The following is a 240317-nucleotide window of genomic DNA, read 5'->3' on the forward strand; positions in this document are numbered from 1 at the left end:
TGTGTGTTCGCGCATGCACGCGCATGCGCGCGCGCGCGCGCACACACACACACACACACACACAATAGTTCAACCCAATGAAATGTTATAACGAATAAAAAATATTCATCAGTGAATATTTAGTGAGAGGCAAATATGCTTTCAGTTGATGGAGAAGCATGCTATAAAAGTGTCCAGTGGGGTGTCCTCTCCCTTTGAGACTGGACTTGAATTTGAGATTATCTTGCTTCAGCTTCCTGAGTGCTGAGATTACAAGTGTGGTCACCAAGCTCCTCCTCCTTCTTTCTCTGTTTCACAGTGTTTAAAGTCATATAAAGAGGTGCAAGCATCTATGGATCTACTCCAAGACTTTCCTGAGGAGGGCTGGGAACACAGTTTACTGACAGATCACAGTCCAAGAGCATCCTTCATGACACAGTAAGGCCAACCTGAAATACATGAAACACTCTGTCTCAAAAATAAATATTTTAAATCCATTTTCCCTGCTCCCAAATCCCTCCCTCCCCTGCTCCAAGACAGAGCCTTGTCTGTGTAGCCTTGGTTGTCCTGGAACTCACTCTGTAGACTAGACTGGCCTGGAATTCACAGAGACCCGCTAGTCCCTGGCTTCCAAGTGCTTGGAATAAAGGCATATACCCACCCTACTCCCATCTACCCTTTTTTATTTTCAAATCTATTTTCTGTTGCAACTCTGTTCAATAGAAATGTATATGAGACACAGATTTTTAAGTGTTATAGGAGCTATATTAAATAGTTAAAAAGAAAACAGGGCAGGTGTGGTAACAGACACAGACAGATCTCTGTGAGTTCTAGACTAGCCAGGGTTACATAATAAGATCCTATCTCAACATCAAAAACAAACAAACTAAACTAAAAAAAAACGGAAAAATCTTAATAAATTTCATTTAACCTGATATGTTCATTGCAATATCCAACTAATACAGAAAATATAAATACGATATTTTACATTTTAAAAACACTAAGTCTGCCTAATACCTAATTAGCCAACACAGTATATATTATTTTACATTGTTGGACTTCTTGCTTGTGTGTTCAAGTGTATAGTACATATTTATTTTTCAGAACATTTAAATTTGGGTCATCAACATTTTAGTCACCTAGTTAGAATATGTGGCTCTCGACGCCCAAATTGGAGAACACAGCTCTCCGTAAAGCAATAGCAGCTAGCGTTTATCGAGTTCACTACGTGCTGGGCACTGCCCCAAGTCCACTATGTATGCACTGTAACTCATTCCGCCTCACAATAACTCCAGGAGGATGGACTTGGCGTCATCTTAAGCATATATTACTCTCGCAAGGAAATGGTCACGAAAGTGTGGGAGTCTCACAAACCGTTTTCCTGTTCTGATGGGGTAGAAGTCTGGCTGCAAGGGCTTGAGTACAGAGGAAGTGGGAGAATTGGCCAGAGGCAAACGTTATTCAGAAAGCTGGATGGTCAGTAGGCTTGATGACATACACTAATAATCCCAGCTCTCAGGAGACAGAGGCAGAGAATCACTTTGAGTTTAGGGCAGTCTGATTTACATAGTGAGTTCCAGGTTTACAGAATGAGATCTTGTCTCAAAGTGGGGAAAAAAAGTGGATGATTAAGAAAAAAATCAAGAGCTGACAGAGGGAAACACTATCCAAGAAAAATCTTCTGAGGGGTGGAGAGACCTGTAGGGGACGCAGGCTGCAGAGGAAGCAGGGAGAGGGGAACTGCAAGGGATACGGATGAGGGCACTGTGCTGAATGGAGTTTCCCACTAGCAGAGGCTCTGATGCAGAGATTGCCTGGCTTGGCCAGACATTGCACCACAGCCTCGCAGCTAGAGGGAAGACTTGGAGATGCTTAGTTTATCACGACAAAGGGCAGCAATAGTAACTTTAATCCAGGGCTTCTATGGAGTGGGGTGTTGCCCGATTTAATCTCTGCAGACTTCCCATAGAAAGCAGGCCTCTTAACGGGTATGCAACTGAGGTTTTGTTTTGTTTGTTTTTCCAAGACAGGGTTTCTCTGTGTAACCTTGGCTGTTCTGGAACTTTGTAAACCAGACTGGCCTCAAACTCAGTTCTCTCTTCTCTGTTTCCTGAGTATCTCCTGCCTCTGTCTTCTGAGTGCTGGGACTAAAGGTAAGCGCTGCCACCTCCAGCTCCAAGGCAAGATTCTTGATCAAGTCTCAAGGTTCAGTACGAAGAGTCTGGATTTGGGTGCATGCCATCTCAGAGACCAAGGAAAGAGAAAGAGACAGAACTAGCGCAGGTGGTTCAGGTTTGACCAGCGGAGCAGGAGCCAATTTTCTCTGAAGAAATCATGGCGATAGGTTGGACAGATGTAGATTAGAAGAAAACAGCCTGGCAGGTGTGTGTGTGTGTGTGTGTGTGTGTGTGTGTGTGTGTGTGTGTGTGTGTGAGAGAGAGAGAGAGAGAGAGAGAGAGAGAGAGAGAGAGAGAGAGAGGTGCTTCAGTCTCCTGCAGAGCTCATCAGTTTGGATGGGAAGGAAGAGTGCAGGTTTGACTAAAGTGGGCAGAAGTCCGAGGGTAGAAGGAGGGGTATCTTTGTAATGGAAGGTGTGGTAGGAGAGGCTTGCAATCTGTGGAGGGGCAGAGTAGGGTGGACGGCATGACAAGAGAAGGTTGGAACTTTGATGCAAAATCCATAAAGGGATGGAAGCCTTAGCGACTTCTCCAGTTGCTGCAGGGGAGTAGCTAGAAATAAGAGGTCCTAAGGGGGACAGAAACAGGGAATCAGGCAGGGGATTAATGTCTGCAGACTGACGGGAGGGAATTGGGGAATTACAGGAGAGGAAGAGTGAGGAAGGGCGAGAAATTGCCCAGAGCACGGCAGCATCTCATCGTCTCATCCTAGGGATATGAGTCTGGGTCGACCCGTAGCCCCAGAGAACAGATTAGGGGTGGAACCTGGCACTGGCCAGGACCATTGAGCTATTCCTCCTCCACCCAGTAACCAGATTCAAGTCAAGCTCCTCTATGCTCTACTTCATCATCTGTAGGAGATTGGGGTGTTAAAAAAATGACAATGGGTGTCAAAGAATTTCAAAAGCACTACAAGGAAAGCTGTGGTCTAGAAAGTCTGTGATTTAGGAGTCGTCGTGAACCAAAGCAGGTACTTTAGATACAAGACTGGGATGGTGAAGGCAGTCCCAGCTTCCCGACCTGATTTGCCTCCTTTAACTAGCTTTTAGCTACTACCCAGGCTAGAAGTGAAGGCAGAAAACGGGAGCCTAAAGATGGGCCGATCGGATTCAGCCCCAGAAAACAGCAATGGTATGGGTTCCGTCTTCACAGAGAGCCCAGCACTTAGTTATCTCCCCAGAGCATAGGCCTAGACAATTTTATTCACTGGAACCTGCGTCTCTGCCCAGGCCTTGCTCCAACAAGACCACCTTCCAGATCCTCACCTCTGCCAGTTTAGTGATCAAGATCCCACCAGCCAGGCACGTCCCTTTGACCCAGGACGTGGCAAAAGGGGGAGGAATTAGGCGTTCCGTGGACAGTGAAGCGGGAGGTGAAGGGGGACAGTCCCAGACAGGAACGAGAGAAGGGCAGAAAAAGCCTCACAGAAGCGGCAGAGATCCAGAGAAACCAGTGAGAGACTAGGCGCTCAGTGCGCACCGGGTAAACGAGTGGGTACCCAGGGAAGTCCGAAGATCCGACCCTGGGTCGTCCAGGATGGGAAGGGGCTGCAAGGTGCGGTCCTCTTTCAGCCTCCTCTCGCCTCCTCCTCCCCATCTCGCCCAAGGGGGCCGGAATGGCACCAGGAGCGGGGGCTTTTCGGAGCAGTCGACTGGAAAATAGACTTTAACCCGCTTTGTAGCTGCGAGGGCGCCCGGAGCGCTCAACTGGACCAAGGCTCCTGGCATTCCGGCGGGCTGCTGCCAAGACCTGGCCTGGAGTCCCCGCAGAGTTGTAGAGCATGGAGATCGCACTGCCCTTCGGGTCTCAGGAGGCCAGCTCGGACGTGAGCATTCGGGCCATGATCTGGCCAGTAGAACTCACCCGGTCAGAGACAAGTAAGCAGAATTCTCTTCGATCTCCTCCCCGCCATACGCGAGCTGGGTCCCGACCCCCTAAATCAGAGCCCTCTTAGGCCACAGTGCCCTAGAGGGCTGGGGTGGAAAGTTTACAGAATACAGTTTCTAAGAGTCTACTGCCCTCTCGCCCTCTAGGCTTAGTTAGCCTAAACAGATTGGCGCACTGCCCTGCGGTCGCAGGTGGAAGGGAAATAAATGTCTGAGGGGCCAGGATGCCTCTGCTATCGAAGGACCGCTGGCCTGTCCTCACGAGTGGCAGGAGAGCAGCAAGACCAGCCCCAATCTAGGAAACAGTGACCCAAATACCCCCTTTTGGCCTGGTCATAGAACACTGGAACCCGAGATCGCTCTGCGCTTGAGGACCGCAGTCCGGTGGGAGAGAGCCGCTGCGCGGGGCCTGGCAAAACCGCTGCATTCGAGCGCCGCGGCTGCTGGAGAGCTGCGGAGCGATAGGTTCTGTGGCTTCTTTCCGGACAGTGCGAACCTGGCCCCGGTGAAAAGAATGCACGTTCTATTTGAAGCGCTGTACTCAGAAACATCCAGAAAACGCGAAATTTCAGGAACATACCGCAGCTTTATAATAGGGCTCCAGAGGCCGATGGTGGGTGAGCCGGAGGGCTCCCTTAGGTTAGGCGAACGTGTAGCAGGTTCTCTGGAGAATCTAGGCGGGACCCCAAACACCCATCCAAGTTCCCTAAGAAATGAAACGACGTCGCAGGACGAAGGGAAGGGGTTCAACTGCAGTACACTCTAGAAGAGTTGGGTTTTTTTCCCTCGAACCCGGGCTCTGCCAATGTCCCTTTCAGGCCAGGCTGCGGTGGCAGCTAAAGGGCCGAGGCAGAAAATCAAGATGCAGAGGGGGTGGGGTGGGGCTGGGTGAGGAGACACTAGATCGCGTGCCAATGTTCCAGTCCGGTTTTTGCCTCCGACTGGGGACCGCACCCCCTCCCGCCATGAATCGCCCCGCCCCGCCCCGCCCCCCACCTTGGGGCAGGTGAGCGGCGGCCAATGGGCGAGCGCGGGGCAGGTGCCCGCTAACTCTCTCCTTGCAGAGCGGCAGCCAAGGCCTGGCCGGGCAGTTCTAGGAGGATCGTGGGCCGGGGTCGGTCACAGGGTGACTTGTAAGGGAAAGAGCCGGGAGGACCGCAGAAGCGACTCGCAATAGCATAAGCAGCCCCGAGCCTTGGGCGGTTGCCGAGAGCTGCCCACTGGGCCGCGGGAACCACGCTCCTGGCCGTGCGCAGTGGCTCAACTCGGTGCTAGGACACTCGCACGCCCCTCGCCGCTCCGCGCCTGGCTCGCCCGCAAGGGCCGAGCGCGGGCGGGCGGGCGGGCGGGGGAGGTGAGGAGTGCGGGCGTGAGTGCATGTGCCTGGTTCGGTGCACACCCCGCAGGGCGGCAGCGCCAGGGAACCGAGCGCTTTCCAGAGCCCCGCTTCCTCGCTCCGCTTCGGCGGCCGCTATCATGTTCCAGCCTGCGGCCAAGCGGGGTTTCACCATAGAATCCTTGGTGGCCAAGGATGGTGGTTCCGGCGGGAGCCCTGGCAGTGGGGGCGCGGGCTCCCATCCTCTGGCAGTGGCCGCCTCAGAGGAACCGCTCAGGCCCACGGCTCTCAACTACCCTCACCCCAGTGCGGCCGAGGCGGCCTTCGTAAGTGGTTTCCCGGCCGCTGCCGCCGCGGGTGCCGGTCGCTCGCTCTACGGAGGGCCCGAGCTTGTGTTCCCCGAGGCCATGAACCATCCGGCGCTGACGGTGCACCCGGCGCACCAGCTGGGAGCCTCCTCGCTGCAACCCCCTCACTCTTTCTTCGGTGCCCAGCATCGGGACCCTCTCCACTTCTACCCCTGGGTGCTTCGGAATCGCTTCTTCGGCCACCGCTTCCAGGGTGAGTGATCACGTTGTGTTCATGACCCGGGAACGCGGGAGAGGCTCGGGGCTGTTCAGAAGTTGTTGCGGACAAGGCTCGGGGGATCAGCGTTGGCTGTGCGCAGCCGATTAGCCTGTAATCTATGTTGGTTTCCTACCCGTGAAGTGAGGTTGGGACCTCCACGTTTTCCAAAGTATGTGGCTGGTTAGGATACAAGCTTAGGAGCTTTTTCTGACCCTCCCTTGGCCAACCTTAATTTCCTTTAGGACTAAACTGGTCACATCCCTGAAAGTGCGTGGCCCTTCCCGCGCCAGAGCTTTGAGCTGTGACCGTACTTCGCTCTCACGGTCACCACAACTCTTGGTGCGTCCGCGCAGAGGAAAGTCCACCTGCGCTCCCTGGCTCTGTGGGAAGCAGGGCAGTGTGGTTCACTCCGCTGTCTTGGGGCGTTTCTCAGCAACCTTGGCCACACTCCTCATGGACCTAAAGTGGGGAAGGCTTGCAGTAAGAAAACTGGCTTTCTTCATCGCTGACCTCCTCCGGTTGCTAGAAGCTCAGGACAGTCTTCTTGAGTGGTGGTGGACGGTAGAAGGGGGCTTTTAAGGTCATAGATAGTCTTAGTTCCCCCCCATCTGCAACCCCGCAATTGGTTTGCTAATTAAGACCCCTCCAAGCGCCTTACACACACACACACACACACACACACACACACACACACACACCAGTTGTCTGACTTTCTTAAAGAAATGAGAGTTGTGTTTATTGCAGTTTATTTTCTTCCTTAGATTTGTAGTTTTTTCCTTTCTTTCATTAAGAAAAAAATTGGCCTTGATACCTATAGCAATTGCTTTAGTTCCCAGTTTGGTATATAGACTGGACCTCAGTCTTATGCGTTTCCATAGGTAAATTCAGCGTTCCGTGAAACAGCAGCAAAAAGAAACAAGGTTGGCACATTGCTTCCAGGAACTACTTTGACAGTAAGCCAGGGCTACACTGCTAAAGTGAATCTGATATTTGATGCAATTATTAATATAATAAAATATATTTGTAGCTTTAGCTTTAGTTGCTTGACTGCCTCGGAGAAAGCTATTTGGAGAGGACCTTGGTTTGTCAGCCAATGACCCCAGCCTCACCTGGCCACTACATACTAACCGAGAAAATCCCGTTCATCCAATAGAGCAATTTTTTCTGCAAGTATTTAGGAGGGCAGGGGTTTTTTTCCTTCAAAGATTTCTCCAAGCGGGAGGGGTAAAGCCTACGGTATTAGTATTAGTTGTTTTAACTAACATTTCCCACCACTCCACATTAATGCTTACTACTAAAATGAGGTTTTATCCAGATTTAGCCAACTACCCGAGGTCCCCGGTAGGCTCTATCTTCAGCTTTGCGCCTGCTAACGGAGTTTGAGTCTTCGAGGTTGTGAGCCCAGGACTGAAGGGACCTGGGCTGAAGGGACCATGGCTGAAGGGAACTGGTTTGTGAAAGATCAGGGGCCCTGGAGGAGAGGTTGCTGCCGGTTCCTAGCCTATTCCAGACTAGGAACACTCAAGAGGTTCAGCATATTCAAGGTGCCTCCTAGATGGGACTTTCCCGCCCTTAGTCCGGAGTCTCTGCCGTTCTCTCCATCTTTCGCACCTCTGGACTAATCCGCCTCGCCCTGGGCTGGTGGCGCCTTTTGCGAGATCCAGTTTTCGGGATCGGAGCATCCGCAGCCCGGCAAAGTCAATACATTCTCCGCAAAACCCTCTCGGAAATTTCCGCCTCTCCCTAAGCCATCAGTCCCAGCTGATACGATGTGGAGTTCCACAAACGGTGGGGTTTTTTATCTCCATAACCGCGTCTCGACGCGGAGAAGGATTCCAGTGTAGCCGCGCTTGCGAACTCGGAAATCCGATGGGTGCTGACCGACCTTCTCAACTCCGAGGTGCGGCAGCCGTGAAGCGTGCGTGCCGACAACGCTGCCTCCTCCAGATCCCACCCTGCCTCGGGGCTAAAAATTGAGCCGTCCCAGGCCCTCCGGCGCCGCGTTTTCTAGAGAACCGGGTCTCCGCGATGCTCATTTCAGTCCCGTTTTGATGCAAGAAACCCTACCAGAACGAAAAGGAACCGTGTCCGCGTTCTGTGCGCAGCGCTTTCGGGCAGTGTGAGCCGGTGGCGCCTGGAAGCCGCTTCTCCCTTAAGCGAAGAGGAGAAATCTGGGTGCATGGTCAGGACCACCGAACTGCGGGCCAAACGGGAGGAACCCGCGAAGATTGAGCAAGGTTGGCGTCGTTTTAGTGATACTGCACAGCGATTAGGAACTTTCTGGAGTGGAAAGCTATGTCTGAAGGGGACTAAGGGAAACCTAGCCCTCCCAACCCTCTGCGGTTGTGGGTACTAGCTTCAAAGGGCGCCTTTGTTCACACCGGACGAGGAGGGAAGAGGTTACCTCCGCTTTACCGTCACCCTCTCCAGATCCTAGCTCCAGGCCATTCTGCAGGGATGCTGGGCTCCAAGTCACTAGCTAAAGCGGCCTCTCCATCTAGGGCTGGAGTTCCAGCTCTGGGTGCTTCGGTATCTCACTCCTGCTGCTTCCCGCAGCCTGCTTCTTAGAATATCCATTGCTAGCTCCCAGTCATCGCCTTGCAGAGGCCTGCAGAAACAAGATGTGGAATTTTTCACATCCTAACTCCTAATTCCGGGGAGGAATAGGTTCATGTTCCTTTCCGATGGTTGTATAAAACTGACACCTTCTCTCACAACCTGAAATTGTTGAGTCCAAACAGGCTGTATCCCAGCCTCAAGCTTGTTCCATCCTGTCCAGTTGAGAGCTGGGCAGGCTCTTCTGGAAGTGTTAGTGAGGTATGGACCCTTTCTCATAGGTCAAGGAAAGAAGCGCCAGGTACACAGACACCTCGCCACCTTGTCTTTACAGAAACATGTAGCTATTGATTAATATCGTCGGATTTTTTGTTTTCTGCTAAACATCATCTTTCCCACTGGAAAAATGATTTGGTGTTTTTTAATCAAATAACTTACCATTTATTAATATTTTGGGTAATTTTCTAACTTCTTGATTCTTTCATAGTTGGGTCAGGAAGACTCCGTTGGGGCCCGTGTATAAGAACACATACCGGGGGGGGGGGGGGTGCATGCTAACGTCTACAACAGGACGTGCAGTTTCCCTGAGCCAAGCAAGACTGAGGACTGGAGGCAAAGAAGCCTTTGATCAGAACAGAGTTTGTAAAAAGAGAGTGCTTTCCTCCTCTTCTCAGGTGACTGGCACACTTCCTCAACAGAGCGGTTAAGGAAGACACAGCAGAGCTGCGGCTTGCTTGCTCAGCTCCTCCCTTCCTTGCACACCTCTGCATGCCACTTACTCAGACCTGTGGCCTCCCCTTGCTGCGGCTTCACATCTGCATAGGTTAGGCCAGACCCTCGGGAGGCTGAGATAGCCAGGCCGCTCCCCAAGGCTCCTCTCTGGATCATTTGTTCAGAGGAAGCCACAGTTGAGGCTTTACCTGGATTCTGAACAATGTGGGCTTTTGAAGCAATTTCTTCAATAAAGGCTTCTCATCCATTTCTCTGCCCTTTCCGTGGACTTCCAGACTGGTCTTCACACCAGACTTCCAGTCTTCTTATTCACTCCAAGAATGGGCTTTTAATGTTTTCCCCTCTTTCTCTCTCTGGGAAGCCACCTCCTCCACTCTCCCTCTAGGACCTAATGAAACTCCTTCTTCTTCAGTCGGGCCTGAGATCCTGGGTCTGCTCCTACCCCCATGGCTTAGGGACACATGTCCATCCTTTACTCCCCAGTGACATCCCTCAGCCTGCTGTGTAGTAGTGCAGACCCAACACTTGAAACGAGTAGGAGATAGGAGGTTAGTCCCAGGCAACTGTGTTCCAAACAGGATTCCAGCCACCCTACTGCCTGGCGTAGGTCCCCAAAGCCCAGGGATGTCTACTGACCGAATTTTAACAAGGGCACTCATGATGTGACTGTTTCACTTACATGGCCTTTCCAGAAATGGGGGATCTCATCTGAATCATCCAGATTACTGTCTTCAGAATAAAACAGTAGGTCCAATTGAGTCAATCCAGTAGCCATCTCTGAAGAAATTAATTGGATCAGTCAATCTCAACAGCTAACTCTGTCAAAACATCCCATCTAGGTCTCTGTGTTGTAGGGTCAGGGGAACCGATGCAGGCCACTGTGTGAGGACCAGTGCCTGCAGGCCTCTGAGAATATACAACTGTGTGAGGGCCCAGTGCGGGGGAGGGGGGGCACGCGGCAGCTTGGGTAGAAGCCTGCTCTGGCTTTTCTACCTCCTGACCACCACCCCAGCCTTACTCAGTCCTTTCAGTGTAGGAGCAGAGGGTGGGAGCTTTGCCAAGGGACAGTCACACTCTGAAATCCTGTATAGTAATGGGAGGAAAAGACGGAGGGGAAGCTGGAGTGTATATTTACACACACCCAATGGGGAACGAATATTCTTGAGTGTGTGTGTGTGTGTGTGTGTGTGTGTGTGTGTGTGTGTTGAGAGGACAGCTTCTAGATATTTATTTCTGCTCAGGACTACTCGGGGAGGTAGCAGGAGCCTTTCCAATGAGAAGAGCTCCCCTTCTTCCATCCTTCCCTTATGGGCCTGCCTTCACAGTGTTTAAGTCCTGAGGAGAGAAGGGAATTGCAGAAAAAAAAAAAGTAGATTTGAGAACTCCAGAGTCTGCCGCTTGCTGGACCTGGCTTGCTTTTACCTCCTTCGTGGTGGAGCCTAGGCCTGCTAGCAGGATTTTTCAGCAGCTAGTAGTAGCCTGAGCACTTAGCTGTAGGGTACTTTAGAGTCTTACATGAAGTCTCGTTGATCTACCTATCAGTCCTGTTCTTTCCCCCACCACCTTTCTGACCCCCAGCCCTGTCCTCTCTATAGTTGGTCCAGGAGGGGACGCTTCAGGATTAGATCATTCAAAGCTAATCAATCTTTGGGGCCCGGGTGGAGGTAGAGTTGCAAGGGCACAGGAAAAGACCTAAGGGGCTTCTGCCATCCCTTGGCCTTTCTGCTTCCCCTGGCAACGCTGGATTTGGGCCGGTAGGGCCTTCATCAGGCCTGGACTCGCCTATTGGTTCTAGAGTGGATTCTGCTGGTCGTCCCCTGACGGTAGCTCCGGAGTGAGGTTTCAGGGTAGCGGCAAGGGAAAAGGGAGAAGTAGAGGAGGTGTCAGGATTTCATAAGTGGCAGGGTGTTTGCGGCAGAGGCCAGCGACTCACCGCGCCCCTTCTCTCTGTCTGTACCTGCGTGTGCTGCTATTGCCTCTGGGCTGCAGCAAGCGACGTTCCCCAGGACGGGCTGCTTTTACACGGGCCCTTCGCACGCAAGCCCAAGCGGATCCGCACGGCCTTCTCGCCCTCGCAGCTGCTGAGGCTGGAGCGAGCCTTTGAAAAGAATCACTACGTGGTGGGAGCTGAGCGGAAGCAGCTGGCCGGCAGCCTCAGTCTCTCTGAGACGCAGGTAAGCAATCCCCTGCCACAGCCTCAGAGTGCCTGAGGTAGGCGGTTGGGTGCAGGTCTCCCTAGCCCTCGGGTTTCAAGAGCGACCTACAGCGAGGCATCCCTCACCTCCAAACCCTACCCTTTCTTTCTGTTTGCCCTGATAAGTTGCAGGAGTGTTGTTTTGTAATGAGACAGGGGCTCGCTATGTAGCCCAGGCTGGCCTTGAACTCGCAGCAATCCTCCTGTCTCTGACTCCTGCGTGTTGGCATCACAGACAAAAGCCAACTTGCAGAGCTTTCCCAGGTCTTATAATCAGGGCGAAGGAGCCCACCAGAAGCATGGAATTTGATCCACAGTGCACCCCGACTGCGAAAATTCCTAGCCTGTCTCCACTCTAAATGACACAGCACCCAAAAGTCAGTGTGTGTGTGTGTGTGTGGGGGGGGGGTGATCCCGTCATCTCTGCCCTGCCTGCGCTGATGTTCCTACGCAAAGCTCGGTAGACCTTAGTTGACCTCCAGCACCTGTGGTATGTGGACAAAGAAAGCCAGTGTCAGCTTCACAACAGAAGGAATGAGTGAGTACAGGTCATCTCTAGCTCCAGTGTGAGAGTGACCCTGATCCCAACACAGGCCATCAGCAGCTGGGGCTCTGTGGACTGCGGCATATTCGCTGTTCGTCATAAAGACATATGCCTGTAAAAGTGTTTTAGGAACTGAGGCAGGAGGCTTGAGCACGCAGGGCCTCCTGAGTTGGGAAAGGTGTGAACTGCATTGATGTTGGGGGACTTGAATGGGGTGGCATTATAATTCCCAGATAGGGTTTTAGTAATTTATTATTTAAGGAAAAACATTAGAGAAGTCTAGGGAACGGTAAGGAGGCAAACATGAGGGATTTTTCTTTTTACAAGAGCCTCACCATATATGAACACCGGTGGAAGTGCCATCAAATGCTTGGTCCATTCCTGTGTACAAGGACGGAAGCAGCTGAGTGACTCTCAGTCTGGCTGATATACTGGACTGCTTTCCTGTATAGGCCTTCCGACCCTGCCAGTTCCCAGACGCCCAGCTCAGGCTCTGCTGGTTCTCCACCCTTCCACTGCTCCTTCCTCCCCATCACCCCTCTTTAGGTAGTGGGTCTGCCTGTGCCCTCCCATTAGCTTGGTAGACAGAGCCCCTCACTGTACCCCAGGCTCCTGATCTCACCCCCGGTCCTGGTGTTTTGGCTACTGTATCTGCTACCCTATATAACCATTAAAGCATGGCCTCCTTCTAGGCTACCACAGAACTGCAGAACCTGGAGGTTTTGGGGGGTTGCTGGTTGACAGCTCTAACTGAAAAAAAAAAAATCTTACCAAGGAACAGAGTTAATTTAAAAAACTGTTTTTAAAGAAGCAATGTTGAAAAACTAAGCTAATAAAATAACACCTCTTTTCCCTCCTGGCAAACAGTGCTTTACAATAATTGTTTAAAACAAGGTGTCAACTTAAGAATGGTGTTTATAATTAACTTCATGTAAAAAGTAATATTTATTAAATGTTAATTGCAGAAATGTAAGAAAACAAAACAGTTTATAATTCTACCACCCACAGATTAGCACTTGTTGAAATCACATCATTGTTTTTAAACTTTTCAATTTTTAGCCCAGTGAGAGCATGTTTAATTAATTTTCTTTCAAACTGATCTAGCTTCCTGTCAATTTTAGCTCTTAACAATGCCAGTGCATAGTTCACAGGCTGCTTGCTGCTCTCCTTTTTTGTTATGGGACATTTCAAACATACATTTAGAACAAAGCCAAAGAGAACAATGTGATGGGTCTAGCTTGCCAATCATCTGGACTCTTGATAATCCTGTTCCTTCAGGAATGGTTCTTTTTACGTACAGAATAGCACTCTCTCCTATCACAGAACTCCCTGAGGAGCTGAAAAAACTTCCTTGTAGTCCTGTCTTTCCAGGTAAAAACCTTGAGGCTACGCAGGTACCCAAGTCAGCAGACATGACTGAATCCCTGGCTGCCTGCAGTGTGCAATGGGCAAGTTCCTCAACCTCTCTCAGTGCTGTCTTCTTCGGGAAAAAGTTATTTGAGGATTAGAGGCATCTTTTATGAACTCAAGTAACATCCATTCCCATTCCTTGTCAGGCCCATTCTCTTTACTTAAAGTAATATGTCAAATTAGTAGCATAACAAAGGCCTTTCCTAGGTGTCCCCTGGGCCAACATTCTTCCTGCCACATTCAATATCCATGGTCAGAGCTACTTTTCTATTGTCCTTGAAACTTTCTGTTTGAATGTACACTGTATGATTAGCTAACCATCCATCTCTCAGTATTCAACATGCAAACTTACCTGTCAAGTATCTGTTACTCCAATCAGCTCCCCGCTATGTGTTTCTAAAATGACACCTGCGTTCGTCAGGCCTCTGTGCTCGGCCCCTCACATGTAATTGTCTTTTATCTAGCAACCTGTCTCTGTCTACATTCATTAAACTCTCTCCCCAAATCCGTAAGTGTTTTCTCCAAATTACATGCTTTTCTTCCTAACAATGACCTCCATGTACCCATCTGTTGATCATCTCATCCATTTTGTCCTCTGTATTCCACCATCCATCCCTCAAGGACTATGGGCAACTAACAATATCTTCACACACCTGCCCATGATTACCTATCACCTTCTCAACTCAGCTTGGCTCAGGCTTATCCCCGGGCTTCAGTTGTCACATTGCTGTGGTTGAATCCTCTCCAGCCTTGAATTTGTGAGGCTCATCCATCCACTTTCTATTTCTGACTTTCCTATCTCTCTCTCTCTCTCTCTCTCTCTCTCTCTCTCTCTCTCTCTCTCTCTCTCTCTGTGTGTGTGTGTGTGTGTGTGTGTGTGTGTAAGATCCCTCCTCCATGTTCCCAGAACTCACAGTGTCTCCCTTGCCTTTCCTATTAAGCCTCACATTTTGCTGTTATGACTTATTATCTGTCATGCCCATATGTCATTCTGTAGATCAGCTGCATCCATCTCCCAGGGAGCTCTTAAAATATGGGGATACCCAGGAGATGCTCTTAGGACATCCAAGTTGCATTCCAAGGGAAGAACATTTTTCCAACAGCTCCCTGGGTAATTATGGTGAACAATAGATCCTAGCATCTTGACTGTAGGAAGCAGAGGTCAAGTTTATTTCCTCATAGGATCTAGCACAATGCCCAACATGGAGTAGATATTCAGGGACTGTGTACTGAATAAAAGCCAGACATGGGGCTGGAGAGATGGCTCCGTAGTTAAGAGTATTAGCTGTGCTTTCAGAGGACTGGGGTTCAATTCCCAACACCCACATGGCAGCTCACAACCATCTATAATTCCAATTCCAGTGGATCCAACACCCTCTTCTGGTCTCTGTGGGTACTGCATGCTTGTGGTACACATATACACATGCAGGCAAAATATTCATGAACATAAAATTTTTTTTCAGAAGTTTTCAGCCAGGCAAGCTGGTGTATATACCAACACTCAGAAGGTGGAAACAGGAGGCTCAGAAGCTCAAGATCATCCTGAGATATACTAAAGCCATCCTGGCCTATGAGAGACCCTGTCTCAAATCAACAAATAAAACACTGTACTGACTGAGCAGGCACATGCATTTTGATCCCCCCCCCACACGGCTAGCCTTTATCAATTACTCCAATGCTCTCTGCTTTGGCTGCTCCCTCCCTGTCTTGCCCCTCCAATTGTCCAGTCATACTGTCGTAGTTGATTGTTGGTTTTGATGGCACAAAGGCAGCCTATGTATGGATAAGTCTGAGATGGGGAGCTCTGTGTTGGCAGAGCTCCATCTGGAGGTGTTGAGAGGCGGGTAGCCCGAGCTACCTGGTGCAGAGCTGTATGTATACCTTAGCTGAGAGGTAGAAAGATGGGGCCTGGGGCACAGACAGTGCCCCCTCTTGTGTTGTGCTCATTTGCTCCTCACCCCTGTGTGCAGCCTGGGGTATGGCTAGGAAGGTTCCAAGCTTGCATCCGTATGGAGGCTTGACAAATCTAGACCTGGATCAGACTAGCACCTCCAATACCATGAGGATGTGTGCCCAGCATAGGAGACACCTGCAGACTGACTTCCTCAGACACCAAAACATCAGGCAATACCTAAGGTACACTTCGGATGCCAGTGGACAGTCACCGAACAGGGGAATGAGTGCTGATCCTGGCTAGTTAAGTGTTCCGTTGACCCCCTAGACTGGACCAGCAGTGTCTGTCTTTTACTTTTGCTGAGTTGTGAGGGAGAAGGCAGGAATGTGGTCTTGGACCTTGGAGAATCTTCACATGATGGGGAATACATGAATACCAGACAAGCCTGCAGGTCAAGGGTAGGATAAGCAACTGGAGTGCCCTGAAGTCAAAGCTCAGGCTGAGGGGGTCAGAGGAGACCAGATAGGCAGGAGGTTCTCAGCAGGCTCCTGGCCTCAAAGGTTTTGGGGGATATGTAAGGTTATAGGTGCAAGGAGATGAAGACAAGGATTTAAAGAAGGTAAATTAAAATGGAGATAGAGATGCCAAAACCAGCTGCCATCGTGGGGTTTGAGAGCAAGAGGGAGATCTAGAGAGGCTCCAGTATGTCTTACCTACCTATGGGATTTCCTCGCTTCCTGACATGGGATGTTCTGCCTTTGGAGGGATAGATAGCAGGGAGATATCCAAGTGACTTGAATTTCAGGGAAAAGTCTCACACGAGATCATTTTGGCTCTGGGATGACACACCTTTTCTGCTAAGCCTTGGCTCAAACATCTCCATATTCTTGATAGTCTAGAAGACCTACATGGTGGGTTACAGAGAAGCTAAGTGAGGTGCTGAGACAGGGACACAGACCTGAGAGCAGGTGAGTTTAACAGAGTAAGGGTGAGGATCTAGGCTGTGTGGAGGGAGCAGGATACAAGCTGAGTCAGGAGAAAGGGCTACAGCTAGTGGGCATGTTGGAAGTGGCCTTAGCTTGGCGGAGTGAGGGTTGAGTTGATTCTGGGCGTAGGAAGACTGACATGATCAAATGGCAAGAAATGGATCCCCCAAGAGAGGGCAGGGAAGAGAGCAGGCTGCAGGGTGGCTTGATTGATGTCTCCAAGCTGCTGTCTATTCTGAGGACTTTCTGTGTCTGAGACCGACAGACTCAGAAGACATGCTTAAATTACAGCAGAAGAGAGTACAGTAGAACATAAGGAGACCTTCCCATCTCAGAGCTACGAGATCTTGACAGGGATGTTTTGATTTCTTGAAGACGGGACAGGGTCTTCTCTGGAAAGTGTACAGGCCCTTGGAGCCAAAAGGCTTGAGGCTGGGGGAATGGGGAGAAAGGTTGAACAAGCGAGCCTTCCTTCGTCCAAAACAGACCACTCCAAAGTTCAGTGATGAGCTCTGAAACACCGGCAGGAGCTGCTTTCTACCCATTTCTAAGCTCGCTGTCCATTGTTTATGTATTCACACACACGTCTTCACCGTAATGTAGAGGGACCAGTCCTCTGAGGACGTGGTCTGTCGGTCCATCCACAACAGTTTCTCACACACGACTCAAGGTGAGCATTGCCGCTCTCTACAATGGCTCTCCCTCCTCCAGCTTCCTCCAGCAAATAGTTAATCCACTCTCTCTTACTTCCTTGTGCTTTTCCTGGTCTCAAATCTTCTGTGTACAAATTTCCTATCTAGTCTAGTTTTATTTCTGTGGCTGCTACTAAAATAGCCTGACAAAAAAACAACTTCAGGGAGGAAAGAGTTTATTTGGTTACAATTCCAGATTACAGTCCATCACTTGAGGGAAGTCAAGACAGGGAGTCAAGACAAGTACATAGAAGTGGTAGGCCTGCTGGCTATTTCACACAAGAGCCTTTGATCAAGGAACTCACTTCAAGGCCAAAGAAATGCATCAGGAACCACGGACCATGTTGCTTGCCAGAGGGCAGGCAGGCTGTTTATGCTCAGCTGGCTTTCTTATGCAGTTCAAGATGGCCTGTCCAGGGAATGGCCTGGCCCACAGTGGGCTGGGCCTTCCTCCATTAATCATCAAGAGAATTCCCTACAGACATGGCCACAGGTCAATCTGATTTAGGCAAGGCCTCTATTGAGATTATCTTCTCAGAAAATTCTAGGGTGTGTTAAGTTGGCAGTTGAAGCTAACCAAGGTTGTTTGGTTTCTCCCAAACCAATTAATACAGAATTAAGAATTGATGCTCAGGCCAGTTTGGTCTACATGGGGTGTTCCAGACCAGTCAGAGCTACATAGTGAGACCCTGTCTCGACAAAACCAAACCAAACCAAAACCAAAAACACGCCCCCCACCCCCAACAAACAAAAAAACCCTCTTGCAAAGCTTGTCTGCTAGTGGCTCCGCATTTTCGCACTTAGCATTTCCCCCGCCCTTTTCTGATTCGTTCCAGCCCCTCTTCTGCTGGCTCCTCCCATTTTCCAGATCTGTCCCTGGCACCACTTGCCTACAGTATGGGGTTGGGTCCCTCTACCTCTGTCCAACTGGATGGCCATACATGGACACAACTCTGGGCCTTGGGACTTAACTCCAAAGCCAGAAAGACACTGCTTTGTCTCCCTGAAGTCCAGATATGCCTGAGCCGGTTCTTGAAGGTCAAGTGAGAGTTCCAGGTTACACAACCCATTCCAAAATGGGGAGTCTCAGAAGGGTTTATCTGGCTTCACCAAGAAATTGGGAGATACTCAGTGAAGCGGGAGTTCAGGAGACCATAGGAGCTTTTCCCTCAAACCACAGGGGTCAAGTCGGGTGGGTGGAGCCTCCAGTCAACATTCCACATATGTCTTTGGGGTTAAGAGAAGTTAATACATATTGGTGGGGAGAATATATAGTCAGGTATGACCTCTGAAAACTGGTTCCCATGGAGCTGGTAGTCACATTATGTGATCTGCCTTCCTCCCGGGGCCGCTGCCCTCTAGCAAAGGGGCTGACCCCAGAGTTACCTTGTGGGTTAGGTTATAGGGTGTCACTATCATCTCCTATTACCCTAGCAAGTCATTTCCTTTCTTTATTTTTAAATCTAAGAGGGGGAAAAAGAACCCTTGATATCAGTAATGGGCTAAAGAAAATTCAGAAAAGTTAATGGAACAAACAAAATTCCCTGGTGATTTGGGTCCATTCCCTTCTGTTCTCTCTCGTCCATGCATAGATCTCTGTCTCCCATGGCTGTGGGTACACTGTACCAACAGTGCTCGTCCTGGCTTTTGTACTATTATGAAGTCACAACTGTCCCTGCTATTACAGGCTCTATAAACAGCGTCTGGATACTCAGCCCAGGGCTGTTCTGCAGAAGACAGACAGGCTGCCTAAGAAGAGGCCTGTGCCCTGGTTTCTAGGGAGCGAGCGAGCTGCTTTCTTGTCTCCATTGTTGTTTTTGAAATAATATCATGTAACCAAGGCTGTCCTCAAAGTCACTGTTTAGCTGGGGATGAGCTTAAACTTCTGACCCTTCAGTCGCTACCTTCAAAGTGCTGGGACTGTGGGCAAACACTGTTGCCTCTGGTTTGTGTAGTGTTGGGGCTAGAACACAAGGCTCGGTGCATGCGAGGCATAGTTGGGAAGCCTCTTTCATGTGCTCCACCAGGATGCTGCCCAGGCCTGAAGCTGTGACCGGGGCTTCTGCTCTGCCACTGATACTTTCCTTCCTTGGGGGAGAGTTGCCAGGCAAGGCTAGCATGCTAGGTCTGTCCTACCAGATGCCTCTGTAACCATGAGCCTCCAGAAGGAGTCTTGAGGATGGGACAAAGGAGAAAGGTACAGAAAGTGACCCTCTGTCTCTGGTGTTGTCCATTGCCACCTGAAACCATTCACAACCAGCGCACTTGAACCTGTCAGATATGACATCCTGTACCCAGATCGGAGTCACACACAGGAGGCAGGGAAACTCATCCACCCACCGGCTGTCACAGTCACAGTGCACTCTGGGGTGGAGGGCAGGAGCTGGGTTGGCTGTCAGTGGTGCGCTCAGAACCATCCAGGGGCTAGAGGGGCATGGAATCCAGAAGTCATGAGCTCAAAGAACCCAGTATCCTTCCCTGTCTACCCAGGGAGATACGGGCTACAAGTTTGGCCCCTGCCTTGGCTAGGAAGGAAGGAGTCCCTTGCCCCTAACTTCATCCACCAAGGCCAGGTACCAGATGCTCCCTGGACCAGCTTTCTTTTCTTGACTGGTGGCATTTGGAGCACTGAGCACCGCTGTTCCCACCACCAACCTAGTGTCAGGACAGATGGCTCAGTGGAGGCCTTTTTCTGGGACTGTGAGAAGAACCTGGGAGAACCTCCATGACAGAGAGGAAGGCTGTGTGAGCTTGGCACATCCTAGGCATGAAACCATCCTACAACCAGGATACCAGGCCCACTGCTGGCTGCCACTGCCTGCCTTTGCAGTTGTGTGCAAAGGCTGCCTTCAGCCCTGCCCTGGGTTCTAGATCCCCCTTCAGCAGTCACTGCAGTTGCCAGAACTGAAACGTTCACCACCATGGTACAAAAACAACCGAACGATGTTGTCCGCGCAGCCACGGCGGGCAAATCCGCTTGCTTTCATCCGTGCTGCTATTCCTAGGAAGATTTACAACTCCATTGCCCCACTATCCAAAGGATCCACTGGCACAGGAGACCAGGAGGTGCCTTGGAGCAGCAAGGGCTCCCAAATGGGTCTCTCCTGTGGATGAGGGATGTAAGTCCAGAGAAGGGAAGAGACTGAGCTGAGGAGAGTACCCGACTTTCTCCTACTAGCACCAAGGAGGATCTGGGCCTGGATGGTCCTCAAGGCCAAGTGAAGGGGTGTGCAGTCAAAGCAGTGAACTCACGTTTCTTCCGGGGTGTGGAAGTACCGAGGGTGCATGGGGAGCCACTCATGGGAGGATGTGAGAGCTGAGTCATGGACTCCCAGTAATGCTGGGAGAGGAGGAGGAGGAAGGAGGAATGATCAGAGCTGGGGGAGGAGGAAGGAAGGATGGTAGAGACGGACTAGAAGGGCTTCCTGGAGATGCCTAGAATCGCAGGCGCATTCCTGTCATCCCAGAAGATGGTAGGCCCAGCTGTGCAAGCCCCACCCTTCTTCTTATAGGGACGCCCACTGCCTGGCACGGAAGTGAGGGCTCCCTATGTCCTCACTCACTTCTGTCCTCCAATGTCTCTTCTGACTGTTGTGTGACCCGTGGCATCTAGAGGGGCCACAAGAGCTGGTTCTGTTGGACCAGGAGGTTCAGAGCTGACCCTGTGTGTGTAGGGGAGTTGCCCTCAGACAGAACTTGCTCTGTATTTGTCTGAGGGAGCCAGAGGTTCTTGGGTGAATTTCAGACTGCCCCGAGGAGCTGGTACCTGAGGGACAGGATTCGTCCACACAGCTCTGTCCTGCCCAGTTCTACTCTGAAGTGGGTAGGACAATTTCACAGGACTGCTAGGACGGGGTTCCAGGTTGAACAAGGCTGTGACAGAGAGCATGTGAGTTTTCAGTATCCATGAATGGTTCTGGGATCTTAGATGTAGTCTGGCTGTCACAGACTGTGTTCTTCCACCTCTAGGTTATGAAGCCTTGTCTGTCTCTGTGCAGCATTGTGGGACCAGCACAGGAGATGGAGTGGGCTTTAGGTCCTCTGGGGGTGACTACATTTTCTCTGGAGATTGGCAGAGCTCTCTCATGTCTGCTCACTGTGGCTTCAGGAACCAGGAGGCTCAGCAGCTATACCCGCTTTGTCTTTATTTGGGAGAGACTGGAAAACTGCTTCAGGTCCAGTCCTTCCCCTGCCCTCCTCACTGGCACCTGATAAGCAGTCTTCAGACCTGTCAAGTGGCAGATGCTTGGAAGGGAGAACCCTGGCCTGTGTAGCCTCAGTTCCCCATCTGACTCCCAGCTTAGCTGGAGTGTGGAGGCCATCTTGGCTGCTCTGGGTGTTTCTTACCTGTGCCCCTCCTTCCCGGCCCAGGTGAAGGTGTGGTTCCAGAATCGGAGGACAAAATACAAACGGCAGAAGCTGGAGGAGGAAGGGCCTGAGTCCGAGCAGAAGAAGAAGGGTTCCCACCATATCAACCGGTGGCGTATCGCCACGAAGCAGGCCAACGGGGAGGACATTGATGTCACCTCTAATGACTAGGGGAACAATCATGAGCCCACAAGGGCAGAGCATTGCTTGCTGCTGGCCGGGGCCCCAGGGGGCCCAAGCTGGACTCTGGCCAGTCCCTAGCCAGGCTGCAGGGAGGCCTCGAGTCACGGCCCCACAGGGCTTGGAGCCTGGGGCCATCACTGTCAGAAGGACAAGAAAATGGGCTGGCTGAGGCCTGGGACTGCTCAGCCTTCTGGTGGAGAGCCTGCTGCTTGGGTGGGCCACCATCACTGCAGCCTCCCAGCTGCTCTCCATGTCTCTTTCTGTCTTTGTTTTGAGACATTTCTGTTTTAATTTATTTTCCAGGTACCTGCTATAGTTCTTAGTGATCCTCTCATGCCCCCTTCCCTATGGGAATAATAAAAATCTCTCTCTTAATTGCACAACCATCATCTTCAACTGTAGAGCCTGGGCGGGTGGGTTGCAGTTCCCAGTGCAGAGGGGGCGGTCAGCAAGGGTGCTCAGGGCCCACGAGCCTGAAGGGAAGCCTCGCTGGGTCTTTGCAAACTCATGGAGGGTCAGAAGGGCGGAGAATCCTTACACATACAGACTCGAGTGGCTTCTCCAGCTGAGGAGAATCCAGACGAAGGAGTCCTGGGAGTGGGTTAAGGCGGGTCCAAGTCCAGGCCTTGCACAGATGTACGCATGTCCAGGAGAATCCGAGGCAGCCCTTTTTTTTTTTTAAATTCAAATGCGAGATCTTACTCTGTTGCCCAAACTGGCTTCCTAGTCACATCAATCCCCCTGCCTCAGCCTCCTGGGTACTGGATTGTAAGTATGAGGACACACCTAGTGTCCATGGGCTTAATGGTGAGCTTGCAGAGGTCATCGGCAGAGAAAGGCAGGACAGGTCCAGTGAACTCTTGTCCTTCTGCCCTTCAGTTTGTCTGTTTGTCCTTCCCCCTTGACACACTTCCTCCATCCTGGAGAAGTTCGATTTGTGTTTCCAGGAGTCTCCCCAGCCAACACCCAGGCCTGCCTCTACTTTATCTCCCATGAACTCCCCAACCGTCCACTCTAGCCCTCTGCTGCTATAAACGGCGGTCACCAACCACTGTCCCAGTTCCCTCGCAGCCACACCCATCCACTCCCTCCTGAGCTAATCTGTTTCTCCACCTGCAGGAATGCCCTCCTTTTCTCCCTAACCCCCCATGTTTCCATTTTGGGTCCCTCGGCTCTGCTTCCTCTGGTCCATCCACACCTCACATCTGTTCTACCCAGCTGGATTCCAGACCAGACAGTGGTGTCCAGTCACGCTTGGTCAATGCAGCTCCCGCAGCATCCCTGCCACCTGCCTGACCCCCGTCTGCACTCTGGGAAGAGCACAGACATTAAGGGGCTTCTGTGAATATCTAAGAAGGTCCTCCATGCTGTGGCCAGGAGGGCTCTGTCACCACCCCCCATCAGGCAGGATAGTGTCTCAGTCCTGTGCTGACTTGTGGTTTCTCCTACATTGCTCCTGGTGTCCCTGAGCGAGCAGTCACGACTTTTGCTGGCCTGTGCTGTTCTTCCCATCTGGGAAGTTGGTGAGTACCCTGTGGACACCTGATCCAGGTTGAAGGCCCATGTGTATTGCCTGGGCTCGGTGCAGAAAAGAACACGGGTTCTTTTGCCGAGAACACTCCCACTGTCCTCTGGGTACCTTTTTCAACTCTGCCTGTCTTGTTGATGTCCACTCCAATTTCCAGAAACCAAAAGACGTTGTTCCTCCTGTCCCCTCCTCCATCAAATGAATACACCCCACAAATCTTAAAAGTCTTAACCTGGCTGATTCTGAATTAAACCCTCGGCAACTCTTCCTGCCAACCAAGTGCAGTAGTTGTGTGTCGGGGTGGGGGGGGGGCGTGCATGAACAGGTAGGGTGGGAGTTAGGAGAGGTTCCCATCTCAGCACTAGTGGTGGTGGGACAGAAAGGGTAGGCCCCTCCTCTGAAGATCCTACCATGCTTGGCTGGGGGGTGGGGTGGGGGATGGGTCCTGGAAGATCACAGCAGAATGCCCTGTCAAGAAGATAAAGGACTAGAAGGACCGGAAACCTGCCAATCTTCCTAGGCAGGCCTGCTGGGGCGGGGCGGGGAGCCCCCTCCATCCCCCCATGTTGTGCCTCTCCCGCAGACGGTAAATATTGGTGTTGTGACTTCATTAATAAAGGCTTCTGTGAGCCTGAAAAACATGGAATCAGGATGAACTATTTTCTGAGCTGCGGGCTTGCCAGGTTTGCTAATTTGGGAGTTTTTGGGCCCTCTCCAGGGAACAAACCGAAGTCTCTCCCGAAGAGACGAAAGAGACGCAGATGCAGCCGAACAGGGAGAAGACAGGACTGCATTCCCTGCAGCTCCTGCCCAGAGAGGGAGGCCTGCAAAGGGCCAGAGAGCAGACATTGGCCCCTCCCCTGCATCCATGCCTGGTGAACAGCTGCACCAGGCCTCCCTAGGCAAGCCTGCTTGGCCACTTCTCATCCGTGGTTTGCTGCCCTCCAGAGCCTCACCGAATGACGGCCTGATTCTTCTGAGCGGCCATGAGCCTAGAGTCAGCCATACAAGCCTCAAGGGTAGCAAGCAGGAGTCCTTAACCCTTTGGCCCAACCCATGTCCTTCCTCTCAGGGAGCAGTCACGCTGCTTCCTCTTGTCCACAGAACTTTCCCAGATTGGTCTCTGCATGGTGCCTGCTGTCTTTACCAACTTCTCCTCACAGGTGCTTGCTTCCCACAGGGCAACAAGCCTTCTTTGACTGGAAAGCCAGGCTCTGCCTGAGAGGAGCCAGCTTGCCCACAGGCCTCTCTGGGACCCTGCTCCAGGGCAGTCCCACAGTGGGAGGGGATGGGGGCAGCAGGCTTAGCGGTGCAGGCCCAGCCAGCTTTCCTGTCAGACGGCGCTGCCAAGGCGGAGCCAGACATCGGGAACAGGTTTAACCAATTACCCAAGCGCCCCATCTGCTGTCTGGGGTTCGTGTGAGGGTGAGTGCATGTGAGGGTGTTTGGAGTGTCTGGGAGGGCTGTGGGCGTGCGCGAGAGTGTGACTGTGTGGGTGGGTGTGGGTGTGTGGCTGTGCATGTGTGCTGTGCACGTGCCCAGAGTGTGGCTGCACATCCTGGCCATGCCCCCTCATTTGTCCAAGACTGAAGCTAGCAGCTTCTGGTCTTCCTGCCCACCCCTCAAACCTTGGGGTCTCAGTGGTCAACCTACCTAGCACTTCAGCTTCTTGTCAGCAGCTCTCCTCATGCCTGGGAAGAGCATTTTCAAGTCACATGTTCAGATGCCCTTTGCTGACTCCTCCTGTGACTTGTTCACTCTCTCATCCACGTGTGGGACCCCACGTGACCCTCCCAGCTGTTCCCTCATTCTTTCTCAGACATGCCCTTGTCCTGCTGTCCTTGGTGGTACCAAGCTAGTAAGTCTTCTCAGACCACTCCTGCACCTACATGTTGAGGCGTGAGGACACTGGCTGATGGTGCATGGGTGACACCCTCTGCATGCTGTGCGTGCAACCCCTACTCTGCGTGCTCTGCGTGCAACCCTACTCTGCATGCTCTGCGTGCAACCCCTACTCTGCATGCTCTGCGTGCAACCCCTACTCTGCATGCTCTGCGTGCAACCCTACTCTGCGTGCTCTGCGTGCAACCCTACTCTGCATGCTCTGCGTGCAACCCCTACTCTGCATGCTCTGCGCGCAACCCCTACTCTGCGTGCTCTGCGTGCAACCCTACTCTGCATGCTCTGCGTGCAACCCCTACTCTGCATGCTCTGCCTGCAACCCCTACTCTGCATGCTCTGCGTGCAACCCCTACTCTGCATGCTCTGCGTGCAACCCCTACTCTGCATGCTCTGCGCGCAACCCCTACTCTGCGTGCTCTGCGTGCAACCCTACTCTGCATGCTCTGCGCGCAACCCCTACTCTGCGTGCTCTGCGTGCAACCCCTACTCTGCATGCTCTGCGTGCAACCCCTACTCTGCATGCTCTGCCTGCAACCCCTACTCTGCATGCTCTGCGTGCAACCCCTATTCTCCTTGCTAAATCCACTCTTCCTCCCTAAAGAGAGGCCTTAGACTGTCACTCTTCTCCCAGAGCCTCTTCCTGGCTACTGTCAGCAGAGAATCCTCCTTCCTTCCTTCCCTCCTTCCCTCCTTCCTTCTTTCCTCCCTCCCCCTCCTTCCCTTTTGAGACAGGGTATCATGTATTTCAGGCCGGCTTCATATTTAATAAAAAAAAGAGAATGAACTTGAACTTCCGATCCTCCTGCCTTCATCTCCTGAGTGCTGGGATTACCTGGGTGTCCCGCCATGCTCAGCATAAGTGATGCTGGAGCTTATACCCAGGGCTTTATGAATGCCAGGCAACCAATGCACCTACATCCCTGATTTTGTGACTTCCATCTTCAGAAAGAAAAATGAACCCTGGAAGGCATGCCTTTGCATCACTTAGAGGAAGGAAGTTTAGGCTGGGAAACTGAGGGGAGCTGACAAAAAGGAACAATTAACAAATCTGGAAAGCCATGAAGGATGCTGAAGCAGCCCTTATAAGATGGGGAGCCTGAATAGTATAGCCCTTAGTAACAAGGAGAAGGTTGGGTAGACCTTAGTAACAAGGAGAAGGCTGGGTAGCACTTAGACTTTAGGGCAGGAGCAGTGACCAGCAGAACCTGGAGCTATGACCCAGGACAGAAAGAAATCCGCAAAAGTTGGAGGTCCAGGAAGAATACAGCCCCTCGGTCCTGTTTGGCCAATCCTATCTTCCTGCTCCTGACTCCATTGGTAGAAGTTAGGCTACAAGGTCTCCCATGAGTCCGCCTCTCCTGGTGCACGTGCCTTTGACAGGGCCTTACCCTTGACTCTCCCCTCCATGGATACTTCTGTATCTAATTCCTCCTCTCCACCTGCCTCCTGTAATCTCCTTGGCTCCCTTGAAGGTCTCAAGAGCTCTCTGAAGTGGGATCCCGTCTATCTGTCCCTCAGGACACACTCTCCTCCGTTTCTGGTCTTTCTCTTGCCTTAATTTCTTTTCACCCCTGCCTGAGTCTCCCTTCTATGACCATTGAGTTCAGTGTCAGGCTGACATGACACATAACCATATCTCTCTGCCAGCTTACAACAAAGCTGAAGAATTACTTCCAATCAGGGCCAGGGAGATGGCTTACTTAGGAAGGTGCTTCCCATGCAAGCACATAGACCTGAGTTTGATCCTCATGTAAAAATAAACAAACACCCCCAACCCCCCACCCCCACGCACACTGTCATGATCCCAGTGCTGGGGAGACAGAGACAGGAGGATTCTTTGAAGCTTGTTAGCCAGGCAGCTTTTCCAAATAGGTAACTTCTCAGTTCAGTTAAAGACCCTGGCTCAATAAATAAGTGGACAGCTGGAGAGAGGGAGAAGTGAGATGGTCAGCAGCTGAGGGTGCACAGTCCTTGCTGAGGACCTGCACTTACTTCCTAGCGCCCATGAGGGGTGGCTGACAATTGCCTATAACTCTAGGGAATCTGATGCCTCTGCCTCTAAGGGCACCTAAACACAGCACACACACACACACACACACACACACACACACACACAATCTCCACAGGTTATGAACCAGAGGCTTACTGCCTTCCCAGCCCTCAAAGCTTGTGTTTGCCCTGACCTCACTCTGACCATTCAGCTCTCCGTGGCTGAGCTTTCTTGGCAGCTTCTGGTCTGTCCACAGAGGAGGGCTTCCACGGGGCTTTACCCTAAGACCTTCTCTTCCTGCTAGCCTACTGTACTCCTGGATGCAGTCAGTAAGTAAATCCTGTGCATGTCTTTGCTTTTGAGATTGGGCCTCAAATGGTCTGGTGAGAATGACTGACCTTGCACTCCCGATTCTCCATCCTCTACTTCCCAAGTGCAGGGATGACAGCGGGCAGGTGCCACCTCAACTGTATGCACGCTTATATATCCAGCCCTTGCTGGTCTCCTGACATCTCCACTTGGCTGTCTTCCAGAAACATGTAAGAACTTCTGAGATGCAATGGCTGCCTCTCCTGCAGATTTAGCCTTCTCTCTGTCTTTGCAGGCTTGGAATTAGAGCATCCTTTCTCCTCAGGCTCCCAAACAGGGGAGAGGGTCGTCTGGCTCCCTGCTGCCACACACTCCCCAGTGACTTTACTGCTCTCTACCTTTGTCTCTGACATCCCAGTTCAAGCCCTGGGAGGCCCAGCCTCCCATGACCAGCAGTGTGCCCTACCTGTCTCTCAGCAGCTGTGCTGTGTCCCCGTTCCCCTCCATGCTGCTCTCGGATGAAGCCACTCTCTCAAGGTGTCAGTGGCCTTGCTCGCCTCCGCAGGATCTTGCCTCTGTTCTGGAAATAGACTGGATTTTATACGGCTCATTCTTGGAGTGGCCGGAGCCTTCTGTGTCACCTCTGCCTCTCCCATAACTGCACAGGAAGAGGAAGAGAGTGATGTCGGGTGGCCTGGGATTGATATCAGCCCCTCCGTCCTCACTGGGGTGCATGGACTTTCCCAGGGGAGAATCAGTTGCCTCCCAGTCTGTTCATTGTCTCTTCTTTTCCCATCTGTTATTTTTCCTTCTCTCCACCTCTCCCAGAGCTTTGCAGTGGGGCCCAGGTCTTTGAACTGACTGGAGAGGCATCTTCCGACCTTAGAAAAGGCTGACAGCAGTTGCCGGGAGGTGTAGGTGTGGGGGGACAGTTCTTGGCCATTGCCACTGGGGATACCTGGTACTAGAGAAAAAGGTGGAAAAAGGACTTGGGAGAAGCATGAGAAATTCCCATCTGAGGGCTTACTGGTGCCTAGATGAGACAGCAGGAATGGCAGTAACTGGGGGTGGGGGCAGAAGGTGCCGAAGGAGGCCTCGGTCTGAATATAACTCAGGATCCTCAGGCCTCAGGAAAGGGTCACTCATCACTGTTCTCATACCCTTCCCCCTGCCCCAGTATGCTGACTCTCCTGGTCTTTGACTGAGTGGGAGGAAGACCAGATCCAGGCCAGTCCATGGGGATGGAGAGAAGAGGCTGCATTCTTCAAGTGTTAATGATCTCAGATCTGGGCAGGAGCTGAGTCCCCATCTAGCTAAAAACAACAAACAGTTCCCAGGAGGGATTTGTGTGGGTCCTGAGAGTCAGGGATTTCCGCCCCCAGAGACCAGTAGCCTCCTGACCTCAGAGTATCACTTTGAATAGAGACCCCCATCCTCTCCCTCTTTAGCCCTTTCAGTGAGGCCCAGAGCCCAAGTCTCTTCCTCATACCTCGGATGACTAGGAGGCAGGAGAGAAGGGTCTGGTGCATTTCCCGCTGGTCTCTCTACTCTTCCAACAAGCCAGTGAGTGACCCTGTCCTGGTCATTTGGTAGATAAGTACACCAAGTCTCAGTTCAGAAGAACCTACACCAAAGGCTGGGGAGATGGTTCAGCTGGCAAAGTGATGAAACCAACATTTAAAAAGCCAGGGGGCTAGGTGTGGTGGTATATGCCTTTAATCTCAGGACTTGGGAGGCAGGTGGGTCTCTGAGTTTGAGGCCAGCCTGAGTTCCAGGATAGCCAGGGCTATGTAGAGAGACCCTGTCTCAAAACAATCCAACTAATAATAATAATAACAATGATGATGATGATGATGATGATGATGATGATGATGATGAAGCCAGGTGTGCTGAGCTGTGCTTGTCCCAGCAGTAGAAAGGTAGAGAGAGGCAGATCCTGGGGTTCGCTCACTGGCCAGACTAGGCAACTTGGCGAGCCTCAGTTCAGTAAGAGACCTTAAAATCAAGGCGAATGACTCCTGAGGAATAACTTCTGGTCTCTATACACATGTGCACACAGATGTGCACCCAAATACTCTCACACCTGTACACACACATAAAAGGAAGTGCCTGCAACAGCCACTGGCCGCGCTGGGGCTGAGCCAGCGCCTGCCTACCACACGCTTTCTGCCCACCTCAACTTCTCTCTTCAGGGCTGGAGCATGCTCAGTGACCCCAAAGAAGCAGGCAAGCCTCCTCCTGGAGACTTCTAGGGGGCAGTCAGCTCTATCAGGAGGTGACAGTCCTGATTCTGGGGCATCCTAATTAGGGTCATTATTGTGATGAAACTGGCCAAAAGCAAATTGGGAAGAAAGGATTCACGTCACTTATTCTCCCATTTAAGATCCCTCACTGAAAGAAGCCAGGACAGGAACTCAAACAGTACAGGAGCCTAGAGGCAGGAACTGATGCAGATGTCACGGAGGGGTGCTGCTTACCAGCTTGCTCCTCATGGCTTGCTCAGTCTGCTTTCTTATAGTGCCCGGGACCACCAGCCTAGGGACGGCTGCACCCACAATGGACTGGGCCCTCCTGCAGCAATCACCAATTAAGAAAATACCCCATAACCCAATCTTATGGGGGCACTGTCTCAATTAAGGTCCCCTCCTCTCATCACTATAACTGTGTCAAGCTGTAACATAAGAACTGGTCAACCCATGGGGGACGGGGCAGAGGTCCAGGGCTACAGTCGTATACACGGAAAACACACCTGCACTTGGCACAGATCCCTTACAGGTCACCGGGCCTTAGGCAGGCCAGGGTGGTCCCCTTTCCTTCACCCCCAGTTTCCTGGGTCCACACAGCACAAGAATCTACTGAAATACTAAATGTGTTCCGGTTCCTTAAGGTAAGTCTCCTCAGTAGCCATTTGGCCACTGGGCTTCTTTTGTGATTCCTTCTTTTTTATGTGTGTGTGGGGGGGGGACAGAGGCTGGGGGCTCACATGCTATGGCATGTTTGTGGCCATCAGGCGACAACTTCCAGGAATCTGTTCTCTCCTACCCCCATTGGTTCTGGGGATTAAACTCAGTGGCTCAGGCTTACAGGGCAATCTTTTTTTCCTGAGCCAATCCGAGCTGGTCCTCTCCCGTGGTCTCCACCCACCAGCTTCCTGTCCTCACACCGTCCTCCTCCTAGCCTCTCCCCTTTCTGAGCCTTTCCTGAACTCTGGGCCTGTACTTTCCTTTGGGGGCATTTCCACGAAGTTCCCAGGCTGCCTTTACCTGCTCCCTGTGTTCCTTCATTCCTCCCCTCTCACCATCCTATAATTCAAAAAGCCACGCCCGTGTGTTTTAAATCCACGTTTATTGCCCACAGCTCATTAGTATGGCATAAATCACGTAAATTGAGAAATTTTCTGAGGTTAAAAAGACAGTCTGAAATCCGTAGGTATGCTGAGGCACATATGTTGGGGCCTCACCCATACCTGCCCGAGGTTGGAAGCCTACCATGGTTCTGCCCACCCCCTACACATACTTCTCCTCCATCTCCCCACCCTTCCCCAGGCCAGAGGCTTCAGACAGATGATATCCACAATTAGGAAGTGAGACAGAGTGAAGATGTCCCGGTTTGGCGGCCATCTTGACATCATGGACTTTTGGTTTCCGCACTCTCAAATTGCTTTCCATAGATGGAAGAGCAACCTTGGAGCCTTAGGGAATGTTTAAAGTAGCCAGAGGAGAGGTGGTCAGGAATGTCAGGGCTGGAGAGCCTGTTGGAAATACACCCTGACAGTTGGCAAAAGACAATCCATAGAGAGTTCATCTGTGCGCGTTTCCCCCTTGGCTTGTTTCCTGTAGCCTCGGCAGATCGGGGCATTTGCAGTCACAGAAAGCTTCCCGCATGGAGTTTATGAAGTCAAAACAGGGTTTAGCAGCATGCCTCAAGACCCTCAGTCACCATCACGCTGAATGACAAGGACCTTTTCCCACTGCTCCAAAGGAGCAGCCCCCTCCGCTCACCTGGACTTGTATTCAGGAGTGTGATAGAAATCACCTCCACACACAAGGCGAACTGATGAGGGATGCTGAGGCCGTGCAGTGACAGCCAGTACAAAGGGAGCTGGAGGAGGCCCTGGTCTGTGGGGCCTCTGGAGGAGGCGGGGCTAGGTGAGGGCAGTTTTGGTCCCAAGATAAACTGTGTGAGGACAAGGCTCTAGGACAAGTGCAGGCAGGGAGAGTTGGGAATGAACTTTTCAAAAGAGGCTCCGGACAGATCTGGTCCCCAGTCAAAGTCTGGAGACCATGGTGCCAACGCCCATGGCAGATGTAACTGCAGGTACACCCGCCTTAAGATTCTGGCAGGCAACCTGTGGCCTTGTCCCTTCTGTCCTGTGCCAGCCTTTTACTACAACCATACATGGTCACCTTCGGCTTGACCCCCTCCTGAGTCACCATGGGGTGGCTCCAGGGTCACAATCCAGGGCTCCCATTCTAGTGGTGACCTCACTAGATGAGGGCTGTGTGAAGACCGTGTATCTCCTTTCTGTGGATCTTTTGGACCAGGAGTCACCCTATCCACCCGCACCCAGACCCTGCCTCCCTGCTTCCTCTAAGGCCTCCAATGAGGTGGGATCAGGAGCCATCAGCAAAGAGCCCTCTGCATCTACAGCACAGAGAGGTGGCCTGTGGAGTGGCACCTCATGCTTGCCTTGGGCATCCGTACCACCTCCTCCACAGCCAGGAGGTGTCTGGCACAAGTCAAGGTCTTCCAGGACATGGGATCACATACAGAAGGGCAAAATCCTCCTATGAGGCCAAGTGCTGGCCATTTCCAAAGGGGCCTGGTGCATTTGCAGACCGGAATCCGCCGCAGAGACATACTTGGAATGTGCAGCATCTGAGTGAATCAGGCCGAGAGGAGTCGAAGGCCTAGTGGGAACCCCGATTCGGTCATTTGCTTCCAGGCAGGGGATGGAAGCTCAGAGATGCGGGTGGCTTGTCCACCAGTTGCCATAGAGCCCGCCAGTGCCAGAGCTACCTCTCAGGCAGCTGCCAGAGGTATGGCCTTGTACCCTCGAGCAGGAGGCTCCCCTCTGCAGGAAGGTGTGAGATGGGACGAACAGGGTCGGTGGCTAAAGACTGCTCAGCAGTGGGCTCAGCCTTCCTTTGTCCCAGTTTAAAACTTTAGCTACTCTTGGAAAAGAACCTTCCCCAGAGAGCCCAGACAGGCTCCTCTTCCTGTTCACATAGAACAATGATCCTTCGTGGGGCTCCCTGTCTAGAGCTGGAGAGCTCTCAGGGGTCTGGGCTCATTGATTTCCATTCCACTGTGGTGTGGACAGGAGTTGGCTACATTCAGAGGCCCCTGCTCCAGAGGTCTCTCAGGCTCCCTTAGCAAGTGAGTCAGTTCCTGAGGACCTTAAGAGATCATGGCTACTCCATGCTGTGGGGTGCAAACCACCTCCCCTCCCTTCTCTAACTCAGGGGCCCACCAAGCTTAGCCATTACACATTTCCCCTCCATCAATCCAAACCAGATCCCAGGCCCCTGGGGCTCCCTCCACCTGTCCACCTGTCCACCTGCTGCTTCTGGTCAGCTGCAACCAAGGCTCAGACTTGCTTCTAATAAAAAAATGAAAATGAAAATGAAAAAAAAAACCCAACATATAAAAGGATCCTAATTCTACCCCGGGAGCACTCTACAGTTCCTCAGCTCAGACAGAACTGAGCTGAGCGGAGTCTGTCCACCCCATGTAAGGCCCAGGGACGCACTTGATTCTTGTGTAGGAAATGTGTCAGAATTGCTCTCCTATATGTTAGAATGGGAATGGTTAGTCTCCCTTCTGCTGGAGGGTGACTGCTCCCCAGGCAGCCCCTCCCTGCAGAGACAGATCATGAGACTTCTTCCCCGCCCCGAACATCCGGCCTGGACAGTGTTGTGTTTCCAGGCCGGCTGATCTTCACTCATAGCCCCTTATTGTACACCACAGTCCGGCTGCTTGTAGCCCGGGCTATCTCAGGCTCCAACTGGGAGGTTTCAATCTGAGGAGAGAAAGAGAAAAGTGAAGAAGTTGGGGGGTGCGCAGGAAGAGAAGTGCACTGGATCTAAGGATTGCCCTGGTACCCACAGTTCTGCCCTGTGCATGTCCCCCAGCCCACATGTCCTAGTGAGGGGTATGCATGCTTCCTCTTACATCACATCCTTCCAGCTTAGGGATAGGTTTTTTTCTTGTCTAGATTCTGGATGTCCCACATTGCAAATGCCCTTGTTCCCCATACTGCCAGCACATATGAAACTCCCTCCTCTACCTGCCCCCCAAGCCTCTCCCCTGACAGCACCCATTTCACTGCTCTCCTGGACTGAAGGTCTCAGATACACACACACACACACACACACACACACACACACTCACACACACACACACACACACACACACACACACATGCCCCAATTCAGCACTCAGGGACCATTACTTCCTGGATACAAGGGTGCTTCTAGCCCTGATTGGTAGAAGTCCTGCGTTAGAGGTCTCTGCCCATGTATCTGCCCTTCAACTTGACTACCTCACAGAGATCCTCAAAACCCACTGTCCCTGACTTCAGCCCGACCCTTGCGGTAGCTGGCAACAGCTTCCCCCGGGCCCAGTGCCTGCTCAAGTCTACCTCCCCACCTCCCATCGTACGGAGGCCACGCTCCATCTTCTCAGTCACCTCAGCAGCTCACTCCACGGTGTACACTAGTGGGGAGCGGCTCTCAGCTTCCCATAATCAAACCCATAGCCTGCCAGGGTCCACACTCTGCCCCTCCCTCTTGCCCCCTCAGAAGGCAGAAACACGCCCGGCTCCACCTCCCTCCTGCCTCTGCACAGCCTTCTAGATGTCTGTCTCTCCCAACTTTGCTGTCCACTGACTTCCCCCCACGAGTGTCTAATGCCATAGGAACCTTGCATCTGAGGAAACTCCTTGTGCACCGTGGCAGGCTTGCCTGTGGCCTGGTATTTCTTCTCCCCAGCAACTACACTGCTTTAAATTGTCCATTCTGGTTAAGTCCACCTGTCCACTCCCACTGGCTTCAGCCCACAGCAAATCTGGCTGCTGCTCCCATTCTCCTCTGTAGAAAGCTCTCTCTGCAAGGTCACTGTCACCCTCATTTGACACCTACTGGACACTTCTTGTGTACTTCAGGCTTGGTCTGGCCGGGCTCTGGTAGCCATCATGTCTGAAGGGAGTCCAGTTGTGGTTCTCCCTGGAGCCACAGGCCAACAGCTGACTGCTGACTTCACAAAGATGATGGATGCTTTATGGGCACATAAACTCAACCATTCTGAAAAGGAACTGAGTCTGCTATTTCCCGCTGTCCTAGCCCCAGCTCCATGATATGGGCAATAACACCCTTATCAAATGGCTGTCTGACCAAAGACCCTGGGCCTTCTTCCCTTCCCTTCCCTTCCCTTCCCTTCCCTTCCCTTCCCTTCCCTTCCCTTCCCTTCCCTTCCCTTCCCTTCCCTTCCCTTCTTTTTTTCCCTTCCCTCCCCCTCCCTTCTCTCCCCTCCCCCTTCCTTCCCTTGAGATCTATCCACTTCAGCCTACTGCCTTCTGAATCTCAGGTCTGATTGACCCTATCCTCACTAAAAAAAATGGTCCAGTGGCCTGAAACCATGCCCTTGGTCCCCACCGACATATGTACTTCTTTGGGCTCATTAGACAAACGGGGCTGTTCCCTGCCTCACCCCAAGTCTGCCTTGGTTGCCTGTCTGTTAGAGGCACCCTCCCACCCCCATTCTTATTCCCACCATTTTTCTGCCTTCAGTCAGTTTTATAGGCCTCGCTATACACCATTGCTCATCTAGGCTGGGTAGGACAACCTTTCTGGCTCAAGACCCCTGCACTTCTCATATCTAAGTGACATCACAGTGCTGGGGGGCTGACTGCTCACTCACCCTCTGCCTTTCTATGTCAGATCACAAGAGACCCCCAACGCAGACCTGTGGGTCTTGTTCACTCTGAATTGTTAAGGCCTAGCACAGTTCTAGAGTCTCTCTGGATGAATTAATGGGTGGAAAGAAAATGGGCAGCAAACTCCTGGAGACTAGATCCTTCTAGAAACCACAGCGGCCCAGATGTTGGCTTTCAGCTCCACGTTGATCCAGAAGGGATAGCATGAGGTGAACCAATGAGGGAGGTGCTCTGTTGGGTTGGCACGTGACCCAGGCAAGATCATGGAACTACCAGGCCTTTATGCTGTAGCTCAGTTGAACGTGATCCTAGGAACATGTCATGTAAAGTCATGGAGGCCTTGGGATGTGGCCAGAGAGCAGCACAAACCAGGGAGATTTCGGAGAGTTTAGCCAGGGCACTGTAGGTCAAGGTCCAGGCAAGGAGTTTGGTGAGGATTGGAGCTGGGGGGCATGGATGGGAACCTGGAGAAGGGGCACCTATCCTCTGCACTCCCAGATACCCTAACACTCTAGGCTCAGGACCCAGGACCCGCTCCTGCCCCACCCCTCTCCCCGGAGTCCCCTCCACCCCACCAGCTCCCCTCGTCCCCATGCCGCCACTGACACAATACGCAGAGCCCACGCGGAAAAATCTAAATGCTTTTGAAAATGTTTAACCTAGTTAGACAAATTAGCAAAAATTTGTGCAAAACAATTTAGGTATTTAAAATATTCAATGTTTTTAAAAAACTGGAAAACTGTTCTTAGCTTTCAGCTGCAAAAACCAACAAAATATAACATCCCAGCAATCTTACCATGAGGTGTAACATAACCCTTCGGGAAAGCTGTTAAACAGCTACCGAGGCATCCTGGGAAATAGCACTTCATTTATTCAAATGCACATATGTCAGGCTTTTGCACCATATGTCATTCCAAGCTATTTACAGTAATAATTAAATCTTAATCAACGTTTAACCTCTGTAAAATGTTTGAAGAATCCTAATCACCCTTCAGACTGCACTAATGAAGGAGAAATATATAAACATAAAAGGAAAATGATGCATAGATACCACACTGGAAAGAACAGTAATTGCAAAATTGTATTTCTTTTAAATATAATCAGTAAATGATGTAAAGTAAGCCAAGGAGTATTTTAAGTTAAGACATCTTGGATGTCAGAGGTGTGAGCAGCTAATTTTGTTCTGCTACCCATAACAGATGTAGCATATTTTATTTTAGTGCCATTATTAGCAGCTCCCCATGCAGCTTTCACTGAAGCACTGAGGCCCACATTAAAATCCTAGAGGCTGCTCACCACCGAGGTGGAGGACCGAGGCCCAGGGCCACGGCCTGCAGGGCTCGCTTCCCACAGAACACAGCATCCCCCCCACCCCACCCCCACAAAACTGAGGCCTCTCCATCATTGCACCCAGGCTTCCCTGGGCCCCCAGTGAGCTGAGGACACCAGGTAGAACGGAAACAAGACTCGAGATTAGGGTCTCGGGGACAGAGCGGTGATTCCTGCTCATTTTCATTCAGTGTGGGCACATGTTCACATTAGCCAACTCCACACGCTCATGCTGGGTGAATGGTGATGGACAGGGCCAGCCCACTGCCCTGGAGAAGCTGGAAGTCTAAGGGAGGAGTCAGAAAGAGACAAGCAAAGCACCATGGAAACTGGGGAGGGCCTTGGGGTTACCATGTGTGAGGAAGGGACAAGGAAGGGAGGCTTCTCAGAGGAGGTGGGCCTGGAAGAGAATGGAGGATCTGGATAAGAGAAGGTAGGCAAAACTTGCTCAATTAAGGGGAAGAAACCAGCTGGCCAGCCAGCGTGCCTTGTGGAAAGGAAGAAGAGCAGGGGTGGTCACGGGGACGTAGAGATGTCAGCCTAGGACAGGCAAGACTTCTTAGACTACCTGGAGGTGTCAGTCATCATCTAAGAGAATCAGGGAGCTATGGGAGGACTGTGAGCAGGAATGGGCAACCCAGGTTTCAGAAAGGCCTCTCTGGCCATGGCAGGGTCGGGGGATGGGGAGGGAGAGCAAGGGGGCAAGGGAGCCTCCCAGAGGAGCAGCTATTGGAGCCAGAAAGTCCTTAGGTCCTGTCTTCTGATGCTGTCCACGGAGGCAGGAGGAAGAGTGTGCCAAGGAGCCTTTCTGAAGATGACATCTACAGAGTTGATGACCAATTGCATGTGGGGGTGAGAGGGAGGTGTCGAGAATGACTGGGCTGGGCGTGGATGACTCCTAATTCTAGCTCGGGAGCTGCGGTGGTGGTGGAGGTGGTGGTGGTGGTGATACCATTCTCAGAGGCAAGGAATTTGGGAAGGGGGTGGGCTGGCCATGCAGAGGCTGGGGTGCCTGTGGGTCTTCTGGGTGGACCGGCCTGAGCAGCAGATGGGCCCAGAGTTCTGAGCTCTGGGCAAGAGGGAGCTGGATGTGCGTGCACAGCCAGCGCCTCCAGAGTGGGGGAGCTTGCCCGGGAGAGCAGATGGAGGGGAACAGCCACATTCGAGGGGTGGGGAAGGGAATGAGGTGGCCAGCACGAGCAGATGAACAGTGGCATAGGGTACCCAGACACCTCAAGGCCCTCAGTACCAAGTGAATGATGTCTCACAGTGGTCCCTATGATGGCCTTGCCCCTAGTAGCTAAATTGTGGAACCTCCTCACACCGAGACTTCCCAGTGCCAACTCAGTGCTGACCTTGGGGGCATGTAGTCCTAGTCAGCCAGCCACCTGTGAGGACCCCTCTCGTTCTCTGGCCATGGCCGGGTCTGGGGCCAATGATCTACCATCTCCAGATCTCATGTGTATGGAGACCACTGAGGGCCTCACCACTGGGGGAAGCCAGGATAAGGACCCCAGCGCCCCCTATGTCAACAGGCCACCATTTCCTCCTCTTTTCTATAACCAAGTGTACTTGTAATAGGTCACCTTTCTGAGATGAAGGCAGGAAGGCAAGGTTCTCCAAAAGAATTTCTCCAGGCCCTGCCTGGCAGTGTCATCTAAACTTGTGGTCCATAGTATGATTGGACACTATAGGTTTTCCAGTTACCCTCACCAGCTCCAGGCCCTCCCAACTCCCCAGAGCAAAGGACAAGTGTTGTTCCTTCTCTTGAGGACTCCTCTGCTGCTGGGCAGGACTGAGACGTAGCAAGCAATAATTGGCCTTTATATACCACATTGGAAACGGCACAGTGGCCACAGTAGCTGGCAGATGGGGGTATGGAGGGATGGAGAGATGAAGGCTCAGAGAGGCATAGGTACAGCCAGAGGGACACCAGCATCAGAGCCCCAGGGGGCTGGCCTGAGAAGGCTGGGACTTGGCTATATCCACAAGGCAACTCCCCCAAGCTCCAGGGAGATGGGATAGTGCTGAACAGCCACGGGAAAGAGATCACCCAGCTTCAGGCTGTTGGCTGAGGCAACCAGGAATCTGTGTGTCTAACCTGGTGGGATCCTTCAAGCCCAGGCGGGTAGAGCTGAATGGAGGCTCTCATAGAAAAGTGTCTGGAAAAAGGTACCGAGCCTCTGAGAGCAGGAGCTGCAGGGACCATGAAGGACACTGACAGTTGCTCAGTACATGCTGGCTGGTACCTCTTGGCCCAGAACCTGTGATGCCATGAACATGTCCAGCCTGCCATGAATAAACACTACCACTCGGCTGGGCCTACTTGATCAGCCCCGTCTCCATCCTGCAGACCAAGTTTAAACCATGAAACCCCACTAAGGAGATGCCCCCAAGTGCAGAGCACTGTGTCCAGTATCTCCCCCAAATACCCCAAGGCCTAGCTAGCTCCAAAGCCCTCTTCCCTATAGCTTTCCGTCATGGCCTGGGAAGGGTTAACCTTGAGTTATTTGCAGCCAGACACCCTGTGTTGGGGTGGGGGCCAGGAGTCAGGAATGCACTGGGGGCACCTCTGCCTCCCAGCCTGGGAGCACACACACCTGCAGCCGGCCCAGTGGATAGTTTACATATTTGAACCTGGAGCTAAGGTGCAGAGACATAAACAGGAAACTGGATCCCCCAGCCGTGCCCCATTCTCAAGGGCTTTTCCCTACTACAAAGCGCTCCCTCCTCCTGCCTCTGCTGCTGTGGCAGGCTTTTCTACCTCCTTTTCAAAGAGAAGGGCAGAGGGGTGGGACATTCAGCCTGACCCTGTGACACAGCCTAAAGCCACTTCCGTGCCTGCCCAGGAGTCTGGGCCTCTGAGGCAGGCAGGTGGCAAAGCACTTGACATAGGTTCCCAAAGCCTGGCTGGTCCACCAGGCAGCCAAATCCCACTTTTCTAACCAGGACTGAGCTGACCTCAGGTTCTGCTCATATACACACTGCACATCGGAGAGTCTTTGAAGGGCCAGGGTAAACTGGGATACAGGAGTACTTGAGGCCTGAGCTTGGACTCCTTAGTGCCTCGGTTAGGCCTCTGGTACCCATGCCAGCCCCCAACAATCTTCCTAATGGAGGCCACACTCCAGCTAGGCATGGGGGCACATGCCTATCAGCCCAGTACTTGGGAGGTAGAGACGGGAGGATTGAAATCTAGGCTAGCCTGGTCTACATAGCAAGATTCTGTCTTAAACAAAACAAAACCAGACTCCTTGACTGCAGACTCAGCAAAACTACCTCCCAGCCTGTCCCTTCCAGAACCTTATAAGGCACCTGTCAAATATGGTGGAGAAGCTTGGGTGGGCAAAACTTCTACCGAGGGCTGGAGAGATGGTTCAGCAGTTAAGAGCACTGATTGTTCTACCAGAGGTCCTGAGTTCAATTCCCAGCAACCACATGGTGGCTTACAACCATCTCTAATAAGATCTGGTGCCAACTTCTGGCCTGCAGGGACATATGCAGGCGGAACATTGTATACATAACAAATAAAAAAAACTTCTACCGAGTGAAGAGCATGTGTGGACTACTCAAGGCCTCCTGGGGCTTTCTCTGGGTTCCTCGGATGCTCTGCTCTTGAGGTATGAGTCTAGGCTATATCCTCCTGGAGGGGTCCCCTGATCTCACCACACCCCAGATGGTGGCCTTAAGCACCCTTGTTTTTATCTTCTTCTTCACATCTCTGGTAAAGACTAAGGCAGGGGGGAGACAGATTACAGCTTCTACATTCACACCATGGAGAGCCTCTCAAGACGGCTCAATATTCCAACTCAATCAAAGTGAACTAAAGCCCCCACCCCCAACGTGGGGCTCTTCCCCTGAACTTTGTAGACCCAGCAAGTGCCCCAAGCCCATCCTCATTTCAGAACTTTAACACTGTTCCTGGGTGCCCTCTGGTGGACTGACCTCAGAGTCTCTCTCCCTGTCTCCTCAGCCTTGAGGACTCAGTTTTCCCACATATACGGTAAGGAAATTTTTCTAGGACAAAGAAGTGGGTGGGAGAGTCTTAGGAGGGGGTAGAAACTCACTTGATGCTATGGAGAAATGACAAGGTCATGACCATCCTGCCCAGCCCTAGTCAACAACTCCTCTTTCAGAGCTGGGCCCTCGCTGCAGTCCAGGCAAGCTCCAACACTTTTTTCTCTTAGTGCTTTTCACTCTGTGGACGTTTTGCCCAGCTAAGCCTCCACTCCATCTTGAATCTCTCTAGAAGGTTCTGGGAGGGAGACCTGGGAAGGACAGGTTGGGAGGTGGCTTTCCTGAAGCCTGTCATTGAGATTGTGCGCGTACTGGTGTGCATGCACGTGTGTGGGCCTGTGCGCATGCATGGGTTAGGATGGGGGTGTGGGAACAGCAATATGACAGGTGGCGTTGGCGTTCCTGGGATCCAAGTGGCTTTGCCATCCCCGTTTGTCCCTCCTGGGGGGTCCTGTGGGCAAATTCCAAGAAAGCAGCGGGCGGGGAGGCGGCAGATTTCTGACAGCAAAAATAGCCTGCTTCGGTGTTCAGTGGGGATTGATTAGAGCAGCAAACGAGAGAAAAACCCCAAACAAACATCTCTAAGCAAAGATGGATGTGAGACTGGCGGGCAAGAGGGACAATACTCTAGGGACAGTGGAAGGTACTGCGGGCACAGGAGGGACACAGTGCCCGCTAGACAATGTTGCCTGTCTTGTTTTAGTCCTGGAAGAACAGAAGAAGCAGGAGGCAACAGCCTCAAGGTGAGTCAGAATGTCAGGTGGTGACAGAATTGGCTTCTCAGCCTTACATGGAGGGAGTGAGATGCTCTGTCCTAAGGCTGGAAATGGGGACCACAGCCTACATGTTTGAGACAAGATAGATCCTGAATAGCGAGAAAACTGTCCCAGGGACAGGGCATTCTAGAAGATTCCCAACTCTTCCCTCAAATTTGTTCTCAGAGAAAGGGAGACAGACTGGGGAAGGCAGTGGCTTCTGATGTGTCCCGCTGCCTAGCCAAGCGGGTCCAGCAGTGCTACACTTTCTGCAGGGATGACGAAGGTAGAGAGGGTGGTTCTAGTACCCACAAGAGGAGCACATTCTTACCTGGGGGAGGGGGGTACATCTTTGTTCCTTATCTCTGAAAACTGTAGAGGGACAAGAAGAGGTGAGGAGTAGGGACTGAATGTGGCCCTAAGAATTACTTCAGAGTCCCAAGTTGGGAGACTTGCATATAGTGCTGAGGACCAGCAGAGTACTTCAGCCTTCTTCTTCCCATCATGCCTTGGCCCCAGGGGCCCCCTAGAGCTGAGCTGGGGAGCAAGCGGTTGGTTAGGCTGCTGGGGGATTGGCAGGGCTGACTGACGCCTTTTATTCCAGTTCAGGTGTTCAGCAAAAGCTAGAGACTGGGGAGGAGGCTCCATCTGCTGAGGTGTCATTAAGGCCAAAGGCCAGGGGCCAACAAAAGACAAGCAAACAGGCCCAATGGGAAACAACCTTCTGGCTTGTGAACATGACTCCTTGCCCCCGGGAGGCCTCTGCCGCGCATCCTTCCAGCCGCAGCTTAAACACTAGCCCTCATCCTCTTCTCCAGCCCTGCCTTTGAGTAGCTGGGAGGACAGGGCCCAGTGGACTCCAGGAAAGGCATGCTTCACAGCAGGCTGAGGGCCCTGCCCAGCCTCCTTTTGGCAACATTCAGCTCCCATTCAGAGGGCACACTCACGCTGTGAGGAAGGCAGGCGCCTAAGGATCAGCATGAGACTCGGGGTAGCAAAGCTGCCATCCTTCTGATTCGAGCACCTGCCTCTTAGTTTCTCTTCCAGGTTCCCACAGGGCAGAGACTGGAAGAAACTTAGTTCTAATACTTGCCTTTCGACTGAGGTCTTAACTGGGGCCATGCAGGGTTCAAGCTGAGAAAAGCCAACCAGAGGACAGAAGGGAGGCCCAGAGGTGCAGGACAGCCCAGAACAATTCCCCCAACCACACACACCTAGAGACAGGGCTGAGCCTCAGTTGCCCCCCACCCCACCCCCCACTCGTCCCCAGACAAGCCCCGCCTTCTTCTGTGGACACATTTCAACCTCACCAAATCGGCTAATTATTGACAGTTGGTGAAGAGGAGATTTCACTTTTTCCTCCTGTTAAACTGCTCCTAATTAGCTCCCTGTCACCAAGCCGGCGCCCGCCCGCTGCAGTCCCCCGTTCACAGCGCCTCATTAACCTTTCGCTCCTCTCCTGCCGCCTGCCAACAAGATGAGGACAAAACCAGATTGCGGAACAATAGCTCCCGCTCTTACCGCAGCCCCATCCCGGAGCCCCTGAGCTCCCCTGGGAGCAGAGGGGGAGGGGAGAACCTGGATACGGGGAGTCCCAGAGGACTCGAGGAATTAAGAAAGACAGAGGCGAGGGTGAGGGAGGCTTGGCCAGGGCACTGCTTCTTGCTCCCTGGGAGAGCCGAGGTTCATTAAACCGTTGGGTTGGATCCATTCCCAGGTAGAGAACACCGCTGTCATTGCCCAGGCCAGACTCCGGTGACAGCCAAGCCCGTGAACCCAGAGACTGGACTCTGGGTGATCCTAAGAGAGTCTAAGACACCAGTGTAGACTGCAGATGTGCAGAAAGATGGAGGTGACCACGTTTGCCTTGTTCAGAGGCCTAATATTCACAATGGGCAGGGCCTGAAAGGCCAACCTAAATCAGGACCTTTACAACTAGGGAGCCCTCCATAACCTACCCTACCTCTAGGAGTCCTGGAGTGAGTGAGCCACAGCACAGCCCCTGGCTTGACCTCCATCTTAATTCTCATATGACTTTATTTCAGATTTGGTTTGTTTTTTTTTTTTTGAGACAAGGTTTTATGTAGCCCAAACTGGGTGCAAATTCACTGTGCAGCCAAGGATGGCTTTTTTTTTTTGGACCCAGAATTCCCCTGTGTGATCCTAACTGGCCCACAACTTGCTATGTAGATGAACCTGGCCCTGAATTTGTGGGGATCCCCTCCTTCTGCCTCCCAATAGGAGGGATTACATGTATGAGACACCACACCCAGGAACATTTAGTTACTAACTTTGTTTCAACACCAGAATACCTGCTTCTGGAGATTAGAAGACTGTCCCAGTCACAAGAGAGTAGCCTAGTCTTCGTGGGAGACCGTGGGGCATCTTATTCTAGGGACACCACCCCTCACCCTCCCGGTCAAAGAGAAGATCCTGTTCTCCCTGTCCAGTCGGTGGTGAGTTGAGGCCCAGCAGGAGGCCAGGCCTAGTTCCCACACCCAAGTTCAGAGCTTATTCCAGATCCCTCCTGCTGGCTCCGAGATGCCTCCACCCTGCTTCGGTCTGTGTTAGAAAACAAAGAAGCCCACTGAGGTCCCTGGAGATGTGAGGGTGGATTCCCTAGGAAAGGCAGGAGTTTTGTTCTGCTGATAGATAAACAGTGGGCAGTCTAGGGCACATACTTGGTTCCCCTTCCTTCTTCCCTCCCTCCCTCCCTCTCTCCCTCCCTCCTTCCCTCCCTCCCTCCCTCCTTCCTTCCTTCCTTCCTTCTCTTTTTTCCTTTCCTTCCTTCCTTCCTTCCTTCCTTCCTTCCTTTCTTTCTTTATCTTTTTTTTTGGTTTTGATTTGGTTTTTTTTTTTTGAGACAAGGTTTCTCTGTAGCTTTGGAGCCTGTCCTGCTAGACCAGGCTGGCCTCAAACTCACAGAGATCCACCTGCCTCTGCCACCCAAGTGCTGGCATTAAGGGCATGTACCACCACCGCCTGGCCTTGCTTTCTCTTATAGTAGGGTGTGGGCAGGCTGGAGAGGGTAACAGAATCCTGTCTGGGAAAGCAGCCTCTCTTATGACCAACATAGACCTTGAACAACACGCTTACAAAGTGTTTCCTTTGTAAACAGGAAAACCTCCTTTGCTGTTTCCACCCCTAAGCTCCCTCCCAGCTCCTCCTCCTCTGTGCTCACCCTTGGCTCTCCTGAATACACTCTGTGGGTTCACTCCCTACCTCTGGTTGATCTTGACCTTCCTTTCTCCCACATCTCCTCCTCAGTCCTTTCAATGCACCAAATAAAAGGACAGATATTAGGCACAAGACACCCCAAGACCAAGTTCTCACTACAAAGGAGATTTATTTGTCCCAGAGAGGCAAAGGGCAGAGGTAAGAGACAAAGACAGGAGAGAGAGTCTAAGGGAGAAGGGGAAGGAACCAAAGGAGAGGGGAAGGGACATTTATCCCAGAGGGACAAAGGACTGCCTCTGGACAGAGAGGAGACAGGCCTGGCCCATAGGCAAACAACAAAGGTAAAGGCAAAAGGGGAAACCCTGTGTTAGAATGAGGTGTTTAATTTTGATTGGGCGTCTTAATTAGGGCAGTCAAAGGGGGGGGGGTTGATAGCTGGACGTTGGTAATCAGCCTCAGGAGGAGGAGGTGGCCAAATAAGGGAATGGACCTTGGTGGCTAGCTTTAGGAATGAAATTTTTTAGCAAGGCAGAGGGAATGGGGGAAGGGCAAGGCCTGCCAGAGCAATATCTGCCATGCTCAGGCTGGCTAGAATCCCTTCACCGAAGGTTCCTTGTCTCCAGCCAAATCTCTCCCCAGAGCTGTCATGACCTCTGACTGACTAGGTAATATCTTTTGATACTTAACTATACTCGAAGAACTTAAAACACGAAGCAAGCAGAGAGCTAACATGCAACCTTGAGTCAAGGTAGCTATAATTACTATTGACATATGATGCCATTTCAATAAGCAGAAACACTCATTTGAGAAGAACAAAGCTCTCTCCCAGGCATGGAAGGGGAAATGAAGCTCTTCCTCAAGTTCTGGGGTTGGAGAGTCGACCACTACACCAGTCACAGCAAGCTAGTCATCCAAGGCACCAGCTCCTGAACTTGGTCTCCAAGTCTCCTGGTTAATTAATTAGTACTTCAGCTATGACTTCTGTTGACAACCCTGGTGATTTTTGGCAAGGCTGGGTCAGCTCAAGCAAGTCCAGACTCATATGGTAAATTCCCCTGGCTTCTGGGACGTGAGACTTGATCCCTGCACTGCAGAAACAGGACCTCGTTAGAATTAATTGGGAAGGTGAACGAGAGAGTGAGGGCCTTCCAACCAATGGCTGATGGCTTTGGTACCTTGGGTGGCAGACAGGCCTCAAGATACTCTATAATATCCAGGTTGGCCTGCACCCTGCTGGGGAAGGCGCAGCTGAGCAGAGAGCTCTGAAGAGCGTGTTACTGCCCTCCCTTCTGAAGGCCAAAGACCTCATGCAATTCTTCCCAACCTCTAAGAGGTTCGGGTTGTGGTAAGATGAATTTGGCCAGACTCCCGGCAGCACTACATGCACATCTACTTGGCAGGCAAGGGGGACAGAGGAGTCTGGACCTTGACTAGAGCCTCTTGGAGCAGCTGACTAGACCCCCATTTGTACTGGGGTGTAGCCTGCTGAGCGTCCCCTCATATCACAGCTGAGCTGCTGTGACTGGGGGCTGGTCCAGCAGAGCAGGACGAAGATATGTGGAATGAGCCTTTCTAGCTGGGACGGCTTCTGATTTGGTGATCTGGGGATTCTCTGTTGTGGATCCTCTCCACAGGCAGAACTTCCAGCACAGTGCTGCCCTCAGAGACCTCAGGATGACCTCTGCCCAGTCTCCAGGGCTGATAGGTGCCTATAGCCTTGGGCTCCACTGGGAGTTCCCAAGCTCAGCTTTCTCCGGGTTGGAAGAGTCTGCGGGCACAAGGACACCAGGTTCTCAAACACGTGTGCCCCAAATTCTAGGCTTGGTAGGGGACAGTGACTCCAGCTTCTACACTAAGGCCCTGAGCTTCCAGTCTTCACTAACCCCCCTCAGGAACCCTGGTTTGCCCTCTGTCCCTCACCTGGGCATTCCTTGAAGCAGGGCTGCCCTAAAATCACTCATGCAGAAGCGGCCCTCTCTAGGCACAAGCTCAGCATTCACATGGGTACCACAGTGGCCTAAACAGCTGGTTCTCTGCACTCTGTGCCCTTGCCTCTGACTTGCCATCATCTGTACTCTCCACCTACAATTGCACCTGCCATCTGCCCACCTCTCCACCAGCTTCCCGGAGCACAGGGCTTGCCTCTGCCAAGGCTGGTCCCTTGGTCTGCATGCTAGTCCTTTTCTCTCATGGACTTTGCTCTTTCCCTGAAGGCCTCTGTTCTCTCCTGGTGTTTCCATTTTGAGTGCATTCAAGTCTTGCTCCCTCCCATTTTCTTTCTTTCTTTCTTTCTTTCTTTCTTTCTTTCTTTCTTTCTTTCTTTCCTTCTTTCTTCCCTTCTTTCTTTCTTTCCTTCTTTCTTCCCTTCTTTCTTTCTTTCCTTCTTTCTTCTTTTTTTTTGGGGGGGGTTGAGACAGGATTTCTCTGTGTAGCTTTGGAGCCTGTCCTGGCACTCGCTCTGTAGACCATGCTGGTCTTGAACTCACAGAGATCCGCCTGCCTCTGCCTCCTGGGTACTAGAATTAAAAGTGTGCACCATCACTGTCTGGCTCCCATTTTCAAAAAAACAAATAAAAGCTCTAGAGGTCTGTTGCAGCTTGCTCCACCCCCCCACCCCCACCCCACCCCTGCATCTAGCCACACACTTCACCACTGGGGTCAAGGTTTGCTTTTATAATGTAAGGACAAGGGGCACTACTCTCTAACTTCATGGACATCCCGATCTCAGTAAGCCTGGCTCTGCCCTTGCCTGGTGGCCTCCATCCTGCTCCAGTGTCCTGACTATAGACCTGGAGCCAGCACCCCACAGGGCACTTCTGCTGACACAGTACACAGGTTCCTCCCACCCACAGGTCGAACTGACTCAACTGTCTCCATCGACCCTCCCCTCTCCCATCCCCATCCTGCGACAACATGACTACATCTGCCTTCTGGTTTCAAAACCCGAAAGCCAGGCACACATCCTGCGGGCTCCCTTCCCCTCCCACCACACGCGGTTCTCGAAAATCCCGAGGAAGCGGCTGCCCCACCCTCACAATGGCCCTACTTCTCAATGCCCACTGCCAACAGCCTGGTCCAAGCCGCCATCATCTCTCACTGGACGCCCGCCACAGCTTCCTGATGGTTCCCTCTCCAGAGTTCCAACTCAGCTTCATGAAGCAGCCATGGAGACCATCCGTTCGCAATCAAGAATCCTTTGTGCAGCCCTTTGGAAGCCATCTCCCCTCTGCTTCAGCCTTCAAGTTCCCAGCATCCCCCAGGGTCATCGGGCTTTACCTGGCTTGCTTCATCTCTTCCCACTATTGCTCACGGGGCAGACTCAGGTGTCCAATGTCACATACTGCCTTACCTCAGAACCTTCATACCAACTGGTCCCTAGCCTGTGTGTTCCCAACTCCAACCCAGTTTCCGGGTCCCAGGGAAGAATCACTTCCCTTCAGGTTCTGTTTGCTCAGCGGCCTCCTTCTTGAACTTCGTTTGCTATTTCAGATCATCCTCGTGTTGCTGCCTGATAGCAGCCTTTGAAAGGTCTAAGTCTGGGTCAGTCTCAGTCCTTGGTTTTCCTTTCTTTATGTATTATTATTATTACTATTATTTATTTAAGAAAGACTCTCACTCTGTAGCTTAGGCTGGTCTCCAACCGACTTCGTAGCTCAAGCTGGCCTCAGACACACGGCAGTCCGGCTGCCTCATTTCCTCCACCCCACGCAGCCACTGCCTAAAATGTTGGGATTACAGACACGAGCCATCACACCTGGCTTCATTTCTCACCACCCAGCCTGGGTCAGTACTGGCAGTCAGTACAGGTTATGTCTTTGTTAATAAATGGCTCCTCCTTGCCCTGCCCTTTACCCCCACTGACCTCTGACATCTGCGGGAAAAGGCTGATGGCCAGCGGCAGGGCCAGGCCGAAGGCTGCCAGGCACACGAGGCTCTGCACAGGCAAGAGTAGCCGCGGGCGTGCCTGCAGGAGAGCTGTCCTGTGGAGAGAAGGAGGGCCATGTGAGGAGCACAGCCAGGCTGGATGACCATGGGCTGCCAACCTGGGCCCCAAGCTACCTCAGCCCAGCTCATCTCTAGCTAAGCAAAAGAGTGAACATAATCTTTGGGGCCCTCAGTAATCACCACTGCTTTTCCCACACCCAGCTTTGAAGGACACGGCCAGACCCAGCAAGGAACCCTCAGCTACTTAAATCATAAACAAGTTCTTACAGGGGGACACCCATCCACAATGGTCTGGCACTGTGCATGGAGGTGGGAGTGAGGAGCAGAAGAGACTGCCATGCCTGGCTCCTGGAGAAACACGTGAGTATGTGAGATGGCCTTTGGATGTACTCAACAGCAGAAAAGCCCCAGTGTATGCCATCTGGGGGAAAACACAAAATATACTGGGCACATACACACATATGCGTACACACATGCACATGATCAGGAGAGGCAGTCCTGTGTCCTATGCATGAGAACGGAAGACATTCCATTGACTACGACTTCCTTCCAAGAGCCATGGGGAGGGCAGGCATGGCGAAGGTAACTGCAGGCAACTGCCTGGACTCTTGGGGTTGCTATGATCCTGAGCTGCTCCTAGCTCCTGACTTCAGGATCCTTAGAACAGCTACACCCCCAAACATGGTGCAGTTGTCACCCACTCCCTATGGCAGGTTTTGGGGGGCTGGTTCCTGAGCAGGAGAGGAGTTTGAAAAACTTCCCTTCCATGTGCTAAGCTTGAGTGATTTCTTGAGAGAGAGTGGGGGGCCACCCTAGCAGACAAGCACCTATTCACCACACTTACCAGGAACCACCATTTGGCAACGACATTCCACCCATGGAGACCAGGCAATTCCACAGGATGAATACCTGGATCATCTGCTAGAGATATTAGGTGGGCACTAAACCTGACCTCAGTGGCCACAGCAGCCTCACAGGACCAGCCCAAGTGACAGATTATAACAGGAGCTCTTACCCGTCCTCCACTGGAGCTGGTCTGGCCCCAGTCATAGGGGAGAGGCTCTTGCTGTACACGGTCTAGATCTTAAGTGTCTCCAAACTGCCTCACTTTAAAGGTTTGGTCTCTAGTCTGACCGTGTTGGGAACCGGCAGAAACTAAAGCCCTAGGGTGCGGGGAGGGGGTCTTCAAGAGCATAAGGGGTTTCCAGTCCCTCTCCTGCCGCTTTTTTTTACTTTATATAAGGGATCAGGTTGCTTGCTCTGCTACCCATTCACAGCAGCTTGGCCTGCAGCCTCAGAGCTAAGGTTGGGTGTCAGGCTGAATCTTCCACAACTGAGAGCCAAAATAAACGTGTTTAATCCCAGCACTCGGGAGGCAGAGGCAGGCAGATGTCTGTGAGTCTGAGGCCAGTCTGGTCTACAGAGAGAGATTCAAAACAGCCAGGGCTACACAGAGAAATCCTGTCTCGAAAAAAAAAAGTTTCCTACGTTACCTCAGATATTCAGATATTTATTCGAATAAGGGAAAACTGACTAATCCATCCCTCTGGCTCAGGGTCCCAGTGCTGGGGACAGGCAAACCCCCTGTCACCCTTCCTGGCTAAGGAAAAACTCAAGAACACCTGGCCCCCTGCAGACAGTACAGCTGGGAGCCACAGTTCTCAGATCTTTAGTGCATCCCGGAATGGTCTAGTTAAAAGTGTGACTTCCCAAGGGCTCTTGATTCCATGGGACCCTCCCTCAGCTGGCATTAGACCCAGGAACTGGCATTCAGGAATCTACAGATCACACTTCGGGGAGGCGGCTGCCTTTCCATGTTCTCACTCAGGTGTTACCAAGACCCAACTGCTTATGGATTCTAGGCAAACGCAAAGGTCAGCCAGCTCTGCAGCAGGTAAGTGTGCAGCATCGTTGCTGCCCTTATGTGCATGGGGATGGGAATCCGACAGCTGAATTGTTCTCGTGCCCTTCTTGGCTGGCCCAGACCCCGTTCTCTGTGTTCGAGGTTCAATTGCTGGGGACTGGGGTAAGAAATCTCCAAGGAGTAAGAAAAGCAAGACAAAGGTCCTGAAATCAAGCTCAACACCCAGAGGAGCAGCACCCCATTATCCTTGCAGTCTATGTTAGCCCAAGGCCTCGCAGGCTTCCTCTGGAGCCACACAGGGGCTGGAATGAGGCCAAGACCAGTCCTGTAAAGCTTGTAGCTCTGATCAGGTCTCATGCCTGGGATTCAGGGCTGTCTCCTGGTTCTGTAGCCATTCTCGGTGGCGAGAGGGTGCCTGGAGGCACAGCCCTGAGGGTCACCTAGGGCAGGAGAAGGTCTTCTGGGACCTCCTGGAAGTAATGCTGGACAAATTTCCATCCATGAAGTTTGTGACCTTGGCTTCTCTCAAAGGAGGCTGGCTGAAGTCCCTGCAGGGCAAGTGGGTTCAGGGAGTCTCAGGGTTGCACCCTTTGGGAAGCCCGGGGAGTCTGGTCCAGAGCCCCCAAGAGAACACACAGCAGGATGGGGGGAGGGGAGAAGAGGGAAATGGCAGGCAGGGATTGGAGAGGCAGCTGGGGAGTTAAAATATGCAGATGGAGAGATGTGCGAATGCCTGGAAAAAGAAAAGACCCGGATCACAGGCAGCAAAGGAGCTGGGGGAGCGGACTCGGGCATCTACCATGGGCAGGACGAGGACCCCCATACAGTTTCCCCCTACCCAGGTGCACTTTTCAGTGTATCCTGAGCCAGGGTTGCAGGGCTTGTGAGCAAACTATAGCCTTTTCGTCCCTACACCAATGCCTGTCTCAGTGATGATGAATTACCTTTGTGGGCCTCCCAGCCCTGGATCTGAACCCAACTTTTGGCTTGTAGGGAAGGTAAGGAGTATGAAGTTTGGGTGTGTGTAGGAGAGGAGAGAGGACGCTTCCAGCATAGGTGGAGGTCCCTCAGTTTCACACTTCAGACTTCTTTTGATCTCAGGGGCAAGGAAAATGGAGTGCACAGGCAGTTTTTCCCACCTCTGTCTAATCCTAGCTGGCGGCCCAGGCTCCAGACCCCAGTGCTCCTGCCCGAGAGGATAGACTGAGGCCAGAGGCAAGCAAGGCGGGTCCCACCCCGCTGCCACACAACAGCTGGTCCTCCCCAGCCCCCGTGGCAGTGCATTCCTTCAGCACTTGCTGCGCAGCCCTACTTGGCGCTCCATTAATTTGCAAGTCTGCTTTGTAAGTGTTCTTTTGTCTTTCCTCCCTAGCTGTCCAGACTTCCCCACCCAACCTGGCTACAGAGGGAGAGGGGACCCCTCCCACCAGCCCTGAAGTCTTCCACCAAAGAACTCTGGGCAGCACAACACCACTCCACAGGAAAGAGAGGCTGGATGGTGCCAGATGCCAAGCGTGCAAGAGCAGGAAGACAACAGCATCCTCGTTTTCTATGTGGGAAACTGAGGCTGAAAAAGCATGCTTTCCTATTAGAAGTCTCAGCTGACCCCGCCTCTCCCATCATCCAGTCCCATGGTTTTATAGTGGGTGTGAGATCAATAAATCTTTGCGCGTACAAACTGAATCTTATCCATCGTCGTATTCTCGAGGGAACTGGGACCTGGACTCTTCTCCCTCAAAATCACCCCTGGAGCCCCCAGAAAGGATCAACTACTTTCTAAGCTGATGGGGCCCCAGACTACTGACTTCTTTTTTTTTTTCTGGAATAGTTTTTATTTATTGTGACTACTTTGGGGACAATGTGCAAAGCTTATTAGGTCCTAGCATACCAGAAGTAATTTCTTGGAGTCAAAAATCTACAATGTCACACAGTTCAGACAGCATCAGTACAGGACTACTGACTTCTTATTAGCCTACCCTGGATGGAAGAAGTGGCCATGCAGCACTCCAGACACTAGGTTGGGGAGGGCGCACAGCCAAAATAATCCTCATGCCACTTCCCATAGCTCCTACACCAATGCAAGCCGGCAAAGCAACGGCCTGCCAACCCTCCTTCAACTCTTTACAAACTCCGCTCCTACACGGACTGGAAGCATCACAGACCACGTTCCTCTCCAGCAAACTCCTGCCAAAGGACGGGCTTCTGGCTGGCCTTGGCAGAACCAGTTTTCTACTCACTTCTGCGTGAGTCCCCAGGTTCCTATGAACTGTGCTGAGGGTGCCGGATGAGTGTTGGAGCTTTGGGGCCTGCTCCTGCTGTCTGCAATGGATTAGCCTAGTTTATCCCAGCAAGCCACGTTCTTTCAGGCCATAAAACCCAGAGTCAGGGCTTCTGGATTCCTCGGCTGCTTGGTGACAGCAGTCTGGCCAGGTGAGACCCCATTCTCCCTCAGCAGCTTTTCCTGAGCCTTAGGTTATAAGTACAGACTCAGTCTGGTTGAAAATCTAGGCTTCCAGTCTCAGACTGTCCTCACAATAGACTTGAGGCTACTCACTAACAGAGCATGTGCACGTGCCCACACCCTCACACTCACAGCTCACACAGGTTCCCTCCAAAACTGCCAGCTACCCTGCCCCCTCTGCCAAGGCAGAACCACGCTTATCCATGGGCAACCTGGTGGCATTGGGCACCAGCTAGTTTGCATAGGAAAAGTTGTAAGTTTCAACACCACTGTCCAGTACAGCAGCAGAGAGAGTGGGTGCTTTCCACCCCAGAAACACACCAGGTAGGCTGCCTTGGGTCCCACGGGTCACTTCCCAGCATCCCCTCTCTTCCCGCAGCCTGACTTACTTCTCCAGCATGGACATGACGATCGGGGGAAGCACCAGGATGGGCATGGGCAGGACCACACGTGTCAGTGCTGTCTCCAGCAGGGCCTGAGGATGGGGACAGGCTGTGAGAGGAAGGCTCCGAGCTGGGAACAGTCACTAGGGAAGCAAGTCCCACCCAGAGTCTGAGGTGTGGGCACTGCTGTTCTGCACATCTGGCAGCTCACAGCAGTATGCACAGAGCTGGGTCACAGATACCAGACAGTGCTGCCCCCCACCCCAGTGTTGGAAAAGAGCAGATTCTCTATATGAGGGAAGGGCAGTAGAGGACAGCCCCCCCCCCCCCCAGGATGTGCAGGGATCAGGGGTTGGAGGAATGGTACACAGAGGGCCTAAGATGCTGTCAAAACAGAGCCAGAACAATCTCGGGGACCTGCAAAACCAGGGGGTGCCCAAGCTGAATGAAGCTGGGGGTTACTTTCTAAAACTGTATCCCTTAAAGATGCATATCTACAAGATCTTCTGCCTTCTGGTTCTAAGTCTTTTCAATTTTTCTTTCTATGGCTCAGGTTGGCCTTGGACTGCGTAGGTAAGGGTTCTTGACCTTGAGTTCTCTTGCCTTCACCTCCTGAGTGCTGAGATTACAGGCTACGCCATCACCCCTGGACTTATGTGGTGCTGGGGATTAGATCCAGGGCTCTGTGTGTGCTGGGTAAGGACTCCACCAACTGAGCTACATCCCCAGCCCTGATGAGTCTTAGGGAGAAAAGGGCAGCTTTGTAAGGGGTACATGCTCAGGAACCAATGGGGATCTAAGGGTTCGCTTGGGACTCCGTAGGATGCTGGGAGGCAGAGCCTGAGGCCTAGCTAATGTCCGTTCTGTCTGCACTACAGAGTCAGCCCCTGAAGAGACCCTTTGACTCACGGTGCGTGCCCTTCGGGAAATGTCCAGGAAGGGCTGGCTCACAGCCCACAGATTAAGTCTCTCTAAGATGTCTTTCAAGCATGGCTGAAAGAAGCCGGGGGCTGCAGAGGAGCTGGGTAACCTACCTGGATAGCCTTTAGAAAGGGTTGTCACCTCTGCTCTCTTCACAGGGCACTCTGAAAGGATGGGTTGGGACAGAGTAGGAACCTGAGGGTAGATTCCCTCTGGTGATGGCTGGGGGCTGAAGTTTCTCCCGGAAACTTTGCCCCTTATAGTCATCCTCAGGAAGGGTCAGGAGAGAATCTTTCCAGGCCCCAGAACAGCTGTGGGAGGGAGGGGAAGGCCTAGAGCCAGGCAGGAAACAGTGTACTGCTGCCATGAACCCAGCCCTGGCCCCATACAGGTCTAGATGGGCCCTGTCTTCCCCTAAGGGAAGATCAGAGGCTTATCAACAAGGTCTCGTGCACAGGGCTACATCTCAGTCTCCATGTGAGAATTGCTGAATCTCAGAGGGTGGAACATCCGTGATGTTCTAGCCCCTCATGGCTCATCCTTTGTTTCATTCCCACCACACAAGGCTAGAACCAGGAGGGTAGGACAAACCACTAACCACCGTCAAAGGAAGGCTAAGAAGGCACAGGACACGTGTGTGTGTGTGTGTGTGTGTGTGTGTGTGTGTGTGTGTGTGTGTGTTTAAAACACAGGCGCTACAGTGAGCAGGGCTAACGAAGAGGGCCCTATAAGGAACCATTGGCAGGGGCCACATAGCCCCGACACCCAGCACTCACAGCGCTACCGCTCCCCAGCCAGGGAGCTGCCTCATTCCACTGCCTGCAGCTTCCCATTCACAAGCCATGGGGATGTGAAGGCCCAGGGCATGGAGAGTAAGCCCAGGGGAGGCTCCTCTGCCCTTTCCAATTAACACCTTCTTAGAGGAGCTGCGCCCTGAGGGGCTGGGATAAAAAAGGAGGACATATCACAGTGGAGGTGGGGAGGGATGCTGAGGAGCAGGGAGGGACTGACTGTCCGGGAGAACAAGTCTGAGAGCAGAACCTGGAGGCCCAGGGCTCACACAGATGGGCGATGGGGACTAGGAAGAGGAGGAGGAGACATCTAGAGAACCAAGCCAAGGTTCTGTGACCAGAAGATCTCAAGGAATGCGCCGGTTATGGATGAGAATGCCCATCCATTCCTGGCAGGGTTTAGCCCCTGGGAAACCCACATGTCTGGCTGCGATCTTTGAGGAGCCCACGAGGTTGCCGTCAGCATCCAGGACATCAATCCCTTCCTCTAGTTCCCCATACCGCATCAGGACCACGTTGCAGATATTGGCACTGGCTGGAGAGAGAGGAATACAGAGAAGCTCAGTGAGGCACAGATAGCTTCCTATCAGGCTCCACCCTCCAGCCAGGGCTCCCTGCCCCCAAGAGTTCTGTGACAGCAGAAAGGTGGAGTACTCTGTTGTGCTTTCGCTAAGCCCCTTGGAGACCCAGGAAGCACACAGTAACAGGTGGAAATGGTGAAGGCTTTGGGAGTTGCCACCTATAGAGGGCGCTGTTCACTTCGCTTCTGGGGCGGGTCCCTAGGCAGGGAAACAGATGTGCACACAGAAAGCTCTCTGTCCCTGGGATGTGTTCCCCTGGGGCCTGATGTCCCTTGCTCTTAAATGCCACTCCCCATATTTAGTCCCTCATGTCCCACTAGAGCAAACCAAGAGATTTCCATCCACAGCAGCAGGTGACAGAGCAAACCCTGTGCTCACCCCGCACCGCCCCCTCATCATAGGAATAGAACACACACTCAGAGAGCAATGGGGACTTGACTGAGGTCACATGGCCAAGGGGGACAGAGTGGAAAGGCTGCAGTGTCTGAATTCCAGCTACCCAGAGACAGGGGGTCGGAGAGCAAGCCGAGTTCTTCCAGTGGCTGAGCTGTTTCACTTATCCATACCTTCCCTGTCTCACCTGAGCTTCTGGGGACCTATGGCTGAGCAGATGGTCCTGGATCCTTACATAAGCAGCAGACAAAGGTGGTCGGTATGGTTGCCCTGTTCCCCTGAACTGGGACTCATAGGCCAACCCAGACTCATGGCGGTGTACGGATAGAGATCTGGCCTGAAGTCCTCCAGTCCTGCTTCACGATGAAAATGGGGAGACTTGGGGGTGGTAGGTGGGTGGTGGGAAATGTGGGGGGGGGGTGACAAATGCAGAGTCTGCCTGCACCACTCCTCCCCCCAAAGCGCCTTGCTGTGTTTAAAGTTTTAATTTTTGCTAATTAATGTCAATTAATTTTGTATAATGAGTGTTTAATTTTGGGGAGTGTGTGAGCCTGGGAGCGACTGCAGTTCTGGGCTGTGAACGCTGATTAGCATCAACACCTGCTGCTTCCCCCTCTCCAGTGGGGGGGCACCCGGGTTTGGGGAGCTGGAGGGTGGTGGGGCTCAGTGGGCAAGTGGAGTGGGAGGGAGTCCACAGATGCTCCTGGGACCTGAGCCAACGGCTGGGGAGCCCAGCGGGGCAGGGTGTTCACAGCTGGGGGGACAGGGTTCTGCAGGTGAGGGTTGGTGTGGGGGTCCAGGGGTCTCCGAGCCTCATTCTCCTACTGCAGTAAAGTAGGGAGGTAGGATAAGCTGAGGCAACGACCAGGAGGCTCTGCAGTCTTTGGAGAGGGAAAGCAGGAGAGCGAGCAAGCTCTGAAATGTATTTCGAGCACATATGCTATGTTTGAGCGTCTCCACTGTTCCCACATGATGCTGATCAAGGCTCACCGTGGCAGACCTTCTGTGGCTTCCGTCCCCATGATAGACACGTTTACCTGGCTAAGCAGTGGCTTTCAGAAGGGCCAATGTGGGGAGAATTTTTTTGTTATCGTGGTTTGGGGGCTGGAATGGGAGTATTACTGGCACATGGCTGGTAGAGACCACTGATGTTTCTGTGGAACGACACCATAGTGCAAGGGGCAGTACCACAACAAGGTGTTACCTGGCCCCATAATGCACAGACAGAGAAACTCACACCCTGGGTTGTTTTGAGATCGTGTCTCTCTGTGCAGCCCTGGCCATTCCCAAATTAGCAATTCTCCTGCCTCAGCCTCCCAAGCGCAGTTCCACAATGTCTGAGAATGACTTAACCACATCCAAAGAGAATTAGGAAGGTAGATCTGAGGTAAAGACTCGGGACTGCAGGGAAGGTCATGGAAGATGGGCGTGGTGCCTGAGTTTGGGAACATCCGAACTTGGGGTCATTCCTGGCTTTGTTTCTCTCTCTGCTCAGTCCCAAAGGTGAGCTCCTGATAGACCCAGAATGCCCAGGACCCAAATAGGCCTTTTAGGGTGGCCTTGGGAAGCCGCTCCTGACCTCTGTTGGTGACACTCCCTCTAGTGGCCACAGGAATACTCTGCAACCCCTTGGGTTGCCAGACTGAGTTCTCAGAAGACATGAGACCATCACTGAGTGGGAAAGTGGGGTTTTCTGCCTTGAGAGGATGACTCTTGCCTTTAAGAATGCCTTTCACCAGTGCCAGCACCACTGTTTCTGTCCCCAAGCAGGAAGCTGAACTCTGTACCCCCTGCTGGGCATTCCCAGTATTGCACTTAGGGTCTCCAGGGGTTCTCAGGACAACTCACACTGAGGCAACTCAAATGCCTGCAGCCTCCACGGTGGGTGTTTATACAGTGTAGGAGGGATGACAAGAGGGTGGGCAGGCTTTGGAGGTGGTGGGGGCCAGCCCCAGGAGCGGGGGTGGCAGCTCACGTTCTCTCCACGGTCTCCAAACGTGCGCGTGGGAGAGCAGGACAGAGAACTTTAGCTCAAGACAGAACCCGAGTGAGACCAAAAGAAGAAAAAAGTATGCCCAGCAGTGATGCTGTGGAGCTGGGATTCTAACAGTCCAGAGGGAAGGAAGCAGAGGCAGGAGGATGGTAAATTCAAAGTCATCCTCAACTACAACTTGAGCTCCAAGTCAGCCTGGGCTACATGAGGTCCTGTTTCAACCCCCCACCCCAAATCACAAAAGAGAGTGAAGCTCAGCCTCCTACTGTCCCCTCAGCGAGCCTCTCCAGGACACCACCAGGTAACAGTAACCCTGACATCTAAGCTGCTGGATAGAAGAGATAGATGCCCAATGCCAAAGGAAAGGCAGCCACCACCACCCCAACCCGGAACAAGCATTCTCTGAGGTGGCATGTGCCTTACCATCTTTCTGTTGACTCTACAGCGGTTGTCTGGTTACAACCAGCCTTTGTAGTAATCATCCCCAGCAATAAACAAGGACACACGTCCCCTGAAGGGACTGCGCTTGTACCATCTCATCTAGACTGTTTGATTCTGCCATTGTCCCCCAGACCTTCCCAGATCTCCCCATCCCATTTCACACACACACACACACACACACACACACACACACACACACAGAGAGAGAGAGAGAGAGAGAGAGAGAGAGAGAGCGTATGCATGGCTCTCCCTTTTGACACACCAGCAGATCCACCACTGACAATATCACAGGTTAATTAAGCAGTCTATTAGCGATAATGTTACAAAAACTGGCACATCTTCAACTCAGATCGACACCATTCAAGACTCAGGCATGACTGACATTGGAGCAGTAATACCGAGAGACATCCCGAAATGAAGGGAGGGGAAAACAAGCTCTTGACTGCCACAGATGTTCTTGCATGGACCCACCGCCATGCAAACCCATGCAGATGGGGGATTGCTCATGAAGCAGCATCCACAGTAAAAGGGACAGTGTGAGAAACAGAGAGAGCCGTGGGAAAGTGTGAGGGAAGTTCTCGGGAGCCCACCGTTGCACCTGCACAGGACAGACAGGCAGCACACACCTCTGTGAGACACTGACATCAACTCACACAGGAGGAGGACTGTCCAGACACACTCATGAAGAGCCGTAGGCCACTGACTTGGAGAAAATGAGATCCCATAACTCTTCAACTCTGAGATGCATTTTTCCACATTTTGATATCCTAAAATGATGATGTGGGGCTGGATTTGGTGCAGCTGGTAATGAGCTTGCTGTGCAAGGGCAAGGACCTGGGTTCAATCCCCAGAGCCCACGCAAAACGCATGGTAATGGTGCTACATACCTGACATCCCTGTGCTGGGGAGACGGAGACAGGAGCATGCCCAAGGCTGGCTGGCTGGCTAGCCTCACTAACCTCATAAGCAAATGCTAGGTGTCAGTGAACAACTCTGATTCAAAAGACAAGGTACGGTCATGTGTGATAGCTCAGTGGGTAGAGGCACTTGCCACCAAGGCCGACAACCCAAATTTGGTCCCTGAGGCCTTCACGGTAGAAGGAAAGAACCACCTCCTGCAGGTTGTCCTCTGACCTCCACCCAGGTGCTGTGGCACATGAGTGTACAACATGAATGCACACACATGTGCATACACACGTACACACACCAACATAATGGCTGTCAGGGTGCAGGGGAACCCTTCCTGCTTCCCAACACAATTGACAGGCCCCAGTGAGTTTCACATGGGTAGGAGGACCGTTCCATTCAGCTGTCACCTCAGCCGACCACAGCAATCCACACAGAACTTGCGCTCAAACTTAGACTCCTAATTGTTGCCTGAAACATCTTTTTTAAAACTTACACTATAATGGTGCACGGACACGAAAAGTTATTGTACATGCAGAAGATCGTCTGCCAGATACCAGGCAATGCAATTAAAGGCAGTAGAAATTGCCAAACCATAGATAGCTACCCTAAAGAAATGCTTGCCCATATGCACAAAGAGACATTTACAAGGATGTTAATTATAGCGCTGTTTGTAAGGAGCAAATAATTAGAAACAAGCTAAATGTCCGCCATTAGGAACCCACACTGGACTCTCTCCAACGCAAATCACAACATGAAGGACGCTGGTGAGAGCAGACAGGTGACTGTGTCAGTCCCTGTCACTGACAGAGCCAAGCGTATGTGTGCACAGACAGACAGGTAATGTTTAGGAAGGTACCTGTCTCCCAGAGCTGCCCACAGAAGAGAGAATGCAATTTGAGACTTGGGGCCTGTTTCGAGAGATTTCTGTATTTTCTACACTTAATGTTTCTAGATTATTTAAATTTTACAGTAGGAATTCAATCGTGGTTTAATTACCTAAAAAGCCATCTGAGAAAATATAGAAGTCTCCAGGTATACCAATACATGCTTTAATCCCAGGTCTTGGGAAGCAAAGGCAGAGGCAGAAGGAGCCCTGTGAGCTAACCTATACAATTCCAGGCCAGCCAGGGCTACATAGCAAAACCCAGTCTCACAAAGAAAAACAGAAAAAAAAATTTAATCAAAATTTTTTAATTAAAAAAGAAATATAGAAGATCTATTTTTAGCCTATATTATAAGTGAGAAGCTGGGGAAATATACTGATTAAATATAATAAACAAAGGTACTTATATGAAGTTATGGGAGGTGAAGGTGACTGACTCCCAAGGAGCTATTCTACCCCCCACCCCCCAAATTAACTCAGAGGACTTCCCTCACCAGTGATTAGAAAGAGCCATGTGACCCAAACTCTAGCTAGTGAGGAAGGTCTTTGGGGGTACTGTGAAGGATCTCCTCCCATCTGGCGGGTAAGAGACAAGAATCAGAGCCCTTGGTTCCTGGGAAGAGTCAGGCTGGGATGTGACGCCCGGAGCTGCTGCAGCCACAGTGACAATGAGTGACAATGAGGGCAGCTGCAGGGACGAAGCCAAGGGCAGCCGGACTCCCAGGTCACCTGAGACGCCCCAGCTGTGAAGCGGGACATTCTCTGATCATTTAAACCACTTCGTTAACTTTGGACCCAAACATCCACACAGAATAAAGAGCTTTAAAAATGATTAAGAAAAGGAGCTGGGGAAATACTCAGCTGGCCCAGCGCTTGTCGTGCAGGACCTGAGTTCCAGCCCAGAACTCAGGTAAAAAGCCCAGCATAAGCGTTGTGAGCCTGTGACCTCAGCACCAAGGAAACAGAAACAGGCGGATCCTGGGGTTTGCCACCCAGCTGCCAGGGAGCCTACTTGGTGAATCCCAGGTCAGTGAGACACTCATCTCAAAAGGGTGGGGGAGAGGTGCTGCAGCGTTGGTTCAGTGGCTGTGAGTTCTGCTCTTGCAGAGGACCTGAGTTCAGTTCCCAGCACACACTTGGTTAGCCTACAACCACCTGTTCCTCCAGCAGATCCAACACGCCCCCATCCCCGCCAGCCTTGTACTCACTCACGTTGTATTGTACATATGTGTGTACATACACACACTGGCTTAGTTAGGGTTTCTCTCGCTGTGCAGAGACACCGTGATCAAGGCAACGCTCATTTAAAAAACATTTAATTTGGGTCTTACTTACAGTTTCAGAGGGTTAGCCCATTATCGTCTTGGTGGGAAACATGGCTGCACACATGTAGGAGCTGGAGCAGTAGCGTGAGCTACATCTAGGTACAGGCAGGCAGGGAAAGAGAGAGACACTGGGCCTGGCATTTTGAAACCTCAGAGGCCACTCCCAGTGACACCTCCAACAAGGCCACACCTCCTAATCCTTCCAAATAGTTCATAAATTGGGGACCAAGCATGTACACATTTAAGCCTATGGGGGCCATTCTTATTCAATCCAACACACACACACACACACACACACACACACACACACACGCACACACACAGATAAGAAGGTGCATGGTGCCCAAGAAAGGATACTTGAGGTTGACCTTTGGCACGCACGCACACACACACACATTAAGAGGAAAAAATCCAGTGGTCAAAATTGCAGAAAAATGTAAGACGCAGAGTTTTATGAAATGAAATATAAAAAAACCTGATAAACATGAACTCAATCTTATGAATAGTCAAAGACAGACTTCTGAATCTAAGAAAAAAATCAATTTGCAAGAGCTCTTTATATTTTGGAAACTAATCCTCATTGGTCAAATGGTTTGCGAAGGGCTGCTGCTGGGCTGTGGCCTGGTCCTCCCACTTTGTGGATGGCATCGTCTGTCGCAGTTTAATATGTCCTCAAATAAGCAGCCCTTCCCTTCCCCAGTACTTTCTGTGTCATTAAGAAACTGTCAGTGCTCAACTGTATTTTTTTTTTTTTTTGGTTTTTCGAGACAGGGTTTCTCTGTGGCTTTGGAGCCTGTCCTGGAACTAGCTCTTGTAGACCAGGTTGGTCTCGAACTCACAGAGATCCGCCTGCCTCTGCCTCCCAAGTGCTGGGATTAAAGGCGTGCGCCACCACCGCCCAGCCTGTATTTTCTTGAAATAATTGAAAATGTTTCTTTTCACATTTAGGTCTTTAATCTGCCTTGGAATTTATTTGTTTCTATGAAATTCAGATCACCTCATTTCTTCTATCTGAAGACCCAAACATCAAAGTTAAGAAAATTCCCAACTACACCAGGGATTAAAAGGAAAAATAAGTCAATGAAAATGAGAACCAGCAGCCGGGCGTGAGAACACAACCTTAGCATCAGGAGGCAGAGGCAGGAAGATGAACACAGGCCCAGCCCAGGCCTCACAGCTTAGCACAGAGAACAGACGAGGCTGGGGAGAGGGCCCAGAGGTAAGAGCACTCACTGCTTTTACAGAGGACCCAGATTTGGTCCCCAGCATCATGTTAGATGCTTCATAACTGCTTCAAACTCTAGGGGATCCAACACTCAATTCCAGCCTCTGAGATGCCCGCACACATGTGCACACACGCAAATACATACAATCAAAAATAAAAATTAAATATTACAAAACTGAAGTTTGCATGGATGTGCACATGAGAAGAGACCATTTCCACTGCACACAACATTTAAAGGGTCGCTAATACTGAATGTTGAGAGATACTCAAGAGGACACAGGCCTGGGGAACAGAAATCCGGACCTCGTGGATCTGAAAAACTTCTGTCTGGCAAGAGCCTGACCAGAAACACTCCCTCCATTTCTAGCAGCAGGCTCCTGGATTCTCAGCACGGCCGCGCTGCTGAGACACAGTCAGAGGCAGGGCTCAGATCTGTGTCTGATTTCAGCTCCCCAGGCAGACATACAAATGAGGGTTTTCAAAGCGAAGTCCAGAAAAAGCCCATCCCTGCCACATGGATGTGTGCTCATGGGACTGTGTGCACAGCTGGACAAAGAAAAAGGAAACAGTCCCAAAGTATCACTGTGGACAGTCACTCTAGACCACAAATGGCAGCTGAAACGGAGGTGTGTGTAGAAACACAGAAAAAATCTCCAAAGCAAGTTTCTGAAAGATAAGTATAAGGGTGGCGCCATGGCTCAGAGGGTAAAGACACTCATTACCAAGTCAGACCACCTGAGTTCAGTTCCTGGGACACACATAGTGAAAGGAGAAAACCAATTCCTGGAAGTTGTCTACTAACCTCTGAACACGTGTGCACAGTCACACACACACTGAGCACTAACACACAAAAGTGGTGGTGTGAACGAGAACAGCCCTCGTAGGCTCACATGATTGAGCTTGGTTCCCACTTAGAGCTGTTCGGGAAGGATTAGGAAGAGGGGCCTTTTTGGAGGAGGGGTGTCACAGGGGTGGGCTTTGGGGTTTAAAAAACACATTTTAAGGAGCTGGAGAGATGGTTCAGTGATTAAGAGCGCTGGCTAGTCTCTCAGAGGACCCAGGTTCAATTCCCAGTACCCACAAGGCAGTTCACAACTGCCTGGAAATCCAAGATCTGATACCCTCACACAAACATACAGACAGGCAAAACACCAATGCACATAAAGTAATAAATAAAACTTAAAAAAAAACCCACATTGTAAAAAGACACAGCCAGTCCCAGTGTTCTGTTTCTTGCATGCTGCATGGGATGTGAGCCCTCAGCTGCTCCTGCTGCCACGCCTTTGCTGCCACCGTGGACTAACCCTCTGAAGCCATCACACACTTTCTCCTGTAAGCTGTCTTGGTCATGGTGCTTTATCACAGCAATAGAAAAGTAACGGATGCATAAACAGGACTGGGGTTGGTCCAATCAGTAACATGTCTGCTGCAAAAGCATAAGGGTCTGAGTTTGATCCCCAGAATCCATGGTTGTTTTTTTTTAAAGTCATATGTGGTTGTCTGTGCTGAGGAGGCAGGGACAGAAAAACCCCTAAGCTCCTGGACAGCACACGCACAATCCAAATTTGTGCACGATGCACATGCGCGTGCACAATTCGTAAACAGCAGAAGCAGTCATTTCTGGAGCATATGCCTATCCTGAGATCTAGAAATCAGAATGAGCAGGGCCCCACTGGTGGTGGGTCAGCAGTTGCTTCGGAGAGGTCCCCATCAAGAAGGTGAAGGACACCGGGGCTTCAAGTATATCTAACATTTTCCGTTACCTCGTTGATTTTCTTTGCCTTTGAAAAGAAATAATAAATATTTCACAATTTATTATTCATTAATTCACTTACTTTAATATTTGGAGACAGTCTTGCTATATAACCTAGGATGTCCTAGAGTTTGAACTGTAGCCCAGGCTGGCCTCAGCCTCATGATCCTGGCTGTGCTGAGCTAGGGTTACAGATGTGCACTATGAGTCTGGCTACAGTATTTCAAAACTGAAAAAAAAGAAAAAAACTGTCATGGAAAGGGGCGCCGGGCAGTGGTGGTGCACATCTTTAATCCCAGCAATCAGGAGGCAGAGGCAGGCGGATCTCTGTGAGTTTGAGGCCAGCCTGGTCTACAAGAGCTAGTTCCAGGACAGGCTTCAAAACTACAGAGAAACCCTGACTCAAAAAAAGGAGGGGGGACACAAGTTAGAATTTTATGATTTTCATGAAAAGATTTTCAAAATTTGCCTGGTGTAGCGATATATTCCTATAATTCAAGCACTTTGGAGTCAAAAGTATCAGAAAGTTCTAGGTCTTTCCTATTTCAATAGTGAGTTCAAGGCCAGCATGGACTGTGAGAGTCCTCCAAAAAAAAAAACTATTGTGAGGATAGTGTTTATGTGATCCCATTGGACTTTAGTATATTTAAATGGATACAATAAATAATGACATTCTACACTTTTGCTGTTGTTTATCTTTTGAGATAGTCTCATGTAGCCCAGGCTGGCTTGCTCTGTAGCCAAGGATGCCCCTGAACCTCTGATCCTCCTGCCTCCACCTTCTTATTCCTGGGGATATACGCAGACATCACCCCACCTAGTTTGATTGTAAACTTTTAGGCGTTTACTTGACTTTGGAAGGGTACAGACAAACTTGTGTCTGGAAACAGGATTTATTTTATGCAATAATTCTATATTATCAGGAAAAATTATCTTTTTCCTATAAACAAACCAAGAACTGTGGTAGCAACAGAAAGTGGCTACCATTTTTAGCTCCAAATAGAGTTGGTTGAAGTTCTTCCAAACTCCACCCTCTCAGCTTCAAGAAGGGTCAGGCAAACTTGCTTCCCACCCTCCTTCCCTCTCCACTACTTCATGGGGGAATGAAGCCCACATGCTGTACGTTTGTCTTATAGTTGCAGGGGATGCAGTCCATCATGGCAGTAACAGCATTGATGGCAGGAGCAAGCAGCAGCTGGTCGCTTCATATCCACAGTAAGAAACAAAAGAGCACCGACCGCTGGGTCCTCTGCTCATTCTGTCCAGCGCTGGCTCTGTGCTGCTCATACACACGGTGGATTTTCCCACCTCAAGCAACCTAACCGGGAAAATCCCTCCCAATGCCCGGAGGCTGGTCTCATCGGTGACTCTAGGTCCTGTTAGATCGGCAACAATATTAACCATCACAGCATGGTAGACAGCTCAAACCACACAGAAAGGAGGATAATCAAACAGGAGTATGTCGCCTCTCACCCCTAGCTCTTAGCCTCATCCACTCTTCAGAGGCAACTACTGTAGCCTGGTCCTCAGGTCAAGCAGCAGGGACCTGCACGGTCAGGCACATGCATGTGCACATTGACAGACTCGCACACAGCCGTGTCAAATGCAGCGCCTGTCTTTGGAGGATCTCAGCTCACCATAGAAGCGCACTGACCTTAATATTTGCTTAATTTCACAGCATGGCTCAATACTGCATCTGAGAAGCAGCTCTAAAAGGCCCAGATTTTCTTTTAAATAGCTTGGAAATCAGGGGAGAGTTTCACAGCCCATACTGAAGTGTCAGCAACTCAGGACTGGAATTTTTTTTTTTTTTTGGTTTTTTGAGACAGGGTTTCTCTGTGGCTTTGGAGCCTGTCCTGGAACTAGCTTTGTAGACCAGGCTGGTCTTGAACTAACAGAGATCCGCCTGCCTCTGCCTCCCGAGTGCTGGGATTAAAGGCGTGCGCCACCATCGCCGGGCCGGGACTGGAAATTTCTAAACTGGAAAAAAAAATCAGCTTGTACATTCTAGGTATAGCTAACTCAGAAGCGTGTAATCTCTGTCCATAAGATTCCCACTAAGGTAGCTGGGGAGACAGTTCGAATGTCCTTGCTGCGCGAGAGCAAGGTCCTAAACCCAATCCCTAGTTTCCACGGAGAAAGACGGGTGTGACAGTGTGCACTTGTAATCCCAGTGTTGGAGAGATAGGGGACCCCCGGAGCTGGCTGGACAGCAAGCCTAGTCCTCTTAGGAAGTCCTAGGCCAGTGAAAAACAACAGAAAAAGGAGAGAGAGAGAGGTGGAAGGAACCTGAGCAATGACATCAACGGTCATCCCCTGGCTTCCATATGCACACACACAGTGAACGAGACTCCTGCTAAGACACCCCTCTTCTAAATATACTAGAAGGGGGCAGAAAGGGAACACTGACACCTAAAGGCTCCCGTAGCCCAACAGTCCCTGGCTGGAGACTGCAGTGGCTCCCCAGGTGATGAGATGAAGTTTAAACCCTAAACTCCAAGGCTCCAAGGCACCTTCTCCTGCCCTCCAACTGCCCCATCCTCTCCTCCCCTCCAACTGCCCCATCCTCTCCTCCCCTCCAGCTGCCCCAACTTCTCTTCCCCTCCTTGCCCTTCTCCTGAGCTTCTCTACCTCCTGTGCCTCTAGATCTCTCTGCCTTCCAGAAACTTCTTGAGTAAGATAGCTATTTGTTTAGTGATATTTATGGAGCACCTACAGGATGTCAGCACCTAGGCAAGCTGCCCAGAAAGTGGTGACCTTAGAGCTTTCTAGGTCGGGCTGCTAACTAGATACATTCCTAGAACCCAGGGGTCACCAATGGCAATCACTTTGTTGGAGGGCCAGGCTCCCACGTGTCAGGGCTACTCTGGGAACCAAGTCCATCATTCTGAATGTCCTGTCTTCAGTGACACAACGTAAACCAGTGTGAGCCACAAACCACGAAATGGGCTTGCTCTGAAAGGAGCCCAGGAAACCCCTCTGACCTCCAGCCAAGCCACGTGGCAGCTTGACATTTGTGTAAATACATAATGTGTGTTCATGTGTGTGCAGGTGCATGTGTGTGTGTGCTTCAGGGGGCCAAAGGACGACCTCAGGTGTCACCCTTGGAAACTCCACCCACCTCAGAGACAAGAACTCTTATTGTCCTGGAACTCACCAATTGGGCTAGGCTGCCCGGCCAGCCTCCTGTTCTCTGCCTTTCCAGTACTAGGATTACAGGTACATGCTGCCATGCCTACAATTTTTACATGGGTTTTGGGGATTGAATGTCAGGTCCTTGGCCATCTTCCCAGCCCCTGCAATTTTCTATTTTTTTTTCTTAAATTTTGTTTTTTGAGACTGGGTCTCACTATATAGCTCTGGCTGCCCTAGAACTCACTATGTAGACCAGGCTGGCCTCAGACTCACAGGGATCCATCTGTCTTTGCCTCCCAAGTGTTGGGATTAAAGGAGTGTGCCACCATGCCAGGGCACCCCTCCAGTTTTAACAGCATGCTTAATATCAGCCCCCTACAGATCTTTTCAGATATTATGTCTTTGTCCCATGCATTCATAGCCCTTCCATATTACTGATCCTGTCCCTTGAATGTGAGCCCCAGGCCTCCTCTGTCCAGGCAGTCAATAAATTAACTCAAGAGGACAAGGCTGTAGATTGAGTCTTTACTACTAAAGACTTCTTTCCATTCCGACCCCCTGGTCAAGTTCTCTGGAAGCCTGAGGCATGCTGGGAGTCCATGTCAGTTCTGAGGCAGCCCCAGTTCTGGGTCCTTGGTCATTCTTCCCGGAAGCTGTGATTTAAGGGTCCTATGGGTGATCAGACTCCATGTCAATCAGCCACACATTCCTCTGATGGAGAAGCTGATCTCCCTCAAATGAAATATGCACGGCCTAAAACACTAAGTTCCTAAAATCTAGGAAATACAGGAAGACTGTCTGGAAACAATGTTTCATTGGCTCTGCAGGTGTGTTCCTATAACTCTAGCTCTAGGGGATCTGAAGCCTCTGGGCTCTTTAGGGTACCTAAACACACATACACACACTACCACAAGGTGTGTGCGTGTGTGAGTATGTGTAATCAAATCCTAGGCATGCTAGATGAGCACCCCAGCACTGGCCTCCATGAATTGTAAGAGTAGGCGTCCCAAGAACATTTGGTTTTGTGCCATTTTGACCATCCAACCAATGCTTGCCTCCAAATTAATATTCTATAATGCCAGGTGTGTGTATGTCTGTGTGCAGGTGTGTGCACATGAGTGTGGGTGCCTGCAGAGGCTAGAGTGTCAGATCCCCTGTAGCTGGAGTGAGAGCAAGCTGCTGAATGTTCAGGCTAGACTGGACCCGAACCTTCCATGCCAAAGCACTTTGTTTGAGCATTAACAAACCTGCACGAAACTCTGTCATGCTAATCTTCACTGTCAACCTGATTGGAGTTAGGAACACCATGGAAACAACTGCTGGATGTGTCTTTGAGGGTGCTTCCAGAGGGGTTCAATTAAGGAGGGGGGAATCCACCCTAAATGGGGGCAGCATCAAGCCATGGGCTGCAGTTCTGGGCTAAATGAAAAAGAGAAAGCATGGGGTGGGGGAGGTGGCTCAGCAGTTTAAGTGCTTGCTATGCAAGTAGGTGAGGACAGGAGTTTGGATTCCCAGAAACCCATGTAAGTCATTCTAGCCTCCAAAGGGGATCCCCAGAGAGGTGATCTAGCAAGGCTAGTCACTTCAACAAGCTTTGAATCTGGTTGGGTGATGCTGCTTTGTTGGATAAGGTAGAGGGACCAAGGACGATTCCCAGCATTAGCTCTCCACACACATATGTGCACATTCATGCCCACATGTTCCCACACATGCAAAAACACGCACACACACATGCACATCACACACATGAAAATAGGGGGGGGTGTATCAAGTTGAGCACTAACATTCCTCTCTCTCTCTCTCCCCTTCTCTCTCTGCTTCCTGACTGTAGGCTCAATGTCACCAGCCATCCTAGGCTCTTGCTGCTATGACTTCACCACCATGGTGTATTCTTTCTTTTTCTTTTAATTTTGCAAACTTTTAATTTCATAATAAAATAAAACAAACAAAACCCCCACAACACACAATACCCAACCCTGCTATTCTGTGGGAGGGGATTTTCCGGCCTTAAGGTACAAGAACAGGATAGAAGAGCTCCTTTAGACATGGCAGAGCCAAGGTGGATCAGGGCCATCCAAGGCTGCTGGGGGAGCCTATGCACAGGGCACGGGTTTCCTAGGAGGTCTCTAATCGATTTCTTCCATGCAAACGTATCCTCATCACTCAAGTGGAGGGAGGAGCGGCAGTACTGGGCTCCTCTGATGTCACCTCATCTTCATAAATGCCCAGGCCTCATTTGCTCATGCAGTAGATGCCATTAGAGTAGGTTTTGGGGATCCTCAAGAGAGAAACCAAAAGCTTGAAATTCCTCTGGTGTATTCTTTCTTAAACTGTAAAGCCAACAGAACTCCTTTCTCCCTTAAGTGATGTGGGATTCCCCTCTGTATGCTGTGAATAAAGAAATTGTCTTGGGCCTGAGCAGGGAATAGAGGTAGGTGGGGAAAACTAAACTGAATGCTGGGAGAAAGGAGATGAAGTGAGGGAGAAGCCATGTAGCTCCGCCGGAGACAGACACCAGAACTTTAGCCAGTAACTCACAGCCACGTGGCGATACACAGATTACTAGAAATGGGTTAAATTAAGGTATAAGTGTTAGCCAATAAGAAACTAGAGCTAATGGGCCAAGCAGCGTTTTAAATAATATAGTTTCTATGTGATTATTTTAGGGCTGAGCAGCTGGGAACCAACAAGCGGCCTCCTTGCAACACTTAAGTTTCTTCTAGGCAGAGATTTGGTCATAGTAATGAGAAAGTAACTACTTACACCCTGACTATGTGGTGGGCTGAGGGGCCTGAGGAACAGTACCTGAGACACCTACACAGTCTGACAAGGGAAGCAAACTTGAACTTAGGCAGCCTGTCCTGGACAGGCACAGGTAGTTGGCAGCCAAGTGGAGGGCTGAGTATGGGAAAGAGTGAGCATCTGGGCCAGCAGGGCCATGTGCCTGAAGCCCAGCAGGAGGTAGAAGGGAAGACAGAAGCCGTAGCAGCAGTGGGTTCAGGAGCAAGCACAGAACAGGCCCAAGTTGGCTCTGCCGGCCACCAGAGGACCCTCAAAGGGAACCAGGTGCCTCATGAAACACCACTGGCCTCCGTGGGGGACACAGCTGCCACAGGTATGCCCCCGCTGCCTTCCAGCTCACAGGGAACAAGTAATGGGAAGCTGTGTTTTTGATGGGGGGTCTGAAGCTCAGGCAGCACCAATCCACCAACTCTTGAACTAAAGCAAAATGGAGACCTCTGTGTTCTGGGGCATGGGAAGGGCACAAGGGAGATCTAAGGCTCACTGGGTATGAATGTTAGAGGAGGCTGCTTGTTCTTCCCGGCCGCCCAGAACTGAAATAATCACACAGAAACTGTATTATTTAAATTACTGCTTGGCTCATTAGCTCTAGTTCCTTATTGGCTAACTCCTACATATTAATTTAACCCATCTCCATTAATCTGTGCATCACCACGAGGTTGTGGCCTACAGCAAAGTTTCAGCACATCTGTCTGTCTCCTGTGGTGGCTCCATGGCTTCTCTCTGACTCCGCCTCCTCTCTCCCAGCATTCAGCTTAGTTTTCCCCACCTAGCTCTGTTCCCCTATAGCTCTGCTATAGGACCAAAGCAGTTCCTTTGTTAACCAATGATATTCACAGCATACAGAGGGGAATCCCACATATGAAGAATCAGGAAACACCCCACCCCCCAGCCCCAGACATTCTAGAAGTCCTGAGCAACAGGTCCCCAGGGAGCATAGAAAAAAAACCTTTTTTAATGGCAGTGAAACACTTTTTGACAACATGAAAGGGATCCCTTGGAAGGACCTAGAAGACTTCCTAGCTAAGGATGGACTTTCTGGTCTCTGAAAGATTATTATCCTCTGGACAGCTGGGACGATTCATACTGATTCTCAATTTGACAGGATCTAGGATCACCTAGGAGACTGATCTGTCTACGAGGGAGTGTCTACTCTAGGTTAACTAACTGCGGTGGGAAAACTCACCCTGAATATGGGCAGCACCATTTTGTGGGCTGGGTTCTGGACTGGATGAAAAGGAGCAGGAGAGCGGAGCAGCAGCGCTCTTCTCCCTCCACTGCTCGCTGCACTAACAAAGTGACTCCAGCTCCCGCCATCGTGACGTCCTGCCATGACGGACTATACTGTCAAACCAACAAACCGGCCCACAGCAAACCCTGCCCCTAGGGTGTTTTTGTCACAGCACAAGAACAGTAACTAATACAGAGGCTTGAGTTCAGAGGTGCACCGAGTTCAGATAAGGTCTTCGTTACCCAAGAGCCCTTGCTGCTGTTTCCTTCTCCTTGGGTACAGACAGGCAGACATGGAGCAGGGGCACCAGTCCTTACCAGATGCACCGAGATAGGTCTCTAGAGGCCTCGTTCCATCCACTCTGACTGCAGGTCTGCCTGTTTTCTCAGTTGTCTTATCTAGAGACCCACGCCTTGCGCTCCCACCCTCCACATTTCCTCCATGGCCTCGCAGAAAGGCTATGGACCGGACATGTCCCTGCAGAGCGGCTCAGCTCGGGAGACCAGCGAGTGGACCCAGGGGTATGTATTTTTCCAGTATCTCCTCTATTGACCTCTAATGGCACTGTTTGCCCAGCTTCCCAAACCATTAACTTCCACCTCCCAGCAGCCACACATCAATTAACGGAGGGCCTGCTCCAAGCCTGAGCTCCTGAACACAATTAAGCGTGACAGTCCACAAATAAGAAAGAACTGGAGAATTAATTAAGGTCTAAACAAATTAATTACCAGTCCCCAATCGATTCTGATGCCAGTACACATGCTCCCAGGCTCACCTTCTTTCCTACCGACTCTATGTATAAATAGAAACCAAGATCTCCCACGTGACTGCTGTTCTAGACCAGAGCAGGGGATTGTGGGTGCAGAAAACCTCCCTGAGAGAGAGCAATGGCTGCAGGGAGCATCCAGAGCTTGCTTCCTGTGCACTTGGCACTTACGTGCACACAAGCGCTCACACAATCCTAGATGAAAAGTCAGGGGCAGTCTTGGAGATGGAATGCTCACTGCAAGACACAGCATAGCCTGGCCACCCCCAGGACCCACACATCTCAGTTTCTCCACTCCAAAGGCAGGTTCACCACCAGATTGAGTGGCCCTGGATGGGGGTTGGGAGGCCTCAGCTCTGGACACAAGGTGTAGATCCGAGCTGGAATTTGTATACTCTTTTGCAAAATGGGGTGTCTCTCCCAGCACTAATGAGACACACTGAAGCGCCAAAGGGAGGACTAGGTGGTCCCTGGGAGTTCTGGGCTCTGCAAACCTAGTGCAGGCCTGTGATATTGTTGGGGTGGCCCCGGGATAGAGCAACAGACTTAAACAAAGGGATAAAGCATTCCAGGCTGGGGTGAGGTGGGTTAGTAACCTGGGCTCTGAACAGTGCAGAGGCCCCAGAGATGCCTAAATGCCTAGACTTTCAGCTTCCAGCTAGCATCTAGAGGAGCAAGCCAGAGAAGTGGGGGACACAGCAATCCCAGTTTTCTTGTTTGCCTAGGAAGAGAGTGGTTCCTTCCTATGACAGAGTCCTCCCACCATGCTGGTGCCCTAAAGGGAAAGCGGCCTTTTACAAGGTGAAGCAGGCTCTGGGCAACCTTCTCTGAGGCTGACAGTGACCAGCCAGCCTGCTGCAGTAAGCAAGGGCCAAGTGGCTTTGAGATGCTCCGTCCTGGCCAGGGCACAGAGGGACATGGTAGAGAGAGACCAAGTGCAGGGAGCAGATGATGGCTTTGACCTTACATTACACTGGCAATCACTCACCAGGGAGATGAACAGAATCCTCTTTGCAGATGGGCCTGCTTCTCCCAAAGTCCTGGGAGTGAGAACTAGCAAGTCACAAAGCCCGATGTATACAACTGGCTATGTATTAGGGGCCTCAAGCTGTGTGGCAGAGGCTGTACTTGGGTGGAAGGGATGAAGGTTGTCCCATGAAAACAGGAGGAGAATCAGGCTAAAGCAGGAGCAGGTCAGAGTGTCTCCAGAGGAGGAAAGGCTTCTCCTCCTGAGTCCCAGAGAGGTTAAGACCAGCTCAAGGTCACACAGCACAGTGGATGCTGGACAGGGCTGGAACAAGCCACTGGCAAAGTTCTTATCTGAGGCTTGCCCCCACCCCCACCCCAAGTCCCAATTACATCTTGGTGGGGCCTCCGAACCAGTCTAGTCTGCCTCGGACCCTCCAGCCCTGGCGGCTGAAAACCCAGCCTCTGAGTAGCCACGTTCTTTGCTCAATTAGACCCCATGACAAAGTCAGCTTTAAAGAGCTATTCCATTAATGGCCCACGGCAGAAATAGCTAAGAGTTCATTACAAGTGTGGAGTTGCTATAGCAATTATCTGGGTTGGCTAGGCTCCACTGGGTGGTTGGTTCTGGGAGTTTATTAGCCGTTGGGCATAGAGTGGGTGAGGTCACCCCATTTTGTAGGTACTCCACAGCAAGTTCCTGTCAATGGAGTCTGGTCTGTGGCCTCCCGGGCAGTTCTGGGTCATAGGTGGAGAGTATCAAGCCTACATATTACACATATTACATACAGGAAGCTGAGGCCTGAGGGGAAGGTCAGATCAGCGCTATGAGGTGGGGGGGGATTGTGGGGCAGAGGACTCAGCTCTTCAGAGTGAGCACCGTGGGGGGGGCAGAGGACTCTGCTCTTCAGAGTGAGCACCGTGGGGGGGGCAGAGGACTCAGCTCTTCTGAATGAGCACTGTGAGGTGCTGGAGGACTCAGCTCTTCTGAATGAGCACTGTGAGGTGCTGGAGGACTCAGCTTTTCAGAGTGAGCACTGCGGGTGCTGGAGAACTCAGCTCTTCAGAGTGAGCACTGTGGGGTGCTGGAGGACTCAGCTCTTCAGAGTGAGCACTGTGGGGTGCTGGAGGACTCAGCTCTTCAGAGTGAGCACTGCTGGTGGTGGAGCTCAGTTGGTAGAACACTTGCCTTGTGTGCATGAAGTCCCGGGTCCCATCCCCAATACCACAAAACAAAACAAACACACAAGAATTTCTACTAAAACTGCATCTCATGAATTGAGCTGGTGGGTCCTGCATTTCTGTCTGTGTGAATTTTGTTCAAGATCTCCCAGCTACAAGTCAGCAAACATCAGGGAGATGTGATGTGGAAGAGCCACCATGCACCCAGGTTCTCGCAAGTTCCCCGACCTCCCACCAGACAACACACACATACCTGTGTGCACATCTTACCTACTGCAGGGAAGGGCACGAATCTCTGCACAAGAAGGCGAGTGGCTGGGGTGAACTTGTTGGCTTTCTGAACCAGTACATTAAGGCCCACCTTGGAAAGGAAAGAACACAGAAAAAGATGCAGGATGCTGCAAGGGCTCATGGGATGGAGGAACAGAACTGGAGGGACGGCAGGAGGGAATTCCCTCCAATTTCCCTCAACCCCACACCCAGGTGAAGCCCTTCTGAGGCCAACTGGGCCTTCTAGCCTCTAGCCTTTGCTGACCCGTCCCTAGATGTGGGGTGACCCACCCACCTCAGGCCACACCTGTTCCCTCAGGACCAGCTCTGAAGTCTACCACCTCTGTCACTTACTAGCAGTGGGACCTTATGCAGGTGACTCATTATCCTTTCTCTACTTCACTGCCTGGTGGTAGAAAAAGGACAGTTATTTCTACCACGTTCAGGGTTCAGGATAAGAATGTACATAAAAGGAATGAGCTTGACACACACGAGAACTCAGTAAGTGCAGTCATGGGACAATGTCACCTCTCCCAGACAGGCAGACCATGGATCCTGTTTCCCTGGCACCTTTCTCCAAGCACTTAGTCCTCGGTTCATCAGTGTGGCCCCTGACCCTGGACCCATGAGAGGGAAGGACCACAGGCCTTTTCATTGTGCACTCAGCACTAAATGCTGTGTCTAGCAGCCCTGAGCACACGCTCAGTGAGCTAGTGGTTGAGGAATAGGTACAAGCAGACAACTGGATGGAGAGCTCCCACAGGTGAATGACACCTTCTCTGGGGGACAGGAAGGTGAATTAGGCCATCAGAGGATTATCTAGAAGAAGCTAGATAGGCAGCAGGCATGGGAAGAAGCAGATGTGACCCAGATGGTACCCCGGAATGATGCCCAGCCAGCCCTGCCCTGACGGTCCATCCTGGGAAGAGGAGGCAGTGAGGGGCATAGCAAGATCCGGGCTGTATTCAGCTCTGGACTCCTGGTGGCTTAGCAGGCTACCCTGTGCTCGTAGCCTGGCTCTGGACTCAGGGTTTTTGTTTGCCAGGGCTTTAGGAAGTCTCCAGAAGGTTGAAAGCCTGCTGGAGAACAGGAACAGCTGGGCCCGGTCTCGAATGTAGGGGCATAGGACAAGGGTGTGCCTGATAACCATCCCGTAGGCAGCCAGCCTCTTCTGCCCAGGCTCTGAGTGCTGAATGCATATCCTAACTGTCAGGGTGATGTTCAGAGCCCTGTCTGCGTCCTCACTGTGTGCTTGAGTCAGGGCAAGCTGAGTGGCAGGAACTGACAGCTTATCCATACTCCAGCGATACTGGAGGACCTTTCCGAATGCCACCGGCCCGTCCTGGGTACTGCTGCTTGGATGGAGCTCACAAAGTCCAGGGAGCCCCAGCTCTCAGCAGCGAGTGACTCAGAAATGGCCTCTTGAGTCCCACAAAAAATAAAAGCACAGGGGGAAAGCATGAAGAACAGAACACGGCTGCAGAAGAACAGGAAGCGGAGTGTACTGTCTGGAGATCTATGTACGGTCAGCATGTTTACTTGCAAGAGCTTTTTATTTTCTCAGTGCTGGGGGCTGAACCCAGGATGCCTGGCTTCTGGGCAAGCGCTCTACCACAGAGCCACACCGCCGCTATCACATACAATGTCTTAACAAAATATTTTCACCAAGAAGAGGCAGGCCCAGAAAGGATTGGTGACTTTGCCCAGGACAGCCAGCCATGTCGTGGCAGGCAAAGCTAGGATTTGAACTCAGGGCCTGCTGATTCCAAAGCTTCACCCCCACTTTCCAACTGACCGGTGTGATAGTTAACACCCTTAACTTGACAGAATCTAAAATCACCTAGGAAATAACCATGAGGGTGTGTCTGTAAGGGAGTTTCTAGATTGGGTCCACTGAGCTAGGAAGAGCTACCCTAAATGTGGGTCAGGGTCCTGGACTGCAGAAGGAGAAAGCAGGCTGGACGCCCACACTCATCCTGCTTTTCCTCCTACTGTGGGTGCAGTGACATGCCACCTCTATGTCACCACGCCTTTCCTGCCATGGCAGACGGTATCCTCAAACTGAGAGCCCAACCGCAAACCCTCCCTCCCTTAGGGCATCCTTACGGGTGTTTGATCACAGAATGAGAAAGCAACTAACACAGCCTTCTCTCAAGAAGCAACGGCCTGATACCCCAAACGATGGAGCATGTGCGGAACACAGAATCCCTGACAAAGGCCCACGAGGCATTGGGGTCCAGGTGTTGTGTAATGGGAGGTGGGGCCTTTGACGTATCCCTGTCCCGGAAGGGGGCAAGGCCCTACACACATACTTAGAAAGATGATGACGTATTAGAGGAATGGGAAGCAGGAGTCATGGGGGAAGGGAACAAGGAGGCCCAAACTTTCTCATGACTGGCAGCCTTCTGGGAGTAGGCAGAGCTGAAGTGCAGGGGGAAGGAGATGAAGACTAGAGATAACTGTTTGTAGCCAACGCTGAGACTTGCTGTGCCAACCTGAGACTGACCCCTCCCTGGCTGGCCATTCTCCCCCCTGGCTAGGACTGTCAGTGTCTTGAAGGGGTAATCTAGCTGGTTTGCCCCATGCCAAGTGGGAATGGGGGTAGGAAAGAAGGGCAGCGAGAGTCTCCCTGAAGCCGTAGGAGCTAGTCTCTAGGCTTCCCACCAGCAGCTCTGACCTCCTTCAGGCAGTGGTCGCTGTCCCGCGGGTCCTGAGCATGGGCATGGCCGCACTAGGAAACCGGCTGCAAATCTCTACCTTGTTTGTTTTCCCCCTCTGCCCAAATGGAGCCCCTGTTTGGTTAATTTCTGTTTTGTAGTTTATTTGGAGGCTGTTAAAACAGACCCTGGGGGACCCTCGGCGATGGCTGTTCCATATCTCATTATCTCCCCTGAACCCGATTATTAGCTCCGATTCTTCTGATCGCTAGCTGCTGTTCGTGATGAGTTGTGTGCCATTAATGCCAGCTGGTTCCCTTAAACAGGACCTACCATGCCAGGGAAAATGAGCTGGCATTCCGAGCCTCCAGCCACTTGGCTTTTTAATTTTAATGGGCTCCACCAAATGTTCCAGGCCAAAGGACCCCGAGAAACAAGAACAGACGGGCTTCAACCCCCAAACTGCAGCCCTCCCTGGGATCCTTCCCAGACTGTCTGTCCCTGTCCAAGGTTCTGGGGCCAGTACGGCTGGGTGTCGAGGAGGTGAGAGCAAGTGGCCGTTTGCCTCCGTGTCTTTGGCACAGACCCCACACCCACTGCCAGTGGGTGGGCGAGGCAGCCATATTGCCTCCCAGTGAACCCCCAACTCGGCAAGGACCTTCTCTCCACCCTGTAGTCCCCCATCCCTCTGTGGGTGTGCAGGTGTTGGTCTACCTCGGACAGACGTGTGCTTCTTGTTTCACCCCAGTCAAGTGGGGCCTGCTAGTTTTGTTTTGATATTTTATTATTATTTTTTGATACATGCTTTTATGTAGTCTAAGGTGGCCTCAAATTAGCTGAGGATGACTTTGAACTCCTGATCCTCCAGCCTCTACCTCCTCAGTGCCAGGAACAGGTGTGTACCTGGTTTATTTAATGCTGGAGCCTGGACTCCGATCTTCAAACATGTCCTCTAACCACTGGGCTCTAGTCAGAGCAGCCTGCTAGCTCCCCACGCCACCATTTTAAAAAAGAACTGCATTTAACGTTTTTAATTTCATTTCATTTTTATGTATACATTTATGTTTTGAGACATGGTCCCACTCTGCAGCCCTGGCTGGTCTATAATTCACTGTGTAGAACAGACTCAAGTGGAGCTCACAAAGCTCTGCCTGCCTCTGACCCCTCACCCTTGTCAATTCTCCCAACCGTCATCTCCATTCCCCCCACTGGCTCTTCACAGAAGCCACAGAAAGGGGCTTCTGAAAGTGAGCATTGAGGCCAGTGAGAAGGCTTAGTGGGTAAAGGCACTCGCTGCTAAGTCTGACGACCCAAGTTCAAGCCCCAGGACCCACCTGTTGGAGGAAGACAACTGACTCCTGAAAGTTGACACACAAGAAAGAAACGGACACCACCCTGCTTCACAGCCTTCATTGGGTCTCATGGCATCCGAGGAGCCGCAGAGCCCTCAATGACCTCACTCTATTGATCTGGAGGCTCCTCTTGTGGACCAGACCTCCCCACCCCCACCAGGGCCTCTGAGCACTGTTCCTGTCAGGCCTCTCTTTCAGCCTAATTGTCAGACCTCCTCTCTGCTCAGGGTGCTCCACTAACAGTTTCTGGAAGAGCCTGGAACTGGAACTGTATGTGGAGTGTTTGTGTTCACGTATGCTCTATGCATGTGTGCGCATGAGCCTTTTGTTCACGTGTACTCATGCACGCATGTGTTCATATATTTGTGTGTGTGTGTGTGTGTGTGTGTATACGTGTGTATACTTATATGTGAGTGCCTGTGGAAACCAGAGGGGGCTTGGGATCCCTGGGAGTTGAAGTTACAGGAAGTCATAAACTACCCCAGTGTGAGAATTAAATTCTGGTCTTCTACAAGAGCACCAAGTGCTCTTAACCAGTGAACCACCTCTCCAGCCCCACACTCAGATGCTTACGTGAGTTTGAAATCAAGCTTCGGTTGTCAAGCTTGCAAGGCAAGCATTTTCTCCAACTGAGCTATCCCTCCGCCCCACCCCACCCCCTGGCCCAAGGCCAGAACTTTCTTCCATGTATCTCAGTCTCCAGTACATATGTGTTTGCCTTTTACACATCTCTGAATCAAAATAATACATGTATCTGATAACTGAAAGAACACTGCAATATTTTGTATCTGTGGACTTGAATAGAAACCCATCTCCCCCAAAAGACACTGAATCCCAGGGCCCAGGGCTTACCTCTCTTACCCGCCCACTGAGTTCCCAGTATGTGGTAAAATGAGTGTGGGCTTAGTGATGCTTCTAGAATAAACTGAAGTGAATGGTGTCCGAAGCATGACGGTAAAAGGGGGAAGTCCCAAAGCAGGCCTGCCTTGCAGCCACTGCATCTGCCCTGCAACTATTGCATCTGCCCTGCAACTATTGCATCTGCTTTGCAGCCACTGCCTCTGCCTTGCAGCCACTGCATCTGCCTTGCAACCACTGCCCCTGCCTTGCAGCCACTGCATCTGCCCTTGCAGCCACTGCATTTGCCTTTGCAGTCACTGCATCTGCCTTTGCAGACACTGAGCTGTCCCAGGTCTGTGGCAAGCTGCTCATTTCATACTCAGTTTGGGGAGGAGACCCTGAAGGTCACCAAAGCTTCAGAAACAAAGTGCATCCGACTGAACCCTGGTGTGAGAAGGAGGTAGCTAGGTGGTGAGGGAGGAGGGCAAACGGAGGAGGGAGTAGGGCTCTGCAAACTCTTCTGCGCCTGCCAGTGAAGTCTAAGTGGTCCTGAAGAACAATGAGGAGGAGGCATGCTGACAGGAGGGATGCATGAAATCAGACCTTAGACCTCTCTGAGGAGACTGGGCAATCATATGCCCAAATGGTCCTGGGTCCCAGAAGGCAAGGGGTGGGTCAGGAAATCACTGAAGTACCAGAAATACCCACCAGAGGGCACAGCTTTGTAAACTTAACCTGGCTACCAAGTGGACTGACTGGTGACCCTTCATGAAGGTCAAATGTCTTCCAGCCTCAGCCAGCCAGTTGCTTGGCAAGAAGCTCAGGGTCAAAGATGCAAAGGAGAATGGGATAGTCAGTCAACAGTCATAGTTCCCATCCGTCAGCTGTAGCTGCAGTGGAGGGGCTTATCTGCTAGGGACAGTGCTCACGCCTAATGCCTGAACTGTGTTCGATAGGAACCAGTGTGCTGGCTGTGAGGAACCAACTACATCAGACCCTTGTCCTCCCAAGAATAGATGCAGGGCTGCTTCTCCTGTTTGACTCTCCACTGCCAGCACCACCATCTGCAGGCTTCTGGAACACTTCACGGCTGCTGGGTCTATGCCATGGCCCCTCCAACCCAGAAGTCCCTTGAAGGAAAAGTAGCATGAAATAGACTGGACCGGATTCATGGGTATGTCCCAACTACCCTGGGAACTCTGAGGAGAACAGAAAGGCCTGGCTATGCCCTTGCAAACAGCCAGACCTTGTCTTTCAAGAGGCAGGGTGTGGCCTCGATCATACCGTTGACTTAATGTTGGACAGAAGATAGAGGTCTATAAACCAAGCAAGAAGGTTGGTGGTAGAACTACAGAACCACCTCTACTCTCTACTGCTCTTAGGACGCCCACGGGGGGACCAGCCTACCAAGGGGCCCCAGTGGGAACAGGACAAAAGGTCCTTTGTGTTAACAGAAGAGGATGAGAGTAGTCCTGGGGTGGGGTGCAGAGGCTCTGTCCTTGACTTCAGTCTGTGCTCAGTTTCCCCCTCTGTAAAATGGGGTTAAACTAGCATAGTGCCAGCACTCAGGAAGCATCAGCCACTGTTACTACCCACATGGCTGTCTACCAACCTGACCAAGGGCACGTGGAGCTGCCAGTAAGCAATGAGAACTGAAAGGCTCCCTGGGCCTCTCCCTGCAGACAAACGCTGCATCCAACACAGGAAGGACCACTCGGGGGAAGGAGGTCTGCATTGTTCCTTAAGGAGAGGTCAGTGTAGCTAAGGTTTAGCTGAAGATAAAGAGTCAGGTACAGGACACAGACGTGTCTCTTGTCATTAGGCTCCCACAACCAGCTCCTGACAAATCACAGACGTCAGCACTGAACCTTCCTCCCAGCCAGGAACCAGTGGTCAGTGGGTTGCATTGGCCACCTCCTCCTACTTCTGCCCAAGGACCTGCAACGCCCAGCCTTGGACTCCTCGTAGGCATTCACAGCCCCTAGTGAAGAGCACTGTTCTCACTCATCGTCCCCATCACCATTATTCTCTACACGGCAGACACGCTTCTGACGGCGTCCAGAATCCGTTCCCATCTTTCTGAACCTACTGTGCCTTCTCTCTAGGACACCCAGCCCTGCCGTCTGCTGGCTCTCTCCATCTGTCCCCTGTGCCATCCTCGGGACTGAGTTAGGTACTCAGAGTCAGCGCCACCAGGGTTCTGACTGCCCTATGCTCTCCACTCGCCCTCCCAGCATCTCGAAAGCCATAACCGCAGCCCTGGCTCCTGCAAAGTCTGGACTTTGCAGATTTTGCAGAAGGAGTCAGGGTCCAACCTGCTCTCTTCCTTCACTGAGAACGCAAGGGCCAGCCCAGAAGCATTCCACACGAGCTTCAGAACAAAAACACAAAGACGGGGAGAGGCTTCCTTTGTTAAAAGACGGCAAACTGTTAGGTTTCAAAAATAGCTTAAGACGGGGTTTCTTTTTTATTCTAGAGTGAGCGCCCAGACATTGCCAAATCTATTTAGGGGGGCCCAGAGAAGCCTCTCACCCCAACAGTCTGTGGCCCAGCATGAGGTTTCGTTTGGGGGAATGTCTGATTGGCCAAGGGGTGCTACCCGCTAAGGTCAAGGGTTCTCCTGAGAGAGAGCCAGGGCTCTGAAGACCTCGCAGAGGAGGCTGCGCCTCAGCTCAGCGGCGTCTCCGGGACCTGCTCTCGGCCCGTCAGGCTCCATCCAGCCACCTGCTTGTAGGGACTCGTTTTAATTAATGCCAGCCCTGGGCCAACCACCGGGGCCGTGACACCTGTTTGCAGGTCATCTGCTCCTAACAGGCTCGCCCTGGGAGGGGATTTGTCTCTAATTGAAGCCGAAATCAGTTAATGAGCCTGCAGGGCCTGGGGTTCCGGGGAACAAGGGAGAGGAAAATAAAATCAAGGCCCCGTCTTAGGCAGTTTTGTGATTTATACACACAAAAGAACAGAAAGCAAGCTGCCGATTTTCCAAGTCAGGAACTCCCCTCCATCTGCCCGAGTGAGCCCCTCGCTGTGTGAAGCCGTCAGGCAGAGGGACATGCCACTGCTAAGGCTCAAGCTCCTGGAGAGGAGAGGAGGGGCCTCTCAAGACCAGCAATCAATCAGAAGCCTAATTAATAGGTATTTATGGCACAGGGCTCTATGGTTCCCTCTGTGGGGTACAAGACAGACGCCTGTCCCTAGCTAACTTGTAATCCTACTGGGGACAATGAGAGGACGGAGACAGGGTGTGACTGAGTGTGGGAAGAACAAGAAGTTTCTGGGACTTAGGTCGAAGAAAATCTCCTCTGGGGGCATCTGGAACCAAGCAAAGAGGAGGAGGTCGAGGGCGTCCCACACCGTGCAAGCACAGCCCCGTGTGAAGGACCAAGTCCCAAGTAACTCTGCTGCGTTCTGTGGTTTTCCACTAACCAATCTGAGGGTGGTACAGGTCTGGGAAGGATAGGGATGGAATAATGGGAACCCCAGCACCGCTAGAAGCCCAAGGGCTGGGATTGAAGAGAGGCCAGAACTTTCATAAGTAGAATTCCTGAGCCCCAGGCCCAAGGGGAAGGTATCAGGGCAATGACCTCTCCTTTGAAGCCCTTCCCTGTGTGGCCCCCACCCTCCTTCCAGATCTTTCTACTTCATCAGAACATCTCCAGGAAGGGGAAAGCTGTTGAAGCAGCTGGGCCAGGGAGGCTCTGAACTTCTCTTGAATGAGGCCTCTCTCCTCAGCAGAGTCAGGAAACCTCAATTTTTCTGACTCCCAAATTAAGTCCCATGCAGGGTTGCAAGGCAACCAGGCGGATTTGCAGGTTTTCTACAGCGAGCCGTCTACACAGGTCTGGCTGCATATGGCTTCTCACTGGCAGCAAGGCATAGGATTCAGGGAAAGAATGAGATCCCAGGCACAAGAAGGGATGCCCCACTTAACAGCCACTTGGAGATGGCTTGGTCTGTGTGGGAGTGAAATAAAGGAGGCCACTTGAGGACAGCCCCAAAGCTCTCCTTTAGAAGACAGCAATAGCAATGAATGTGTAGGATGAATGGCTTGTCACACAGTGTGTACAATTATGTTTAGTGACAGAGGAGATGAGGAAAGGATTTATCAAAAGATTAGTGTATACGAGTTCTTTCTTTGTGTTAATTTGCATTTTCTTTCCTTTTAAAATTTGCTTTTATGCGTGTTTGGCCTGCATGTACATGCACCATGTATATGCAGCACCCACAGAGGCCAGAAGAGGGTGCGAGATTCTCTGGGACTGGAGTTATGGATGGTTGTGAGTCACCACGAGGGTGCTGAATCAAACCTGGTCCTCTAGAAAAGCAGCTTGTGCCCTTGACTGTTCAGCCATCTTTGCTGTCAAGACAGAGTCGCAGGGAGCGCAAGCTGACCTCAGACTCACCATATGCCTGCGGATGACTTTGGGTTTCTGATCCTCCTGCCTCTACCCTGTGAGTGTTGGGTACAGGCATGGGCCACCATGACCTGTTTTATGAGGTGCTGGGGATTGAAACAAAGCTTTGTGCATGCTAGGCAAGCACTCCAGCAGCAGAGCTGTGCTCCCAGCCCTGATTGGCACTTTCTTTCTTTTTTAACAGTTAATAATTGTTGTGTTACTAGTTCAGAGTTGACAGTTGTGAAGGCACTTCATCCTCCGCAGTTGGTTACAGGAAGCCACCCCAAGGGGGATCCGGGAAGAGCCATACATACAGGGGTAGGAACAAGGTTGGACAATGTCTCAGAGGCTGTGGCCCACACTGCTCTCTGTGGCCTGCTTGCTGCCCCTGCCTAGGAATCACCAATTCCACTCTCACTCAGTCAATCTGCAAATTCCTGTAACAATTCCAGCTTTCTTTTTTCAGGTCTGCAAAGGCTCAGCGTGAGCCTGACTTGAGGAGTTTTATAAACCTTCTGGGGAGGCTGGATGGTGACCCTCCAAGCAAGACTGAAGAGATTACACACAGTTCTGTCCCCTGCATGCCAGTCCTACTGAAGGCCAACAGCCTCCTCTAAGTGAAAGACCAAGAAAAAGACACACACACCCTTTACTCATGGAGCCTCCAGCTTCACATGGCTGCTATCCAAGGACCCTTAGCTCAGTTAGGAGAGGAAACTCAGGATCTGGGTCCAAGGAAGTTTAGAAGCAGTGAACTGGGACTATAGATAGCCATAACTGTGCCCCAGAGGCTGCTCTGAGGAAAATATGGAGACAAACAGCTAAGCTGTTCAAAGAGAGTGCTCAGTGCAGGGAAAGAGAGATGGCCGCCCTCCTACCCTGAACTACGCATTCCCATCCTTCCCAATACCCTGCAGTGCCGATTTGTCTTCCTATCAGAGACTCTTCTCGGGGGAAAAATGGCTGGGCGTCCCCTTGCAGACTCCACTCCCCATGCCCTGGCAGCAGCTCATGGGAACTGGGTAGGGATTACTCACAGCAATGGAGACAGCACTGATGACAGCTCCCAGGTAACCCTGGATGAACTTGGATGCAGGTGAAGGCTGGAAGACACGCAGAAAGGTAGACACACTGGGTATCCAAAGCTCCTGGCTCATGAGAAGCACTCCCCAGAAAGCCGAAGGGGCCCAGGCCTCCCTCAACAGCCTTTGAAACAGAACATACAAGGCGGGGCAGGTATCGCTGGGCCCCTATACTCCTGCTTTGTTCTAGAAAGATCTGGGCAGACACTGCTGGCTGAAGGGTGGGAAACAGCAGGGGCCCACACAGGCCCTTTATGCCCAGGCTGTTCAGGGCCCCAGTAGGAAGGTTGTGCTGTGAGCAGGTGTTTAGGCCTGGCACACTTCTACGTGAGATAGCATTGTCTCACCAGCGACAGTCGAGCTGGCTCTCACAGCCCCCTCAGCCCAGCCATCAGGCAGCTTTGCTGTGGGTACTGCTGCCCAGTCGTCCCATAGAACAAAAGACCTCAAGTCCCGACTTAAAGAGAATTAAAGGAAAGCTGAAGAACCCGTCTTTGCTACAGCTGCAGTTTGGAGACAGGTTTAAGGTTGTGTAGGAGGTAACTGAGGGGAGCCACATAGGCGAAACCTGCAGAGGGATGAGGGATGCAGGTCTAGATGAGATGGTGCCCTTAAAGTCTTCGGCCCCTCAAGCTGCCACTGCAAAGACCAGCTTCTAACTGCTCTTTTTTGCCTCTGTCAGAAAATATTAAGAACAGCCCCTCAGAGGGAACCCAGATTCCTCTGGATCCAAGGATGGCCCAGAAGGAAAGATGGCCTTATCAGACATCAGCTTGTGTCATCGGCAACCTAAGAGCTGGGGACACTGAGCTGGCTTCTAAGTGGGTTCAGAAGTTTAGGTCAGTTCTGTCCTCAGGATGTTGACACCGTCTAGATGCGGTCTCTGAATGTACGAGCTCCTCCTCCAGAAGCACCCGGAAGCCAGCAGAACTCACCTCCTACAGACCACCCTCATTTTACCCACCTATCGCCCGGCTCTTCCCAGAGGCTCTCTGACCCATGACACACAAGCTGGATGCTACCTGCCTGTGGAGCTGGCAGCAGAGAGAAGCACTCAATCATGGTAGCCTGCCACACTGTAGAGAGAATGACCAGGCCACTCCCACCTGAACCGCCACGTACGGAGAAGGCAGCAACACTCACCTTGGTAGCATTGCGGTTTGCATAGTTGACACAGGCGTTATGGCTCTGGTTCAGCCACTGAAGGCAACAGAGAGAGAAGTAAGGGAAGGCATGGTCACCTCTATGGAAGACCCCACCTCCACTCCTGCCAGAAATCATGGAAAACTGTCTCTCTATGTATATAGAGATTGGGGACACTGCAGTGATGTCTAGGTGAGCACAGAAGTTTGGGGTTGGGGGTACAGTCCTCAGGATGCAGATACCATTTGCATCCAAGATCTAAATGTACAAATTGTCCCAGAAGAATCCCGAGGCTAGTGAAAGTCACCTCCTACAGAGCCCCTGTTATTTGACCCCTCTTTACCTGCCAGAGGCCCTGTCAGAGCAACATGAGTTTCTTGGTGGTTAGCATGACGTTGGCATGAGAAAGGGGCTACAGGCCCCTGGTCACTGACCAGTGGTCAAGCAATCAAGGGGTAGAATGAGTTGCCAGTGACATGCCATTGTGTTCCAGGCGAGGGTACCTGGCCCCTCATCACCTCCATCTGAAGGTTAAAGTGACAAGAAATGGCCGGCATCACACTGAGGTGCGGGGGTCTGTTCAGCAGAAACAAGGTCTTGGTGCTTTAGGGATAGGGGCAGGGGCTAGGAGCACGCGACCCAGCGCTGGGCCTGAATGGAGCAGGGGACAATGGGAAGTTGCAGACCAGCATGTGTGTGAGTGTGTGTGTGTGTGTGTGTGTGTGTGTGTGCGCGCGCGCACGCGTGCCTGCCTTCAGAAACCCTCTCCACAGATTCTTACCTGCCAGAAGACAGTGGATGCCAGAGTCTGGTTGGGCAAGAGAAGACCCACCACCTAGGAAAGTGAGAGGGGTAGGTTAGGGAAGGCAACAGAGATGCCCAATGCTTTTTTCTTTCTTTCTTTCTTTCTTTCTTTCTTTCTTTCTTTCTTTCTTTCTTTCTTTCTTTCTTACTTTCTTTCTTTCCTTTTGAGACAGAGTCTCACTACATCCAGGCTAACCCAGGTTGGCTTTGAAATCATAGCAAACCTCCTGCTGCAGCCTCTTGAATGCTAGGATTACAGGTGTCTACCACCATGCCTGGTTCACCCCGTGAATTTGCAAAGCAAAGTATATAGCCATGGAATAGAGGGACTTGGAGCTATATGGGCACGGGTGTGGTCTTGTATGCAGGTGAACAGTGATGCCCACGGTGAGACTGCATGTAGCGAAACAACCGGAGTGCAGAATTCCATCACTGTGCAATCCTGATTATATGAAAGAAAAAATATAGCTGTCTACACACACTCACATTCTCACACACATTCATGCACTCACACTCATACACACACACACACTCATACACAGTCGTGCACACTCATACACTCACACATTCTCACACTCACACACTTATATACATTCAAACACACATACACACACTCTCATACACACATACATACTCACAACACCCACACTCTCACACACTCTCATAACTCTCTCTCTGTCACACACACACACACACACACACACACACACACACACACACACACACACACAGCATCTGTAGTTAGCAGAATCAGCTGAGGATTTCCATGGCTGCCATTCCAGACAACCTCCTCATAGTCTGACTGCTACCTTTCTCTTAACAATGGATTTTATTTATTTCCATAACCGGAGGGAGCCATAAAAACAAGTGAGCAAACAAAGGAATCGCACATCTTCCTCTCAAGTAGACTAAACCTTTCTCCTATGATTCTTTTTTTTTTTTTTTGATTTTCGAGACAGGGTTTTTCCGTAGCTTTTTTGGTTCCTGTCCTGGAACTAGTTCTTCTAGACCAGGCTGGCCTCGAACTCACAGAGATCCACCTGCTTCTGCTTCCCGAGTGGTGGGATTAAAGGCGTGCGCCACCACTGCCCGGCTCCTATATGATTCTTGTGATAATTAAATAATCTCAAAGTCCTCCAAGGAATTCATACACAGAATTTGGGGAATTGTTATCACTAAGCCTTTGTCAAGAGAAAACTGACACTGGTTAACCTAATGACTGGGCCACAGGAGTGTAACAAGCAGCCGTTTCCATGGGCGTTAGACTGCCCCCGGGGTCATGTGCTAAAAGCTCATCCCTGAGTTATCAGGGGAGGAAGTAGGTCACTGAGATGGTACCGTTGAGGCATATCCTGTCTCTAGGCATTTCCCCTCATGCACGCTCTTGGCCTCCTGTCCACCATGCACTGAGCTTTTTGCTCAACCACGGATGTATTCCCTTCCACATCTGCCTCATCTGCCTAGAAGCAACAGAACCAAGTGACCATGAACTGAGACCTCTGAAATCATGAGCCAAAGTAAACCCTTTTCTCTTTTATATTGCATTTTGCTACAATGGGATGCTAACATTTTGAGTGAATGAATGAACAAACAAATGCACTAGGTATGGTTGTCGAACCATTATGCCTCAAACCCAAATAGCACCTGGAATCTAGACTTGCTGGCTGCCTTTAAAATGTTTTATTTATTTATTTGTATGTGTGTGTTTTTGTGCATGGAGGCCCAAAGAGATCATAGGATCCCCTGGAGCTGAAGTTATAGGCAGTTGTGATTGCCTGATGTGGGTGCTGGCAACTGAACTCAGGTTCTCTGGCAGAGGAACAAGCATTCTTAACCACTACACCAGTGGTTCTCAACCACTGTGACCCTTTAATACAGTTCCTCATGTTGTAGCGACCATCAACCATAAGATTATTTTGTTGCTACTTCATAACTGTAATTTTACTACTGTTACGAATCGTAATGTAAATATCTGATATAAAGGATACAGTCCCTGTGAAAGGGCTGTTTGAACTCCAAAGGGGTTGCCGTCCACAGGTTGAGAACCATTGCACTGAACCGTCTCTACACCCCCACCCCCACCCCTCACACACACACACTTTCTGAACAGTTTTATATGTCCTAGGATGGCCTTGTACTTATTGTATAGCTGAGGAGGATCTTGAAGTCCCTCTCTTGCCTCTGTCTCCCCAATGCTGGTATTGCAGGAAACAGAACCATGCTGGGGTGCTGGGGATTGAATCCAGGGTTCTGTGCGTGCTGAGCAAGCACCAAGCTATATCTCCAGCCTTGATTGTGTGTGTGTGTGTGTGTGTGTGTATCTGTGTTTCTGTGAATGTGTGTATCTGTGCATGTGCGTGTCTGTGTGTGTCTGTCTGTGTGTGCATCCGTGCATGTGTGTGACTGTGTGTCTGTATGTGACTCTGTGTCTCTGTGTGTTTGTCTGTATATCTGTGACTGTGTGCACACAGACACCAAGGCTCATGCATTTGGAGGTCAGAGGACAATTTTTACAAGTCAGTTCTCACTTTCCATCTTGTTTTGAAGTGAGCTCTCTCTTGTCTCCGTCCCTGTGCTGCATGCTCCAGGCAAGCTAGCCCATACACTCTGGGCAATTCTCCTATCTCCACTTCCCATCACACCATGGGCATGGTTAGATTATAGATGTATGCTGTTGTCTCCGGGTTTCTACATGGGATCCATGGATCCAGGCTCAAGGATCTGAACACAGGTCATCAAGGCAAGTGCTTTACCCACTAAGTCATTTTCCTGGCCCTTTGCTATTTTTTTTTTCGAGACTGAGTCTACTATAGCTCAGGCTGGCTATAAACTTCCTACGTAGTTGAGGAAGATCTTGAACTCCTGATCCTCCTGCCTTACCTCGCACATGCTGGGCTTACAGGCATGCACCACCATGCCTGGCTGATCTTGACACTGGCTGCACCTTGAAACATCAAAGACTGGTGTGAGCCTCTTAAGTTTACCTTTGGAGTGTTTGTGTGCAAAGCAGCATCTACTAAGTACTGCTGCATATGGGGAAAATGTGCACAGCCATCCACATATTGACTTATTTATTATTCCTGTAGATAAAATGGCTCTTTGGCAAGAATTTCTGCAAGGAACAAGTATAAACATCCAATACTATGCAGTAAATCAAATTCTAGACATCCTTAGCAGCATTAGTAAATCATGTTTTAAACATTAAAATGTTTTAAAACAGCGAGCACACACGCACATTTATATTTATTGGCCCATATCAGCTTGAATAAAATTATATAATGCGAAGCCATTCCACAGCTCCAACAGGAGCTACGCACAGTAATTCTTTTCCAGGATGAAATCTCTGCTTGATTCTTTTGTGCAGCAGCCACATAGGGCCATGAACTAAAATCCAGGCAGGAGACCATGAGCCTCGGCTGCAGCTCTAGCCTGGTGGTCTCAGATCCATGATTCCCTTGAATGATTCCCTTTCTATACTCTCAGTTCCATACACCCCCACCCCAGTATGTGCTGTGTTGTGTGTGCCTGGGATCTATGTTTGTGTGTAGATACATGTGGAGGTCCGGGGGAGATGTAGAATGTGTTCATTGATGAGTGTTCAGGTACTCCACCATCTGTGGTTTATACATCATCATACTGTAGACTATGCAGTACACCCCTCACCCCCAAATCCCAGATTTCTAGATGGTGCTTAAGCCACCAGGCATGTCCTCAGACACCATTTCCTGGGACTTTGTGTATCGTCACCAAGGCCCTGCTGTCCAGGATGATCACTGTACTTTAAATGATGGGGTCCTGTAGTGATATTTCATGTGTATTTTAATAAATAAAGCTTGCCTGAAGATCAGAGAGTAAAACAGCCACAATGGTCAGCCATACAGACCAGGCAGCAAGGACACACACCTTTAATCCCAGTAGCCACACTAATTTGCCATAGAAACCGGGTGGTAGTGGTGCATGCCTTTAATCTCAGCGCGAGAGAGGAATATAAGACGGGAGGAGACAGCTCCCATTCACAGTCCCATTCTGAGATTCCTAGAAGCAGGATCGCAGGATCGCCATTTCGGACTGAGGTAGGGGTCAGAGCCATGGGTGGCTGTTTTGCTTTTCTGAACTTCAGGTTGAACCCCAATTTCTGTCTCTGGCTTTTTATTAATCATGCTGCAGGATCCCTTCACTGAAGTACCTCAGAGACACTTCTTGGTTTTTGAGTCAGAGGTTGTATGTCCAAACAACTGATTCACATCTGTCTTGCAGTCCCTGGGCCATTTACCTGTGTCTGGCTATTAAGAAGTCTAGGCCAAGGTCAGTAAGATGGCTCAGTGGGTAAAATGCTGGCCATGACATCTGACAACTTGAATTCCATCCTTAGAACTGCTCACACTTTGAGTTCTCAGAGTTGCCCTCTGACCTCCACACATACGTGGTATTACACACACACATGCACACAAACACACACACAGAGACACGCATGCACACAAACACACACACAGACACACACACGCACAGATGCACATACATGCATGCACAGACACAGACACATGCACACACACAAACACACACATGCACACAGACACACAGAGACACGCATGCACACAAACACGCACACAGACACACACACGCACAGATGCACATACATGCATGCACAGACACAGACACATGCACACACACACACTAATAATAACAATAAATAAAAGAAGCCTGGGCCATCTTTCTCTGTCCACAGCTCTCATGGATAGAGATCCACACTGCTCATTTCTGTACCCACTCCCAGCCTCATGATCTTCCCCTCTGTAACCTAACCTTCTATTTATTTATTTATTTATTTATTTGGTTTTTTGAGGGTTTCTCTGTGTAACAGCCCTGGCTGTCCTGGAACTAGTTCTTATAGACCAGACTGGTCTCAAACTCACAGAGATCCGCCTGTCTCTGCCTCCCAAGTGCTGGGCTTAAAGGCATGCGCCACCACCGCCTGGCCCTTGGGTGTTGTTTTTATCTTTACTCATTTTATCCTATATATACATTTAAAAAACTGAAATATACTCTTTTCTAGAATACTCCAGAGCCCTGAATGAAAGTGTACCTAGGCTGTGTCAGGCACACTCCCGTTGCACATAATTCTGACTAACAAGTGTTTGAATGTGTTGAAAACCTTGTTACCTGCTATAACACAAACCTGGGGTCCAAGCCAGGGCCTCAAACCACTGAAACTTCTCCATGCTTTTCTTAAAGAGATCACCTTGTTGGATGACCTTGCCAAGCACGAACCCCTTACCATAACCTTATAATAATGAGGACCCTATAAAATGGAGACAGCCTCCCATATCATGCTGAGGTCTCAAGAAGTGCAGGGATCTTCCCAAACCTTTATAGTAAATTCAAGAGCCAGGTCTCTCAATCTCCAGCTTGGCATTCTGGTTCTGCTTTTAGGGTACTCCTCCAGCTTGTCTCCATGAGCTCCAAGGAAGAGGGGGCTCAGTTACTAATCTAGTTGATGGGGCATTGTATATGTAGTGTGTCCTGAGGTAGGGAGTGGGGAGCTTAGGTGGTCTCTGTGATAGCAGGGGTGGGGAGTTGGGAGCTTAGATGGTCCCTGTGAGGGCAGGAGAGGGAAGTGGGGAGCTTAGATGGTCCCTGTGAGGGTTAATCTTCATTGCCAACTTGGCTGATTGAATTTAGAATGACACCTCAGGGTGTTTCATGATAGATCCCATAAATATTTAATTGAGGTGGGAAGATATGCCCCTCAAATGTAGCCAGCCCTATAAAGTAGAGAGCTAGCTGCTTCCTGAGAAGTGGATGTCACGTGACCAGCTGCCTCAATTGCTGCTGCCACGACTTTTCACCATGAGGGGCAATGTCCTCAAACTACGAGCCAAAACAAACCCTTCTTTACTTAAATTGTGTCTATTGTGCATTTCGTCACAGTGAAGAGAAAACCAACCAAAATACTCCCTAATCACAAAACAAAAAGAACAGAAGATAGCTAGGCGGGCCGATGAGGTACATGGGAGTGAGCAGGGCTGACGGACCCTAACACTCAAATGGGACTTTAAGAAGGCCAGGGTTGACTACAGGCAAAAGAGGCCAACTTCTGCTGAGGCAGCCGTGTGCACGTGAGTGCGTGCGTGTCTGTGTGTGTGTGACAGAAGTCAGGCAACAGAGGCATCAGGGACAACAAAGTTACTGGTCTGACTCAGGAGAATGTCCCAGAAATCGACAAAAGACAATCTGGAGAGGGTAAAGATAGTAGACCAGGGACCCTAAGGAGCCTCCGGGGTCTGAGGCAGGTTCTGTAGGCCCCTGCCCTCTGGGTCCCTGCAGCGAGAGGAGGGACCAGAGCACACGATGCAGCCTCTCTCCCTATTAGGCAATGCACAGCACCATCTGCACAGTCCCAGGAGCAAGAGCAGGCATTTTATAACTTCCTTTTCTTTTTCAGTCTACATTAAAAATAAATGTTCCCTTCAGCTCTCAGATGTATATCTCTGGTGCAGCCTGCCCACATTCCCTCCTGCTGCCCTTTCCAGAACATGGCAGGGGAAGGGAAGGAAGAGAGGGAGAGAGGGAGCCAGTCCACCCGGCTGATGCCAGTGGATCACACCTCTTCCAAGAGGGAAGCGCGGCAGGCATGGCCACACTTGGTGGAGAGTGCCCAGAATGCATGGGGACCAGGGAAAGTGGAAGTAGAGGAAACAGGAGCCAACAGCCAGGCTTTCTTCCCGCCCCCACCCTCCCGCGCTGCAGGACCTTGGCCAAATCACACATCCATCTTTGCATTTACAGTTCATGCAGTGGCTGGAGTCCCCTCTACAGTTCCAGCCCTCTGCTGGCTGTCCTCTCTGCACATCTGTGGGTACCACGGGCCATGCGGTCCCATCATTTGTCCTGCTGTGGCCTAGTGATCAGTGGATGCTGGAGCCAAGACTGACCCAAGCAAGTTACCCGAGGTCTTCACACCTGTCTTTACCTGTTAAATAAAGGGCTGCCCTGGCATCTCTTGGGAGACTCAGGAGAGGAAGGAAAGCACAGACGGAATCTGCCTCAGTGTCTGGCACGTGTTCCCGGATGTCAGGTGTCATTCCTCCTCCAGTCTAGTTCCTCTTTCAGTCTTGCCTGCCCCCCAACTTCGGGCCCCACAGCCTGCACCTCATAACTGAGCATCATCTCAGAACATAAGTCTTTGTGTGAATACATATGTGTTCATGTGTGTGCACATGCAAGCACAGCCTGTGGAGGCTGGGAGGACCAAGGATCCGACAGACAGCAAGGATCAGAACCAGCTGTTTGAAAACCTCCTCCAGAGGTTGGTTCCAACTAAGCAAGAGTCCCTGTGAGTGTGTGCGGAGTGTGGGGTGTCTGTGACAAAGCGCTGCAGCCTTGGCTGACTGTCTCGGGACAGCACGTCAGAGTCACGCTGCTGTTGGCACTGTGATCAGCGCTCCTTGCATCGCCCGCCGTCTTCACTCATGCTGTCGGCTCCTGAGCCCCCGCCCACCTGGGCTCTGGGGCTGGAGAGGGACAATGTCTACTCTAAGGACAGAACAGGGAATGGGGTCAGTGGCTCCCACCTGGAAGACAGTTCAAAAGAAAACTCACTCCTCCAGTGTCCTCACGGCTATAGATAGACAAGATTTTTAAGGATTTATTTGCATTTGTATTTATGTGTATATGAGTGGGTGTGTGCACAGGAGTGCAGGTGCCCACAGAGGCCAGATGAAGGCTTAGATTCCTTGGAGGTGGAATTTAAGGCAGCTGGGAGCTGCGCAATGTGGGTGCTAGGAACTGAACTCAGGTCCTCTGGAAGAGCAGGCAGTGCTGTTAGCCTCTGAGTCGTCTCTTGAGCCCAAAGTGTCTCATACACCCCAGTCTTGTGGCCAGGAGCCTTATCTGAGCTGCCGAAGTGTGTGTGTGCACACACATGCGCATGTGTGCGTCTGTCCGTGTGTGTGTGTCCATGTGTGTGTGTTTGTGTGTGTATGCTACCTGAGCTGCTAAACTGTGTATGTGTGTGTGTGTGTGTGTGTGCGTGCGTGCTACCTGAGCTGCTGAAGTGTGTGTGTGTCTATGTGTGTGTGTCTGTGTGTGTGTGTTACCTGAGCTGCTGGAGGTGGGGCATGGGCCAATCAGGGCACCAATAACTGACCTTGGAGAGACCTGAGCAGCTCCTACAGCTTGCCATTTCCCATATCACTCTCGGGTGGTGGAAAAACTTTGTACAGAGCTCATAACAAGTTCAAGGCTAGCTTGAGCTACATGAGACTGGACCCCCCCCCCAGTGTGTGTGTGTGGGGGGGGCTGGAACAATGGCTCAGTGGTGAAGTGCACTAGCTCTTGCAGAAAAACCTGGCTTCAGTTCCCAGTACCTACATGGTGGCTTACAACCATCTTTAACTCCAGTTCTAAGGGATCTGACGCCCTCTTCTGACTTCCATGGGCACTGCATGCACCTACTTGCCGGTAGAACATACACACTAAAGATAAATCTAAAGGTGGGGGCCACTGGGAGATGGCTCTGTTAGAAAATGACTTGCTGTACAAACATGAGGACCTGAGTCTGATCCCCAGCACTCACAAAGAAAATCAGAAGCAACAGTATGTAATCCCATCACTGAGGAGGTGGAGACAGGCGTCGTCTAGAGGTTAGCTGGCCAGCCCGTCTAGACAATTGGTTAGCTCCAGGTCCGGGGAGAGATACTGTGTCACACAGTAAGGTGGAGCACAGTTAAGGAAGACATCTGAGGCTGACCTCTGGCCTCCAAACACAAGTCTGTACCCCAGCATGTGCCTGTGCGCACACACACACACAAACAACACAACAATTAAGGGAGACATCTGAGGCTGACCTCTGGCCTCCAAACACAAGTCTGTACCCCAGCATGTGCCTGTGCGCACACACACACAAACAACACAACAAACTATTGGGAGGCAAAACCACCACAGAGTACCACCAAACTATCCCAACTGACAAGAAAAGGATAGGGATGACTGTCCCTCTACCCTCCACTCCACTGTCCACTGGAGATCAACACCCCTTTCCACTCCTCAGGTCTCCATTCCAACTGAGGTTCCGCTCCTTTGCAGGCTCCCCCCACCCCGACATTCACCTCAGCTGTCACTAGGTTTGCTTCTATTTCCCCAGAACTGTCCTCGGCTTTGGAGGTGAGAAGCCAGAGGACGTTCACAACCCTCACTAGTGGAACACCTGTCTTCTGATAACGCCCCTTTCCACCACCTCCTCCTCCTCCTCAACAGCTGTCTCCCACAGACCCGCCACAGCTGGGGCACCCAACGATGTGCTAGGTTTTTTCCCTGTGCTTTGCTTCCATCTTCTGATTTATATAGCAATGATCGGAAGGAGAAGTGACACTTGGTGTATCGGGGATGTCGCTGCCATTCAAAGGACGCAGCCATCTCAAGCAGCACCTTTCGTCAAGACTGTGTCTAGCCGTGGCTGCTGGGGTCTAGCTCTAACTGGACTGACACCTCTTGCATGGTGTGGATGGGGTCAAAATGGCTGTTATTTGGTGCCACTGGAGGTGGGCTGAGGGGGAACGAGGACTGGGATTAGGATACTGGAGAAAGTTTGGGTTAAGGAGGACTTGGGATGCCAGAAAAGCCCCGGGACGTGGACAAACCCTAACATCCTTTGCTGCTCCCCCACAGTGGACATTCAGTGACCTCGAGGATATCTTCTGAGTCTTGTGGTTTCTATACTCAAGGGAGTATCTGTAGCAGTAGGAGAAAGTTCAGAGTGTGTAACCCAAGGCTAGAAATGTCCCCAAAGAGTCAGAATCTGTGACCAGGAAGGTAGCTGGGTTGGTATAGTGTTTGTCTAATAGGCACAAAGCTCTAGGTTCCACACCCAGCACTGCATAAGCCAGATGTGATGGTGTACTCCTGCAAGCCTAACACTTGGGAGATGGAGCAGGAGATCAGGAGTTCAAGGCCAGCCTCAGCTATTTAGTGAGTTTAGGACAGGCTCAGTTATTTCTGAGACTTTGTCTCATAGACCGAGAGATAGATAGATAGATAGATAGATAGATAGATAGATAGATAGATAGATAGATAGATAGATAGACAGACAGACAGAAAGATAGGGCACCAAACTCACTGACCAGGGGCTCATAGTCTGTGTCCCTCATCCTCCTGAGATTTGAAAGTTCCAGACTGGATGGGAACACGGAGCTGAGGAGGGAGGTGCAAATGTCCTCAGGGAGCCCGAGGCCCAGGAAGGCCAGACCTCCTGGTGTGTGAGGTGTGCAGGGCACAGGCAGAAGAGTTGAAGAGACCCCAGGGCAGGGGGAAGCTAGGGAAAGAGCTACTGACTGTAGGAAGCACCCCCACGGTGGGAGCTTCTTGGAGTACCCTGAGACAATGGGTACCGGGCCACAGCAGCCGCAGAAGTGGCCTGGGCACACTGGCTTAGCATCCGTGCTTCTGTATAAATTGGGATCTTTTTGCCACACACTAAAGTGGGGGAAAGTTCCCATCTTTAAATGTTAAGCTTAAAATAAGCCCCGACACGGGTGCCAGTGGATCTGTGAAATCTGCTGACTAAACTGGCACCCGCACTGGTGAGAGAACCGGCTCGTCCCTCTGGAGCCCCTGGGTAGGCAGTGAGGTGATTCTCAGGCTATGCAGGAGGGCATGGGGTCAGGCAAGGATGCTCATGCAGGCAGGAGGTTGCTTGGATGTGGCATCTAGAAGCTTCTCGGTTGAGCTACCTGCCAGCCTTGCTCACCCCTTTCCTTCATCACTCAGGGGCCCAGTTCCTAGCACATTCGCTGGCACCCTTGTTTCTATTTCGGTAAGCGTTTTCAGTGGCTTCTACATGCGCATGATTTCTTATTCTGACCACGGGCTTCATGAAGGTGTGGACTGGAACCTTCCAGACCCTTTAGGGCCAGTAATGAACGAATGTTCAAGGCTGTCAGGCAACAGCGGGGCATTCGAGGGGCCACTGTGGCTGAGGGGCTCCAGGCTTCAGGTGAAAGTGCTGGAGAAGCACTCATGTGCCTTCTACATAAGGTTAAAGTTTTGATCTGGTGGCAGTGGGAGTCCAAGCCCAGAGACAGAGAGCCATGGCTTCTCCATATCCATGGGCTCAACTGGAGATCCACCTCTGGCCCAATGCTCTGAATCTCAGAACATGGCTATGTGGGCTCAGAAGAAGGTCCACTGCTGGGCTATCTACTGGACATCATGTCCCAAGCCAGGCTTCCAGTTTGGCCTCTGTGGAGAGATCATTACTGCTCTGAGGTGTCCCATCTCCACGCTGTATGCTACTCAGAGGCTCTGAGGTCTGGTCCACACTGGACATCTGCTTTCACAGCGCGTAGCCCACGGCAACGGAGATGAGCATCCCAAGCTTAGACACCAACCAACAGGGCTGCAGTTCCCTGAAACAAAGGGTTTGTCTCGGGCATGAGAGGAGCACCTTGGGGGCACTCCTCCAGGACAGAGCTGCAAGCACACACTCCAGCACACAGCAGGCTGAGGCAGGAAGATCACAGTTCAATACCAGACTGTGCTATACTGTGAAATCCTGTCTTAAAACAAATACAAAGCCATCCTAACAAAACAGAGCTGAAGCTCTTGGCTTTGTTGATTTGTCCTGGCTGAGGGCAGCCACTGACTCTGCAAAAATCTACCTGGTTGTTTAGTCAGTCATGGGCCCATATCTACCTATGAGTGACCAACTCAGATGCCCAGGTCTTTGGTTTGATAATGTCGCCAAATGATATATCAAGGTAAATGTGTATAAAAATTATTATGTCAGGGATGAAGAGATGGCTCAGTCAGTAAAGTGCTTGTCTTACAAGCATGAAGGCCTGGGTTCAATCCCCCCATGGCCCACTTTAAGAAAGAAATGAGGTATGGGGAGGGAAGGCACATGTTCATCTCACACAGGGGAAGTGGAAGCAGGAGGATCCTTGGGGCCCACTGTCTAGCCTAGCCTGCTTGGTGAGTTCCAAGCCAGTGAAGGACCCTGTGTCAAAAACAAGATGGCATGGGGCTGGAGAGATGGCTCAGAGGTAAAGAGCACCAGCTGCTCTTCCGGAGGTCCTGAGTTCAATTCCCAGCAACCACATGGTGGCTCACAACCATCTGTAATAAGATCTGGTGTCCTCTTCTGTACTGCAGGATACATGCAGAAAGAACCCTGTATACATAATAAATAAAAATCTTAAAAAAAAAACCTTAAAAATAAAACAAGATGGCACCTGAGGAACAACACCCGAGGTTGACCTCTGACCTACACATACACAACCATGTGCACACACACTAGACCCATGTGTGAACACAGAAATGACTATGACCGACCCTCGCATGCCTACCTATTAACTATCCTACCCTTCTTTCTCATTCATAAAAATCTCTGTATGATTGAGAGTCAGCTATGCACCAGCTAAATTCTCCACGAAATGCCACGGTTGTATGGGACTCCCAAGAAAACTCCTCAAAGATGAATGACTCAGTTGGGAGATATCTCACTCCTGTCTTCTTTATCCTCTTTGAGATGCGCACATGACTGGATTCCAGCAGCTGTCGTGTGGGCTGAAAGGTGACAAATACAATAAAAACCAGCACCGAGAACGAGAAAACCGGAAGATTGGGCACCTGGTGGCCCCGGGCAGTTCTAGCCACATTCAGACTTCTTTGACATTCGAGAGAATAATGTTCACGTCATTGTTAGCCTGGATTTTCTATAGCGTGCAGATGAGCCTACTCTTAACTGACAATAGTTGTGCCGCAAAGAAAACCACACTAAATTCTAAATGACAGACTGACAAAAGTCACGTTCTCTGAGCAGGATTAAGCCATAGTGATAACAAATAATACTTTTCTAAAAGAAACCAGGAGCTGGAGAGATGGCTCAGCAGTTTAGAGCTGGTACCACTCTTGCAGAGGACCTGAGTTCAGTACCCAGCACTCCCAGCAGGCAGCTCACAAACTCCCAGAACTCCAGCTCCAGGGGATCCCATGCCCTCTTCTGACACGTGTAGGCACCTGCACACACATTTCCAAACCCATACACAAGGACACATAATTAAAAATAAATCTTGGGCCAGAGATATGGTTCAGTGGTTAAGAGCACACACCGCTCTTGCAGAGGACCCAAGTTCAGCTCCCAGCATTATACTAAGTGACTAACAGATACCTGTGGCCCAGCTACAGGGAAATCTGACACCTCTGGCCTCCATGGCCACCTGGACGCCTATGCATACACACAAAAAATTTAAAGGAAATCTTTTTTTAAAAATCTCCACTAAGATCAACAATTATAATTTCAAACTTATTTGGAAAGCAAAAGCATAGGGCTACATTATGTATCTATACATAGGAAAATGATACCAGGACCTTTAAAAGGCAAATAACAGTCATAAACACTTTCAAGACAAAAAATAAGAAAAGCAGGCTGGGGCCTGAGAGGGATGGCTCAGTGGGTAAAGGTGCTTGCCCCAAAGATCTGAGTTCGAGCTTTGGAACCTACCTGGTAGAATGGGAGAACTGATTCCACCCATGCCCCATGTGCACAACACCCAATAAACACAGTGATAAAAACACTGTTTAAGGATACCAGGCCAGAAGTAGCTCGGCTGGTAAAGTATCTGACTAGCATGTACCCAGCAACACATGAACCGGGTGTGCAATGCCTCCCTGTGATCTCGCAGCTCTGGAGTTGAAGGCAGAAGGATCTGAAATTCAATGTCATCCTCAGCTACCTGGCCAACCTGGGCTACTATTACTGGGCATTCTGCCAACTGAAACCTTTCTTCCTTCCCTTCTTCCATTTTCTTTTCTTTGTGAGAAGTGACCTCACCATGTTGACCTGACGGGTCTCAAACTGCACGGCTCAAGTGATCCTCTTGCCTCACTGGAGTTCTAATGCTAAGCACAAGCAGGGGAATCTGACTTCAAAAGATTAACTGTCCACAATAACTTGTATGTACACACACGAGGGCTGAAGCGTGTGGTGAGGACCTGCACTTCTGTCTGTATTGTCTGAACCCGGCCAAGAAGACGCTCATGTATCGCTTATATAAATGCTAATGACTTCATTTTTAAATGTTAACTCCTTTCAGTCACAGTCTCGCATGTCTTAGGGTTTTGAACTCTGTGTGACTGAAGTTGGCCCTGAACTCCTGATCCTCCTGTCCCCATCTCCAAAATGCTGGGATTACGGGCATGTGCTAGCATTAAAATATTCTTTATAAAAAAAAAACTCTTGGTGGTATTTTTGAATCCCAAAGAACATATTCATATATTACTTGTATAAAATATACATCTTTTTCTTTTAATCCTAGAGATATTTTTGAACACCAAAGATAAGAGAAAAATATATCAAATGATTTCCAAAGAGATGAAAAAATTTACTTACAAAAGAAAACACATTTGAGCCAAATATTGTTCATGCCTAAAAGGGGAAAAAAAGACATTGCCTGCAAAGCCATGATGCAGACAGTGGATGATCCGCAAGCCCAAATGTTACTCAAAAGAGCATTCTACCCAAACACAAAGTCTACATAATCATGATGTTTGAGACAATTGTTAAGACTCCAAATTATTTCCAAAAAATTGGCAGGTGTATAGAAGCAAAGGCTAGAGGAAGAGCCAGGCTTGGTGGCACAGGACCATAATCTTAGCGCTCAGGATGCTGAGACAGGCTTGGGAGTTTGAGGCCAGCCTGGGCTACATAGCTGAACTCATCTCAACACAAAGGCAACACCCCAAAATGTGAATGGAGTCCTGGTCTCTCTCTGTTTGTATTGGGGACATTGGGAGGCCAAGCTTCTTAGCCTTCTCCAGCAGACAAGAAAGTTTGTCTCTTCCACCTTTGTGTCCCCAACCTTGCTCAGAGTCCTTTATGAAACAAGTGCTAGGGAAATGCAGCCTTAGGGAGTTCCATTCCTAGGAGTCTCCGCTAGTGAGCCCTGAACACCTGCGATAATAGTTATTCAACTGAAAAAAAAAAACAGGACAAAATGGTATGCTAAGCTTCCTCCCCTCACCCTCTTCCCCTCCCCACGCCCCTGGTCAGGCAGATACACACACAGAGGCAGAGATACACACAAACACGCATACAGGCAGAGACACACACAAACACATACAGGCGGAGATGCACACACACACAGGCGAATATACACACACACACATACACACACAGGCAGAGACACACACAAACACATACAGGCGGAGATGCACACACACACAGGCAAATATACACACACACACACATACACACACAGGCAGAGATACACACACACACATACACACACAGGCAGAGACACACACAAACACATACAGGCGGAGATGCACACACACACAGGCAAATATACACACACACACATACACACACAGGCAGAGATACACACAAACACACACACAGGCAGAGACACACACAAACACTTATAAGTGGAGATATACACACACAGGCGGAGATGCACACACATACACACACAGGCGGAGATGCACACACACACATACACACACAGGCGGAGATGCACACAAACACACACACACACACACCCCTGGCACAGGACAGGACACACCGCATATCTACTATTTGATTCTCGATATTTATAATGCTTACATATAGAATGTCACGTATCTGCTATTAAACAATGTGAGTGAATGGCCATCACCAGAATTCGGAGGGTCCCCTTCCAGAGGACCAAATAAAAACCAGTGAAAACAACTGCTCCAATATCAACCAGGAGTAAAATGGAAAAATTAACCAAATATAAGTAACAAGCCAGAAAAGAAAATTAAAAGCCTGGCTTAGCGAGAGTGGGATATGGCTTGGTGGGTAGAGTGCTGGCATGCAGGGGGTCCTGGGTTTCAACTGCAGAGTCACACAAGGCAAGTACAACCGCACACATTTGTAATCCCAGGACTCAGGAGGAAGAAGCAAGAGAATCACCAGTTCAAAGTTGACCTCAACTACATATCAAGGCTAGACTGGGCTACATAGACTTTATCTCAAAAAAAAAAAAACAAACAGATACATAGATAGACCATATCTTTTAAGCCAAGTGTAACGGTATACAGCTGTAGCCTCAGCACTTGGGGGGCTGAGACAGGAGGATCAGGAGTTCCGGGCCAGGCAGAGAAAGTGTCGGGGGAAAAAAAAGCAAACCACCCCAGAACTGTGGATGTGGCGCTGAAGAAGTTCTTAAGTTTGACAGAAAGAAATAGGGGAGAAAGCTGAATGAAAAATGAAATATCAGGGGAAACAAGCAATCTTCAAAACTAAATTGCATATGTACGAGATGAAGTTTTCAAGCGCACACACATCTGGAGTAACATGATGTGCACTCTGTCGCTGGTGCTATCACTTCCTCAGAGGACCCTGTGCATGGCTTTCCTGCTGGGTTCCCTTCTCAACCCAAAGCGAAAGGAGTGGCTCCTGCTTGTCATTCCCGGGGCGCTCTCACAGACACACAGCACACACCCATACACTATATATACTATCACTTTGCACATTTTTAAACATGATATAAATGACATCAGCGAGTATTACTACTGTGCCACTATTTTCTCATTCAACACTGTTTTTCAGACTTAATCCATATTCATAACACAGAATACTTAACACAGGAAAGAAACTATGCACAGGGCTAAACCCGACTCCAAAACCAAACAAAAAGAACACCAGAAACCCTTTCTGAATTAATTTGCAACTTCAATTTCCACAAGGTGCCCTTGTCTTCCCACTTCCCTGATTCCTTTGGAAAGCTTCCAGTCTCCAAGGAGGGTCCAAGGCCCCACCAAGTGGGTGCAACTCCCGGTGCAGCGCTGCATAGCAGCAAGGGCAGAAGGGTGTGCGTGCCCCTTCTCCTGCCCCTTCTCCCTGCAGTGCCCCACCAGGACAGTAAACTAGGTCCTCTGCCAGGTGTTTACAAGCAACAATGCTGTTAGACCTTTGACGTTTCATTTTGGCAAAGAAAACACTTTGCAGGTAAGACTTACAATTGGCGTCCCGAAAGGAATGTAACCTGTGGGTGGGGAGAGAAAAAGAGTCAGGTACCATGAACCTTCTGGGTCTCATGAGATACCCAGAAGCCTCTGGGGCTTGCTCTGCCCCATGGCCCTGGTGAAGAAGTCCAGGACAATTACAGAAAGACACCACAGTTTTCCTTCAACTCAGCTTTTCCCACCGCAAAGAGCTCACGGTCCCTCAAACTCTACCCTCCCCCCCCCATTCTCCAGCTGCCAGACAACTCCGGCTCCCCCCAGAATCCAGAGGCTGACCTGCAGACAGAATAGCCTGCAGCTTGTCACCAGTGGTCTCTGAACCTTTTCCTCCCCTAAGGCACAATATCCCCATCCTCATGGTTTACTTTCCAAAGGAGCCCTAAGCATCTTCCTTCTTCCTTTAGCCGTTTTGACTTCTTCCACTTCACAGCCAATCCTGGGACAGGAATCCCCTCTCCACCTGAGATGGCATGTGTTAGATACTAGAGCATCTAGTGTTCTGGCTGGCCAGCCTCGGGGAGCAGGGGAACATTGGGTGAGGTTTGGCCAGGTCTTGTGTACAAGGCTTCCTCACTGCTGTCTGGGAGCAGACTCCTGTCCCTTGGCCTGACTTACAGTAGGCAACCAGCCTATGGTCAGGCACCAGGGACCTACTTATCTGATTGGCATGGAGAACCCAGGTTCACATCCTGAGCAAACACAGCTCTATGTGCTGGTGCCATGGCTCTCCTGCGCCTCCCTCTGGGGACTGGGCCAAGTTTGGGGGTGTGGTGGAAATAACTGCCTGCCTCAGAAAGGTCCAAAATTACAAAAGAAGGCGAGTTGGGGTAAGAGCCTGTTCTGCCCAGTAGAGGGACAGCGGACAGCTCCAACTCTGGGTCCTGTATGTTCAGAGCCTTTGCTGCCTGAGCCCTTCACATCAAAGCCAGGGCTCCCAGCCGCCAGTGCCCAGTTTACAAAATGGCATCCTGCAGCCACTTCGTGGCCGAGCCTGTGAGGTCAGGCTGAGGCAGGTAGAATGTCCTCACCTGAGTGAGGTCTGCTGTTGCAGCCAGGTGGAGGCCTTTCAAGGCAGCGGACAGTAGCACTCTGCAGGATTCTCATGAATCAGTGGGGAAAATGGCCACGAAGAGATGGTAGCACACTGGTGTGAGTCTATCCCTCTGCAGGGTAACTTGGGGCAAAATCCATAACCTCTCAGACCATGGGAAGGGCCCCCACCTCAACCTGAACAATTGTATTCCAAGCCCCAAGAGTGAATCACACAACATAGCCCTCTAGGAACTACTAGATGGGGACTTTCTAGGGACAGAAACTCATAATCCCCGTGGGCATCGATTCCACAGAATGGGAGCCCTGCCTTGTCCATACAGACAAGGGTCGTGAGTACACAGTGCACACCGGCCAAAAGGGGAGGTTATTTAACAACAACGTCAGAGGACAGTGAGTCCGTCTCGATGCTACAGCCTAGAACAGGGAGTAGACAGTGAGAAAAAGTGCATTGCAGGGGGTCAGATGGAACCTGTAGGAGCCAGGGCTTGCCCAAGACAGGTGACATGAGGCTGCTATCAGGAAGGGGTTTGTGACTCAGTAGAGGCCAAAATCTACTGCAGAGGCCACAGCGCCACCCCAACCACACAGGGGGAAGGGAGGCAGGTGTGAGCCTGGCCAGTGTCTAACAGGGTGAGCAGGTGGGCAAGAGTGCAGCTGTATGTGTGACAGGCTATGCCCTTCTCTGGTGCTGTGCTGTGACTACGGCCTCCAAACTGAAATATTCATTTCTGGAGGAAGGGAGCTCAGATGGCGGTACTTGGACCATGGCGTAGAATGCTCAGAAAGTTCTCAGATGCCCAGGAGCCTCTCCGAGGCTGTGGGAGCTCTAGACACTTGCTGACGAGTCTCTTCAGGTGGAGCTGCCTGCAGATGGTCAGGGAGTTCCAGGAATGCAGCTGTCGTGAGGTACCACCTATGCTGGGATGGGATTTGGGTAAGGCGCTTGCCTGAGAGCCAGCAATGCTCCTTTAAGTAACCCTAATAAAACTTGGCTCACCAAGAGATTTGAGTGCACTGTTTGTTTGGGGTGTCATCAGTCCTTTTTCTGGGGTGAATACATTTTTTTCACATCTTTCCAGGAAAAGTCATATAATATCTGAGCATGTGACTACTCCTAGCGGGGACCACAGTCAGCACTCCAAGCTGGGCAGAACCAGGAGGAGCTCACCTGACATTCTGAAAGGCATGAAGATCTTCTCATTGGTGTCCGGGTGTAGGATAGCCTGATGGGGGGAGAGAAGATGGGGAAGGAACATGCAAAGGATTAAGGATGAGAGTTAGGACAGTTTCCCCAAGATGACCCTCCCACCAGTGACTCAGCGCTGCTCTGGACAGTTGGTTTCCACCACTTCAGGATTAAGGAAAATCAAACATGAGCCACGGTCAGTGTCCTCCTCCTGACCCATCCTCCAAGCCCATGGGGGCCAAGACTGTGCCCACCTTGAAGTCTCCTTGCCCTGGCCCGGCACAGACTCAGACTTGGTGGACAGAACCCAGAGTTTCTTTTCTTGAAACACCCAGAGTTCCTGGGATGAGGCCAGTAAGGCCAGAATGGGATGCTGGGAGGAAGGAAGGGGTGAGGAGAGGCTGGGTACCCATTAGTCATGGAATTAGGGCTTCTGTTAGACCCCTGGGACAGGGAGAGGAGGGGGTCCAGGAAAGCACAGAGGAGAAAAAAGAAAACCAGAACTACATTACCTGTTTGATTTTCTGGGCACTCCAGAGCTGGAAGAGAGAGAGAGAGAAATGAGAAGTTTAAACTCTCTGGGCCATGCTTTCTTTTAATTTTTTTATTGTTTTAAGATTTATTTTTATTTATGAGTATATATGCATGTTATCTGTGTGAGTATATGCCACATGTGTGTATGCCTGTAGAGGTCAGAGAGAACTTCTGATCCCTGGAGCCGGAGTTACAGGCAGTTATAGTTTATGAGCTGCCCAGTGTGGGAGCTGGGAGCTGAGCTCAAGTCCCCTGGGAAAGCAGCCAGTGTTCGAGCCACTGAACCACCTCTCCAGCCTCCAATTTATTGATTTTTGAGACAGGCTATCCCATAGCCTATTCTGGCCTCAACCTCAATATGCAGCTGACAATGACCCTGAACTCGTGGCCCTCCTGGAGCCTCCACCTCTAAGGTATTCAGGTTAAGGTAGTCTACCATGCCTTTGGGGGGTCCTGAGGATGGACCTCAGGGCTTTGAGCATGCTAGCCATGCAGACTACCAACAGGGTTACATCCCTAGCCCACTCTTTGTTTTGTTTTCCTTCTTTTCGCTAAATAAAAAATTTTAATTAGCCCATCTTCATTATGACAGTCATACATATATGTTATTGTACCTGGCCAGTGCCATGCTTCCTAACCAAGGGAATTTTGAGACACCTGATCTTCCTGTCTCTACTTCCCAAGGGCTAGGGCCACAGGTGGGTACCATTATAACAAGTACTTTTTGAATCAAGCAAACATGGCAAGTGAAGATCAACACTGGATAAAACAGTAGCCTGTGGAAAGATAATTGATCTGGGTGCCTGTGATCCCAGCAACTCAGGAGGTAGAGCCAGGACAATCAGGAGTTCAAGACCAGCCTGGGATACTTGAGACCCTATTTCAAATTGATGTTTGAAAAACCTAAATGAAAAAGATCCTTTCTCAGTGAGCCTGGATATGTACACATACAGAAAGAATTCAGAGGAAAGGAGACAACTCAGGAACTAAAGAAAACTTTGAAAACCCTGCAGTATCTTTAGAGAGAGAGAGGATGGACAAGGAGAGGAGGGGACAAATCCTAGCTCTACCATTTCCTGGATGGGAAGCTAGGCTGCCTGCCTGTTTGCCTTTTCCTGTTTCTTCTGTCATTCTTTCTTCTTTTCTTTTAAAAAATATTTATTTTTAGTTATGTGTATATGTCTACATGGGAAATGTATGTGTATACGAGTGCAGGTGTCTACAGAAGCCAGAAGAGGGCGCCAGATCCCTTGGCATTGAAGTTCTAAGCCATTGCGAACTTCCCAATAAGGGTGCTGAGACTCAAACTCAGGTCTTCTGCAAGAGCAGGGTGTACTGTTAACTGTTGAGTCGTCGTTCCAGCCCCATGTTTTGTTTTGCTTTTCAAGACACAGTCTTATATATTCCAGACTGCTCTCCGACTCTCTGTATAGACCAGGATGACCTTAAAATACTGACCCTTTTGCATAGCTAACTCAAAGCACTCTACCAACTAAGCTATATCCCCAACTAAGACTTCCGCACACAGGGGATGAATGGGTGGAGGCCAGAGGTCAATGTCAGGTGCCAGTCTTTATGATCCAACTAGACTGACTGGCCGGTGAGCTGCGCGGGTCCTCTTATCTCTGCATCTCCAGCGCCTGACACAAGATGCCTGCCTCCCTCTATGCCTAGCCTTTGCATGGGTACTAGCGTGTCAGCTCAGGTCCTTACGCTTGCCTGGCAAGCACTTTACTGAATGAGCCATCTCCAAAGCCCCCAGAACATCTTTATCTATTCTTTGCTCTTTTTATGCTTCTAGAATCCTGTCTTGTTCACATATTACCTTTTCAAAATTTATATGTGTATGTGTATATGTATATGGCTGTAATGGGCAAGACCCTGGGCTCACACTGTAGATTAATCAATTAGTTAATTAATATAATATAGGCAACTACTAGAAAAAGAAATTGTGTACATTTAATATTTTTCATGAGTCAGGCTTAGTGGCACACACCTTTAATCACTGAAGGGCTCTCCAACAAGGCAAACACAGGCCCAAACATGCAAACATGGGCCAACGGGTTTTGTCCTTTACCCTTCTCTCTCCGTTGCTAAAAACCATTAGATTACATTCCTTTAGCTAGCCCTCAAGGTCCATTCTCTTATTTGGCCACTGACTCATTCCTGAGACAAAACTCCAAGGTCCAACAATCAAAATTCACTGACTATATTGGCTAAACTGTCCAATAATGTCTTACCAGCTCACCCTGGCACAGATACTCTTTTCTCCCTAAAAACCCAGTCCTACAAGAAAGCTGCTGCTGGCTGGCTGGCTGGCTGCTTTTGCCCAATCCAGAAGTGTCCCCTCCCACCAAACCCTACCTTGCTTGCCCCTCTGGGGTAAGAAATATCCTTTGTGCCAAGAACTTGGTGTCTGGGTGTACAGACTCCAAGGGACCAGGGGCTGTCCTCCCCTACAATCCCAGGACTCAGGAGGCAGAGGCAGGTGGATCTCTGTGAGTTCACAGCCAGCTTGTTCATAGTGAGTTCCAGGACAGGCAGGGCTACATAGTGATACCCTGTCTCGAAAAGAAAGAAAGAAAGAGAGAGAGAGAGAGAGAGAGAGAGAGAGAGAAAGAGAGAGAGAACAAGAAAAATGCTTTTGTTTTTGTTCTTGTTTTGGTTTTAATGACAGAGGATGTCCAGCATCCAAGTCCTTTCCTGACTCCTATGGTATATGGAAGACTAAATATTCAACAAAATCCCCATATCTAGAGAGCAACAGCTGGCAGGTGGCTGGCTGACCAGGTGGGGTCTGTGTGACTGAGCTCCTGTGGCAGAGATGTGATAGTACCTTTCCCAGGCCAGTGCTCCCCGCCCTCGACTTTCTGCTCCCTCCTGTGTGTCAGTCTCGCAGACGCTAGCAGGACACCATGAGGGAGGGTAGAGTCACACCAGCCAAAACAAACATCCCTTCCCTTCTTAGCACGTACTTTATTTCTGCCAAGAGCAAAGGGACCGTACACAGGGTCCAGCACTTTGGCCCTGGCACAGCCACCATGTTGCCTTGTACTCTAGTTAAATTCCCACATACTTTCGTTTGTTTTTTTTTTTAAGTCAAAGCACACCTGTAACCCCAGCACTCAGGAGGCTGAGGCAGGAGCCTGATCCCAGGCCAACCTTAGGTACACAACAAGTTCCAGGTCAGCCTGGGCTGCATGGAAAACAACTATCTCCACAAGTCAGAAACAGATAAAAATTAACCAGAGCTGGGCATGCTGGCATATGCCTACTTAACCCCTGAATTCTAGAGACAGAGGAAAGAAGATCAGGAGTTCAAGGTCATCCCAGCCATCCTGGGCTACAGGAGACCCTGTCTCAAATAGCAGCAACAATAATCAGTCAGAAGAGGAATGAGGTGGACGGCATGTCCCCTTCCTGTCCGACCTACCACACCAACTCAAAAGGGCAGGTGAAGGACCCTGGACTTTCAGTTTTGGCTGGGCTTTCCCCCACGATCTGCTGGACCCACGAACTGGATTCGGAGGAGGCAGCAGGTACTGTCCACAGAGAAAAAGCTGCAGTTCCTCAAGCCACGCGTGGAAGGCCACGGCCACCCACATGGAGAGGATGCAGACAGAGGCACCCTGACTCTGAACTGCACTCCCAGTATAGCACTGACAGCCATTGTGCTCAGCCCCGCCCCCTCTGCACTTCCGGCTGAACGCGGATCTGTGCAGCCCTGACCCCGTGGGACTGACTGGCTTTAGGTACAACCCTGCACGGATCTGAGAGTTGAGACTCCATTTGTTTGGCTCATTTGGAGAACAGGGACAAAAGGGCAGCGTGGGGAAGCCATCTGGGTTACAGCACACAGGTTTACTGATTTCAGAAGTGGTCAGTGTCCTAGCTGAACCTGCCTCAGTCTCCAAGTGGAGACCAAAGCGGGGTGGGCTGGGGTCCCACAGGCTGCTAGGAGACAGGACACACCCCAGCACCCAGAGGGAGAACAATGGCCCCACCCCCAGTCTGGCTCGCTTACTTCCCCTCTGTCTCCTAGCAAGCTGCTTCTCTAAACCTCCTAAGGCAGCAAAGACAGAGCCTATTTAAAACAACCTCCAGAAGGTAATTAAACGGAGCCTGAAGGGGACCCTTCTGTACGGGAGGGATGCCTCCATTCAACAAACAAAAACCTTCCTAATTGATCAGTTGGGCCCATTGTATTATAGCGGCACCATTAACTGTGTTGCCATGGTAACTCCCAGGTACCATGTACCTATGCAAGCCTATGTGGGGTGAAGGGAGCCCCCAGTTCTACAGACACAGGAATAAAGAGGGATGTTCTGCCTGCTTTGCAGCCTTGAACCAGCAGCAGCTGTGGCTTCTTCACACTTGAAGTTTCTCTCCCAGTAGAGGTCCGGCCTTACAGAGGAACCCAGATTTGAATTCAGAATCTCCACTGGCTCACTAGGAGATGAGGGTGATTTACTTAACCTCTCTGAGCCCCCACTACCTCTTCTGTAATATGAAGACAGGGATACTTACTTACATGTTTATTATAAAATTATTTATTTAGTAAGCAAATGTTTTGGTTTTTGTTGTTTTATTGTCAGCCCAAACTTTTTTTCCCTGCGAGCAAGTGTTTATTAGGCATCTACTGCACACTAAGCACTAAAGATATCTCAGTGCAGAACAATAAGGTGGCAGCTCCCTGGGCAGAATGCTGTCTTAGCACGCTCGAAGTCCTGGGTTCCATGTCAGCATCGCACACACCAGGCACGTGGTACATGCCTATAATCCCAGCATGCTGGAGGTGAAGCAGGAGTTCAAAGTCATCCTCAGCTATACTGAGTTTAAAGCCAGCCTGGAACACGAGATCTATGGTGCAGCAGCTTCCTCCAAACTAAAACATTCATTCCAGGAGGAAGAAAGGATCATGAAACTCAAGAGGTAAACAAAAGGTCACGTATCTGGGAAAGCAGAAACTTGGAAGATTCTAGGAGGTGTTTCTCAAGGATTATCGAAACAGAATATAACTGCTGGGGGAGGAGACTGACCATGTAGGCTGAGGGAGACTCTAGACCATGGAGCTCCTGCCAGTCAGGCATCATTCATTGGTGTGGCGATCATTTAGGAAGTCAACTGTCTGTGGAGAAGCTATCAGTTGTCCATGAGCAGAAGAGCAAGCGAAGCTACAGGACCAAACCACCTCAGATGGCTTGGGTGACTAGGAGCCCTCACTAGGTATCCAGGCAGCTCAGGACATCAGTAACAGCTGCAGGTCTCAGGGCCAGCTGCAGGCTTTTGACCCATCCACCTGCCATGTGACTTCGATGACTGTGGCCCAGGGAAACAAGCACTGTGACAGCCACCACACACAGCCCAATTGTTGAGGCTCTGCAGAGGGAGCTGCTGCTCTGGGGACCAGCGTAGCAGCTCACACCTAGAGTGCCATGCCACCCAGCCACCAGATGGACCCATCAGGCACTACCGCTGCCAGCCAGAATGCAGAAGCTCAGGAAACAGCTAAATGCCAAGCTCCAGGCCCTTCCCCCACTCCCAAGAGGCCAGTAAGGGCTTTGGGGACAGAAAACAAAGCAGGCTGAAAAACAGGACAACAGCTCTTAGCTCTCTAAGGGAGCAAGGAGAATAATGTGGCCTCTATCCCCAAGCTCTGGGAGCGGAGAGAGGTCCCGAGAGGCCCAGCTCAGAGGGAATGGGCACGAGGGAGCTTAGACAGGCAATGGCCAGAGTCAGGAAGTGGCCTTCCTTCTCACAGGTACAAGGACACTAGACGGGCTGGAGGTTCAGATCCACAATGCAGACCCAATGCCAGCCAGAAATGACACTACTGGGGAACAAGACTACAGCCTGTCTCCCTGCCCAGGGCTGGAGGGCAGATACATCAAGACAGACAGACTCGCTTGACTGCCTGGGCTTCCTGTCTCATTGTTCCCTCAGGGCCCTGCGCGGGCTTTTAGCCAAGACACCGAGGTCACTTTGCCCTGATAGCATCTAGCACATCTGCCCTGTTCATTTCTTCTGGGGTGCTTCCTCCCCAGACCTTCAGCATAGTGTCTATCTCTGTCTGGACCAAACCCACGGCAAATGTGCCTAGATCACTCCTTTCTCATCCTTGCCTGCACCCCTCCCAGCCCACTCCCTCCTCACTAGCTGGCTTCTCATCAGCCCATCTCAAGTATGAAAACTCTTCCAGGCCAGGTATTGTAGCATACACCTTTAATCTCAGCACGCAAGTGGCAAAGGTAGAAAGAGCTTTGTGAGATCAGGGCCAGCCTGATCTACATAATGTGTGCCAGGACTACATAGAGAGATCCTGTCTCAAAACACCAAAAACCAAAGGAAGGAATGGAGGAGGGAGGGGGAGAAGGAAACAGAAAAAGAGAGAGGGAGGGAGGGAGGGAGGGAGGGAGGAAGCAGCCCTGAGTCTGGACAAGCTTCTGCTCCTGTTGACCTTCCACACCATCACTTTTCTTCACTGTCATTGTCTAGGGGTGGGGGTGGGTGTCCTATGAGGAAAGATCCTCACCCCGCTTCGTCCTTGCTCTCTGTCTATAGTGATGGAATGGAAGGGGAAGGAGGGCTGAGGAGACCTGAGGGTGGAGGACTTGGTTCAGCGGACCCTGGGTCAGTTCCTAGTACTTAGAAGTAGAGGAAAAGAGGGAACCTGAGTGGCAGTTTAAGATGTACATGTGGGACTCGGGAGATGACCCTCTTGGGGATCCTCTTGGCCATGCAAACATGAACACCTGAAATTGGGTCCCCAACACTTGTGTAAAAACCTGATGTGACAGTGTACACTTGTGACCCCAGTGATGTGAGGGGTGAAGACGAGTGGATCCTTGAGGAGCAATGGCCAACCGTCACAGGGAGTGGCACTGTGAGGAGGTGTAGGTGTGACTTTGTTGGAGGAAGTGTGTCTCAGTCTCTTCCTGTTGCCTTTGGATAGGGACATAGAATTCTTAGCTCCTTCTCCAGCACCATGTCTACCTGCCTGCCACCATGCTTCCCACCATGATGACAACAGATTAAACCTCTGAACTGTAGGTTCAGACCAGCCCCAATTAAATGTTTTCCTCTATAAAAGTTGCTGTGGTCACAACAATAGAAACCCTAACTGAGACAGCAACCTTCAGAAATATCAGATATTAAATGGCATCAGAATCTCAGAAGCCATACTGTAAGCCAGGAGAAAATAAGTGATGGTCTTCAAAATTATGAGGACTTCCTGTCAGTTACGTCTGAGTGGGGACACATGCTTCTAAGGTGGATCTCTGCATATCTGAGGCTAGCCTTGTCTCCATGGAGATTTTAGGATAGTCAGTACTGCACAGTGAGACCCTATCTCAAAAACGAGAACAGAAGCCCTCCAAACATTTAAACATTCTTCTCTTCCACCCCTTTCGGGGAGCTACAAAAAGTATTTCACTATAACTACAGACACACAAAGAAAAGAAAGACCTGGGACTGGGTGGGCTCAGGAAAGGGAAAATGGTAATACAGGGGCCTTCAAATTAAAAGGAGGTAGTAAAATACCGAATGCAGAAGATACAGCTGTTTGGTCAAAAGTGAGACCCCAGCCCCCTGTCACCCCTACATCTAAGGACTCTGGAATGATTGATTGAAAGCATCACCCTGACCACTACCATCCATTTTGGGTCCCCTCCCCTGGGAGTTGCCTTGGTCTGAACTCCGCTCCGGGAAAGCCTGCCAAGTGCTGACCCCTCTCCAGGGAGGGTCAGGACCACTCCACGGGCTATTGAGGCTGCTGCCCAGAAAAGGAAGACATGGTCTCCGGGGTTTCGCGTGGTCTCCCCTGCTCTCTCTCTCCATGCTTTCCCGGACACCCAGGAGCACTGAAGTAAACGTGGGCATCTTTTATTCGGTCTAATTTGGTCTGATTGGAATTATTGGCGTTGGCAGAGAGGCTCGTCTTAAGGACTGTTCCTAACAGCAGCAAGAGCTAGAAATGGAACAAAGTTCACCAGTGAAAAACACGGACAATAATTAACTCCAGATAAAACATAAAGTTGAAAAAAGAAATCAGCCATGGTACAAACAACTTGACTGTTCAGAAAATGTTATTTAATAATCGGAATGTCATGACAGCTGAAACACAGCTCTCACGCCATGATTAAATGTGTGAGGAAGGGAGGTACTAGAAGGAAGATGTTCTGTAAGTGGTGAAGGACAAGGGGGAGAATCCTCAGCAATCTCACCTGGCAGTGCTGAGTAGCGGAGAACTGGCAGTTCAGGGGACCGATACAGACTTACACCTGAGATGCGGCTACGAGGCGCTCCTTCCCGTGGGCAGAACTAGGACCGGGGCGTGACAACTCAATGCTTTGGTCTTTTCAACAGGGCCTTTTTGAACTATGTGTAAATATTTCTTTGAAAAATACATAATTAAGTTTGGAAATAAAGTTTGTGAACAAAAAGAAACATTTTGGCACATTACCCACAAGATTTGGGATCCCCTCCTCTGACCCCTGCTACCCCCGGCAGAGGTACCTGTTCATTGGTAACTCCTGGACGTAGGGTGCCGTGCTTGTAGTCCTCCAACAGCTGCACGGCTTCTCTGAGACGTCTCTGTGGAGGAAAGAGAAGAGACACTGTGTGGCATCAGACCGGTACTTCTGACAGCACCGTCAGCCAGAGTGACAGGGTTCACAGTGCGTGACCACAGCCCTCCGAGTACACACGAAACAGTAGAAGGATCTGGCCTATGTCCTCCCACAGAGACCTGGACCACAGCCCTCCGAGTACACACGAAACAGTAGAAGGATCTGGCCTATGTCCTCCCACAGAGACCTGGATCACAGCCCTCAGAGTACACACGAAACAGTAGAAGGATCTGGCCTATGTCCTCCCACAGAGACCTGGACCACAGCCCTCCGAGTACACACGAAACAGTAGAAGGATCTGGCCTATGTCCTCCCACAGAGACCTGGATCACAGCCCTCAGAGTACACACGAAACAGTAGAAGGATCTGGCCTATGTCCTCCCACAGAGACCTGGACCACAGCCCTCCGAGTACACACGAAACAGTAGAAGGATCTGGCCTATGTCCTCCCACAGAGACCTGGACCACAGCCCTCCGAGTACACACGAAACAGTAGAAGGATCTGGCCTATGTTCTCCCACAGAGACCTGGACCACAGCCCTCCGAGTACACACGAAACAGTAGAAGGATCTGGCCTATGTCCTCCCACAGAGACCTGGACCACAGCCCTCCGAGTACACACGAAACAGTAGAAGGATCTGGCCTATGTCCTCCCACAGAGACCTGGACCACAGCCCTCCGAGTACACACGAAACAGTAGAAGGATCTGGCCTATGTCCTCCCACAGAGACCTGGATCACAGCCCTCCGAGTACACACGAACAGTAGAAGGATCTGGCCTATGTTCTCCCACAGAGACCTGGACCACAGCCCTCCGAGTACACACGAAACAGTAGAAGGATCTGGCCTATGTCCTCCCACAGAGACCTGGACCACAGCCCTCCGAGTACACATGAAACAGTAGAAGGATCTGGCCTATGTCCTCCCACAGAGACCTGGACCACAGCCCTCCGAGTACACACGAAACAGTAGAAGGATCTGGCCTATGTCCTCCCACAGAGACCTGGACCACAGCCCTCCGAGTACACACGAAACAGTAGAAGGATCTGGCCTATGTCCTCCCACAGAGACCTGGATCACAGCCCTCCGAGTACACACGAAACAGTAGAAGGATCTGGCCTATGTCCTCCCACAGAGACCTGGACCACAGCCCTCCGAGTACACACGAAACAGTAGAAGGATCTGGCCTATGTCCTCCCACAGAGACCTGGACCACAGCCCTCCGAGTACACACGAAACAGTAGAAGGATCTGGCCTATGTCCTCCCACAGAGACCTGGATCACAGCCCTCCGAGTACACACGAAACAGTAGAAGGATCTGGCCTATGTCCTCCCACAGAGACCTGGATCACAGCCCTCCGAATACACACGAAACAGTAGAAGGATCTGGCCTATGTCCTCCCACAGAGACCTGGACCACAGCCCTCCGAGCACACACGAAACAGTAGAAGGATCTGGCCTATGTCCTCCCACAGAGACCTGGACCAACAGCCATGCCGTGATACACAACAGATCAGACCAGCCCACCCAAAAACTGAAGTAAAACTCAGAGATGGTTCTGTCAGTAAAATGCTTGTGTGCAAGCACAAGGACCTGGGTTCTATCCCCAGACGGCACTAAAAACGAAAGCGAAGTAGTGCATACTTGCAATCCCAGAGCCAGAAGGGTTGAAACAGGATTCCTGGGGCTTGCTGGCCAGACAGCATAGCCCACTAGGTGAGCTCCAGGTCAACAGAGATCCTGTCTCAAAACAAAAAGGTCAACTGTACCGAGGGAAACCACACAGGTTGACCTCTAGCCTCCACACCCATGTGCGTGTACACACACACACGCACACACACACACACACACACACACACACGCACGCACACACACACATGCACACGCGCGCGCACACACGCACACACACGCACACACACACACACACACATGCACACACGCACACACACGCACACACACACACACACACACACACACACATGCACACGTGAAGTAAGGACTGGGGTGTAACTCAGGGCTAGACCATTTGCTTCAAGAGTTTTAGGCTCTGAGTTTCATCCCCAACAATGAGGAAGAAAAATGACACCAAACCAAGCAAGCATTTCCTGACCACATCCAGGGTAATTTCCTGAGTGAGAACAAAATGGCCAAGCATCCTTGGACTTCCCACAGGTCAGGGAACCCTGATTCCTCTTCGGGCTGATGAGGGAGGGGGACTTGATCGGGGGAGGGGGAGGGAAATGGGAGGCGGTGGCAGGGAGGAGGCAGAAATCTTTAATAAATAAATAAATTTAAAAAAAAAAAGAAAATATGGGGAAGAAAAAAAAATGGCCAAGCAGTATAACATCATTCACTGGACCAAACACACACAGAGACACGCAGACACACAGACATGCATGAAGGGACAGCAGGCACATGGTTTTTCTAGGAGTGTATTTATGTGCTTATGAAAATTAAAAAAAAAAAACCAGGCCCACCAAACTCATAACAGAGCAACTTTTAATTTGGAGAAAAAACGGACCAAGGCTGACATGGGTCAGGAAGAACTTAACTTCAACTGCAACACCAAACGTTTTTATTAGGTGGATATAATCACATTGCACTTCCACGATTTATTTTTATCATTTAAAAAATACTGGCAGAAGTCTGGCAAAATGGCTCAGTGCATAAAAGTGATTGTAGCTAAGTCTGTCTGCCTGTGTTCAGTCCCTGGAATCCAAGCAGAAGGGAGAGAACCAGTTCTCGCCAGCTGTCCCCTGAATGCCACACATGCACAGAGGCATGTGAACACACACAAAATTAGTGAATAAAATTAAAAAATAGTGACAGATTTACCTATACAAGTAACTCTTAGAAGCAACCCAGGAGATAGAAGTGGCTTTCATTCACCAGGAGACTGGGATAAAGGCAACAGCGCCTACACATGGCCAAGACTACACACAGACAACTAACAAAGGCCTAGATACATAAACTGAACTATACACACCCAGTAAAAACAAAACAAAAAAACCTCACACAACAATTCTCCAGGAGTGGTGGTGTCCGCCTGCAATACCAGAGGCAGAGAATCTTGAGTTCCAATCCAGTTTGGGCTACAGACTAAGTTCCAAGCCAGTGTACACTAGACAGTGATACTGTCTCACAGGGCGGCAAACAAGCCAGATGCTACGGCACACATATTTAAATGCCAGCACTCAGGAGGCAGAGGCGGGCAGACGGCTGTGAGTTTGCTGCTAGCCTGGTCTACAGAGTGAGGCTACAAAGATCCCTTGAGGCAGGGAGAGAGAATGATAACTTACATACACCTAACACCAGAACTTGTGAGGTGGAGTCGGAAGGATCAGGAGTTCAAACCAGCTTTGGTTACATGGCAGAATCTGAATACAGCCTGGTCTACACAAGAAACCAAATGAAGGGAAGGGGAAGGAGGGGGAGGAAGATATGGGGGAGGGAGGGAGGAGAGGGGGAGAGGGGAGAATATACAGCAATTTTAAAAGTAAAAGAAGTAAGCTGGCAGGGTAGTGTGCAGTCCTGGCACTGTAGAGGTGGAGGCAGGAAGATCAGAAGATCGGGTCCGTTACACAGCAAGTTCAAGACCAGCCTGTGTTATATGAGATCCATATGTATCAAAACGTAGAAAACAATGACTACCTTGCCACATAGATGACTCTCACTGGCATTATGGACACTCTAAGGACAGTCACCCATTATCCCAATGTCCCAGAGTCTTCCAGAATATTTCCATATCCAAGTCTAGCAATAAGGTGTATGCACCCTCACTTTGGTTCCGGACAGACTTTGTGACTATCTCGACACCCAGAAGGTGGTAGATAAAAGGAGGTATTACCTAAGGCTAGACCATGAAGTCTTACAATTTCACCCTGTTCTCAGTCCTCCTTCTCTCAGAAGCAGCCACCAGGCTGCAAGGGAGCCTGATCGGCTCAGGAAAGACCCACACGCTCCAGCAGTAAGCCCTTAGCGCACTGCTCCAGCTGAGCTGCTCACCAACAGCAGCACACACATGGCCGCCACATCCCTTCCTGCATCTGTTCATTTCCAAAGGGGATAATTTGCTTTCACCCCCACCTGCATGAGCCCCTCTTTTCCAAATACGTGAGCAATTTATGATGTTTAAAGCACAGGGATTAGTGGACAAACCTATAGTCCTAGCACTTGGGAGGTGAAGGAAGGAGGATCAGAAGTCCATGGCCAGCCTGGGCTACACAGTGAGCTACAGGACAGCCTGAGCTACAACAGTGAGACCGCTTCACAAGCCAACAAAGACTGGAAGCTGGAGAGATGGCTCAGTGGTTAAGCAAACACACTGCTTCTGCAGAGGACACAAGTTTGAGTCCCGGCACCCACATCAGAGGGTTAACCTGCAGCTCCAGTTCCAGAGGATCTAAGGATCTTTTCTGGCCTCCATGGGCACCAACTCACATGCACAAACTGTTAAAATGTTAAGAATAGCAACAAAGAAACTGAGCATGGTGGCACATGCCTGGGATCCCAGCACTCAAGAGGCTGAGGCAGAAGGATCAAGTTTGAGGCCAAAAGAAGATTTAAAAAAAAAAAAAAGGAAAACGAAGAAATCAGAAGAGGCAGGAAAGCATAAAAAACCTCATTCCCAACCACGGTACACAACACCAAGATAACCACAGCAAATGCTTAACTTTTATTCTAGACTTGGAATGTTTTTTTTTTCTTTGCGTCCTTTGTTTTTGTTTTGTTTATGTTTTAGGAGAGTTTCACTTTGTAGCCCAGGCTAACCTAGATCTCACCTCCTGTCTCAACTCCCCAAGTGCTGGGTCAAGAGGTGTGCACCACCACAACCGGCCTTGTGTTTCAGGAAAATTGGATCACATTGTGTTTAATTCACTTAAGGCTGCAAAAGGAGTAAAATGCGGGAGTTAGCACTTGAACCAAGTTTCATTAAACCTTTGCCAGGCACCCCTGACCCTCAGTACCGCAAAACCTCCTAGAGGTGCTCAGGTTCCCCAAGTCTGGGTGGCTTCCTCCTGCTGCCAGGACCTCTATGAACCTGGACAATCACGCTCTACTTTCTCCTGAAATGCGGTGAAAAGCCCTGAATTCTCATTATTTCTCTCACCCCAGGGATTCTCCTGAGTTCCTATAACAACCTGGCCAGATTCCATCTCATTTGACACAGTCATCAAAGGCAGCCTCAAGCCAAAAGAATCAGTTCCATTAAAGCCCTGAGCTTGGCAAAGAGCATAAAGGAGGAGAGCCAAAGTTCCTGCAGACAGGCCTGAGGGCCCAGAAGGGAAGACAGCCAGAGGAACCTGTTCGCTCTGGGCCTCTAGGCTGGAGCTGGCCTAACTAAGCTTTGCTCAGAGGTCCTGTGGGGTGGACATGGCCACAGTCACCTGTGTGGACAGGACACAAGAACTGGCCACTCTGGGGATTTTTCAGAGAGGCTGGGTGCTCACAAGAAATGTGTCCCTGTTACGCCCTGCTCCCCAGCCACTGTATTATGGCGCTTGGCAAAAGGCCCTAGAGAAGGAGGATGCTGGGAGGTCAGCGCTGGGTGAGCTTGGCAGGAAGTCTTTTTAACCAGGAACAAACAGGCAGCCCCTGAATGGAAAAGCTCCGAGGGGCCCAGCTGGCTCAGGGGATGCTGCTGGGCTGTGGCCCCTGCTGAAGCCCCAGGCTGGGAGCAGCCGGGCCAATGATGCTGCTTCCCAACTCCCCATCACCAGCCTGGCTGCCCACAGCCAGCTCATAGGCCCCAGGGGTGAGACTACTAATACTTTGCTAAATGGACACTTTCTAAATTCCTATCTCTCCACCTGTATATTAGTGCAGACTTCATCAGAGACGTGTCTTTGTACAGTGGAGGTTTAATTAAATGTCTTTAATTAATTTAATTGAAATCTTACAACTGGTCTAAATGCAGAGAATGAGTGTCTGTGGAGGGCTCAACCATAACCTGTGGATTGCTCAGCCCTAACTGGGACATCTAGGTCAACCCCCAGCCCCAAAGCTCAGGGCCTATCGCTGAAGAAGAGGCAGAAGGAGCCAGAAGTTAGGGAGCAAGGGGACAAAGCAGTGTCTTCTTGACATGACAGGACACTGCCTTCCTGACTCGCAGCAGTCTGAGCCTGCACGAGACCTGCACAAGATGAAGCCAGTCAACACTCCAGCCTGGAGCTGGGGAGGAACTCATGAGCCCCAGCCCTAGCAGAGGAGTTACTGATAGCTGATGGCTCCCGAGAAAGGGAGAATCTATTTTCTTTGAGGGTGTAAGCTGACCATGCTCCAGTGGATGATCCCACACCTCTGAGTCTGAGCAGCGTAGACTGGAATCAGTGGGTTAGTTTTTGTTCGGGTTTGGTTTTTGCTTTTCAAGACAGGGTTTTGCTGTTTGGCTCTGGATGTCCTAGAACTTGCTTTGTACACCAAGCTGGCCTCAAACTCAGAGATCCACCTGCCCCTGAGTGCTGGGATTAAAGGCATGCACCACCATCACCCTGCTGATGGAGGAGGGTCATCTTTCTATTTGTTGTTTCATTGGTTAAGTAATAAAGAAACTGCTTGGCCTCTGATAGGGTAGAATTTAGATAGGCGGAGTAAACAGAACAGAATGCTGGGAGAAAGAAGCTGAGTCAAGGAGTCGCTATGATTCTCCCACTCCAGACAGACGCAGGTTAAGATCTTTCCTGATAAGCCAGCTTGTGGAGCTACACAGATTATTAGAAATGGGTTAGATCGATATGTAAGAGCTAGCCAATAAGAAACTGAAACTAATGGGCCAAGCAGTGTTTAAATGAATACAGATTGTGTGTTGTTATTTCGGGGCATAAGCTAGCCAGGCGGCCAGGGTGCTGGGGACGCAGCCCCGCCGCTCCTACTACTACAAATGGCGCCTACTACTACACCCTGCAATTAAAAAAAAGATATATAGAGACTGTGATGGTTTGAATGAGACGGGCCCACATAGGCTTATAGATTTGCATTTTTAGTGCCCAGTTGGTGAACTCTTTGGAAAGATTAGGAGATGTGGCCTTGTAGGAGGAGATGTATCCCTGGGAGTAGACTTTGAAGTTTCAAAAGTCCACACCAGGCCCAGTGTCTCCTCTCTCTGCTGTGAATCAGGATGCAGAGCTCTCAGCTGCCACCCCAGAACCATGCGTGCCTGTATGCCAACATGCTTCCACTAGGATAATGGACTGGCCCTCTAAAACTGTAAGCAAGCCCCCAGTTAAATGCTTTTCTTTTAAGAGTTTCATTGGGAGCTAGAGAAATGGCTCAGTGGTTAAGAGAACCGACTGCTCTCCTAGAGAATCCCCGTTCAAGTCCAAGTACCCACTTGGCAGCTCACAACTGTCTGTAACTCCAAGGTCTGACACCCTCACACAGACATACATGCAGGCCAAACACCAATGCACATAAGACAAAAATAAATAATTTTTTTAAAAAGAGAGTTCCTTAGTCTTGGTGTCTCTTTGCAACAACAGAACTAAGACAGAAGATGAGGCTGGGAGGGTGTGGGGGTGGATCTTGGAGGAGTTCAGTGGAAGAGTTGGGGATGAATATAATCAAACTACATTGAATGTATGTATGAAGTTCTCAAAGAATAAAAATATTGCATTTTTATTTTTATTTTTCAAGCAGGGCCTCGCTACATAACCCTGGCTGTCCTTGGAACTCACTATGTAGACCAGGCTGACTTCAAACTCAGAGAGATCCAGAATAATCTTTCCTGGCATCACAACTCATTTCCGGGTAACATGCAAGCTACTCTGTAACCTGTGTGATGGCCATGCTTGGTTGTCAACTTGGCTACATCTGGAATTAACCAAACCCAAACTGCTGGGTGCACCTGTGAGGGACTCTTCTTGATTACGTCATTCCAGTCAAGAAGACCCACCCTAAATCCACATCCTTTGAGGTGAGAAGGCCCCCCTAAACCTGGGTCACACCTTCTAGCGGCAGCCTATATACGGGATATGGAAGAAGCCCTTGCTCATCTGGCAAGCCCATTCCTTCGCTGGATTGGAGCCTACTTCTTCAGGATTCCAGGGTATACTGCAGACCAGCTGAGACATCCAGCCTCCTGGACCAAACATCTATCAGATTGTTGAACTTTCTGTTGGAAGACAGCCATTGTTGGAATAATCGGGCCACTGACTGTAGGGCACTCTATAAATAATAAATCCCATCTGTATAGTATATATTCCTCCTCTTAGTTTTGTTTGTCGAGACAACCTGGACTAGTGCGTCCTGTGTAGCTAAGCCGGAATGCCGAATAGACACCTTAACCATCTACTGTTCAGGGTGATAAGACAAGATGGGAGCAGGAGCATCTGGCCAAGAGCTGAGGGCAAGTGAGAGGCAGAGGAGAAACTGGGAGAGGGAAAGAGGGGAGAGCAGAAGGAGGAGAGAGGGGAGAAGAGAAAGAGGGTGGGGGGGGGAGAAAGGGAGTATTGGGAGGGAGGGGGAGGAGAAAGAGAAGGGGGAAGAGAGAAGGAAGAGGAAGACTGAGAAAGAAAGACAAGGCCCTTTTTAAAACTACCTTTTAAAACTGAAACCCAGGGCCTGTGAGATGACGTTTTAGGTAAAGGTACTTAAAACTAGGTCTGGCGAGCTGAGTTTAACACTCAGAATGGTGGAAAGAGAGAACTCTTTCCCAGAACTAAGTCACACACACACACTCACATACAATAAAGAAAAAACTGAGCCCACACAATGGGTAGGGATGTGCCAGGCAGAGAGTGTGAGAGCCAAGCAGGAGAGACTGGCATGGGAGAACCAGTAGGCAGTAGGGTCTACAGCTGGTAGGAAGCCTGAGGTTTACGCACCTTCCTGCCTTGACAACTCAACAGCTGGTTCTCGCCTGGGGCTGGTCCGTGTGTGTGACCTAGGGCCAGAGAGACTGGCACTGCAAGCAGTCTCCAGACCTCCTCGTAGGGTGTCCTAGCCCCCTTCCTATGGCTGTCCCAGAAACGCTTTGACCAAAAGCAGAAGAGAGAAAGCTCAGTAGTTAGGAGCACTTGCCGCTAACACAGAAGAGCTGGGTTCCGTTCCCAGCACCTATTATGTTCAGGTGCTAGGTATGACAAAACTGCCAGCAAATAAACAAAAACTTGACTTGCAACATGGCCGTGTGTGTGTGTGCATGTGTATGCATGTGTGTGTGGTGTATTACTGCATCTGTACATGCACAGAGACAAGATGAAGACACCAGGTGCCCTGCTTTTTCACTCTCTGCCATTATTCCTTTAGACAGGGTTTCTCTCTGAACCTGGAGCGAGGCTCATGGCCAACAAACCCCAGGAGTACCCATCTCTACCTCCGACAGACCTGGCTCACATCCACATCTGTCTTTTTATGTGAAATTCTGGAATTCAAACCCAGGTCCTCAGGCTTGTCCAGTAAGCACCCTTACATAGCGAGCCATCTTTCCAGCCCCTTGGGAATTTAAAATTAGAAGTCCCATTAGAGGGCCAATGATGTGGCTCAGCAGGTAGAAGCAGTTACTGCCTGCCTGACCTGACCACCTGAGTTTAATCCCCAGGCCCCACACCTTAGGACAAAACCAACTCCCAAAAGTTGCTCTGTGACCTCACATTTGCACCGTGGCACATAAACACATATTCTCTGTCTCCCTCCACCACCCCAAACACTCACTAAATTAAAATGTAACTTATTTTTTGAAAGACCTGAACCCATCTGAAAGGCCAGTAATGGAAAACCATATGTAAATGTACAGCATGACACGTGACGGCTTCTATGTAGTGACTAAGCATGTGGTTTTCTCCTTGCTAATCGTGCAGGAGTCACGATGATCTCTGTAGTTGTGGTTTTAGCATCTGTGCTGCCCAGCTGGGCGCTTCCCACCCAGCTCCACAGAATGAGTCTTCAAAGAGGAAAAACAGGGGCTGGAGAAATGGCTCACTGTTTAAGAGCCCTGCCTGCTCTTGCAGAAGACACAGGTTTGGTTCCCAGCACCCACGTGATGACTCACAACTGCCTAACTCCAGTTCCAGGAGGCCTGATGCCCTCTTCTGGTCCTGGAAACACATGCACATGTGTGGTACACAGTCATACATGCAGCCAAAACTCCCATACCTATAAAATAAAATGTTTAAAATGTTAATTTTAAAAAGAAATATTCTCTAAAACAATTTTATATACATATCATTTTTCTATTTATTAAAAATGAAAGCAAATTTGCACACTAATGAGATGAAGATGTTTATTTTTGCATAAAGAACTAAATCTCAGTGGGGCACAGCATGCACAGCTGTGATCCCAACACTCAGGAGGCAGAGGCAGGAGGATTGCTGCAAGTTCCAGCCCAGCTTGGTCTACAGAGTGAGTTCTAGGTCATCCTGGTCTACATAATGAATTTCAGGCCGGCCAAAGTTATATAGTGAAACTTTCTCCAAAGACCAAAACCTAATAATACCAACAATAAATCTTGGCTGGATGTCTGCTTTACAGAATGTAGAACATCTTCAACAGTTTTCAAAGCTGACAGATATGTTGATTTCATAAGCAATGCTGAGATCATCACTTCACAGAAATACACACTGCAAAATGGCAAAAGTATATTTTAGGGCCATTTCAAAAATTCCTAGAAAGTGTTCTAATTCCACCAAATTTCATTTAATGACTTGTAATTTTTAAGCATTTGTTAATATATAGGTTGTATGTTGATCATATTCTTTCTAATATATTTAATCTTTGTTTTTAAATGAAGCACTATCAACTCTAAAAGAAATTTTATGTGTGTACATATGTGTAGAAATGAGTTTGTGTGTGTGTGTGTGTGTGTGTGTGTAAATGTGTAGTGGGATGGGTATGTGTGTACATGTAGTTATGTGTGTGTATGTGTAGGTCAGAGGTCAATTTCTGGTTATCTTTATTGCTCCCATCTTACTTTGCTACAGGGTCTTTGAACCTGGAGCCCTCACACTATCCACAGCGACTGACCACTGAGCTCATGGACCCTCTCCTCAGCACTGGGGTTACAGACACATGACATCACATCCAGCTCTTTATGTGGGTGCTGGGGACCCAAACTCAGGTCCTCATGTTTGTATGCTAGACACCTTACCAGCTGACCATGTCTTCAGCCCCAGCAGCAGATGCTTAGAGAAAATTAATGTCCTATTTCTGAGAACCCAACCCCTACTTTCCAGTGTTAGTGTCCCCAGTGAACTTGATCTAAATCAGCTGTTTAAACAAGTTCACCAGGTTGTTCCACAGCTTTATTAGATCCAGAAGGACCTGGGAGACTAGGGAAGCACACTCTGAGCACTTCTGTGAGCATTCTGCTTCCAGAGGATTCCCAAAGCCTGGGAACGCTGTCCCTAATGTAAGCGGAGACCCAGAGATGCCTACCAGTAACAAGCCTCTACCACATGCTCCTGCAGCCTCCTCAGCAACTCAGAATTGAGGAAGGCACGGACCATGAACCGAAGCCTCTGACACTATGAGCTAAAGAAATTCTCTCCCCTTAAGCTATTAATATCGGGGTAAAATAACATGACAGTGTCTGCCATCAACCCCCCTAATCCCACATTTAGTGTAACTGGACTTGTAGACTTTTTATAAATTTTATTTATTATCATTGTGTGTGGAACATGCTACAGTGCATGTATGGCTGTCAGGAGACAGCTGTGTGGACTTGGTTCACTTCTTCCACTTTTATTGGGACCTGGGGCTGGAACTCAGATCACCAGGCTTGCACAGCAAGTGCTTTGGCTGCTGAGCCACCCTGCCAGCCCTTGGGGACTTGTTTTCTCCCTGTTCGGGGATATTAGAATCTATCCATCCTTTTAAGGCCAAATTCGTCCAAACAGGGACAGTGTTTCCAGTTACTGTGTGTGTCTCTCACTTCCATAACTGTCTCACGTTTTCCACAGCCGCTTTCCCTGACGCAAACCTGCATTCACCGTCTCTTACTGATCCCTATGATCCCCGGCGGCAAACCTGGATTCGCGGTCTCTCAATGAGCCCTATGTGTTCTCATGTAATGGCCTTTAGAACCCAGGCACTGAATGCCAGTGTGCCACATCTCCACCCTTCCAGTGAGCACAACCAGGAAGCTGGGAAATACATTAGAAGTATGTGTGCGCACACATGGTGTGAAGTCCTGGCTTCACATTAGTGCCCACGGTTCAAATGCAGCAGCACCACATGGCTCCTCTCCCTCTCCTATAGTGACAGTCCCAGGTCTCAACACCAGCAGTTAACTGGAGTTGTTTGCTTTATACTTAATTTTTTACTCTTTTTTTCGTGTGTATGTGCATGTGTATAGGAGTGCCCATAGAGACCAGGAGTGAGCATAGGTTCCCCTGGAGTTGGAATACAGGGAGTTGTGAGCTGTCCAACATGGATGTTAGGTACTAAATTTGAGACCTCTGGAAGAAAACTGAGCCATCTCTCCAGCACCAATGTTTGTCTGCTTGTTTTTGACAGGATTTAACGTACCTGAGACTAGACTGGATCCCTGATCCTTCTGCCTCCATCTCCCAAGTGCTAGCATTGCAGGCATGAGCCAACACCCCATTCCCCCCACTGCAGTTATTATTCTAACCTACATCGCACTCAGCATAGTTCTGAATTACTATATTAATATTAGTACTGAGTGGGTGTTATTAATATTTCTGGGACTGAAGAGAAGGTTCAGCAGTTAAGAACACTTGATTCTCTTCCAGAGAACCCATGTTCAATTTCCAAAACCCACATGGTGGTCTGTAAATCCAGTTCCGAGTATCTAATGTCCCTTTTCTAACTCTGTAAACACCAGGTAAACACGAGATGCATAGGCATGCATGCATGCAAAATCCCCATGCACATAAAAATACATATATACATTTGAATATGCATACACACACATATATATCATATATGTTTTATAATATATATATATACCATTTGGCTAGCACTCTGTTTTCAAGATGATCATTTGTTAACCTTTAAGTGATGACTGAAATAAGAATACCCAACTTATGCCACCTTAAGACAAAAATTAAGAAGAACTTAGACCCAGGTGTGTTGTCTCATGTTGGGAGGCAAAGGCAAGAGGATTATTACGTGTTCAAGGCCAGTCCTGGGCTACATAATGAGTTCCAAGATAGCCTATGCTACAAGATGAGAGACTGTCTTTAAAAAGAAAAACATCCTCAAATGTGGTGGTATAGAACTTTAATCTCAGCACTCAGAAGGCAGACACAGTCAGATCTCTGTGAGTTCAAGGGCAGCCTGGTCTACATAGTGAGTTCCAAGCCAGCCAAGGCTACATTATAAGATCTGTCTCAAAATAACAATGGCAAAAATCAGCATGGGTGGGGGAAGACACCTATCTGCAGTTCTAGCACTTTGGAAGTGGAGGCAAGAGGAACAGGAGTCCAAAGGTAGCATCAGCTACAGCAGTGGTCTGAATAGCTATGGCCCCCAAGGACTCGTGTTTGAATGCTTGGCCTATAGGAAATGGCACTAATAGGAGGTGTGGCCTTGTTGGCAGAAGGATGTCACTGTGGGAGTGGGCTTTGAGGTCTTGTTTATGCTCAAGCTATGCCCAGCGTGGTAGACAGTTCACTTCTGTGGACCAAGATATAGAACTCTCAGCTTCTTCTCCTGAACCTTGTCTGCTTGCATGCTGTCATGTTTCCTGCCATGACAATACTGGACTAAACCTCTGAAACTTAAGCCACCCCAATTAAATGTTTTCCCTTATAAGAGTTACCATGGTCATGGTGTCTCTTCACAGCAGTAGAAACCCCAAGACAGCTACATTATGAGTTTTGAGGTCAGCCTAGCTATATTCTGAGTTCCAGACTAACATGGCCTGTCTGCCTCCCTTTCCCCAAATAAAACAAAAACATAGGTGCCATTTGCACAGCCCTGCCTTCAGAGGTCTCTGCATTCCATAGCCCACATGGAAAGCTGGGACATCTCTCCTGCATTTCTGCAAGCTTCCCTTGCTGAGCTGGATGCTGTGCACTGTGCCCTGCACAGGAGTCTCAGTCCTCCGAACTCCCAGGTAATCTTGCAGCGGTTTCATGAACCATATTGACTGTACCAAGGATTCCTTGGGGCAGTCATGGAGTGGACCATTGCATGCGTTAGAACTTTTTCCAGCACGGAATGAGATCAGAGCTCAGCCGCATCTCACTGTGCACCTCATATGCCAGTCTTCCAAAGCTCACCCATCTTCCTGCTCCCCTCCCCAGTTTGGGCCTCTCCTTCCATCCCCCACCTCTCCCCTTTTAGAATCAAGCACACAATTCTTTCCCGCTGTCAAGCAGAGCCACCTCCTCCTCCTCTGAAGCCTTGTTCAAGGCATTCTGAGAACAAAGACAGCCTTCTTCCTAAGAGAAATTACGGTGGATAAAATTGCCTCTGCCTCATTACACATACAAGGGTTGGAATCTTTTTAAAGCTTGGCCAGTTATAAATTGCAAGCCAACAGCTGCAAAACCTTCTGAAGACGATCCTATCCACAGACTCCAAGATTGCCTCAGATCTGGGACTGCAGGTGGCCCAAGCTGTCTGGGATCATTCCCTCGCTGGGGACCTTCATTGTGCACAGCCTCCTTCTCATGTCCTCTACTGTCCTCCTACCCTCAGATCTCCAACCAAGCAGTCACACCCCACTTTCCCTTCTGGACACCAGTCACAGGGTCCTTTAGACTTGAGTTCTAGTCTACGGGGGACCTGGCATGCCATATGTCCCGCAGCCCAGCCAAGCACACTAAAGTTAGAGACTCTTTCCTATCACTACCTTTGCTTCTGGTGAGGGTTGAGACTGCTGTCTTGCTGGCCTGGAGGTCCACGCAGGACCCTTGCAGACTTGGGAGGGAGGGATTCAAGATTTTCTGAGAATACTAACTTCCCAAGAGGCTGGCATGTGCTCCTGGAGACGGTCCCCCACGCTGCTGCGGCAGTGACGGGAAAGGCAGATCCCCTACTGGAAGCCTATCAGAGCTCTACAAGGATAGAGTTTGTGTGCCGTCTGAACATTCAAAAATTGCTATTACCTGGGTTAACTTCTAATTAGTAAGTGTTTGAGTTGCTTTGACATTTTAACTGCTAATGGGAAAGGGAGGTGTGTGGTTTGGTTATTATTAATTAATACAAGAAATCAGCCCTAAATGGGTTGGTAATGTATAAGTAGGTTATGGTCTTTCAAATGTAAGTGTTCCACTGGGCGTGGCGGTGCATGCCGGTAATCCCTGCATTTAGGAAGTGGAGGCAGGAGGAGTAGAGAGTGAGTTCCAGGTTAGCCTAGACTAAATAACAAGACCTTGTTTTAGAAAAAGAAGAAAATCAAAATAAGCAAAAATAGCAAAAAGGCAAGATTCGAAGCAAGATGTAGATGATGGAGGACAACAGCAAATGAAATGCTGAGTGGAGGAGGGAGGAGGGCACCCTGGAGGAGGGAGGAGGGCTCCCTGGAGGAGGGAGGAGCGCACCCTGGAGGAGGGCACCTGGAGGAGGGAGGAGCGTACCCTGGAGGAGGGCACCCTGGAGAGGGAGGAGGGCTCCCTGGAGGAGGGAGGAGCGCACCCTGGAGGAGGGCACCCTGGAGGAGGGAGGAGGGCTCCCTGGAGGAGGGAGGAGGGCACCCTGGAGGAGCGCACCCTGGAGGAGGGAGGAGGGCACCCTGGAGGAGGGAGGAGAGCACCCTGGAGGAGAGAGGAGGGCACCCTGGAGGAGGGAGGAGGGCACCCTGGAGGAGGGCACCCTGGAGGAGGGAGGAGGGCATCCTGGAGGAGGGCACCCTGGAGGAGGGAGGAGGGCCCCCTGAAGGAGGGAGGAGGGCCCCCTGGAAGAGGGAGGAGGGCACCCTGGAGGAGGGCCCCCTGGAAGAGGGAGGAGGGCTCCCTGGAGGAGGGAGGAGGGCCCCCTGGAAGAGGGCCCCCTGGAGGAGGGACGTGAGCTCCTAGTAAGAGGGCATCGGGTCCTGTAGCACCTCCTCTGTTCCCAAAATCTCCCTGCTCATGGCCAGCCGAGGAGCAATGAAGGAGCTCCCAAGTCCCCTAACCCATTCCCCGCCAGACCGCCAATGCCACCGACAACATCTCCAGCCTTAAGTTAAGCACCAGCCCCCATAGACTCCTCACCAAGCTTGAAATCCCAAGTTCTGTTGGGATTTCAGAACTATGACTGCATCTGGGTTTGGACAAGGTGGTGTGTCACTGTGGGCGTGGGCTTTGAGGTCTCTGTTCCAGCTGCTCTCGGTGCAGCACACAGTCACTTCTGCTGCCTGCAGATCAAGATGCAGAACTCTCAGCTCCTTCTCCAGTGCCATGTCTGCCTGCACGCCACCATGGCACCACCATGAGGGTAATGGACCAAACCCCCAAACTGTAAGCTGCCCCCAATGAATGGCTTTCCTTTACAACAGCTGCTGTGGTCACGGTGTCTCCTCACAGGAATAGAACCCTAACCAAGACAATCAGTCATAGAACTTTTTAGGATAAAATATTACTGAGCCAGAAAAGTGGGTTTTCTTTTCAACTTTGGTGCTCTTCCAAACGTTTATGCAATCACCTCCATTACAGGAAACCAGACAAAGCCTAGGTGTGCAGTGGACTTGGCCTTTAGGGCCAATCAAACCAGATAGCAAAATATCCAGGCCTTATGTCTTGTTCAGCATATGTCTAATAAACGAGTGCTATCTCATATGAATATGAATTCCCACATCCATTTCCCAAACTCATACGAAAAGACACACTTCTTAAGCTGCCCTTGCAAAGAATTATTTTTCAATTTAATAATACTGAATGCTCCTCAGCCTTTTGGATAAGATGAAGAGATAATAGCAAGCATCATGTGTGGAAGTGCAGCCATTCAAAGTCTCAACGTCGCTGATGGGAATGTCATACGGAAAGCCACTTGGAAAAGCCCTGTGATAGTCCCCCGAGAAGTTAAATATCTATTTTCCACACTTGCCTTACAAGCTAGCCATCTTGTAAGATCTACCTGGTTACAACACAGCCAGGGCTACATCATGAGACCTCCTCTCAAACACAAAAGAGAGAGAAAGAACAAAGAAAGCATACATTCACACAAAGGATGTTCATAGCAACTTTATTCATAGTAGCCAAACACTGGGGATGGTCCAAATGTCCACAAACAAGTCAATGGACAAACAAATCCGTGAACATTTACTCAGTGGGACACTTCTCAGCAATACGAGATGACTGACCGACAGACACAGCAACACGTGGGATTCCATTAACACGCTACAGCCTAGAAACAGCAAACGAGATGAGAAGCTGGTGGGAGCTGGGGACAGAGGGGACTGGCTGCAACAAAGCACAGCCAGCTGTTAAGATGACAGAAATGCGCCAGGCAGTGGTGGCGCACGCCTTTAATCGCAGCACTCGGGAGGCAGAGGCAGGCGGATCTCTGAGAGTCCGAGGCCAACCTGGTCTACAAGAGCAAGTTCCAGGGCAGGCTCCAAAAGCTACAGAGAGACTCTGTCTCAAAAAACAAAACAAACCAACCAACCAACAAACAAAAAGATGACAGGAATGCTTTACACTCTTATGCATGTACAAGTGTGCACCTGAACATATACAAGTACACCAAGTGTGCTCGCATGTGCATTGTGCATGTGGAGGCCAGAGCTTGGTTAACACTGGGTGCCTCCCTCAGTTGGCTTCCACCTTATTGTTTAGAGGCAAGTGTTTCACTGAGCGGGAACTCATCCATGTTACTGCACTGGTAAACACCACAGCAATCCTCCTGTCTCCACCTCCCCAGCTTACACAGGAAGGCCACTGCACTTGGCTTTTTTTTTTAATGTGTGTGTATATGATGTTCCTATGTGTGTAGTTGCACATGTGTTTGTATGCATGTGTGTGTGTGTCCAGGTGGAGGCCAGAAGACAACCTCAAGTCATCCTTGGGCTTGCCATCTACCTCCTTTAAAACAGGATCTTTCATTGGGCTGCAACTCACTGATGGGATATACTGACCCGCACAACTTTAAAGGCACACAATGCCATAATAAACTCGATATTAAAAGCCATGCACAACGGTGGCCTCAGAGAGACTGGAACTGAGCACAGTGGATAACGAAAGGTACCTACCTTTTGCTCTGCTAGCCACATCTAGACTGCTTGATACCCCTTTCCTGCCATGCTGGGGATCTAATCCAGGGTCTTGCACACATAGGCAAACACTATATCACTGAGCCCCACCTTGAGCCCAGTTTGAACTTTTGTGCTGGGTATATAATTTACATAATTGGTAACATCATTGAGGTTTTCAAAAACATAAATGCTGTTTCTCTCAAAAGAGTACAGTGAGCACCAATGGAATCACGGGAGAAGGCTTTCGGCACGAGTAGGAACGCCCTCTTGATTGACTGAACTAGACAAATACAGAGATGGATGACTTTCCTTTTACCTTGAACTTCCTTACCCTCTTTGCCTTCTCATCCGTTCTGAGGACCCACACATTCCAGAGTGACAAGACACAAAGGCCAGGGGCCTCCACTGAGTGCCAGCTGTGACTCACCTCGCTGACAAAGAGTGTCCGAGGGTCAATGATATCCAAGAAGTGCCGGAAGCGACCGTAGAAGGATGACTGCGGAAGGAGAGGAGAGGAGGTCAGAGGCTGTACCCAAGCTCAGGACACTGATGGCCTCACCCACAGTACCAGGATTCCCCCACGTGGGTGATGGAGGCCACCAAGGCCTCAGTCCTCCTCCCAGGGCTGGGAGCTTCCTAAAATCAACACAGAGAGAGCATTAAGATACAGCATGATGTCAGGTGTGATGGCGTACTCCTTTAGTCCCGGCATTCAGAAGGCAGAAGCAGACAAACTCTGTGAGTTTGAGGCCAGCCTAGTCTACAGAGTAATATTTAGGATAGCCAGGGCTATAGAGAGAGACTCTTCTCTACAGAAAGAGAGAGAGAGAGAGAGAGAGAGAGAAAGAGACAGAGAGAGAGACAGAGAGAGAGACAGAGAGAGAGACAGAGAGAGAGACAGAGAGAGAGACAGAGAGAGAGAGACAGAGAGAGAGACAGAGAGATCATGACTGGGGCTAAAGAGATGACTCAGCCATTAAGAGCATTAAGAGCACTTGCTGCTCTTCAGAGCACCTGAATTTAGTTCCAGCACCCACATCAGGTAGCTCACAACTGCCTATAACTTAAGACCGAGGGGATCCAATGTCCTCTTCCAGCCTCTGTGGGTAGCTGCATTCATGGGCACAGATACACACAGACACATATCTTTTAATATATATATCTTTTAATATATATATATCATGACTTCTCCAACCTTTCCTCCAAGTGTCCCCCATGTTTCCCCTCCCTCCCACTGTTCCAAGATCTAGTCTGGGCACTTCTGTAACTTCTGTAACACTCAAGCGCCCCTAGGTACACGGGCACCTTCCTCATTCAGGAACTCCAGAGAGAGCTTGCCTGACCTCACCAGGCCCTCTCCAAGGTTCTGCTCTGCCTCCAGAGAGCAGCTCCCACAGGCAGAGCCCAAGTATGGCAGTCCCAGCTCACAGCCCAGACCCACCTTCAGCTCTTTGCCCTGTTGCCACAGTCAAGTGCGGAACAGGAGAGCAGCCTTGCCCAGGAGCAGGGGCCCTGGAAAAGGAGGGCTTTGTTGTAAGCAGGCCACAGGCATTCAAACACAGTGAAAGGGAACCAAGCAACAGGGCTGCTGGGCCTTCTGCCTGAGGACAGAGCCAATAGGGCAAGACCGGGCTCAGAGGGAAAAGAGAAGGTGTTGGCTCAAGGATGAAGGGGCAAGATGCAAGCGCTGGGGGCTTCATGCCTCACTGCGCTCTGGGCTTGGCCCCAAAGTCCTCTGCAGAGCACGGCTCTCCAAGTACCACTCTCTGCACTGAGAAGGAAACAGGACTGCCCCACTCACCCCCTCAGGGCTTCCCAGGGCACTGCAGTGACTTCAGCCCTTGCTCTTCCCAGGAAAGACCCTGCAAGGTCCCTGAGGGATGTCAAGGGTCTCATTCCAAGCCTAGTCTCTACTTCCATTTCTTGCCCACCCGCCATGCCTGCGCGGGGCAGCTCCTCCACAGCGACTTCCATCCCAGACAGATGGACAGAACAGAGACCAGACTAAGCCTCAGCACCATCTTAAGTCAGAGATGCTCTTTCCTAACCTCCCACAGCCCGAGGGGCTGAAACTAGTCTCCACTTGAGACACACACACACACACGATGTTCATTCATACCGTCCTGGCAAAATTTCATCCCTAAGAATACAAGGGGAGCCCCCACTGCACTGTCCATGAATGGACTGACGACGGTTTGTAAGTGTAAACACCATGTCAACTCGTGTGTTCAAGCGACAGTTACGATATAAAAAATGATTTTGATTTCATAAAATGCATTCAGCAGTGAGGGCCCAACTTAATAAGGAAGGAGACAGAGAAGGATGGATTCTTTTTTGTGGCACTGGGATCAAATCCAGGGCATCAGACATGCTAAGCAAGTACTCTACCAAGACACAGAGATACAAAAAGATGAACAAAAGGCCCAATGACATCCAGCCTCTAAAAAAACAAGGTTTCCCCCAGGAAGTGGCTTATTTCAGGGCTGGGACAGAGAAGGGATAAGATGAAACTAATATATTTTGTGGTTCTAGAAAGTGGTAATGTGGCTGGAAAGATGGCTCAGAGGTCACTTGTTGCCCTTGCAGAGGACTTGGATGCAGTTCCCAGAACCCACACGGTGGCTCACAACTATCCATAACCCCAGTTCCAGGGAATCCAACAGTGCAGACATACATGCACAAAAGCACCCATATACATAAAAAAATACTGTAATAATAAAAAAAATGCTGTATTCAAGTCAAGTGTCCTGAGCACAGTGACCAGAGTTCTAGCACGAAGCGGGGAATGAATGTGACCTATCCTCAGGCAGCTGGGATAAAAAGAAAATACCTAACTGCATAGGGCAACCACACGACCCAACAAGCAGGTGCTACTGCTTTGTTCCCTTCCAGATTAAAGACGCCCTTGACAGTGGCATCCGCTCTGCTGTGTTTCTAGATTCTCTGGTCACCTCTAGACAAGGGTGGCTCAAGCGCCCCTTGCTAGAACTAGAAGGTCACTGAAATAGACTACAGACGAGCTGGTGTCACCTCTAATCCCAGCACTGGGAGTGGCTTGAGGTTAGCCTGGTCTACACAAGAAGTTTTAGGCCTGTCAGGGCTACATAGTTTGACCCTGCCTCAAAAAAAAGAAAAAGGTAATATTCTGTTTTAATGGATATAAAGTACAAGCTGGTAAGCTAAATAATGCATTTTTCTTTTTTAAAAATTATTTATTTTATTTTATGTGTACAAGTGCTTTGCCTGTGCACATGTGTACCACGTGCATGCCTAGTGCCACAATGTAGTGCTAAGAACAGAACAACTCTGGTCCTTGACGAGAACAGCACATGCTCTTAAGCACCTCGCCATCTCTCCTACCAGTGATGGCACCCGTGATGGCAGCTGGCTTCCCAGACAGACCCGACATACAGCCAATGTGACTGGTTCCTGAAGGGATGGTGGCAGAGCGCAGCTTCCACATGAAGGCAGGATTAGAAAGAGTATCAGGCTGAGGGAGATGCGGATGAGGGCGGGTGCCGGTGAGAAGGGCATGGCCCGAGTGATGTGACTTCTGGAGGACACCCCAGATGACACTTCTACCTGCTGAGTCACCCTGAGGTCTGTCTTGATCCTGTCTCAACCTCCAAAGGTCGCCCTCCCTACCACAGCCACTGTGTGTGTAGGGAATGGGGGGAAGGTCCCAAATGAAGTATTTGCTCTGCAGACCTCTGCAGATGGCTGCTGAGCCAGGCCTGGGAAAAGTACACGGTGCAGGCTTACAGTTGCTGAGAGCCATCAAGAACTGACTGCAGACAACAACCAACAACAAACACCCTGACCAGAGCTCAAAGAAGACATCACAGAGCACACCGGAAACACCCAGATCTCTTCTGGTTTCTTCCCGACTGGGGTGAAGCAGGAGACATGTGCAAGGAGCTATGGGCTATGGTCCAGAGGTGGCAAAGGTCACTGAGCCCACGGGAAAGACTGTGGTCAAAAATCAATACCCATGTCGAAGCAGACTGCTCATTCATTTCCCGACTGCTCAGACCCAAATAATCACACAGAAACTATATTAATTTCAACACTCTTTGGCCTTTAGCTCAGGCTTCTTATTAACTAACTCTTACATCTTAAATTAACCCCATTTCTATACATCTTTGTATCGCCATGAGGCTGTGCCCTACTGGTAAGGTTCTGGCTGGCATCTGATGGCTTTCTCCTTCAGCAGCTATACGACATCGCTCTGCTTCTGCCTACTTTCTCTCTGTACCTCTGTTAGGATTTCCTGCCTGGCTTTACTCTAAGCCATTGGCCTTTAATAACCCATGGCAACAAAATATAATCATAGCATACAGAGGGGAGTCCCACACCATGCCCAGATATTTATCCACCGTTGAACACCTCCTGTGTGCTCCATGCTGTGCCAGCAGCTAGAAGAGAGTCAAGCTCGCTGGCCACCGGAGAAGGAGGAACCCATGGGATGCCTAGTGTTCCAGCTACAGTCTAAGGCCATTGACCAGGGTAATGAGAGCAAGAAGCATGTTACCGTCACTGAGAAGATAAAAATCCTTTAATGATCAATTACATTTGAGATATGTAAAGGCCTTTTTAGATCTTTTCAATAAGCACTTAGAAATAGAGGCTCATAAAAGGCACCATGAGTTGGGATGCGAAGCACACAGCCTGGTCCCCCAGAGGCCTGCCCTTGAGTCTAGCAGTCTTCCTGACTCATCGCAACAACGGGACTATACAGCAAGGGAACGGTAGGGAGTCTGCCAAAAAAAGACAGGAACATTCAGCACAGAAGGCCTGCTAACGGTGTGTGAAGATAGAAACAAAGCCAGGTTACCAGGACAAGAACTGACTTAAGTCCAGACTGAGGCAGATCACAGGGTGTTGTTTCCATGAAAACTGCAAAGTTAAGGTCAGTGTTCAGTCTTGAGACCAGAAACACCGTGACACTAGATGCTTGGGGTGATTGTGAAGCAGAGTGGCTTGGATCTGCCAATCAGAAGTATATGTGGGAGCTAGGGATGTAGCTAAGTGGTAGAGCATGGCTAAGGCTCAGGATTCGACCCCTAGTGCTGTGAGAAAATAAATAAATAAAATCAGAATAGGCCGGGCTGAGGACCTGTGTCCAGTGGTAGAATGCTTACCTATCACAGGAGAGACACAAAAGGAAAACGTGCATGCCTCGGTCTTTTTTAAGTATATATATATGTGTGTGTGTGTGTGTGTGTTCATTTATGCGTATATCTGTGTGCTTGCATGAATTTATGGGCACCACATGTGTGCAGATGCATAAAGAGGCCAGAGGGTATTGGACTCTCTGTAGCCAGAGCTCCACAGAGAAACCCTGGAACTGGAGTTCAGGCGGTTGTAAGGGGCCATGTGGGTGCTGGGAAGTTAAGTTGGGTCCTCCACAAGAGCGGCAAGCACTCTTAACTGTTGAGTCATCTGTCCAGCTCTGCACGTTTGATTTTTGCTGACAGTACTAAAACAGCCAACTTCCGGCTACGGTCATCATGATCTCAGGGAATGGAGTTTCTTGGGGATTGGGAGATGGATCGGCAGGAGAACACTTGCCTTCAGGCATGTATGCTAGGTAAGCATGGTGGTCCACATATAACTCCAGCCTTGGAAAGCAAAGATGAGGGATCCCAAAGCAAGGTGGTTTGACTGAGAAACCCTAGCTCACAGAGTAAGATGGGAGAATGGTAGAGAATGGTTCTTGGCATCAACCTCAGGTCTCTACTGCGGGTTCACACGTGTGTATGCACACAGACATACACGCAGAAACATGCAGAACATACATACACATACACGCCAACCACATACACACACACAGAGGAAAAACGGAGAAGCAGGCCTGAGCAGCTTCAGTACTTAGTAGCTGGTATCAGTTCTTATTATAAATAGTGTTTCTGAGTTTTGTCAAAAAACATTGTTTCCAGCCAGGGGTAGCAGAGGCACTTAATCCCAGTATATGGGAGGCAGAGGCAGGCAGATCTTTGTGAGTTTGAGGCCAGCCTGGTCTACAGGGAAAGTTTCAGGTCAGCCAGAGCTTCACATAAAGAAACCCTGTCTCAAAACACCCCAAACAAACAAACAAAAAACATTGTTTCCCTGCAGAAAAAAACAAAACAACAACAAAAAAAAAACCCATTTTAGCTATGTCTGTCCCTCTCTGTCTGTTGAATGGAACGTGGTTTTTACTTTCCCAGTCTGACTTCATTTTACTTTCTCAGTACTTAAAACTGTATAGTCATCTCCTCCTCCACCGCCCCCATCCAGCCCCATCTTTGCTCAACCACACCGGGCAGTTTTCTTCTTTACTGGAAGAATGAGTCAATAAAACCAATTCCTTCCCTTTCTCTTCACAAGCGAGATGAGTCAGCTCACTGTGGGTAGCGCCCGCCCCCTGCAGCCCCAAGCTACCCCCTTTCCCAGGTACAGCCTAGAAATTGCCTGAGAGACCTGCTCGCCCTGGTCCCAGATTCTAAACCACCCTTCTTCAGGAAGGACTTGCACAGGGTCAAGCTAGTGGGCATTGGCAGGACCCTTCACCGAGTCTATTAGCAGCAGAGGCACCTGCACTGCATCAGCACCAGGGACGACCTGGGACGTCCCCGGTAGGCCAGATCTCCAGGGCTGATTCCACCTCTCTGGGGTGGGCTTCAGACACCAGCATCTATTGGATACCTACCTAGGGGCTAGAGAGATGGCTCAAAGTTTGAGTGAAAACCTGAGTTTGGTTCCCAGCACCCACACTGAATGCCTCAAAACTACCAATAACTCCAGATCCAGAGGATCGGATGCCCTTTTCTGGCCCTTTGGGGAACTTATACTGGCATGTGCAAGTATGTGCACACTCATAATTAAAAGGTACATCTTTTAAAAATGATATTTACCCAGTGCTCTGGGGGATTGTTGAGTCCCCTCCTCAGCACAACCCCCAAAAGCTACTTTGGCAACAGTCAGCTCATGAAAGGATTCTAGAAGTTCATTCCAAGCAAACTAAATGAGAAGCAGGCTCACAGCCACACGATTCAGCCTGCATCAACCTCTCAACTTTGATGTGATGGGTGTTCTCTGCCACCCGAAGTCTCTCCGAATCCCACAGGCAGCCTGGCCTGCTGGTTCAGCATATGCTTGACCCCCTCCCCCCCCCCAGGCATCTGAACAGGCAAGTGAGATTCTGAAGGAGCAAGAGCATTAAAGAACTGAACGCACCAGGCTGGAGAGATGGTTCAGTGGTTAAGAGCACCGGCTGTTCTTTCAGAAGACCTGGGTTTGATTCCCAGCACCAACACGGCAAATCACAACTATCTATAACTCCAGTCCCAAAGGATCTGATGTCCTCCTCCAGCCTCCATCAGTACTAGGCACATACATGGCGCAAAGATATACATGCAGGCAAAACATCCATTCACATAAAAAAAGACAAAATAAAAGACAGACATGGGGGGGGGGGTAAACAAACCAACAACTGTAATTCCGCATAGGTGGAAGGACAAACAGGAAGAGGCCTGTGTGCTTATTTCCTGTTCTGGGCCCTAACCTGCCAAATCAGTATCTGAGTCTGAAGGAAAGAATGGGGCGGGGGGTGAAGGAAAGGAGGAGGGAACATACGAAGGGGCTGAAGAAGAATGTAGGAGCTCCACAGACGGAGCGGAATGCGTGAAATATCGTCCTCAAGATACACGGCTGTCACACTCGTGAACACGCAAGACCACGCCAGTCAACATCCCAGCATGGGTGGAGGAGGGACTCATGAGGCCTCACCCTTAAAAAGGAGCTACAAGCAGCTGATAACTGCGGGGGATGGAGAGCCATGTCCTTTAAGGGTGTGGCTGCTGGCAGATGACCCCAAAGAAATGCCCCAACTAGACTCGGAGTTATTTTAAAATAAACCAAAAGAGAATATGAAGGTGGGAGAGGAACATGTCTGGTGGGGTCCAGGGTGAGTGGGGGAGGGGAAATGGGGCTGATGTGACTACGACTAAGATACACACACAAGGTTTTATTTTTAATTATGTATAAGCTATATGTCTGTGTGCAGGTATGTGCACATGAGTGTAGGTGCCAAATGGGGTCAGAGGTATCAGATCCCCTGGAGCAAGAGCTATAGACTGTTTCAAGTCGCCTGCCATGGGTGCTGGGAATAGAACTCGGGTTCTCTTCAAGGGCAGTCCACACTCTTAACCACTGAGGCATCTCTCCAGTCCCCCAATGTATATGTAGACATGTTCCCCCTCAGAGACAGGGTCTCACTATGTAGCTCTGGCTGTCCTGCAACTCCCCAGTTAGATCAGGCTGGCTGCCTCTGCCTTCCAAGTGCTGAGATCAAAGACATGTGCCACTATGCCCAGCATTAAACTATTAAAAAAAGAAGAAAGAAAAATTGAAAATAGAAGAGGAGGGAGAAGAAAGACAGGCAGGTTTCAGAGGCTCCTGGGAGGTGAGCTGTCCTCTTTTCACTAGGAATGTGGGGTAGCGTTTAAAAACAAGGCAGAAAAAAAAAGGGACAAAGGAACAGATCAACCAGCAGCAGAGACGCAACCAGCCACATCCTTATGGAGGGAATTCTACAAGACAAACACCCCAGTTCCTTCAGCGTATGTGAGGGGGGCGAGGGAGCAAGCAATAAGCAGAAGGAAGAGGAATGCTATAGCATGCTATAGATGCAATCACTCTTCCGAGGTTGGAAGGAAAGAGGTGCAAGTCCCAGGCCACGCTGGGCTCCACAGGCAAACATCACGTGAGACTGTGGGGTGTGGGTATTGCACAGGCCTATCCTCCCAGCCAAGCTGCCACCACCTTCGTCAGATCACCGTGACTCCCTGAAAGAGACCATCACAGCTGAGCGTATTGAGTGTGGCGATCTGCTCATAGAAGGAACGGCAGGGAAGGTCTTGGAACCCTCACCTGCGTATCCAGTCACTGCGCCTCCCAACCAGTCATAAGCAGCTCTGTCCTAACTGCGCATGGTCTCAGGTTAGAGGGCATAGCTGGGGAACGATGAGGGGAGGGTGCCCCACCTACACAGCCATGGGGGAGGCACTCATCCATGCTAGGTAGGATCTTCCAGTATGGCAGCTTTCCGGCTCCTGCCTCTGCTGCCCCCTGTCTCTGCAGCCCCCTGCCTCTACTGCTCCCCAGAGTGAACTCCAGGGGAATCACACCTCGATTTGTCTTTGGGGCCTTGGGAGCAGGGAGAGGCATTGTTCCCATCTCTCAAAGGGAAGGCGTTTAAGCAACAGTGGAGTTTTGCACAGGGAGTGTGATTAAAACAAACCAACAATTTCAAAAAGGAGGTAACTCATCATTTGACGCTAAGAAATAATGAGGGCTGGAGGGATAGCTCGGTGGTCCCAGCACTGTTGCTCTTGCAGAGGACCCAGGTTCAAACCCCAGTACCCACATGGTGGTTCACAACTATTGGTAACTCCAGTTCCAGTGATCTGACAACCTCTTCTGACTCCAGTGGCACCAGGCATGCATACGGTGCACAGACAACATGGAAGCAAACACTCATATACAGAAAATAAAATAAAGAAGTCTTTTAAAATAGAAAAGAAAATAAAAATAATGAGAGACTGGAGAGATAGTTTATAGTTAGAAGCTTTTGCCGATCTTCCAAAGGATCTGAGTTCTGTCCCCAGAACCCATGTCAGGCAGCTTGCAATGAACTGTCTGTAACTCCAGTTCCAAAGGACATCTGTACACTTGTGTGAATATAAACACACAAACATAAATAAAATATTAAAACATTTTTTGAAAAAAAAGAATAGGTCAGGCAGTGAAGGTGTATGCCTTTAATCCCAGCACTCAGGAGGCAGAGGCAAGTGGATCCCTATGAGTTTGAGGCCAGCCTGCTCTACAGAGTGAGTTCCAGGACAGGCTCCAAATCTACACAGAGAAACCCTGTCTCAATATAATAATAATAATAATAATAATAATAATAATAATAATAATAATAATAATAATGAGTGTGGTATTGATGGCACATGCCTGTAACCTCAGTCCTGGGAGATAAAGGCAGGAGGATCAGGAGTTCAGTCAAAGTCATTCTCAGTCATAAGCAAAGCCAGCCTGTGCTACATAAAACCTTGTCCAAAAAAGCTGGGTGGTAGTGACAGTGTAATCCCAGCACTCAGGAGGCAGAGGCAAGCAGATCTCTGAGACCAGTTTGGTCTACAGAGTGAATTCCAGGACAACCAGAACTACACAGAAATCCTGTCTCAAAAAAATAAAAAAATAAAAAATAAAGAGTAGGGGGAGGCTGATGTTAACACTAATTTTTATTAATTTTTTAAAGATTTAATTTTTTAAATTTGTGTGTGTGGTGTTGCTCTGGAAACCAGAAGAGGGTGGGCATTAGATCCTGCGGAGCTGCAACTACAGGCCGGCCCCTGATGAGGGTGGTGGTAACCACTGAGCGACCTGAACGACCTGAACTCGGGTCCTCTGGAAGGGCCATTTGTATGCACTCTAAACTGCTGAGCCACCTTTCCAGCCCCCAGTTTTCAAATCCCTATAACAAGCTGCAATGTGAAGCTCCTGGAACACGTTTCCTTCAAAGCCTGAGGCTCTATCTCTCTATCCGTGTGGAATGCACTAGGTATACCCAAACTAAAGATATTCTACAAAATATCCCAGTTCTTCCCAACACAGTCAAGGTAAAAACAGAAGAAAAGTCTGAGAAACTCAGACCAAAGGATACTAAAAAGATACGCAACCCAAAAGCACTCTGGAACCCTAGAAATGAAAAGAGACATTAACATAAAAAATAAAAAGTACGACCAGGCAGTGGTGGCACACTCCTTTAATCTCAGCACTCAGGAGGCAGAGGCAGGTGGATCTCTGTGAGTTCAAGACCAGCCTGGTCTACAGAGTGAGTGCTAAGACAGGCTCCAAAGCTACACAGCAAAACCCTGTTCTAAATAAATAAATAATAAATAGTACAATTCAGTCTGGAGTGTGCTGATTTTTATTTATTTTTTTATTATTCACACATTAAATAGATTTTTGGTTTTGAATTTGTTTCTTTTTTAATTTTTACTTTTGGCAGGAAGCAGTTTCAAGACAAGGTTTCTCTGTGTAACAGCCCTGATTGTCCTGGAACTCACTTTGTAGCCCAGACTGGCCTCAAACTCACAGAGATCTGCCTGCCTCTGCCTCCAGTGTTAGGATCAAAGGCACGCACCACTATGCTTGGCTTTACTTTTACTTTATGTGTATGAATATTTTGCCTGGATATTGTGTATGTTCACATGTGTGTCTGGTGCTGGCAGAGGTCAGAAAAAGGCACCAAATTACCTGGAGATAGTTATCAGCCACCAGGGGAATGCTGGGAATCAAACCTTGGTTCTCCACAGCCCCCACCCATTTTCGTGAGACACCTCGTCTTGGATGATCTGGAACTCATTACATAGACAGACTGACCACAAACTCAAAGAGCTCTACCTGCCTCTCGAGTGATGGGATTAAAGACAAGTACCACCTCACCCACATATTTATTTAATTCTTTGTGTGCCACACATGTGTGGATGCCCATAGGCACCAGAATAGGGTGTCAGATCCCCTGGAGCTGAAGTTACAGGCTATGTAAGCCACCTACCTAAAATGCATGCTAGGAACTGGACGTGGGTCCTCTGCAAGACCAGCAAGCATCCCTAACTGCTATACCATCTCTCCAGACACCAATTTTGATTTTTTTACTTTTGACAAATGTACCTCGCCTCCGAGAAATAATAAAGAACCTTGTGTAAGAGTAGTTTGGGAATTCCTTGTTCAAACTTCTGTTAACCTAAAAGCATTTCTTTCTTTCTTTTTTAAGTTTGTAAAACAAACCAAACTGGGTGTGATACCTGGGGAACTACAGCTGAAGTTCTCCTCTGGTCTCCACACATGGGGGAACACAAATGTAACACACACATGCACACACAAACATACAGAAATCTTTATTTTTAGATCTGCCCCCTGACCGTAACTGAAACAGCAGGATGTTTAGGTTTGCATCAAAGCAATTCATTGCCTGTGAGCGGGTAAGAACACAGGAGAAATAGCTTGGCCTTAACCTGGCAAAGCTGACGCTGAATGATGGGCAGCCAAGGGTTAGAAGATGAAAGGCTCTGGTTCTGTGGTTGAAACCCTCCAGAATAAGGAACACTGACATAAGCAGATCTCCCTGGTACAAGTACCTTCAGCCTGCCCCCAGGACTGCAGCCATGCAAAGTGCTGACCTCCTCATTGGATCTCCTTTGTGTTTGCTTTAAAAGGTCATAAAACATTAATTCACACACCCCCACACCTTAAAAAAATAGCTGACAGTAAATACGCCTGGACTCTGGAGCTCAGCTGTCTGAGAAGTCACCAAATCTGTGAACTGCAACTCTCGCCTGGAATTAGAGGACCTTGTACCTGTCACAAAGAGCTGTAAAATTTTCATAAGCCAATATGCAGAGTGGGAAGGGGGTGTTTGGCCACCATCATCATCTTACGGAGAGAAAAGCAGCCATGGACAAAACCCATCCATTCCCCTTTCTCTGCTCTGATCCTGCTCATTGCTGCCCCTCCCACTACCTTCATAGAGAGAACCCTGAGCAGGGAGAGAAGGGAGGAAGACCTCAGTCCCCAGTCCTACAAAAAGCACTCAGACTAGAGCTGTAGCTCGGTTGGTAGCAAGTTTGCCTAGCATGCACAAGGCCTTGGGCTTGGCCCCTAGCACCCCATGAAACAAGGTGTGGTGTTGAATGCCTGCAACCCCTGCATTAATCAGAGGTGGAGGCAAGAGGATCAGAAGTTCGGGGTCATCCTTGATTGGGTGGTAAGTTTAAGTCTTGTGAGCTACAGAGACTCTGTGAGGGATGAGGAGCTGAGAGAGACTAGGTGGGGATCCGAGTGCTCCTTGAGTGGGCTCTGGGAACGGACCATGGTTTATGGACATCTGTCAGGCCAGTGCAGGCTACTACAGTAGTAGATACCTACTGTGTGCCAAAGACTGAGAACAGGACCCAGGACCCAGACAAAGATGGCTGAGCCCAGACAAGAAAGTAGAGATATTCAAGGTCATCCCCAGATACAGAGTTTAGAGACCAGCCCCTGAAGGACCCTGCTCACTCAGAATGTATGTAACAAACTACCATGCCTTTAGAATTACCTCTTGAAGAGTGGAACAGTGTTGCCATTTTATAAGATTTCCAAGGGACAGTTTAAATAAAATTTGACCAGTCGCCCCAATCAGACTTGTAAGTCAATTCCATTCAATTCCACAAACCCCACCGCAGAGTCTCACTAATCCATAAAGCTCTGTGACACCCTTCTGCCACCAGACACTGTGCCAATGTGGTAACCTAACAGTGGAGGAGGGACTACATGACAAGGTAGACAGTCCCTGATCCCATGGATCCTTCAAGGAAACGATTCTTTGTAGATACTGTAAAGATGAGGAGGAGCAGGAAAGAGTTGAGAGATGTTTCAGCGGATGCCCAGGGATGGGAGGGAACAGGAGAGGTCTGAGGGCTGAAAACCAACCAGTATGGTGGAAAGAAGGGTGCAAGTGAGGAGTCATACGTCAAGGAGTGGGCATTGCAGAACTTGAGGTCCCTTCAGATACAAAGTCTGTACCTCAAAAATAGAGAAAAACACTGCAGGTGTTTAAGGATGCTTCGTGTGTGGGAATCACCTGATCAGACCGCATTGCTGGGACTCTGCCTTAGAGAAAAGGGAAAGGCTGGAAGAGGGCCAGAGCAGGACTGGAAGCCCTGTCGGAGGCTCAAGAAATACATGGCGGGGTCTGGCTTAGCCTTGGATAGGGCAGCTATGAGACTTGTTGGGGAGAAGCGATCACAGCTCTGACTGGACTGAGAGGACTATGAAATACGGAGAAAAATCTAGGTTTATGACCCTAGCACATGGGTGTAGGCCGAGCGGTTTGCAGAGGCCGGGGCAGGTGTGGAGGAAAGAGAAGTTCTCAGCATGGGTGAATCAGATCTACCGAGCACCCTTTCTTATCAGGCTACGATGTGGCCAGCAGTGGGAGACTCAGCAGAGGTAACGGGACATGAACAGCTGCAGGAACTAAACCTCCTCAAACACACTCCACCAACGATCACAGCAAATAGACCAGCAGAGAGCCAATAAAAGGTGACCCAGTAAATGTCTGTTGGGTAAACAGATGTCCCAAGTGCCACCCAAATACCAAACACCAGGGAAAGAAACACTTACTCAGGGCATGTCATTAAAGCCTAACTGCCTAAAGCCCTTTTCTCAAAGTTGAAGGGTCACAGGAAATACTACCGAAAAGTAAGCTGCGAGGATCCTACTGGGGGTGCAGGGGGGAGTTTGGCGGTCTGATAGGACCACAGGGTGGTGGTTCCAAAGACAGAAATGTTTCCCAGTGGGGGGTGGAGACCAATGGAGAGTCACTTAAGGCCAGGCACAGGCACCCCTAACCGCGTCGCTATAGGTGGCATTTTACACTAGCGGGGACATTAAGCCTCTTCAGATTCCTACATGCTGAGACTATTTTTTAAAAGAAATCAAGTCCCATTTAAAAACTCTAGGGACATATTCTCGGAAAGCTCATCTCGGTGAAGCTGGGGGCTGAATTTGGACCCAATCTCACCTCCACGCCCGCCCCACTCTAAAAAAGCCACTGCATTCCACCTTTGTGGCATTTCCTTTCTTCCATCAAAGTTCTCTCTAGCGCATCTGCTACCCCCAATCCTGGCAAACCCAGGCTCACTTCAGCTCTGGGGGCAGAGGGTCTGCGGCGTTGGAACGCGCCCCCAGGCCCCTGGCTCACAGACCTAGATCTCCAGTTTCATAGCCGAGTTAGTGATGCCTGGCCGGGTTCTTGGGTTTGTGTCCGGGGGCTAGGCTAACCAGTCACGGTGCACCCCGAAGAGGGTGTGGATGGGGGCAGCGCTGCGCAGCGCCAGGGAGCATCGAGTGCGAGACTAGGGCGCGCTTGGGACCCTCGGGAGGAGCGCGGCGGCTCCGGAGGATGACACAGCGTTTCCCCGCACCCAGCTCTCTCCCGCGTCCCAGCCGCATCCCCGCAGAGACCGCTAGCAGGCCGGCAGGTCTCGTCACTGAAGCCCCGGCCCGGGGATAGAGATCGGGTCGCTGCACCCATGCATGTGGTCCCATCCTGGGGTGCACGTAGCACGCAGCTGGAGGTCGAGGAACCGGAGCGTGACCGTGGGGCGTGACCAGTGAGTTTTGCCCCGCGACTATCCCGTAGCTCACAAGAAAGGCCAGTTCCACTCGGGGAGAAGTTGAGATGCGTCCCAGCTACACCACATACCAATGCAGCGCAGGACGGGAACTTTGCGCCTAAGGCGCACTTGCCAGAGCGACCCTTCAGAGCCGCTCGGACCCGGGACCCGCGACCCGCGTGGCCAATCACCGCGCGACGCGGACGGGGGCGGTGGCAGGGCGCGGGCATCCGCGGAGTGACTGCGCCACTCGCCAATAGGAAGCCATGGTGGGAGACCTCGCCCATCCAGTTGACCAATGGGAAAAGAGCGGCTACAGCCGAGGTTCCCCGCACTAGCTGTAGACGCTGGTGGCCGCGGGTTGGAGACCCCTCGGGCTGAAGTGACTTTGCGGGAGACTTGGCTCGACCGCCTCCCCTATGCCTCCTTCCCACCCACGAACCGCAGCCCGGGCCTCACCTGCTGGAAGCGGGGCTTGCCCAGCTGGAAAGGGGGAGCATCAGTAGAGGCGTTTGCGGGACTGGCCGCCGCCGCTGAGGCTGTGGTCGCTGTATCCGCCATGGCCACTGACGCCCGCAATCTCCAGCCCTTTTAAAATGTCCCTCCTCGGCCCCCGCCACAGTTGCCTCTCCCGATTGGCCGTGAGCAACCGCAGCAAGCAGGGCGCGCAGGGCCTTGTGGGAAGTGTAGTTTTCCCCAGCTCCGAGCCTGACAACCCCAGACTGCAGAGAGCTGCACCCACGCAGACCTGGTTTCGGTTCCCGCCTCCAAAGCAGCAGACATTGGGATTCCTGGGAATGTGTGAAGGTGCGAGTGTACCCGTGGTCCTGAGTCTTAAGATCAGGAACCGCCTACAAACGCGGGCCCGACCCGGGACTAGGTAGGCAAGGATCCAGGCAGAGTGGGGTTAATTCAGAAGGCCTTCAGCAAGGAGTCGCACTGCGGGATTTTTCTGCAGTTTCTTCTATCATAACCCTGCCTTGAGACATTCTGTCACTCTGCCTCTCTCTTAAACAACTGCCCAAGTTGCTATGACCATTGAACATGCTACTCATACTTTTACCATGGTTTGATGGCGTTAAGATTCCATCGCCCTACTTCTACAAAGTCTGCTTCAGGGTTCTGTATATGGTACTCTCTTTTGCCTAGCTACATACTAAACTATGTAGCACAGGCTGGCCTCAAACTCGTTCGTGATCCTCCTTCCTCTGCCTTCCAAGTCTAGCAGACCAACTGTGGGCTTAATTATCTCTCCCCTGTATGGTGTGTGTGGAGTGATTTCAGTTGGATAAATCTTCAATGCAGGTATAGGAGGGGTCACACTAAGAATTCAAATAGTATTGGATGAGTTAAGCATCCTGAGAGACCCCACTTTTTTTTTTTTGACTCAGGAAGTTCCTTCCCAAGCCTAATTATCAAATACCAGCAACAGGGATTCCCTGGGAGTACAAAGCACACCGCGTAATAAACATACACTCCTGCAGGATGGCGGGAACAAGAGCGCTGATGGTGGGGGATGAGGGCTCACTCAGGACATAACTACTTGATTCTAGGGAAGCCTCCATCTCTTGATGGGCTTCAGAGTTAACTTGGGGTTGCCCCCTTGTCCTTCCAGATACTGCATGAGCAATAGGTGGCCCACATGCTCATCCACTCACTAATGGCTGAGCCACAAGGAACAGAACTCACAAATGATCCTAAAGTTGAGGAGAGAAGGCTAACTAAAGAACAGTTTTTGTTTTTGGTTTGTATCTTACCTTCCCTCACTAAACTTGGTGACTTCAGAACAAAAATCACAAACCTTGCCCTCTTTATTTTTCCACAGCACTCACTAAATGTATGCCAGTGATCAGTGCCCAGTTAACACAGGCACCATAGGCAGCATTGCCAATGATTTTGGGACAGTGGCATTATCACCCAGGAACCACACTGCCTTCTCCCATAGGCAGTCTCATTCACCAACTCATTTCAAAACAAGAACACACCAGGCCAGCTGTGGTACACGGATTCTTTATTCTTCATAAAGTGCTCAAAACATGAAGAACAAGCTCTTTATAGACAGGAGTTTCAACTAGGAAGACAAACGGCCGAGCAGAACTGTGCCTGCTCACTGTCTGCCAGCTGCACTCTGCAATGTGTGGTGTGGAGCAGACACGAGCAAAACCCTGGCTTCAGTTCAGAACATCTGTGCTAAGACACCCCCTGCCCTGGCCACATAGGGAGGCCAAACAGCAGGGGTGGGTGAAAGATGAGGGACAGGGCTGGAACCACAGAAAGCCCAGAGAAATACCTAGCAGAGGGGCTTGCTTCCTCAAGAGGCACTCTCCAATGCCAGTGACACCCTGCCCCCCAACACAGAGTGGTCAAAAGTCTTGGAACTGGTTCTGAGTTGACCTAGAGTTGGTAACTACACTGTGAGGGACCCCATTGTGGGGTTTCATTTGCTCGAGGCTGGCAAGAGATTGACATCATCCAGAGCAGATCCTCCTGAGGTGTTCTGAGTGAACTCATGATCCTTAAATGGAGAGAACCATTGCCTTTCCACTGGGCCAAAAGCATCTTTTTTCAGCATCCCACCTCTTTCACACATACTTTTTGCTAATGCAAAGCCACCAAGGACCCCTGCAGATGCCATGAAGAGACCTGCTGTATTCACAAGCGAACTAGAAGCTGAACCACAGGGTAGATACTTGGCTTCAAAATGCACTTAGCCAAGCCAGGAAAGATGGAAGGGGTTGGTGAGCAAGAGGGAGGCTGCACAGCAGCTTACAGAACAGCTGGAGAGCCACAAGGCGTTTCCTAAGCACAGGTGTCTCCTGAGGCAGAAGGAAGTCTCCCACTTCCAGACAAGCCCACAGGGTCAGCACATTTGGGACCCAAGGTCAGATACTGTAAGTTGCAGGGTATCCCCAGGCTTACTGCATGCTCGATTTTTATCCCACCATGCTCCGAATGGAGGGCAGGGGAGGAGCAGGAGGTAGGAGGAAGACTTAGGGGTGGCAGCAGGTTTGCCAGAGTCTTAGCTGAGGTACTTCTCAGGGAAGCAAGAAATCTGATCCATATTCCCCTTTCAGGACCCTAACAGTCATTTTCATGTGCTCAGTGGGAGGGCGGGGACACCATGGCCAGAGAGAGGTCTACACCCAGAGGCTCTTGTCCTCACCCACAAAAGGCACATTTTAATTGGTTTCCAAAAGTTCTGACCCCACAGCAGCACAGTTTTGGCATCTGGACAAATGGTAACAACAGACATGGAGGCCTGATCCCCAAAACATGAGCAGTCCAAAGCGCCAACCTGGGTCTCATGTTAGGGAGGTAGGGAGAACCTCAAGAGTGAGGAGTCAGTCTCCCTGCACCCAGGCCACCACCCATCACCACTGGGACATGGAGTGGGAGGGTCTGAAGAGGGGCAGGGAGCAGCTGAAGAAAACAAAGACACATAATACCGCCACCACCGCCACCACACTGTATACATGCTCCACACACACAGCCCCAGACAGAAAGAAAGACAAGACTAAAATACACAGGCTCCCTACTCTTAGGGTACAGGCACAAGGTTGAGGTGTAGGTGCCCCGGTTGTCAACAGTGCACAGACAAGCAAGCAGCTTGGTCCCCATCCTAGTCCCAGTAAAATACTAGAGGCCCTCCAGGTGCTGGAGGGAAATGGAAATGAAGGGCCAAGAAGAAACAACTGACCAACCTCATGGGTGGTTAAATCTGTGCTGGCAACAATGTTGCCCTAGATACCACAGCTCACCCCAGAACCCACAGCTCACTTCTGCGCCATCTTGACATCTGACGTCCTTGTTCCAATTCTTTGAGGGGGTACCCAAAGCTACAAGTGTGAAATGGGCAGGTAGGAAAGACCCAGGGCTCTCGTGGAAGTTCAAAAGGGCCCCGTCCATCAACCCCAGCAGAGGCAGGATGGGGAAGGGAGCAGAGAGTGATCATGAGGGCAGGCTGTGCCCTACTCAGGTGAGACAGGTCAGTGGAGGGCATTACACAGGTCCTCACCAACCCTCCAGGGATGGACTGAAGGGTTACTTGGGGGGCGCAGGGGAGATCTGCAGCAATGTGGGCGAGGTCTCCATGATCCTCACCAGCAGCCGGTCAATGTAGCTCTCCAGCTCCTGCACATGCTCGTCTCTCTGGCTCAGCTCACGCTCACGCTGCAGAAGCAGGCCAATGAGCTCATCGTGAGTCAGGTGATAGTACTTGGCCGACTGGTCCGGTACAGCAGAGTCCTACGGCCAGACAAGATGGAAAAGAAGAGGAGGCCCAGACCTTCCACCAGCTAGCCCACAAAACCTGTTTTCCCACTGCAGAAGCCCAGGCTCTGCAGCAGCCCCTCTCTAAGATCAGAGGTGTCCTACCCCACTTCAGAGCTGAGACACAGCTAGCTGCTCTGCCCTTCACACCACCTATTCTCGCGGGGGCCTCCTCACCCCTTGCCAGGCCTTACCTTCAGTTTCTTGGTGTCCACAGCTGGGCCAAGCTGAGATGCTGGAACCACAGACTGGATGCTGCCAGATGTGACAGTTTTGAGCTTCTCCAGTCCGCTGCTCAGGGCTGTGCTCAGGCTGGTGCGGGTCTGTTTCCTGTCGGGGCTGGCCTCCACGGGGGCAGCACTGAGGGGCTTCACAGGATGGGGACTGCAAGACAAATGGGAGGTGAGCTGCGGGAGGGAAGGGTGACACAAAGGTGGAGTCACTGTCTCTGCACAGCCACCTGGCCTGCTGGACAGCTGATGTCTCCAGGGCACAGTGTCCTGCACACCTCAGTCCACCAGCTGCAATCTAGCGCGGACAACTGGCCTACAGACTCCTGTACTTGTACCAGCCATTTCCCTTCCCTTGTCATCTACACTTTCTCAGTTTCCCAGCTGCCGAGCCCGTGGGTATGAAAATGTCAGGTTAAAAGCAGGAGAGACCCACACGTGGGCTTCCCGACATCACCTCTCTCTAATGGTGGCTTACCATAAGCTCAGGACAGGACTGCAAATCTCTTCTCGACCTTGACCCTTCCTCCTCTCACGACCTGCCCAGACCTGCCCAGAGCCCGGGAATGACTTAGTTTCTCACTTCTCACTTCCCCTGAGAGTACTCAAGCCAAGACCTCAGTGCTGGTAGCCCAGGCCAAGAGAACTGGTGGTGTCCCCTCTTCCACCTCAGAGCTCAGCTACAGACCTCTCTCCTTCAAGACCTGCAGCTAGCGCTCTGGGATTCTACCAGCCTCTTCTCAGGCTAAGCTGCTAGCTCTCTGGCTTCGCTCTTCTCCTTGACACCTGCTATCTCCCAGCTGCAGCCCAGTCGTTACCTCGAGGACAGCTGTATCTGTGGGGTCCACCTAGCCGTACCAAGTTTCTCTCACACCTGCCTTTTCCAGCAGCAGCCCTCTGGGAGGCCCTCTACCTTCCTCCTCTCCTAGCTGCACCTGCCCTCCAGCCACCCACTCCCTGTTCTGCTAAAGGATAATTAATGGCTTTCCACTTCTGAAAATTCCTTTAGTGGCTCTTTTCTAGGTAAGATTACAAACTCTTAAGACAACTTGGGCTTTGCTGTGCTTCCTGGCCCACAACTCCACCCCTGCCGGCCATAAACAACGATGATCTTTTGGCCCTTACAAAAACTATTTCTAACTAGACATGGTGGTGCACACCTATACAAATAGCACAGCAGAAGTGGAAGCATCAGGAGTTCAAGGCCAGCCTCCGCTAGGTGAAACGCACCCCCCCCCCAAAAAAAAGATATTTCCCTACCTGGGGGTACTTTCCTTCCAAAAACTTACTGCTCTTTCAAACCTATTCACAGTCACCTCTTCCAGGAAGCCTACTGATTCCCTGAAGCTAAAATAATCCTCTCCTGGGGTGCCTTAGCACCTACTTATGTAAACTGTAAGCAGCAGGCCCATAAACCAGCTAACCTGACCTGGGGGAACCTCATAAATCCACTCTCACCCTACAGGGGCTTCAGGCCTTCAGGCAATGAATAGGAAGCAAAACCACTTAGTCTCTGCCCGACTCAGGCTCGGCCAACCTGAAATAGCACTGCTCCTAAGGACAGGGCTGGTGTTTAGTCTCACAAATATGAAAGCATATCAAGTCCCCACACAGGGCAGAGCAGTCCCATCACCTTAGGGTCTGCACTGGAGATGGTATGAAAGAAGGTGGCTCTAAGGCCACCAGTATGAACAGTTACCCTCTGGGCTGTCAGCATGATCCCCCACTCAACCGAGAAAGAGACAGCTCTATGCACCCATCACTCCACAGGGTAAGGTCATGCTCCATATAAACATGAACTGAAAGCAATTCTGAAAAGGAACCCTGTAAGCAGTGTGTATAAATAGAAGTTATACTGCAAGACTTGGGCCAGATGAAGACAGTGTCATCAGGAGATGAGGGAACCATAGTCACCAGCTCCTTCTCCCCACATGGGGGTGGGAGAGGGACACAGCCCCATCCATCACTTGGGGGTCAATTCCCTCCCTGACCTGATTTCTTGGGTGTCACCAACAGGTCCTACTGCTTCCCTCACTGAAATCTCCCTGTTCACCCACCTAGACTGGGAGTTTGTTGGGTCTGGCACAAAATAGATGCTCAGCAAACCCTGGGCAACTGACATGAGCCAGCAGCTACCTGCCTGAGCAGGCTGGGGGCCTCACAGAGGCCAGGGCTAGATCCTGAGGATAATTAATGGCTTTAATTAATGCTCACCACGTCACCTGGCCCAGCTGCTCTGCCCTGCCGCCTTTGTCCAGGCCCCTAGAGCACCGCTGTCCCTCTGGACTCTGCTGTCCTTGCCGAGTCACATGCACTGAGGCTTGAGCCCAAGGCTCCTGACCGCTGCTCTCATCACCCCCATTACCCTCTGGTGAAGTCTTGCCTCTCCATTCTGCCCAAGGCCTAATGTCATAGAGACCATAGCCACACATGCACAGCTGTCCAATCAGCTGCCCTAAATGGATGGGAGCCCAGCCCAGAAAACCAATGACAAGACAAGCCAGTGAGGCACCTGCTGCAGCCAGAGAGCCTTTCCTACAGATTAAGGGTGTGGAAAGCATTTAAGGAAAGCTTCCCTTCCTTCCTTCCTCCCTCCCCCCTCTCTTCCTCCCTCCCTCCCTCCCTCCCTCCCTCCCTCCTTCCTTCCAAGCCTGTGTCTTTAGCCTCCTCAAAGGCCAGAGTCCTAGACCCTCTGCCAGCCCTTTGCTTCCTCACCATGTCTGGACAAGAAACTGCTGTGGGCCCACCGCTACCTGCTAATATTCTCAAGGCCTAAAGAAGTATTGCCCGCCTGTGGAACCCCACCCCCCAACCATGGCATCTCTGTGCAGCACATACAGTTTTCACCCCCACCTCCTGCCAGGGCATTCTGACTTCCCCCAAACCTCATTCCTCAACCACTATCCTTGTCAGATGCTATTTTCCAAACATCCAGTTTGTGGGGTCACCCAGATGGTGCAAGGTCCTATTTATTAATAAACAGCTTCAGAACTAGTCCTATAGAAGCTCATAGGTTCAAAGCCATCACCACTTACCTCCACACAGAGCAGACTGTTGCCATGTGCCCTTGGCAAAGATAAAGCTGGACTGGAAAACATTTCTACTCCTGTGTCACTATGCCCCCCCACCCTGCCCCTCCCCAGTACCTTCCTCCTGGGAAGGTTCTGAGTGGATGCTCACCTGCCACTGGGCTGGAGCTCCTCAGCTGGTCGTGTCTCCAAGGGCAGAAGCGCAAGCGGGGAGGCTGGGGTGGCTGCAGCGTGGTCTTCCCCATATGGTGTAGGGGAGCCCCCAGTGGGGGAGAGCTCAAGGGGACCAAGGGGTGAAGCTGACTCCTCGGGAGGTGAGGAAGAAGAGGTCAAGGGCCAGGCTACAGGCAGGGGAGGGCATGGAGGGCCTGGCACCCCATGGCGGTGGCTGGCCCAGGGTGGGAGAGGGGGAGGTGGGAAGGCAGGTTCTGGGGGTGTGGGCAACTCTTCTGGACCAGAGCGGATAGAGGATTCCCTTGACCCTGGTGGTGATATGGATGGGAGACTGGGGGGATCTTGGCTCTCCTGACATAAGAAGGGATTCAAGGCATCCTCCTCCTCCTCCTCCTCTGAGGCCCACAGATCAGCCTGCTGAGGGGTGACTGAGAGAGGCCCAAACCCCTCTTTGGCTAGCTCCTGGCTCTGGGTTTTAAGGTTCTCACCTATATCTGAAGTCCCCCAGACCTTCTGACTTAGCAGAGTAGAGCCTGTTGAGCTATGGGATCTGAAGATGGGCCCCTCAAGGCAGCTGGTGAGCCTAGTGGGACTGGCCCCGGATTCAGGAGCACCAGTATCTCCTACCAGCTCTTCAAGCTCTGGCTCACCCATCAGGGTCCCAGAGGGCAGGCTGTGCAATCCCTCCAACTCTGGATTTGCCCCCTCCTCCTTGGACTCTTGAGGACCAACAACCAATGCACTTGGGGTGATTTCTTCTTCTATCCCTGGCCCCCCACTATCCAAACCCCCTGTAGCATTCTCTTCCTCCTCTTGGTCCTCCTCTTCCTCCTCCTCCTCCACCTGGGAATTTGTGGGTGTGAAGAGGCGTGGTGGCTTGGGAGGTGGTGGGCCAAGCCATGGCCCCTCATCTAATCCCTGCTCAGGCTCTGGTTCTGGCTCCAGCTGCAATGCAGGGTGCCCCTCACTCTCCATGGGGTACACAGCAGCCGGTGATTCAGGCTGCACCTGGAGAGGAGGCGCCTCATCCGACTCTCCCTGTATGATGGATGATGCAATCTCAGCTGTAGGAGAAATGGTGATCACATCCCAAGGCCAAGAATCCTCCACTGTGTTCAGCTCCTGGAAAAGCTGGCCTTCATCTTGCGGAGCCTCCTCATCCTGGCCCCCAGGAATGTCATCTGAACCAGGAAGTCTCTCCCACACACTGAGCACTTCTGGGGAGCTGAACAGAGATGCCCCGCTATCTGCTGGACTCTGCCCAGCTCCCACTTCTGAGGCAGGAAGCTCCCGGTCTGGCGTTGAGGCTGAGGCTCGCAGGTGCAACTGGGCTGCTCTGGAAGATGGGTGAGTTCCTGAAGACCCAAAGGGTCCTGGGTCAGACACACTTGTGCTTGGCTGGTCCAGTCCCGAGTCCACAGGCACCCTGGGCTCCAGCCATATCCTGCTTCCATCTCTTTCTCCCCCAGGGTCTCTCTGGGGCTCTGTTGCTTTCAATGCCATGGTCCCAGGGCCTGGGTCTTGCAGCCCATCCTCCTCCAGCCCCATTTCTGCAGGGACCAGAATCTCACTCCTGGCCTCTGGCTGCAGCCTGCCAGCAGCAAAGATGTTGAAGGTGTCGTCCCACTCAGGCAGGGTTTTCCCAGGGGAGGCCAGGGGGGCCAGGCTGGCCCTCGAGGCACTGGGGAGAGAGGGAGCAGGTGAAGGAGAATTTAGTGCTATGTCGGCTTTGAGCTCCTCGAAGAAGGGGTTGCTCTGCAAGGAGGTGAGGAACGGGTTGGTGACCCCCAAGAATCCAGATGGGGTCGCTTCAGGGACAATGGTGGCAGCAGCGGCAGTGGCAGCAGCAGGGGAGGTGGCTGCAAAAAGGTTAGTGCTTAGCATGGGAGCAGCAGCGGGAGCAGGAGTAAGGGGGGCCAGAGCCTGGGGGGAGCAGGGGTGAGGAGGAGCAGCTGGGTCAGATTCTACCTGAGGAGACACGTCCAGGCTGTGGAGAAGACAAAACCATGAGCCTCCTGGTTAATGCTGAGACTGGAAATATCCCTGTCAAGTACCATCCCTACTCCCACCTCCAAGCCAGGTACCACACCATCACGGGGACTATATGCAGTCACACGACCCAGGTACCACACCATCATGGGGACTATATGCAGTCACACGACCCAGGGACCACACCATCACGGGGACTATACGCAGTCACACGACCCAGGGACCACACCATCGCAGGGACTATATGCAGTCACACGACCCAGGTACCACACCATCATGGGGACTATATGCAGTCACACGACCCAGGGACCACACCATCACAGGGACTATATGCAGTCACACGACCCAGGGGCCAAATGAAGGAAGACCCCAATATTATGAGGCACCAAAGGGAAGGATGCTGGGAGAGCTCATGGACAGAGACAGAACTAAGAGACTCAAGCAGGGTACCTGGGATTGCAAACAGAAATAGACAATGTTCCACTAAACTCTTGCAGGAAGGGGTAAGGATGGGGCTGTCATCGGGCATGACAAGGTGTCCAAGAGAGCTCACCCCTTTTGTTTCATGGGGAGGGGGGCAGACAAACTAGCTAAAGAGCATATGGCATTTGCTGGGAACACCTACTGCCAAGAGACAGTAGCCTCATTTTACCCCTCTTGTGGGGCAGCCTTGGGAAATGAGATAAAGAGGTACACACTTCCCCCCAGGACACAGACAGAACCTAGAACACATGAAGAGAATTCAGGCCTCCTACCTAAATGAGAGCAACCAGGGAACCTCCTCCTAGCCATCTTTCCCACTCAACCAGCAACTCTATGGAAAGTACTGGTGGTGAGCCAAGGCAGTTCTGCTCATGAAAACAAGGGGTGTTGACACAGGAGGGCAGGAGGCTGAGCTATCTAAAGTTTGCCACATTCTTCCCAGGAACGAGACAGGTTGTACACAGGGCCTGATAGGCAACAGGAAAAAGTCCAGGTCCACCAGGAGCAGAGGAGGCTCCAAAGTCAAGCATGGAGGGGGAGTTCAGCCTACTCAACAGGACACAGTGAGATTCTCCTAAGGATTTAGCCTTCAAACCTGAACACAGTGGTACACGCCCCAGCTCTGGGGATGTGGAAGCAGAAGGACTGGAAGCATGGTGTCATCCTCACCTACAGAGCCAGCCTGGATTACATGACACCCTATCTTAATAAACCAAAATATTTTTTTTTTTGGTTTTTTTGAGACAGGGTTTCTCTGTGGTTTTGGAGCCTGTCCTGGAACCAGCTCTTGTAGACCAGGCTGGTCTCGAACTCACAGAGATCCGCCTGCCTCTGCCTCTGCCTCCCGAGTGCTGGGATTAAAGGCGTGCACCACCACCGCCCGGCCCAAAATATTTTAAAGGAGGCTGGGGCTATAAGTCAGTTGGCAGCATGCTTGCCCAACATGCATGACACTCTGGTTTCCACCCCCAGCACTGCATTAACCAGGTGTGGATGCACAAGCCTGTGACCCTAGCACTGGGGAAGAAGACCAAGGTCATCCTCAAGATACACAGCAAGTTCAAAGACAATCTGTGTCGGACTGAGTCCCTGCCTTTAAAAAGAAATAAAAGATAAAGGCTAGGTGTGGTGGCACACATCTTTAAACAGCAGTTGGGAGACAGAGGCACGAGAAGACAAGAGGATTTTTCTGAACTGAGGCCAGCTGGTCTACATAACAAGCTCCAGGGCAGCCAGAGCTACAGGGTGAGACCCTGTCTTAAAACAAAACAACAAAAAGTGATTTTTTAAAATCCAGCTTTCAAAGATTCCTCTGACCTTATTTCTCCCCTAGAATAGCTACAGCTATGCTGGAGGGTGGATTCTCGGTCTGATCCCCACCTGTAGACAGAGATGGAGAGGGAAGGGGGGTAGAGTTCCCACGTCCCTCCTCCAGTTCCCAGCACTGTTCTGAAGGCACTGAAAGGGGTCCCAACTCCCACACATGTCTCCTCTCCCTCATTTCAGGCAGGTTCCGGGCAAAGGCACGGGCATGTCTACTCCTGGAAGTTAGGGGAATGAGCTGCAACACAACAACCACTTGGGTCACAGTCAAGCTTAGAACACCCATAGCACCCGAGCTGCATCCCAGTAACAGGGCTGGAGCACTCTAAACTCTGAATGACACAACCTCTCTCCAGACCTCTCATGATGGCAGCCCTAGTGACCCCATCAGCACTGCACAGCAGCAAGCCCAACCCTGTCTGACAAACCCACATACACACTCACCCTCAGGCTCCCAGCAATCTGCTGCCAGTCAGACTTCAGGGAGAAGGCACCAGGGAAGCACCACTAGGAGCCCCGGGCTCTGTCAGCAATCTCCTCCGCACAATGGCTCCCCAGAGATGCACACAAACCGGTTGGTATGGAATAAGCAAAGTGCTCTCCCTTGAGGCCAGGGTTCTAGGCGGCAGGCCCAGCAGGTTTCCCAGAGCCAACAGGGCTTGCTAACATCTGCCTGTTCTTGACCTCAGAGCCCCTCCATCTTCACGGTCCCTGCTCCACACCAAACACACATTCTTTTGGTTGTGAGCCTAGCCTTTAATAGCTTAGCCATCCCTACAGCAACCAAGCACACGTTCTGAAGGGCATCACTCCTGCCCTACCAGTGTACATGGCATAGGGCAGGAGAAGCATATTCCTTTGTGGTCTTCTGTGCAGGCTGTGCCCTGAGAACACCCCTGTACCCTGGAGCCTACCCAGCCAGCCTGGCACAGCCTCTCCCTCCCAAGCAGGGTACAACATATGCTGATTTGTCTCCCTCGGGGCCAAATATTGGGAAGAGAAGGGGAAAGAAGACCAAGCAGCTCTGTCCCTTCAGCCCACAGAAATAAGCTTCAGGGCCTGCAGGAACCTAAGGATGACTGATTAACCTGCCACTTGATGTCAATCGCCAATTCAATGCAATACTTCTCCCCACCTACCCCCTTTAAAGTTTTTGGAGGTAGTGTCTCTCTATGGACCCCAGGTTAGCCTCAAACTCAAATAATCCTCCTGTCAGGGGCCTCGTGAGTGATGGAATTACAGGCATGTGCCACCATTCCCAGCTGCCCTTCTCCTCCTCGAACGTCACACCTTGGGGCCATCTCTGGAGAAAGCAGGTTTCTGTACTCACTGGGGCTTCCTTGGGATGTGGTGAGCTCTGTGTTCCATATACTAGTCGCAGAGGTAGCAAGTGTTTCTGTGAAGGCTGCCCACCAGTCCTCAAAGGTTAAAGCCAGCCTTTGAGACAGGACCTGTAGACAGTGTATCCCCTGGCCAACCATCCCTCCTGAGCTTTGGCAGCTTCTATCTTCCAGGAAACACGTCCAGGAGGTGTGCGTATCCTCTTATCATCAGGACAAATGAGGGGCCTTCCAAGCTTAAGCAGAGATCCTAACATCATCTTCCAACCAGATCGCTGCTTAGAGAGTAATTATTTCAGGAAAACAGCCACAAAACAGCCACAGACGGGACAGGAAATATGCTAACACCAGCCAGAGGGCACCTCAGATGACACATTCTTTCTGCGACCACCAGACGTCTGTCTACCATACCTTGGAAGGGACTGGGCAGACATCGAATTGCTAAGTGCCATTTACTAACATCCCTGGCTCTCTGTTGCACCAGGTTTGCCCCCAAGTTAAGTATATTTTTGATTAGTATTTGATCCCTTCCAGTGTTCAAAGGCTGCTGTGAGAGAAAGGAACAAAAAGAAGACACTCTGGCACAAGAGGACCTAACACGTGTGGCCTATCTCAACTGCAGCACAGAACCATGCCACAGACCAACACCAATGGCTCAGCAGGTCCTGTGGCCCAGGTGAGGCTCAGTCCCGTTCTGACACCTCTCAGTCTCACATCAGTAGGGATCAACAGCCACATGTCACCAGAGGCACACCTTGTCAGGAGGACCAGGAGGATCATCTTACAACCACTGAATTCTACTCTGCCTCAAGCCTCTCCACGGAGCACAAGTGCCACACAGAGTCACTAGAGGGCGCTGCTGCCCTTACTCAAGCTCTCAGAATTTGTGACCGTAGCCCCTGGGTACAAGGGCTTCAAGCCCCAAGGCCTGTGGGCTGGCTCTCCAGGTTCCAGTAGAGATGCTCCAGCTGAACGGCAATTCTGGTTCTAACCTGCAGGTGCTGCCCTGAGCTGTCCTGTTGCTCAACTTTCTCCCTAGAACTCTTAAGCAAGCATTCCAACCAATAACTGCTCCTCCTGGGCCAGCTTTCCCTCCAGCTACAGGCCTACCTGGATGCCAGGCCCATTGCCTGCGTGAAGCTGCCACCTACAAATGGCCCAAGGCAGGCAGGCAGGGTGCTTAGACAGCCTGGTCTGTAACAAGACCCCTACAGAAATCCCCTCTACCTTCTGTCAATCAAAGACTTGAGTTTTGAGTTTTCTGGAGTCTGAGGGGCTGTTAGGAGTCAGAGAAGCGTAAGGAAAATGGAGATGGGAAGAAACTAGAAGTGAAGCTAGAGCTGCAAGGTCCAGCCTCCCCTCTACGGGAAACAGATGCAGCATCGTCAAAACTGGGTCCAGTCTTCTTTCTCTAGACCCACTGAGTGGGAGAGGTAGACTTGCTGAGGAGAGAAACCGCTGGGCTCAAGACACTAGGCAGGTCTGCCACCAATGCAGGGCAACGAGACAGACTGCTGACCTGCTCATGAAGACCCTCCTTAGGTCCCTGCCAAGCAATACAGCAGTTGCCCTGTCTCAGAATAACACAGAGTGGAGTCCAGAGGCTCTGACCAGGACCAAGGGAAAGAGAGGGCTGGGCATATTCCCAACAGAGTAGTCACCAGCACTCCCAAGAGGGGTCAAAGAACACTAGGCCTTGGCGGGGGGTTATTTCAAGGGAGTTGCTATGATCTCTTTCCAGGCTAGGAAGCCTAGTGAAAAGGAAGGATAAAGCCACAACTATTTAATTCCCGTCCCTCAAGGGGACAAGACCCCAGAGACAGGTGGAAATCATCTACCTTCAGGCAGGGTAAGGTGTCTAAAGGCACAGTCTCGGTCTCAAGGCTTCCTTACCTTGAGATGAGGAAGCAAGAGATGGGGGTCAGGAAACCAAGAAGCACACGAATGCCCCTCCCTTCCTGTGTACTACCAACTCAAGCATGGGGCCTGGGCCCACCTTGATCCATGGGACCCTCATGGCACTATGTCCTTGAAACTCACCTGTGTCGGTGGGAACGATATGAGCCTTGGCTCAGGAAGACAGGATACCTCACTTGACCATGCAAAGCTAGAGCTCAGGCAGCCTGCTCCCTGCTCCTCCCAGCCTCAGGCCCCCCGGGGAAAACACCCAACCTCCTCCAAACATAGAAAGAAGTAGCCTTATTAAATATCTACCTGGGCTTCTGAGTTGATTCCTTGGATTCTCTCAGGCCAAACCAGCTACTCTTGGCCTTTTCCTCCCCCGTGGATGAGTGGTGTGGGGAGGCTCCCAGAGAAGGGCTTCCTTTCTCTCCAACTGAGCCGCGGCGCCCCAGCTCACTCCGGCTCAGCCCCTGGTGGTGATGGTGATGATGGAAGAGGCCCATGCGGGGCTTCCGCTCCTTCTCTGCCACAGCCTCAGATGAGGCCACCATGGGTGTGGCAACCTGGACTGGCTTTCCCTCTGAAGGCCGGGCCCCCTCTTCTTCTCCAGAGCAACCAGCCCCCAGGGCCAACACTTTGGCCTGAGTGCCCAGTGCCTCCTGTCCAGGCACAGCCTCTGAGCTGCTGGTGCCACGGCTGCCTCTGCCCCACGAGTCATCTGAGGCCCGAGGCCCTTCCTCAGAGGGCCGAGGTGGGGCACTGTGTAAGGAGGTTGAGGTTGGAAAGGGGCCTGAGATGGAGCTGCGGTGGCGTAAGGGGGGTTGAGGCTCCTCATTGTACACATGGCTCCCATTGACACAAAGGGAAGAGCGGGAGGCACCATCAAGGTGGCCTTGGAGCTCAAGAAGAGCCCGGGGAGGAGCTGCACGTAGCTGGCTGGCCTCATCACTGTATGTCCTCTTGTGGGTGAGCAGCTTGGGGGACTGTGTAGAATCCCTGCCTAGAAAAGAAATAGGAACCATGTCAGCACTTGGAAAGAAGAGTCCAGTGTCTCTGCCCGAGGCCTTCCTCACCACCTGGGAAGAACCCACCCTCTCCCCATGCTCACCCCCTTCAGTGGACAGCCAGCTGCTGTGACTTGGTGAGCGGGTGAGGAGCTCAGCTCCAGGGCCCTGGTAGGCCAGGCTGCCGCTAGTAGAGGACAGGGTGCTGTCCGAGCCCAGCGAGGTATTGGACTGGGTGAGCGAGGACTTGCGTAGCTTGTTGCGGAGGAAGAAGCCTTTGGCTTTGCCCATCTTGCCCAGGCTGCCCAGATCAGGATCCTCCAGGGCGCTGCTTGGGAGAATAGCTGAGGCAGATTCTAGTTCATACTTCTTTTTGCCCTTCACCTTGTCCTTGAGCTTGCTGAAGGGGGACCGTGGCTTGTCCTTCATAGACAGGTCAAACATGCTGGCACTCAAGTTGTTTCGTGTGAACTGGATGGTCACCTGGATCTCACCGCGCTCCTTCTCCTTCTTGCCTGGCTTAGAGTAGAGCTTGTACCACCTAAGAGAAGAAGCAGGGCAGAGCTCTGGTCACAGGCACCTCTGAACCCCTCCTTACTTCTGAGACCAACTACAGACCCATTCCACTCCCACCAGCTCCTATTCTGGCACACGAGCTTGGGTTTGGGAACTAGAAGTATAACCAAGAAACTCCCTAATTTGTCTATGATGGAGAAAACCACATCCTGAATTAGGAAAGCTCTTCAGGTGCCACTGGGCAGGGAGGGCAGCAGTGACCAGGCCACAGTCCCTCCTGCCCAGTGCTTTCCTGGAGCTCATAGGCCCCACAGGACCTCATCATCCTCTACCCGTAACTCAGAAGCCCAAAGGGTGAGGCTGGGCTTGTTGGGAACTGCCCTGTATTAAGCCCCTGGTATAAAGAGACCTATCCATGATTCACATTAACTCCTCTGGCCAGTCCCAGCAGAAAGTCTACTCTGAGCCACCAAAACAGACACCGAGGCCCAGGACATGGGAGGCGTATGTACACACACTCCTCACTCATGCACTGACTCACCCCAAGTCCTGCCAAGAATATTTCTGGGAAGCAGAGGAGCAGACAGACATGACTGAGACCTGAGGCAAGAGAGCCAGGGGGAAGGAGTGCCTTCATCCACTCTCTTCCCCTACTCTCACCCTGCCAGGAACTTCCAAGGAAGTCATCACCCTGTTCTACAGATGGGGGTGAGGCTTGGGGTCACAGCAGACAGGCAAGAAAAGGGATACACAGAGCCAGGTTCTCATCACTCGCAAGACCATGTTCCTCAGCTACTCTCTTCCCACAGAGTCACAGGGACAATCTCTACTTGGCAATAATGGCTCAGGTGTTCTGCTTTGTTTTTGTTTTAGAGCCCCCAGGTTGCCTTGAACTCACTATCTAACTGAGGGTTTACTGTGGACTCCACCACTCAAATGCTGGGATCATAGGTGTGTACCACCACACCCACTTAACTCTGTACTTCTCTGTCCACGCAAGGACTGCACTTCTTGGCTTTTACCTACTAGAGAGCAAACTCGTGTCAACTGAAAACTCTCTCACAGAAGTTGACAACACCAAACCTGGAAATGCCAAGATACCCTTCAATAGGTATGTGCATAAACACTGCTACAGACGGTAGAGCTTCAGTCCTGACCTTCCTGAATATGTTCAACATACAATCCATGCATTAACAATTAAAAATTAAAAATCAGAGCCGGGTGGTGGTGGCGGCGGCCCATGCCTTAATCCCAGCACTCGGGAGGCAGAGGCAGGCGGATCTGTGAGTTTGAGGCCAGCCTAATCTACAAGAGCTAGTTCCAGGATAAGCTCCAAAGATACAGAGAAACCCTGTCTCGAAAAAACAAAACAAAAAAAAATGAAAAATCATTAAATGAATTTTGGTGGCCAGGCGGTGGTGGTATACACCTTTAATCCTAGTACTTGGGAAGCAGGCAAATTTCTGAGTTCGAAGCCAGCCTGTTCTGCAGAGTCAGTTCTAGGACAGGTTCCAAAGCTACAGAGAAAGCCTGTCTTGAAAGAAATAAAAATAAATAAATTTTGGTGGAATTTGAACACTTTCTAGAAATTTTTGAAATGGCCCTAAAAAAATACTTTTGCCATTTTGCAGTATATATTTCTGTGAAGTGGTGATCTCAGCATTGCTTATGAAATCAACATATCTGTCAGTTCTGAAAACTGTTGAAGATGTTCTACATTCTGCAATACCAGACACCCAGCCAAGATTTATTGTTGGTATTATTAGGTTTTGGTCTTTGGAGAAAGTTTCATTATATAGCTTTGGCCGGCCTGAAATTCATTATATAGACCAGGATGACCTAGAACTCACTCTGTAGACCAAGCTGGGCTGGAACTTACAGCAATCCTCCTGCCTCTGCCTCCTGAGTGTTGGGATCACAGCTGTGCATGCTGTGCCCCACTGAGATTTAGTTCTTTATGCAAAAATAAACATCTTCATCTCATTAGTGTGCAAATTTGCTTTCATTTTTAATAAATAGAAAAATGATATGTATATAAAATTGTTTTAGAGAAAATTTCTTTTTAAAATTAACATTTTAAACATTTTATTTTATAGGTATGGGAGTTTTGGCTGTATGTATGACTGTGTAGCACACATGTGCATGTGTTTCCAGGACCAGAAGAGGGCAGCAGGTCTCCTGGAACTGGAGTTAGGCAGTTGTGAGTCATCACGTGGGTGCTGGGAACCAAACCTGTGTCTTCTGCAAGAGCAGGCAGGGCTCTTAAACAGTGAGCCACTTCTCCAGCCCCTCTGTTTTTCCTCTTTGAAGACTCATTCTGTGGAGCTGGGTGGGAAGCGCCCAGCTGGGCAGCACAGATGCTAAAACCACAACTACAGAGATCATCGTGACTCCTGCACGAGGGTAGCGTGCAAATTTATGAAGCATCCTATTAGGAAGGAGAAAACCACATGCTTAGTCACTACATAGAAGCCGTCACGTGTCATGCTGTACATTTACATATGGTTTTCCATTACTGGCCTTTCAGATGGGTTCAGGTCTTTCAAAAAATAAGTTACATTTTAATTTAGTGAGTGTTTGGGGTGGTGGAGGGAGACAGAGAATATGTGTTTATGTGCCACGGTGCAAATGTGAGGTCAGAGAGCAACTTTTGGGAGTTGGTTTTGTCCTAAGGTGTGGGGCCTGGGGATTAAACTCAGGTGGTCAGGTCAGGCAGGCAGTAACTGCTTCTACCTGCTGAGCCACGTCATTGGCCCTCTAATGGGACTTTTAATTTTAAATTCCTAAGGGGCTGGAAAGATGGCTCGCTATGTAAGGGTGCTTACTGGACAAGCCTGAGGACCTGGGTTTGAATTCTAGAATTTCACATAAAAAGACAGATGTGGATGTGAGCCAGGTCTGTTGGAGGTAGAGATGGGTACTCCTGGGGCTTGTTGGCCATGAGCCTCGCTCCAGGTTCAGAGAGAGACCCTGTCTAAAGGAATAATGGCAGAGAGTGATAAAGCAGGGCATCTGGTGTCTTCATCTTGTCTCTGTGCATGTACAGATGCAGTAATACACCACACACATACACGCGCACGCACAAATGCACACACATTAAAAATAAAATATTTAAGGGCTGGCGAGATGGCTTAGTGATTAACAGCACTGGTTCGATTCCCAGCACTCAAATCGTGGCTCACAAACATATATAACTCCAGACCCTGGGGCTTTGACTTCTCCTTTTGGCCTCTGCAGGTACTGCATGCATATAGAGCATAGACAAACATGCAAGCAAAATACACATACACATAAAAGGACTGCAGAGCTGGCTTAGTGGTTAAGAGCACTTGTTGCTTTTGCAGAGGACCTAGATTTAATTCCCAGCACCCACATGGCCGCTCACAACCATCACAACCCCAGGCCCAGGGGTTCTAATGCCTTTTTCTGACCTCTGAGGGCATGAGGCACACAGGATGCACATACACACAAAGTAGGCAAAGCACTTGTATACATAAAATAGTAAAATAAATATATCTAAAAAAAACCCTCTTTTTTTGGTTTTTCAAGACTGAGTTCTCTTTGTAACCCTGACTGCCCAAAAACTCACTCTATAGACCAGGCTGGCCTTGAACTCAGAGAGATCCGCCCATAGCTGCCGAAGACTAGAATTAAAGACCTGTACCATCATGCCCTGCCTTTACACAAAGGATTTTTATATAAGGACACACCCCCATTCCAGCTCTGTCAGGGACTCCTTTTTGCCTACCAGGAGCCCCAAATTGTGTTATGCGGAAGGGTGACTCCAGTGTGACGCGGTTAACATATGTTCTGAGCCTGTGGCAGCAATGTTAACCACCTTAACCTATCTTTCTTGTGCCTTCACCCAAGTTACTGGTCTTGACATGCATTGCCCTGTGCGTGGCACTGAGAATGAGGGCAAGATCCTGCTCTCATTCTGGAATTGCAAGCCAGCTTCCCCTTTGGAGACCTTTAGGGTTTTCTTTATTTGCTTCTTGTTAGGAAGTCTCCAAGCATTATCTTTGGATGTGATGCTGTCTTTGTTCTTTGTTCAAAGCGCTGCATACTTTGAGGCCTTTTGAATTGGGCTGTAGCTTTCAGTTTAAGAAAACTTTCTTGTATTGTTTCTTTTACAATTTCTTGCTGTGTTCTCCCTTTCCTTCTCTTTCTCTTATTTATTTATTTATTGAGGCAGATTTTTACACTGTAGCCTTTGTTGACTGGAAACTCACAACATAGTCCAGGCTGGTCTTGAATTTGTAGTAATCCTCCTGTCTCTGCCTCCTGAGACTATAGATGTGCACTGTCAAGCTCAGTTTCTTTTTTCTTTTTAAAGTAATTCAGGTTATTATTATTATTATTACTACTATTATTATTTTAATTGGTTATTCGAGACAGGGTTTCTCTATGTAGCTTGTTGTCCTGGAACTTAATCTATAGACTAAATTGGCCTCAAACTAAGATCCGCCTGCCTTTGCCTCATGAGTGTTGGAATTAAAGGCGTGCACTGCCGTAGCCAGGTGATACAACTTATTTTTTGGAGACCTTTTTTTATATAGTTCATGCTGGCCTTGAACTCTGACCAGTCCTTTAGTTTCAATCTTCAGAACACTGTTCCAAGTATGCACAACCATTCCCTGATTAGTTAATATTTTAAAATATTTTATTTTTTAAACATTTTTTTTAGCTTATTAAAACTGTTTTTGCTGGGCATGGTGGTACACATTTTTAATCTCAGAACTCCGGAGGCTGAAGCAAGTAGATCTGTGAGTTCAAGGCCAGCGTGGTGTACAAGGGGAATTCCAGGACAGTCAAGGCTATTGCAGAGAAACCTTATCTAAGAAAAAAAGAAATCCTCTGTGTAGCTAGGCACGGTCAGCACACACGGGAGGCTGTGGCAGGAGGATAACCAGCTCAAAGTGAGATCCTGTCCAATGTGGGTGAGAGTAGTAAAGCTTCTCGTCCAAATACACAGAATTAACTCACCACAAGACTTGATGGCAGTAAGCTTGTTTTATTGGGAAGGGACTTTTATTGCCTTTTGTGACAGGCTCTTACTATATAGCCTAGGCTGGTCTCTAAATCAGGGTCTCCAGCCTCAGCTCCCCGAGTGCTGAGATTAAGGCATGAGCATGACATCTGGTTTCTCAGCCTTTAGGTCTTTAAAGATCAAAGTCCCAGTCACTGTCCCCAGATCCAGCCAGGGATCTTAAAGCAGCAAGACCTGAGACAGAAAAAAAGAGAGAGAGAGAGAGAGAAGTTGTGGACTCTGACTCCAATCCAAGCCAGTCCGGTAAGACACTAGGTGGACCACAGACGTCCTCTGGGCTTAGCCTGAAGGTCACATGCAGCACCGGAGACTGCCAGAGTGAGGTTGCAGGGAGCTATCTCATCCTATGTGGCTATTTTTGTACTGCCTGCATCTTTTATAAGAAACATCCATCAGTGCTGTAATAGGAAGGTGAAACACAAGGCTTGAGTTTCTATCTTCCTCTTCAGCTTCCAGGGCCACCAAAAGGGGTGGCTCTCGGGACTTCCCCAGATAAAGGCAGGGGTCTCATAGGCCAGGTTGAGGCTTGACCTTCTCCCCTATGGTCACTGCCCCATATCATACTGCTCCCAGGAAATTTAAATCTCTCTCTGGGAGGCCAGGATGGAAGAACTGCTTTGCCCAATGTGATGGTTAATATTAACTGTTGGTCTGAATGATGGCCAGTTACCTAGTGAGTGAGTCTCCTATTATCTGTTGGGCTCTCAATACAGGAAGGCACGCCTTAGCTGAGGACACTGCACCAGGGAAGGCAGATAAGCATTACATTTGTTACTCACTGCTTCCTGACTACAGAGACAATGTGACCAACTGCCTCACATTCTTGCCAGGATGACCTCACTACCACAATGGACTGTACCTCCAACTGTGACCTAAAACATACCTTTTGTTCCTCCAGTTGCTTCAGTGAGGGTATTTTATAACAGCCAAGGGTTAAGATCCTCAGCATTTCTCAGATTCTCTTCTCCAGAGAAGTCTGGGGTTGAAAACGCCTTGGGATACAGAAAATCGTTACTCCTGTCCCTCACCAAGCTCACTTAACACCTCTCTGGCCATCAATTCAGGTACCTTGAGTACCCTGGGGACTTGGCCAGAGCTAAGCCTTCCACCAGAGAGGTGACCCTAATCTTTATGAGATAGCAAGAATATTCACCAAAATTCTTGCTTCCTCATTCCTGGAGTAGATAAGCCCTCAAATACACCTCACCCAGACCTGCCAGGCACCAAACTAGTGCACGCCTAGGGAAAAGGCAGCCACAGACGCTGCCTGACTAGGTAGACGCAGTTGGACACACCCCACAGAACCAACAGCAAATGCGCTAGGAGCAGCAACTCCCTACAGACTGAGGCTCCCAAAGCTCTGTCCATGCAAAGGTGGCCACAGTCATGACTTGCCATGTAATTCTCTCCTTGTCTCCAGGACTAGACAGGGAAGATAGGGTACTCTCCCTTCCCCTCCTGGCCCCTCCCAGGTCTGCCTGAGTAGGCTTCTCGCAGCCCTGAGAACCTCAAGGCTCATTCTGATGCCTGACCCATTACTCTCATTCAGGGTTGAGACCCAGCCAAAATCCATTAGGATTTGGCTAAATCTTCAACAAAGCCTGGATAGTGGCTTTGTTGGACAAGGCCAGATCTATAGTCAAGGCCCCAACTAACTAGGTATCATAGTGCAGAGTCAGTTAACGGCTCCCTCTAGAGACACCAAGATTCTCCCTGGTATAAGTCTGGACTGGAAGTAAGACTATGATAGATTGGTGGGGGCACCTCAGATGACTACACTCAGCCTTAGGGGGAACACAATGGATAGTCCCTGCCTTATCTCCATCAATCTACCAAGTCAGAGACCAAATGTCCCTCCACACGTTTCATTTTCAAAGACACTCAGGTGGGACCAGAGGAACCGTTTATTGCTCTAGGCCCGGCCAAGTCAAGATATGCTTTCCTGTTGCGGTCTCCAGATTATTTGTTTTTTAGACAAGGGTCTAGTGATGTTACCCAAACTGGCCTCAAATTCTCAATCCTCCTGCCTCAGCTAACCAATGCTGGGCATATATCTGTGAGCCACCGCTCCCAACAGGACATGCCGTTTTTTGTTTGGGTTGCTGTTCCTGGATGTAGGCCTCATGCACTCTAAGCAAGTGTTACCACTGAGCTATACTACACCCCGGCCTTTATTTGCTTGTTTTTAGTTTTTGTGTATGGGTGTTTTACTTGCACATATGTCTGTGTACCAGGTGTGTGCCTGGTGCCTTTGGAGGCCAGAGGAGCATGTCAAATTCTGCAACTAGAGTTACAGATGGCTATGAGCCACCATGTAGGTACTGGGAAGTGAATCCAGGTCCTCTGGAAGAGCAGCCAGTGCTCTCAATTACCAAGTCATTTCTCCAGCCCTCATTTTTGAAATAAGGTTTCACTAAATTGACCCAGCTGACCTTGAACTTGCCCTGTAACCCAGGCTGGCCTTAAACTCTGATCCATCTTTCTAAGTAGGTCTATGCCACCTGACCTAGCCAAGACAGACTTCTTGTGAGATGACTGACCCTAGATGTGCCCGTCCCTCTCCAGGAGGCAATCTGCCAAAATATACACACTTCTGGTAGGGACCGGCCTCATAAAGCACTTCCTACAAACTAAGTATGCTAAGATGTGGCCTCTTTTTCCCCAAAACCACTTCTGAAATGCCACAGGAAGAACAATGACCCCACTTGATCCATGACCCCCTAACATATAACTGATCCTCAAAGCACAGGTTCCTCAGTCCCTGTAGTTTGTTATTATCCACATACCTGTACCCAAAAATGCCATACACAATGCGCTTCAAATTAATACAAGTCAGTGGTACAAGTAGAACAGACAAGTTAGTGCCTTTCATATTGCAGAAAAGCCCTTGGCTGTGGGTTGGGTCTTGGGCTAGCTCAGTCAGTAAAGCCCTTGCCATGCAAATGTAAGGACATGAATTCAAATCCCCGCAACCCATATAAAGCTGGGCATACTAACACACATCCGGAGCCCAGTGCTCCCATAAGGAGAAAGGAGGTGCTAGGCGGTGGCGGCTCAAAACTTGAGATCTCTGTTAGTTTGAGGTCAGCCTGATCTACAGAATAAGTTCCAGGACAGCCAGGCCCTGAAGAAATCCTGTTTCAAAAACAAAACAAACAAACAAAAAGCACTGGCTTCATGCCTGGCGCTGGTGGAGGAAACATGAGAATCTTCAGAATCCCTTGGACCACCTAGCCTGGCGTAAGCAGTAGCAAACAGCAAAGAGACCTTGACTCAATCAAGATGAAAGGTAAGCATTGACACCTGAGGGTGTTCTCTGACCGCCACACATGTGCTAAGGCATGCATTCTCATGCACACACATTATACACATATATCAAAATTAGAAGATGGAATGCCTAAGATCTTTTCAAAAGGCTCCATGTCTGCCCAGTTCACAGTGGTGATTCGGCTATTGCTGTCTGGAGCACATTTGTGTGAAGAGATGCAGACAAGTGGGCCAGACTATAACCAGAGTTAACCTCCTGAGGAATTTGCCACACACTGCTTGCTGCTCTCTGCCCCTGGGATCATTGGGAAGAATCTGACCTGAGAGCTGAGTCCCAAGTCTACAACGTGACCACTAGACTTTGTTAAGGAGATAGGCTTGGGGAGGAGACTCAGATGAAGGTTCTTGGAAAGTTTCCCCAAAGCCTAGGCCTGGCCTCCATGGCTCTGTGCAGAAGGCTGTTTGTTTCTGTTTTCTTTTGAGACAAGATGTCCTGTAGCATAGGCTGGCCTCCTGTGTGGTGCGCAGTTAAGGACAACCTTGAACTTCCAAACCTCCTGAGTGTTAGGACTTCACGTGTGGATTACTCTTAGCTTTATGCAGTGCTGGGGAGGGAACCCAGGGCCTCATGCATGCTAAGCAGGCACTCTGCCACCAAATGAGCTACAGTCCCAGCAGTCGGGTCAGACCTCTCGTTCCCTCTGTGGCCTCTCAGGGTTAGGTCCTGGGATCTTGTGACCTCTGTGTGAAGGGGCCTGGTCTTCACACCTACTCACTGTGAGAAGATGCCCATACAGACCCAGAAAGTACCCAGATGAGGAAAGGAAGAGGCCGGATGCTGACCTCTAGCCCATCACTTGGCCCTGAAAAGCCACTGAGCTCAACACCGTTTCTCTACCAAGCACAGCCCCTCACTATACTAAGCACACAGCACACTGAAATGCCCTGATCCCCTAAGACGATCCTGAGTTATAAAAACATGTAGGGGGTAAAGTATGTGACCTTAACTGCTGGGCCATCTCTCTAGACCTTCTAACTAAAACATACCCCAAATAGGTTTGTGTGTGTGTGACACTGTAACAGCATAGCGGCAATATATAGATGTTTGTCACACACATAAAAGTTGTTTCCTATCGACTGACAGCTGTTTAAAGCATACCCACCACTGCTCTGACCTACATAGCAATGAGCAGAACCAGATCACTGGATACATAGGCCTAAAGAGTATGTCTTTTCCTATGTTGACTACTGTCTTCAACATCTGTGGTGTGTACGGGTTGTAAACTGGTTATTTAGAGACCCGACTCTGAGAAAAAAAGAGGCCTGTGGGCTTCAGAGGCCAAATAGGCCCATGCCCAAGGAAGACTGTGAATGCCCAGGAAGGGAGCTCAGCAGAGGACCGGTCTCCCTATCCAGCATAACCTCTAGGCTGAGGGGTTCCAGCAGAAGGCACACACCTCTGCCACTTCCCACCCAGGAGCACACAGGGCCTGGAGTCAGCAAGAAGTCAATCAACGGCCCTCAGGGCCCCCAGCATCACACCATGGGCCATGGTGATAAGCTTGGTCTTCAAACACCCTGAGTGCCAATGAAGGTGATGGGGGGGGGGGAGAGGGAAACCAGGCGGGACACCTGCCTCCTAGGAAGCAGAAGCTATTATTGATCATGTGACTAATATCATACATTCCTGCTTCCTATTAAAAGCAGTTAAAAGCACTAGCCAGGCAATGGTGACACATGCCTTTAATCCCAGCACTTGGGAGGCAGAGGCAGTCAGATCTCATTTAAGGTTAGCCTGGTCTACAGATCAAATTCCAGGACAGTCGGAGCTACACAGAGAAACTCTATCTCAAAAACAAAAACAAATCACTAGTTTTTCTGGGAATGGTAGCACACGCCTTTAATCCCACACTTAAGAGGCAGAGGGAGGTGGATCCCTGGGTTCAAGGCCAGCTTGGTCTGGTGTGGCAAGTTCCAAGAAAGACCTATAAAATAAAGAAATGCTGCCTCAAAAGCAAAACAAAAAAAGAGATGGAGTAGATTCCAGACACTCCCTCCATCCCATCTCCTACACCCTAGCTGCACAGAATGAAGTCCAGCTGCTGGTGACCTTAGAAGGCACTAGAATATCTAAGTAGTAGGTTCACTAAAGGGGAGACTCCACCTGCACAGCTTTGGAGAGGCCATGCTGGGATGGGGCTTTGAGGGAAGGCAGCTACTCTGGGGTCACCCACACTCCTGTATATAATCCCTTGGTGTACTCATAGCATGCTCCTGTAAGTAAGCCCAATGAGCCACTGGCTTGCCAAGCTGCACATGGACAGACATCTGCTGGACTAGTGAGTAGGTGCAACTGAGGTGTTCACAGGTGAGCACAAGGTTCAGGAGTTGGAGAGCATTGTTAGGAGTTTGGGGCCAGCCATAAAACAAGAGAAAGGGTCTAAGAAACTCTACAAGGATCTAAGGTAACCCCATCATAGGTCCCTAGTAGGACAAAAAGGAATGGGAATGAATCAGGATCACCTAAATGCTCCAGAATATTCTGGAGCCATATTTCAGGTGCTGTGTGAAAGCACAGGAATGGTGCCATTCACAGCAGTTCTGTGACAACCCCCCCTCAAGTTAAAATCTCTTCATGGCTATTGGTTGTCTATCTCCTCTCGAGACTTCCAGCATATCTCTCTCTCTCTCTCTCTCTCTCTCTCTCTCTCTCTCTCTCTCTCTCTCTCTCTCTCTCTCCCTCTCTCTCTCTCTCTCTCTCTCCCTCCCTCCCTCTCTCCCATACATCATCGGATAGAGGAAGTGGACCTCCTGTGGTCCTGAAAGTAGATTTCCATGATGGCATTCAACATAATTCTACATCCCCAGATACAAGACTTCTAGACAGGAGTCCTCCCTGTGTAGGTGTGGGCTTCCTGAATGAACTCAGGAGCTCAGACTCAGCAGCGGGCTCTCCCTGATCCCTGTTGTGTGACTGACGATGATGTGAACAGATGTCTGTCCACTCCAGGTTGGCACATTGCACACATGCCAACATCATCCCTCCCAGAGATATAGTGGTCCTGCCAGCAACTGTCTACCCAGCCAGGTCTCCACTCAAATATTCCAGAGACAAGACCAGGGACAAGAACAGTGTCCTGTGTAACTCACACCCTGGTGGGGAAATAAGAGGCAAATAAATAAAGGAAGATGACAGTCATCATAGGAAAGCACGGAAAAAAAGGAGTTGAGACGGGCCAGGGGACTTGAGACGGGCCCTAAAATCAGGTACTTACAATGGGCTTGAAGGATGGGGGAGGGAAAGGGAGGGTAGAAGACATTTCAGATAGAAAGAACAGCAAGTACAGACACTGGGCTGGGCTGCAAAGTGCAGACTGGAGGCAGATTAGAGGCAGACTGGGGGTAGATTGGGGGTAGACTGGGGTAGACTGGGGGTAGACTGGGGGTAGACTGGAGGCAGACTGGGGGTAGACTGGGGGTAGACTGGGGTAGACTGGGGGTAGACTGGGGGGTAGACTGGAGGCAGACTGGGGGTAGACTGGGGGTAGACTGGGGGTAGACTGGGGGTAGACTGGGGGTAGACTGGGGGTAGACTGGGGGTAGACTGGGGTAGACTGGGGGTAGACTGGGGTAGACTGGGGGTAGACTGGGGGTAGACTGGGGTAGACTGGGGGTAGACTGGGGGTAGACTGGGGGTAGACTGGGGGTAGACTGGGGTAGACTGGGGGTAGACTGGGGGTAGACTGGGGTAGACTGGGGGTAGACTGGGGGTAGACTGGGGTAGACTGGGGGTAGACTGGGGGTAGACTGGGGGTAGACTGGGGGTAGACTGGGGGTAGACTGGGGTAGACTGGGGGTAGACTGGGGGTAGACTGGGGGTAGACTGGGGTAGACTGGGGGTAGACTGGGGGTAGACTGGGGTAGACTGGGGGTAGACTGGGGGTAGACTGGGGTAGACTGGGGGTAGACTGGGGGTAGACTGGGGGTAGACTGGGGGTAGACTGGAGGTAGACTGGAGGCAGACTGGGGGTAGACTGGAGGCAGACTGGAGGCAGACTGGGGGTAGACTGGAGGTAGACTGGGGGTAGGCTGGGGGCAGACTGGAGGCAGACTGGGGGCAGACTGGGGGTAGACTGGGGGTAGACTGGAGGCAGACTGGGGGTAGACTGGGGGTAGACTGGGGTAGACTGGGGGTAGACTGGAGGTAGACTGGAGGCAGACTGGGGGTAGACTGGAGGCAGACTGGAGGCAGACTGGAGGCAGACTGGGGGTAGACTGGGGGTAGACTGGGGGTAGACTGGAGGCAGACTGGGGGTAGACTGGGGTAGACTGGGGGTAGACTGGGGGTAGACTGGGGGTAGACTGGAGGTAGACTGGAGGCAGACTGGGGGTAGACTGGGGGTAGACTGGGGGTAGACTGGAGGCAGACTGGGGGTAGACTGGAGGCAGACTGGGGGCAGACTGGGGGTAGACTGGGGTAGACTGGGGGTAGACTGGGGGTAGACTGGGGGTAGACTGGGGGTAGACTGGGGTAGACTGGGGGTAGACTGGGGGTAGACTGGGGGTAGACTGGAGGCAGACTGGAGGCAGACTGGGGGTAGACTGGGGGTAGACTGGGGGTAGACTGGGGGTAGACTGGGGGCAGACTGGAGGCAGACTGGGGGCAGACTGGGGGTAGACTGGGGGTAGACTGGAGGTAGACTGGAGGCAGACTGGGGGTAGACTGGGGGTAGACTGGGGGTAGACTGGGGGTAGACTGGGGGTAGACTGGAGGCAGACTGGAGGCAGACTGGGGGTAGACTGGGGGTAGACTGGAGGCAGACTGGGGGCAGACTGGGGGTAGACTGGGGGTAGACTGGGGGTAGACTGGGGGTAGACTGGGGGTAGACTGGGGTAGACTGGGGGTAGACTGGAGGGCAGACTGGGGGTAGACTGGAGGCAGACTGGAGGCAGACTGGAGGCAGACTTGGGGTAGACTGGGGGTAGACTGGGGGTAGACTGGGGGTAGACTGGGGTACAGACTGGGGGTAGACTGGGGTACAGACTGGAGGTAGACTGGAAGCATACTGGGGTACAGACTGGGGGTAGACTGGAAGCATACTGGGGTGCAGACTGGGGGTAGACTGGGGTGCAGACTGGGGGTAGACTGGGAGGTAGACTGGGGGTAGATTGGGGGTAGACTGGAGGCAGATTTGGAGTAGACTGGGGGCAGACTGAGGAACAAACTGAAGGCAGCCTGGAGCATAAACTGGGGGTTGGATTGGGGGTTAGCTTGGGGGATAGATTAAGGGCAGACTGGGAGATAGACTGGGGGCAGATGGGGGCAGACAGGAGCCAGCTTCCACCACACAAAGGAACTAGGATTTCTTTTCTTGTTTTCACGTTTTTTAAGATCTATTTCATTATTTATGTGTATGCATCTGTGTATGAGTTTGTGCACATGAATTCAAGTGTCCATGGAGACCAGAAAAGGGTATTGGATCTCCTGGATCTGAAAATAGAGGTGGTTGTAAGCCACTGATTGCGGGTGCTTGGAACTAAACTCGGGTCCCCTAGAAGAGCAATATGTACTCTTAGTCACTGACGGAGCCATTCCTCCAGTCCGTTATTTGGTTTTTGAATCAGTTTTATGCTGTAGCGTAGGCTGGCCTGGAACTCTGAGCAGTCCTCTTCCCCCGGCCTCGCTAAGCGCTGAGATTAGAGGTGTCTGGAGAGCTGTGGCTTCATTGTGAACCCTGGAATGCTAGAGGGTATGACTAGGACAGAACTGATGGACACGGGTGTAGCAGAGGGGATCTCATGGAAGGGTTGCACAGAAAGAAAACACAGAGAGGCAAACGTGGGGTCAGCACAACCATGGCAAATCCCAAGACTGGCTGATCCCTGACACCTTATATTTTAACAGCAATTTCTGATCATAAATTAATAAAGTATCAGCAGCTAACTGTCTAAAACAAAAGGTAAAAACAAACATAATCCTAGGCCAGAGAGAAGGCTCAGAAGGCGAAAGGGCCTGAGTTTGATCCAAAGGACCTACATGGTGGAAGGAGAGAACCCATTCCAGAAAGTTGTCCTCTGACCTCAGCATGTGCCATGGTATTTACATACCCATATAAACCCACATAAATAAAATTTTAAAAAAGAAGGAAAGAAGAGAAAATCCTGGGCCAGTGAGTTGTTCAATCCCCGGGACCCCCATTGGGCAGGAGAAGCAACTCCAGTTGTTCTCTGACCTCTACTTACACACTGGAGCACACTGCTGTGGAGTACCTGCTCACAGAAGGCATCAGAACACAACAGCAAGTAAAGGTAACAACTATAAGAAACAATTCTGGGAAGATGAGCACAGTAGTGCATGCATGTAATCCCAGCTTTTGTGGGGAGAGGCTGGAGGGTTAGGATTTCAAGGTCATTCTTGGCAACAGGGCAAGTTTAAGACCAGCATGAGCTATACAGAGGCCTTCTCTCAAAACAGGGAAGCAGGAGGGACAAGGGCTTCCTCTGGGATCTTCTTGGTGCCCTGGCAGCACAACTCCATGCAGGATTCTCCCAGGATTGACAGCAGACACCAATGCTCATTCACCGCTACCACGACCCAGGCTGTCACCTGTGTGGGTGTGGATGGGAAGTGTCCCCAAAAAGCTAATGTGCTGCAAGCTTGTTTCTCTTTTTTTGTTGTTGTTTTTTGTTTTGTTTTTGTTTGTTTTTGCTTTTCGAGACAGGGTTTCTCTGTAGCTTTGGAGTCTGTCCTGAAACAGATCCGCCTGCCTCTGCCTCCTTAGTGCTAGGATTAAAGGCGTGCGCCACCAATGCCCAGTGACCTTGGATAGATTTCTTTTTTTTAGGATTTGTAGTTTTATTATGAAATTGTCATTGTTTATACAAGAAAATTAAATGAAAATATTCATAAAATGATACAATTTGAAAATTACTATCAATAAAATGGATGTCAATTAAACAAAAGCTTTCATATTATTACAAAAATGATTAAGCATAGAATAAGTTAAATAGACTATAATATTTGAGATAATAAACAATGCAATAATTCTACTAGCAGGTTTATTTATATCTTTTTGGCTTGGGTAGATTTTAAAAGCTATTTGCCTCTCCAAAATGAAGTGATAAAATATATTTTAAAATGAGAAAGCACAGTTGGAGTCTAGAGACAACCAGGAGACACCCCCCATCTCCTCTGCCTTCTCCCTCCCTCTTCTGCCTCCTCTCCTCACAGTTGGAGTCTGAAGACAACCAGGAGACACCCCCATCTCCTCTGCCTTCTCCCTCTCTCTTCTGCCTCCTCTCCTCACAGTTGGAGTCTGAAGACAACCAGGAGACACCCCCATCTCCTCTGCCTTCTCCCTCCCTCTTCTGCCTCCTCTCGTCTTACAGCTCCACAGAGCAGTCAGTGTGGACAGGAGTTGGGGGCTCTCAGGCCAACCCATACTCCTAATTCCCACAACTTACTCTTTGACTTGGTTTCTATACTTAAACTGCAAGCCAGACATAATCCCAGGACGCGATTGAGCCTTTTATCAGGCCCAAAGACTAATCTTATCGTCTCCTCTGGCATCATGCCAGGCCTGGCAGCCACAACCCTTGGAGGAGACCCAGACTAGCATTCACTGGTTGCCCCTGTGGTTACCCCTGTGTCACTTCACACCCCAGCCAGGCTTAGCGTCCACCCCCACTTCCTTCATATAAACATCTACTCTAATACTTGTCCCACTGCCTGAAGCTCCAAAGGTCTGCATGTCAGCTGGCCTCAGAAGGGGCTGGGAGCCCTGTGCTATAAAAATACCAGAAGGCAAGTCTAACCACCAAGCAACAAGGGCAGATACTCAGGGTGCAGGGCCCAGAGCAAAGGCAGTGGGAAGTGCACTGGGCTCGAGGTAAGGAACCTGTCTACCACTAACAAGCCCTGAAACCTTGGACAGGTCATTCCATGTCCTGAGACCCTAGTCGTCCATGTCTCTGGAAATAGGGGTCACTTTGCTGCTCTCAGCAAGGAGTAAAATGAGATAATTCCAGAAAAGCATGCTGAGAAATAGGCCAACCACATATAAAAGCTTTGGGTTTATTGTCTATGGAAGGCCTTTTACCAGGCTTCTGGGGTGCTGACCGCTCTTGCTCCAGGAACCTTAGCCAAGTGGTGACTGTCCTTCTCAGGAGCCTCTGTTTGAACCCCAGCATAGATAGACACCAATAATTGTCCCCGTGTGGGAAAGTGAAGCAGGGTCATGGGTGCAGAGCTGCATTCGAGAATGTTGCACGTGGGCAAACAGGGAGGGAGGAGAAAATATGCGGTTCACTTGCTTGTAATGCAGGAAGTTTGGAAGTTCACCCCAGAGCTGGAAAAACTCGCTGCCTGAGAAAGGGAGCAGGTGACTTAGGGTGGAGGGCAAGATGTACCCAAACTCTGCTCAGCTCCCCTTCCTGCCTCCCCATACTTCTGAAGTGGTCCCTTCCCTGCCTTCTCATCACCAAGCAGCATCAGGTCTCTTCTGCATCCCCCAGGAAGCCAAGCATGGTTCCTCTAGTCCTGTGAACACACCTTTTCCTGACTCTCCTCTGGGGTATCTGCTGACTGTGGGCAAAAACCTCCTGAGAAGTTTCCTCGCAAACACACTGCTGGCCCTCTCCTGAAGGGGCGACCCATTTTCCTTCCGTCATTTCCTCCCCAGCATTGCCTAGGCACAGTGGTTACAGGGGGACCTCAGGAAAGGCTTCCCAGATATTGAAAAGTGGGAGACAAACAGCAAACGGCTGCATCTCTGAGAGGAAGGAGGCCTAGCAGCCTTCTGTCACGCCAAATAGGCATGTCATACCTTGGGAGAAGTTGGGGAGATTCGGAGGGGCCATCCAAGTCTGAGCAGTAGCCCAGGCCTCACTCATCCCACCCTTGTGATTCACTAGGTAGCAGCAACACTCAACCCCTGGGATGAACATGACCAGCTAGAACCATAGACACCCATAAACTGCTTAGCTCATAAACTCAGGGCTCTGCCAGGAGAAACAGGCCCCCAAGGCCAACCCCAAGATCTGGAGATCTATACGGGAGAGTGAGAGGAAGCCTCAACCAGGTCCGTCCCAAACACCTGGACCTCTGCAAGGTGGGAGTAGGGGGAATGGAGGTGGACCAATGTTCCTATGGTGTGTGGTCAAGAGCCCAGCAAGGTTCAAGTCCTAATTCTGTCAAGTGTTGTGTCAAAGTCAATTCACCTCTGTGTGCCATGAAGCAAGGTAACAGCAATGAAAGCTCACAAGCTTGCTCTGAGGTAAGGGAAGTCTTAGAAAGGATTTAGTAACGGACACTCTAGAACAAAATGTCCATCGATGTGGGGCTGGGAGGCAGAGACGCTCTGATGTCCACCCAACTGGTCTCTAGTGTGTGTCATGTCCTCAAGAAGGCTGGCCTTGACTACAGCAAACCCAGCGACCCATCTGCTCAGAACACATCCAGGATTCTGTCTGGGCCCCTAAACACAGCTTTTAACTAAAGTGCTCCCTCCCAATGCAGAGAAATGTCCATGTCCCTACCTCTGGAGTTCCTCCCCTCTAGAGAGCAGTCTTGAACTTTGCATGTGCTCCAGGGATGCCTCTAGAGGAAACTGCCCTCCAGAACTGCAGAGAACGCAGAGACCCCTCTGCTTCCCAACTCACAGAAATCCCACAAGGCACACAGGACCCCAAATGCCAGTTCTTGCTCACTGGGAACTCTTCGGGCTGCCAGAGCTAAACAGACATCACAGAGAGCCATGCTCTTCCTGACTACTGGATAGCTCCTGGGTGCTCTTCTCCTTATCCCCAGCCAGTCTCCACACGTTCCAGCCTCCTCCAGCTCTGGGGTTGGAATTTCCTGAGTAAAAACCCACTGCCCCACTGCACAGGAAGAAGACCAAAGGTGAGGCTGAAGGGCAGTGCCCTGCTAGAGCTCCTCCCCACAACTGCTGACTGGGCCTAGCCCCTGCAGGGCCTCATGACCATGTATCAGGACCCCTCGCATCCATAAGGTAGCCAGCTCAAAAGGAACAAAGTGACCAGTCTTTCAGTCCTGGGCTTCTAGGATCCGGCCTGAGCTCACACTCCAAACAGGGAAGTAAAGTGCGGGGGCTGATTTCCACAGAGCAACAGCCACCCCTGTCATTGTGTTAGTCATCTATCCCGAACAGGGTGGGAAGGGCAAGGGAAACATCTGGAGAAGGCCAGACCAGCAGTTTAGCGCCAGGGTGACTGCAATAACAAGGAGCGGCCAGCTGCAGCCTGGACTACACAGCAAGTTCCAGGTCAGCCTCAAGTATGCAGTGAAAACACCGCTGCAAAGAAAATAAAATTAAAGCAAAACCAGGCCTCAAGGTCAACCAGGATAGTGGCTCTGCTGGCTTACACCTTGTCCCCATCTGCCCAGTACAGTGGGGAGGGGACAGACCTCCGGTAACTGCTTGGGTCTGGCCCAGGGCCAGGGGCATATTCAAAGGAAAGGGGAAGCCACTGTGCTGGGGAGGAGTTACGCCTCCTCTGACCCCACCACCACCACCACGATGCTGCTCAAACAACCCCAAATAGGGGTAGGCCACCAGACCACAATTGAAAGATAAAGCTTGTTCATCCTAATGACACCTTCTGAGTGTAGTCACACCCCTCCCCAGACTCCAGTCCAGACCTGAGGTTCAAGCAGGGGCAGAAACAGGGGCCTCAGTGGGTCTCGGCTGCTTCTTGAAATCAGGTCACACTTAGAAGTCAGTGGAGAGACGGTTGTCGGGCTGTGGGATGAAAAGCCCCAGAGACCCCCCAACAGTCAAGCTCTTGGGGGCAGAGGCAGGAGAACTGGGAGTTTAAATGGCCATGAGCAGCCAGGAAGACCCTCTGCCCTCAGACCTCCACACCCACCAGCTTCCCTGGGCCTGCTCTCTCCAAAACTTAAAAGATAATTTAACAGTGGCACAGGCTGGGCAGGAACTGACGAAGCCTCTCAAGGGGCGGTTAGCCTGGTCATGGTCACAAACAGTTTTAGACTAAAGGCGAGAAGACAACTGGTCCCAGCCGACAAACACACAGCCATGGCTTTACCAGAGGACCAGCCCTATTTATTTCTGTACCATAGACTTCAAGGCTAGGACCAGGTCAGGGTGAAGGCAAATCTAGGGCTCCACACAAAATGGTGCTATGTCTTCTCCTTTCCCAGTACAGACTAACCAACACTCTCAGGGAGCCAAAAGCATGTCTCCCCACCCAAAAATCTCTGTGACAGACTCCCAAACCTCATTCAAAAATTCTTGCCGCTTTCTCTTTCCTCTTTCAAGTTATTTGGGATCATTCCCCTGAGGTACAAGTCACATTCAAAGCAGGACATCCAGAAAAGTTCAAGTGTTCCCATCTGATCCCCCCAGGTAATTGTCATTATCCCATGTACCATCTAGGTCCTAGGAGGCAGAATAGCAAGCCTGGCACCCACTGGGCATTCCAGGACCGGGAGCAGTGGTGGTAAAAGACAGAAGTGGGCAGCACCTTGGAATTGTCCCAGCTACACTACACTGGTGTCACGCAGGAAGATGGTGCTCCAGATGGGAAGTAGCTCTGATCAAATGTCATATGCACCATGTTTTTTGTTTGGAGAGCTTCCTCTCTGATGGCTGGAAACACAGCTCAGCAATACTGGGCTTGCCTAGCACGCACCAGCCACCGAGTTCCATCCCTGGTGCAGGAGGGGTAAGGGTAGATTTCCTCTTGGGGTATTTCAAAAGCCTCTAGTAAAGCCTCTCACAATGAAGAGTGCCTCACAGAGAACTTTCAGGGGTCCCTGGGGTAGCTAAAGCCACAGCACAAGAAGCAAGATCCCACAGCAACTCCAACCCTACCCTTAGGAAAGCAGCCATCTAGAATTACACCAAGCCTGCACAGATGGCATCATACCAACCTATATAGCTGATCTCTATCATTATGACCCTTGCAGAGATGTGGTGAAAAGGTTAAGGAACCAACACTGTGCCAGCGTTCCTTCCTCCAGGGCATGGGCAGTGCCAAGCAAGGCTGACAGGCAAAGCTGCAGAGCCACTGGGTGACCTGAGCCTGGCTTAAGAAGCATGGATGCTTCCCAGGTGCAACTAAAGTTCTTGGGCCTCCAGAGGGCTACTGGGAATTCTGATACTCATACTGTCACCACCCATGGCCATGAGGCTTTCCCAGACTTAAAAGTTCTGAGTTCTGGAGCAGTTCTTCTGAGGCAGAGGACTTCTTCCATGGTGTTGCCAACATGTCCTTTCAACATCTCTCCTATTCACTGACCACACACACATACACACGTGCCTGGGAACTGCATCTCGTCTCCCACATTAACCCTGGAGAGGTAGAAGTTACCCCATTTTAAGGACTAGTAAACTGAGACACTCAGAAGTTGAGAAAGGGCTCTGCTCCATGCAACTTCTTAGCCGCCTCCTCTCAAGTCAGATTCTCTAGCTACCAGGAGCCCACCACCTGCTCTCCTCACCCCTGCCTCCTAGAACTAATGTGAACACAGTACTTTTCCACCAGTATCCAAAACTGAGGATGCTACCCCTAATCTCCGCTTCACCACCTGGGCTTTGCAGACTTCACTGCCTCAGTGTCTCAGGCCAGGGTGAGGTCAGGAAACGCCTCCAGGAGTGGCTATTAGAGACTTTGGGACATGGAGCAGGAGTGGCTGCCCTGGTTCTCTGTCAGTGAGCATGCTGTGAGGTCCAGGGACTAAAGGTACAGAGCGGGCCAACAGTGTGGACTTTTCCTTTGCCTGCCCTAGGTGCCCCCCTTCCCGCCCTCTCCAACTCTATAAATAAGCTGGGTCAGTGCATCAGCAGAAAGGCAGCCAGGTGGGCGTGAAGAAGGCTTGTGGAAAAGATGACTTCTGAAAGTAAATTAAGGCTCCTATTCAGATCAAGGGAGAGCACGTCAAAGTCTCCTGGGAGCACTGTTCTTGGCAGAAAACAGGCCCACCTGGACTTGCAGGCTGGGCCAGCTCCACAAAGCAAGATTCAAGGCCAAGAGAGAAGCAAGGGCATGAATTGGAAAGAAGGGGGGGGAATCAAAGACGCTTCCCTGCAAACTTGTTTGTTGTTGTTGCTGTTTTTGTTTTTTGAGTTTGTTTGTTTTAATCTGTACCCTTAGTTCACCCTCCCCCTAAAACATATTCCATATGTAATTACCACCCTGGTTGGAATAGCCAAATGGCAAAAGGATGACGGGAATGGGAAAAGGAAGGAACTAAGAGGTCAAGGGAGAGCATTCCATCCCACACCCAGTACCCTGGTCTGCCTGGACCAGGAAGGAGGGAAAGCACACGAGAGAGAGAAGGAAAAGAACAAAACAGGGACCAAGTTATACCACGTGACTCCACACCCAGCAGTCAAACAGCAAGTCATGAGGGAAGGGGGTGAACACGTTGAGGGGGGTGGATGAAGTCAGGTCAGAGCCCTGCCTGGAATGTGCCAGGTTCTATCCCAGCCCAGTCTGCAGCAAGCCAGCCAGGAAAGCCCTTCCATTTAGGGGGGGAAAAATCATTCAAGGCTGGACCCTTTATATATCCAAATCCTGCTTCCCTCTTCGTCTGTACCTGGCTCAAGGCTCACCCCTCTCCAGAGAGCAAGCCTTCCTTGACTTACTCAAACCCAGCAAGGTTTTCCAGCAGCTCTCCCATTCCCTTACAGCCCCCACTCCGAGGCTTAGAAATTAACTGTTCCAGCCAGCCACAGGAGGTGGTCTGCCCTGGAGACCAACTCTTCAGATGAGCACAGGCTCAAACAGGAAAAGGTGCTCCAAGTCTTATGGCCTGTTTTTCTTTTTCTTTCTTTTTTTTCCTTTGGAGGGGGGTTTCCAAGATTGGGTTTCTCTGTAGCTTTGGAGTCTGTCTTGGAACTAGCTCTTGTAGACCAGGCTGGCCTTGAACTCAGAGATCTGCCTGCCTCTGCCTCCCAGAGTGCTGAGGAGATTAAATGCATATGCCTCCACCGACCAGCACAGGGTTTTTCTGTGTAGCCAAGGTTGGCCTGGAACTCACTAGTAGACAAGGCTGGCCTCAAACTCAAAGAGATCAGCCTGTCTCTGCCTCCCAAGTGTTGAGGAAAAACAAAAAAAAAAACCCACCACTGCTCAGCTAAGTCTTAGGTCTTTACTTTAGGAAGGCCAAACCCTGCCAGCCTAAATGATTAAAATACCCTATCCTTACAGCCAAGTTTTAGTGGCACACACCTTTGAGCCCAGCATTGGGGAAGCAGAGGCAGGATTTCTTTGAATTCAAGGGGAGCCTGGTCTACATAGCAAATTGCAGGACAGTCTGGGCTACAAAGAAAGACCCTGTCTCAAAACAAAACAAAATAACAACAAAAATCCCTCCAACCTTTCCAGGGAAAATATCCTGGAGAACGGCTGGGCATTATAACCACGCCACTGCCTCACTGGAGGCAAGCTGACCCAGGCATTTCCTTCCTACTCTAAGGAGGTCGACCAATTCTCTCAGTTCTGGTACCCTGGGCAGAGTCAGGGAGCATGTCTAGATGGTGAAGGGCATCCCTGTACATTCAAGAGGCACTTGTTCTGTGTAACCTCTAGGTTTTGCTGGGGCGTCTCCCTTCAATCTTGCCCTAGAAGGTAACAACAACTCACCTTGATGCGTCTACAAGGTGAGACAGTCCCTCCATTCACCTACAGGCTTGGACACCTCTTTGAGAACAGGAAAGCAGGCCCTGAAGCCAGAAACTTCCCTTCTTGAATTCTCAGTCTCAGAATCCCATTCCGAACTTTCTTTGGCCATGTACTCCTAACGCTTGGTCACTATACCAACTCCATCAGGCCTTCCAGGCCCACCAGGCTGTTTGGGAGGCAGTCGGGGGGACCCCAAAATGACAAGTAATAACTAATGTGTCGGTTTATGTCCTAGAGCGCGAGGTTGGGGTCCCGATGTACCACCAACCCAGCTCGGTTAAGCCATCAACCGTTCGGTACCCCCTCCCAGCGTCCCAGACTCACTGCGTGTGCTGGGCGCGGCCTGCGCGGAAGACCTCATCCAGAGCCACGGTGGCCCGGCCCAGAAACTTGTCCACACCGATGAGCGAGCGATGCATGGTGGTGAGCACCAGCTCGCAGGCGGCGTTGGGGCCCGAGGCCCAGGGCGCAGGGGACCCATCTGCCTCCTGTGCCCGCAGTAGGCCGTCCAGAGCACCGGGCGGCAGCTCGAACGAGCACTCCTCGCACCATTCCGGGCAGCCCTGCGTCTTCTCCACCACCGAGGTGCTGTACTTCTCGCGGCCCACCTGGATCACCGTGTACGCGTCGCTGGTGCTGCCAGCGCCGGAGCTCTTGCCCCTCAACCCGCTGGCCCGCAGCACAGTCACCTGGACGTGCGTGGGCAGCCAACGGGAGGACCCGGCCGCGGACTCGGCGTCGCGCACCAGGGCCATATCTGACCCCGGGACCGAGTGACAGCCGCGGGATGTTGTTAGGAGCCGGCTCCGGGCGCTGCCTGCAGCGCACCGACCGCCTCAGCTGCGGGCTGGCCTGGGCCGAGAGGGCCGCCGCCTCCCTGCCGCCCCGCCTCCTGGGCGGCCGCCCGCCCAGCGACGTCACGCCCCGCCTAGGCCCCGCCCAGGCCCCGCCCCTGGCTCCACCAGCCTATAGCTGTCTTGGAGCTTTAGAAGCCCAGAGAGGGGCGCGGTCTCTGCAAAGATGTGGGCGGGGCACCCTCACTGGCCCAGCCCCTCTCGCCGACCCTCAAGCTAGTACTGCGGTACTAAAAGGTGACAGGAGCGGAAGGGGCGCGGGCACGAATTTGAGGCGGGGATTGGGGGCTGGCCACGCCTTATTCACGACGAGATTCGCGTGTGCACGTGAGGATCTGCAAGAGAAGAAACGGAGGGGTAGCGGGTGAAGGCTGCTAACTGCCTCTGCAGAGAGGTAGGCGTGACTATCCTTATGGCCCCACCCCGGTTGGCAGCGACCCTCAAGCTGGAAAACCCGACTTCTGCGTTACTACTCGCCGCGCTCTGCGTGGGCATCCCAGGTTTTCCTGCGAGCTCCTCTACTCCCGAAAACCCTGGCTGCTCCGAAGACCCCACTCAGCGTAGGTTTGAGGGAAGATGCCGACTCCGGAGAGCCCCTAAATCACACATGCTCTCCCATCCTTCATCCCGCCGCTCCACGTGACTACCCGGCATCACAGCCTTCGCTGACACTGCAGTTGAGGATCTGTGATGACTTGGAGCAGCCAACTGTGTGCTGAGAAGTCTCTTGGAGTGGGGCTACCAACAACCATTTTTTTTTTCGAGACGGAGGTTTTTTATGCAGTCCTGATTGTCCTGGAATTTGCTATATAGACTAGGGCTCGAGCTCACAGATTCTCCTGCCTCCATGCTCCCCACGACAAGATTTTATTTATTTTTGAGCCACCACACTGTTTTGATTTTATTTATTTATTTTTTTAGACCTGGGGCTCACATGGTAGCCCAGCACATGCTCTAACTCGTGCCCAGCCGTCTTTAAAACTATTTTGTGTGGCCGGCTGTGGTGGTGCACACCTTTAATTCTAGCCCTTTGGAAATTGAAGCAGGAAGATCTCTGTGACTTCGAGGCTAGTCTGGTCTGTGTAGGGAGTTCTAGATCAACCAGGACTGCCATGTGAGATCCTGTCAAAAACTTGCCCTTGAGAGGCAGAAGCAGGCAGATCCTTTGAGTTTGAGGCCAGCCTGGTCTATATAGTGAGTTCCAGGCCAGCCAAAGTTGCATGGTAAGACTTTGTCCAAAAAACAAAACGAAACTCACAAACTTTATGTTAGAGCTATATTTCACACGGGGTCTTTCTTGTAGTAGGCAAGCCTTCTCCAGAGCTAATCTTCAGCATCTGAATCCATTCGTGCATGCCTGCTGTGCTGTGTCCTGAGTACCGCCAGCATGCTTGGTTCATTATGAAGATGATGATTAATAATTTTGGATGCTAAATTATGGCAGGAGTTGGCCAACACTGACTCATGAACTGTATTGTACAACCTCATTTCATCTTCAGAGCCATCCTGTACGTGAATTTAGTTTTCCAGAAGACAGAATTATAGACTAGAGAAATTTGCCTAGGATTCGTAGCCAAGAAGTCATGGCAGCACAGCCTGTAATGCTAGGGCTCCAGAGGCAAATCCAAGGCCAGCCGGTGCTACGTCAGCTGGTGCTGCACGGTGAGCCTTTACTTTTTGCTGTTGTTAACTTTCAGAGCCTACACAGATTAGGTTTTTGTTTGTTTGTTTTTGAGACAGAGTTCTCTGTCTAGCCTTGGATCTCTCTCTCTCTCTCTCTCTCTCTCTCTCTCTCTCTCTGTGTGTGTGTGTGTGTGTGTGTGTGTGTGTGTGTGTGTGTGTGTAGACCATGCTGGCCTTGAACTCACAGACACCCACCTGCCCCTGCCTCTGCCTCCCACGTGCTGCTTTTAAAGGCCATGCGCCACCACCGCCTGACTTAGAATATTTTTCAATAATGTGTACATAATATACTCAGATCAAAAAACCCAAACAAATCAGGAGGCTCCACCAAACTTGACGACTTGAGTTTGATCCTCAGCACCACACGATAGGAGAGGGCCAACTCCAGCAAGCTGTTCTCAAACTTCCACGTGCACACTGGCTGCAGCACACCCCCTCCCACCAAACACAATCAAATTTTAAAAGTATCAGAAGAGATTTAGAAAGCTTCCCATATCCTGGGCTATCTCTTTTAGTTTACTTTATCTCCCCTGCCCAGTCTGTCTATCTGTCTCTGTGAGCGCAAATGCACAGCACCCACATGTGTAGCAGTCGGAGGACAATCCACTCAGTTCTCCTCCCAAGGCCAACCAGGTCATCAGGGTCCACAGCAAGCACTTGCTTCCCTGTCCGAATCATCCTGCCCAATCATATTTTTAAATTTTCGCTGGGCGGTGGTGGCACATGCCTTTTAATCCCAGCACTTGAGAGGCAGAGGCAGGTGGATCTCTGTGAGTTCAAGGGCCAGCCTGATCTACAAGAGCTAGTTCCAGGACAGGTTCCAAAGCTACAGAGAAACCCTGTCTCAAAAAAGCAAACAAGAAAGAAAGGAAGGAAGGAAGGAAGGAAGGAAGGAAGGAAGGAAGGAAGGAAGGAAGGAAGGAAGGAAGGGAAGAAGTCCATGGTCATCCTTGGCTACAAAGTGAACTTAAGTCCAACCCAAGTTACATGAGACCTTGTCCAAAACAACAAACAAACAAACAAACAAAACCTTTTAAGTTATTTGGAAAAAACATAAACTATAAAGAAAAATAAAAGTACCACCCAAAATCAACACTGCCAGCAATTTGTTGCCTTTCTAATCTTAACACTGTCTGCATATAATTTGAGAGCCCTAAAGAGTAAAGGTTAAACCTGTGGGTTTGGGAACCTCTTGTTTCCATTCTGTGTTACCTCATTTGATCCCAAAGTCAACCACAGGAGTGAGGTAGTGTTCTCTTGCTTCCCTCAGTTCAACAAGGAGGAAACCCAAGCTTAGGCCATTTCCCTGAAGACACCAACTGGAAAACTCAAACTGACGTTGAAAGAGTTGTAGTGAGCCAGGCGGTGGTGGCACATGCCTTTAATCCCAGCACTCGGGAGACAGAGGCAGGCAGATCTCTGAGTTTGAGGCCAGCCTGGTCTACAAGAGCTAGTTCCAGGACAGGCTCCATAGCTACAGAGAAACCCTGTCTTGAAAAACAAAAGAAAAAAAAAGAGTTGTAGTGATTTTCTTGCCTATGGCACTCTGCCTTCATACTGCCTTGTTAGCCATCTACATACTATAAACTTGTGTAGGCTTAGTTGTTTTCTTTTAATTTTTTGAAACAGGATCCAGTGGAGTCTTAGTCAATGTTCTGTTGCTGTGAAGAGACACAGTGGCCAAGGCAACTTTTTGTTTTATTTTGGTTTAGTTTTCTAGACCGGGAGGCAGGGTTCCTCTGTACAGCCCTGGTTGTCCTTGAACTCACTAATAAGCCTGGCTGGCCTCAAACTCAACCTTTATCCGCCTACCTCTGCCTCCCAACTGCTGGGACTTAGCATCATGCCTGGCTAAGGCAACTCTTATGAAAGAAAGCATTTATTGGAGCTGGCTTACAGTTTCAGAGGTTTAGTCCATTGTCATCATGGTGAGAAGTGTGGCGATGTACAGATAGGCGTGGTGCTGGAGAAGTAGCTGAGGTATGAACAGATCAGCTGACTGGCCCAAGGTTACAGACTCAGAAGTCCCCACTCCTCCTCACACTAACTCCCTGGCCTTTCACACTGATCACCATTCACACACACACACACACACACACACACACACACACACACCCTTTGCTGAGCTGAAGTTCCCATTTTTTAACAGTACACTCCCAAAGTTTTTCAAATGAAAGTTCTTTCTTAACTTTCAACTACCAAGAATCTGTTATGCTCCATTAGAGTCTGTTTCATGCTGGCCGCAGAGCCGCCCCCACCTCCTGCCCTCTTCCTTCCCCACAACAGTAGGCAGCCTCCAGAAAAGGGCAAAGGGAGCCCAGATGTACTACCCCTGCCCCCTACCCTTCTTCCTCCTGCCCTGGCCTAAGCAGTTGGCAAGTTTGGGCTTCCTGCTGGCTCAGGACTGAGGCCATAAAAGGGCCATGGAGCTTGGCAGTGCTCGCCTGGTGACCTGAAGAGGAAAGAGTCTGCCAACTTGCTATCTGTGGCCTGGCAACTGTTGACCCTCCAGAAGGCCTCTTCCTCTAGATTAGAAGTTGAGACCATCCACCACACCCACTACAGACCTGGAGAAATCCCTGCTTCCAGAGGCAGAGGAGGGAAAACAGGATGAGCCCGGATCGTTTTGTAATCGTGGAAAATAAGGATGTCCTTAGGGGAAGAAGTCTGGGGGATGCCAGAAAAACAAAAGAACCAACCAGGAAGGACTATAGGTGCCCAGAGCTGGGGCAGTAGAGCCAGAAATATGTCTCAACAGAATTGGATTTTAACCCATTAAAAACAAAACAAAAGGTCTACGTGTCCGTAAAGATAGCAGTAAATGCTTGAACGAATAAATAAGGGCAAACTATGGCCTCTGAGTGTCCAGTTCTCTGTACTGCTACATTTCACTCAGAGTGATTGCTTTATTTTTTGTTCGTTTGGGACTTCTTGTTTTTGTTTGTTTTGAAGCAGTTTAACTCTGTTGCCCAGGCTGACCTGGAACTTACAATCCTCTTGCCTCTGCCTTCTGAATTTTGGGGTGACAGGTGTATGCCACCATACCCAACAGAATTTGGGATTTTCTAAGGGTGATTCAAATTATTTCCCAATAGTGGGAGGGGGATACTTCCTAAAAATATTATTCAGCCCTCAGAGTTTCTGCAGCTGTGCTCTGGGCAAGACTGTGGGTGTGTCCTGGTGCAAGCAGTTACCCGTAGAGATTAGGAAGGCAGCCATAAAGCAGCAAGGTCACTCTCCTGGAAGAGCAGTGGCACAGCTGTCAAGGTGACTGAGGAATATCAGGGGAGGCACACTGGCGGGGAGATGCTCTGGCGGGGAGATGCACTGGCAAGGAGGTGCTCTGGCGGGGAGATGCACTGGCAAGGAGGTGCTCTGACGGGGAGATGCACTGGCAAGGAGGTGCTCTGGCGGGGAGATGCACTGGCGGGGAGATGCACTGGCAAGGAGGTGCTCTAGCAGGGAGATGCACTGGCAGGGAGGTGCTCTGGTGGGGAGATGCACTGGCAGGGAGATGCACTGGTGGGGAGGCTGGGAGGCTCACTGGCAGGGAGATGCACTGGTGGGGAGGCTGGGAGGCGCACTGGCAGGGAGATGCACTGGTGGGGAGGCTGGGAGGCACACTGGCAGGGAGATGCACTGGTGGGGAGGCTGGGAGGCACACTGGCAGGGAGATGCACTGGTGGGGAGGCTGGGAGGCTCACTGGCAAGGAGATGCACTGGTGGGGAGGCGCACTGGTGGGATGCTTTGGTGAAAGTGGGAAGGCAGACAGTGGGTAAGATTATGCAAAACTATTGGTCATTTGGGATGGGGACGGGGACAGAGTGTGAGAAGCCAACCTGAGAAGCCTGACCTGAGACAAGCACTGCAGGAAATGCAAAGTGGTGGACAGCCTTGCAATGGGTGCTACTTATCAAGGGACAATAGAAGGGGTCCTGAGGACTTAGCCTCTGAGTGATAAACGTGTCCCTCAACTTCGCCTTCCCCCTCCTTCTCCTCCTCTTCCATCGTTTTCTTCTTCTCCTCCTTCTCCTTTGTTCTCCTCCCCTTCTTCCTCTTCCTCCCAGTGTCATTTGGCCTCAAACTATGGAGCCAGGGGTGACTGAACCTCTCCTGTCTACACCTCCCAACTACTGCAATGATAGGTGTGCACCATCACACCTGACTTTTGAATATTTTTTTCTTTTATTTGTGGGGAGGGTAAGTGTCTCACTATGTAACCCTTACTGGCCTGGAGTTCACCCTGAGACCAGGCTGACCTCTATGTAACCTGTGGCACTTTTATCTCCACCCCTAGAGTTCTGGGATTTCAGGCATGGGCCACAAGCTCAGCTCCAACATGTGATGGAGGAGGGTCATCTGTCTATGTGTTACTTTCATTGGTTAATAAAGAAACTGCCTTGGCCTTTTGATAGGGCAGAAAATTAGGTGGGCGGAGTAGACAGAACAGAATGCTGGGAAGAAGGGAAGTGAGGCAGATGCGATGAAGCTCCGGCCCAAGATGGACGTAGGCTAGAATCCTTCCCGGTAACCCACCGCCTCGCGGTGTTACACAGATTATTAGAAATGGGTTAAGCAAGTTATGAGAGTTAGCCAAGAAGAGGTCAGGCAGTGTTTAAATGAATACAATTTGTGTGTTGTTATTTCGGGTGTAAAGCTAGCTGTGCAGGAGTCGGGCGGGATGAAAAGCAGGCCTGCTCGCCTCATCACTACAAACACGGACTTTTAAGGTATCTTTACTGTGTATTGTACCTCATCGGCTGAGCAGATGCTCTCCCACCTGTGCTGAAGTGAACTATACAGGTGTGTTGTTCATGTCCCAGACACAGAACAATGTTCTCCACCCTCAAAGTGACGGGGCTGCAGAAGTGAATGGCGGCCCTGGGCTCCCAGAGGCTGTCAGTGCCATGTGAAAACAGCAAGATCCACACATGAGAGACTACTGACTCCCAAATATCCTAGAGAGGCCACACACGAGAGACTACTGACTCCCAAATATCCTAGAGAGGCCACACACGAGAGACTACTAACTCCCAAATATCCTAGAGAGGCCAGAAACATGACAGAGGGAATGACCCTCCTGGTTACATCCATGGGGGATTTTTAGCCAGATGTGCAGCTGACAAGACAGAATACTCAGACGGGCTGGGGATGTGGCTTGGTTTGAAGAGCATTTGCCCAGCATGCAAGAATCCCTGGATAAATCAGTAGTGTGCGCACATTCCTGTAATCCCAACACTCCAGGTGTGGAAGCAGGCAGGTTTGAGGTTCAAGGTCATCAGCTACATAGACCAGCTTGGGCTACATAAGGCCCTGTCCAATAAGTAATAGTAACAATAGTAACACAGCCTGGGAGGTAGCCTTTCTGTCCCCACTTTAGAACCTCTAAAAGGGCTTGGAGGAGGGCCAGAGGTCTTTGTGCTAACAGATAAGCACCAGAGGAACCTGGGATGTTAGCACGCAGGGTTGTTCCTTCAAGAGAAGGAATGCAATACACTCAGGAGGCTGGGAGAAGACCTGCATACTAGCCTGTTGACCCCTGTGATGTCCGAGTGGCCAGAAACCACTCTGGACCCTCCTTCAGATCCTTATCTTTATTTTTTTATTTTTTATTTTTGGATTTTTTGAGACAGGGTTTCTCTGTAGCTTTGGGGCCTGTCCTGGAACTAGCTCTTGTAGACCAGGCTGGCCTTGAACTCACAGAGATCTGCCTGTCTCTGCCCCCCTAGTGCTGGGATTAAAGGCATGTGCCACCACTGCCCAGCTCCAGATCCTTATCTTAAGCTTGTTTTTCTCAGTCAGTCTATAGAACCTATCTTTATGGACCTTACAAAGAGTTTTGATGTAGTCACATCCAATCTTTATTTAACTTGTTTCATTGTGTAGGCAGGGTTGAGTTATCACCAAGAAAGTTTTCACCAAATTGGGCTGTGCTTAAATATGCTTAAAAATAAGCCACTCGGGGTGAAACTCCTGGAGTTTGAACAAATACTGGCCATCATGAAACAAACTGCCTCCTCTCCTCCCTCAGATGTCACTCTGCTGGCTGTGGAGGTCGCAGAGACCCCTGCAGTAGCTCTGTGGTAGAATGCTTGCCTGGCATTCATGGAGTCCTGAATTCAATGCCCAGTACAGGAAATAAACTTGCAAAAAGACTTCTCAAAAAGCAGACAGTTATAACCTGTGCTGGCAAAGGCGATGTCACAGCCATGCAAAGGGCCTGCCTGAGCCACATCCTCCCACCCAGATGCAAACATGGCTGCAGAAAGCCTCCAATAGCCAGTCAGGAAATAGGAGCTGCAGACACCACAGAGAAGCAGCTGGCCTTCACACAAGGAAGGACAGGCACCAGTGCTAAGGCCCAACTAGAATGCCCTACTGATGAGGACAACCTGGGCCACTCAGTCTTCCAGTAAAACATCAATGAAGCCATAAATCCATTCTTAATGGGAAATCCAAAAGAGTTTATGTGGTTTCTGTTATTTCAAAAGCTATATTGACAGTAACAGTTAATGAGAAAAGATGCTATAAATTTGAAGGAGAGCAAGGAAGGGTATACAGGAGGGTTGAGAAGGAAGAAAGGGGAGGGTAAATGCTACAATTAAATTATAATCTCAAAAATTTCTAAAATACATCAGGACTAAAGTGTATTTAGTGCAAGTAAAATGTTTGCCCAGCATCCCAAAGCCTTGGATTCTGTTCCCTAAAGGAAAACAAAATATAAATAAAACTTGGATATTGGTAAGGGTTCATTTTGTTTTTCCTTGTCTTTTTTTTTTTTGAGATAGGGTGGGGTGCTCTCATGTCTCATGCCCCTAAGTTTTCTTCCTTTTGAGACAAGGTTTCAGTATGGAGCCTACAGTGGTCTCAAACCTGTGATTCTCCTGCTTCAGGCTCCTAGTGCTAGGTTTATAAACATGTGCCATAGCACCTAGCTAAATCAAACACCTTTGAGAACTTAGTGTTAGTTTCTTATTGTGTTTAATAAACAATGGCTTAAAACACCACAAATTTAAGCCAGGCATGGTGGCGCACACCTCGGTTCCCAACACTTGTGGGGCAGAGGCAGGCAGATCTCTGTGAGATTGAGACTGGCCTGGTCTACACATTGAATTCCAGTACAGTTAGGGCTATATAGAGAAACCTGTCTAAAAAAGAAAAGACAAGAAAGAAAAATAAACACCACAAATGTATTCTCTTCTTCTGATGGAAATGGAAATCTAGAATCATTTTCACTGGGTCTACGTTCATCCTGGGTCGGAGCTTCATCACGTCTGCCCTGGAGAGGAGCGGCATGGTGTCTGAGCTCACTTCCTCTTCCTCCCAGCATTCTGTTCTGTTTTCCCCACCTACCTATGTTCTGACCTATCAGGCCAAGCAGTTTTCTTTATTAATCAGCCAATGAAACAACAGATAGATAACGACCCTTCTACATCAGCCAGTGAAGACAGGGTTGTGTCTGTTGGAAGCCCTGGAGAGGGTCTGTAGTCAAAGCACCTCTTTCCTTGTAAAGTGTTAATTTTACCTCTACCTGGGAATGGGAAGGAACGTGCACACAGCAGACCCTTGTGGAGGTCAGAGGGCGGCTTTCCAGAGTTAGCTACTTCCTTCCACCTTCATGTGGGCTTTAGGGATTGAACTCAGGTTGCCAGGCTTTCACGGCAAGCGTCTTTACCCACCATCCCCTCTGCCCTCCCTCTTCCTACCATAAATGTTCTTGTAGTTACCCTTAAGGGTGGTTCAGAATTATCTCCTTGATGACTAACCTCCACTGTCAATTTGATAAGGCCTAGAATCACCTGGGAGTGGGCCTCAGCGCTTTGGGTGGAGAATTATCTTGACTAAGTTCATTAAGGTGGGGCCTCTCCACTGTGGGGAGCATCCTTCCTCGGCTGGGATCCTGTATAAGCAGAGAAAGCTAGCTGAGGAGCAGCATCCATTCCTAGATCTCTGCTTCCCAATCTGGATGTGATGTGCCCCACTGCTTGAATCTCTACACTCTTGACTTCCCCACCACAACGGACTGTGTGTGAGCCCGAATATTCCCTTTCCTCCTTCAAGCTACTTTTGTCTGAGCATTTTATCACAGAAACATGGAAAGAAACCAAGACAAATTTGTAGCAAGATTCTGACTCAAAAACAAAAAACTACCCTGTGGACTCACTAGTTAAGAGCACTAGTTGCTATTGAAGGGACCCAGGTTCAGTTCCAAGCACCCATAGGGAGTCTCATAACTAACTGCCTGCAACTCCAGACTCTGAGGACTGACACTTCCTCCTGCCAGGCACCTCTGGCACCAGGCACACACACTGTGCACACACTATGTATAAGAAAACTCTCAGCCGGGTGATGGTGGTGCACACCTTTAATCACAGCACTTGAGAGGCAGAGTCAGACAAAGCTCTGTGGAGTTTGAGGCCAGCCTGGTCTACAGAGGGATAGGATCCAAAGCTACAGAGAAACCCTGTCTCAAAAAAAAAACTCTCATACACATAAAATAAAAATTGGCCTTAAAAAACCTATGCCAGCCGGGCGGTGGTGGCGCACGCCTTTAATCCCAGCACTCGGGAGGCAGAGGCAGGCGGATCTCTGTGAGTTCGAGACCAGCCTGGTCTACAAGAGCTAGTTCCAGGACAGGCTCCAAAGCCACAGAGAAACCCTGTCTCGAAAAAACCAAAAAAAAAAAAAAAAAAAAAAAAAAAAACCTATGCCATCTAGATCCAACCTGGTCTCCCACGAGAAGTCTGTCTGATCAAGACCTGAGAGCTGCACTCTGGGTAGCAGCAAGAGAGGGGAGAGAAAAGCAGGTTAGGTGGTACCATGAGGAAGGTGAGAGACAAAACCAGAAATGAGGGCAGTCCACAGAGTGACTGATCCAGTTTTCCAACGTGTCATTATCGCGGGAAATTAAAGAAAGGAAAGACTACTCTAGGTTAAAAGAAATGTATAAGCCATAATTACTAAATGAAAAATAAGTGTACCCCAATGCCAACAGACTGGAGATAAAAGCCATTTTTGAGACTATTAGGGAAATTTGAATGTGACCCAGAAGTAGAGAGTATGAAGGGGTGTTGCTAGTTGTCCTCAACACAGTAGGGGTGATATAAGACAATGGCTACCCACTAGAGAGACACTAAGTGGAGACTTTGTTTCAAAATACTTCAGGAACAATAAAACAACACACCAAAGGACACCAAAGGATGTTTCCTTGTGGAGGGGAGATGACATCCACGCAGCTGTGGGGAAAACATCATCCCAGCTGGGGTAAGACTTTCTAGTGGCATGGTTGTTGGGGGGAGGGATCACCCGTAATTCTGTTAAGTAACCCCTCACCCATGCTCTGTAAGAAAACCCAGTAAATTCATTGGTTCACTGAGCTGGACTTTGGAATCACTAAATACTTTGTCCTGCTGTTTGTGTCTGCCGTGACTAGACTTTTTTTTTTTTTTAAATCTCCCCAAGGAAAGCTCGAAAGATGAAACCTACTCTGCCTCCTGTTATGGTTTGGATCCGAACTGTCTCCTCAAGGCTTATGTATTGAGGACTCAGTTCCCACTGTAGCAGTGTTCAAGGGCAAGGCTCTGATGCCATCAGATCTTTAGACAGAGTCCTAATTTGATACGCTATCGGAGGGAGGTGATGCAGACTTAGGGTGATGCAGACTTAGGGGGCTGCACCCAGCTGAGGGTCTTGATCCGTGGAAGGACTGTAACTCATCCTGGGCCCTTCTGTCTCTTCCTGATCCTGGCCCCTAGGAGGTGAGCAGCTTTGTCTACCACATCCTCCCTAACTGGCCTAGAAATGGCAGAGCCAAGTGGCCATGAATTAAACCTCCAAAACCATCAACCCCAATATATTTCCCTCCTTTAAGTTGATTGTCTCGAGTATTTCGTCAAGGTGGTGACAAGCCAACTCAGTCGCTGTTCTGTTTTAGAGATAGGTTTGAACTTTTTCATCATTTATTATTTTGAAATTCTTAAGAGAAATGTGTTATACTGTATCTTACAGCACTTATAAAGTCTCCCAAGCTTTGCCATTAGCGAAAGCTATTTTATTTAAATATCTTTAAAGCCATGTATGGAAGAGCATGTCTTCACTCCCAGCACTGTGAGGCAGAGGCTGGTAGATGTCCGGGAGTTCAAGTTCAGGCAGATCTACATTGTGAGTTCCAGGCCAGCCAGAGCTGCATAGTAAGACCCAAACTGAAGAAGGAAAGGAAGAGGAAGACAAGGAAAATATAAACAAGCACGTGGGAAGGGGAAAGCTAGGGTGTATGTGCACACACGTGTGAAGATGAGAGAGAGCTGGCTCTCTCTCCTCATTGATTGGCTCTGGGGGATGGAACTCAGGCCTTCAGGCTTGGGGCCAAGTGCCTTTACCCGCTGAACCATCTCCCATCTCACCATTTTCCCAAACATTTTCTATTTAATATTTCAGGATCCAAGTTGGCTTCAGATAACTAAACTCAGGGCATCGAAGCTGGTGCCTCTTTTCTTCCAAAGGGAGTGGGAATGGATTCTTCTCCTCCGACTAGGACAAGACACTTCTCTCTAACCTGAAAGGCAGAAGGGTTCCCTGACACCTGGCTCCACAATCAGGCTCAGTCTAGTTTGCTTCATGGTCTTGCTATGCGTTCATCTCTAGCCATCCTGGACTCCCGCCTTGACTGCCTAGCAATCCTCCTAACTCAGCCTTTAGAGAATGGCGGTTACAGGGCACAGTCTAGCTTGTGATGTGGTCTGGGGTAGGCGAGGGCTGTTGCTCAGGTGGTAGAGTGTTTGCCTGGCCCAGGCATGACAGTATTTGCCCTTAATCCCAACCCATGGGAGATAAAGGCACAAGGATGGGAAATACAGGGTCATTCCCAGCTACATCTGGGGTTTAAGGCTAGCCTGGGCTCTGTGAAACTCTGTCTGGGGAAGGTCTGTGGGGAGATGGGCAGAACAGAGATATGTTGACAACTTTTGAAACTAGATAGATATTGGAAATGAAGACATTCACTGTACTATTCTCTCTGTTTTAAGGTATTTGAAAATTTCCACAACAAAAAGGATTCCCCCCCACCAGGCAATTAGAGAGTAAAGTCATATCATCCACAAAGAAACAACCACTGAACTGACAAATCTCTTGCTGGCAAGGGTAAACAGACCATAATAGAATAATATCCTCAAAGGATGGAAAGAGAACAACTGCCATGTTAGAATTAAATACGCAGCATAACTAGCCTTGAAGAGTGAGGTGAATTGAGGATTCAGCCTTAATAAACAAAAGCTGTGCTTAGCCGGTGAGCAGGTGCAGAACCCTGCAAAGGAGCATTCTTCAGGAGGACAGAAAAGATCCAAGGAAAAATAATGAGCAAACAAATGGGCACCCGTATAGCTAAGCGGTGCTCCCTCCAGTCCAGCACTGTATAACTTGACCTTCATGCTTTGTTCTGTTGGGATTGTTTGTCTGCAAATGACTGGGTTTCTCCCTGACGTTCACCAGCCCCTCTGACCTGTTTGTTTGTTTGTTTTAAGTTTTTTGCAACCCTTAATGATGATTTTAACTTCAGGGTAAAGGTACTGCCTCCCATCCAGCCTCTTGATTTTATCTCTGTCTTTGAATTCTCTGGTCCATTTATCATAAAACCAAACAAACAAAAAAACTGAGACAAGGGAGACAGGCAGGCAAAGGTTTTGTTAGAGAGCTCCCAAGGGTGGGAGGGCACTCCTCCATCTCCACACACACCCCACCCCCTCTTTTAAAGACAAGGTTACACTGTGTAGACCAGGTTAGCCTTGATATTTTCTTTCTTTCTTTCCTTTTTTTTTTTTTTTTTTTTGAGACAGGAGAACTCACTAAGTAGACCAGGACTATACCACCAACCACACCTGCCTTGGTCTTCAATTTGAGATCCTCTTGCTTTAACCTGCCAAGTATTGGGATTATAGCCACTTATGCAGCTTTCATATATGTTTATTTTTTCTACTCTTGGAACAAAATTTCACATAGCCCGGATTGGCCATGGATGACCTTGATGACCTTGAACTCCTGATCCTCCTGCTTCCTCCTCCAAGTGCTGCTAGGACAGCCTGCATCACCAAGGCCAGCTTCTCATTGCTTGGTTACCAGAAACTGTAGAGTCCACGCCCAAAGTTCTGTTCAGGACCATAGCATAGCTCTTTCCAGGCCGGTTGACCTCATTCACTCTGCACCTAGCTGGGTCCGCCCTCTACTGCTCATATAGAGAACTACAATTTCTCTGGACACCCTGGCACTTGCCAGTCTGAACAAGGTTTGGAGTCCCACCCTACCCCTTCCCCATCTTTCCAAGGCTTGCAAGGCTGCACCCAGTAGGGTCTGTGCACTTTGAGCAAACTGACTGTGCTAGCTAGTCTTATGTCAATTTGACACACATAGTAGAGTTATCTGAAGGAAGGAACTTCAATTGAGAAAATGCCTCCATAAGATCCACTATAAAGCATTTTTTTAAAATTAGGTATTGGTGGAGAAGGTTCAGTCCATTGTGGGTGCTGCCACCTGGGTTGGTGGTCCTGGATTCTATAAGAAAGCAGGCTGAGCAAGCCATGAGGAGCAAGCCAGTAAGCAACACTCCTCCATGACCTCTGCATCAGCTCCTGCCTCCAGGTTCCAGCTCTGTTTGAGTTCCTGTCCTGGCTTTCTTAAATGAGGAACTACAATTTGGAAGTAAGTGAAAGTCATACAAACCCTTTCCTTCTCAACTTCCTTTTGGTCATAAGGTTTTGTCACAGCAGTAGAAACCCTAACCAAGACACCAACCATCCCTCTTCCTTGATCCTCTGCCCAAAGTGCTTCAGGCAGCACAGAGTTGCCCCATGCCTTGCTGACCCCTCTTCTCCTGGCTCACAGGAGCCACCTTTCCTTGAGTTCAACCTGGTGGAGTCAGAATGAGAGTTGGGCTTTCAGGCTTTAGAAGGAGATGGTTTCTGTTGCTGTACAAAGACACAGTGACCATGGCGACTCTTAAAGGGAAAACATTTAATTAGAGCTCGCTTACAGTTTCAGAGTTTAGTCCATTATATCATGGCAGGACATGGTGGCATGCAGGAAGACATGGTGCTGGCTACATCTTGATCAGCAGGCAACAAGAAGTGAACTGGGACACTGGGTGTGGCTTGGGCATATATGAGACCTCCACAGTGATGTATTTCCTCCAACAAGCCACACCCAGTCCAACAAAGCCACACCTCCTAATAGTGCCACTCCCTTTGGGGGGCCATTTTCTTTCAAATTGCCACAGGGCCCTTTGGGCATATTAAGATGGCTCAGTGGATAAAGCAATTACCAGCCACCAAGCCTGATTCCTGGGACCCACAGGATGGAAGGAGAGAACCAGTTCCAAAAAGTTGTATATATAGAGAGAGGGGTGGGAGAGAGAGAGAGAGTAAATAAACACAACTTTTTCAAAAAGAAAAACATGGGGGACTGGAGAGATGGCTCAGTGGTTAAGAGCACTGATTGTTCTTCCAGAGGTCCTCAGTTCAACTTCCAGCAACCACATGGTAGCTCACAACCACCTGTAATAAAATCCAGTGCCAACTTCTGGCCTGCAGGGACACATGCAAGCAGAACATTGTATACATAATAAATAAATCTTTAAAAAAAGAAAGACATGGGCTGGAGAGATGGCTCAGAGGTTAAGAGCACTGGTTGCTCTTCCAAAGGTCCTAAGTCCAATTCCCAGAAACCACATGGTGATTCAAACCATCTATAATGAGATCTAGTGCCCTCTTCTGGTGCAGGCATACATGGAAGCAGAATGTTGTATATATATAATAAATAAATCTTAAAAAAAAAAAAAGACATGGCCCTTATGATGAGCCCCAGCACATGCCATGAAGAGGCATTCCTCCTCCTGGGCGGTAAGAGAGACCCTGACAAGGTCACAGACTTGTGACGGGTCCCTGAAACCTGTAACTGGGAGTCCTGCAGTATTTTTTTTTTGAGATAGGGTCCCTCTGTGTCATTGGTTCTCAGTCTTCCTAATGCTGTGACCTCTAATTTAGTTCCTCACGGTGTGGTGACCCCAACCATAAAATTATTTTGTTGCTACTTCATAACTGTAATTTTTCTACTGCTATGAATCATAATGTAAATATCTGATATGTGACCCCTGTGAAAGGTCATTAGACCCCCACAGATTGAGAACCACTGCTCTATCTATGTAGACCTGGCTGGCCTAGAACCCAGTGTATAAACCAAGCTTGCCTGGAAATCACAGAGACCTGCTTCTGCCTCCCAAACACTGGTATTAAAGGTGTGCGCCACCCCACAGGCTTGCCTTTGATGTTCAAAGCCCGCAAGTGCCTTGCTAACATACTGTTTAGTGTTCCTAAGCCCAAGACGGCCATCACCTTACAGAGAAAGCAGTCACATGTTGCCTAACTGTGGGTATGCATTCTGAGAAACATGATTGGGGGACGCTTTTAGATGCTGTGAACATCTCCAAGTATACTTACACTAACCAAGAAAACCGTATCATCACTAGGCTAAGCTATAGATTTTTTTTTAAATTATTACCACAGGATCTTGTTGTGTAGCCCTGGGTGACCTGGAACTCACTATGTAGCCCTAAGCTGACCTTGAGTTTCAAAGGATCTTACCACTTCAGCCTCCTGGTGCTGGAATTAAGACTTGTGTTGCCATGTCCTGTAGCCTGTTGTGATCCAGCTGCCCTCAGTCCCCCTGACCCACAGGGCAACTTCCTTGTGGTCTGTAATTGACCAGGATGTTTGTGTTCTTTCTGGCTGGTGGGTCTCCACAGAATGAGTAGAGGTATAAAAGGTTGCTGGGCAAAATAAAGGTTGCTGTTCTTCCACCTGAAAAGAAGCCTCCGGGTCTCAATCCCGGCACCCCCTGGGCCAGTCTCGGCTATCCAGGCTGTGCTGGCCACAGCAGTAGCCAGCCTTTCTATGGATTCCAGCTCCCAAATAATGATATGGAGACTTCTTATTGATTATGAAAGCTTGGCTTTAGCTTAGGCCTGTTTATAACTAGCTCTTATAACTTAAATGAACCTGTTTATATTAATCTACTTTCTGCCCCATGGCTCATTACCTCTCCTCCACACTGTATGTCTGACTTCCTCAGTGTTTCCATGGTGTCTTCTACTTCTCTTCTTCCCAGAGTTCCTATCTCTTCCCTGAAGTCCCGCCCATTCTCTCCTACCTAGCTATTGGCCATTCAGCTCTTTATTAAACTAATCATAAGGTGCCTTAGCAAAGACACATCTACACAGTGTGCAGCGAGATTACCCCACAACAACGCCCCAATAGGATATGCAATCTTTTGGGGCTACCGCTGAACGGAATTCTGTCAGTAACAGCATAGCCTCCTGTTCCACCCACTGTCCACAGTGAGTTTAGTGTTAAGATTCTGCCACATATGGGAGACAAGATGGCTCAGCAGGCAAAGGTGAGTGCTACAAAGCCTGATGACCTGAGTTCAATCCCCAGGACCCACGTGGTGGAAGGAGGAACCAACCTCCTCTAGTTTGACCTCTGTATGCTGTGGCACCACTCTTGTTTTTTCGAGACAGAGTTTCTCTGTAGCTTTGGAGTCTGTCCTAATCTTACTCTGTAGATCAGGCTGGCCTAGAACTCACAGATCTGCCTGCCTCTGCCTCCCTAGTGCTGGGATTAAAGGTGAGCGCCACCACTGCCTGGCTAAACATCTTGATATGATCACAGATTGACCTGTAACTTACTATGTAACTCAGGCTGGCCTCTATCTGGAAGCAATCCTCCTGCCTCAGCCTCCCAGTTGCTGGAATGACAGGCGTGTATCACAATGAATGGCTGGCAAGTTCCTCAGGAAAGAAAGCTTTATGGAAGAGGTGACATTTAGCTGAACCACGAAGGTGGCATTTAGCCTAAGCTGACCTAAAGGAGGGGCACTGGCCCTCCAGGAAGAGCATGTGTAAACCCAGGTGGGCCAGGGAACGATGAGGACACACAGGGACAGCGCCGTAGGGTGCAGTGGGGTGCAGATGGCAGTGAGTCGGGCCCAACGTCCCCAGGTGCTAGAATGGCAGGCACGGCAGCAGAAGTGGTTTTATTGCGGGGAGAGACTTTTGGATCAGCTCTGATCTCACTGAACCAACACTCCGGGAAGGTCAATATGAGGTGAGAGCAGTTGAATTTGTTAAGGTCTGGGGGCCACACAGCCCATTATAACGTCACCTCAATGAGTGGCCTGCTCACACGTAGGCTCTGGACTACTGGGACCAGCACACCATCTAGCTGTGCTACCAAGTCCTACAAAAGCTACAAAATGACAATGGCTTCTCTCATGAATCTGTGTGGTTTGTGTTCTACTGGGAACTTTTTTCAAAATTTTTGATTGATTTTTATTATTTCATGTACATGAGTGTTTTGCCTACATGCACATCTGTGTGCCACATTCATGCCTGGTGCCCGAGGAGATAGTGAGACTCCATGTGGGTGCTGGAGTTGAACCCTGATCCCTTGCGCAACAGCAAGTTCTCTTAACCACTAAGCCAAGTCTCCAGCCCCATATTTAAAAAAAAAAAAAAGCCGGGCGGTGGTGGCGCACGCCTTTAATCCCAGCACTCGGGAGGCAGAGGCAGGCGGATCTCTGTGAGTTCGAGACCAGCCTGGTCTACTAAGAGCTAGTTCCAGGACAGGCTCCAAAACCACAGAGAAACCCTGTCTCAAAAAAAACCAAAAAAAAAAAAAAAAAAAATAAAAATAAAAAAAAAAAAGACAGGTAGGGTTCACATTTAAACAAAGGCCTACTTCTCTGAGTTGGCTTTCCACCATTGTGTTTCCATTCATTGAAACAATTTCAGAAGATGCCATGAGGCCCTTATAAAGCTGTACTGTTAATGTTTAAGAGGCAATTTTCAGGTCAGGCATCCAGGTAGATACCATCATGTCTTAATATGCCTGGGGTACAGATGTGTGGCGGAGACCCTAATTAGTCAAGGACTTCCAGGAACAGGCTCGCAGAGAAGGCCTTCAGTCAGATTTGAGAAAGGAGAGAAGCTGGGGACTTCCAGGAGGGGGAGGTAGCTTTGGTGGAGGTGTGGTAGAGGGAATGGGATGCAGGGTACCTCACCAGCCATGACTTATCATCCCATCAAAGGGACCCCTTCCACTTACCCAACCCCAGCTTTAGCCGGCTGCCTGCCCCAGGGAGCGTGGGAACGGGACCCAGCTTCATTTACTCCACAGTTAATGGACCTGAAACCACACTTCTCTACTTCCAGAGCAGGGAGCAGAGTTAGTAACAGTTCCAAGTGCTGTCTGCCTGTGGGGTGTAGCTCTGTATTCACTGCTATTTGTACTTTTTAAACACACTTCCTCAAAGGAAAGAGCTGTCACCATTGCTCAAGTCCATTCACAGCTAAGGAACCACGCAGCAAGAGGATACGGAACTTGCCTAAGGCCACACAGCTGGCGCAGGTTTTGAGTTTTGAAACTAGGTACCCTCTGCTTCCATTTCAGCCCGCGGTACAGTGGGAGAGATCCAGGCTCTCTTGGAATTACTCTTGAGTTTTTTTGACCTCACCCTCTGCTTCCCAGTCCCATTCTATTTGGGTACAACAACGTCTCTCATTTCAGGAACCTCTGGGACTTGCAGAGCGGGAGGTAAGCAACAGTTCAATTTTGGTTCCTACATGGTTTAAAAGATAACCTCCCTGGGCATTGTGAAGCACGCTTGTAAACTGGGGAGGCTGAGCCAGTCTTAGCTTCCAAGCCCTAGGCTGTCTCAAATCAGGATCATCATCATCATCATCATCATCATCATCATCATCATCATCATCTGGGCTGACCCTGCGGTGGTGGCAAGTGTATCAAGGCTGCCATCCAGTGGCCAAGCCCTGAAGGGCAGCTCCTTGCTCCTTTTGGGACTTGTGTGAAGATTGGATCTATAGAGAAGGTCAGACGTGGTGCTAGAGAAGGAACTGACAGTGCTACATCTTGACCCACAAGCAGCAGAAGCAACTGTGTGCAGCACTGAGCATAGCTTGAGCATAGGAGACCTCAAGTCCACCCCCACAGGGACACATACACTTCTTCCAACAAGGCCGCACCTACTCCAACAAAACCAAACTTCCTAATAGTACCATTCCTTATGGATCTATATTCTTTCAAATCATCACATCCGCACATAAATGATCTCATTTTTTGTTTTTTTTGTTTTGTTTTGAAGTAAGGTGTCATGAAGTTCAGACTGACTTCAAAATCCATATATAGCCAAGGATAACCTTGAATTTCTAGGTCTCCTGCCTCTACTTCCCCTTCTCAAGTGCTGGGACTGTAGACATGTGGCACCCATGCTTAGCAATCCATTCTTTTTGAGGACTGAGTGATATTCTATAGCATGAATGAGCCAAATGCATTTAGCTTCTCCCTGTAGACTCCTAGCCTGGTTGCCTGGCAGGGAAAGTGCCTTTTCTCCTAAATACGTGTAGAGGGGAGGGAGTTTCCTCTTCTCCCCCCCCCCCCCGTAGTGGGGTATGGGAAGGATGGGGGCAGGGAGGGTAAAACTTAGAAAGCCAATGGAAAAGCTCTAGAAGGTTCTGCCATCCCTTTGTGACTCTCAGTTCCCTATCTGAACTCCTTGCCATTCTTTCCCTGTCTAGTGCGCTCCCAGGAGCTGGGCACCCTCCCAGCCCCTCTGGGCAGCTTCCTCCTGGCCTAGGCCAGGTCCTGGTTGGCAGCAGCCTCTGCCTGACAGGAGGGCCCCTCCAGGAAGGGGAGCCTGAGCCCAGAATGCTTAGCAACACTCAGAGTTAATTATTTAATTGGGTGAAACACCCATTAGGGAGGATTCTCACTTTCCCAGACAGCCTGTGAGTAAACATGTCAAGAAGAGTGAGGTGTCCGTGAAAGCTGCCACTCACCCTGGCTCCTCCCCCCACTCCCGCTCCTGCTCCAGTTCTCCAGCTGAGGAGGAGACCCTGGAGGATTCTGCCCAGATGTTTCTGCAGGCAGGACCAGGCGAGGCTGGCCAAGCAGCCTCTGAAACAGACTGTGGCTGGGAGGTGGGAGGCTGTGGCAGGGACCTGAGCTAGCCTTGTAGCGGGAGGTAAGGAGCTCTCAGGAATGCCAAGAAAAAGAAATGGATCTGGACCATTAACTGTGTTCAGAGAGCTGGGAGCAGGGTGCTCACCCCTCAAACGTGAGCATCTGAGGCTGGGGAGACGGCTCCATGGTAAAGTGGCAGCTGTGCAAAGGTCAGAACCTTGGTTCAATCTCCCACAGCCATGTAAGAGACAGACATAAGTCTAGACTCATGGTGCACGCCTTACATCACAGCACTCAGGAGGCAGAGGCAGGAGGATCTCTGTGAGTTCCCAGATCAGCCTAGTCTAGCTAGTGGATTCTGGGACAGCCAGGGTTAAAAAGTGAGGCCCTGTTTCTAAATAAATGAGCCAGAACTGGAGCGATGACTCGGTAGTTAAGAGGAGTTGCTGCTCTTGCAGAGGACCTGGGTTTGGTTTCCTCATATGGCAGCTCACAACTGCCTGCTACTCCAGTTCCATCAGATCCAATGCCCACTTTTTTGTTTTGTTTTGTTTTTTGAGACAGGGTTTCTTTGTGTAGCTCTGGCTGTCCTGGAACTGGCTCTGTAGACCAGGTGGCCTCGAACTCACAGAGATCTTCCTGTCTCTGCCTCCCAAGTGCTGGAATTAAAAGCGTGAGTTACCACCCAGCTGATCCAGTGTCCTCTTATGACTTCCACAGCCACCAGTCACATGGTGCACATACGCATGAAGGCAGAAACACTTATACACACACACACACACACACACACACACACGTTCTCACACGTGCGCACACGCACACACACACACACACCCATACACACAAATCTAAAATAAACAAAGCTAAGGCAGACATAGTGGCACACATCTTTAGTCTCAGCACTTGGGAGACAGAGGCAGGCAGAATTCTGTGCATTCCAGGCCAGCCTGATCTACATAGAGTTACATAGTGACTGCCTGTCTCAAAAACAACAGTAAAATAAAGCTAAAGAAGTAGACGTGAGGGTGTTGCTGTTACCTCCCACCTTTTCTCTGGGGGAGGTAGGGACAAGTGGATCCCTGGAGCTCTCTGTCCAACTAGTCTAGCTAAATTGATGAGCCCTGGGTTCAGAGAGACCCTCTCTCAAAATATAAAGCGGAAAGTGATTGAGGGAGGCATAGAGCATCAACCTCGGACATCTAGATGCACACACATGCGCACCCCTTGCAAGCACATGTATACACACTCATGAACTGTATACATACAGGCTCTCCTGAGATCTCCAAGGACAATGTTTAAGGAGTACAGGAGCTTCTCTGAGGCTCAAGGACCATCTGTGGAGCACAGAGCCCTGTAGGGACAGCAGGAGGTGAAGGAAGCCAAGATGGAGCCAGGGAGTTTGTGCACAGGACAAGGCTTCTTCAGGAGAGGAAGCATCCACCTGTGTGCAAGTGTCAGGGAATTGAAGAAGATATTTGTGTCTTATTCTGTGCTTTGCCTGTCAGGGTTAATCACAGAAAACTCTACTGCACATTTTTACAACGCAAAGATTTGTTATTTTAATTTAATTCTTTGGTGGGTTTTTTTTTTCTTTTTTCTTTTCAAGACAGGGTTTCTCTGAAGCTTTGGAGCCTGTCCTGGAACTAGCTCTATGTAGACCAGGCTGGCCTTGAACTCACAAAGATCCACCTGCCCCTGCCTCCTGAGTGCTGGGATTAAAGGCGTGCGCCACCACCGCCCGGCCTCTTTGGTGTTTTTGAGACAGATTCTCACTGTGTACCTCACTGATCTGGAACTTGCTGTATAAACCAGGCTGACCTCGAAAATTTCCAGAGATGCGCCTATCCCTCCTGAGTAAGTGCTGGGATTCAAGACAGATGCTAGAAGGACATGGGAAGCATGCCTCTTCTCCCAGCACTCTGGAGGCAGAGGCAGGTGGATATCTGATTTGATATCAGCCTGGTCTACATAGTTCCAGACTATACAGAGAAACCCTATCTCAACAAATAAAACAAAACAGTCATCTGTCACCACACCCAACTTATTTATAAAATTTATTTTTATCTTTTAAATTTATGCATATATGTGTGGGTATTTGCATTTGAGTGGAGAGAACAGAGGCATTGGGGCCCCTGGAGCTGGGGTTAAAAGCAGTTGTGAGTGGCCCAAAGTAGGTGCTGAGAACCCCACAAAACCCCTACTAAAGCTATCAGCGCTCTTAACTGCTGAGCCATCTCTCCAATCCCCAAGAAAAGATGTGATGGAAAAACAGATACTTCTAAAAGTGTAGCTAGGCATAGTGGATTCACACCCTGAAATTCCAACACGTGGGAAGTTGAAGCAGGATTATCAGAAGTTTGAGGCCAGCCTGGTCTACAAAGTGAGTTCACAGTAGTGAGTTCAAGGCTTTGTTTTGTTTTGTTTAAAAAAAAAAGACACTAAGAAGATGATTCCATTGATAAAGGGATTGCACCATAATCATAAAAACCAGAGTTCAGAGTACCCAGCATCCACATTAAAAAATGAAAATAAGCCAGGCAGTGGTGGCACACACCTTTAATCCCAGCACTCCGGAGGTAAAGGCAGGCAGATCTCTGTGATTTCGAAGCCAAACTGTTCTACAAAACAAGTCCCAGAACAGCCGAGACTGTTACACAAACTCAGGAAGGAAGGAAGGAAGGAAGGAAGGAAGGAAGGAAGGAAGGAAGGAAGGAAGGAAGGAAGGAAGGAAGGAAGGGAAGATAGATAGCAAGCCAGGCAGTGGTAGTGCACACCTTTAATCCCAGCATTCAGGAAGCAGAGACAGGTGGATCTCTGTGAGTTCAAGACCAGCCTGGTCTACAGAGCGAGTTCCAGGATAGGCTCCAAAAGCTACAGAAAAACTGTCTCAGGAAAAAGAAAGTAAGAAGAAGAAGAGAAGAAGAAGGAGAAGGAGAAGGAGAGGAGGAGGAGGAGGAGGAGGAGGAGGAGGAGGAGGAGGAGGAGGAGGAGGAGGAAGAGAAAGAAGAAAGGAGGGAAGGAAATTTTTTTAAAAAGCCATATTCCATGACTCCCTGACTGTAATCCCTGCATGCAGGAGTTCAGGAGATGGAGACCAAATCCCTAGAGTATGTTGGCTCCAAATGTTCGAGCTCTGGGTTCAACAAGAGACCCTCTGTGAAATAAAGTGGATATCAACTAAGAAAGACAGTGTTAATCTCTGGCCTCCCCACGGGTGCTTGCTACATATGAGCCCCATGCCTGCACAACACCTACATAGACTTATGTAAAATAAGTAAATATTTTTTACGTTTTCAGCATGGTGGCTCACAACCTTTTATAGATCTAGTTCTAGGGGATCCGATGCCCTCTTCTGACCTCTGAGGGCACCAGGAATACACGTGGTACATACATGCAGGCGAAACACCCACACCCATTAACTAGAACTTCCTTAAAAAGAAAGACAAAGCAAGAGGAGTCAGCAAAAAATAAAAGTGAGTTGTCAGCTGAACACCTCGACATTTAGGAGTGAGTTCCAGAAAATTCTATAACCTTAGGCTGAGGAAAGGGGACTCCAAAATGTGGAAATCCAAGACAAGAGGGCAGTTGGTTCCATGGGCTGCAGTATGAGAGGCTTCCCAGAGTAGTGAGCATTGTGGGCACTTTTCTGAGGCTAGCCCAGATGAGACTTCATTACCTGTGTCAAACACCCCAGCTTCCCATGACCACATCAAGCAGGTCCCACCCATCACAATCCCATTTACAAGTGGGACAACTGAGGCTGGGATGGAGCCCTGGGATGGGTGGGTGTTGTAATATGAGCAGCGGGCTGCTTCCCGCCACCCGGCTAGCTTTACCCAAAATAATTACACGGAAACTGTATTCTTTTAAACACTGCCTGGCCCATTAGTTCCAGCCTCTTATTGGCTAGCTCTTACATATTGATATAACCCATTTCTAATAATCTGTGTAGCCCACGAGCTGGCTTACCAGGAAAGATCTTAACCTGCGTCTGTCTGGAGTGGGAGAATCATGGCGACTCCTTGACTCAGCTTCTTTCTCCCAGCATTCTGTTCTGTCTACTCCTCCTACCTAATTTTTTGCCCTATCAGAGGCCAAGCAGTTTCTTTATTACTTAACCAATGAAACAACAGATAGAAAGATGACCCTCCTCCATCAGGTGTGGAACAGCAAGGGCAGGGAGGAGAGGCTGTAGGAAGACCCAGTGAGGGCCCAGAATGAGCAGAGACACAGGAATATGATGGTGGCACACAGGACCTGGGGGGAGGGGTGCACTGACTCCAGTGGAGACTTTTGCACACTTGGCTTTGTGTCCTTTTGTGTGTATAGTGAGGAACATGTATGGTATCGGCACATGTGTGCACATGCGTGTTGAGGCCAGTGAAGAACTCAGGTATTTTCTTCTGTGGGTCTGCCTTATTTTCTTTTCAGTGAACCCAGAGCTTGCTGTTTTCCAGCAAGGCTGGTGACCAGTCAGCCCCAATGATCCTCCTTCTGCACGCTCCAGAAGTGGGGTACGGGCCTACCGTGATGGCCACACCAGGCTATTAAGGTAGGTCCCAGGGGTCTGAACTCAGGCTGTCTTGTTCTTACCCACTGAGAATGAGAAGTAGCCCTGTTTATTTTGAACAAGGTCTCACTTCATAGACCAGGCTTGCCTCAGATTCGTGGCAAGCCTCCTGCTTCTGCCTTCTGAATGCGGGACTGCAGGTATGTACCACCAAACCCAGCCCTTCCACGTATGTTGTTTGGGGCAGAGTCAGGGTGGCCTCAGACTGGCTGTGTAACTCCAGATCCTCCTGCCTCTGCCTCCAGAACATGCAGGTATATAGCAGCGTGCCTTGAACCTCCACTTGATGCCTCTTTGGCTATAAGAGCCACACTTAGCTGCTTGGGTGTGTGCCCTGTATTCTGTTTTGGCTGTCTTGAAATCCTCAGTCTTTTGTTTTGAGACAGGGTCTCTCTATGTAGCCTGGCTGGCCTGGGACTCACTCTGTAGACCAGTCTGGCCTCCAACTCACAGAGATCTGCCCTCCTTTAACAAAGTAAAGTAAGTAGTAGAAGAAAATTAGGGAGTTTTGTTTGTTTGTTTTTGAGACAGGGGCTCACTGTGAATCTCTTGTTAGCCTGGAACCTGAAATGTAGACCAGGTTGACCTTGAACTCACAGAGGTTTACCTGAGTCTGCCTCCTGCACACCACACCTGGTGATTAGGTTTTTAAAGAACGTATTTCTAACATACATACATACATAGCTCTCACAAATTAGTAAGGAAAAAGCAATGCCCCTGAAGAAATTATTCCAAATTCAGAACAAATACAAATGAAGTACGAAGAAAAAGGGAGTCTTAATCTCAACCTAGAAAACACAAACAAAAATGAAATATTGGATTTCAATGTAGATCAACAACAAACATCAAAGAAGAGGGGCTGGGGTGCAGCTGGGGGAGTGCAGCTGGTGGGGAGTACAGCTCAGGGGATGCAGCTGCGGGGGAGGGGCGTGTGTGCAGAATAGCCAGCAATATAGCTCAATGGGTAAACGCACTTACTGTGCAAGCAGCTCAGGGAGAGTAGCTGGGGGCTGGGGGTGCACATGGCGGGGTGTGAATTAGCACAGTCTCTCTGAAGGTCAGTGCAATGCCTTAGACCAGCTAGACTATGTCCGGGAACTTTCTGCAGGTCTATGTCTATTCTGTCTGGGTATATGGTGACCAGATCATGGTATGCCCATGTATTGATAAGTGAAGTAGATCCATACTTACATGGAAGTATCACTACAACATTATACATAGAATAAGTAGCATAGAAATCTCTTTTACTTGAAATAAATATAGCTATAGTTGGGTATGAATTTTAAAAATCAGAGCCAGAAACATAACTCAGGGATAACAGAACTTCCTCTGCAAGCTTGACCTAAGTTCAGTCTTTGGAGCCCGTGAAGGAAGGAGAGCACTGACTCCTGACTCCACGTGTGCATAGTGGCCTGCACCACCTAGACACACACACACCACATACACACACTCACACCACACATACACACACTCACACCACACATACACACACTCACACCACATACACACACTCACACCACACATACACACACTCACACCACACATACACACACTCACACCACACATACACTCACACCACACATACACACACTCACACCACACATACACACACTCACACCACACATACACACACTCACACCACACATACACACACTCACACCACACATACACACACTCACACCACACATACACACACTCATACACACACACCACATAGACATACTCATACCACATACATGCACACACTACATACATACACACACACAGCACATACACACACACCACATACCACACATACCACAGAGCACACACACCACATACCACACACACACACACAAACACACACACACAGAATAAAAATTAGCTGGAATTAAAGGCATGCATCACCAACTTTTACAACCACTTTCAGCAAGGTTCTATGAACTCTGGCTTTGTACCCATGGCCCACACAGCATGAAGTCTGTCCTGGCTAGAGCTAAAGCCATTTTGAGGAAGTTTTTCATGGCACCTGGGATGGGGGCTGAGGAGCCTCCTCAAGGCCATGGAGGATTGTATTCCACTCGCTGTTTAGGATTTCAAGGACACATATACTCCCCAAGCCTGCACACCCTGGCATCCTCTTTTATAAACAAGAATCAGGTTTCCAGGTCCTGCACAATGCCTGCTGCTCTGAGCCCAGAGAAACAAAGGCTGTGTTTAACAACATCAACAGACCTCAGGCCCCCTCAGGTTCCCCCAAAAGATCCAGAACACTGCAGGGGCTCAGTGAGGACTGTTGATCCTTCCTAAGGTCAGTATAGACAAACCAACAACCCCCTGAATAACACTGTGCTACAACCTGGGCAAAATGAGGAGGGGAGGGGCGTGTATGAATGTGTGTGTGTTCGTGTGAGTGTGTGTGTTTGTGTGTGTGTGTGCGTGCTGCACAGAAAACAGAAACAAATAAAGAGTTCAAATGTGAAACGATTAAAAAAATAAATCGAAGAGAGCGAGATAAGGCTGCCGAGGCCCTGCTTCCTAGTTAACATTCATTGGATTGAATAATCAGCCTTCATTATCTCAAATTGTCTGCATATTTGCCCTCAAAATGCTAATTTACAGTTGGCTGGGAGCAGTCTCAGCCTATTTTGACTAAAATATGATTTCACTTTATTGAGCATTGTTCTTAGCTGTCGGGCATCTTGGTTTGCATGGGAAAGGAGGGAAGCAATAGAGAGAAAGGAAACCATTTTCTATCAAAGTGATGCCCGGCTCAGCTCTGATTACGGCTCCCTGTTTTGTGTGGAAATGGCATTTCTAAGCCTGCAAGTAAAATTAAAGTCGTTATCATTTTCTTTTAGGGGACAGACAGTTTATCATTAATCTCAGAGAAGGAAATGGGAGAAATAAATTTTTTGTTGTTTCACTGAGGGATGAAAAATCTTTCCCATCACTTGCCCTCCCTCCTGCTTAAAGAAGCAGCCAGCTACCTCCTCCTTCATGCTCTCCATGACCTCCAAAGGCCTGGGATTCTCTGCCTCTTGCCCTTCTGTGTCCTCTGAGCCCTGGAGGGCAGATAAATAACCCCATCACCGGAAAGTAGCCCAGGATGGCCAAGAAGCCAACATTCCTGAGGACAGTCTCAAATGTCCATTCTTTCTGCCTCTACCTCTTGATCAAGTGTTGGGATCATGTGACACTATGTGCCACTAAGGCAAGCCCTAAATTTTATTTAGGGTTAGGAAAGACAAAAAAAAGCAGGCATGGTATCCCACATCTTTAGTCCCAGCACTCTGAAGGTAGAAGCAGGTGGATCTCTGAGTTCAAGGTCAGCCTGGTCTACATAGTGAGTTCCCGGGCAACCAAAGCTACACAGTGAGACCCTGTCTCTAAAAACCAATCCCCACCCCCCCCAAAAAAAAAGAAATGATGAAGGAAAGAAAGAAAGAAAGAAAGAAAGAAAGAAAGAAAGAAAGAAAGGAAGAAAGAAAGAAAACCAAATAAAATAAAACTCTAGCTGGGTGAGGTGGTTCATGCCTTTAATCCCAGCGCTCAGGAGACTAAGAGTTTGAGACCAACCTGGTGGACATAGTGAGACACTATTGGAAGGAAGAAAGGGAGAGAGGGAGGGAGGGAAGGAGGGAGGTGGAGAGGGAAGGGTGAGGGCCTTCTTGGAGCTGACACACTGCGAGAGCCACACATTTGTCTTCACACAGGAGCCTCAGGTTTTCAGCCTGGAGAGAGGCTGCCCTCTCCACCCTCTCCCAGCTCCTCTTGGGAATAAGGACATGGCCTGGGGAAGGGCAATTCTCATCACAATCCTCTCTCTGCAATGGCAAGACCACGGCCAGACAGTAGGCACAGCCACAGGTCACCATCAGTTCTGTGACCTCAGTGAACAGCCATTCCGACCCTCTTAGGAAGTCCTTGGGTTCTGTGCCATCTCCCCAGGCCTCAGGCACTAGGTCTCTACTACCCTGCACCCACCTTTGGTCCTCCAGACCTTCCCCTCCCCCACAGTTGAGCTGTCTACTTCTGAGCTGCTCGCCAGCCTCTGTCAGGCAGGATGCAGGCCGCACAGGAGCACCTGGCTAGAAGGGTAAAGGGCTGGGATCAAGGTCCGGCTCCTCCTCAGAGTCCTGTGCCGTGGTGTGGGGCTGTCTTTGCCCAGGAGGATGGAGCACAGACAAGCCTGGGCCTACAGAGCTAGTTCCAGGACAGACCCCAAAGCTACAGAGAAATCCTGTCTCAAAAACAAAACAAAACAAAACAAAACCAGAAAAACAAAAAACAGAACAAAACAAAAAGTGAGGGTTAAGATGCCAGTTCAGCAAGTGTGAATGAGGCCCATTCTATTATAAGTGCTACAGGATTTCAAAGTTGGACTTGGCCCCTCCTGCCATGGCTTTGTGTGTCTTTCCGCAGACAAAAGCAGGACTTGGTGTCAGAGGAGAAGAAACCTGCCTGCAGAGGACAAGCAAGTCGGATGTGGATGCGTCCCTGCAGCTGCTACATCTGGTGGCCGGAGGACATTGGTGGCTTCAGGGGAATTACTAATTACTGCTCTTCCGCAGTGAGGACACAAGATGAGGCCTCTGCCGTGGGCTGTCTCACTGGGACATAGTCCTCTGGTCGCACCAGTCAAGTGGCTGAGGCAGTGTGGGGGTGCTGAGACAGACCCACCGGTGGTGGATAGGTGACGGCTATCTGAGGCAGAAAGGGTTTCTCCGGGCCTGAGACTATAGTGAGGCAAGGAGGTACTCCCTCTCAGGGGCTCATGCTACCTTGTAAGTGGGACTTGTAAGAGGCCTTGCTGGCCTCTTAGCGAGAGCTAGGGGTCAGCTTGCTGTTGAGTCCTCCTCTGTCTTTGTGTTTCTGTCCCAGCATATCCCTGCTCCCAGCTGGGGCTTCCCTTCCAGGAGTGCAGGGTGTTACACGGACAGGGACATAATGGCTGATGAAAGTCTCCAGCATGTGCTGTAAAGGCTGCCAACACGAAGCTGACAATTGTCTTAGGTTTCTATTACTGTGAAGAGACACCGTGACCCAACACTTATGAAGGAAAACATTTCATTGTGGCGGCTCACTCACAGTTCAGAGGCGTAGTCCATGATCATCGTGGTGGGAAGCTTGGCGGCATGCAAGCATACATGGTGCTAGAGAAGGAGCTGAGAGTTCTTACATCTTGACTCACAGGCAACAGGAAGTGGCCCGAGACACTGGGCTTGGCTTGAGTCTATGAGACCTCAAAGCCTACCTCCACAGTGATACTTTCTTCAACAAGACCACACCGACCCTGACAAAGGCGACACCTCCTGGTAGTGCCACTCCCTTTGGGGTCATTCTCTATTAAACCACTGCAATATTCCTTTCATAGATAGTTTATGTTAAAATAACAGTGACCCAGGTTTAAGGCTTATGACCTGGGGAAAGGTCTTATTGCTTTGCCCAGCCATCTCCCAAGATTCTCAGACAAAACCGTTGACTGCATTCCTGTGGGCTAGACTTTCCCCTTACCTCTTGTAATCCTGCCATTTGCCCTTCAGGAACCACCCAGTGATACTGTAAAAAACAATGATGAGAACTCTGAGACCCCCCCCCCCCCCCCGTCTAGGCTCTTTGATCTGCCTTCCTTTCTTCTGGGTGCCCATTTCCTCCTAATCCTCATGCTTAAGCCTATATTAAAATATCTTCAATAAAATCTCCTACTCTCCTTCATAAAACTGCCTAGTCTTGAAGTCATTAGCTGAGCCAAAGCGACTAACCTTGTTTCAGCTAAGCTGAGGTTCCTAAAACTCCAAGGGAAGTATCTCCTCAGGCTGTTGATGGCAATGGTGGGGGACTGGGTCTCTGTCACCCACACAGATGACAAGAGGAGGCCACAGCACCAAGTTTGCTCTGTCACTAAAAACCACATCGTCAGCTTGGACCATTGGGGCTGTGCTCAGGTTTCCTGTCCTGGGTTGGGAGTGAGACAGACAGGAATCCGGGGAAGGTGAGAGGCACTAGACAAAATTCACTCAGGTAGGACAGGGTCTAGCTCTGCAATCCCATCCAGCTTCGAGACTCCCACAAGCTCATCTCTCTCCTCCTGGCATGACCTTTCTCATTAACTATTTGTGGAGCAGCCTGTGTCTTTCTACCCTGGAGCCCCTGAACACCCTGCCTTCCACCATAAGATGGTCGACCTGACGGAGCAGGCCTGGTTATTGCTGGTGTGCTGAGGCCCTGATGGTGGTTTTGGACCCCAGCCCATAGTGAACTCACAGGGTGCGTAACCCACCGGCACCAATGGGTCCCTGTAGCCCGTACACCTCGGCGGCGGACAGTGTGGTCAGGCTTGTCCTCCCCAACCTGGGAGGAGCCTCTGCGCCCCCACCCCCACCCTGCTTCCTTTGCAAGTCAAGTCAGAAGGTGTCCCCCACCTCTCTGCTGGCAACCTTGCTGTCCTTCTCAGGGACAGAGGGCCTCAGCTGAAATGAATGGAGGGGGTGGGGAGCACCAGCCAGCAGCCCTAGGGAGCCAGTGGAGAGGCCGGTGCGCTAATCCTCCGGCCGCAGCTGACTGGGCCTTGCGGGGATTAGGCCGAAAAGGGCGCTGACCAGCCTGAGGCAACCGCGTCCTCTGCCCGCAGCTCAAATGCCGCATTTGGGATGCGGTGTGCGCCCGCCTGTTTGCTCGCAAAGCAAGCCCCGGGCGGGAAGCCGACTTGCAAGTGTTTCGGAGATTAGGGGGCCGCCTCAATCCCCCGGCCGCAATTCTGCCCGCGGGCATCAACCGCGTAACCACTGGTACCGGGGAGGGGGGGCACCCAGGGGAGACGCCGAGGGGCGCCCACTGAGGACCAGGGAAACCTCTCTTCTTTCAAGGCCACGAAACCTGCGGCTTGTCTATCCTCTGAAGTTCGAACTTGGGGTGGGGGTGGGGCAACTCCTGGTAAAAACAGGGTTGGTTCAAATATCAAGATAAGGGAATGAGAGGAAAAGAGGAAGAGGTGGGAAGGAGATGGTCACTGCTGCAAGAGGTGGTGGCATATGCTTGCAACCCAGCAGTGGGCTGGTGGAGCCAGGAGGATCAGGTCAGGATCAGCCTTGACTACACTGTGAATGCAAGGCCGGCCTGGGCTACATGCAATCCTGTTTCAAAAAGCTGGAGGAGGAGGAGGAGGATGGGAGAGGGAGAGAGAATGAGAGGAGAACGGAGGGGAAAGTAGAGGAAGAGAGAGTGGGCTGGGGGGACAAGAAAAGACAGAGGAAGAAGAGGGAGTCAAGGGTCCCCTTTCTGCTCCCCTCTCTCCTCCACTCCCTAGTTCACTATTTCCAGGCTGGATGGCTCGTCCCTGCTCTCACCCTCAGTCCCCAGGCTACCAGGGCAGGTCCCTGGCACAGGCGTCCATGGTGTCCAGAAGACCTGGCTTGTCCTCAGCTCAGTTCTGAGTACTTGGTGTCCTGAAGCCTTCAGCTTCCTTTGGTCCTGGCCAGGGGTGTGTTTGTGAGTCTTAAGTAGAACAGAGATCTCAGAGGCGGGAAAAGCAGTCTCACACACTTTTGAATGCTCTGGGACTCGCACAGAAGCCACGTCTGCAGCTGTATCTCCACGCCTGCTCACTGTGTTCCTCCCTCTCTGCGCCGGCCCCGTGTAAACTGATAATCCCCCCGGCTGCCCTGCCACTGTTGACTCCCAAGCTGTTCCCGCAGGAAGCCCTCCAGGTCGTCTTCATCTCAGAGATCAAAGACACAAACGTCCGTCCACCTCAGCTGTCCACCAATGAGGTGTCAGCCTTCTCCCTTTTCTTCGGGCCATATATTACGGTTTCTCAGGAGTCACACAGGGACGCTTGGCCCTTGCTCACTCTGACCCCACCTTTGGGAGACAGGACAACCGTGGCAATCAGTCCCTTCTCCTTGGAGTTGAGAAGCCTTTTCTCGTGCTATCCAGACACTTGTGAACTGACCAAATAAGTCCCTACCCGGCTCGGCGCTCTCTGAACTCACTGCCTTCTAAGTTACTTACAGAGCTTCTGGAACTGAATGCTTCCAAGCTCCCTCATTTGGGAATGAATGAGGTTGTATCCCTATTTCTCCCGCCTTCTGCTGCCCTCTGGGCACGGGGCCCTCCCTGTCTCTCCTCCCCCATGCCAGCTTCATTTCCCCTATCTTTGGAGGGACCTGTGAGCCAAAATGGTCCCAGGCTGCTCTGTAAGGGTCTCTCCCTCCCAGCATCATCCCTAGTCTGGATCACTGGGACAGCGCAGTCGCGTCCCCAGCGGCCGCGGCAGAAATTTGGGCTCTTCCATCAAACAGTCTGCGAGCGCCCTCTGCTGCTCACTATGAGAGATGACGCTCTTCATAGACCTGGCCCTGCAAGTCTTTGTTTTACCGGCCCAGCCCGTTACTGGGTGCTTTCTTGAGTCCTGGCTGGGACAGAGCCTACGAGAACAGATATTCCCAAAAACAAAATACTATATCCGTTTAAAGGGTTAAGTACCATCTGGTGGTACTGTAGAGAAGAGGAGAAAAGAAAATGACTTCATCCCAGGGTTTGAAATAAAGGCCAACAACCGGGCGGTAGTGGCGCACGCCTTTAATCCCAGAACTCAGGAGGCAGAGGCAGGCGGACCTCTGTGAGTTTGAGGCCAGCCTGGTCTACAAGAGCTAGTTCCAGGACAGGAACCAAAGCTACAGAGAAACCCTGTCTCAAAAGAAAGAAATGAAGGAAGGAAGGGAGGGAAGGAGGGAGGGAGGGAGGGAGGGAGGGAGGAAAGCAGATTAGCTGAGGGAAAATGCACTAGTATATTAGGTGCCCAGAGCATAATGAGGAAGAAAAATAATACCCAAAGCCTACAAAAGCCTATGTGGTGGCTGGAATTGGCCTATAATTCTGCCACTAGGCAGGTGGAGTCAGAAAGATCAGGAGTTCATGGTCATCCTTGGCTAGTTTGAGGCTAGCCTGGGCTACATGAGATCTTGTCTCAAACACAAAATAGCCTATCATGGTAGCACATGTTTTGAGCCCCAGCACTCAGAGACGGGTAGATCTCTGTGAGTTTGAGGCCACCCTGTTTTACATAGGGAGTTCCCGGCCAGCTATGGCTAATTAGTGAGATGCTGTCTGAAATAAAATAAAAGAGGACTAACAAGATGGTTCAGTGGTAATTGCGGCTCTCTCTCTCCCCTGTGTGGACTCCAGGGATTCACCTCAGATTGTCTGGCTTATCAACAAGTACCTTTACCAGGTGAGACATCTCACTGACCCACCATCTTAGTTCTTAAAAAAAAAAAAAACGGGTGTTTTCACTGTGTATGTTTGTGTATCTGTGTGTGTATGTGAATGTGGGAAGGGGGACTTGAGGAAGCCAGAGGTGGGTCTCAGATACCATAGCGCTAGGGTTACCCTGGAAGGGTAGCAAGTGTTTATAGCACAAGCAATAAAAACCTAGAGTCAGATGTTGAGGATCAAAAAGCAAAGCAGCCAGTCACTGACTGATGGGGGACTTCAGCCAATCACATGCTGCTTAAGGTGTGTTCTCCGGGGGCCAAACATAGCCAATGAAAACATCCATGTGCTCTAGCTCGCTCTCTTTGTGTTCCTGTTCTCCTGAATCGCGGGAACCCTGGTTTTGTAAGTTTTCCTTTCTTCTGTTTATTAAAGCTAAATATTATTTTAAGTTGGTTTGGTTAATTACAACTTTCGATCGGCCATGCCCCATCAACTGACTCTTACCTCTACCTCAGACCAAAATCCTGCCTCCCCAATGATACCGCCTCCATGAATCCTCAGAATGAAACTGAGCTGAGACCTATCTCCTCTTGTTTTATATTCCTCTCTAGTGCTGGGATTAAAGGCATGCACCACTACTGCCCAGCTTCTATGGCTAACTAGTGTGGCTGCTGGGATTAAAGGTGTGTGACACCACTGCCTGATCTGTAAGGCTGACCAGCGGGGCTGTTTTCCTCTCTGAACTTCAGACAAGCTTTATTCATTAAAATACAAATGAAATATCACTATGTTTCCCCCTTTTTTGCCTAAAATAAAAAAGAAGGCTGTAACTAATATAAGAAAAACTATATATACGTACAATGACTATATACAATATATACAGGCAATACATACATTGACTATTCTAGTCCATTTGCATTTGACAAATTCAGAGAAAATATTCCATATCTATCTTATCTTGGTGAGTCCAAAGTCTCATACATTATTTATTTTCTATTGTAACTTGCTTTCTGCATCAGGTAAACAAGGAAAACTATAACTGTGTAGTCTTCAACTCCCTCAGAGACCCAAGAAGGAAATAATACTAAGTGAGTAAGCAGGAAGCACTAGCAAACGACTTCCAAAACTTGTGCAAATGACAGAAACAGGTGGCTGTCTGGACAGTCACCCAAAGTTCCTCTGCAATGTTGGGGCATCCATCTTCAGCCTACAGGCCTAGAATATCTGACAGACTTTTCTATGAAGCAGGGATATATATATACAGAGACTGTGCTTTTGTTTCATGGCCACCCAGACCCAAATAATCACACAGAAACTATATTAATTACAACACTGTTTTGCCAATGGCTTAGGCGTATTCCTAGCTAGCTCTTACATCTGAAATTAATCTGTTTTTATTAATCTATGTATCACAATGAGACTGTGGCTTACAGGTAATGTTCTGGCATGTTTCTCCTTCAGTGGCTATGTGGTGTCTCCCCTACTCTGCCTACTCTCTATCTCTGTTCAGATTTCCCACCTGACTTTACTCTGCTAAGCCATTGGCCATAACAGCTTTACTCATCAACCATAACACATATACAGAAGGACATCCCACACCAAGTGTCATTAACCACTGAGGCATCTCTCTAGCCTGCGCTTAGCCCTTGACTCGCAGTCTATGGAGCTTCTCCACTGTCTGAACTGGGATTTAGTGAGCAGGAATTTTCCTTCCCTAGAAGCCTGGCTCGGATCCTAACCCAAGAGATTCCAAACTCAGTGACCCGTGTGACAGTTAGCTTCTCATTCATGCAATGAAATAGCTGTGCTAACAACTAAGAAGGATGAAGGAGCAGAGTCATGGCTTTAGAGGTTACTGTCCCTGGTCACAGCTCTATTGTTGCTGGGCCTGTGTTAAAGAAGAGTGTCATGGTGGAAGGGTGTGAGGAGCAGAGCTACTTCTCTGGGGCAGCCAGGAAGGAGAGGAAGAGGGGAGACAGGGAGATATAAGCGGAGAGGGAGGGCCTGCACTAGCAGGGGGAGGGCCTGAGTTAGCAGGGGGAGGTCCTGAGTTAGCAGGGGGAGGGCCTGAGTTAGCAGGAGGAGGGCCCGCACTAGCAGGAGGAGGGCCTGGGTTAGCAGGGGGAGGGCCTGAATTAGCAGGGGGAGGGTCTGCACTAGCAGGAGGAGGGCCCGCACTAGCAGGGGGAGGGCCTGAGTTAGCAGGAGGAGGGCCTGGGTTAGCAGGGGGAGGGCCTGAGTTAGCAGGAGGAGGGCCTGAGTTAGCAGGGGGAGGGCCTGAGTTAGCAGGGGGAGGGCCTGAGTTAGCAGGGGGAGGGCCTGAATTAGCAGGGGGAGGGCCTGCACTAGCAGGAGGAGGGCCCGCACTAGCAGGGGGAGGGCCTGAGTTAGCAGGAGGAGGGCCTGGGTTAGCAGGGGGAGGGCCTGAGTTAGCAGGAGGAGGGCCTGAGTTAGCAGGGGGAGGGCCTGAGTTAGCAGGGGGAGGGCCTGAGTTAGCAGGGGGAGGATCTGCACTAGCAGGAGGAGGGCCCGCACTAGCAGGGGGAGGGCCTGAGTTAGCAGGAGGAGGGCCTGAGTTAGCAGGGGGAGGGCCTGAGTTAGCAGGAGGAGGGCCTGAGTTAGCAGGGGGAGGGCCTGAGTTAGCAGGGGGAGGGCCTGAGTTAGCAGGGGGAGGGTCTGCACTAGCAGGAGGAGGGCCTGAATTAGCAGGAGGAGGGCCTGAGTTAGCAGGGGGAGGGTCTGAGTTAGCAGGGGGAGGGCCTGAGTTAGCAGGGGGAGGGCCTGGGTTAGCAGGGGGAGGGCCTGAGTTAGCAGGGGGAGGGCCTGCACTAGCAGGGGGAGGGCCTGCACTAGCAGGAGGAGGGCCCGCACTAGCAGGGGGAGGGCCCGCACTAGCAGGGGGAGGGCCCGCACTAGCAGGGGGAGGGCCTGAGTTAGCAGGGGGAGGGCCTGAGTTAGCAGGGGGAGGGCCTGCACTAGCAGGGGGAGGGCCTGAGTTAGCAGGGGGAGGGCCTGAGTTAGCAGGGGGAGGGCCTGCACTAGCAGGGGGAGGGCCTGAGTTAGCAGGGGGAGGGCCTGCACTAGCAGGGGGAGGGCCTGCACTAACAGGGGGAGGGCCTGCACTAGCAGGGGGAGGGCCTGCATTAGGTGGCTTTCCTCTCCCATTTGTTCCATCTGGCCTCCTAGCTTACTGGATGATACCAAGGCTCAGGGCAGGTCTTTCTCCCTTAGCTAATGTCCTGGAAAACCCTCAAAGATATACTCAGAAGTGTGCCTAACAAATCTCCTAGGTATGTCTCAATCCATTCAAGAATACCTGCAATCCCAGCACTCAGGAGGCTCAGGTAGGAGGGTGGCAAGTTCAAGGCTACATAGAAAGACCCTGTCTCAAAACTAGACAAAAATAACTAGATGAACTGTCACATCCTAGTATGTCTCCCCTCAAGTACCTCCTGTGTCGTAAGACTCAGACTCGTGGACTGTGTTTTGGTTTTCTGTGGTTATATAACAAATCACCCCCAAACACTGTGGTTTTAATGGCAACAACTTTCCTTGCTTGAAATTTGAGAATGAGGGCAAGCAGGATAAAGGCATTTGCTGCCAAACCTGATAACCTGAGACGACCATGGACTCATATGATAGAAGCAGAAAACCAATTTCCACAAACTATCCCTCTGACTTGCCATAATTCAACAGAGAGAGATGTGAATAAATATGAATATAATGAATAAATATAATTTTTGTTTGATTTATTTTTGAGACAGAGAGTCTCTCTATGTAGCCCCAAATGTCCTGAAAATCATTATGTAGACAAGACTGGCTTGAACTCACAAAGACCTGCCACCCTCTACCTCCTGAGGTAGATTTAACCCCTAAAAAGTTATAGATATACATACTACCATGCCTGTCCTTTTTGCTATTTTTTGAGACATGGTCTTATGGTCTTATATAACCATTGCTGGCTGAAAACTACGTAGCCAAGGGTGACCTTGAAATACTGATCCTCCTGCTTCTACCTCTGGAGTGCTGTGGTTACTTGTGAGTGCCACCATCCCCAGTTGGTCAATGCATTGCTGGGATTCAAACCCAGGGTTTGGACATGCTAAGGCAAGCACTATACCAACTGAACGACAGCCCTAGCCCAGGGCCAGTCTTACAAGGTTGCAGAAAGTGGGCTTTTCTGGTGTGCACCTTGTAGGTGCACAGGCCCAAGCTTAGAGGGACCTTGAGGTTCAGTCAATGCTCTGCCGTTGCTATCTTGAATCCTCAATGAGTTTTTCGAACCACAATCCTCCGTTTTCATTGTGCACTGTCTCCCACAAGTTTTGTAGTTGATCTTGGTTATGATCACACAGTAACTAGACCTAGACTGTCTAGGATAATAACTGCATTCATAAATCTAGGGTCCTGGCTGTGTGGCCTGGGCAATGGGTCCATGCTGTTGTCTGGGAAGGACATGACTATTGAAGTCATGAAAGCAGAGCCGCAGTGACTATCTGCTTGAGGCCTTCACAAGATCAAGCCTGTTAGCATGTCCTCACTGGAAGGCAGAGCCTCAAGTGGTCCTTAGGCTCCACCTGAGATTTCAGCCACACACCCCTTCCTGGTCCCCAGACAGAGGCAATCTACCCCAGTGGTCTGAGGTCTCAGAAGCTGTTGAGGTGGTGGACTGACTGCGGAGGGACCACATCTATGCAGCGTTCGTGAGGTTGTTTGTACACACTGGGGTGATACAGTGTTTGGGATCACCCATGCCCTCAGATATGTGCAAGTCTAATGAACTTGTTGGTCCGCCAAGCTGGACGTGGATGGAACTGCTGCTTTGGTTTGCCATGGGTGGCTGATCCAGGATGAGTAGACATTCCTCCAGAAAATAGAACCCAGCTGGGGCTGGAGAGATGGCTCAAAGGTAAAGAGCACTAACGTTGAATTGGAGACCTGGGTTCAATTCCCAGGACTTACAAGGTTGCTTACAATTGTCTGTAATTACAATTCCAGGAAATCAGATGCCCACTTCTGGCCTCTGTAGGCAACACACACACACGCACGCACGCACGCGCACACACACACACACAGACATGCATGCAGGTAAAACACTCATATACAAAAAGAAATTATATTTTTAAAAAAGATTATATTTATTTTTATGTACACTGGGATTTTCCCTGTATATATGTCTGTGTGAGGATGTCAGATCCCCTGGAACTAGAATTACAGACAGTTGAGAACTGTCATGTGGTTCTGTGAGTTGAACCTGGGTCCTTTGGAAGAAGTGGTTAAATGATCACCATTATCTATCTCTCCAGCCCCCTAAAAATTATCTTCTGAGGTTTTTTAAAAGATTTTTTATTTATTATGTGCACCGTGTTCTGCCTGCATTATGTCTGCATGACAGAAAGGTCACCATATCTTATTACAGATGGTTGTGAACCACCGTGTGGTTGCTGAAAGTTGAACTCAGGACCTGTGGAAGAACAACTAATACTCTTAACCAAAGAAATTATCTTAACTGGACTTCAGTCTCTCCCCGCCCCACCCCGCCCAGTCTGTCTTCCTCTCTCCTTATCTTTTCTTGAGCATCTTCACAGAGCCACTAGACCCAAAGACCAAACATTGCAACAATGAGGGAAGGCTCCAGATCATGATGCCTGACCTCAGAAGTTACAACACACCACTGATTCCACACTCTGTTGACATAAACAAGTCACACCCAAGCTCATCAGCCCAGACCCCATGTGGAAAAGCCTGGTGCCATGCTGTGCGCCAGCACTGCTGGCCGTGGGAGATGAAATCCATCTCAGAACACAAGGAGGAAAGCAGAGTGTGGTGTTGAAGGTTTGGAAGGCAGATGGATTTCTGTGAGTACAAGGACAGCCTGGTCTATACAAGTCTAAGTCAGCCAGGGCTTCCTAGTGAGATTTTGTCCAAAACCAAAACAAAACAGTGGAGAGTGATTGGGGAAGATGCCTCTTGCTTCCATGGGCACATGCACACACATGCATACATGCACTAGATAATAAAGAAGGATCTTAAGAGCCCAAGCCAGACTTGTTGAGTAGGTAGGGACACAGTCCCACTGGTTCATGTTTCAGTTAAGGATTGGGGAGCTGCTAGCCTCCCCAACCTCCAAACATAGCTATAGGTTAGACCAATCAAGTCAGAGCCTCCCAGGTGGGACATCAGAATAAGATCATTTGTTCCTCGCTAGGTAGTCCCTGCAAAGCCCAAACCCCACACATCTCTTACAGCTTCCCACCGAGCTCAACCTTCTCTTCTCCCTCCAGTAGCGTGGAGACAGTGGCTTTTCCAGGCTATTCTCTGGATGCTGGGGACTCTGAGTTCAGGCTATACCCCTTCCTAGGCCACCCCAAGGGGCAGCCCTTTGTGCAAGTGTGAACAGCAAACAAATCAGTCTGGACACAAACTTCCTCACAGGACTGCGCTGAGCAAACAGTCAGTCAGGCCACCATCCCACTAGGAGACCCCCAGCTGGCCCGGCCAGGCTTTGCACCTGGCCTGGGAAATGAGCTTTCCCAGGACCTCCAGCACCCCTCCCCCAAAGCCCTCGCAGCCTGCCCCCTTAGGCTCAGCCCCCACAGATGAGCTTGAAAAGTTCCATGGCATGAGAGACCATCCGAGCTCATCAAGAGTCCGGTGACATCTGTCCTTGTCCCCTGGTGCGGATGCACTTGGCATCTGCAGGGCACACCATCGGCAGCCTCTGTTTTTCTTTCCTTTGAGAACAGACACTTGTAGGTGGTTCCATCACACTCTCTCCTCTCTGACCCCCTGGGCTTACAAGGCATTGTAGCTCGATTCTCGCCGTCATTTCAATGGTGCTTCTCAGAGCAGACAAGAATGACAAGGGCAGTGTTGAGATGGGGGTCTCCTTACGTAGCCCAGTTTGACCTTGAACTAGAAGCAACCTTCCAGCCTCAGCCTCTGCAGTACTAAGGTTACAGGAGGTCTCACTATTTAGCTCTGCCTGGCCTAAAACCCACATAGACCCTGATGTCTCTGCCTCTGCCTTCAAGTACTGGGATTCAAGACCAGCTCCATCATGACCAGCAGGACCTTGTTTAAAAAGAGCCATTAGAGCTGGACATGGTGTCACATTCCTGTAATCGTATCACTTGGGAGACAGAGGCAGACAGTACTCTGTAGGTTAGCCTGGTCTACATGTAATTCCAGACCAACCTGGGTGCCACTGTGTGATCTTTGGAAAGAAAGGAGAGTTAGGAAATTTGGTAGCACATTCCTGGTGTCCCAGCTCTCCTGAGGCAAAGGCAGAAGGATTGCTGAGAGTTAGAAGTCAACCTGGTTACATGGATACTGTTCAAAAAAGAAAGAAAAAATAGCCATGAAGGAGATTTACACCCCACCCCAACTTTTATTAACCCCCATCTCCCAATCTCTAAAGGAAAAAAAAATTACCTTTCCCTCTAAGGGCTTTGAGTGCAGAGAAATTAACCCAATTCAAGTTCAATTTTTTAGTTGTTTTTTTTTTTTGCTGTTGTTCTTTGTTTGTTGTTTTAAGATTTTCTCTTAATAGAGAGATATGAAAGACTTGGGGAAGCCTGGAGCATTGGATGGCATAGAGCCATCTTCTGGTCTACCTCTTGGCAAGAGCAGCATTCTTCACCCTAACCACTGAGCAATCTCTCCAGCCCCTGGGGTTTTGTTTGTTTGTTTGTTTTTGTTTTAGACAGACTCTCAGTAACCAGGCTGGCTTCTTCTCCTAAGTGTTAGACTGAAGATAGGTCCTACCAAGTCTGACTTTTTAAAAAATGTTTTTTGTCTTTGTTGTTGTTACTATTGGTTTTTGTTGGTTGGTTGGTTAGTTGGTTGGTTGGTTGGTTGGAGACATGGTCCCACTAAGTAGTACTAACTGGCCTGGAACTTGCTGTGTAGACCAAGCTGTCGTCAAACTCACAGAGATATGCCTCCTGCATGCTGGGATTAAAGGTATATGCCATAATGCCTTTATTTTTAACTTTTAATTACATTGTATTTTAAGTGAACGTATGTGTTTAGGTGTGGGGATGTGAAGGTCAAAACGTGTGTGGAGGTAAGAGGGCAAATTGTGAGAGTCGGTTCTCTCCTCTCTATGTTTGTCCTTGGAGATTAAACCCACCCAGCCATCTCATCAACCCTCAAGGTCATCCTCTTGCCTTGGCATTTCTTGGCATTTCACACAGAAGCCACCGTGCTTTTTTTCCCTTGAGTGCTGGGGATCCAATCCAGGGTCTCAAAAATATGAAGCAAGTGAGTCACATCCCTAGAATTTATTGAAATTAGAGTTGGACAAATCCAGATTGAACTTAGATATGACTAGCTATGAAAGAAGTCATGGGACTGGAGGTGTAGCTCAGTTAGACTACTGCCTGGCATGCACAGAGCCCTGGGTCCAATCTCAACACTAGAAGAACAGGGCATGGTGGTGCACACCTTCAATGCCAGCACTGCATGAACAGGGCATGGTGATTGAAGACTGAGATCATTCTTAAAGTTCAAAGCCAGTCTGAGCTATGATACCCTGTCACAGAACCAGTCCTTTAGTTGTTCAGCTTCCATTTTCTACGTGTGAAATGGGAGAGGGGTGGGGGCTGGGGAATGCCTGCATACCTTGTGGTGTTGCAGCGATAACAGGTTCGGGGGCATCCCTCTTTCTAGTCTCTTTCTTCAGAAACTGAGTCAGGAAAAAGGAGAGAAAGAGAACCAAAACTTAGCACATCTGCACTGAGCTCCACATGGCCCGTGGATAAAGACCAAGTGAGGAGCTGACCGGGCCTTGTGTTGTCCTACAGCTGCCAGGAAAAGTGACCTGGACGTTCAGAGCCTGAACCAAGATTTGCCTTTGGAGCAGTGTCCTCCCTTGGTGGATCCTCAGTGTCCTTTTCAACACATCAAAGGGCTTTCTTTTGCTGCCAAATCCCAGCACCAGGGTGTTCCAAGTGGCTAGGACATGGACTGTCTCAAGCCTGGCATTGTGGCATGTGCACAGCACCTGGGAGACTGAGGCAGGAGGCTGGGGATTCAAAGTTGTCCAATTCAAAGTCTACATAGCAAGGGCAAGGGCATCCTGGGCTACATCCTTACCCTCCTCTCTGTCCAATCCTCCTTTGTCTTACTCACTCTTAAAGTCTCCAAGGTGCAGACCAGCTCTTCTTTCTTCTACAGAATTCCCCCCCCCCCTGCTGGGCCTCACCCAGACTCTGTGGTGGGCTTTGCTCGCTTTGGACTTAACTACAGAGGGAAGTCTCTGGGAAACCTTTCCACATCTCTGACGCCTGTTGGCTCAGCTACTTGGAAGACTGAGGCAGGAGCATCAAAAGGTCAAGGGCCTGTCTGGGCTATAGAGTGAGTTCAAGGCCAGCCTAAACAGTTTAGGCTGTCTGCAAGTAAAAAGTGTGCTGGGATATAGTTCAATGGCAGAAAGCTAGCCTAGCACTCACTGAGACCCCATGCTCTATTCCCCAGTGCTGAAGAAGAAAGGTTAATAATAATAAAATAAGTTTCCCTAACCTTTCTTCCTTTCATCCTCCAATAGGCTCTGCCCCTGGCTTGGCAGCTGGGTTCGCGAGTTGTAGACAGGTCTCTCTGTCTCATCTCCCACCCCACCATGAGACCGGTAGTTCCCAAGGCAGAAATTGTAACGCATAGATACCCGTAGCTCTTTGTACTCCTCGTAAAATCCAACTCACCAAAAAGAGCGCAAACAGATACATGTTTGTTAACTTCGGTCTAATTAAAGGGCATAGAACTTCAGAGGGTCTTAAAAGCAACATACATAAGAAGAAGTTAGAAGACCCTTGGAAACTGCCTAAGTGCGTGTGAGTCAACACAGCACCTCATTTGCCAGAGCATTCCAGAGAGGGAGGAACAAACAATCTTGTTTGCTCTTTGCTCTTGGTCAGGTGCAGAATGGAAGGAGGGGCAGAGAAAGAGGAGCAGGTGTGGGCTGGAAGCCTGGCAGGGGGAAAAGGGGAGGGGCTCCTCCAGGGTGCCTTCAGACAAACTCACTCCATAGGCTCTGCTCCACTTGAAGCCTATGGTGTGGGCTCTGGGCTGTGGGCTTTAGCTCCATAGAGCATCATGGTTATCACCAAGCATGTGGCCTTCAGAAGGAGATGATTCCCCTTGGGGGTGTGGGGGTGGGGTGGGACCATTGTAAAAAGGACAGTCAAGAAAGAAAACAGGAAACAGGGATGTTGGAGGAAAGGGTGGCAAGGGACTCTGCAACTATCTTCCCAGTTCTCAGCTCCCCAGTGGCTCTAAATCTCGGCGAGGGCACCCCTCGATCCAGTGGAAGAAACCTGCTCTCGACTTAAGGGAGGTAGCCAAGCAAAGCTCAGTGGTGCATAACGACCAATTGCTGGCATCACGCTCTCTTCCTGCCACACACCTCACTGGATGCTGAGAGACGGTTCAGAGTCAAGAGCACTGTTGCTCTTGTGAAGGACCAGAGCTTGGTTCCTAAGACCCACATGACAACTTGCAACACCAGCTCCAGAGGATCTGTGAACACTGCACACATACGGTGTACAAACATACATATAGGTAAAACATCTATGCACACAATATTGTTTGTATTTGTTTCCTTTTCTCCCTCCCCCCCCCCCCGCCCTCTGAGACAGAGTCTCACAGTGTAGCTGTGAATGTTCTGGAACTCACTATGTAGACCAGGCTATCCTTGAACTTCCAGAGATCCAGACATCTGCCTGCTTCTGCCTCCCAAGTATTGGAATTAAAGGTGTGCACCACTACTTTTTTGTTTTTGTTTGCTTTGTTGGTTTTTAAGACAGGGTTTCCTTGTAATCTGGACTGTCCTAAAACTCAGTACGAAGACCAAGCTGGCCTTGAACTCTCAGAGATCCACCTGTTTCTGCCTCCAAGGTGCTTGATTCAAAGGTATGTGCCACCAAGCCTGGCTTTTTTTGTTTTGTTTTACTTTAAACTTTTTTAAAGTTTATTTATTATGTATACAGTGTTCTACCTGTATGTATGCCTGCAGGCCAGAAGAGGGTGCCAGATCTCATTACAGATGGTTGTGAGCCATCATGCGGTTGCTGGGAATTGAACTGAGGACCTCTGGAAGAGCTGTTAGTGGGTTTTTTTGTTTGTTTTGTTTTGTTTGTTTGTTTGTTTGTTTTTTTGAGACAGGGTTTCTCTGTAGCTTTGGAGTCTTTCCTGGAACTAGCTCTTGTAGACCAGGCTGCCCTCGAACTCACAAAGATCCACCTGCCTTTGTCTCCCGAGTGCTGGGGTTAAAGACATATGCCACCACTGCCCAGTGTTCTTTACCACTGAGCCATCTCTCCAGCCCTCATTTTTTTTTATTTTTTTAAGATTTTATTTATTTATTTTAACTATATGAGTGTTCTATCTGCATGGATTCCTTTATTCCAGGAGAGGGCATCAGATTCCACTATAGATGGTTGTGAGCTCCCATACAGTTGCTGGGAATTGAACTCAGGTTCTCTGGAAGAGCAGCCAGTGCTTTTAACCTCTGAACCATCTCTCCAGCCTCCTGTTTTTTTTTTTGTTTTGTTTTTTTTTGTTTTTTTTTTTCGAGACAGGGTTTCTCTGTGGTTTTTTTGGAGCCTGTCCTGGAACTAGCTCTTGTAGACCAGGCTGGTCTCGAACTCACAGAGATCCGCCTGCCTCTGCCTCCCGAGTGCTGGGATTAAAGGCGTGCGCCACCACCGCCCGGTTCCAGCCTCCTGTTTTGTTTTTTAAAGTTAACATTTTATACTTGTTTGTATTTATGTGTGTGTGTGGATGCGTGTGTGTGCATGCGTGTGTGTGGATGCGTGTGTGTGCATGCGTGTGTGTGCATGCGTGTGTGTGCATGCGTGCATGTGCAGCTCACAGCATGCGTGTGAACATCAGAGGACAGTTTTTAGAAGCCAGTTCTCTCCCCATTCTGTAGGCCCTGGGGCAGTGAATTTAGGCTGACAGTGCTGGTGGCAAGTGCTTTACCCACTGAACCATCTTGCCAGCCTGTGTTTTTATCTTTGAGGGGAGACTCACGTTGCCCAGCTTGGCCTTGAACTTGCTGTGCAGTTGAGGATGACCTTGATCTTCTTGATTTCCTAATCTTCCTACTTTCAGGTCCCCGCACTAGGTTTCAGGCCTGTGTCTCTATGCCCAGTTTTATGGGGTGCTGTGGGTTGAATGCAGGATTTTATACATGCAAGGCAAGCACTCTACCAGATGAGTTATATAGCAGCGCCCCCCTCGTGTGTGTGTGTGTGTGTGTGTGTGTGTGTGTGTGTGTGTATTTGAGGCAGGTTCTAAACAGGAGCTGGTCTCAAACTATTGGTTGAGGCTAGCCTTGAACTCCTGATCATCCTGCCCTCACCTCCTGATGCTGACATTACAGACATGCACCATCACTCCAAATTTTAAATATTTATATTGTTTATTTGACCAGTTGAGTTCTTGGCATTGTGCTGGATCCCTGGATATAAGGTATAGCAAAGGTTGAATTATTAAAGACTAGTTTGGAGATCAATGTGACATAAAATATAAATTCAGATAAATTTAAGCCTATTGATCCTATTTGCAGAATTTTTTGTACAGAAATAAGACTACCAGTTGTGCGTTAAATATTGAAAATATATTTTGTTTGTAGAGGCAGAAGTTAGGAAGCCATAGGATGTCCTTCAGCAAAGGAAGGGTTGAGTTATTGTGGTTTGCCTGCTCCATGGGGCCTGACGCAGCTGTTCCAGAACAAGTTATAGCCAATGCTTGGGTAGAGTGACTGGGACAGGAAGAATGCCAGTTCAAGACTTGTAAAACTTAGTGACCTAGTCTCAAAAATGAGAGGACACAGACTGGGAGAAGCCAGACAAGAGCCTAGCCTATCATCATCAGAGAGGCTCCGTCCAGCAACTGATGGAGACAGATCAGAGACAGGGGAGAGCTCTGTGAATCCCTCAGAAGAAGGGGAGGAAGGATTCTAGGAGCCAGAGGGGTCAAGGACACCACAAGAAAACCCACAGGATCAACTAATTTGGGCTCATAGGGGCTCACAGAGACTGAATCAACAACCAGGGACTGACTTAGACCCTCTACATGTATGCAATCGTTATGTAGCTTGGTGTTCTTATAGAACTCCTAACAGGGAGTGATGACTATCTCTGACATTTTTGCCTACTTTTGGGACCCTTTTTCTCCTACTGGGTTGCCTCATCCAGCCTTAATATGAGGGGATGTGCCTAGTCTTATTGCAACTTGATATGCCATCTTTGGTTGATATTCCTGGGAAGCCCGCCCTTTTTTGAAGGGAAACAGAGGAGGAGTAGATGGGGGGAAAGGACTGGGTGGAGAAGAGGGAGGGGAAACTGCAGTCATATATGAGAGAATAAACTTAAAAATAACAATTGCATAAATAGAGGTAATTATTTCAATTAAAATTCTAAATGATGTTTTTTTAAACTTGGAATTTAAAAACTGAAAAATAAAGAGGCAGAAAAGAGAAAAAAAGTGAGATGGAGGGCTGGACACGACACTGCACACCTTTAGTTCCAGCCCTTGGGAGGGAGGACTGGACACGACACTGCACACCTTTAGTTCCAGCCCTTGGGAGGGAGGACTGGACACGACACTGCACATCTTTAGTTCCAGCCCTTGGGAGGGAGGGCTGGACACGACACTGCACACCTTTAGTTCCAGCCCTTGGGAGGCGGAGAGGTGAATCTCTGTGAGTTTGAGGCCAGCCTGGTCTACACTATGAACCCCTATCTTTAAAAATAAGATTAACCAATGAATTAGCTAGTTAGTACTGATAACATAGAGCGCTGCACCTCACTAGAGTGAGAGTTCTAAACACGATGATGATGGGGGAGGGTGTTCGCCATTGAGTGAGTGGCAAAAGGTAACTTCTTCAGAAACCTCTGGGCTGCAGAAGCCTTCTAGGCATTATACATCTGGGGAATTCATAAGCTGACTCCAAGTGTTGGAGTGGTATGCATGTGTGTGTGTATGTTTGCATGCATGTGGGCACGCATGTGTCCAGGTATATATACACGTAGAAGCCTGAATTTAATGTCAGAACATGTCATCCTCGGTTGGCCTTCCACATTGTTCACTGAGGCAGGGTCTCTCAATCAAATCTAGAGGGCAGCTTGCTCTGAGGATCCCATCTCTACCCTCTGAGGCTGGAATCACAGGAACCACACCCACCTGGCTGTTACCCGGCCTGGAGGTCCAAACTTGAACTCCTATCTAAGCTTACTCTTGCCCAGCGAGTGCCTTGAGTGCTGAGCCATCTCCCTAGCCCCTGTTGCCAGGTTTTGGTTTGTGGTGCTGAACAATGAACCCGGGGCCTCGGAATGCTAGGCAAACACTTTACCACGGAGCTGCATCTTCAGATGCCTTCCATCCTGTTAGGTGTTACAAAATGTGCGACAATGAACAGCCTTATGCAAAACTCCTTAAAGGGATGTTTGAAATGTTTTAGTAGCTACTGTAAATTATCTTCTAAAAAATTAGAACTGCCTGGAGATATAAATCAGTGGACTACTTGCCTAGTATACAGGAGGCCCTGGTGTACCTGGAGGTTTCTCTTCCACCCACCAGTTCCTGAATAACCACTCTGAGGCTTAATATTAATTACAAACTCTTTGGCCTATTAGCTCAAGCTTATTACTAACTAGCTCTTACAACTTAACCCATTTCTATTATTCTATATTTTACCATGAGCCTCATGAATTGTTTTTTTTTTTCCTTTTTGGTTTTTCGAGACAGAGTTTCTCTGTGGTTTTGGAGCCTGTCCTGGAACTAGCTCTTGTAGACCAGGCTGGTCTCGAACTCACAGAGATCCGCCTGCCTCTGCCTCCCGAGTGCTGGGATTAAAGGCGTGCGCCACCACTGCCCGGCTAGCCTCATGAATTGTTACATCACATCTTGCTTCTCCAGTGGCTGCTGGCATCTCTCTGGCTCCGCCCCTTTTCTCCCTATATCTGTTTGAATTTCCTGCTTGGTTCTTTTCTGTCTGACAGATCTGTCAAATAAGCTTCTTTACAAACCAATGGTAATAACACATATTCACATCATACAGAAAGACAGACCACATCACCCTGGTATTAATATCCTGCACCCAAAGCAGGAAATAGGTCTTGGGGTGGAGCTGAGCTGGAACAGTGCTGGGCAGCATGCACCAGGTCCTGGGTTCAATTTCCAGCTTTGAATAAAACTGGGAGTCGTGGTTTGTGTCAGTACTTTGGAGGGAGAGGCAGGAGGATCGGGAGTTCAAGGTCATTCTCAACTACACAACAAGTTTGAGGCCAGCTTCAGCTACTTGAGACTCTGTCTCAGAAAGAAAGAAAGAAAGAAAGAAAGAAAGAAAGAAAGAAAGAAAGAAAGAAAGAAAGAAAGAAAGAAAAGAAAATCCATTTCAAGAAACAGAGAAAGGCCCTAAAAGGGTCAAGGCTATCCTGTGGGACAAATTATAACCCCAACCTCACAACTTCACAGTTCTCTTCCATTGTATATCTATTTCTTCTAGCTTGAAATAACCCTTCTGGTAATTGTGAACAGCTTGATATGGGTTCTGGGAATTGAACTCTGGTCCTATGCAAGGGCAATATATGCTTAATTGCTGAGCCATTTCCCCAACCTTTTGCTTTTTCTCTTTTGAGAAAAGGTCTCATATAGGCTGGGCCAGCCTCAAACCCCTAAGTAGCCAAGGATGACCTTGAACTGCTGATCTGCCTGCCTTTCACTCCCACTGTGCTGGGATTGCAGACATCCACCACCATGCCCAATTTATGAGGTACTGGGTATTGAACCCAGGGCTTCACACATGCTAGTCAGGCTCTCAACCAACTGAGCCACATCCCTAGACCATCACTTTCTTGCTGAGCTGCTCAGAAGGCAGGATAGGTGTCCTGGTTAGTTTATTGTCAAACCTGGATAGACAGAACCTCATTTGAGGAATTCTCTCCATCAGATTGCCTTTGGGCATGTCTGTAGGGAATTTTCTTGATTGTTAATTGGTATAGGAGGCTCCAACCCCTGTGTGAGATGCCATCCCTAGGCAAGGTGTAAGCGGTGTTTCTCCTTCCTCGTGGTTTCTGCTTCAGTCCTGCCCTGATTTCTCACAGTGGTGGACTGTAACTTCTTCCCCATTGTTTTGATTGTGATGAACTAGGACATCAGGTGCATATGCTCAAGAGGGAGCGAGATTCCTTCCACCTCTGTTTGGCCAAGCAGAGAGGCACTTTTGTGTTCCAGACAGCCAAGGACCGTGGGGTGCTAAAATTGATTTGGGAAGCTGGGATGCCAGGAGAGCCAGGGAACTGGGACTCTCGGGGCTCCACCATCACAGCCCAGTGCTCACCACACTCCAGACCATTTCCAAAGCATTTCGTGGTTTACCTCACTCAAACCCCACCTCAAAGTCAAGGTAACTTTGCAGATGATGAATGCAAGGGGTAACTTGGAATTCACCCCAATACACAGCCAGAAAGAACTGATGAGCCTGCAAAGTTGGGATGCAATGCCTGCCCTAAATGCACATAATGCAGATTGCTGAATATAGGAATTGAAGGGGTGTAGTCGATCGGTAGTTAGAATTAACCAGACCAGCTCAAAAAACAATGAATTTAACTGGAAAAACAGAGAGACTCACGCGACCGGAGTCACGAGTACCACGTGCCGCAGAGCCAGAGAGAGAGAGAGAGAGAGAGAGAGAGAGAGAGAGAGAGAGAGAGAGAGAGAGAGAGAGAGAAGGAGGGAAGGAGGGAGAGAGGGAGGGAGAGAACAACGGGTGGGCACCTGGATCCTCTTCCTTCTTCCCTGGCCCCCGGCGGCCACACCCTAGCCAAATGTGATTGGCTGAGCTTCCCCATCAAGGAATGGTCCTTTCTTCCTCAAACTCTCAGAGATCTGCCTGCCTCTGCCTCCCAAATGCTGGGATTAAAGCTGTGTGCCACCACTGCCCAGTCCTGAAACAATGGCTCTTGAGCTTCTGGTCTCAGTCGGAGGACAATGATGATTAAATACTGGGGCTCATGGGAATAAGCAAAATAAAGTAAACAAAGTTTATTAGAGAATATTGAGGAAAATCAGAAAGTAAGGGGGGGGGATGAGAGACACTCCTAAGATTAGGAAGGGTTGCAAG

General features: G+C 50.1%; 3 protein-coding genes across 7 annotated transcripts; 1 reads left to right on the top strand and 2 right to left on the bottom strand.

The window, feature by feature from the left end:
- The first annotated feature begins 4986 nt into the window (after nucleotides 1-4986).
- Emx1 (empty spiracles homeobox 1) lies at nucleotides 4987-23625 on the top strand. Its single transcript, XM_075983678.1, has 3 exons — nucleotides 4987-5939; nucleotides 11223-11407; nucleotides 21325-23625. Exons 1-3 carry the CDS (start codon nucleotides 5420-5422, stop codon nucleotides 21490-21492), a joined length of 873 nt encoding a protein of 290 aa, XP_075839793.1. The 5' UTR covers nucleotides 4987-5419; the 3' UTR covers nucleotides 21493-23625.
- A 6936-nt stretch (nucleotides 23626-30561) lies between these two features.
- On the bottom strand, nucleotides 30562-149464 carry Sfxn5 (sideroflexin 5). Of its 2 annotated transcripts, XM_075983686.1 has the most exons (14): nucleotides 149075-149464; nucleotides 133831-133899; nucleotides 115213-115290; nucleotides 106677-106703; nucleotides 106147-106201; nucleotides 103920-103945; nucleotides 86920-86973; nucleotides 86139-86195; nucleotides 84951-85016; nucleotides 74668-74758; nucleotides 55232-55347; nucleotides 53107-53192; nucleotides 48310-48427; nucleotides 30562-33255 (listed from the first exon to the last, which is right to left on the bottom strand). In XM_075983686.1, exons 1-14 carry the CDS (start codon nucleotides 149174-149176, stop codon nucleotides 33178-33180), a joined length of 1023 nt encoding a protein of 340 aa, XP_075839801.1. In that variant the 5' UTR covers nucleotides 149177-149464; the 3' UTR covers nucleotides 30562-33177. The 2 variants fall into 2 exon arrangements, with proteins under 2 accessions (XP_075839801.1, XP_075839802.1); XM_075983687.1 differs by lacking the exons at nucleotides 48310-48427; nucleotides 55232-55347 and having other exon boundaries at nucleotides 30574-33255; nucleotides 149075-149328.
- Nucleotides 149465-150609: 1145 nt separating this feature from the next.
- Nucleotides 150610-188753, bottom strand: Rab11fip5 (RAB11 family interacting protein 5). 4 transcript variants are annotated; one of them, XM_075983689.1, is made up of 7 exons: nucleotides 188186-188753; nucleotides 164463-164899; nucleotides 163667-164354; nucleotides 158286-158304; nucleotides 156295-158072; nucleotides 153079-153268; nucleotides 150610-152860 (listed from the first exon to the last, which is right to left on the bottom strand). In XM_075983689.1, the coding sequence occupies exons 1-7, from the start codon at nucleotides 188614-188616 to the stop codon at nucleotides 152657-152659; spliced, it is 3747 nt and encodes a 1248-aa protein (XP_075839804.1). In that variant the 5' UTR covers nucleotides 188617-188753; the 3' UTR covers nucleotides 150610-152656. The 4 variants fall into 4 exon arrangements, with proteins under 4 accessions (XP_075839804.1, XP_075839805.1, XP_075839803.1 ...); XM_075983690.1 differs by lacking the exon at nucleotides 158286-158304 and having other exon boundaries at nucleotides 156295-157998; XM_075983688.1 differs by having other exon boundaries at nucleotides 156295-158304.
- Between the last annotated feature and the right edge of the window lie 51564 nt (nucleotides 188754-240317).

This window comes from Microtus pennsylvanicus, chromosome 8 (genome assembly GCF_037038515.1).
Source record: "Microtus pennsylvanicus isolate mMicPen1 chromosome 8, mMicPen1.hap1, whole genome shotgun sequence".
In the NCBI taxonomy this organism is placed as follows: Eukaryota; Metazoa; Chordata; class Mammalia; order Rodentia; family Cricetidae; genus Microtus; species Microtus pennsylvanicus.

What these genes read in the sequence shown, in the direction of transcription:
- Emx1 (XM_075983678.1), top strand. Translation starts at nt 5,420, where the DNA reads ATGTGCCTGGTTCGGTGCACACCCCGCAGGGCGGCAGCGCCAGGGAAC. An exon ending in CTTCGGCCACCGCTTCCAGG is followed by an intron (nt 5,940 to 11,222) that starts GTGAGTGATCAC and finishes TCTGGGCTGCAG; the next exon opens with CAAGCGACGTTCCCCAGGAC. An exon ending in TCAGTCTCTCTGAGACGCAG is followed by an intron (nt 11,408 to 21,324) that starts GTAAGCAATCCC and finishes TTCCCGGCCCAG; the next exon opens with GTGAAGGTGTGGTTCCAGAA.
- Sfxn5 (XM_075983686.1), bottom strand. Translation starts at nt 149,176, where the DNA reads ATGGCGGATACAGCGACCACAGCCTCAGCGGCGGCGGCCAGTCCCGCA. An exon ending in GTGCCCAGAAAATCAAACAG is followed by an intron (nt 106,202 to 106,676) that starts GTAATGTAGTTC and finishes TCCCCCCATCAG; the next exon opens with GCTATCCTACACCCGGACAC. An exon ending in TCAGTGCTGTCTCCATTGCT is followed by an intron (nt 74,759 to 84,950) that starts GTGAGTAATCCC and finishes TTCCTTTCCAAG; the next exon opens with GTGGGCCTTAATGTACTGGT.
- Rab11fip5 (XM_075983688.1), bottom strand. Translation starts at nt 188,616, where the DNA reads ATGGCCCTGGTGCGCGACGCCGAGTCCGCGGCCGGGTCCTCCCGTTGG. An exon ending in GAGCTCCAGCCCAGTGGCAG is followed by an intron (nt 153,269 to 156,294) that starts GTGAGCATCCAC and finishes TTTGTCTTGCAG; the next exon opens with TCCCCATCCTGTGAAGCCCC. An exon ending in TGGACACCAAGAAACTGAAG is followed by an intron (nt 152,861 to 153,078) that starts GTAAGGCCTGGC and finishes GTCTGGCCGTAG; the next exon opens with GACTCTGCTGTACCGGACCA.